The 231,824-nt window shown below is 36.8% G+C and overlaps 5 protein-coding genes and 1 pseudogene across 17 annotated transcripts; 3 read left to right on the top strand and 3 right to left on the bottom strand.

The window, feature by feature from the left end:
* The first annotated feature begins 17,352 nt into the window (after positions 1–17,352).
* Positions 17,353–41,652, top strand: CASP8 (caspase 8). Of its 7 annotated transcripts, none has more exons than XM_016131082.2 (9): positions 20,129–20,384; positions 22,538–22,618; positions 29,370–29,707; positions 33,018–33,123; positions 33,909–34,050; positions 34,989–35,107; positions 36,724–36,865; positions 38,846–39,347; positions 40,556–41,652. In XM_016131082.2, the coding sequence occupies exons 3-9, from the start codon at positions 29,403–29,405 to the stop codon at positions 40,689–40,691; spliced, it is 1,452 nt and encodes a 483-aa protein (XP_015986568.1). In that variant the 5' UTR covers positions 20,129–20,384; positions 22,538–22,618; positions 29,370–29,402; the 3' UTR covers positions 40,692–41,652. The 7 variants fall into 7 exon arrangements, with proteins under 7 accessions (XP_036093167.1, XP_015986570.1, XP_015986568.1 ...); XM_036237273.1 differs by having other exon boundaries at positions 22,538–22,623; XM_036237274.1 differs by lacking the exons at positions 20,129–20,384; positions 22,538–22,618 and adding an exon at positions 17,353–17,461.
* Positions 41,653–41,929: 277 nt separating this feature from the next.
* FLACC1 (flagellum associated containing coiled-coil domains 1) lies at positions 41,930–74,980 on the bottom strand. The gene is made up of 15 exons (XM_016131086.2): positions 72,167–74,980; positions 66,810–66,969; positions 66,239–66,313; positions 60,971–61,019; positions 59,290–59,423; positions 57,435–57,528; positions 55,771–55,832; positions 54,205–54,302; positions 53,101–53,153; positions 51,153–51,252; positions 49,538–49,641; positions 46,592–46,654; positions 43,824–43,913; positions 43,596–43,705; positions 41,930–42,918 (listed from the first exon to the last, which is right to left on the bottom strand). The coding sequence occupies exons 2-15, from the start codon at positions 66,920–66,922 to the stop codon at positions 42,792–42,794; spliced, it is 1,272 nt and encodes a 423-aa protein (XP_015986572.1). The 5' UTR covers positions 66,923–66,969; positions 72,167–74,980; the 3' UTR covers positions 41,930–42,791.
* LOC118614286 lies at positions 51,545–51,663 on the top strand (annotated as a pseudogene).
* A 116-nt stretch (positions 74,981–75,096) lies between the features above and the next one.
* On the bottom strand, positions 75,097–130,645 carry TRAK2 (trafficking kinesin protein 2). 4 transcript variants are annotated; one of them, XM_016131075.2, is made up of 18 exons: positions 130,427–130,645; positions 122,621–122,679; positions 122,065–122,217; positions 107,893–108,183; positions 103,734–103,928; positions 96,564–96,640; positions 94,928–95,044; positions 93,701–93,910; positions 93,009–93,087; positions 91,206–91,336; positions 90,692–90,766; positions 89,430–89,564; positions 87,624–87,700; positions 87,137–87,340; positions 85,441–85,739; positions 83,333–83,599; positions 81,398–81,503; positions 75,097–79,029 (listed from the first exon to the last, which is right to left on the bottom strand). In XM_016131075.2, the coding sequence occupies exons 4-18, from the start codon at positions 107,981–107,983 to the stop codon at positions 78,351–78,353; spliced, it is 2,742 nt and encodes a 913-aa protein (XP_015986561.2). In that variant the 5' UTR covers positions 107,984–108,183; positions 122,065–122,217; positions 122,621–122,679; positions 130,427–130,645; the 3' UTR covers positions 75,097–78,350. The 4 variants fall into 4 exon arrangements, with proteins under 4 accessions (XP_015986561.2, XP_015986559.2, XP_015986560.2 ...); XM_016131073.2 differs by lacking the exon at positions 122,065–122,217 and having other exon boundaries at positions 130,427–130,644; XM_016131074.2 differs by lacking the exon at positions 122,621–122,679 and having other exon boundaries at positions 130,427–130,644.
* Positions 130,646–130,780: 135 nt separating this feature from the next.
* STRADB (STE20 related adaptor beta) lies at positions 130,781–151,734 on the top strand. 3 transcript variants are annotated; one of them, XM_016131104.2, is made up of 12 exons: positions 130,781–131,060; positions 134,029–134,125; positions 138,091–138,171; positions 142,416–142,515; positions 145,132–145,253; positions 146,147–146,255; positions 147,356–147,479; positions 148,705–148,876; positions 149,170–149,274; positions 149,437–149,678; positions 150,372–150,414; positions 150,913–151,734. In XM_016131104.2, the coding sequence occupies exons 2-12, from the start codon at positions 134,114–134,116 to the stop codon at positions 151,054–151,056; spliced, it is 1,254 nt and encodes a 417-aa protein (XP_015986590.1). In that variant the 5' UTR covers positions 130,781–131,060; positions 134,029–134,113; the 3' UTR covers positions 151,057–151,734. The 3 variants fall into 3 exon arrangements, with proteins under 3 accessions (XP_015986590.1, XP_036093170.1, XP_036093169.1); XM_036237276.1 differs by having other exon boundaries at positions 130,852–131,060; positions 134,032–134,125; XM_036237277.1 differs by lacking the exon at positions 149,170–149,274 and having other exon boundaries at positions 130,851–131,060.
* A 3,203-nt stretch (positions 151,735–154,937) lies between these two features.
* C2CD6 (C2 calcium dependent domain containing 6) lies at positions 154,938–221,576 on the bottom strand. Of its 2 annotated transcripts, XM_036237272.1 has the most exons (15): positions 221,490–221,576; positions 219,103–219,154; positions 217,492–217,652; positions 210,914–211,036; positions 206,732–206,776; positions 205,731–205,799; positions 204,625–204,704; positions 200,083–200,205; positions 195,982–196,087; positions 195,001–195,067; positions 192,451–192,494; positions 191,106–191,399; positions 162,116–162,190; positions 157,579–160,998; positions 154,938–155,406 (listed from the first exon to the last, which is right to left on the bottom strand). In XM_036237272.1, the coding sequence occupies exons 1-15, from the start codon at positions 221,574–221,576 to the stop codon at positions 155,122–155,124; spliced, it is 5,031 nt and encodes a 1,676-aa protein (XP_036093165.1). In that variant the 3' UTR covers positions 154,938–155,121. The 2 variants fall into 2 exon arrangements, with proteins under 2 accessions (XP_036093165.1, XP_036093164.1); XM_036237271.1 differs by lacking the exons at positions 195,001–195,067; positions 195,982–196,087; positions 204,625–204,704; ... (3 more) ...; positions 219,103–219,154; positions 221,490–221,576 and adding exons at positions 172,608–172,666; positions 175,944–176,001 and having other exon boundaries at positions 210,914–211,026.
* Between the last annotated feature and the right edge of the window lie 10,248 nt (positions 221,577–231,824).

Genomic DNA, 231,824 nt, shown 5'->3' with positions numbered 1-231,824 from the left:
AGTACAGTGTCCCTGGTTCATTTTTCCTCAATGGAGCATGTACACGTGTGTGTGTGTGTGTGTGTGTGTGTGTGTGTGCGCGCGCGCTCGTGTGTGTGTGTGAAAATTTAGAGTTTAGGGACAACAGGAGGTGATTTGATCACAGCTATTTGGCAGTGGCTACAGCCATTGTCTGTCCAGACACTTATGAAGGAAATGGGCAGACTAAGATTTATGTATTTTGACTCAACCTACAAGAACTGTAGTTAATTTTTTTTTCTTTCCTTCTCAAATGTTTGGCTTCTACCAAATAAAATAAAATAAAAGACTCCAAAACATTTGATAGATTATTATGCAAATGTTAATTATTTAATAATGGTGCTTCTGGTGTTTATTATTATTAGAGCTATTAGTCACCACGGCATCCTATTGGCTTCTCCTTCAGTGACTCACCATGATGGTGGCCAGATTTGATATCACAGGGATTCCTGTTAGCAATACATTATATTCCTCTAGTGCTCAGGTAATTTAAACACATAAGTGACAGGTGCACTGTGAATACTGATTAATCAGAACAGACACTGACCAGTATAACACAGTAGTGAGGGCTGCTGAATAGCAGCCCTTTATCAATAATCAAGTCTCCACTGAGGCAAGCCAAATTAGAAGTTTAGCTCATTGTACAGGTAACTTGCGTGCCATATCTGACTCAAAAAGTCTTCCAAGCCAGATGTTTTCTGAGTGATCTAGTCAAATTGTTCTCAATCTTTAACACTTGGGCCCTTAAGGTGTTTGGATTTATTCTCAGGGTTTTTGAGTCTTCCACCTACATTTTTAAATATCATAATTCTTTTTTTGGCCATGATCTTTAAAAATTATTTGTATGACCACTTTGTATTTGAGCGCTGCCACACAACCTCTGTGCTCCACAGAAAGTGTTGAACTTTACATTGAATTTTAATGTGAATGAGGTCCCGTGGCTAGAGGTCCTCAGATTTATTGTCAGGTGCCAGTGCTTGACCTATTTGAAACATGCTCTAATTCATTCTCTCAGCCCATGACAGGACTGCAAACACTCCACCATCCCTCACCTCTGCTTAACTCTTCCAGCAGAAGGAACTGGAAGAGTCATGGATTTGGGAGCTTAAAAAATACTAGAGACCCTCTGGTCCGGACCTCACAGTGTTAAGCAATTTGCTGAAGTCTCAGAGCTGTTGGAGAATTCGTAATTCTGTGTGTTTCCTGCTTTGCGCTCCCGTCACTTGTTTTCGCTTTTGGACAGCTTTAATTGTCCTTTTCTCTGTTGGACTTGAATCTGCCGCTTTAGAGTGCACGTAAAACCACGAGTTCTCTTTCTAAATCCTGGAGCTATACCAAACCAGTGTAACTATCCTCTAGCAAGGTATATGTTGTAAGTGAGAAGTTATTTAACTTTTTTTCTGGTAAGGTATGGGTCTTGTCAAGAGATTGCAGTTTTCTTCTAAGGACGTGGTGAGAATAAAGTGACATATTTGTATCTTAGAACAAGAACTAAAAATTTGAAAAGTGGAACCCTTTTAAAAATACTAGGGGAAAGTTGCTGATTAAAGAAAGACTCATTTGGCATCCAGTCGTTTCCTAACATAACTTTTGCATATATGGTTTTTTAGAAGTTTTTCTATTGTCTGATTTTAAAACTGTATTAATTTTTAAATTTATTTTTGAGTAGGTAATATCTTTACATTGTTCAAATATAAGAAAATGCAAATATAAGAAAATATAAAAAGGTATTCAAGAAAAGACTTGCCCTCATTTCTGTCCACCGTATGCCCAGTCTTCGCACCTCCTCATTGCATAAATAATTTCAGGATTTCTTGATGCAAATCCAAATACAACAGATACAAATGTTTATGTATTTTAAAATAGGTATTGCTTAAAATAAAAGACATACTGTGAAACTCACATCTCTCATTTGGTCTCATTTTAAGTGATTCTACATAAGATGAGTGGAAATACTGGTACAATTCTAGAATGGGAATAACTTTATGAGCTTTGTGGACAGGCTACTTGTAAACAGTAGTAATTGACTTACTGATAAAGGTTTTCTTTTCTTTTTTACCTTTGAGGTGTAATAACTTTTATTTTTCTTAATAACTTTTTCTGCTTATATAGTAATGTATACTCATTGCGGAATATTTGGGAAATACAAGAACACATAAAGAAGAGTTAATTCATTTATAATTCCATTTTGGCACACACTTTGCTATTATTTCTCTCTGCATTTTTTTTCCCCTGGTCTTCCCAACCTCCTTTAAATCAGCTTAACCTCCATGTCCTCTCAATCACTCTTCCAGGAAACTTTGTCAGTATCTGTATTTTTGCCCATCTCAAATTCATGTATGCTTCTCTCTGACAATCACCTCCTGACTGTCCATTTCATTTCCTCCAGGACCTTTTTCCCAACAGTCTTCAGTGGCACCAGCGTTCTAATTAGTCCATTAATCCTATCTGCCATCTTTCCATCCCTCCCACATCTTTACTCAGGTAGAGTCCATGTGTCATCGTTAAATTATCTTGCACCCACCCTCAACACCCTTGCCTTTCTCTCAGTCTTAACTCATGGACGGAATACAAACTGGTTAATCTTATATGTCTGCTAACACTAGCTTTGTACTGGAATTCCTGGTTGTGGCTGGTGTAAAAACATACAACGTTGTCAACTGGTCTCATTTAAAACCAGTGATCACAAACCTCAAACAGGCTTTTGGTTGTTCCTGGCATTTCTGTGACTTTTTCCTAGTTATGTTGCCTTTTTGTTCTCTCAGACGATTTTATACCTTTTGTCTCCTCAGACTACTATCAACCTTCACTCTCACTTTCATTTGGTCTCTCTTATTTCCCTAAGGGAAGTAATCAGAAGAGACTTCCATCTTCCACTATCAAGTCTTTCGATCCATCAGCAGTTAACCCTTATTTGCCGCTTTCTTTCCTGTCAGCGATGGGTGAGCTCTCTGTGCTACTCCCAAGAGTCAATGCTCTTGTGCAATGACCATCCCATCTTGCTTACCAAAGGACATCACTCCCGCAGCCCTTCCTCCTCTCTCCTGCTATATTAAGTCCTCCCTTTCTCCCAGGTCATTCCCCTAGGCATACTAAACATGCTGTAATTTCCCCTTCCTTCAAAACGAAACAAACAGAAAACCAGAACAGAAACTCCCAAGTGCCCACCTTCTGTCAGGTACTCAGAAACAGACCTTGCGAGGAAGATTCTTGTGCAAGTAATTCGTATAGAAATTACTCTTTGGAGAAACTAGCAGGGTGTGGGATGCAGAACAGGGAACGGAAGGATGCAAGTGAGGCTAAGGCCAGGAAGCTGGGCCTCCTCTTTCCCTCACCCTTCTGACCTTGGCTAAGAGCTACCTTAAGTGGAGGAAGTTAAACTGCCAGGTGCTTCCTGTGGTTTGAGGGCGGTCCCTAATATAGTCCCCTCAAACAAAGGTGTGAGCCTTTTTATTTATTTATTTATTTATTTATTTATTTATTTATTTATTTATTTCTGTTCGAGAAAAGGTAAGATTCATTGAAAGTACATTTTAGAAGGAGAGGGGCCACTAGGAAAGGCTGCAGCCCTGTGGAGTTTAGGAGATAAGGAGGTAAGATAGTACAGCCCAAAGAGAAGGGCAGGTTTCCAGCCAGGAATGCTGTAACCTGGTGTGAGCCTTTAGAAACAAAACAATCCTTCAAGCTAGTGGGGTGGGGGTGGGTAGGGAGGATGGAGGATAGAGGAGATGGGGTTAGGGGCAGAGGGGGATAGAATAGGATGGCAGAGATCTGTCTAGAGCACGGACAGCACTCCCTACACCCCTCTTGACCCCATTATCACATCTTACCTTCCTACTCATTTCCTATCCTGAGGCCTGACTAACATTGCAGGGGCTATAGTGAAACTGGAAGCCCATAAACCATATGTGCAAATATAAACACCCGATAAACTACTCTCCTTCTGCCTCCTTGGAATGACTTAAAAGGTCAAGTTAGAACTGATCCCTTTTGTGGTGTGCAGTGTGTCTGCCCCGATCTACCGCCTGCCCTTCCTCTTCTCAGTCCAGCCCCTTCCAGATTACCTGAAGCCCCAATGTATGCAAAAGAACATAAAAATGTCACACCCAGTAAGACAGTGTCCCCTTAAGCCCAGAATGTTGTGAAATAATTTCCCATGATCTCAACCTAGAAAGTTAGAGATATTTCCAGAAAAGCCCCACCCTTGTCTTTAACAACTCACTATATATCTGTCATTTGTGAGTTTATCTAAGTAAAAACATCCTTTCAACTTCTATTTTAAAACATCAAAAACGACATTGAAAAACTAAAAGAAAACATATATATTCCGCAATTTAATAAAATAATTAAACAATCCCGTTAGATGGGCAAAAAATATGATTATGAACCAAGAGTTAAAAGAAAAAAGAATATGAATGAACAATAAATATACGAAAACATAATCAATTTCCTTAGTAACCATAGAACTGTGAAAATAGAACCACAATGAGATACCATTTACATCCATTATATCGACGACATTTAAAAACCTGTCGATGGTAAGTATGGGTGAGGATATGGAACAAAGGGAAGTCTATTACGCTGCTTGGAAAAATGTAAATTGACACGATCACTCTAGAGAACAATTTGGCAATAAATATAAATGTTGAAGATGTGCACAATGTATGATCCAGCAATTCCATTTCTGGGGCTATGCTATAAAAGAAACTCTTGCACATGCACCAGGAGATGGGGAGAATTTTCAGAGCAGCATTGTTTATGAGAGAGAAAAACAAATAAACAAAATAAACCAGAAGCAACCTAAACAACCTAAATATCTGTCAGTACCAGGGTAAATAAATTGTAGTCACATAAAGGAATACTACCAAACTGTGAAATGAACAATATTGAAAAACTAGAGTTACTGGATCGAACCATATGAAATTGTCATTCTTCTAGGTAAGAAATAGTCAGATAACGGCAATTTTATAGAGTTCAGTCAAATACATGCATCAGAACTCAATGCTTTCTGGAATTAGATTATGGTGGATGTGGGCTTTGTGAATGTACTCAGTGTCGCTGTACTACCCACTTAAAAATGGTTAAAATGATATATAAAATAAAAAGTCTATTTTAAAAAGAAATAATGCAGAGCAAATAAAAGAATATATATAATGTGATACAATTTATACAAAGTTGAAACACACAAAACAGTTCTGTATGTTGCTTCTGGATTTATATATATGTTGTACAAACATAAAGGTAGGCACTGGGGTGATAAACAAGAAGTTTAGAATAGTGGTTACCATAGATGGGGCTGGGGCTTGGGGAGAGAGGGAGGAGAATGTAATGGGGAAGAATTGCGCTGGGGCTTCAACTTGAGCTGGGTGCTGGATCTGTGGGTATTCTCTTTCTTCTAAAATCTTATTGCTTGTCGATGCTGAGTAATGTCATTTGGCCACCAGACAGGGTAATTTCTCAGCTTGTTGCCCTGACACTTGGCAAGGTAGGGTCTGCAGGGTGGCTTCGTCCTCTTGGAGCAGAGTAAGATTCTTCATTCCAGTATGTGTCTGTATTTTTGGTAGTAGTTATTTCTGTGGTGGTTATATAATTAACATTGCCAATGCAGGCATAAGGAGCATTGACTCACTTTTTATTGCCCTGAGCTATCCTTGTTACAGAGTAACCTACCTGATATCTAGCCTGGAACAGGAAGCAAGCCTATAGACGGTAAATGCCCTTGTGATGCCTTCGAACACCCAAACCTGTTCTGATAAATTAGCGGAAGTCAAGTGTTCAAGTGTAGTCTCAGCCTTCTTCATCCGAGACGCCCACCCCTGCTTATACAGGGTAATTTGCATCCCATCCCCAGTCCTGGAGGTGGAAGCCTCGTCTCTCTACTTGAGTCATCATTCTGAAATGTCAAGGACAGGTCAATTTTATCAACAGTTTCAGGCCCATGAGATATAGGCTTGGTCTGGTTAAAGATTGTAATAAAATATTAAAAGAGGAAGTTTTATTACTTACGAGAAGAGTGATTCATTCTTCCAGTAATTGAAACCACAACTGTCTGAAGAACAGTTAGGCTGGTTCCATCTCCTCAGGCCCCTGACACTGACCTTAGGTCTGAGATGCTTGCGCGTGTGTGACACACGCAGTCAACTTCCCTCATTTTGCTCTTCGTGTTTGGTAAAGGACGATCGTTTCTGGAAAGAAAAACGAAACTCATTCAGTGGCAAGAAGAGAACACATGTGGGGGCACTGAATACCCTCCCAGATCTCAACCGCCTTCCTTCCCAGATTCTTTGCTCAGATGACTCACCCTGCCCACCAGCCGGCAGGCAGGACTGAACTGTTCCAGCCAGGCTCGCTGCCTGAGGTTTACAGGGCCCTGAAGCAAGACAAACCTGGCCCCATCTTTCTCTTTTGGAGCCATGGAATTTAGTATCTGAACTTATCGCACTTCTACCCTCTCATTGTTCACACTTTTATTTGTCTATCTCCCTCACTTCACTGTAAACATCTTTAAATTTTTTCTGTTTTCTTTATTTGGGCACATAACACAGCCAAGCGGTAAAAAAATTAAAATGGTACAACAGGGAAAAGTCAATTTCACACTGACCCCTGTCCCCCAAACCTCCAGTTCCTTCCACGGAGTTAATTGTCTCCGATATATTTTGAATATCCCTTCAGAGATGTCACAAAAGAAGAAATAAAAGTGAAAAATAACATTATGAAAAGATGTTCCATCTTAGTAACTGCATAAAATAAACCGAAACAATGAGATGCTATCTCTCAGATTAATAAAAGTTTAAGGAAAAAAAGAGAGATGGCAAGGGCATGGGGAAATGGGCACTTTTAACTCTTTCCCATTTAGAGAAATAAAAAGTTCAGCTCACATGGGAATGCTACAATTTCTAGGATATAACATTTTCAGCGCTTGAACTACTAAAAATAGAATGCTGTAAATAGGATGTTGTCATCTGTTTCCAAAGACAATCGATATACTAGAGCGATGCAAAAATAATAATAAAAGCCTACTTCGGGGATAAGGTTAGGACTATAATCCATGAGTTATCTCTGGGCAAATGGGAAAAGGGCTAAATACTATTTGTATTATAAATTGTGCAGCCTTTTAGAAAAAGCAATTTCACTTCATCTCTCAAAAATGTAATTGTACAACCCTATGACAGAGCAGCTCATTCCTTTCTAGGAATTTTTTCTTCAGGAATAGTCATATTTACAAAAACACATGTTCAGTACTGCACAGAGTATAATAGCCTCAAATTAGAAACTGTCCACTTTTCCTTAAATAAGATAATGGCAAAATAAAATTTACAAGCTATACAATAATATACTAGGCATGAATTAAAAGAATGAATTAGGACTATATTTAGAGACCCAGAAATATGCTTTTTATATCTTGATAAGTAAACCACATAAACATATGGTTTGCAGCTTGCTTTCTTGATACATACTATATGTATATATAGTATATAAAGTTATATATACATTTCAGTTAGAGTCCAAGTTACAGATGAAAATCAGGTCTGTCATTTGAAAGAGAAATTTTAGTAGGAAGAATTATTAACTAATAAATAAAGGTTTACTACTAAAGGCAAAATCCCTCTAGGGTGAGGAAGAGTACCTAAGAAAGGAAGAAATTTGGAAGACTCCTCCCCACCCCACCCAGGTAGGGAATCAGAGCTGTTTGCAGAAGACGTGGCTGTGCCCAATAGCAGTGGGGAAGTTCACTGGGCCGTCTTGAGCCAGAGCTTGTCTGTAGTCAGCAAGTGGGAGCTGGCGAGCAGAAGGCTGCCCCCTGGCGTGCCAACAAAATTCTCTGTCTGCCGAGGATCATTGAGTCTTCTGCCCAACCCCTGGCAGTGCTGCCTTAGGAGCTGGATGGAAGAGAAGCACCTTGAACCAAGAAAATCCCTTCATCTGCTCTGCCTCGTGTTGTCCCTCCAATGTCCTCTACTAACAAAGCCTAAAATTGTGCCAGCTGGCCAGGGAGACATTTTGATACCGTGTCGCTACAGTATCACCAAGCAGGATGAAAGAGAGTGGATTCGGATCTGAGAGGCAATACATTGATCGATACTGGCACAGTGGTGACCTCCCAAGACAGCACTGAAGAGGCTGCGGGAAAGGCTTTCACTTTTTAATCAGTGCTTCAAATAAATACAGGGATGAAACAACTGCTTTTTACTTTGTTTCTGTATAAATGGGTAGGGCTTGGGGGGGGTACATTTTTCAAAGAACGAACTAAAATCATGAATAAATGACACTTCCTGTGCCAGGGAGTAAGAAACAAATATTAGATGAGAACGTGAGCACTTCAGCAGTGGGAGGCAGGCATTCCAGGAAGGAATGGCAGTGGCCTGAACAAAGCTTTATAAGAGGGTGAGTCACATACTCTGAGTGTTATTTTCTCATTCACACTGTGTCTGACCCGAGCTTTGCCTGGTTATCCACACTGAGCTTCCTGCCTGCCCTCCCAACCCCAACAGTTTCAGGGAAAAGGTGGCTAATGGCCGCCTGATGGATGACTGCGGACCCGGGAATCAGCATTTATGAAGCACCTGCTCTCTGTAAGGTGACAAGTGCAAGCACCAGTTTACTGCTTTACTCCGCTCCCTACAGCAACCTTATCAAGTAGTCATCATTTTTCTTATTTTCCACATGAAAAGACCAAGGCTCTGCAAAGAAAAGGAAGCAAAGGAAGGTATCTAGATCCTCAGCAAGAGGTAGAGCTAGGATTTGACCTCAGATCTATCTGATCCCAAAGTCCAAGCTCTATCCACCACGCCCAGCTGCTTTCCAGATAGGAAAGGGCTAGGCCCCTTTCCCTAACTATCTTCTGATCCTGGTAGCTGCCCAGCAACTTTAGGTCCCTCCCCAAGAGGCTAAGGACTGCAGGTCAAGGTGTCAGTGGAGGAAGAGCCAAGCCAGAGGTGCTGACATTGGTTTTCAACTTAGTGTCATCTCTCCTTCCTTCTAAGAACAGTCCCTGGGCTACATTCACTTTCAGGCTGTGAGGAGTTGGCCCTGGGCAGCCTGAGCATAGTTGGCTACTTGAACCTTGGAAATTTTGAGGTAGTCTGGAATTTTCAGAGGTCATGGGGAAGAGAAAAGGTGAGCACCACTGCTGAGTTCAGTTCAGACACCAATGGGCTGACTGGAGCAGGGGCCAGTTGGGATGTACCCACCCTCCCTTCAGTTATCAGTCCACCGTTGTGCCCTGCAGCCTTTGTATGCACGGAGGGAAGCAGTATTTAGTTAAGTTCTTGATGTTTGTGCTATGAGCTAATACAATGTTCTCCTACAGTGTGGGATCTTTCCACAGAGGAGGTGTCACTGGTGATTATGGGTGGTACATAGACATGCATTAAACAACGATGGATAACATAGCGAAAAGTTATTCTCTATGCAATTCTTTTAAATGGGGCGAGGGTGGGGAAATGGAAATCCACTATCAGTGCTAACATATCATTACTGTGTCTCAAAACACACTAACTTCCCTTTTTGACAAATAAGAGTAGACAACAGCATTTAGTTAGAACTTAGTAACAGTGTTCCATTTTTATTTTATTTATTTTTACAATTTCTCTTTTGTAGCAAATGCAATGCTCTTCCATTTATGGTAGCGACATAAAATTCCCTTTCTTAAGAACATTTGTTTATGTAAATTTTTATTTAAGTAAAGAAAGTGAATCAGATGAGACAAATAAAAGAACAAATAAATAGGAAATAAGATATAAGTTGTCAAAGTCATCCAGGAATGACTGAAGTGGACAACTTAATGCCATTCATGGTGAAGGCTAGGCTGTGCTGAGAGACAGCACCTGAAGTATCCAGCTGATGATTCAACGATAGAAGCCCAGACTCTTTAGGGAAAGTTCTGGAATGAGCCTTGGTTGGAGATGAGTGATTTCTAGGATAATAACAAGGAATTATTTTATATCTCAGTCTCACTGCACATGTACTTTTTCAATCTGGGAATATTAGAAAGTGTGGGAACAGAACAGACTATAAACAATTGATAGGAAGTTGGTGGTTTTCCTTGTTGGACACAGGAGTGTATCACTGGTAAAAGAAACAGCCAATATTCGTTTGCCAGTGGGAAATCCCACAATCCCCACGCTCAGTCCTTCTTCCTGTGGTACCATTCTGAACATGTAAAGCTGTTTCTTCTGATATTTAATTCTACATTTATATGTAACATGCTTATATTTCTATCTTTTGATTAATCAATTTTGGTTTTTTAGGTGAAGTCATTAAACATGTTATTCCAATCTATAGCTCTACTGCTTCTTCCCTTTGTCCTGTCAGTTACTGCGACAGGCGCATAAATGCCTTATACGAAGATTGTGCATTGTTTCTCATTGTGGTTCTGATCGCTTTGCTTTATGTCTACTTCGTTTGATATTAGTGTGATGATACCAGTCGATATATCTTTTTTCATCTTATATTTTCAGTGTGTCTATTGTCCTTACACTTGAAATGTGTCTGTTGTGAGCAGTGTATTGTTGGTTTTTCATGTTTTACCCTTTTACGAGTTTGTTAATTATACATTCTTCTAGTTTCCTTTTGGTGGTTGCTTTGGAACTGCACTGTCCAATAATATAGCCACTAGCCACGTGTCTGTTTGAAACAGTTTTACTGAGGTATAATTGATAAACAACAAATGGCACATACTTAAAGTACATAATTTGATAAGTTTGAATGTATATGTACATACATGTGAAATCATCACCTCAGTCAGGATAATAAACATAATCCATTACCTCCAAAATATTTCTTATGCCCTCGTTGATCCTGCTCTCCTGTCCCTGCCACCTCGGCTTCTTTCAGGCATTTAGCGCTATAAAATTAAGTGCTACTTTAATGACATCCCACAAATTTTTGATATGTTTTGTTTGCCTTTTAATTCAATTCAGAATATTATCTAATTTCCTTTTGATTTTTTTTTTGACCCATGATTTTGATTATTTAGAAGTATGTCATTTAGTTTCCAAATAATGAGTATTTTCCAGACATTTTCCTGTTGTCCAGGCCAATAATAAATTCCTGGCCCGATGAAATCAGATATCCTATTTCCCAGAGGAAGATTTATACCTCAGAATTACAGGTATTTTATGTCAGTGGTCATTGCCAGAGCAAATTCCTCTACCGTGTGAGATAAATGTTTAATAAACTCACCAGAGGGCAGCAAGTCAACATTTGAAACTTCAATTCAAAAATCCTCTCTGATCCAGTCAAGCAGATGGGACCAGCGCAGGTGAGGCAAGAAGGAAGAAGCTGGCAAAATGGACTCTGCTCAGGGTTAGTCTTTAAAGGAGGTAGAGGGAAAAGAGGCTGGAGTGAAATTCTGGGAGAAAATTGACATAAAACTCCATACTCGTCATGATCCATTAGTTTTTACAATACACATATACCTAAGGATGATGCCTATGGATAAAGGCGTTACTGCTGAACTTTATATTTCTTATTCTTCTTTTTGACATTTTCAAAATTGTTTGAGGCATATAATCCTTTTATTTCTTTTATTTATTTATTTATTTTTTCAGAAAAAAACTTGAATGATGAAAATTTTGAATAAAGGTCGTTAAAGTTTAATTGTCTGTTGTGGGTGGGAGAGGGACAGGAATCTAGACAGGGTTCTTCGTCAAGAATAGTGACTGTCTGATTTGGCTGAAACATGCACATGCGGTGTAGGTAGCCGGGTGGGGAGATGAGTTCCCAGGGAGCTGAGGGAAACTCCCGTTCTTATTTGGGAAGAGGGCCAGAGAAGAAATATATACTGTAGCCAAAAGGCTTCAGACTCAAATGGCAGATTGTTTTTTTTAATTGAGGTCATTTTGAGGTATATTTTGAACCAGCATATTTGGTTAATAAATGCCATTAATTCAGAGCAGATTTAAGACACTCGTGACAGACAAACTCTTTGTTTTAATTACTTGACAGCTGAAAGAATTTAGCAAGCCCCCAAGTTGGAAGGGAGACATGCCTGTTTGCAACTAACCTAAATTACACTGATGAGCCTTGACTTTTTCAACAACCCCAAACTTCCCTTCATAGAAAAAAACAAGTGAACGAATAAAAAACAAAACAAAACAAAACAAAAACAGGTACCGAACTTCTATTCGGTAAGGCATGTCTATTAAGAAGTGAATGGTGAAATATGGGCGTAGAGGTGAGGGGATGAAGACAGTAGATAAATCATGAATGCGCGTGTAGTGCGTGTAGATTTCTTTCAAGGCATGTACTTCCCTCTGAATTAAAGTACAAAAAAATGACACAAAACAAACAAGAAGAATGTTGTGACATGATTTTTCAATGAAAAAGTAAACTTAGCTGAAGAAGTGTCAGTTATTTCTATCCACTTAAATCTTCAGAGTTTTTGACTTCATCAGATTCTTAATCATCTGGAGTCTTTTCAATGAGCACAGCTTTCTTTTCTCTGGTAGGATCCTTTTCTCTATCGTTACGAAAATATCTAGAAAGGCCTAGGAGGAAAAACAGAAAGTCAGGAGACTGAAAGAGTCGTACTGTTTTTTTTGTGTGTGCGTAACCTTTTAATTGAAATATTGCATAAGTACTGAAGAATGCACAAGAGTCGTAAATGGACAGCTTGAATCGCTTTGATTTTTAGACAGTTTTTTCACTTCCTTTTTTCTTCTCCATACCAGGGGTCTCATTTCTTATACTAAGTATATTCTTTTGCCAAGAAAGCATGCCGGTTCGTAAAGTCATTAGTTTACTTGTACACCAATCGTTCTATCTCTGGCTTCATCCTGGCTCAGAGAGACAGAAGTTAAGAGTTGAAAGTAGTAGTTTCGATTCTTTGCCAGTGCCAACTGTGGGCCAGCTTTGTACGATAATTAAGCAACAGGCTTGGGTTGAAAGGCTAGCCTGGGCAACAGTGGAAAGAGGCATTTTGTATTCTCATCAAACAACTTGGACAAAAATTTTGGGAACAGCCTGCGGGCAAATGGAGATCAGCTGTGGGATCCTGACTAACTTATGTAAGAAGAATTTGGACAAAAGAGACATATTAGGATGGTGTAGTCAGGGTGGGCTTCCTGGAGAAAATGGACAGTGTTGTGTGGATTCACACTTGGGAATATCAAAGGGAGAGAGTATTCCAAGTCGGGATAAAAAACAACAGGGTCAAAAGAGAAAAAGCTGGGTGGAACAGCATGATTTTCTCAGGGACCAAAAGCTGAGCTACAGTTGAGGTGCTATAGGAAAGAGCCCTGAGAAGACTTAAGGTATCTTTGGGGACAAACAGAGAACTTGGTCTATTTAAAGAAATATGCCTTGAGTAGATGGGACATCATTTAAAGTTTCTGATGTTTTTTTTTTTTTTTTTAATGACATGATTTCAGGGAGGAATCACTCTCACTCCCAGCACAGGAAGCACTAAACTTGTATTCTCTTTACTCTTCTGAAATGCATTTTTCTTCAACTATTAAGCACCTTCATCTAATTTCTGTATTTTGTTGCCTGAACTGATTTTACTTTTTGATATAATAACAAATCTTTTTAAGAGTTCATCAACACCTGTCAGCTTTCTTTTCTAATATGTTTCCTCCTTAATTCTCTGGTCCCTTGGGCTGATTGTGCTTTGGGTCCCCTGGCTTTCTCTCAGTGATCACTTCTTTCAGTTTCCCTTCCCCTCTGACTTTTTCATCCTTTTCAAGCAAGAGAATCCTCCCAGTTCAGGTGTCACTGGTGATGGGCAATCACTACCCCATTGTCTGTGAGCTTGCTCTTGAGAAACTCCCACTGCAGCAGAATTGTGAAGCTTTTGACCCTATGCCTGGTGGCTTCGGATACAACCTGGTCTAGCACTTGTCTGTTGATAAATGAAACCAAGTTCAGGAAACCTGCCTCTTTCTCTGCCCTTCTTTCCAGTACCAGCGAGCCCCTAGTTGTAGAGCATTTGGGGGACTTTTAAGCCCTTTTAGTTACCTGTTCACCTGACCCTCGTGCCCTCCTGAGAGATGAGTTTATAAATAAGCATCCTCAAATTATTTCATAGATATTTTTGAAGTACCCATGTAATTGAAGACAGGCCATTTCTAGCATACAGGACCTTCAATGTCTCATAAGCCAAACAAATCGAAAAAATGCAGGGATATAGAGGATTTCTGACCCAGAAATTCTCTTCCCCTTTTTAAAATTCTTCAAGAACAAAGAATTTTAAGGTTCATTCACTATCTCTATTTTCTTTTCTTTTCTTTTCTTTTTTTGCTTCTTCCTTTTCCCCCTGCTCCCAGAGAAACATTAGTCATTCCCCTTAAAAGAGTAGAAATAGAATGATGCCTCCTGTCGTCACTCTTATTTTATCTGGTGAAACAGCTTCTACTAGCCTTGGAAAGGGGGGGGGGAAGAATACAGAAAAAAAAAATTAGTTTTCCATTCTCTGTTGACCAGATAAAATGTACATTTGTAATCATTAAGGTGTGCATTTGCTGAGAGAACCACATGAGCAGAAAAGTGGAACAGAGCAGAGAGCCCAGAAATTGTCCCTAACACACAGACGTGTGACATAGGCAAAGGGGGTCTTACAAATCAACAGTGAATTTGGGAATGTTAAATAAGTGTTGCTGGGAAAACAGGCTAACCACTTGGACAAAAACTCATGTTAGAACTTCACGTTCCATTGTCCAACAAAATTAATTCCTGAGTCAGACATTTAAATTTAAAATAAAGAACAAATAAAACAAATGCATTTATTGAATTTCTTACCTCTATGTGAGAAAGACCTATTCAGGCTTAAAAGCAGTTTGAGAAAGTGACAGAGGAATATAGAAAGAAATGATTTTTTTTAAAGATGAAGCATTTTGGTATACCTCACTATTGACCAAATAGAGATGAATACTGGAAATAAAATAGATACATTTGAATATCCAAGAAATTAAAAACACACATTCTCTCTCTTACAAATAAAGCAAAAGAAAACAACAGAATTGGAAAAATATATTTGATAAAGGAGATAAATCAAAGTTTAAGAAATCGATACCACGAATTTATATATATAAAAAGACCAATACCCCATATCCATTTAATAAGTGATGAAAATAGATGGAACGGTCAATTTATACACGAGAACATTTTTGTTACTGAAGCAGTTACAGAACATAGAAAAAGACATTTCCTGGCTAATTTGGTCAGGTCCACATAGCCCTGAATCCACAAGAACAATTCAAGCAATTTACTTTTGAAAAACTGAGACAAATTACTTTTAAGAAATCCTATAATCATCTCAAAAGATTATGGAAAAATTATTTTATAACTTAACACTCCTTTCTGATTTAAAAAAAAAAAAAATCCTGGGGAGCTAATAGAAGGAAGAGTCTTCAGCTTGATAAAAATATCTACCAAAAACCTAAATCAAAAATCATACTATTAGGCAAACTTTGTAAATATTCTCATTAAACTCAAAAACATGATAAAATTGTCTGTTATTAATGCGTTGTTCCACAATATTCTAGAGGGCCTGGACAATTTAATAAGTTAGACAACTTGACAAGTCACTTTAACAACAGTATACCTGATGTGGAAAGGGCAGCTTACCTGTGAGGTACAGCCTTTGTAATTGCCTGTGGCTGGGCTAGGATTCTGGCCTGAAGCCAGACTCTCAACTTCATTGTTTGCTTTTTCAGAGCCCAAAGGAAAAATTCTATCATGGAACTGAATAAGTCAGACTTTGAGAGACAGTCAAGAACCAGGTAATTAGTCTGAGGTCAGAGTCTACATGGTCCAAGTAGGATGATTAGACCAGTGTGGAGGATTGAACATAACTATGAGCCCCAACGATTGCCAGGTCAGGAAAAGATGTTTGATAATCATCTAGGTCTACTCTAGAGATTCAAGAGGCTTTTTACCTAAGCCTGGTGATGGATTGTTTTACTTTGCCAGTCTCATCGATCCGGGTGCCATGCAAGTGTCAGCGATCACACGGACGCCAACATGGCTGGTTGCAGGAAGTCGAGGGCTGTGCAGGTGTTCAACATTGCTTGGGCCAAGTACTTGAGGTTGGTCTGTTGTTTCTCCAAAGCTGAAGTATTGCCATGAATGACCTCAGCAAGGGTCAAGTCAGGTTGCACAAAACCCTTTCTAACCAAAAGACCTTCACAGTGGAAATAATTCCTAGATGGTCTTCCTAGATGGTCCAAGTACTAACCAGGCCCAACCCTGCTTAGCTTCCGAGATCAGACATCAGGCTTGTTCAGGATAGCATGGCTGTAGACCATGGATCGTGGCTCCACTAGGGCTCGAACCCAGGACCTTCTGTGTGTAAAGCAGACATGCTAACCACAACACTATGGAACCACACTAAGAAACTTGTGTTTTACATTTACATCTGAGATCCACTGTGAGTTCATTTTTGTGAAGGTTTTATGGTCAGAGTTTAGTTTGTTTGTGTTTTGTTTTGTTTTGCTCGTGGATATTCTGTTATGCCAGTTTCTATCTCATGAAAAGACTACCCTTTCTCTCAGCTCAATCACTTCACCTCTTTGAGTTTTAGTTTCCTAAATATCTTCGTAACATCTTCCCTACCTGTCTAAGGCTAAAAACTGTGGTTACCAGTGAGGGTCAAATAAGATAAAATAGGGAAATGCTTTTTTTTTTTTTTTTTTTTTTTTTTTTAGTTTTAAGGAAATGCTTTAAAACTGTATCATGTTTAACAAATTTATTCTTATTATATCATTAAAAGTGGCTCTTGGATAGTGGCGATGGTTGCACAATAGCGTGAATGTACTTAATGTACTTAATGATAAAATTTATGTTATATATATTTTACCATAATAAAAATTTTACTGACTCTTGACACTAATCCTTAGGGTTTGAAGTCCGTCATTTCTTGGGTAGGGGCGTATAGTAAAGCAAGAACATGGAGGACCCTCACCGTGTCTATGTTCAGAACTTAAGAAAATACTGAAAAAGCTAGATTGGTGACATGATTATGGGCATCCCAGCTCAACAATTACTTCAATTTCCTCCTTTCTAGATCAGCGATATGGGTCCTAGTTTGCATTTCCTTGTTGAGAGAGTAGAGGGGGCAGGTACTGGCAACCAGCAAGTGGCAGAATGTACATGTTGAAGTCAATGCCTGTAACCTCCTCTATTTGCCTGTGACTGTCTAATTATCTCAACCAAAGCAAAATTCAAAAAACTTAAAATCTCAGAGGTTAAGAACGTTTAGACAACTAGTTAAGTCTCTCCCTGCAAGGCCCAGGAAGGAATGAAATAGATCGACTGGAATGCAATTTATTTTTCTTTCCCTCACCACTTCCTGGAGGGAGTCTAAGGCTGGAGGCAAGGCCAGCAGCAAGAGTCAATGAAGGGATGGGGGCAGGGTGATCGAACCACAGAGGAGACCACCCGTACGACTTAATGAAGAAGCAACACTAAAGAACATACACATTCAGAAGATTTTTGTTTCACGGTCGGTATTTATCCTTGACTAATGTCCTGTGGTTCTAATTCTGATCAGTGGGAAGGGTGTGCTGCACTGAGTTGAGAACAGTTTAGTCCTTCTCGGCTTTCTTACGGAGACTCACAGATCCAAATCTGCTTAGCAGTTCAGTGGACGTGAGTCTCCAGAGCAGGCCTTCAGGTGGGAGTTGAGATTCAGGAGGGCGGAAACCACTTGGTGGGTAAGTTAACACAGCCGTCCTCACCTTGTGCTTGGCAGAGACCACCTTCCCTATGTCCTGCTGCTACTGCAACACCTCTAGGTCTTCCAGCTTCTCTGGGACTGAAGGCCACCTATATCATTCATTTCTATATAAATAGACATATATCTCAAGATGGAGGCAAAAAAAAAAAAACTGTTTAAAGCAAGTGCATTAATAATGATCCTTCCAGATCACAATAGGAATTTTATCAACCTGAGGTTCACTATACACTTGTTAATTATTCATCTTCCTTTTTAAAAAGAGCTAAGACAGGGAGAGCCTGGGATTAATACCTTACAAATGACAAATTGAAACTCTGAGACACTCCCCCACGCACACATACACCCATCCACAGCACAGCCTGCTGGGTGTCTCTGTTGATCTTTGACAAATAGCCAGATATTTCTCCAGAAAAATGATTTTATTCAGGAAAAACAAAGAATTGAAATTGAGGACATGTGGTCAGATGATGTACTGTGTGAAAGTCCAGTGAACAAAGGAGAGCAACACTCTTTATGGGAGGGGCTAGTATAACCAAGACCTTCTAAGGAAACTGAAAGTTAGAAAAAGTATAGTGACTTTACATTGGCTGAATTATGGCAGTCTCCCATTGGCTACACTGTTACTGGGCAAGGAGGAATCTTTTCTTCCTTTTTCTGAGGTAGTAATGTATTGTCACTTCCTGTTTGAGATGCAAGGTGCATCTCTTCCTGTTGTGTGGTGAGTGGCACATCCCTGAGATTTCTCTCTTCTAGCCTCCCAACTCTGTTTTAGATGTATTTTATGTTTATTAATTTTCACAACTTCCAGTGGCTCATCTATTTTTGCCAGGCTGGGGCTCGGTGCAGATTGGGGGAGGAGCATAAACTCTTGAGTTAGATAATCCTGGGTTCATTTGCTGGACCTGCCACTTGTCAACCAATTGACACTGAACTTAGTTTCCTCATCTGTACACTATGTCTAATAATTCATAGCCATCTTACAGACGTTGTGAGCTTAAGTAACAATGATGGTGAATATTTACTGAGAACTGTCAAAGGCTCTGGTGCTATTCTAAGTGCTCAATCTGTTTTATCTCCCAGAATTCTGCTCAGGTAGAAATTCTAAAACTGGGGCCTGAAGTCTGACTTTTTCAAACCTCCCCAGTTAATTCTCAGATCAGTCAAGTTGAGAACCATGGATGTTGAATTAATGTTTACATGGTGAATAATCACTCAGGGTCTTAGAGAAAAACAGACCTCATTCTGTCATTTATTAGCTCACTTGGCCAAGTCTTTCAATCTCTACAAGCCATAGTTTCATCATCCATAAAATGGGAGCAAAAGTAGCATCCACTTCTGAGAATTCCTCAGAAGGTGTAATGAACCAATTTTGATGACTGTGTCTGACACGCATAACACATTTGATAAATGTTGGCTGGTACCATTAGGCTACCTCCTTTTTCTTGGTGACCAGGAACCCAAAGACCTGCTGACCTTTATGCATAGGTCGCCCTGTCTCAGTTTAAATTTATTGCTCTTACAGCCTCATGGTTTATTGCAAATCCTGACTTAGAAAGGGAACTAAGGTGTTATAGTGGAAATATCCTGTGTCTGGCCCAACAGAACTGAGTTTGAATTTATGGATCCGTTTGAGCCTGTTTTCTCACCCATTACAGGGGAGAACAAGCTCTTGCAGTGCTGTGAGAATTAGAGCTAATTTGTGTAAAGGTACAACATCTAGGCACTGTATTATTGTCAGTGTTTTGGTTATAAAATGTATACAATGTGAAAACAAAAGGGCAGAAAACGCTTTACAAAACTGAAACAGGAAACAGAGGAAGAGGGTGCGGAGGAGATGGAAGATGAAGAAAGGCTGGGGCGGGGGTACCTAGGGCCCAGGGTCCTGGGGGACAGCGGGGCGGCGTCCTCGTTACCCTTACTCAGGGCTGAGCCAGACCCGCCTCCGCCTTTTTTGTGCAGGATCTCCCCATATTTCTGTTAAAGGCTTCAGTGCTGAGATTTGGGCCACTGCACAGAGGGATAATTCTTCAGACCCTTTTCAAGGGAGAATGGCATTTTACTTGCCACAGGCAGTCTGAAGCCTGTCTTTAAAAAATTACAGGGTTATTAATACTAAATGTAGCCAGCATCAATACTTTCCAATAAAGCACATCTGGTTTCCTGATTTTTAGTTTGCGTGTGGACAAACAGATGCCCAGTTTCTGAACTGGGCATCTGTTCCTTTAAATAAGAGACTTTTCATTTTAGAGTGAGTCCTCTGTTCTCCCGTTTTAAGAACGAGTTTATTCTCTAGTTCTTTCTGCTGAGGAATTTTCTTAATCTCTTGCTGAACACCAGATTCCTCCCTTCTGCTGCAAGGCAATGTTTTCACAATTCTTTTGTCTCTTGTGATTTTTTTTTTTTTTAAAAGTCTTGCTGAATTTGCTAGTAAATTCCGAACGTGGAGAATAGAGGAACAGGAAGTGAGTCCCTTGGAGGAGGCTCTTCTGCCTGGTGGAACGATAGAAAGTGAAAGAAAACTTCCTGGAGGGTTTCCGTCCCTGCCCCTTCCTCCCCACTCTGTTTTAAGGAATTTTTCTCTGGTTGTGAGGATGAGCCTTCGGAGTGTGAGCGTGTGAAATCAAGCAGTTTAGGGGTTTTGGCATCGGGGGACTTGGTGACTGCGATGTTGCGGGACAGGGTGGAGCAGGTGAGTGCCTGGTGCAGAGGTGGCTTCTGGATACTGCATTTCCCGGACTAGCTTGCGGGACAGCTCGGACCTGCCAGTTTATCTAGTGCGGTTTCTCTCTGAACGACCACCACTGGCCTTGCTCCTTAACTCTAGAAATCTCTGGTTGGTCTGCTGTATTTCTGAGTCTCCTCGAACCTCCCGGCAGCCTCAAATATAGATACAGTGTCTCTCTCCTGCTGAATCAGTTTGGAGATTCCATAAGACTTTATTTACCTACTTATGTTTGTTTTCTTTTCCATTTGGCCCTAGAGCAGAGGGCTGAGTGAATCCTTGTCAGAGCCTGATGCCCCGTGGTCCTTGATCTCCAAGGCCCACACCTCCTTCTCCCCCTGCCCTGCCCTAGGTCCTTTCTTTGATCAACCCACCCACTTTCTACTCTCCTTCATGGTTTCCAAAAGACAATTCTTTAAATCTCTTGATAGCATCCCTGAATTGATCTGTATCTTTACAAAACTGTTGTGTGTGTATACATCGTTTTTAAACTGTGTGACCTGGAGCAAGCAAGTATCACTTTGTGTCCCTGGGGGTTATTACCACCTCCTGAGGTGGTTGCGGAGATTTAAGGAAATGCCAAGGTTAAGCACTTACAACAGTTACTACTAGCCCAGTAAGTGTCAGCAATTATTTTTACATATTTATTAGTATTACTTGTATTTTGCTCGTTTTGTTTCTTTTCTTTTTTTTTTTTTTTTAAAAAGTAAGCACTTTGTACTTTAAGTTCTATGTATTTTACCTGGTTCCACTTTCCAACTACTACATTAATGGACAGTCTCCACGATCCTATATAAGGACTATACAAGGACTTGCCCCCACCAATCCTTGAACTGATCCAGTTTGTGAACCAATCTGGTAGATATAAAGTGGGTATTTTGTTGCTTTATTTTGCATTTCCCAGGTTACCAATGAGTTTGAGTATTGCTTCATATGCCTCGGCTATTCGAGTATCCCTGTCAGGGAACTCCATGTCTGTAACCGTTGTCCTTCTATAGGATTTCTTTTTCTTGCTGATTTGCAGGAAACTTTCAAATGTTCTAGATATTAGTAGTCCCGTGGCAGGTCCTGGGAACATGAACATAGAATTATGTGGCCTCTGCCCTTGTGAAGCTTACAGCCCAGGACAGGAACTAGTCACAAAACAGTGGGACAAATACTACAGTGGATGCTCAAGAGGCATCGAGAGTCACGGGACACCTTCTGGGCTAGGACTTAGTCGCTAACAGGATTTTATTCTGTTGCTGTCACTCAGACTTTATGAGCAGAATCAGGTGGCAGCAAAGGACATCGATGTTCTCACGGCACATATACCTAGCCCTTTACAAGGGAAGAGGCACTTTCAGACACCACGTTTAAACTTCTTAGCTCTAAGATGGGTCTCTGTCCTCTGAAAGTTCATATTCCACGTGGGAAGGAAAAAAGGCAGTTTCAAAGAAGAGGGGTGTTTGATTTTTTGTTTGTATATTTCTACTTTTTACATCAGAAAATGTTTCAACCGACTCATAGCAGAAAGGTGAATGTGCGTTTTGTTCACTGTTTTATTTTTCACTTTCAAACCATGGTGAGGGCGCTGGGATTTACCTCTTTGGTAAAGGCAGCTGGATTGCTTCTAGGGTTTTCTAAGCTGCTCAGGGCAAGAGCTGGTGGACTTGGGGCCCATGTAGGTGATGCTTGTATTTGAGTGTCAATAAGGAAGCCATGAGAGTCAGCAGACCCTCTCGAGAGCTGCAGTTTCCAGATCTCAAAATCTCTCAAAAGTGTTCACTCAATATTTATCGAATGAAAACATTAAAGTCTTAATAAACTCAGAAAAATCTGTAAATTTCTGAAATATGACAAGAAAGCATCCTTAGTTATCATCCATTCTAACTTTCTAATTTTGGAATGTGGTAATAGGACCCTCCCAAAGTAAAATGATCCATCCAAAGTCACACAGACAGAGCCAAAGTCAGGTGACCAGTTTCCCCACCCAATGGTTTATTTTCTGTTCCATACAAAGTTTTTCACAGTGGAGAAGGAGGAGCTATTCAGAGCATGCTATATGACTCAGAGCTGAAAACAGGAAGTAGAACGAGCTGTGCTCTTAATGCTTCATTCGGCTTCTATTATTGCCTTAGATGCGCTGTGGGAAAAGAAGCAGCTGTGAGGGTCCCAGGCCTGTGAAGAAACAGCTGTGAGGGTCCCAGGATTTGCCTTTGGTAAGGTTAGTTGGGCCTGTGGAGAGGAAGGCCTTTGATTCTAGAGTTTTCTAGGCTGCTGGGGGTGGGATCTGGTGGTTTTGGGCCCATAGAAATGAGCCTTGTGTTTGAGCTTAGATGGGAAATTGTTAGAAGCCCTTCTAGTGCCTCTAGGCCCACAGATTCTAGATCTTAAAGTCCCTCCAGCTTAGGTTGATGCATTCTGAGTTTTCTTCTAGAATGCTCCCAGTACAGCTATCTATACAGAGGCCTCTCATCCTTATGCTAGCAAAACTTGTAAAAGACTAGAAACCAAATTTTAAATCTCAACGGACTTTGCTGCTACCGATATCCATCCGCCAACACACACCCCCACCTATGTAAATAAACACTTAACATAAACACGTACACACACACACATGCATGTACATATACACACAGTCCAAATAATTCAATTTTTTTTTGAGAAATTAAAAGGGTACAGAGCAGTATAGAGAATAATATAATAGCAAGCATAGACTGACAAAATTTGGAACTGTTTTTGTGGGGTGAAATTATGAATTTCATTCAGTTTGAAAATCATGAGGTTGGCTCTAAGTTTCATTGAGGTTTGAACACTTTTACTGGGCTGTGTAGAAGCGCTGGGTTCAGGGCCTTGCAGAGAACAGTGTTCATGTGCCGAGAGAGTCCCCATTTTGGGGTGGCCATTCTGAAGTGGAGGAAGTATTCACACTATCGCTTCGGGGGTGAGCCTGAGAGCCACTTTCAAAGACTGTTGAGCTTTGAATGAGATGCAGATTTTTGTCTCCAAAGATCAATGCAAGTTTTGGATTTATTTTCCCTAGCTTAGGGGTAGTTATTCATGTCACTGAAGGAGCTAAGATGCTGCTAGAAGGTTGATAGAAGGATTGTTTGTGATTAGATGGAATTGATTTGCAGTTAAATTGTGGCATATAAGGCAATGGTAGAGCTGTGACTCTGGAATGAGATGGGGATATCTAAATCCAGGCTCCAGCATGTATTGGCTTGGTTTGTAAGGTTGTGACCTTTTCTCTGATGTAGTGGATTTGTTAAGAATTCCTGTTTTTGTGGGGTTTTTTTTTTTGTCTTTTAAATTTTTCACAATTTTAATCTTTAAATATTTTAAGTTTTTCTTAGTTAAATTCCTTCACTGGCTTCCAACTGTAATTAGAATGAAATCAAAATCTTTGAAGGTTATGTCAGTAAAACCCTCAAGTGAGATGCTCGAATCTGACTCTGATTCGTGTCTTTCTAGCTTATTTCTAAACTGAGTTTTCCCAATAGTGAAGTGTGGACGATAATAGCAATTTTTTCAGAAGCTTGTAATAAATTGAGACAAAAAAAGTATTTTTATGTTTACATGTTATAAACATTTATATATCTCAGTATATAATATATAATATATATCTCGGTATTTATATCAAAGCACTTTCTGGCATAAATATATTCTAAAAATATGAAATACACTTATATATTATGTAATACAAATACATTTATATAAATTTATTACTTAACAGATATTATATAATCAAAAGGAAAAGAAAATGACCTGTAAATGTTTCTCTCTCCATCCCGCTCCTTTGCCTCATATGCATTATATATCAAAATACTCAAATGTATATATTTTATATGTGTATATATACACACATTACATATGTGTGTGTTTATATTATAATTAGATATGTAAATGTGCGGTTAAAAAAACACCAAATGTGACCAAAGAACTACTTTTAAATGGTGAGTTCCTAAGTGATTTTTCTTTTTATACTTCTCTACACTTTCTCTAAGGAACGAGTGTTACTTTTACTATTTTAGGATCAGAAAAATACAACGATGAATTTTTTTTTTTTTTGAACTACTTGAATGAAGTCTTCAGCTCATGAGTTTGTCCAGTAAACTTATCCCAGGGTATCTGTAGTTAGAACCCAGTGCTAGAAGCGGCCTGTGGTTAATGGTGTAAAATCCCATGCACGTTATGGCTTCCTGGGCACTACGACTAGAGATATGTGGCTTAAACAAACAAACAAGCAAACAAACAAACAAACAGAATGAATAACATACAGTGTGTCCTGGAAAACTTGGATGATAAAAGAGGCCTCGCCAGCATTTTTCCTACTAAGCAGCCATTTTGAGATGATGCAAAAATCAGTTAGGAAGCATTGTCACGTTATTGCAAAAATAATGAAATGAGTAAGGTGAACTGGCTACAGAGGACAGGAAGCAAGAGCCAGTTATGTTTTATCTAAACTCATATCTTCCTGGCTTTGGATTGTATTTTTAAAAAATATATACTTGTCAAAAAAAGACTATCGAACAAAAAGCCTTAAAAGGTTTATTCCTTTGACTCTAATACTACTTCTAGGAAATTATTCTAAGAAAATAATCAGAGGTGTACATGGAGCTTTGCATTTTAGGATTTGTTTCAGTTTGTTCTAGAAATCTGTCCAATTGTTCTAACACTATGAGTTAAAGAAAAAAACCCACTTATGTGAAGATAGCACCTTTTGTAGTATGTTCTATTTGGCCATTTAAAAAATTAACTTCAAATTAACATGTTAATTTCTAATTTCACTGTTAACTTCTAATCATCAACTGTATTATTTCTACTTTTTGGAACTCTATTAAGATTTTCTTTGTGGATGACTTTTGTGGATATTTTGTATGTATTTGAAAGAATGTGTATTTTCTACTGAGAGGATATGTTTGTTTGATAGAAGTTGTCAATTGTGCCCTGCAGGTCTTTGTAGGCTTCTTATATTTAGTCTACTAAATTTTTTAGTCTCTGAGATGTATGAAAGTTTCCTGCTATTTGAGGGAAAAATAAGTCCTTTGAGTTCTCTTACATTATTTTTAAAGTTTAAGGTTTGCAATATTTTCTTTTAAGAACATACATGTTCTTTCAAGAACACACACGCTTCTGGAACCTGGTCTCCTTGCCTGACATTATCTGCCTTCAGCTTCCCCAAGAGCCTCATTTCCTGCTCCTCCACTCACTTTGTTGCACTCCCTTAAGGACAGACCAGAGCTAGTATTTTAACATTAATTTCATTTACGCGGCTATGTCTGCACACATTTTCCTTAACACATTACAGGAAAAGGTAAATTCCCTTTCCTCATTCCTTCACCTCCAAGTTTTCATTTTCTCCTCTGTTTCCCAGAAGGAGTAACTTTATGAGTTTGGTATTATCTCTTTCTAGACCTCTTTACCTTTTATTTTCTGCTTTTACATATATATATATTTATCTGTAATCACTGAACAGCTAACTGTTTTGCTATGAGTATTTTAAAAAATTAGGTGTATGATTTTTTTGTTATATTGCAACTTTCTTTTTTCACTGTCATAATGATATGTCTTAGATATTTATTCATTTTCATTTTGGAAGATGGAATATATTTTCTTAACTGCTGCATGATATTATATAGTATGACTATACCTTAGTTTATTTAGCTGTTCCTTTATTAAAAGACACATGTTTCTAGTTGTTCAGGGTTACACACCATGCTATGATGAGACTCCACAAACATACCTGTTGAGTACATGTGTGTCTCTATTGTGTGATTTAAGGAGTGAGCTTGCTAGTTTGTGTCTAGCAGTTTTTGTATGTCCAGCAGTTTTTGTTTGTTGCACTTTGAATATATGCTGTTAAGTGCTGGCCACTTATTTAAGATATAGTTCCTAAATAAAAGTATTTTCATGGAAATCAATGTTTGTTTGCAGTGAAAATTCTAGGCTCCATAGCCTTTGCGAAGCCAGTGCAAAGTGAATCTTCCTAAGGCACTGTCCCTCCAGTTTTCTGTCTAAACAATGATGTCTTAAAAGAGAAACTCTTTTCTCGTTTAGAAAGAAAAAGTGCAGCTTGCTGCCAGCATTCATTTAACATCATGTGTAGGAATGCTATGTTTTTTAGTATTTGACATTTTCAGCGATCAAGAATTGCTATATTTTGTAAATAGAAATACCACTACTAAAAACAGAATGCTGTAGATAGAATGTCATTTTTCCCCCCTCAAAGACTATCAATATGCTAGAGTGATGTGAAAATAATAATAAAAGCGAGATATTTCGTGGCAAACTTTGGGGGTAAGGTTAGAACTGTAATCTGCGAGTTATCTCGGAATAAATGCTGCGGCCACAAGCACTGCCCACAAGTATTTTGGGGACAAATGAGAAAACAGTTATTAAAAGGGAGAAAAAAGGTTTTTCCCCATGATTCCATTTCTAAGAAGGGAATAATTAATTAGAGATGCATGCAGGATCTATGGAAAAGCCTTTCAATGTAATATTATTTTTACAGTAAAGAAATAGAAAAGTGTCTGAAATAAATTTTGATATATCCACATGCTAGAAATCAAGAAACATTAAAAATATGCCAAAGAAGAATATTTAATGGTAGAGGTAAACATTCATTCTAAATATTAAGTGGGGGGGGGGTGGGAAAGACCAAGTATACACTCCTGGATATGCAGCTCGATTCTAATTTTTATATAAATGTATTTGTGTGTGTGTGTGTGTGTGTGTGTGTGTGTGTGATGATAATAATAACTGTGACCATGTTATAATTCACTGTATTTTCAATTTTTGTTTAAAAAAACCACTGCCTCTATAATCAAGGTGGAGAAAAGAAGGTTTTTCTAAAAGTCTCAGAGTGTTTTTGGCCAGTGTTAAAAAACATTAGAGCTTATTTTAATGTACAAATCAAAAATATTCCTATTTTAACATCAGATGTAGAAAATACAGGGGACTTGGTTCACTCTATCGCTACCTCTGAGTAATAGTCAGAATTTGTGTTTTCATCCGAGAAGGTTAGCAAACGCAGGAAGCTTACAGAGCCAGGAACCCATCTGCTTTATTTCATGGAGGAAAGAGGTCCAAACAGGTTAAGGTTATTTGAGGTTAAAGAAAGTGCCCAAGGGCAGAGAGCGTGTTGGATCAAGGACATGATGGAGCTGGATGGGAAGTTAACTTTCCTAGTTCAAGGTTCTCAAAGGGTAACTTTCCTGGACCACCTCTTAAGGTAAGGGAACGTCTGAGTAAGACTTCAGTGAAGAGTTCTTTAACTTTGCAGAGTTTGAAAACCACTGCTTCCAAGTGAATGTTCACATTTACCAAGCGAGACCATGGGAAAACTTGGAGGATGGGAGAAGTGCTCAAGGTCGTATACCCAGTTTGGTCAGTGCTGCACAGCTGGATCTTTTCTCTTCTTTTAGGTTAACACTTAGTCGACATTCATTTGTTGCTGGCCATTGTTGTCTAAATGAGTTAGAGGCTACATATTCACAGCACTTTAGGAGATGGGCGTTATTCTGATTCCTGTTTTACAGGACTCTAACCCTCAGAGGATAGGAGATGCCCAGGGCCTGGATGCAGTATCCCAGCTGGATTCTGATCTAAGTTTGATCTGAGCCCAAAGCCTCATACCTAAACCACTGCATTCCACTCGCCTACTGTGAAGGTCAACTGCAGTGAGTGTCCTGGCTTTGATGGGTTACACTGTAGCTGGCTAACAGAGCCAGGTCCGTCTTGTTCCTACAAAAAAATCCGATACAAACACTGCTCCAAGGGTTCTTGCATCACAGACACAGGCCTATCAGAGCAGAGACAAATCGGTCAAGGTGACTCAAGAGGCTCAAGAGAAGAGAAACCCCAGATCCTGGACTGCTTGCATGAAGGTTGTCTGGGTTTCCTGAAACGCTACCCTCTCCTTTTTTTCCTCCTCCTCCTCCTCCTCCTCCTCCTCCTCCTCCTCCTCCTCCTCCTCCTCCTCCTCTTCTTCCTCTTCTTCCTCTTCTTCCTCTTCTTCCTCTTCTTCCTCTTCTTCCTCTTCTTCCTCTTCTTCCTCTTCTTCCTCTTCTTCCTCTTCTTCCTCTTCTTCTTCTTCTTCTTCTTCTTCTTCTTCTTCTTCTTCTTCTTCTTCTTCTTCTTCTTCTTCTTCTTCTTCAAACTTGCTTAAACATGTGTTTGAGAATATCACATTACCTAATTTAGAGCCTGAGTTGAAAAGGTTGACAGGGTTGAAGGTTGACATAGTTCCGCTTCCATCTCGAGCTCTTGACTAGCAATGAGTAGTAGACCCAAGGCCTGGGGGGCAACGCTGCATCATATCCCTGCCCCCCACCATTGTTTCAGACCCCATCACTTCTCCCCACCTCCAACCCTTCTAGTCTGTCCTCCACACTTTAAATGTTCATCCCATTCAGATGACGTCATTCTCAAGTTTACAATCCTTTCCTCCTTCCCCATCACCTCCAGGACAAAGCCTGAACCCTTTGCTCCATAACTGAGGCCCTTTGCAGTGGTTCTTGGCCCACAGCTTCATCTCTTCTCCCCACCACTCCCCCTCCCAGACTCCTCCAGCTTACCTTATTGAGCTCTTTGTGCCTGCCTGAACTGACTCGAACATTCTTGCCTCCACCTTTTGCATAAATCATTTCCTGCAATAATTGTCCTTTCCACTTCCTCCCCAAAGGTGTCTTCCTTCCAGGAAGCCCTTCTCTCAGGCTGAGGTAGGACTCCTTTCCCTGTGTTCGCAGGGTACCATGACCGCTGGCTAATTTATATATCTACCTTCCTAAACAGCAAGCTACTTGAAAGCAGGAGCGCATCCTGTTCGTTTGTTTGTTTTTCTTCTCTGGATCCATAGCAAAATGTCTGGTATAAATTGTAGTAGATGTAATAACATTCGACGTAAGAACAAACCAGTAAATGGTACTCTTCTTCCTCTTCTGAACATAATATTGTATTTTGACCTAGGTTACAATTACATTCAACTAACACTAGACAAGCATGAATTTCAGCAATTGCCTCTATGATATTGGGGAAAATCTTGGCAGTGATGAGCTGGCCTCCCTCAAGTTCCTGAGCGTGGACCACATCCCACAAAAGAAGCAGGAACCCATCAAGGATGCCTTAATGTTATTCCAGATACTTCAGGAAAAAAGCATGTTGGAGGAAAGCGACTTTTTTTTCTTGAAGGAGCTGCTATTCCGAATTAATAGACTGGATTTGCTGGTCAACCACCTAGGCAGCAGTGAAGAAGAGATGATAAAGGAGCTTCAGATACCGGGCAAGGCTAAGATCTCTGCCTACAGGTGGGGAGAACCTCTGTAGTGTGGGCACTGGGAGGTGCGTGGGGAGTGGGCACATCTTTGTGGGCAGGGATGATTGCAGGTTGTCTATGTAGTGTGACTCTTTAGGTTCTGGAAAGATGTCCCACCAGGGCCAGATTAAGAAGTCGAGAGACCATATATATAATTCATAAAAAAAAATGCTAAAACCATCAAATAAAATTTTTTCAAAATGAACCATTACCTATAAGTATGCCAACATTAAAACAGACTTTCTAAATGTTCTAACTCTCTCTCTCTTTCTGTTATATGTCTATTATCTTGGTGTCTCTGCTTTGCTGATTCCCACATTGTGCGATTACTTTGTCTATTATCTGATAAAGTATCACTACTTCCCACCCTGAAACCTTTTTCCCACTTGCTTTGTGGCTAATTGTGGAAATTCTCAATGAAGTTTTAGGCTTTTATCCACACTTGCATTATACAGTTCTCTAATGAGGTGCATGCTGCCAGTCGTACTGCACTGGCCAGGCCGGACCCCACAGAGAATGCTTAGCCTCTGGGAGGACATCTGCCCCTAGAGCGGCGGTGACTTGGGTGTTAGTCCTGCCAAAGGCCTGTAGCTCTTTCCTCTCCACCTGTGCGAGAATGGGGTGATAATAAGTCACATTCAGTTACGTCTTCGTGATTCTTAAGACTTTAAAAATAGAAACACATTACCAACTTCTCTCTTTCAACATCCCCTGTCCTCAGACACTCCTTAAAGTTATTTTCAGCGTTTCTTTCAGAAGTCTTCTACTCAAGCCTTGGCCGTAGCCTATTTCACTGTCTCGGCTTGCTTGCGAGTAATTGTGGCATGTGCGACTTTAAGCCCTCATAGCCAGGAGTGGAAGCCACTGTCCTCTACTAGACCGAGCTATTAATGCCCTGATCTTACTGCTCTCAGACACCTGAGATTCTGGCGTATTCCTTGTCATATGCTCTACTTGAGGCTTGACCATTTTTATTTTAAACTACAAAAGAGATATTCAAGGTGTTTTTGTGTCCTGGGGTTGTTGTAACAAAGTACCACAAACTGGGTGGTTTAACAAAGTAGAGAAATTTATTCTTTTATAGTAGTGAAGGCTAAAAGTCTGAAAGCAAGGTGTCAGCAGGGTTGGTCCCTTGCTGGAGGCTCCATGGAGAATCTGTGTCATGCTCCTCTTCTAGCTTCTAGGATTACAGGTAATCCTTCGTGTTCCTTGTTTTGTAGATGTATAAATTCAATCTCTGCCTCCATTCTCCTCTGTCAGTTCGTCTGAATTTCCTTTTTATAAGGACTCCAGTCATTGGATTAGGGCCCACTCCAATCTAGTATGACCTCATCGTAACAAGATTACAACAGCTGAGACGCTTTCACTAAACAAAATCACAGTGACACATTCTGGGTGAACATGAATTGGGGAAGAGAGGGAAGGAAGACACTATTCAATACTGAGTAACTTTGTTTAGTAGGATTCTTATTGAAGTTCTTTTAAGAAATTTTTAAATTAAGGCACCAATTCATCCTAAAAAACAGTAGTCCCAGAACTAGGAAGGCCGGAAGGTCTCATCTTGTGCCCACCATCTTGGTCTTCTGGACATTGCACTCTTTCTGTCATGTGAGTTAGACTAAGACAAACTGCCAAAGCCAGGCAATGACCTGTCCCTCTCTGCTGGAGGTCCAAGAGTGCTTAAGGAGGGCGGGATTTGACTGTTAAAATCTTCAACGTGTGACTTGGGAATAAAAGCCTCAGCACAAATACAATCTACTGCTTGTTGATCATTAGCTGAGAAAAAAAAAAAATTGCCAGTATGACCACTTTCTTTTTGTAAGAAAACACCAGACATTTTAATTTTCAAATTATAATTGCTCCGTATAAAATGAGCGTCTTATAAACTATCCAGGTTAATTTCTAGACAATGATGGTACAAGAAAGCCGGTAGGTTTCAGTAATGAGGAAAGTGAAAGGGTGAAATACCGTGTTATAAAACTAAAAGGGGCAGTAGCTTTTGATTGGACCCAATCTTGGCCGAAGTACAAAAGTTTTAGAGAAATACTTCTACGGGGGAGATTCCATGAGAAGGATGAAGCAGATGATAATACTGAGTAACTTCTGTGTTTACGCTATTCTTTTTTTTTTTCTATTGCAGAATTAAAATTTTCAAATTTAATTTTGAAGTTAACATGATTTTGTCCTGAAGTTATCTTCTGTTACATAATAACAGTGAAAGGTTTCCTGACTTTTAAAACATTCCTTTGTTCGTTTAACAAGCATATCCTGAGCCTAAATAGATTAGGAAGTACTAATGCCTATTGTGTAGTGAGCACTTAGTTGTTGCCAAGGATGGGTTTAAGCACTTCAGATAAACTTATTCATGTAATCCTTAACATGTCTCAAAGTATATAGTATTACCTTCAGTCCTTAAAATGAAGGGGAAAAAATGTGCTAAAAAAAACATATCTGAATGCACACGGTTTATAGATGGTGGAACCAAGATTCTGACACCAGTAATCTGAGTCCTCTATGTTTACACACTGTATCTCACAACCCTCTGGGCGTATGGAAACACAAAAGCTATGGACTCTGCTGTCAGGGCACTTGGACAGCTTTGTAAACAGACAATTTTATCCTTATGGTAATACAAAGCTTTGGGTGATTCCAAAGTGCAGCAGAGTGAATGCAGCCCCGAGGATGCCCAGGCAGTGGCAGTGCTTGAGCTGTTGTCTCAAGATATAGACCAGGGAATGGGGGTGGGAGGGGCACAGCACAAAGGGGTGAGGGGCAGGGAAGCTGGGTATGTTTAGAGAAGAGATGGAGGTAGGGTGGTGAGGAGTGGCTGGAGGTGAGGCAGGCTCGGCTCAGTTCACCAAGGTCTGTATTACAGAACCAAGTATTTGGCCTTCCAACTGAAGGTAATAGCCAGGAAGACACTGATAAGTTTTAATTAAGAAAGTGACGATCTGATTTGCATTTTGAAAAGCATGATTTCCAAAATCAAAACTTTTTATTACAACAAGATTTTGATTTTATAGTGAAGATAAAGAAAAACCACCATCTATTTAATTGAAATTAACTGGAAGACAAAGTTAGTAGAACTTCAAATTATTTTAAAGGGGAGTAGTTGGGTCTGAGTCAGTATTCTTCTGTGTCACTACATCAGCCTCTTTCCAAGGACTCAACTCATAAATCGTGTCATTAGCTGGCTTTATTTTAAAGAGACTCCATTGGACTCAAGTCTGCTGTGATTTCAAATATCAAATGGGAAATTATTTAAGAAAACATTTCTCAGGTGTCTCTGTTTCCCTCCCCAGGGTCATGCTTTTTCAGATTTCTGAAGATGTAAACAAGCAGGAATTGAAGGCCTTTAAGTTTCTTTTGAACAAGGAAATTGCCAAATGTAAACTGGATGATGACATGGTAAGAACTGTTGTCATTCCAAGAGTTAGTCCTGAGCAAGAGTCAGCCAGTGGGCATTTCTGAGACTGAAGAAAGAGCTACTCTGGTAAAAGCAAGCTGAATTTTTTTTTTTTTTTTTTTAATCCGGGGAGAAGAAGAAAGCTGTCAGGCATGAGTGTTTTAGACATGCTTCCTTTGTATACTGTGAAGTCTCGCTTATGTTGATTATGAGGACTAGGGAATGCCAGGAGAGAAGAAGGCTGCTGGTCGGGGCTCAGCCCCATGTGGGGCCCTGCAGAGCCAGGAAAGACTGGTGGGCCTCCGATGTTTCCCACACTTCTGCAGTCTCTGAAACAAGCGGGACCTGGAACTGCGTGTGTGTGTAGTGAGGTGTTTTATGTGTGTGTCCATGTGTGTGGATATGCTGCCAGAGGCAATACTGATTGTTAGGCAGTCCGTGGGGACTAGGCTGCTAGTCTTAGCTGTGTACCTTGAGCTGTTTCCGGTCCTCATATAAAGGTATCCACAGGTGTTTCAGCACAGAACCTGGGACTTGGGGACTGGGTGACGTCTGTTAAGACTTCTTGTCTGTCTTTTCACTTCTGTCTTTCCATGTCAGAAAACACAGAATTGTCACCCTCGTAGTCTATTGGCTCTGTAAGACCAGCTTGTCCTCTTTGAGGGTCTGCTTGGGAAGCTAGTATGGGCCCTTGGTTTGCAGAAAGTGGAAGTGAAAAAAAAAAAATCTAATCTAAAAGTCAGTATGGCCCAGTTCCATCTTCCTGCTTGATTTCTCCTCCCTCTAGACCTTGCTTGATATTTTCATAGAGATGGAGAAGAGGGTTATACTTGGGGAAAGAAATTTGGACATCCTGAAAAGAATCTGCGACCAAGTCAATAAGAGCCTGCTGAAGAAAATCAGTGCTTATGAAGAAGAATTAAGCAGAGGTATAAACAATCTGATGGCTATGAATCAGCAAAATGTATTCTTCAATTGACAAATCTATGTCACAGTTTTTCTAATCGAAAGTGTTTCTGTTTTAATTCTCCAATGAACCTTTGTCAAAGGTTCCTAAATAGCGGAAGTAAAACCAATGAATCATTGTAGTAATTAATAAAAATTTATTGTGCACGCACCAAAAAATACAGTTTGCGAACTGGGGGCATTCAAACCACGTGTGGAAGGAGGCTCAGGGGTCGGTTGTTATCAAGCAGCTTATACAGTGAGAAAGCAGTAACTGTTTACTCTTCACAGTTATTGGTTATAATGTGAGGATTTTCTTAAATGATAAGGGATTGATCAGTAGTTACCTCATATCATCAACCTTGGAAAAAAGTTCAAGTTTTGCTCATGATTTTCAGAGGCATAAGCAAAAAATGACCAAAGTCAAGTTAGTTTTGCAAAACAAGCTAAATTAAGCTTTGCTTATATGATTCAACTGGTTTTGTCTGCTCCAGGTGTTTTCAAGTTAGTCTCCATTTGTTTTTTATTTTAACACCTTGAAAGAAATGCAGTTGAATTTTCAAACTGTAATCCTTGGAGAAATGTTTTTAAGATTTATTTAGTTAACCTACTCTTTGATATCCTCATTGCTTCCTTTCCACAACCTCCTAGCATGTCCACCTGCTGCCTAATATCAAGATGAAGGTTCAATGGCTACTTGCGGTCACCATCTCTAAAGATGTAAAGATAGTTGTCAAAAGATGTAGACCATGTGGCCCCAAGCTGGCAAGTTTGAAATAGATGCAGTTAGTCAGTAATAAGATTTTTACTCATTCTGTAGACTGCAAGAATATTATGTTCAAGGCAGTCTGTGAATTTTTATTTTAAAAGGGATTTCATGTTGTCCTGGGTGCTACATGATTTTTTTTTTTTTCCACCAAAGTATCTTCCCAGCCATGTCTCATTCCAGATGTGTCTCAACCGTATGCAGAGGAGTTGTCATGTGAGATGCTGTCAATGTCGGACTCACCAGGAGAACAGAACTGTGAATCACAAGAACAGGTCAGTGAGTCAGAGGACACTGAGTCACAACAGGTACAAGGAAACCTCTCATTCCTTCTTCTCTTTGGGTTGTAGAATCTGGTTACTGTATTCTTTAAGCTTCTTTAGTTTCCAGATAAACTAATAAGGGTCAGAAACTTAGCAAAAATTCACAAAAGGATATGCTTAAAGTTTAAAGTGTGACTTTTTAATTTTTTTAAAATATGATCTTGTCTATGGCCATGCCACCCCGATCCTGTTTGATCTTGAAAGTTAAGCAGGGTCAGGCCTGGTTAGTACTTTAGTGGAAGACCGCCTAGGAAGACCAAGTGCAATAGTTGTAAAAAATAAAGAATAAGGATTGTAAACTGACAAAGTCCTTGCAATCTGTGAGGTCAACCAAGGGTTGCCTTGCCTAAAAAAAAAAAGTGATCTTGTGGGTTTCTGACATGTTCAATTTTTATTTTAAAACCAAAGACAAAGACTTTGGAATAGTCGAAGGGCAGAGGGATGGGAAGGCTCCTAACTTAACCCTTTCAGCAACTGCATCAGTCTAAATGAGAGGGGGCTTTAGAGGAAGAATCTAGCAGGACTAGAAAAAGCAAAGCCTTTTCTTTTAGCTTGACATTTCAAAACTGTTTCTCCTTTGCGATTAGATATAAGCGGCAAACATGACCTAGCCATCTCTGTGTTCTTGTCTCAATGAGCCAGTATAAGAATTGCCTTTCTGGATATAATCACTTCTGTTTATGTAACCTTCAACAATTCACCAAACACACACATTCTGACTCATTAGCTCATTCACTCCTCTCAGTGGCAGGAAGCAGAGGCAATTCAGAACACATTGAATACAGCGGGAGTCTTGAAATTAAGCTAGAAACAATTTACTGGTGGGCTCCTGAGCAAATTACCAGATCTCTCTCAGTCTGAAAATCAAGGATTAACCAAAGTCCTGTGGTGCTTTGCAATGAGTAAAGCTCCCTAGCAGCGTTGTCCTCAAAGAACAGGTACTAGAGTCTAGATGCTGTAATCTGCAGCATAGCCAGGACCTGTCTGACCAGCACGTCTCCTGCCTCCAGTCGCTGCTGCCCTGAGAGTCAGATTAAGTGATCAGCTTTAAAAATCCCAGGCCCACACTGTGCCTCGTGTGAAGGGCAGGACTTCAGCTGGCCCAGAAGCATGGGTGAGTTGAGTAGCTAGCTAGCCAAGGGAATTACGAAGTCACGGAAGGGCAGCCCAAAGACAGCATTAAGACATTCGTTCATTCGGCAGCTCCTGATTGAGCTCTTCCAACTTAATAAATTCTAGTTTCTGACACATATCATCCACCTTCAGCAGAAATGAGAACAAATAATGATATTATATTATGATAACAATATTAATATAAGTGCACAGTGCTCAGGAGGCCCAAGTATGGGGACATTGACTTTGCACACTAACTGTGGGGCAGAAGTCTGGGTATTCTGAGTGAGGGAAATGCAGAAATAATGTCAAGTTGGATTGGGGCCATGGAATGTGCACTTGTGGTCCCGTCTGGCTTAGGGGACAGCCTAACCTCTTACTGGGGGAGTTGTGTGTTCGCATATCAAGTGTTTGACCCACAGAGGCAGCTTCTGTGTTGGATTTTTGTTTTTCAGACATCGGACAAAGTTTACCGAATGAAAAGCAAGCCTCGCGGGTACTGTTTGATATTTAACAATTATGATTTTAGCGAAGCACGGAAGGCTGTGCCCAAACTTCACAGCATGAAGGATAGAAATGGAACAGACTTGGATGAAGGTGCAGTAGAAACACAAAGAGGAGTGAAATATTTCTAATGCTTTTGTTTTTATCAGAAAAGGAGAGCAAAAGGTGTACCAACAAGGCTACGTGTTTTTTTAAAAATGGATCTAACCATATTTCCCTGTGGAATATATTTGTCAGTTCTGCTTTCATTTTATAATTTATTTGTCAGTTCTGTTTTTATTTTATAATTTAATTTTTAAAATCAAAGCAATGTATATGTAAAGATAAAATATCAAATCTTACTAAAAGGCTTATATTGAAAAGCAGCAATAAGCTTTGCTTTTTAATGCAACTAAATGAATAGTGCTTCTGTAGAATGTATTAGATATTCAAATGTGTGAAAACATTGCCTTGGTACCAAGACCACTTATAGAACTTGCATTTACGAAAGAGTGCAGCAGAAAGTGTTGAGTCCTCCATAGAAAAAGCACTTTCAAATGTTAAACTAGACAAATTCTTTTGTTCAGCCTATTTCAGCTAACATTGAGAACTTACAAGTTAAATGAAAAAAATAATTTGCATGAGGACTAAGAAATGGCTATGACTAAAAATAGTAATAGAAATAATCCAACCCAACCTATTGTGATATCAAGAATTTTGATTTGATCAAATAATTTTTAAAATGGTTTTTTCAGGTCATAAAACATAACATAACAACACGACATAATGACTTATTTTTTAAATTGAATAAAGTTTAGAAAATTAAGGTAGGCTGATTTGTTTATTCAAGCAAATCTATTCTACAATTTAAAAAAGCCACAGAGCTTAAATCCATTGACTACATCATTCATCATAATCTGTTTTGGTCCTGAAGAAAAGGTTTTAGACCTATGATTTCCATACATTTACTATTAAAATCTATATATTTGATTGTCTTTCTGGACTTTTGGTCAAAGGGTACAAAGTTACAGTTGAATGAATAAGTCTAGAGATCTAATATACATCATGATGACTGTAGTTAATGATACTGTGGTAAACACTGGAATACGTAGGAGTATACCTGGAGTCAAACTAATAATCGTTTCACTATGTATATCATTATGTTGTGTGCCTTAAGTATATGCATTTTTTTGTTTTTTAAAAAAGAAATCAGACAGGCAGCCAGAAAATGTCGAAAGACTTTGACTAGATCTGTGAGAGTGTTTTGGGGAAAAATATGTTAAGCATATAGAAAACAAAGCAATAAAAATAATGCAATTACTAATGCCAGGAAAGACAAAAAGTTAAATAAGAAAGTATAATTTAAAAATATTGCGTTTACATAGTAGTAATAATACAAACATTACTGTTGGCTCAACTAAAAGTTGTAAATAATTGTGTAAGAGCACCAACGTCTCATCACATAATAGGAACTCAATACGAAAGTCTAAAATTTATCAGTGAATAAATAGTGATGCACCCAAATTTATTACAAAATGGAGGCTAATACTAAAAAAGAAAGTAGTTAAAAGTTGAAAGTGGTTGGCTTCATGGAACATTACTGGGTAATAGATAGGCATAGAGAGAGGATAATTTTTTTTGTAATAGGTCTTTTAATTTTATTTGACCTGTGAAACATTACTTGACCTAAAAATCGTGTTGTATTTTGACAATTTTGAGAGGGTTCAGGATAAAATAGCTATGGATCTTTTATGTGAAAAATTTTTTGATTTTTCTTTTCTGATTATGTAAGTAATACAATTTTTTAGATTGGTTTGGTAGTAAGCCTAAATAATAGCTTACCCATCTTGTAGACTGGTTGAGATAAGACAACAGGCCAACAGTAGTACTCTCCTTTTTAAAAAAATTTACCTTAAGACTGGGAAATGTTTTTAGTAGTAAATATTAAAAATCTATGGAATCAAGTCAGCAGTGTTGAAGATCTTGTTTTTAAGGTCTGGTTCAAATTCTTATTCGATCAATGTTCTCTTTAGCTCTGGGCTATGGTCTGGGAATTACTGTGGTGTAATATGGCTTTTTTATTTCACTTTTCAGAGGCTTTGAGTGAAACCTTTAAAGAACTTCATTTTAAGATAAATCCTTTCAAAAACTGCACAGCAAAGGAAATCTGTGATCATCTGAAAACCTATCAAAGCATAGACCACAAAAACATGGACTGCTTCATCTGCTGCATCCTCTCCCATGGAGACAAGGGCATCATTTATGGCTGTGATGGGCAGGAAGTCCCCATCTATGAGCTGACCTCTTACTTCACCGGTTCGAATTGCCCTTCCCTTGTAGGCAAACCCAAAATCTTTTTTATTCAGGCTTGTCAAGGGGATAACTACCAGAGAGGTATAGCTGTTGAGACTGATTCAGAAGAGTGCGAAAGCTATTTAGAAATGGATTCATCATTTCAAAAGAAATATATCCCTGATGAGGCTGACTTTCTGCTAGGAATGGCCACTGTGAACAACTGTGTTTCCTACCGAAACCCCCTGGAGGGGACCTGGTATATTCAGTCGCTCTGTCAGAGCCTGAGAGAAAAATGTCCTAGGTAAGTTTTGCCTACCCAGCCCGCTTATTCATCAATAAATGTCCAGCTGTGGATCACACAGCTGTACTTCCCAGGTCAGTTGCAAAGTGGGATAGAGAGCAAGTGTTAACATCTTTAGCTCAGAGATAGAATTGAGATACTGAAGAGCTTCCTTTTTGGCACCTCAAAGATAATCAGGGTATCCTATGTTAGAAGGAATAGTAAAATCATATAGTCCAGCTCTGCATTTAAGCAGAAACATGACTGTACCAACTCCACTAGAAAACTTCTAAAAAGTCTTCTAAAAAGGCAGTAACCCATTCCAATGTTTAACATTCTTCGACTCTGTCAAATGTTCTATAATAGCCAAACAACCTCAAAACTGCTTGGTGTATTTTGAGAAATAAGTAACAGAGAGTAAAAACCCTTTATAGTTTTACTAATTCGGCCTGATTTGAAGCCAAATTTTGATTTCTACAAAATGTAGAAAACATTCTTCCCTCATTTAAATATTCTATGTTTCCTTTATTTAAATGATGGTTTCGCATGTCACAGTTCACCCAAATGCACACACAACTGACAGCAAGGAATAGCAAGGAATCTTCTGTAGGTTTCTTCTAGCTCTGTATCTCATTATGTTTTAAGTGTATGAAGAATGAGAATTTTCCATGGCAGATAAAGGAGTGAACCATAACATCAGCACTATGTTTTCATTTTGTAATTTAGACCATGAATCCTGGAAGGCTGTGGGGGCTATCTGCAGAGGTGAATGAACAGGTTGCCCACTTAAACTGATTAGAGAGGTTGGTGAGAAAGGTGCGAAGTGGTTGCAGGAGATACCTAATTTCCACTTGCCGAAAGTTTGATTGCAGCATAGATGATGCCAAAGACCAATGTCAATTTCAGGTAGAGAGTGCTAGGGGGTCCCTGAGGTGATTATGGAGGCAAGTGACATAGTACTTGGAGCAGAGCGAGGTACAGCAGGTTGGGAAGTAAAGAAACCAAATCTGATGTTAACACTGGTTTCTGATGTCCCGAGTAAATCAAAGATATTAAGCCCTGAGACAACTCCTTTACCAGGAAATCTATGGTAGGTCTTGGTTTAGCAACTTATTATTTCAAATGCCTGATGTTTTGAGAGAAATAACTATCCTAAGCTCAGCAGATGAAAGGGTTTACCAGTCATTTTTCCTTCACAGCTGGTTACATTGTTATGTTATGTTTTTCAGGGGTGAAGATATTCTTACCATCCTCACTGAGGTGAACTTTGAAGTGAGCAGAAAGGATGACAAGAAAAAAATGGGCAAGCAGATGCCACAGCCTACTTTTACCCTGAGAAAAAAACTTTTTTTCCCTCTGAATTGATGTATAACACTATGCTTAATTTAATTATTAGTAAAATGCTGCTATTCCCTCCCCCACCCCCTACCCCCGCCCCCACCCCGCTCCACCTCCGTTTTTTTGGATGGCAGGAAGGGAAGAGAATGGGAATATAGCTATTATTGCAAAGCTAGACACTTCGGCCTTAATTTGCATACAAATTAGATTGTTTTGGTTCCCATGATTTTAATTGTATTTTTCATTTGATAAAAAAGTTTTTAAAAATATAGTAGATAAAAAAGTATAGTAAGTTTTAAAAAAATGTAACATCATAGTTTCAAAAGCAATGACAGAATGTTCTTCACATATCTCTCATCTGCTTTCAATCCATTATCATTTAATTCCCTTTAAATTGTTAAGAATTTACTTTTGTTGTATAGGTAATATCTCTCTTTCCAAGCCATCCTCTACACTACTTTATAAGTTTTTACTCTTCTTCATTCCTTAGTTTGTCTACAGATTAAATTGACATAAGCTATATAAACAGGAGAAAAAACAATTTAATTTTCATATATACAGGAGTTCATAGAAATATGAGACTCAAAGAAATGACCAAAGCAGGCAGATGTTATACCTTTTAGAAAAAAGATAAATTTGTGAAGAATTAACAAGACAAAAAAGTTTAGGCTTGGAATAGTAAATTAGTAAAAGAAAAATAACAAGATTTGTTTATATCACTTTTTTCGGCCCTGAATTCCTTATCTTTAGTGATAAGGATGGCTTCTACCCTCTTGGTACAGGGAGGTCACCTTTCACATGGGAAGTTTATTTCCTATTTTCGGGAAGAATAAAAGAGGGTCACAGTGCCTTTCTTGTACTGGCTATTCTCAACTCCCTCTAGTTCCAAATAATCAGTGTGCCCCGATCAGGACCCCTTTACAAATTTCTTTAAAATACAAAATGGAAAATATTTTTTTCTTACAATAAAAGCTTTTAAAAATTCAAAGCGTTTTATAAACTCTTTTTAATCTGTTTTCAAACTCCCTTCTTAGGCTTTTCTCTTGCTGCTCTGGCAATACATATATGCTTCTGCAGAAACATATACATACATTTGATTTGCTTTTTTGCTAATAATGATGCTTTCCTTTTATGCATTATAATGATAATCCCTATGTATTCCATTCATTTGAAATATTTAGGAATCGTAATTTTAAAGCTGTTTTTTTAAATAACTTTTAAAAACTATTTTAATAAAATGGAATTTTATTTTACTGTTCCTTGGAGAATGTTTTGTTTGATTTTTTTTGGGGGGGGGGTTCCAATGTCATCTCATAGGTAGGAAATGTTTCTATCACAATATGTTTTACTTGAACCTCCCAATAAACAAAATATTATTGTTTATATTTAAAATTCAGAATACTGTCTTCTGAAAAATCAGAATATTTGACCACATTGACTCCATGCTCCTGTATAACCACAATGGAATGAGTCCTCCTAACCCTTACCCCTTACCCTCAGTCCCCTATACCACCCTGCCCAATCCCCTCCACTGAAGCTGCGGTCAATTACCAATTATCACTGTGCTTGTGGGATTGTTTTTCTTTATGTCCAGCCCTCTTCACTTATGTATGTTTCTTGCCCTCTGGGCATTTGTATTCTGGCAATGGTTTTGAGAAGGTGGCAAGAATCCTCAGAAACTCTTCCCAAATCATAGGTTAGGGACTGTGACTGAGAAGTAGGAAAGTAGAGACTCATGTAAGAAAGAAAAGTTTTTGGATCAAATTAATAAATTATCTTTCTTCCTAGCTAAATGCCCAAGGGGGACAAAAGGTACATCCCAAAATACAGTCAACATTTAATAAGTTTTTCAGATCAGTGTCTTCATAATGAAATATCAAAAGGTGGAAGAGAAAATAGTACAAAGCCCAGGGAAAGCTCAGCTCCAGGTAGAGAGAATATCACTTTTCAATAAAGAGTCCTGAAAATCTATTCAAACATTCCCAGCCACTTGGAAGAAAGCAAATTGTGAAAAGACAAAAGTAAAATCAAGGCAACCCAAGAACCAAACTCATCGCATGCGTTTCTCAAGAAAACATCACGGGAGTTCTCTAGGATTATACAGATGGCAGAGAACAACTTTTTTGCTCATAATTCTTGTCTTTTGTTGCTACTATCTTCTAAAGTGTCAGAATCATTCTCATAAATAGTAATAGAGGTCGATCGTCCAGATCGTTCTTCATAAATTTCTTCGTTTTTGGCAATTATCTTTTGTCTATAAAGAAAGAGAAGATATGTCACTATAGACTCAAAGGGCAGAAAGGGGTGTGGGATATCTGGAGAAAGAGAAAGGTGGTTTTATTACTTCATTGAGGGCAGTCTTACTCATTACTTGCAATGGTTTTGAATTTAGTGAGATACAACATTTGGGTAACCAAATGCCCATATGAGAAACTTTCTAATAAATCAACACTATGAATAACTTACCTTTATTAAAGTATTGACTAAAGTTTATTTCAATGATTTAAGATGCATCTTCAGGTAGTAGTATAATTTTTGACCTGAAGTTGATTTCCATAGGAACCAAATGCAGCTGCATCTAAAGGTAAACCACTAACACCTAAATCTCTAAATTCTCGGGGGAGATAGATTTAAAAATAATCCTTAGTCACAAAAGTGAATAAATCTCATGTGTCCTTTTGTATAAAACTAAGACGTAGGTGAGGGAAAGGAGTCTAGACACATTCCCAGCGCCATTTCAAATGAGCCGTCTGACTTGAGAAGGTAAATTCTGTAGCCAGACTCAGGGTGAATACCTCCTTCCTGAAAGTGTATGTGCCTTAACTTCATTAGGGAATACTTGGGTTCATTTTTACCTACTCCTCACCCCAAAATTCTCCCCCTTCCTAAAGATAACTCAGCCATGCTTCTGTGGGCAGTAATCATTCACACCTCAGATGAATATTTTCTTCTGTCAGGAGCTGTATGGTGTATTTAAACTTCTCTTCAGATTCGGCAATCTTGGTCTGGAGCATTTTCTCCAGATTTCCCACCATAGTTTTCTGAAAGACATGTAAAATTTAATCGCTATCTTTCTCAAACCGGAAACTATATGATCGAGCTGCACAGAGACCTGGGGTTTTCCCCCTAACTCCCATCTCCACTCCAGCCAGGACTCACCTCTCTCTGGAGTTCCATCTGGGTTTGGTAGAGGGTTGTGTTAAGTGATTCTAGGATAACAGCTTGTGTATGCAACTCTTCCTCTATGACCTGTGTAAGGAGATATTGTTTTGGGACATGATAACTATGTCTACCCGTTTATTCTCTTTTTCAGGGTACCTGGACTAGAATGTTTAGCATCAACTTTAGCTATTCCTTCTCCTGCACTATTCAGTCACTATGTCCTATTAATTCTCCCTCTCTTCTGTATCTCGCTCATCTATACCCATCTCTGTAGCTTCACTGTCACTGCCTCAGACTCAGCCCTCACCAGAACTCACACAGGTTGTCACAACAACTACCAATCATTATTCATTAAAAAAGTATTTGTTAAATATCTACTATGGATTCCAACAATCTGACATTCTGGAAAAGGTAAAACTATAGAGATGGTAAAAAGATCAGTGGTTGCCAGGAGTCGGGAGGGGAAGTGAGGAGTGTATAGGTGGAGAACAGAGGATTTTTAGAGCAGAGGCACTATTCCATATGATAGTCCACTGGTAAATATGTAGCATGATGCATTTGACAAAATCTATAGAATGTGCAACACAAAGAGTGAACCCTAATGTAAACTATGGACTTTAGTTTAAAATGATATATTAATGTTAGTTTGTCAACTCTAAAAAATGTACCACACTAATATAAGATGTTAATAATCGAGGAAATTGTGTGTGTGTGTGTGTGTGTAGGGGGAGTATATGGGAAATCTCTGTACTTTCTGCTTAATTTTTTCATGAACCTAACACTGCTCTAAAAAAAGTCTGTTAATTAGAAAGAAAACCTACTATATTAGGCATCAAGAATATTATAATGAAAAAGACATATATTTCCTATTCTTATGGGGATACATTTAAATTAAGGAGATGTAAATAATAATAATAATGATAATATTAATAATAAATCAAAAACCAAAGATGCAGGTGGAGGATGCAGTCTAAGTATACAGAAGAGATAAGTGTGAAATCTACTTTAGATACATGCTGGAAAGACTATGAAAATGAACCAGATGGGTCTCTGCTTTCAAGCATCAGCCTCGTTTAGCTCCTACACATCCTCAGAGCTCTTCCCGTGTAATGAGCGTTCTCCCACAATGTATGACTACAGAGGTACCATCACTTACTGCAACTGCATTGCACAAAGCACTGTATCAGGCCATTTTGCATTTGTTTATTTAGTTATTCATTGAAAAAAATCAATTGCTATTTACTGAAATGTCTGTGATGTGCCAGGCACTGTTCCAGAAATGTGATTAGGGGTAAAAAAAAAAAAAAATACTAACAAAAATGCCTGCCTTCATTTAGTTTATCAGGTTAGGTGGTTATAAATCTTGGTAGAAAAATAAAATAGGGAAAAAGAAGTGTCAGGCAGATTCTCGAGCCTTTAAATAGAGTGGTCCCTGAGAAGGTAGCATTTGAGTGAAGACTGGAAGGAGGTAAGGAAGTTAGCCATGTGGTTATTTGGCAAAGAGCTTTCTGGGAAGAGAAAAAATCAAGTGCAAAGACCCCAAAGTGGGAGCATCCTAGCCTGTTAAAGAAATAACAAGAGGTCCAATGCTCCTGGAGTAGCATGATGGAGGTAGAGAAATGGAAGGAGATGAGGTTTTGGGGAAAGGACCAGTAGCATGGAGTAGGTAGAACAATCCTCAGGGCCAACGCAGGACTTGGAATAGTTTATATTCCCACCAGCCAGAGTAGAAAAACCCTTCTAATGCACATAGGATTGGGGTAGATTATGGAAAAGGGTGTCATCTCAATAATGGGGAAAAATTAGCCCTAGACGAAAGACTGCTGCCTATCAAAGCTCAAAAGCAAGGCTCAAAAAGCCCAAACTATTTCCAAGTAACTTAATTGAATCCCAAAACAAAACTCAAAAATATTTAAAGGGAACAAAAATATCGGCACCCAACAAGGTGATGGCTGGCGCTCAATTAAAAAATTACCAGGTATGCAAAGAAGGAATCAAATATGAGTATAAATGAGGAGCAAAATCAATTAATAGAAATAGACTCAGAAATGACACAAATGATGAAATTAGTAGACAAGCTCGTTATAGCAGTTATAATAATACACTGGATCTACCTTGCTTCAAAATACATTCCCTTACTTTGTAAGACATTGCAGTCTGTTTGCTCAACAATTCTGAAGCTTTGCCTGGGCTCTAAGATATCATTCCATGTTTTCACAATGGCTAATCATTACCCACACATGTCCATTCTAGATCCAAATTAAACTCTCAGTGAAAGAAGAACCACAAGGCACTTTGTGGGTCTGAACAGTTTTCTTTGCGGTATCTCCCACGAGGAGTCCCAGAAGAAAAGTTCATTGAGGAGGCTGTAGGGGTGTGGTATACTCAGAGTTTTAAGGAGAGACTTGGAGTCAGAGTTCCCAGGGGGGCAATATTGTACTTTTCAGACATTAAAGGGAAGAATCTGGCATTTTATTATTCAAGACCCTTATTGTTTGAGTCTTACTGGAAATGGAAGGCATCTAACATTGAAGATCGCACAGTATATTGCTCATATATTTGTTTAAATCTGGCTATAAAAAGATAACAATGGCTTCATTTTACAGATAGTTCTAAAATCCTTTTTGACTTATTACTGAGCAGTTAAATCTTCCATTTTTTACTGGTTTTGGGAAAATTATCATAGATTCCATTTTAATAAGACTATATAATTTTGGTGATGTATTTGTAACATGCTAATGCCACAGGAAAATGAAAAAGCTTACCTCTTTGGTCTTTTTTAGCTCCTCTAATTGCAAGGTATCCTTTTCATGTTGTTTTAGGAGCTCCTAAAAAAATTTTATTTGGAAAAGGTCAGCACTGGGGTTCTGGCAAAAACAAACAAACAAACAAACAAACAAACAAAAACTAAGAAAGCCAGAATAAGATTCAGAAATATAATATTTACCAAAGTTTAGATATTAATTTAATGAAGCACATTAAAAATAAATGATATAACATGCTAAAATTAAATAATGAAAATCTCACTCATGTTCAACCTTAGTGAACTGACAAATATTAAAAGAAATTATATTCACATTAAAGGTGTTTCTTGTTAGAAACAGATTTAATAATATTAAATATCTAATTCTCCAGTGATAGAATTTGTATTTAGTGCAATTCCAGTCAAAATACCATCAGGCTCTCTTGACAAGATAATTCTAAAATTTATATCGAAATAGAAAGGATATAGAAGAGCCAAAGTAATCTTAAAAAACAAGAGCAAAGTTAGATTTTTATTCCATGATTTCAAGCCACAGTAATTAAGATAATGTGTTGTCCTAAGTATAGACAAATAGTTGAACAGAACAGAGTGGCGAGTCTACCCACCACCCTTCCCCAAATACAACAAAGACACCAAGACAATTCTATGGAGGAAAAAAAGTTTTTTTAAACAAATCATTCTGTAACAGCTGGATATCCATATGGAAAAAATAAAGACCTATGATCTCTACTTTACTCATACACAAAAATTAATCAAAATGGGTTATAGAATTATGAAAGCTGAAATTACAAAGCTTTTAAAAATAGAATATCTTCATGTCCTTGGATTAGGCAACAATTTTATAGAGAAGACAAGAAAAGCTGTAACTATAAAAGGAAAAAATTGATAGTTTGACATTCATCAAAATTAAAAACTTCTGCACCTCAAAAGATATTATGAACAAAATGAAAAGGTAAACCACAGGAGACAGAATCTGGAACACATGTATCTGACAAAGAACTTGTATCCATACTTGTACACATAGTATAAAAAGTACTCCTGCATATCAATAATAAAAAGATAAACAACCCAAGGTTTTTTTTCGAATGGCAAGAGATTTGAACGGACACTTCACAAAAGAAGACATATATATTGTCCAACAAGCATATGAAAAATTAACCCAACATAATTAGTCAGCAAGGAAACTAAAACAATAATGAAATACCACTTCATACCCGTTGGAATGGTCAAAGTTAAAAGACTGTCAATATTAACTATTGTCAATGATATGGAGGAACTGGAATTCTCATATATGATGCACGAGGAAAATGGTATAACCACTGTGGAAAATAGCTTAGTAATGTCTTAAAAAGTTAAACCTATATCTACCCTAGATCCCAATAATAGTATTCCTAGGTATATACCCAAGAGAAATTAAAACATATGTCCACAACAATACTTGTACAGGCTGTTTTATAGAAGCTTTATTCATAAAAGCCCCCAAAATGGAAACAACTCAAATCTCCAAAACAGGAAAATGATAAACACATTTGTGTGGTATTCCTACAAAGGAATACTGCTGAGCAATAAGAAGGAAGAAAGTACGGATATTAACAGCAAATGGGTAAGTTTCATAGATATTATGTCAAGGGAAAAAAAAGCCATTTGTAAAAGAGCATACACTATATAATTCCATTTATATGAAGTTTGAAAATAAAACCAATCTATGGGAGTAGGGTTCAAAAGAACGGTTGTCTTGGGGCAAGTTTTGAAGGAGATGGCGCTTAATTGGAAAGGAGCACAAGAGTGCTTTCTTGGTTGGTGAAATGTTCCAGGTCTTGATTTGGGTGTTGGTTACATGGATATATACGTTTGTCGAAATTCATCACAGTACATTTAATATTTGTGCGTTTTTATAATTGTAAATTACATGAGGGAGAGAGAGAGAACCCATTTATAGATTTATAGTCAGTGTTACCAGAAGAGAAAGGGATGCGCGCAGATAATCACATTTCTCTTTCTAGAGAAACTGCTACTCCTTATTCAGACATCTGAGCAATCTAGGCCCCAGAAGCTCTAGACATACTGTAGAGTATGCCCCATCTCTGTGTTATTGTTTTGTTCAGTAGTATAGTGAATGCCATAAATGGGATTTTATTGGTGAAATCAGTAGCTTTTCAATTAACATGACCTTCAGAAATGGGCTCTTAAAAACAGAATATCCAAGATGTCTAAAATATTTGAGTTATTTTCTACTTTGCATGAAATGGATGCAAGAATCTAACAAAACTTATAGCTTGTGCCTGGATGGGGTCTAAGACTTGACCCCCAAATGGTCCTGTGTCCTGCTTGGGAGGATCTCTGGTTGCCAGATACTGACTACAGTGGTTACAGAAGCCAGTGCATATACCTCTGATGAATCTTGTATGCACTCAAAAGCTCAGAGAACTGGTAATATTACTGCTTGGACCTGCAGGCTAATGCATGTTTGTTTAGTAAATGTCCACATGTTTGGTAGAATTTGGTCTGAGACCCACTTTCATTATAACCTGGTATCAGTGTCAACGTCGTGGAGGAGTAACTAACGAGTAGCTAACCCTCACCACCTCTAACTTTTGGGTAGCTACTCTTATTTACAAAGAGTTGTCCATCACCAAACTGTTTAGTTTAATTTGCAACAATACACTTTCTCTTCAGGTATAGTCAAGGATAAGAAGGACATTCAGAGACTGAGATTTTGGCAAAATAAGGAATTTCAGCTTCTGTATGTGCTTTGCATTCTATTGTTTCCTGTTAATTACAATTTTCATTCCAATAGCCCTGTGGTAAGACTCTCAGATAAAAGACAAAAAGATCATGAGGCTACTTGCACATATTTCCAGGGGAAGCTGCGAAAGAGGAACTACGCCCAGAAAGACAAAAGCTTATCTACTGACAGAGGCACCAGATGTGCTTTGGGCTGAGTTACCTCTTTCTCTCGATTGAAGTTCTCAAAGATAGCACTGTAGGAGTCATTTATTTTCTTCTTTTCTTCTTCTGATTCTAACTCAAATTTCTTTGTCATTTTATGTTCTGTGAAGGTGAGAGAAAAATCACATGTCTTTGTGAATAGGGGAGAAACAGATGTAGAGAGAAAACCAGATTATCTGAAGATAACAGAAAGTCCAGACTGGGTCAGACTCAAGGTCCTTTCAGCCTGGTGTTCAGCGTCTGACACGCACCTGGAGATGCTTGAGAGTGAGGTCAACATGGTGGTGGCTCGTGATCACATCAGCCCAAAGGGACTTACCTCTAATGTCTTTGGTTCTTTTTGTGTAGTTTATTTTGGATCTCCTGCTTATTGTTTTGTTTATGCCCTCTGCTGAAGTTACCGTTACGGGTGGACAATTTTCCAGTTAGCCAGCATTAAAGATTTACTTCTGATTCTGTTAACCAGAGTGTGGTGATCTGCTCAGGGATGTGCTGGTGGCTATATAAACTGCCTCTTCTGGGAGGTCGAGGGTGATCTACTCTAACCCTGTGTGGTGGAGAGTCAGTTGCTGGCCGGCTAATAAAGGCTCATAATTAATCTCAATTGGCTCCATGGATCTTAAATTTGATCGCACCACAACAGTAACCACTATGCTTTTTTGAATATCCTGTCTAAAAATATAGCTCTTGACTAATGTGACTTTTCCAGCAATAAATTTTTTCTGTATTTAGCCCTGAGGTAGAGGAAGGCTTAAATGATTTTGGGGGCAGGGGGCAGGGGAAACAATACTAAGCGGAAGGAAGGAGGTGTGTGGGGCTAAGCCAAATTTCTTTAGCATTGTGGTGCTGGGGATGGATAAGGAGGCAACTCCTGGGCTCACAGAGTCTAGACTCTGAGCAGCTAAATTCTGGTCTCCCAAAATTGGTTGTAACATCTAAACTTAGACTTTGACGACATGGGACAAGTACAGTGTAAGTAGCTAGGAGCCTGGAAGAGGACCTGGGCCAAGCTAGACCAGGATTCTAGGTAGAGCCTGTAGCAGGAGCAGCACCACCTTCCATTCCCTGGCCCTCCCTCCGGGTCTTCATGCTACCTTCTAGCAGTCCAGTGTCCCCACCAGGCGGGAATGGCCTCAAGGATTAACTTTCCCTCAAATAGCTACATTTAAACGAGTCATTTGTTAAAATCAATGAATTCTGAGATGAATTGGGTTGGGATAGGATGTGGAACAGGTTTGCGGAGGCTCCACTCTTACTTTAACTAGTTTTCTAGATCAGGGAACAGAGTTTCCACAAATTCCTCTCTCCTTTTTCCACTTACGAAGATAACACAACTACATTCCTATAGACATCCCCAAGCTTGTTCCAGCCCATGATGGCCAAACGTGGAACCAGTGCATGTTGGAAGGTTCAGGCTTAGAACCTCGGGTTCATAAAAGACTCTGTTCTTATTGTCATGTTCTTGCAAACTCCAGGTGCCTTCCATCCAGGCACCAGCCACGCGGCTCATCGCCCTTCGTAAATCCAAAGCTGCCTTCCTTGAGTCGAGACCAAGCTTAACGGCAGTCCTTTGGTGTACCTGTCACCAAGAAGTCAGAAGTTTCTGCACTCACTTTGCTGTAGCAAGATCTTTTCTCGCTCCAGTTGCTCATCCTTTTCCCATTCTGCCTTCTTCCTTGACCACTTATCTTCCATTTCATCATAAATGCTGTCCTGCGAAGCACAAAACACCATCAAGAGAAGGACCTAGAAGTAGGCTATACACTGGCCTGAAGCACAGCACTGGGCGCTTTGCAGCTTCCCTCACCTGAGACCCTTGCTGAGGGGCTTCTATTTGGATGTAAATTCCAGCTCAGCCCCCTAGAGGGGCTGCAGAACCCTAAAAGGCAGACTTTACAAAGTGTTTGCCCATGGGAACGGGGACTTCTTTAAAGACGGGTAGGGTTCACATGCCAGCTCCCTCTGAGTCATGACTCACTCATCAATAGCATACAAAGAAACAAGGGACTATGGCCATGCTACCCTGAGCAAGCGCGATCCTGTCTGAGCTTGGATGCTAAGCAGGATCGGGCCCGATTAGTACTTGGATGGGAGACCACCTAAGAAGACCAGGTACTGTAGGCATAAAAAATAAGAGATTGTAAAATGGCAAGGTCCTTATAATCTGTGAGGCGAACCAAGGGTTGCCCCCCCCCACCGCCCACACACACACACAAAGAAAGAAACAAAGGAAATGCTTAGTAATTAATTTGAACAATTAGAAAATCATAGGATGTTTTTCAGAGCATATCCATTTCCCTTAAAAAATGTACCTTCTTTTGTGGTTGAGGTTAAATAAGCCTCATCTGAGGCCAGCCCTTGATGGTTGGCTCAGACTTCATGAGGGCGGGACCACAGGAGGGAGAAGGCCCAGGACCCAGATGATGATGACGCCGTAAGGCCTCAGAATCCTTACTCCCTTCCTTGTCAGGTTAGCAGCAGGATTCACAGTTGGCCTGGGCGTCAGAGCTCATTTGTAATAGTTTGTGGCTGTTTAAATAGAGGTTCTCTTTCATCGGTTTCATGACTAGTGGGCAGCTCAGTTTCCATAGAGGTCAAACTCTCTGGAGAGGCCCAGACTGAAGCAAATACAATGCATACACAGGAAATTGGGGCAGCTTACCTGCTCATCAACCTGACACTTCTGTTAGGCTCTGCTCTATGATGTTTTTCCTGATTGTATCGAGGTACATCTTAAAAAATGAATTTTGGGTACAAGCTCAAAACTGAAATTGAGAATGGTCAATCGAGTTTCAGAGGCAATGCTGATGCTTTGACAGAGTGATCAGGTATCCTTGTTTGCCTAGGACTGAGTTGAGTTGTTTCCTGGGATTTCAGACTTTCATTGCTAAAATCTAAAAGTCCTGGGCGAATGGGATTAGTTGGCCCCCAATGGATGCTGCCTCAGCCCTTCCCTGTCTGTTCCCCATCTCCCACTCTCTCAGTCCCTTAGTAAGAAATCCTGCCTTAACTACAGGTGCCCGGGTCTCCATCACATTAGCTGATTAAATGAATCAGAGCACTCCCATGTTCTGCTTGTGGACGTAGTACAGAGTGATACAGTCTTTCTGGATGGCCATTTGGCCAAATAGATCAAAAGCTTTTGCAATCGTTATTCCTTTTGACTCAGCACTCTACTAAATCAAAGATGTCACAAAGTATAGACATTAATAGCAGCTGCCTCCCGTGGTGATAGTTCTTTCATTTTGTTGCTCTTGTTGGCTTTTGTATTTCTGTTGTTTTAAAAAAACAATGAGCAGGTGTTACTTTTGTAATGACGAGCATTTTTCAGTTGGTTCCTCTAGGGTCTGAGTGACTGATTTGTCACTCATGAAAGCCACCACAGTCTGCAGGTTCACTCTTTTCCCTGGATTCAGTTAGTGCCACTCAAGTCCAAAAACACTGGGAATCTCAGGAAATTATTTTCTGGGCCAGAGCTCTAGATTCATCCCAGCATCATTAGCTGGGAATGAGCCCTGCTTCTCTTAGCATCATAATCCATCAAGGAGCTCTGAATCTCACCTGATACATATAAAACATAGTCTTCAGATACTTATATTCCTTTTCCATCTCCTCTGGACAAAATGGGGGGAAAAAACAGGGTCAACATTACATCATTGCTCTGAAATGCACATTTTCAAATCCAAATGTGAGCTGTCCTGCACCCCTTCCCCACCTCAAACTCAAACTTCACTCTCTAGGCGGCGAAACCATGGCATGCCTCAGAAATCATTCTGGAAGCTTATTAGAAATCCAGATGCCTGACCTACCCCAAAACTACTGTATCAAGCTCTCATAGGAGTAGCCCAATATCCATCAATAACATGCTTCCCCAGTGATTCTAATGCACATGAAATTTGAGAACTAATCCCCAGGGTAAATCTATATCTTTGGAAGAAGAGAAGCAAAACCTTGTAGCATGCACCTACCTCTCTATTTTTAAAATAACATTGATTTTGAAAACAACATGCATTCTCTTTAAAAACCTGGGAAATCAGCAAGGTATAAATATCATCTTTAAAAAAATGCAAGGCAAAAGAAAATAGGGTTATAGAATTCCTTCTCTCTGTGGATCTTAGTCTATAAACTCAGAATTCTGAAGAAGACACACTTTGCATTTCTCAAAGGCAGCATAAATAATGAGATAAATGGCCAACACAACCCGTATGGATTATAAGGCCACACAAATCATAGTATGTCAGAATTTAATGAAACACCATCATTTTGCAGGTGAGGAAACTTGTTGAATTAGAATAGCATTAAATTTGTAGAACTTCAAAATATACTTTAAAGAATGATTTTACATTCTTATCATTCTGATAAAGGGAAGTATTATTGTGCTCAATTCCCAGATAGGGAAACTGAGAATCCAGATTAAGGGACTTGCTCAGATCCCAAAGCTTTGTCACAGGACCTTCCATCTTCCAGATGTAGGAAGGATGTTAGAAGACATGGCTTCCACCTTTTCAGTTTCTATTTCAATCCTCCCTCTCCTTGAGATTTAGGAGGACACCTTTAAGGTCTAGTCAGAGACCATGTATGGCCGTGAGAGTCCCTCAGTCCTAGACCTGCAAGGTCAGCCTCCATCCTCTTCACCATAGTCATTTTTCCAGGTTCTGAACGTACCTAGTTTTTCCTGAGAGGCCAACTTCTCTGCCTCTAAGATTGCTTTGTAGTTGTTCTTCAACTCAGTGAGCTCTGCTGCATGAGCCTCTTTGAGCTCCCTGTGGGATCCCAGGAGAAGGCCACAATTATCAGTGAAAACAAGTCCAGAGCTGAGCTGCTATATTCACTTGAATTTCTTGTTCTCCCTCACACAGGAAGCCAGTGGGAAGGCTGTGGGGCCCTCACTTCCTGCTGTATTTTCCTGACATCCATCCCAAGAAGGAGAAAAGGACTCTTGTTTCTCCAACCACTATTTTGAATGGAGCCAGTAGGTACCATGGACACCCCCTAACAGCACAGTCTTTGTGATTCTCTTGGGAAACTGTGGGCTGCATTAGCTCCCAAGATAATTTTAGAGCCCAAAGTCTCTCCAGCCTCCATTCCAGTGTTCAAGATGAGTATTAAAATGAAAGGCTTTATGAGCCGTCAAGCCAAGAAAAGACAGGGAGGAACCTTAAATGCATATCGGTAAGTGAACAAAGCCAGTCTGAAAAGGCTACAGACTGTGTGATTCCAACTGTATGGCATTCTGGAAAAGGTAAAACTATGGAGATGGTCAAAAGATTAGCGGTTGCCAGGGGTTAGTGGGGAGAAAGGGATCAATAGGCAGATCACAGAGGATTTTCAAGGCAGTAAAACTATTCTGCATGACACTGTGATGGTGGGTACATGTCATTACACATTTGTCGAAGTCCATAGAATGTATTTTGACAGCACCAAGAGTGTAAACGATGAACTTTGGGTGATTATAATGTGTCAGTGGAGGCTCATCGATTGTAAGAAATGCACCATGTTGGTGCGGATGTCAATAATGGCAGAGTTTGTGTGAGTGTGAGGTAAGGGGGTATATGGGAACTCTCTGAACTTTACGCTCTGTTTTACTGTGAACCTAAAACTGTTCTACAAAAAATAAAGTCTATTATAAAATAAACAAGTTGATTGATTGATTGATTAATTAATTAATTACAAAATCTAGTCTATGACCCAATTAGGAGGACCTCTGCACCAAGGCTTCTAAGGTGGCATGGAAGGGATTTTGTGGGTTTCCTCGTCCACACAGATGACGCACCTCCTTTCACTTTCCCTGGGTTCTCCCTGTGGCTCTGGCTCCTGCCCTTCTCATGGCTGCTTCTCATGTTGCCCAGGCCCTGACCTAGCAGCCAGCGGAAGTGGAGAAGAGAGCAGACGTGGCAGAGGAGGAGCGGGCTGGGCTGAGAACGACTGTGCTTACCACAGACATCTCACGGAGAGCGAAAAATGGCTTTTCTCAGGAATCAACAAAAGGGGAGCTTGTAATGGAAATGCAATAACTGGATGAGGAAGCGCAAAACCAGGGGTAACCTTCTTTGTGCTGTATTGTAACGGCCCCGATCAAACCGTCCTGCCCTCCAAAGATGTGTGTTTCATCTCCCTCATCTCTTGCCACCCAACGCCATTTGGCACTGTCCGAAATTCCAGTGAAATGAAATCTTGAAAGGATGTGGGCGCTTTAGGGCCTTTAGTGGGGGCTTGTGCCAGAAAGCATACCTGTTCTTGTTTTCAAAGTTCTGCTGCATCTCAGCGCGGCAGAGATCCATTTCATCGGAGAGCTAGAAATGAGGCCAGCATTAGAAACCCAGGATGGAAGACCCCACTTCCAGTCCAATCTACAACTTCTGAGAAGCCTTCCCATTCTCCACTCTTCACACCCCTCTATCATTACCGTGGGTAAAGAATAACTCTTGCCTGGCTCTATGTTGTTTGGTTTGTAATCATTTGTGCACAAAAACCATCTAAGTCACTACTTGGTTTCGTAAGCGGCTCTGGTCTCCTCTGCTGGACTGTAGTCTCTTTGTAAGAGCATGACCTTTGGACTCTCAGTTATATAATTCAATTGAACAATCATTTCTTGAGCAAAGGGGTTGGCCTGGAAGAGCCAAAGAGGCCTAAGACTCAGACCCTGCCTTCGATGAACTTAAAATCCAATGTTAATAAATCCTCATTGGCAGAATGCTTGTGTTTTGGCACGCAGGATTTGCTCCAGGTCACCCTCCATTCTAGCCCATCAGATTCTCCAGCCAGTGTCTCTGGAACAGTGACACTTCCAAACTGGTCAGCACCCACTGTCAGCTGAAAGAAGGGTTCAGGGCTTGTTCTTGTCCCTCTCTGACTAAACGGTGGCACCAGCATTCCTCCTTTCCACAACAATTTGGGATGTTCACAGTTGGGAGAATTTTAAAAGTGACAATCTAAGGTCCCTCCCTAGAAATAATCTCTAAATATGTCTTCATTGGGCTGATGTTTCCGTGAGTGAAAACGTTCATTTGCCCAATAACACACCACTGATGAGGTAAGCGACTCTGCACAAATTGTTTAACTTTCCGGGCCTCAGTTTCCTTTCTGTAGAAGGAAACCACAAACCTAGCAGAGTTTTCAGATAAATACAGTATGATCAATTTAAGGGGAGGGCTCAGTCTGAGTATAAGCTGGTGGACTATAGGATTCAGAAGCGTCCGGGGAGAGTCAGAGGATGAGGGGTGGGCCTGCTGGAAATTCAACCTTCACAAGTGTGTGTGCGGGGGGATGTTTCTGATTATCACTCTGGTTTATCACTCCAACCAAGACCACAAAGCACATCTGCTGGAGGTGGGGAAGAAGAGACTATGATAAAACAAATGGTAAAATCTAAAGAGAGTGTCACCAAAATCCCCAGGAAACACACAGAGCATGACTGACATCAGCAGAATTTGAAGTGTGTACTTTGGTAGTTTCGAAAGCAACAGGAATTGGGGACTGGAGGCTTCTGGGTGGCTTTTAAGCAACACCGGAAGCACTGACCACATTAGTGCCCTAAGCAAGAGCCTCTGCAACCTCTGAAGCTTAACTCACCACAGAGGCTTCTGCAGACTCTACAGGAAGTGGCTGGTGCCCCCTAGTGTGGAGAAGACAATGGCATTGAACATCTCTGAGGTACTCCAAGAACTCTCAGAAATTGAATTAGGACTTGAGACGGGTCTTGAGTTTTTATAATTATGGATGAGGATGGAGACAGAGAAATACCATTGGGTGACCACGGTCCTATGCTGTTGCCCAGCCAACATGGCTCCCCTGAGTCAAGTGCTTAGCCTCGTGCGTGGCACACAGCAGGTGATCTGAAAATATTGGTCTTTCCTCTGCCCATAGAGGTGTTGGCTCACTCGAGGATCACTCACCAGTTTCTCAGCAGACTTGTGGTCTCTGTTCATTTGCTCTATTATCACTGTCAGCTCTGATATCTGCTCTTCTAGGTCGTTAATGATATCAGTCCTATGGGATAAGTAATTCTTCATTCACAGAGCTGCTACGTCATGCCCGTCAGACCCCTCCCTGAGCATGACTGACTCTGGCCTGGGGAGAGCGGGGCCATGTTCTGCACCTGCTCCACCATCATGGGGGTAAGGGAGGAGGGGCAGGGCAGTCTGGTAAGAAGGAATTTGGCAGTAGGGTGGTCGAGCCTCAGACATGACACTTTTAGGTTAGCAAGCCAGAAGTGAGCTGGGGTGGTTTGGTGGCCTACCGAAGAGAAGGGAAAGAAGAATATGTCAGATATCTATTAGGGTTTGACGTAGATTTGGTTATGATAGTTGAAATGCAGGAGGGAGAATGTGGGGGGATAGGATTGATGCTGACAGTGAATCACAGACAAAACATGGACCAACTGGACAAGGAGGGGATTTAAGACAGTGGCTTTCGGAATTGATAAAGGTTTTCTGTGCTTCTGGCTCTGGGGCCTCCATGATGCCTGTATGATTACTCAGGTCTATTTGGTTGAGCTGAAGCAGACGGGGTGGCAGTACAGTGAAGCAGAGAGGAGGGCCTCAATTCTAGAGGGTGAGACGACGAGAGGATAAAGGATCAAGATATGAAAAAGTAGAAAGGGTATGGGAAAGCTGAACGATAGAACATGATCATGATCTTTAGAACAGGATCTTCAGCGTAAGCAACACTCATAGCTTTACCAGGGAATAAAACAAACATGGGCTATTCTGTTTTATTATGCCACAACTGGTGATAACCTTCTTATGAGGCCAAGAGGTGGTTGAGGGTGCATGGCCTATCTCCTCTTGCAAAGGGCCATAGACGAGCAGGGCAAAGAAAACGGCCTGAGTGTTCCCACTGGAGGGAAGACAGGATGGGAGTCTGGTTTCCCTGGGCAACTCCACACAGAGCCTCACTCAGCAGTGGGCTTCTCAGCCTCATCCCCAGTCTGAATCCCTTAACAAATGAAACCACTGCTAACAGTGTGGTTGTATCCTTTCTATACACTTACAAATAGGTAGGTGATGTGCGTGCGCGTGTGCGTGTGCATGTGCGTGTGTGTGTGTGTGTGTGTGTGTGTGTGTGTTCTGTTGTTATTGTTGGTCATTTGATTTCTGTTTTGGAAAAATAATTTTCACAGCAATTTGAAGCCCAAGGAAAAGACACTCATTAGGGAGGCATTTCAATAGTTCAGGTAGGAAGTAACAGATGGGGAAGGAGAAGATATGAATGGGAGATTTAGGAGGTAGAATGAAAAGGATGTGGGGATTGCCCTTATATGGCACTAGAGGATAGAGAGTGAGTGGAAATTAAATGACAGAAATTAAATGACAGTGTGTCTAACTGGGATGGAGTCAGGTCAGAATCTTCCACATTGCATCTTCCAGAGGCAGGAACTGAGTGGTGCCTTTGGACATAACGAAAAAGAGATGCATAATTGGGTCTCCCAGAACTCTTAGTTCTCACCCTCCAAATATGGACTATTTTATGAATATTTCATCTGGGAACAATTGTTCTCCTTTAGGACAAATTTTACTACACCCGTTCATTTTCCGGATCGGCTGCCTGACTTGACCTTCATCCTGACTAGATGGGATTGGAGCAAAAAGGTAGTGAGGAGAGGAGCAAGCTCAGGGCCGAGGCATGAAGTGACCAGCAGCACCTCCAGGACAGGGACCCTGTGGGCTGCGAGTGGACATGAGGGGCTTGTCCAGGCTTAGCCAGGCAGGGATAAGTCTGAGGAACTGGATGTTGATCCAAAGACATTACCTGGGAATTTTGATTTTGTCCATCATCTCTGATTTCAAATGCTTCTTCCTATCAAACATCTCATCTCCCAAGGTGACGGAAATCTGCTCCCTATTTCGAATGAGGCGATAACCAGGCGACACATTGATCACTTCCTAGACATCAAGGTAGAAGATAATTTGCAGACTTGGAGTGCTGACATTCCTCCAAATCTTCAACCGTGCCCTACTTACTTCTAAAAGCAGAGATAGGAGATGCGAGTCCAGGGCCCAAGTCTGTCCTGTGCCCTCCCCCAGTTACCACTCATCCTCATGTCTCTGGCCCACGTTTCTCTCTTGAGACTCAATTGCAAGACTCAACTGGCTCCTGGATGTCCCTACAGGACTTTCAAGCTCAATATTTACAAAACCTAACCACTGACACCCACTCCACACCCTGACTCGAGCCATGCTCCCCCTCTGCATTCTCCATCATGGCCAGAAGCCAGGAGACAGAGCATTGTGGAAATTGCTCAGGTTTTGGAATTCAACAGGCCTGAGTTTAAATCCTGGCTCTGCCACCAACCATAGTTACTCAATATCTCTGTGCCTTGGTCTCCTCATCAGAAAATAAGGATAATAACTCTTCCTCAAAGGGATTTTGTGACCAAAAAACCCCAAAGTACCATATGAGAAAATGCCTAGCACAATTGCAACAAACAAATAAACAATAACCATTGTAGTCAGTTCCTTCTCCAAGCCCCACTAGATTTCCAGTCAGAAATCTGGGCAGGGCTACCAGTTATCAGAGATCAGGATACGATCGTACCTTCTAAAGTTGTACAGGACACCCCTATAGGACCATAAGTCCTGCCATCCTTATCTCCTAATTATATTTCAACCTCATCCTCTCCTCTCACACCCCTGCCCCTGCATAGCCCGAGGCCAACACCATCTGTTTCTTCGACTCCTGAGATATCTTCCCAGCTGGCCTCTTCCCCCTCAGCCTGACTCCCCTAAGTTCATCGTTCTCCCCACCTGAAGGGCTATGACATTTTTGTTTAATTTTTTTCCTGCCCATTAAAGGACTCCATGATCCTTTTTCAAGGGGGTGGGGGAGAAAGAAAAATAGATGAAAGCGGAAAGTAGTAAAAAGTATCAATTACAACCCACTAGAGGGTTTTTTTCCCCCCCTAAAATATAAATCTTACCTTGTCCCATTCCTGTGTCAGACCCATAAAGGCTCCCGGACATCAAAAGGATTAGGCCAAAACTCCTAGGCAGATGTCAAGATCCTTCTAGGTTTGGTCCCCATCTCTTTCTCCAGCACACCCCGTCCCTTAATCCCTCAGTTTTCCTGATAGTTCCTTGCCCAACATTTATAGGTTCACGAGTGTGGCAGAGGGTTTTCTGTATCTGGGCATGAGCTGTCCCCTGGCCTGGACTGATTGTCACCATCTGGTTTCCCTGAGCACTCTCCTCACGCTACACAAAAGAGTAGAGAGGTAATTAAACACCCTCTCTGGAATCTGGCTGAGTCGAATTCAAGTCCCAATCCCGTCACTTAGCAGCCATAAACTATATGCAGGAATTCCAGCACATCTTCATAGGACCATTGCAAAGATTCAATGAAGTAAAAGTAGAGGTAAAAGGCCCATGCCTGCTGCACACAGTAGATACTCAGTAACTGTTAGTCCCTCCACCCTCTTCCCATTTTTACTCACATAAGGTAATTGATTGCTCTCCTCTTGTTTTCCTAACTGGGTTTTCACTCTGCAAGAAAAAGTTATGCTTAGAAGCAACTGGAGAGTAAGATGTTCCAAGCTTAGGAGCTGTGTCCTCATGCCACCACTCATCTGTGAGAAGTGATGTTCCTAGCATGACCTCGCAGACCTCTTTCAGTTCTCAAAATATGCTACTTCAGGAAATAGGGAAGATTTAATGGTCCAGGGATCACTGGTATAGAGATTGTGATGAAAAGGCAGGTAGTAAAAAAGTGGAAAATCAACTCGTCACTAGCTGAATAGTAGACCCATTTCTGAAACAAAAACCAAGAGACTTGGAGTGAAGCCTCACAGGGATCTCCGATGAGCATGGTGCATAATCTTAAATGCACACATTTTTTGGTGGTAAATATGCTGTCTGCACAACCACCTTTCCTCTCATTTGCACGAGAAATTGGTGTTCCAGGACCCTGAAATTGCCAGTTAAGTGAATTCAGGATAAGCAGAGTGTTCCTAATTTGAGATCTGGTGCTAACCCTGATCATAATAAGTGTTTGTTTCCACAGACAAGAAACATGAGCATAATATCAGGTACCCAAATATCAAAAGAATATTTATAATAGAGTTCACTGAGAAGACGAAAGATTAGAATAAGAGCGACTAGCTTTTGATGTGCTGACGAGAGTAAGCTCAGGGCCTCTCCCCTTGGCCTCGGTGTCCACTAACACATGTACACATGCCATCGGGCAAACGCTGTGAAGAGAGACAACCAAAACGTGCTGCGGAAGTTCCAGTTCCCCATGACCAAAACACCCACAACACCGTTAAGGGTGGTAGAGTTGGTTACCGGGGTGGGACTGGCCCGGAGTCCATGGGTCACTCTGGGTGTGTGCAGTGGGGTTGGAAGGACTTTTCCTAGAGGAAGCAGTTCCATCTTGGTTAATAACCATCAGTCTAGTTTTGACCCCACGTTTCCCACCCCTAGAGGGAGAATCCAGAGAGGCACCGAGAACTCTCTAGAGAAAATCAGTTCAAGGTTTGGGCTACCTTAGATGCGACCAACCTTTGATTTTAGCTTTCACTGGCAAAACAAAACAAACAAACAGAAAAATGATTCTGTGTTTTAAAAAGTGGGCACCAGTGTGCATTATACACTGATAATACAAGGGGACCCACACGTAATTGAAAAGATTTAGATCCATTTAAAATGCAACTTGACTCATATCAACTATATGTTCCCATTTAACTGTCTACAATGATAATTTGGTCTGCTTCCACTGAATTTAGGAAAGCCTTGTGGGGGAACCACTGGGTGGCCCAGGTCTCTTTAAAAAGCTGACCATGGATTTGAGCCTATGTCTTTTTTGCTCTTGGTTACTCTCCTTAGGCGGACAGAGACCTTCCACAGCATCACATTAACTTCAGAACTGCCAGAAAGGTCAAAGTGTGCCTACATAGATACTCATTTTGTCAGATAACTGTGTGTCTCTCATGAAAAGTAAAAGGTGAGGTCAGTCCAGAATGACTCTTTTTCCTCTTTCTGTCCTTGTCAACCTGATACTCAGATCACTCTGATCACACTGAGCAAATTTTGACACTTTGTTGACACCGATTGAAGCCCTTCATGTTTCCTCATTTAGTACATTCAGTGAGTGGTTAATGTATGCAGACCACAGTGCTCCATACCAAGAGAAATGGAATGAGGTATTTTTATTCAAGAAGAGAGAAAAAGAGACACATAAATACTGAGACTAGGAGACTAAAAAGAGGTAAGTGCCATAGAGAACTGCAGATAAAGCGATTTGCCAACTGTGTCTCTCGGGTTGAGAGTTCCTAGCTGTTGACATTTTTCAAGGTTCTTGATATACTAAATCAAACAAGCAAACAAAACTCAACCCCTAAGAATTGGCAACACAGGATTACAACAATCACGTTATAATTTATATTGAAGAATTGAAAAGTTTCGACACAAAAATCACATTCTTTGTTTGCAAGAAAATTATAGGATTCACCAACAAAAGACATAATGCACAGTTGAGATGGTGTGTTTGAGGCCTGAGGCCCGACTAAGAAGCTGACCGATGAACAGGTCCTTCTTATTCCTGTTTGGAGATTGTGTCAACTGCTACCAGGAGGAGCTGGCCCTCCTGCACCCGGCTGCTCCATTTCCCAGCTCCACTCAGTGCCGCCTGGGCAGGGATTAGAGGCCAGCAGACAGCCAAGTGGGTCTGCTTCAACCTGGTTTTAGAGGATGGCTTGTTTCAGGGAAGAATTCGCCTTGAAGGGTGTTACTGGAAAGTTATAAATACAATTGGCAGGTCTTTGATAGAGAATTTTAAAAATACACACAAAGCGTCTCTCACTATATTGCAAAGCCAGAGGAGGACAGTGTTGTCAGGGGCTCATGGTAGTGATCAGACTGGAGCTGTGGGTGTTAGCGAGGTCTCTCCCAGCAAGGGGCACTAGGCGACTGCGGACTTGAGCTCACCTGTTAATGTGGAGGTCGGAGCAGATCCACAGGTGCGATCACGCCAGCAGGGTGCCAGCACCCAGAAGGCAGGCAGAGAGGACCCATTTCACTCATACAGCCATTCGGTGGCTCCCTGTCATCACCAGGCTTTGCCACCACCACTCCATTGCAACGATTCCCTTCATTGTCACTGAGCTGCGGGCTGCTGAATCCAACAGTACTGCTTGGCCCTCATCTTAACTGACTCACTGGCAGTTTTTAACGCAGATGACGAGATCTTCCTTCTTGGAGTATTTGTCATTTTGCTCCCATGGCACCAGGTAGATGATTCTTCATCTGCCTCACGGGCCACTCCCTCTTGGTCTCCTTTTTGGATCCTCCTCGTCTCTCCCACCTCTCGACACTGGAGTGCTCTGGGGCTCAGCTCTCCCACCTCTTCCCACCTCTAGCTCCATTTCGCACCTTGGAGATCTCACCTGGCTGCAGGGCCCTAAGTACTGTGCATATGCCGATGACTCTCAAATGTGCATCTGTAGCTCTGACCTCTCAGACTTGCTTATCCAGCTACTTACTGGAAATTGCCACTTGGATATTAAAAGGCACCTTGAACTTCCTGAGCTCAATCCCCTACATACACGCCCTTCCCTCAGCTTTCTCCAATCTGTGAAAATGGCGACTCCATCCTTTCTATTGCTTAGTCAAAAATCTTGAAGTCAGCTTGACTCCTCTTTCCCCATCCCCCCTCTTATTTTATCCCCATCCCATTAGCAATCCTATTGGGTTCCACTTCAGAATATATCCAGAACGTGACCACTTCTCACCACCTTTACTGTGTCTACCAGGTTCAATTACCATCATTCCTTGCTTGGATCTTGCAGTTATATCTTGTCTGGTCTCCTTTGGCTTCTCCCGAGGCTTCTGCCCTTCGCCACTACACTCATTTATTTCTCAATGCAGCCGCCAGGTTAGTCTTTTCAAAATGCAAGTTGGATCATGTCACTCTTCTCAGTATCACCTGATGGCTTCCCAGCTGTCATGGGCTGCATTGTGTCCCATTCCCCCTATTCCTATGTGGAAGCCCTAACCCCTGGTATCTCAGACTATGACTATATTGGAGATATAAGGCATTTCAAGAGGTGCTTAAGATAAAACAAGGCCATTAACGTGGGTCCTAATCCAGTCTCCCTGGCGTTGTCAGAAGAGAGACGAGGACATGCGGAGAGACCCCAGGGATGCGCGTGCACAAAGGAAAGACCACGTGACGAGGCGGCAGGCGGGTGGCCATCTGCAAACCAAGGAGAGAGTCCTCAGAGGAAACCAACCTGCCAGCACCTTGATCTTGGACTTCAAGACTCCAGAACTGTGAGAAAATAAATTTCTGTGGCTTAAGTCACTCAATCTTCTGTGGCTGTGGTTGTGGTTATGGCAGCCTTCGCAGCTAGTACACCATCCCTTTCAGAGGAAAAGCTGGAGTCCTCACAGTAGCCAGCAAACTTCAGCGTACGTTTTCCATTGCTGCTGTAACGAGTTACTACAAGCTTAGTGGCTTAAAATAACACCAGTTTATTATGTCAGAGCTCTATAGGTCAGCATCTGCAGTGGATCTCACTGGGCTGGAGCTGAGGTGTTGGCACGGCTGTCTTCCTCCTAGGGGCTCCAGGGAAAATCTGTTCCTTTGTCTTTTCCGGCTTCTGGAAGCTGCCCCGTTCCTAGTGGCCTTTTCCTTCCATTTTCAAAGCCAATAACTGCTTCACTCTGACCTCAGCTTCTATTGTTATAACTCCTTCTCTGACACTCTGACTTTCTCTTTCATATATAAAGACCTTTATGTTTATATTGGACCCAGCTAGATAATCCAGAAGAGTCTGATTATCTCAAGGTCAGTTGATTAGCAAACATAATTTCTTCTGCAATCTTAATTTCCTCTTGGCAAGTAACACAACATGGTTACAGTTTCTAGGGATTATGACGTGGACATCTTTGGGGAACCATTGTTTTGCCAACCACATTCATCATTTTTTTTTTACTTCTCTTAGCTCATTGCCACCTCTCTCTCCTCACTTCCTCCATTCCTGCCACATTAACCTCTGCTTTCCTGAAAAAGGCCGGATGTGCCGAGCAAGTTCTCATGCACGGCCTTTGCACTTGCCCTTCCTTCTGCCAGGTGTGCTTGCCCCAGATGTCAGTGCGGCTCCTGCTGCCCTCTTCCCACAGGGGCTTTCCCTGGTCTTCCCATATGAAATAACAACACTAAGCTCCAGGAGAGTGGAGACTTTGTTGAGTTCACTGCTCTTGCCCATACCTGAAACAGTGCCTAGCAAAAATAGGTACTCAATAAATACTTTCCAAATAAATAAATAAATGGAATACGAAGACTCACTCAAAGACATAAAACTAAGTTACACTTCTAAGCTTATAAAATATGAATAAAAAATTAAATTTGTAAGTAAAAACAGAGCTGCAATTTACAGAACATCTTAGACCCGGGAAAGTAATCAGTAAACGATGAGATATCACCAACAGGAAGCTCTTCGCCTCTGACAGGCATCAAGCATTGTGCCCCTTACTGCGGGAAGCCTTAGCTCATTTGTAGTGACTGGAAGTTGTGGGTGCAGAGGGCCACAGAATCTACATGTAGTGCCTGAGGTTTGGGGGCAATCACGGTGGGTTCTGGCAATTCTCTGACATTCCTGGCAGCAGTTAGTTCAGGTCAGGTAAGGCTGTGAAGGCCAAGGAGGGAGATTGTTTTATTCACATACCTCAAACCATTCCTGCCCCATGGACACAAAAATACTTACTTTGGGGAGACAACCGGTTTTGTTGTTGGTTGGACAAAATTTTGTTTTTTTGAAGCTGGAGGAAGAGGAGTTAGCCTGAAAGTAAAAAATAAATAATAAAAAAGAGGATGTTAGAAATCCAGAAACCTGTTTTAGTACTCCCAGATTAGGTAGATCCCCACGGTGACCCAAAATTGGAATATGTGGGCTAACAACTGGAATCTTTAAAACCAGTGGGGTTTTTGGCCACCTCAGACTGAATGCCTCCGCACTCGTTCACCGTCCTGGGGAGCCCCTGGGTTGGCAGCGCAGCTTGTTCCCCAGTTTCCAAAGCCCCTGGTCCCACCTGGAGGGGTAGTTCCCATGGGCCCTTTGGCTGAAGGCTCCCCTTTCCCTGTTGCACTAACTCTGAGAACTCATTTAAGATGACACGAAGCCCCGGCAGGACCCGCAAGAGCAACATGCGGCCAAGAGGCTGGCCGGGGAGAGCTGTGCAAAGCTAGGCTTTCTGGCCCTCTTGGGAATTTGCTACTAAATTGTCTGTTTTGGAACCCAAGCCCCCCAGGCCCTGGTCCATCCAGGTAATCCTTACTGGGGCTTCCCCGTGAAGCTCTTTCTTGGTGGCTGAGGGGTCTTGATTAGTTTCCGTGGACCCAAGTTCCAGGGATCCCAGCAGGTACAGTACATGAGAGGGTTGGGGTGCATGGCAGCAGGTCCAGGACAGTCTTGGCTGCTAGGTCAGGAGGCCCTTGCTGAATGGGAAAACAACAGCAGAGAGTTAACACCATTCGGAGTCAAAGTGACAACACTGAGAGACAAATTGAGAAGGACTCAGGAAAGGCCCAAAGCACAGATGGTAGAGTCTGAGAGCTGTTGATTTGGTAGATGGTCTTGACTATAAAATAGCACCTTACCCCTTGTCACTCAGTAGGCCCGACATGAAAGCAATTTAATGTTTCCTATAACTGAGTGCTTATTGTGAGCCAGGGGCATAATGAGTGATCAGTTATCGGCATCCTAATTTTATTTATTTGTTTGTTTGTTTGTTTGTTTATTTATTTATTTATTTATTTATTTATTTATTTATATTTTTTATTAAATTTACTGGAGTGACATTGGTTATGTTATCCTAATATTATGAATGTGGATACCGAGGCTCAGAGAAGTCACAGAGATAGCAAGCTGCAGAATTGGGGACAAGCACAAGCCTACCTGACTCCAAAGCCCCTGCTTTTCCCTTAGGTCACACCAGCTCTGATTGAAGTGGAAAGAAACCCCTACCGCAGGCCTTACACGGAACTTTCCAGAAAATTATCTCTGTTATTCAAATTAAATTGGATCTCCCAGTTTCTCATTCCTGGCCATCTGCCTGAATTACAGTCAAAACTCTTCCTTCTTGGCTCCATTAAAAAAAAATTAAATAAAGAAGACAAAAGAAAACAAAAATCCCTATAGTGAAAGTTTACATGAAAGACAACTACCATATAAACATGGAGACTTGTTCACTTGCTTATCTTTTTATTTTTTTGCTTTTTTTATTATTATTATTATTATTTTTTACACAACCCCACTGAAAGGAGAGTACAGGATTGGAAGAGATTTAATTCCATAAGAATAAAGAGAAAGAGAGGGAAGGCAGTATTGGCACAAGTGATGTCAATATACATTTGGCGCTATAACTTCCTCTCTTCGCACACCACAGGAAGCTACAGCTCACTTGTTTGCAAAAGGGGTTTGACCCAGGAGCCCATTCCCATGCAGTAGGCCCCCCACAGGGCTCAGAATTAGGGCTGGTACATTATCTGGTGAAACAGGCATTTCACTGATCTGTGGGAGCCTGTGGTAGGTTAAATAATGCTCCTTCCCCTCTACCCCCCAAACATGCCCATGTTTTCATCCTTGGAATCTGTGAATATGTTGCTTTATGTGACAAAAGGAGCTTTGTAACTAATGACTAAGTGAAAGATCTTGAGATAGGGAGATTATCTATGTGGGCCAAAGGTAATGAAAGGAAGGTGAGAAGGGCAGAGTCGGAGAAAAAAAATGGTCAGATACAAGTGATCAAGGAAGAAGTCATGAGCGAGGAAAGTGGACGGCCCCTAGAAGCTGGAAAAGGCAAGGAGATGATTCTTTCCTAGAACCTATAAAAGGAACAAAGTCCCGCCCCACACCCTGATTTTAGCCCAGTGAGACCCATTTTAGATTTCTGACCTCAGAACTGTACATTGGTGTTGTTCTAAGCCACTAAATGTGTAGCAGTTTATTATAGAGCATTAGTAAAAACAAACAAACAAAACAGAAAATTGGGGTAAAAATTAGCAACAGAAACATAGAAACATAAGAGAACAAAAATTGCATAATTACTCTAGATTAAAAAATATTGTGTAAAAAGTACACATAATCATAATAAGATACACACTTATATATATTTATATAAACACTTAATAGCGATTTAACCAAAAAAGCGAATTATGACCACACTGAAAGATTGTGGGGAGGGCATTGGAGAAAGGATGTGTTAGTGTTAAATTCTCATCTATTGGTAATAACCAATAAGTCAATAGAAAATGTCTAAACTTGAAAAATTAACAAATGGAGTAGAGACAAATTAGAAGTATGAAGTTAAATTACAAAAGAAATCGCTAAAAGAGTTGACAATAATTACCTCTAGGGAGCTTCGAGGGAACACACTGAGTAGAACTGAGAAGTAAGGAGGGATAGGGCAGAAATTGTAACTTTTCATTAATAAATTTTTAACACAATTTGATTTTTAAATGATGTTGGTGGATTACTTGATAAAAAAGAAAACAAACACCAAAAAATGCTACGAGAGCCAAGAGACCAACAGAAGCATTACAATGATAGCAGATTTAATTCAAATTTCTAAGTCAGTGACTGGTTTCCAATAGTACACTGGAATAAATTTGCTTAAGAACCAACCGAAAAGTGAAACAAACCCTTTTCTATAACGTGAGATGCTCGAGAAACCCAGTTATGTGGTCAAATGGTTTTTAGCGCTAAAGGGGACCTTAACATTGAATCTTTTTTAGGAGAGTGAGATTCAAAGTCACAACTGACTCCAGGCCCCCTGTACATGCTCACTTAATAGCACAAATACTTATAGCTCCTGCCGTGAGTACCATGCTAGATGTTGGGCGATACTGAACACTTGTCTCTTCCCCTCAGGGAGTGTGCAGGCAATCAGAAAGGGAAATGAGCTGTCTCCAGGGCAGGAGACAAAACCTTGAAGAAAGGCAGGATGTGCAGGTGGAGCTAAGTGCAGGAGGGGCTGCCATATTGAGCAATTTGTTTGGGGCCCAGGTCAGGGAGGCAGACGAGGGTGGAGCACCCCAGGTGAGAAGACAAAGCCACAGGGCCTAAAATTCAGGTAAGAAGCTGAAAAAAGGCTGCGAGAGTAACAAGAGGGTAGCTTTGCTTTTGCTTAGGATCTTGTATCAGCTTCCTGTGAAGTCAGGGGCCAATCCTGAGCTCGGGGGAGTTAGCAGGAGTTTCTGAGGAAGGAAGTGAGAGGCTAACGCAGGCGAGCTCCCAGCCACTGCCTTCCCTTTTCCATTTCTTGCCTGACCATCTGACTGTGCCATTCTTGAAGGCCTGGACTTCATTATGTCTTTTTCCATGTTGCCGACGGAGCCTGGCAAGGCAACTTGTCCACAATGAGTATTTGATAAATATTTGTTGCCTGACTCATAAACTGGGTGGCTGTAACTACAAGGACCAGCTCAACAAGGAGAAAACAGATTCACAGATGAAACTGCAAAAATATAACGGTCATTACAATATTATAGATAACTTTAAAATTAGAATTCAAAAACCAAAATGCATAGGTAAATTATGGTACAACCATTCAATGGTGTTTTACATAGATTTAAACTGACCACTTTGAAGCCTGTAGAAACATGAAGAAATGCTATTGAATAAAGGTATAAAATGGTATGTACGTGATAGGTACAATTATGTAGAAGTATGTACCTATATGGAAAAGGGTTAGAAAAGAATATCTTAAAAAATAAAAATTGGGCCAGAATGTTGGGATTGTGAGTTTTTCTCTTCACATTCTTTACTAAAATTTTCCTTGGGCTTTTGAGTCAGATGGGCCTGACTTTGCATAGAGGCTCCTTTGCTTATCAGCTGTGGCGCCTGGGGGAATTTACTGTTGCTTTTGTGAGTCTCAGTTTTCTCATCTGAGAAAAATAGGGACATGGAGGTTCACCCCTCATTGGGCCACCATGCACATGAGACGAGACCATGTCAGGGACTTCCTTGCACACATTAGGTTCTCAAAAACTGGCAAGTGAGTTTAGGCTCATAATATTCCTAAACTCACTTGCCAGTTTTGATTTGGGGAGAATAGGTTTATTTGTGCGCGTGTTAAATTGAAAGAGGCTCATTGTAAAGAAAGTTATAACACGGAAGAGCCTAAGGAAGTAAAAATTATCCAAAACAATAACACCTAGAAATGACAACTGAAAATATTTTGGTTAATGTTTTCTAGAATTCTCTCTAAAGAAACAGATTTATATAATTGTCCATAAACAGGAACAAATTCTCTTTACATTGTGGATAATCTTTTTTCAACATTGTCATGAGCTTCTTTAATATCAGTAACAATACATATATCACTTTTTTAAACTTGAGTTTACTGTGGAGAAATTTTTTAAATGTACAAAAGTAGAGAAAAGAGTATAATGAACTCACACATCACCTAGCTTTAGTAGTCAGCAATTTGTGACTAATCTCATTCATCTATACCCAACCCCCTCCTCCAACACCACATTATTTTAAGGCAAATTTAAAACAAATATACAATTTAAATAATACTTACAGCAAATCTTTAAAGCACGTCTGATATTTGTTTTTTTAATCATCATGACTGCGTAAATTTCTTGTCTATGAATGTACCTGTTTTTACCAGTTTTGTATTGATGAACATTTTGTTGTTTTCCTTTTTTTTCCCCCATTATAAAAAATACAGCGGTGTATAATCTTTTGCTTTTAAAAAGTAAAGGCCTTTCCCTCTTAACATCCCTGGGGATGATACTCAAAATATTTAACAACCAGTAAGACAAGGCTATGGAACAATCAGACAGACATGGGCTGCAGGGCTGGGACAGGAAGCTGGAGGGTCCCACTCCTGCCCTCCTGCCAGGCCTTCACCCCTGAGCTGCTCCATCACGAGGAAGACAGGGGAGGAGCTGGGGCAACCAACGTGGCAAGGAAGACACTTGAGGGGCTTGGACAATGTACGCGTACAACTAGTATGGCAGAATTTCAATATTTCAGTAACCTTGCAAACCAGCCAAACAGCAGCGCTCAACTCCCAGTACTCTCCCAAGAGGGAACCACTGTTTCTTTTAGTCTTTTTTCCAGAAATATTTTATTTATGTTATGTGTGTGTATATATATATATATATACACACACACACACACACACAATTATGTAAATGAGAGCATACCATGCCTCATTTATCCATGTGTATATATATATATATATAGACAATTATGTAAATGAGCATACCATGCCTCATTTGTCCATATGTGTGTGTATATATATATATATATATAGACAATTATGTAAATGAGAGCATACCATGCCATGATTTGCTCTTTTTACATGACAGACTATATAGTAGATATTTCCATATCGGCACAGATAGATCTTCTGTATTCACAGTGGCTTGATGTTGCCTTGTATGGCTTTATAAGGGTGTGTGTGCACATGTGCGTGTGTGATTTAGGATTCTCTCTCCCCATTCTTTTCCTTTCCTGCATCTCTCTCTAATGATTTTACCCAAGTCTCAGTGGACTGAACGTTCCAACGGGTGACCCTGTAATCACCAATGAGCCGGCTGAGCTTTCAGAAAGGTCACTGGTGAGCATTAATAACCTAAAGAAAAAAATTATATGACATATCTCTTCCAAAGAGCTTACCTTGGACTGCCCAAAGATCCTTTTTTCTCATGTGGTTCCTTGCCGAGTCGAGAGTCCTAAAGACACCACAGTGTTGTAAAGAAACTGTTTCCCATCAACACAAAATGTGAATTCATTTTAGGTCAAATCCAGAGGTTCCAGAACTCAAGACTTCAACGGTCATTTCAAGTGATTGAAATGCCAAAGTGGAAAATGCAGAGTTTGTGTAGTACAGAGAGACAGACTTCTAGTGAATCCGGTCACAAGCTTTTATAAAGGCTGAGCCGGCATGAACACGAATGTCCCTTCTATAGATTTCCCAGTTTGAGTCTTTCAATGTTGCAAAGAAAGTCAAACTAGGAGAGAAAGTTACCCCTTCATTCAGATTCTCTTGAGTTGGGCCTTGAGTTGTGAGGTTTGTCCTAGGGAGATGGCAGGCAAAGGTTTGTTGTTTATTGCTATGGAAACAGAATGGCAGCATCTCACTCAGGCACTCTGCTCTTAAAGAGAGAGAAGGCTGGAGAAGCAGCCTGTTAAGGAATTCCCCAAGACATGAGACGAAATATGCTTAAGATATACTTTCAGAGGAAACAGAATCAATTAAACAGCACTTAATTGGCCTATGGCAGTAGTTGTCAGACAGTATCTGTGATGTATTTTAAATTCCTTTGTCATTTGCTCACAGATATCTAAAACTTTAAGGTAGGCACTTTCTTCCTTGAATTTCAGGCTTTGAAATCTGCAAAAGTACAAATCCCTCAGGGCAGAAGTCTTCTTCAGTTGTGAGGAGTCAACATTTTTTTTTTCTAAATAAAGCTGCTTTTTCTCCTTATAGAAAAAAGTACTAATTATAGACCAGTTTTCATTTTATGTTGCTGCAACTCACTATATTTTACACGTTTTATAATAAAAAGTTGTATAAAATAATATCTTTATTACATATTATTCTCATTTAGTTCTTTTTCTTGTTTAAAATGAAAGCTGATTATAATAAATCCACTCTATTGCTTTCATGATCCACACTGATGGGTCACAACCCATAGTTTACAAAACATTGTTATAAATTCATCCATTCATTCTATTCCACATGTATTACCTACTGCATGCCAGGCACTTTTGTGAGGTGTAGGGATATATCTCAGTTCCTGTGCTCCACAGAGCTTAGAGACTAGCAGGGAAATGATAATTAATAAATTTAATGAAAGCACGATGAAGCTTACTTTAAGGGCCTCACCAGATGCAGTGTGAGTGTGCAGCAGGGATTTCTCTTCTAATCTAATGAGTGAGACAACAGTTTTAATCAGAGAAGGAAATCCGACTAGCTTTGCATACTAGAAATATTATTTTTACTGGAATGTAGAGAAATAGTGGGAGGGTCCAAATTAGGAGTCTATGCCAGTGGTCAAATTCGACACAATGGTGGCCTCATCTGAGGGAGCAGCAGTGGAAATGGAGCAAAGAGGATGCAATAGGACATGATGGACATGATTTCCCAGGGTGAGGGAAAGAAGGCAACGATGATTACTGGGTTTTCTAGCTCAGGTATTCGAGTAGATGGCAGCTTCATTTACTGAGATGGAAAAATCTGGGGGATAAACAGGCTCAGGGGAGCAGATCTTGACTTCGGTCTTGCACGTGTTGAGTTTGAGATACCAGGGAGACATCCAAATGGTGATGTCTGTTACAGGGTTCATTACATGTTATGGGAGTTCGAAAGAAGAGTCTGAGCTAGAAACACTTAAGGAGTTTTCAGAGCAGATAATATTTAAAGGCAAGAGAGTAGATGAGCTCACACAGTGAAAAGATGGTGTGCAAGAAGAGAAGAAGGTATGGAACGGAGCCCTGAGGAATCCAATAGTTGTAATAGTATTTCTCAATGTGTTACTTACAATATGTACAGCTATCACTTGAATGAAAGTGGCTTAAAACAAAGAGGTTCATTAATTTCATGAAATACAAAGTATGGAGGTGGGGCTACCAGAGTGTATGCAGACTCGGCAATGTCATTGGAGAACTGGGCTCTTTACATCTGTCATGCCAGCCTCAGTGTGTGGACTGAGGAGAGCCTTGTGGCTGCACGATGGCTCCTGCACCTTTAGCAGACAAGGTGGAGACAGACTTCAAAAGCTCAAAGCAAGGCAATGAAGTTATAAAGAGAATGGTGGCTAGCTCATCCACTAGAGATTGGATATTTTACTTTGAGTCTGTTTACTGTGTGAAATTTTACACTTAAGTGCTTCTTATGATTTAATAAGAGCAGGATTTGGGTCTTGTGTGGAGAGTGGCTAAAAACAAAGATAAAAAGGAAGTATCCACTTGACTTGGCCAAAGCTTAACATTAATTACCACTACTTTGGGATTTTCCCCTTCCTTTCCTCTTTTTAATGTTAGTACAACTTTGTCTGCTCCAAAATGGCAGAGGGGGAAGGAAATGAAGGCACTTAGGGTCTAGCATTAACTGTTCTTCTCTTTGGCTGAATTTAGAAAAACTTAGGCATTGCATGAAAGTCTCTTCCAAGGCCCAGGAAGGGGTCTGATACTACTAACATTAGTGATTTTGCTGAGGAGGCAAGAAAAAAAATAAAGTATTATGAAATAATAGATTTTTATATATTTGACTTTTCTGTATTTTTCTCTAACTGCTCACATCACCTTCTGTTGTGCTTTTACTCATACTTTCTCAAAAAAAAAAAAAAAAACTAATGAAAAACAAAAACTGAACTTTACTAGCACAACTCAAACAATGTAATAAACAGAGAGATGGAAGTCAATAGGATGCTGAAAGCATCAAAAATAAGATCTGGTTACTACTTATGGCTATTGTTAGTTTGTTTTGTGGTTTGGCAAATACAGAGTTTTCTCTACCTAAAACAACACATTGGAAAGGAAGACCTAATGCAGGACTATCTGTGAAAAGAACTGGGACAAATACACAGGAAGACAAACGAAAATTTAAGAAGGTACTCATGTTTATTATCTGATTTACATTTGACGAAGCAAAGGCAGGTGCAACAAAGAGCTGTTTGACAAAGTCAAGCCCCCGGATATCAAAGAACAGTATTTCCCTGGCTGACCCAGAGGGCACTTGGCCACTCCTAGGCAGCTGTGCTCTGCAATGCAACTCACTCTAGACACTCCTGTGCTGCACTTGGAGCGCAGGCCTGTAGGTCTGACATCAAAGGAGGGAACCATAACACACAGCGCAAGTTCCAGGTGTCAAAAATCAACATGAGTAATCAACCAGTAGTACTAATTACGCACCAGAGTGGTCAGAAAAAGTAACAGGCTTTCAATACTGTATAAAATACACCCTTTTTGAAGAGGCTCTTGTTGTGAGCTGCCTCTTTCCCCACTTGCCAAAATCTGTTCGTTCATGTGAAATCAAGGACATGTGGTATAAACCTTTTTAAAAAACTACTTTAATAATGGTTAACTTCTTCCTAAGATTCATGCCTAAGGTTATTTACATGAGATTTGGATCGTCATCATTCAAAAGAGCTTTTAATTCTGAGCTTACAAAGGTATCCCTCCTACTAAATAGTAGGATACTCAGAAATACCTGAGGTATAATCACTGAGAACCTTCTTGAAGGAGAAAAAAAAAAAAAAGACTGGAGTTTCCTATACTGGCATATAAATACCTACACAGTTGATACAGAAAAACTAAAATGTGAACAATATTAAAGTATACAGATAAAATGAGGAGGAACTTGCTACAAGGCTCTAGTTCTTCTGACTATATTTTGCACACAAGTTTGTTATAACAAATTATCGGGTTGTAGCAAAAAATGATTTTAGGTCAAAACTTCAAAAAATAGCAAAATCCAATTTAAAACAGGGTTCATTTCTAGAGACAAGCACACATTGGTATACAATCATGTTTCTGGTGGAACAGCAACATCAATCTAATTTTTAAAAACCTACATTTGGTTTTCTTTAATCAGATGTGCTTATTTGGCTATGAATACACCCTCGCCCTTCCTCCAAAGGGATCATTTTAACATCGGTTATAGAAAAGCATACTAAGTAGAGAATACTCCAAAATCTAGCATAATTTACAGCTATTTACATAATAGATATAAATTTGATAATTTAATACTTTATACTACTCTCCAGCCCTATATTTTCCTACTTCCTAACGTCTCTTAGAAACTGGCAACAGGAAGATTACTTTCTTAGAGAATAAATAAAAAGCTTTAAGAACTGGCTAAAGTAAGCACCCCAGAGTTTCTACTCTATGAAGCAGAAACTCGAACGCTATTTTTTAATAAGTGAATTGGGATATTTTGGAAACAGTAAAACATCAGGAATTCTCCTGGCAAATTCCTGCCCCATCCGGGGGCTTTTACATTCACTAGCGGATCTGTGGGAATCCTTTCTGAACATGTCTGTACTGTAAGGTCTCCTGACCTCAGCATGACTGAGAAGGGGAGGGAAAGGGGGGAGATACTTTCACTTTCTGTTTTCAAGAAACTTAGAAAAGTTTTATTAAAAGATTCTAAAAAGCACAGAAAACTCGCACATTCTTACCACTGCACACATGTTGGTTTTTCTACCCCTTTGTTGGTTCTTCATGTAGGAAGGCACCTCGGGAGGAGGGAGGGAGAACCCTCCTCTGGCCTGGGAATAAGTGTTTCGGAGAAAGTCACAGGAGCAAGACTCATACCAAGAATTCTTCAGAAAATTCCTTTCAGTTAAGTCAGAACAAAGAGTAACAGATTTGCAAATTAAGCACCAAAAAGTTAAGTAATTTGCTTCCCATTTTCAAAAATAAAAGAATTAGCCCCCTCCCTCATCTTCCATCACGCCTTTCAATATGATGGTGTTTCTTTCTGAACTGCTCTTTCTAGATAAAGCCTGTTCTCTGACGGGGAACAGCGGACCTTGATCCTTAACACTGAAAACACAGATCTGTTTCTTCTCAATCTGCAGCCTTGCCTCACAATCCTAAATGCTGAAACCTAATTCTCCTTGTTTCACTTTGCTATTTCACATAGTTTGTAAAACAAACGAAAAACCAGCCGAAAAAGCAAAAACTTTAACTCTCTCATTAAAAAGTTCATACTCTAATTTTACAGATATCTAGAAAAAGGCAGATGTGCTTTAATTTTATTTTACATTAAGAAAGCCAGTCTCAAAGCAAGCATCTGGCTTTCACTTCAGCTTATAATAATTTAATAATTTGCCTGAGAAATTTTGTGCAAATACACGTCATCTTTCATTAAAAATATGCATAGCACACTTTGGAAAAGGTTTAGTTGCAATCAACTTTCCTTATAAAAAAAAAACCTTAGACATAAATATACAACATTCTCTAATTTCTACTGATTGTACTTTTGGTTTAACCCCATCTAGCCTCCAAGGAAATTTGAAAGACATGCAATTATGTTTATACTCCTTAGCTACTATGTTTATCCAGAAATCTTCTGAAAACAAGTTTCCTTGGTTTTACTTTACCCATATTTCCTTCTTAAAGTAAACCCCTTCTACCCCCCAATTGACATTTTAGATGTTGTAGTAAAATACAGATTTAAGAAAATGAACTTTTGTTAATCACAAATACAAAAGGAGTTTGGGTGGTGTTTGGGCTCCCAGTGGTTCAAAGCCCTGAAAACAGAAAGCAAAAAGGGGGTCTCCACTATTCTGCTCTTATGAAGAAGGTAAAACTTCTTGTCTGCTAAAGCTGTGAGCATAGCACTGCCCGATATGTCATTTAACCAGACATCGAAGGGGAAAATGTAAGCCAGCGCACTGCCTTCTCCGTAAGACCGAGCTTCCCCTGAGACCTGCCAGACGACCTGCTAGACGGCTTCTCCTCGGGCAACAGGCGATGCTGCTCCTTTTCTCCTCCTGTCGCCTGACCCGGGCGCTCCCTGCTCATGCTTCCCAGGACTGTCCTAGCAAGTTCAATATGTCTGGTATGTTTCAGTTACTGAATTTATTTTCTGGTCATTTTTATTTTCAAAATAAGAAAACCCAACCTTTCTTCCTTTTCTGCTTCCAAACACTCAAGACCCATTCGTTTACACGTTCAGGTTATTAGATCTTCCTCATAGGGCCTCATCTCAACTGTTTCCATTCTCCCACTTTCCTCTTCCCACATTCACAACCCATCTGCAACATTCTTTTTCTCTCAGTACATGTATCAGTGCAAATCGATCCTTCATTTGCTAGTTTATATTACGAGGTCAGTTAACTGCTGAACCTCAGTCCTCCTTCAGGATACCCATTTTGGGTGAGGATGTGCAAACTGAGGTGCCAAAGCTACCCATCATGATTGGTAGACTCTGATTCCTCCTCAATCCACTCAATAAGTTGCTACCTGAATTTAAGTAAACAGCAGACTCTGGTCTTTGAAGACCAGTTTCTGCCTCTTGGCTTCTTCCATTTTCCTGGGCATCGGGGGCCTTGATCACTCTGGCTATCCCCAGTCTCTTCAGCCTGCCCACTAAGTTCATCTTCAGCTGGCCAGTATCAGGAGGGCTCCGAGAAGGTCTCAAGCCATACATCTCCTGGAGGAATGTTTCGGCTGGGCGGGAGGCCAAAAAATTTTCAGAGAGATGCACTCGAGGCTCAAAGGGCACAGGAGAAGAGCAAGGTGAGTGAGATGGTGAATTTGGTGGTGTGGAAGGGATAGCCAGGGCTTTAGGGAGAGACTGGAGAAGGGGCTTCTCTGAAACGGGGCTGTGGTAGACTTTAGCAGAGATGCCTCGCTCTTGGAGAAGTTTGGCCAAGCTCACGGTGCTGCTGAAGGTTATCGTGGAATCTCGTCGGTTGGTGATGGACTCACCAATGCTGAGTCTATAGGACATAGCAGGAGAATTCACCACCGTGTTTGATGAACTGCTACTGCTACTTCCACAGGATAAGGAAGGGAACCCAGAGCTTAAAAAAAAAGCAGGAGAGACGGATTAAAAAGCAATCTCCAAGTCAGTATTTAAGTAATTACGATAGGTGCCCACAGTAAATACAGAGGACTAGGCAACACATTAGTAACTGAACTCTGTGGAATAGATCTGAGGAATGAACATTCTGACACATTACTTTGACGACTGCCTAATTATTTGTAATTTGTAACTTAATAACTTGATATATTAAGTTATAAATTTTTTATAGGATATGAAAATTGACTGTACTCTTAGATAACTTCATGCTTAAATTTGAACTCTAAAATATATTTATCTATGGGAATACAACTAAATTTTATGCCAGAAATAAAATAAATTTAAATATAAGAGCAAACTCTAGAAAATTTTATTAACATATCAACTCCATACAGTGAAATACTCCCAAGAGACAACAATCCATGAGTAAATAACTTTTCGATCTTTTTGAAAATACAATCTTTCATAATTAAACCTAAGATGCTCTTCTATAAGCAGCTTTCAATTTTATATTACTGAGAAGTAATAAAGCTCTAATTATTAAATTCCCATTGTCAAGAATGTGTATTCCAAACAACAGTAGCATAAGGATACCACAGAACAAATTTTTCGCAACCTTGACTAAGAACATATATTTCTCAGAGATTAAAAATAATTAAAAACCTTAACAGCTTTTAGAATCTTTCATCTTATGTTTTGTTAAAAAAAAATTAAATAAGAAATCATGTACTCAAAGAAACGGTGATAGAATGGAGAGAATACTTCTTTAGCCAATCTTCCCCCTCTGAGCAAATGTTACTGTATTTAAGAAACTTTCATTTCAACACGAAATACTTAGTATATCAAGATATACTAGGATTTTTAAAGATTATGAACAAAATACAAGTTTAGGATTAATAAATAAACTTTCTAAGGTACCAAATTACATAAAAGCAAAATACAAACAATTTGACTGCTTGATTAAATTAAAAGCCTATAATCTGATATGGTAAATATATGGGTACTGCCAGTCTCCCACCTCCCTGTCTCTACTTTACTGCAGAATTGCTTGTCCTTTCTCAGGTTATACACTTCATATGATGGCATCAACTTGAATTGAGAGTCCCCTCAGGAACCGATTTTATAAAACTTACCTTTTTGACTATAAGAACAATGTAGGAAGACTACAGATATGTCTGTTCATCACAGACTTTATTGAGATCTTTATTGAGTATCACCCAAATGCTCCTCTAAACATCTGATTTGCTTATCTTATAGATACTGTGAATCACAATTTTATTTCCCTCCGCATTGGCAGCAGGAAGGTTAAGACTCAAATACTTGGCTCACCTTATCAAGTATATAATTATGGTACAATTTATACATAGTTTTTTAAAATCTGTTTTCTATCCTTATTCTTGATTTCTCTTTCCTTTATTTTTTTTTCTATCCTAGTTAACATCATCCCTGAAATGTTCCACATATCTTTGAAGACTACCTTAGATTCTTTTGGGAATTGGTAGGATAGAAATAGTAGCAATATGGCTTAATAAGATCCCTCAACGACCTGTTGGAATATCCATATTCTAGCCTGTGTAGAAAATAATTTGGTCTCAGCTTCTGGGAGGCAATCTATGCCATATCTGTTTTTATTTAGGATGGAGGCTGGCCATGCCAGAAAGACCAATCATTTGATATAGGGTGGAGGCTTTGGGTAAGTGGACCTGGAGAAGAGTTCAAACATATAGGTAATCAATCAATCAATGGATCATGCCTACACACTGTAGCCTCAATACAATATCTGGACTGGAAAGTAATGAATCCTAAGGCCAGGAAAGTAATGAATCCCAAGGCCAAGGGAAGCTTTGTGTGTGGAAACCTCCCTGACATTGACTCATGTGTTTCTTCCTTTGGCTAACTTTAACCTGTATCCTTTCCCTGTAAGAAATAGTACCCATGAGCATAACAGTTTTCAGTGAAGTTCTGTGAGTCTTTGTAGTAAATTATTCAACCAGATAGTAGTTTTGGAAACCACTCGCAGGTGGTGTCAGAAGTGAGGGCAGTCTGGTATGGAGGAACAATCCCTCAAATTGTACAGTTTGGCTAACTGTGGGCATAGTTCCAGTTGGGCCTTTACTACCTGTCTACATTGGACAAGTCACATGAACTTTCTATGCTTTGCTTTCTTCATGTACATAACACACTTGGTCTGCCTACTTCAAAGACTTATAATGATCGAATGAGAAAATACAATGTGAAAATAATCTAAAGACAAATGATCACAGAACATTAATTAAAATTCTGGGAATTAAAATAAAAGTAAGTTTTAAAAGGAATTCACGAAAACATAGTTGAGGAAAGAAGTGAGGCCTCAAATTGCCCAGACCTACCTGGGGGTAACCTGAGTGATATCAGAGGGATGTAATATCCTACAGGTGGTGAAGGTGAATGTCAAGTTTGTGCATGAGAGACACTTCCCTGGGTTTGAGGTTGCAACTGAAGTAGAAATTTTTAGGGAATCAAACACAAAATTGAAAGACCAGGTTAAAAATGTAAAAAGTTCATTATTATTTATTAATAATACAGCATTTATCAAGTGTCATTTGCACAAAAATCCCCAAATATGAAAATATACATAAATATTGCATTAGTATTGACTTGTCAATATATAGCTGAATCCTTTGATACTTTAAAACTGTAACGTAAAAGGATTATAAAGAGCTTAGAAACAAGAGAAAACACATGCTAAACAAAATACATTAAAAAAAAAAAACCCAAGATCCAATCTTTCTAGCCAAACAATCTATTCCAGTGGTTCTCAAAGTGTGGTTTGAAGACTTTGTGGGAGTTTATACATCAAAACTACTTTCATAGCAATGCTAAGACACCATCTGCATTTTCGACTGGGTTGGCATTTGCACTGCTGGCTTCTCAGCACAAATCAAGAAAATGGCATCAAGCTGTACTAGTATTCTTCACTGTTGTCCACTTGGTATTTAAAACAACAACAACAACAACAACAACAACAACAACAACAACAACCAGATTCACATAAAAAATGTCCTTGATAAATCTTGACTCTTGAATCTTTTTTAAAATTCTGTGCAGTGAAATGAAAAGTGAGCATTAAGCACTCTGCCACATACGAGATACAATGGTTATCCAGAGGAAAAGTACGTGTGCAATTGAGTTGAAATTTCGTGGAATATCATTTAACTTGAAAGAATGGCTAACAGGAAAACTACAGTTATCCAGACTTGGATATCTGGCAGAAGTTTTCTTGAAAATGAATGTAGTGAGCCCACCTCTTCAAGAAAGATAGCTGACAATATTTGCTGCTGACAAAATTTGAACTTTCAAGTTAAAATGAGAGTTTTGGAAAACTTGTATCCACCACTGAGATCTTGAAAGCGTCCTAATACTAAGAGACTTATCTGATGAGACAAGTGGTGATATTAATGTGACTTCAATATATTATATAATGAAATGTGCCAACATTTGGAAGATCTGCATAACTCACTGAATCAATATTTTCTAAATGACTAATGCATGATGTTACAAAATCATGCATGGGGAAAAGATGTATTCAAAGTGTAGGACAGAACAATAGATTTTACTGTAATAAAGTATGAAAAGTTCACTGATAGGGGTTCATACTCCACATTGCCACAAACCTTAAACTACCATTTATCAATTTTTGGTGTAACATCAAAGAGTATCCACAGATAGCTGATGAGGCCATTAAAATACTTTTCCTTTTTCCGACTACATATCTGTATGAGGTTGTATTTTCTTTGTACTTCTCAACAAAAACAACAAATTATAGCAGTCTGAATGTGGAAGCTGATATAAGAATCTAACTAACTTCTGTTAAACCGTAAATTAGAGATTTATAAAACTGTAAAACAAACCACTCTTCTCACTACTTAAAAAAATAGCTATTTTTCATAAAACACATTGTGTTAATATGTAATTATTATTTTTAAATGAGTTAAATGCTTTTATAATTTTTCAGTTTTGATTTCTAATATGGTAATTATCAAAAGATGCAACCCATATAGACAAGCTCTTTGGAATTCTCAGTGATTTTTAAGAGTATAAAGAGGTCTCTCTCTCGCTCTCTCTGCCTAGTTGATTTATATAGTCTGGCTAAGATAAAGTAGAATTAGAAGGGTCGCTAATGCCATAGGTTTTCATTATCTTATATTTAAGACTAAGTACACTGCAATGACAGTTAAGTAGAAGTAGTCAGCTGACCATACAGTAAGTCAGGATGCAAAGTACTACTAGCTACGAGACTATTTTCAACTAAGAACTCTTCTTACCTGTAACTGGACCACCTGCTGAAGTAATGGGTGGCAGAAAGATTCCTGTTACTGGCTTGGAATCTGTAGGTTTTTGTTCCACTTGAAGAGGTTGCTGAACCTGAAAAGTGATACCTTCCTCTTCATCCTCTTCTAAATCTGAGAGGTGATAGATGGCGTCCTTAGGCAACTGGGTAAAGCCTTTAGTGATGACACCTGGTCGTGGGTCAAGAATGGTTCCTAAATTTGGTTGAGCAAGCTGCTGCCAGTGGTACAGAGTTTGTGATCCTGAATATGCAAGGTAGAAATAAACAAACAAATAAATAAATAAGCATGTTTTTAAATTTCTCACAAATATTAAATCTTGAAGCAGAAGCTAAAATTATGTGTAAAAAGTAATATTAATAAAACTACTTCTTCGGTCTTAATATTTTGGTAAAATTTATAAATTAAAGTTCTCTGTGGAAGATTGACAAGTTGCTGAAGATATGAATAATAATCTTTCTATTTCAAATGTTAAAAAAGACATCTAAAGCAGGGGTGAAAAAAACAAGACAGCACCCTTAATAGAAACTAGGATGCTGAGGCAGTGATGAGAAGAAAGACATGTACCTTAGAGGTGACAAAAACCAATACTTCATTGGCTTATGAACTTTGAAATCAAAAGCCAGGATCATAGGATGGAAGACACCTTGAATTTTCAGTGGTGTGTGTGTGTGTGTGTGTGTGTGTGTGTACTTCTCCACCTTATTCATGACTCTCCTTTTCCCAGGCTCACAAGGAGAGTAGGAAAATCAAGGAAATTATAAAAGAAGACTATATCCCTATGGTCCCTGCTTACAAACACTGATGAATGATCACTCCAAGCATCTGCACCAGATCCAATGTCTAATTATGAGACTATAGTCATTTCATCCTAAAAAAGGCAACTCTGACAAACACCTGCAATTCTGACAAATACCTATACTGGTCATTAATGAATAAAACCAATATAGGACTTCACAGGCTTCCTACTCAAAATTTTGTCTAATGCAGACTCTTTTATGATAATAGCGGAGAATCATCTGAAGACTGGCAATATTCTATAAAGCAAAGAAATTTATTTTGAATTCAAGTTCTGTCTTACAAGAGAACAGAAACTGAATTGAAATGAATAGAACTGGAAAGAAAAATACAGGCACACATACTTGTAAATAAACATTACTTGGGTAAAGAACTCTTTTTTGAAAAAGAAGGTAGAGCTAAAGAATTACATCTAGATTATTTTTACTTATCATATCCCATTTACCTTACCATAAAAATTGTTATAATGATAGTCCTTAGCAAAGGACAAGAAAAGATTACTCTTCCTCTCTCATATTTACATTTAAAAAAATCAATAAAAGAAAATTGATGGCTTATGACCTGGGAGAATACAAATCTCTTCATTCATTTTCCACAAAGGACTATAATGCACTGTCACCTAAACAGCAAGATTTAGTAATAATAAAGATTTCTTCTGCACATAGTGCTTTCACAGTTACAATATAAATCTCAGTTCAGGTGAAGGAAGGTCAATAAACAATGTGGCTGAACCCATTTCCCATTTGCCCTGAATATTCCGCTGGCGGTGTTCGCGGCCGCAGTGTTTACTCCAAGATAACTCGCAGATTATAGTCTTAAGTCTGCCAAAAATACCTCGCTTTTTCTATTATTTTTGCATTGCTCTAGTATATCCATAGCCTTTGGAAACAAACAACATCATTCTATGTATAGCATTCTGTTTTTAGCCGTGGTATTTCCATTTACAAAATATAGTAATTCTTGATCACTGAAAACGTCAAATCCTGGAAAACACAGCATTCCTGTGTATGATGTTAACATCGTTCTCAAACAGTTGTTAGTTGACGATTCATTTGATGAATCTGACTTATGTATATATTTTTGTTATATTATGATTAGAGACAAATTCTGGTTAGAAAAAAACTCCAAGAACAGTTTTCATATTTATTTTCACATTGAAAACCAGTCAGATTTGCTTCAGCCTCAAAAAGCGTGTTTATGTAAAATTAAATTAACGATGTCAGTGAGCTGTACTTTTTTTTTCTAAACAGGAAATGGGTTAAAAATGGCCCTTACTGATTTATTACCTTCAAGGGGCTTGACAATTTGTAATTTTTCAGGCATAAAACACCGAAGGCAACTGGCGCTGCTGAAGTCTGTGATCTCCGACTGGTCGGTACAGAGAGAGGCAAGGCTCTCTGTGGGGGTGCCACGGCCACTAACCCCTTCTTTCTGGTCAGCCAAGACCTGAATCTTCCGCTCCCACTCTTCAGCAAAGAACTGCTTCTCACTTAAGTAGTTCTGTCGCCGCAGACTAAGGCGATGCAGTGCTGTAGCCAAATCACTGTCTTCGGAGGGTTCTGGTTGACCCACCTTCTGAATGTTCCTATAGGAAAATCACATTAACTGATTAAATTTGTAAGGATCATAGCACAATGCAGATCTCTCCTTTTTACAATGGTGAATGCTCAAGAGACTGGTCTTATAAATAGTACGTGTTTAGATATCTGGAACACAGAAATAGTAACAACAAACCAAAATCATTACTACTATATGTCATTTTTATTGATCATTTCAAGTGACTTCAGATAGGCAAAAAAATACTTTATTATTATGTAGTGTTTACTGACTTTTCTATGTCACTTAATTTATGAAACTATTGATAGGACCATCTATAAATTCAGTTTAGGTAGTCAAAGAAGTAAATATTATCATATTTCATGAATCTATACTACCATTGATTATAAAAGATACTGTTATTTTATGTATTAAGAAAGAAAAAAAAATCCTACCTGTTAAATTATGACATGCCATTAGCTATAAAAAATAAACAATTTCAAAAATACTAAAATGTGAAAAAATTTGCTTTGGCCATAGAATCCTCTATGAAATACTGAAGAACATTTTTTAAAAAAGAAAACAAGATTGGTAAATATTGCATTTTCATAGTTCTGTGACATATTTTTCACTATTCACCATTTTAAAAATTAGAGTTATTTTACAATTGATACCAAAAGAAAGAGTAGCAAGTCAAGCTGCAGTTGCCACTGGCCACTGTGTGTGAATTCACACAGAACTGTCTGCTAGATCTCCTAGGGTGAGGTAGTATTGACACACAAAACTACTGTGAGCCAAACATGTCCACCACAGACAAAGCAATACAACTAAAAACCCAGAGGAATGGAAGTTTACATTTGAAAAGACTTTTCTCAGGTGCTAAACATCTTCCTTTCAGAAGCTTTCAGCCGACTTTTCAGTACTGCTGTTTAATTTCTAGTTATATGTAATTTAATGAACTGAATTAATGAAAAGTAGAAAAAAATTAAGTGTAAACAAATAGGAAATTAAGAGCAAGCTAGTTTTCCTCAATAGGTATTCAAGCTTATTGTTTATCCTCAAGGCACCAAAACAGCTGAGATTATGAGCATAGGTTATGAGAAAGTGTCATGTGATGCTACACATAACTGCTCATGACCAAATTCCAAAAAATTTGACTTTGAATACAAAGAAGATTTAGACACAAACTTTGCCACACTGAAGAAAGTAGGAAAGAATTTCATAGCTCAGTGCAAGCTCCATTCTGAACATAATTAAATGTAGCTTTTTTACTCCAAAAACTTTTATGAAATCAATGACCAGTCTTACAAATAATAAAGAAAACTGACAGCTCCAGAACTTCCTTGGGACAGCCTTGACCAATGCTGGAATTTGAGTATATGAATCTGGTATGTCAATACCACAAGAAATGTGGGTAGAATCACTGCCGTGATCTATGTTTCTTACCCTGGAACTGCCTCCGAGTTGCTCCCCTGGCTCAGAAGTGTTTTGTCCTCTGTTTGTTGTAAACCTGACTCAAAAGGTTTTGCTGTCATGATGACACTTGAACGATTGGAGCCTGGAATCGTTAGCAGAGCTGGGAATGGGACAGAGCGGCCCCGTGTGTCATTGGCAATCCTGACGGTATCGAATACTCGTTTCTGTTGGGCTCTGTCAAAAAAGAAGTGTTCATTATTGCCACTGCCTACTACTGGAGTGCTTAATGCAGTTCGTTTAAAATACTGCCACCCTGAATAGTCTCTAAATTTTAGGAGATCATTAGAAAATAAACTTTAGAACAAGAGAACTCTCACAAATGTGAGCACTACTAGGAAAAAACTGAAAAGTAATCAGATTTACTACTGAATCTCATAACACCTATCACTTTGGATTCTGACTTCTTTTAAATTTCCATCCCAATGGTTGAGTAACAACACATTTGATCTGTACTCACTTTTGTTTAAAGAGAGATTCCTCATCCAAACTCAACTTTTTACGCATGGTTCCCTCAATCTCAGCTGCTAAAGATTCCTAAAAAAAAGTTTGAAATTCCTTTAGTGATTACGTAAGAACGTTGTTAGAAAAGAAATGAACTGTCCTTAAATTAACAATCTACAGAATCCAGTACTTTTGATATTATAATAAAAGAAAATACACACACACAAAAACAAACATAGAAGAAGAAAAGAAAAATTCTGGAAATGTAACTTTTAAACAAGAACCAACTACTTTCTCATGGTATATTTTTACAGGAAAGCAATGGCAAAAACCAATATGATAAGTAGAAAATATTACAAATGCAGACACAGAAAAATAAAAGGCGTGAAAAGCTATAAAACTAGATGTTAACAGTGATTCTGTGGAGATCAAGAGTTGATGGTATTTAACAATTTCCTTTTGCTTCTCTATAATTTCTGGCTTTTCTATAATAAACATGTACAGTTTTTATAATATGGAAAAGTCATTAAATCAAAAGTGAGCAAGCTTCCCCCTCCCCTGGTCAGGAATGAGGATTCAACTAGCATGGGTGGCATGCTCAATGAGGCTGAGATGACAATGACTGGGATTAGAGGTATTGGTGTGAACAATATGGATGGAAAGATAGATATCGATGTGTTTGAGTGGGTGTATGTATGAACGTATATCTGTTTCTTAGGTGTACCTACTGAAAGGGCCTGGAAGCAGTAGGACTCTAGTAGCAATGTACACACAGCACCCAGATCTTGAATTTTTAATACCATTCCTTGTGAAAAGCAACCAAAACAACTTGGAGAAATGGCTGATTTCAAGACTGGGACAATTCAAATATCAAATAAAAAATACTAATAAATTGCAATCCATTGACTAAAATAGGAATCCATGAGTCCATACTGAAATAATTCAATAAACAAATGAGTAAATGAGACAGAAAAGCTCTAACCCACAAAAGAATGCTTATTAACAAATGTTGAAAACATGATGAAATTAGAAAATCACCACCTGGCAATTATCACAGTATTACAGCGATGTCAATTTCGTGACAGTGATGATTGCAGCACAGTTATATAGGAGAGTGTCTTTGTTTTTAGTAAATGCACCGTGAAGAAAGAAGGGGTAATACAGTGTATCTGCCATTTACTGTTAAATGGTTCAGAAGAAAATTAAGAGAATGATACAGTATATGTAGCAAAACGTTAAAAATTGAGGAATCTAGGTGAAGGATATATGAGAGTTTTTTGTACTATTTTATTCTACATTTAAAATTATTTCAAAATAAAAAAGTTAAAAAGCAGAAATTCTGGCCGCATATTCTTCAGGAAATCTACTATAATTTATAGTTTCAGTCTTTAAAAAAATTTCACAGGATTGCATGTAAGTGTTTAAGAACTAGATTGTTAAAATAAGTCTTTGAACCAACATTACAATTCTGGCATAAACTCAGAAGTTTTCATTAATTTCTTTAATTCAAAAAATGCTATTTATTGAAGAATTAAATAAACATGATTCCTGCTCTCAAGGGGCTACTTTCCTTGGGGTTCATCTTATGTATTATAGTAAATGTGCATAGTCATCTGTTAGAAGGCTACAAGAAATTGGAGCATTTAGGTAGATGTACATATGCAAATTAAGGCCTAAATCAGTAACTGAATTCCAGAAACAAGGAAAATCCATGTTATCTCCTCTTAAAATGCTTTACACCATCAGAAACCATATCACTCTCAGAACAATCTAATTCTAAACAAGTATCCTTAAATACATAACATCTTTCTCAGTTCCTTACTCCAGAAAAAGCTCCACATGACTGGGAGTACAGATGAGCAGCAGGGCCAGATCTACTACGAAGTTCCTTTATTTCTTCCTGGGATTCATGTAACATTCCCAGACACTCCATATTCCTGTCTTGTAACTCATGCAGCTGAAAGAGAGGATGATAATTAGCATACTTTATTAAATTCTCATATAAAAAATCCATTGGGATAAATATTAATTTTATGCTGAGAACTAGCTAAGTTTATGAATATAATCCATTTCGATACAAAGACTCTGAAACAAACTAAGCAAGGGTGGGGTTTAGGGGGAGAGAGAGAGAGAGAGAGAGAGCGCACGCGCGTGTGTGTTGTGTATAATTTCAAGCTGCTAGAATTAGGGGTGTCTTGTCCAGAATTAGAAATAAACATGATTTCCTAAAAATCTAAAATGTAGCTGAGGTGATCATGACTGTTAATTCAATATTTAATGCTTCATATCCTTAAAAAATTATAGAAAAATAATAATAGTTATGGTCAAATAAGATTTAGCATACTGTTAGATACACATTTTGAAAATATCATTCTGAAGTCCGTAAACGATAAGATCAAGTCTACAAACTACTGTGTACGATGTTAGGGTGCTCAATCATTCTAAACAAGTAGTTTCTTCTTCCTTGTTTAAGAACAGTCTTTACTGTTAGATATACAAGCATGGTTTAAAAAAGCACATATTTTTCAAAGCACATTTTAACTTCAAAAATTTCTTCATGTGGTATGTGGACTGGATCATTAGCATCACCAGGGCTAGGGATGCTTATTAAAAATGCAGATTCTAGGCCCTCATTCTAGACTTACTATATTAGAAACTTTGGGGGAAGGTACCTGGGAATCTCCATTTAAAACTCACTCAGCCAGGTAATTCTTAAATGCTAAAGAATCACTAAATTATACCTAATATATAGAATTTTTATATATTAAAAATTATATAAAAGGAAGAGATTTTTGCTATTTCTCCTGACATTTTAAAAACTGTTGGGTTAGTTAAAGTTGACTGCTAAAAGGGTCATATATTCCTAAAGAATCCCATGAAAGTCAAGGTTTTCCCTATTAATTAAGAAAGATGTTGCTATGGTATTAGTTTTAGAGACAGAATTTGTTAAATGGTTTACTCTTAGCTCTCATTATTTCATCGTGATCCTCTGTTGTTTTAAATCTTATTCACGAAAATGAAAGAAGCTATTTATCCCCTCCCCCCCCTGTATTATAATTACAAGATAAAGGAAGATTTCATTACCTCCATTGTCAGTTGTCTTTGGGCATCTTTAGAAGCTTGTAGATGAAGTCTCAGTTCTTCCTTCTCAATCACATGCTAATAACAAAATATTAAAAGAGACATGTGAAGCCTTTCCATATAAAATAAAGACTAATCTCTTTGTGAAGACATTCTAAGAGTGCATTTCCGGGGTATAGTCTATGTAGAGGCTTACAAAAAGCTAACCTTCCAAATGCCAAATATGAGCAATAAAATGAGAATATAAAATCTGTTCAGATGTTCAGATTATAATGAGGATGAGTCAAGAATTCACATCCCAAGTTTCTGAGTAGAAGTAACCCCATTTTACAGAGAGAAATAATGACTTGAAAGTAGTTATCCATGATACTTAGGACAGAGAGAAGACTAAAAGAGCAATCAGAACTTTAAACGGGCAGAGACCGTGTTTATTTTGCTTAATGTATCTAGTACTTAAGAGTGCACGGTACTAGGTCAGTGCTTAACAAACATCTGTTGAATGAATGAATGGACTTACTTCTTTAAGTTTGTGCTGAAGATCTACAATCTGAGACAAGAGAGAAGAGATCTCTTCTTGGTATCGAATCAGTTCATCACTCTTCCCAGACAATTCTTCAGTCATTTTAGACATCTGAGCATTAGTTTCGCCTTGGAAACAAATCAAAAATTTTAAAAATGAAAGTAAATGTAGGAAGGGGTTGGCAAACTATGGCGTGTGGGCCAAATCCTGTTTTATAACAAGCACTGGACTATCATGAACAGATTTTTCTTTAACATAAATTTTAAAAATAAACCCAGATAACCCAATAGAGAAAAATAAAGGTTCTTCTGAAATGGGCTAAAAACAGATGATTTGTAAAGGCAAGAAAGCTAAAAGTTTTGCTTTAATCTTTTTTTTTTCCTATGAGAAAGATACATGCCCTATTTTTTTTCTTTCTGAAAGACAAAAAGGCTGAAAAGAGATAGGTGAATTATATATCTTTGCAAGTGCCAAGATGTCAATAAAATCCCACAAACAATGAAAATTAAAGTTAACAAATCTAACTAGGGAACATTTCCAGAATGGAACAGTCACAATCTGCTAAAGGTACTGAGATGAGTCTGTAGGACAGAGACTTTCTGGGATACCTGGCAAACTGAGTAGAGCCTCTAAAGCAATTCTTACAGCATCACATTCTTGCATAGAATATGAACCTTACATGAAATAGAACCTTTAGAATTCCACTGGGGAAATAAATCTTTATTTCACATAAAAACTTTGACACCTAAATACAAGTGGGAAAACCATTTCTCAGTGTCATATAAAACTATTTTTTTAATTAACAGAAAGGCTATAACATTTCAGAGGATGGCAATAAAGAAGGAGGCCCGGACCTGAGCTTTTGGGCAAGTCCTTCCGTCCTTCCTTGCTTCCTTCCTTGCTTCTTTCCTTGCTTCCTTCCTTCCTTCCTCCCTTCCTCCCTCCCTCCCTCTCTTCCTCCCTTCCTTCCTTCCTTCCTTCCTTCCTTCCTTCCTTCCTCCCTCCCTCCCTCCCTCGCTTCCTTCCTTCCTTCCTTCCTTCCTTCCTTCCTTCCTTCCTTCCTTCCTCCCTCCCTCCCTCCCTCCCTCCCTCCCTCCCTTCCTTCCTTCCTTCCAGTGTAAAAGGTGGGTAATGATAGTGCTGATAGGGTGATTCAATTTCCATTCCTTCTTGTCCTCTAATATTCTGTTAATTTAAGGTATCACTTTCTGAGGCCCAGAGCCCAAATGAACTGACATGATGTTACATCTTCTTTTTCAACATGAAAGACTATAAGTATTTACAGAGGAATTAAATATTTTTCTCTAGTAAAGCTGACCTTTTCCCAACTAATATAGTTAGAAGATTATTTTAGTTAACATTATGTCAAACCAAAACATATTCCTTTATAGACGACACATAGTTGGCACTTAAATATGCATTGAATGTTAGGTTTTGTGTCATCATTTAAGCCCTAGCTCTGCCACTTATCATTTTCTGACTCTGGCAAACATATTCTCTATAGGACTATTTCATCATCAACAACATAAGAGCTTCGGTTCCTTTCACCCTAATATACTATACTTGATAGAAATATAGGTCTTTATTTAATGATGATGGCAATTTGAAACATATTTCTTAAAAGTACATATAGCATTTTATTTAGATTTGTGGGTTCAATATGATATTCCAAGATCTTCAGGAATTATTTAATACTGTTTCTTGAGATACTGCTACTAAAACCATTGCTCAAACTTCCAAGTTGGAGATATCCTACCAAAGAATTGCCCAAACGCTAAGAAACAGAATGTTAGTACTTACGAAGTTCTTTAACACAGTCGCTGACAAGCTGTTGTTCCTTCTCTTCGTAGGTAATAGTTTCTGTCTTTATGTGACAAGCCTTCAAGAAAAAAAGTACTATGCAATATCTTCTGATTTTTACAGTATTAACTAAAAAACCTTTTAATTCTCTTTTGAAGATAAAAATTAATCACAAAGGAAAATCTCATAAAGTTTTATCTATCATAAAATAAAGGTATAAAGGTATGGAAAAGCATGTGACAAACATCTACCCCTCCTTCCTCTCAGGGCCTTTGCACATGCCTATTCACCCCTTCTAGCCACACATCTCTACCTGGCTAATCCCTAGCCGTGGTGAAAACATCACTTGCTTAAGTAGGACTTCTTTGATTCCTCCCTATTAAACAAGCTCACAGAATCTTGTAATTTTCCAGTATAGTTCTTATCACAGTTGTAATTATTTAGTTATTTGTGTAAACTCCACAAGATATATATAGTCTATATTGTGGCTTTCTCTATTTCTTCTGTCAACTTGCTGTTACCGACTTTTCAGTGGGATCTAAGTAACAAGAGAAGGCAAATACATGTGCCCTGGCTGCCACTCCCTAATTAGAATGTCAATAGCAAATCCTTAGTTATGCCATATTTCACCTCTACACTACCTGGGGCTATACCTTTAAGGTAAAGGAAATTGAGAATTAGGTTGAATGTACCTTGGATCGAAGAACCATATTCTCTTCTTCCAGTTCCTTGAGCTTTTCCTGCAGCATGTCCAACTGCAGCAAACCCTGTGATAAGCTAAAGGACTCATTAAACCGAAGGGGTGTAGAACAGCTGGAATCAGTTTCACTCTCTTCAGAAGCAATGGAGACAATTCGAAGTAACTCATCTTTCTTGGATAGCTCATGTTGTAGTTGATTAACCTGCGCAGCAAAAGGGCTTGATTTACAAGATGTTCTTTACTTTGCATTATTTACATGTAGTATAGCTTCTAATTCATAGAGCAATCGTTTCTCATCATAAAAATAAAATCCGTTGCTAGATTTTACTGACTAAAGTAGCAAGTGCTAAAAAGAGAATAACAAACCAAACCTCAGATACTTCTTAAATTACAATTTTAGAGCATTAATTCAACAAATACATCTTTTTCTATACTAGGTGAGAAGATCCAGTCTTCATATTCTATATAATACAAATATGAGGAAAATTTCACATTATGATACATTCACAGTTAAAAACAAAACTAAAGAATCTTCAAAGTATCAGAATAGATCCCTACTTCAAATTCTAATCCTAAAGACTTGTACTTTTAAGCTGTATAACTCTGCATGACTTCCTAACTTTAGTTCTAGGGGATAAATGTTTTAAACATAAAGACTCAAATATTATTAAATATAATTCACTCATAAAATTTAAATAAAACTAGATAAAAATAACAAATTAGAGAAAATTTGAAATTTATCCATTCAAGTTAATAAATCAGTTCTCACTAAAACTATTTACTGCTTTGGAATAAATGCATTTTTCAAAAATTTCTTTTCCTTTCTATGTTTTTCCTTTTGTTTGGGTTTTTAAATAAAGACACTTCATTTGGATATCTATTATTTGGGAATATGTTAAAAAAATAAAGTTAAGATAAGATCACACACCAAGTCCACAAAGAGTGGTGAGGATAAAGTGTTAAAATCTAAGCAGGGTGCCATAAGAACTATAGGTACTGAATACAGGCTTTATGTTGACTAAGGTAGGGCCACATGAGCACTCCTCTGTACAACAACATTTCACTTCTTTACTGGTTAGTTCTATGGTTGCCAACAAAGACAACATGTACTGGTGTTATTTACCTACTATTGCATCAATTCAGGGACATCCAGGAAAAAAACTTCTCCATTGCCAGGACCTAATTATTTCATGCTGCAAATACTCGATCAAAGACTTACTTGATCAAAAGCTTGCCCCAACTGCTCCTCAAGGGCTTCATTCTGCTCAGACAAGACATGGTTCCGCTTTAAGAGAGCTTGCCCAATTCGAGCCGCTAGCTCCAGATCACGATCCCTCTGTTAAAATATCAAATACACCTTTTCTTTGAGTACAAACAAAATTAAGTGGTCGTTTAGAAATTCTGTAGTCAATTCTGCTAAACACAAAAGCAATGTCCTACAAAGCATCAAGACTCATTTTAATGCCCAGATACCAAAATGAACACTGGGTCTGGCACATAGGTGGTGTTTAATATATGTTGGTCAAATAGAGGACTACCACAGTTGCGAGTGCAAGAGGGCATTTCTTTTCTTGGTTTCAAGTGAGATTTATTGATCACCCTATTAATTAGGAATCAGCAATCCAATCTGTAAACTTAAAACTTTGGGGAATTAGAAAATCAATGTAGGACAGGGTCTGGCACACAGTAACAGCTCAATTAATATTTGTTAAATGCATCTGTCTACCAAGCATGGTAATGATACAGAATAAGGTATATTATATTAGAAAATCAGGTAGGCACGTTAAAAAGTTTCATTGAGAGCAAAACTTACATGCATTGAGAGCCAGAGGATTAGAGGGAAGCACAGCCAAGAGCCCTACTGTCAACTGGTGCAAGAATGATGTGAAATAAAATAAGCGACAAAAAGTTTTAAGGCTACAAGGTTCTGCTTAGACTATAGAAAAAAGGGCACTCCTTTTAAAGAAGTTGGTGGCATGATGCAGGGAGGCCTACAAAAAAGCCAAGTAAAGCAAGAGTTACTCTTTCTGGGTACATGGTAATACTTGGCAAGGGCATAGGAATCCCAACTACATGGTGGAGGTGCGAATTATATTCTGTAGGATGAAAAACTGTCGATAAACATATAACTGCCTTATAAATGAGTATGGGTTCCACTTACATTACTCACTATGAATAAAATTAACCTTCTGTCCTTTTGCCTCACAGCACATGAAAACAGGTAGATGAGTTATTTCCAAATTTTCAAGGCCCACTTATCTCATTTTCCATATGGGCTAAGTGGCATACACAAAATCACTTTGGGGAGCTGGAGGGGAGAGTAGAGAGGGGTACTTCAAGGAGAGACAGCCTTCCATAAAATCAACTGAAATTAAAGTATAAGGAGAGACCTCTATGACTGCCAATTGGAAGAGATACACCATACATATTTAAAATATCATGGTCAAAAGGAGCTCAAATAAAAGCAAAAATCTTTGGGAAGATGTTCCAAACTGCATGTGTTGATTTGCAATGGAGTTGCTTCTTAAATAGGAAGCGCTGCCACAGGTTGAATAACAACGTGTGCTTTTCTAGGACTGGGAGGCCAGCCAGCATCACTATAACAACAAACAAACAAGCAAACAAACAGCTCCACCCCCTCCCCAATTCACTAAACCTTCTATAATTCCATAACAATAAACTTCAAGAACCACTCTACTTTGGAATGCCAGTTGTTTCAATTGTAACAACCTTATAGAAAATAACTGAGAGCGAAGACATCATAACTTTTCATTTGATGTAAAAATCTGATAGATTCCAAACAATCTTTCAAGTTTTAGCTCTTTGTACTGGAGAAAGAAATTATATATTCCTACCTCTGCCAGGAGATGTGTAACCATGTCGATGTCATTGTAAGTTTTGGTCATCTGCTCCACCCTGTCTGTGCCTAGAACTAAGATAGTTAAAAATAGAATTTTTAGAATTTTATAGAATTTAGAAATAACAGAAAAATTAAAATATTTGTAAGAACTGAAAAATAACAACAACAAACCCAGGCTTTTACAAAAGGACATTCAGGAGAATAAAAATATATGTGAAAAAAGAAAAGGAAAGAAACGTTTCATATATTAGACACTCAGGAAATATACAAATTATTACAAATAAATGTGCATCATAAGATAAATTAAGAATCAAAAGATCACAAGGCAGTCACCTTCTGACTACCTCCTCTCCCTCTGTAAGATTAGAACTTTGGCCCACTCACACTAGAGAATGTGGGCTGGGAGAATGCATTAAACCACCAATTGTTTTATATCCTAATCTAAACTAAAGTTATTGAGGAGCGAGTTAGTGAAAGGCTATGCTGTTACAGAGGAATTCATTAGAATTCTGTTGTGATTATCTTGAATATGTACCATCACCTACCAATTGAGCTAATATTAATCAACAAGGAAAAGGACTTGTAGGACTTTTTGTAGCTCTGCTCTGAACCATAATCTTTTTTAGCTTACTTAAAAACTTTCTGATAATCTTCATATCTAGGCCTTTGCTATAAAATAAGTTGTATACTATACTATTACTTGCATAATTCAAGCCCAGTATTTCTGTACTTCATAAACTTAGGAACTGTCAATGCACTTGGATAATTTAGTTCCAAAGAGGACAAATACAACTCTACTGATTGCAGTCACAATACGCAATATATCTTTTTAAGCTAGTGATAATGCATAATAAATAAGGGATATTTTAAATTTGCAGTAGACTACATGATACACATTTGTGTTTGACTTAGATTGATTTTACAATTAGTTTATAATTAGTTGTCTTGAAGAAAAAACTGAGACTTTAGAGCAGAAAAATTGAATTCACATATTTGAGTGTGCTTGAACAAGTCATTTAAACCTTCTGATATTCAGATTTCATATTTATAATATTAATGTGATAATACTCATCTCAGAAGGTCATTAGGAAGTTAAAATATGATGATTTTACTGAGCAAAACTGCAAGTATCATACAACTGTTTATAATTATTACTTTTTAAACACAACTGGTATATATAAAATAGCCTTGGTTATAAATTCTCTGTAAATAATTCACCAAATTGGCAGAAGATATTATAATTTAAGTCATTTGTAGTTTATCAGCCCTGTATTAAAACTTGAGGTTGTCCGAAAATACCATTAGAGATATTTTAGTTTTATTTGAGCTTTTAATTTTCCTTTTTAGCATCGATGCTTAAAATGAATCTGGGGATTACCTAGAGCTAATTATTAATGATAGTCTTATTCCTATTTAAAAGTAAAACAAGGTGCTAGGTAGATGGTACTAGGAGATAGCTTTGAAAAGTTTCAAATATAACTAAAAAGCAAACAAACAAATAACTCAAACAAAAAACTAGAAACATTTTTACTCCAAAAGAATTTATATTTATAAGGAGAGAAATTGATTCCTATAAATTATTCCATAATTTAACCATGAGGATAAGGGAAACAGGCTTTTGGGCCTAAGTTATCTTCACAATTTAACTAGGTAGTACAGCAGGAACTAAGAATTAAAAATAAGGCAGATACAATGGATAGTTATAAAAAGTCACAGGGATGTAAAGTACAGCATAGGGAATAGAGTCACTAATATTGCGATAACTATGTGTAGTGGCAGGTGGATACTCAGAGGGATCACTTTGTAAATTACATAAATGTCTAACTACTATGCTGCACACCTGAAACTAATATAAAATAATACTGAATGTCAACTATAATTTAAAAATTTTTAAAAAGGGAGGAGGTGAAGGGGAAGAAGAGGTTCACATTTCCAGTTATGAAATAAATAAGCCATGGGGATGTAATGTATGGCATAGGGAATATGGTCAATAATATTATACTAACATTGATTGTATGGTGTCAGATGGTTTAGACTTACCATGGTGATCAACTTCTTTATCTAATAAATATTGAATAACTATGGTATATGCCTGAAACTAATATAATATTGTATGTTCGCTATATTTTAATAAAAATGTTTTTAAAACAAAAAAGATAACCTGCACACACAAAAATACAAGGCAGATACAGTGTATGGCCCCCACTACTTCTGGTCTTGTTAATAAGATGGGGAGAGATCAAAACAATATATCTATGCTCTAAATTAACTACAGGAAACCAGCCAATAAATGCAAAACCAAATTTAATGTAGGGCAGTGGGTCTCAACTCCGGATTCTGATTTACTTGATTTGGAGGCAATCCAGGGCACAGGCTGCAAGTAAAAGATGCCCAGGTGTTCTGATGTGGGGCTAGGGATGAAAACCACTGACCCAGGATTAACACTGTAAGCAAGAGGCAGGAATTCTGGAGACTGAAAAGCTGGCATAAATGAAGCCATTTTAAAACGCGGTCAGGGCAGCCATTCCAGAGGAACTGCATTGCCTGTCCTTGAGCCTTTGAAATGTTTGAACTGAGCAAAATGACCTTTGGAATGGGCTAAGACAGCATAACCTTCCGAACAGCTGTTTACAAAGCTAACAGGAAAGCAGACCTCCTGACTACAGGACTGAAAATTAAGATTCTTTAGCACCGGAATAGCTAAAGAATAACTTAGCTTACTTATACCAATAGAAATTCCTTCCTTGGTTTATTAGCACCAATAGAAATTTCTTCCTTCTATTCAATGTAATTTTTTCCCTTTCTTTTCTCACAAAAATCCCTTCCCTTCACCCCATGAAGGAAACACTATTTGGCTTTCTGCCTGAATCAGTGCTGTATTTACTGTCTCTCACCTTAGCCTTTTATTTCCACATTAATAAGACTCAGTTAAAAACAGTTTTTATACAACTGATTTAAAAAATACATGACATGGCTTCAATTACATAACTGACCAGAGTTGAAGTGGCAAATTTAATTTGAAGAAAAACCAATAAGTTAAGGATGTGAAAAACAGCTATGAGTTACAAGTCAGACATGATGAAAGGGCAAGAGAAAATGAAGGACCCAGTGATACAGAAATGTAAAGAATAAAACATGTTTTAATGGAGAACCTAAATGTATTTCCTATAAATGCTTACCATCTATCACAGTCTGAAAATGTATAGCTGAACCTTAAGAAGTTCATTTAGTTTAATGATCTTATTTTCTTATATGGCAAATCTTGATTGAGAGGAATTATATGACATGTCCAATACCACAAAGCAAGCCCTTAGTGCAAAGCCAGGATAATAATGAGGTGATAGCAACCCCCATTCCCAAAGTCATAAAAAAAAAAAAATCAAAAAAACTTGGGAGCGCTCATTCCCAGTAACGGGCTCCAACACCATTCTGCCAGCTCCTAAGATCAAAAGACCTTTATCTAATGAAATACTACAGTATCCTCATGTTATTAAACAGCATAGATCCCAATTCTGTTCCTTAAAATGTGAGCATATCTATATACAAGAGAGGCTGGAAGGATATACATTAAAATGTAAATTGTGGTTATCTCAGGGTGGGGATTATGGTTGATCTGTGTTGTTTTCGGATTTTTTGCTAAATTTCCATGAAGAACAAATATTACCTTGGCAATTAAAAAACTGTAGCTCTTGTTAAGAGGTTTCAAAAAGCAAAAATGAATTTTAAAATGTTTAAATATATATTATGGCAAAGTGTTAGATAATGCAACCAGAATTCTCCAATTCTTATGGTTTATGTGAAATGGGCTCTATACTACCAAATCCCAAAGGCTGGGCCACCTCAATGAGAGTTGCTAATTGATGTCAGTCACCAAGCATATAGGAACACAATGGATTCCCCTCTGCAGCCTAATGAGTTCTATCTTCTCTTCTTATCACAATACTCAGGCCAAAGACTTGTTGCATGGGAGGATTCCAAAAGCACTCAGAAAAAAGCTCTTTCCTGTTCTATTGGCACTTAGGTGTGATCAAATGCTTCCAAGGCCATAGGCTAATTCCTCACTGTAATTGTTTTCAGGAATGTGGAGATAGTCAAGCAGAACGATTTTTATTCTCATCAATCCTACCAAATCCTGTTTTCCCTTCAGCTATCAGCTGTTAAAATAGAAATAGGTTGAGGGGCTGGGAGAATGGGGTGAAACGTTAAAGAAGTACAAATTAGTAGTGATAGATGGGGATGAGGAGCATGGGATAGGGAATGCAGTTAGCATTAATTAAATGGCTAGGTGGAAGACTAGAGGAGAGAAGTAATTAGGGGGATCATTTTATAAACCACATAAATGTCTAACTGATGTACTGTATACTTGAAATTAATTAAAATTTTTAAAATGGTAAAAAAAAAAAGAGAGAGAAATATGTTAAATGGTACTAGCAATGCTTCTTGCTTGTTTCCAGACATGAACTTGCCTAACCTAATTCTCGAAAAAAAATTTTATACATCAGGGAGATGATAAACATTTTTACAGAACAATTCTGCAACTTGATTTCGGAAGGTTGTTAATTAATGTTCAACATTTCTGGTGCAATATCTAGAGAACCCAATGTGCCTGAAACAAATATGGGGGATAATATACATAAGCACTTCACTCGTCCTTACTTTATGTTCTAATTGCATAATTTCATATCAACTACCCCATCTCACATTTTTTTTAGGATGGGAAATGCCGATGTTAATCCATTTTGATATCCCTGTCATTCATATGAGATAGTGCTTGATAGTTCTCTCAGATGACCCTTTTCAAGATCTAGAGTTTTCACCACAATTACTGAATTTTAAAAAGACTTCTCATCTTTCATCACTCTCCCACACCCAAAACCAAACACAAAAACACCATCCATGTGGCACAGTAAAAGATGCAATAGCTCCCTCCTGACAATTGGAGAAAGATCTTGAGAAGCGACTGCAGCTCTTGCTATTATAATACAAAGAACATTTCTGCAAAATAAAAAACTGCCTTCAAAATAACTGAGAAAGAAGACTGATGACATATACCATCTATATATTGTATATATAAGGCAGCCTTTCTCAACAGGGTTCCAGGGAGAATTAAACCCTATAGACGATTTGAGTGACGATGTTCTCAATTCTCCTATGGATAATACTTAGCTAGTACATGATGCATAGGTGATAAGGTAATCAATTCATTATATAATAGATGTTTTAGGGCATATGGCTTAATTCTTTTGTGGAACTGGTTGAGATGGTTGATCTAAGGAAGTATATATCAGCTTATTTCTACGACTTTATGGTTAATGCTTCCTGAGCATTTTATCAGTTATATCTCCTTTTCTGCCAATACAAGTCAATAATTTTTGAGGGCACAGCTTTTGAGGAAAAATATTAACTACCAATTAGAAATAACAATTTCTACATTTTTCTGCAAAATTGTATTCCTAATTCCTTCAATTCTCCAATTAATGTCAATTTACTTTTCAAATTGTTGAAATGAAAATAGTATAATTCAACTAAAGGAATAGGAGAGTTTTTCAGAACCCAGAAGTACAGATCTGTATCATCCTATTAATCTCAAGTTTTAAATTGTTCCCTTGAACATTATGGTTTGTTTTATATAAAGTCTTGAAAATCAAGTATTTTAGAATTTTCTTATCTTTTATTTTTCAGTTTTTTATTTAAAATTCATCCTAGAAATACCTCCATCAAATCATGTTTTATATAAAGTCTTGAAAATCAAGTATTTTAGAATTTTCTTATCTTTTATTTTTCAGTTTTTTATTTAAAATTCATCCTAGAAATACCTCCATCAAATCATGATCTAAGACCTCCATCAAATCATGATCTAAGACATTATTCTAGCACAGTTCTGCCCTTCTCCCCCGTGACCTATAGGACAAAGAACAAGTAAACTAAAGGGCACTTTCTGTGCCATTTTATTAAAATAATGACAAACTAAATTTACCATAATGAAACTTCAGTTTGACAATTTCTTCTCACGTATCTAAAAACTCACGGAACAAAGGGAAATGGAAATAAAAAATAGTGTTCCTTCTAAAAAGCATTTTCTAGAAAATCTCAAGCAATTTCTCAAACTAGAAATTTAGGAAAACCCTAAGAACCTTAATTTAATATTTAGCTACTTAAAAGAATTATTGAGGACTGAAATACAGTTTTATTTGAGTTTCTTGATATTCCAATTCAAGTTCAAACAACGTTTAAAATTCTTTTTCTGAAAGTAACCTGGTTCTAGGAAACTATCAAAAACAAGTTAATGATTACTGTGAAAATGAGTATTTCACAACAATCATTCTCTACCTACAATCTTTAAAAACACTGAAGCATTCACTGAGAAAATGTCTAGGACCTGATGCAACCTCATATCTAATTCAAATGGAAAGAATTTCACAAACATATCAATGTTGAACTTACAGATTTTTATTAGATATTCTAATAGCTATTATGCACACAATATTTTTATAGTGAATGAATAAAACAAAAAGTAAGCTCAGCCTGAATGCAGATTTTTGGAATGAGGTGAAAAACAAAATGTTCTCCATACTTTAAAGTTTAAAAAGTGTTCTATTTAATTCTGTCATTTATAAGAGCTTGGTATAAAACATGTTTTAGGACAAACATGGCTTATTAGCCTCTCACTGAAATATTCTCTATGAATCCTTAAATAATTAAGATTGCTATATAGTGTGCACTTATTTCTCCTCGGCATTATTAAAACTACTCACATATTTAAGAACTATCCTTAATGACAGTTCCTGTAACTATGATCAAAAGAAAAGAGTTAAAAAGCTGATGGCTCAGGATAACAAACCATTGGGAAAATAAATGTTGAGAGATATAAAGGAATATTAAAATTTTACATGGTTTCACCATTTCTTAAGTTCTCTTTTCTAATCACTCTGAGGTAAGTATCAAGTAAAAAATGAGAGAAATGGAAACATCGAGTATGCTTGCCATCCTGGACACTCAGAGTCATAAGAATCACAAACTTTCTGCATTCAGACCTTGTTAAATCAGTTTGAGTTAAAGTCACTACACAATGAACAACGGTAAGGGATATCAAAAATCAACACTAAGTTATTCCTGATTTTTATTTCAATGGACAAACTCTAAAAGGATAAAAAAAAACACTCACTCATATAACGGAAAGTCTCTTCAGCAAGGACGGGAGAAAGGGCATCAGATGCATGCTGCTGCTGCTGTGGGGACTGAGTCCAGTCTTGATTTTCATAGAGAAAGAGAGAGTCCACTCTTAGCCTGTACTGGGGTAGCTGTTCTTCTAGCAGACTCACCAGCTCAACTTCAGGCAGATCCTCATTGGAGCAGACATCTAAAGAGGAGAGTCCATGTAAATGAATCCAAGATATTTCAATTACTAGGCTATGGAGAAAAATCGGTGAAATTAGTTTTATGAAAGTAGGATCATACATTAACCACATCATTTCTCCACTGATTTTTAATATATTCCGATACTATAGTTGGTCTTTCTCCAGGTTTCTTTACTATGAGAACTTCTATAGTAAAAATAATACCATGAATTTTAATTACACCCTATCTAAATATATACTGCATAGTGAATATAACTATGTTTTTAAAGTTTAAAATAAATTTAGACAAATTTCTTATTTCTCCCTTATCAATCTACTTAGTGCTGCTTAAAAGAGATCTGTTCTTAAATAACTTACATGCTTGAGGGAAAAGGGCAGCATAAAACAACCAGCAGAAAATAGCCAGTTCAAAAGGAATTCAACTATATGTTCTTAAGTAACAGAATTTGAACTCTGTGCGAAGATTTTTCAAAATCTGGTAAAATTATATTTTAGTATATTTTCACAGCAGCTACATATATTTAAAAAAACCTGAACATTTCCTGGTTAAATATGAATGTTAATATTCCAGTACTGATACTGGAATATATACTTCACCATTTTTACTTGAAAGATGTGGCACATTTAAAGTCCTGAATACCTTTAACACCGCTACTCCCTCTCCTGCATACCTCTAACTCCCCACTGCATACACACCTCAAAGGCTTTTCTTTTATGTGTTTGCTCCTGGTGTTCTGTTCCAAATATTGCCCATCATTTAACACCTCCCAAATTTAGCCATTTACAAAAAGAGGCAAGTTATCGCTTGTAATATGCTTAAAATACTAGGGCTTAAAATAGAGAAAATACAGGATGTCACATCAACCCTCTCACTTTTTAAAGAGATCTGGTATTTCCTTTGTGGGTAGTATAAAGAAACATGTTCTAACTCTGGCAAAGAATAACGAAGTTCATTTTAAGAAAATATACCTTAAAGGAGTAAACTTCTACTACTTGACCTTATCTTAAGAATGACAATTTAATAAATCAAATACAAAGAAGCTGGCGATATCGAACAATCCTTCTACCCAGAAGGACATGCTGTGGCTTCATAACCACAAAGATGAGGTACATTTAAAACCTTAATGTGGTTCTAAAGAAGCTCTCCACATTTAGCAGATTTCTTAAATAAGAGCCCTAAAATACATATCCAAATTCTATTTCAATGAATTCCATGTGAGTATCCAAATTTTGCCTGCCACACATATCACATACAGGTTGTCGCTGTAATACTTGCAGGAAGAGAGGTTGACTATAAATATATGCAAAGCTAAAAACGAACTCTTAGGCATTCAAGGGTATAATGGAAATGAAGAACAAAAGTAACATTCATTTAAAGAGCTACAATTCCCTAGAAAATTTTTTTTAAATAAACATTAATGAAATTTTGTGAAAATTCAAAGTTACCAATTCCCTACTTCCAAAAGGTAATTTTAAAAATGAAGACACAATCAGGGTTTAGTAGATTAAACAAAATATCCTTTAGACTAGTTCCTCTCATTTGCTTCCATATTTCTGACAATGTACTATTTATTAGTCTCCTGATTATCTAGTCATAACCACCCCTTCTCTACCATTTTATCTTCCAAATGTCTCTTCCGTACACATACTTCTTTCTAGCGACCTTGCCTCCATTTAGGTTCAAGGCTTCCTCTTGTTACTCTTGAGTATGGCCTCAAAACTGGTCTGCCTTCATTACACTCAAATTTTCTGCCACATCTTCATATCTTTATTATGCCACTCTCCTACACAAGGCTAAGAAAGGTCTGAATTTCATCTAGATAGAAGAGAAAATCTTATGAACAGTTGGGATAATCAGGAAAGATTCAAGAAGGATCATGCCAATTGGTACAAAGTAGCATTAAATCAATGATAAATAAAGCACACTACGAATATGGTCTGGAGTGTGATATAGGGTCTCATATAAGGGAGATTAAAAACAAGGCTCAAAAAGATAGATTTGGTTAGTAAGTAACTTAATGACCTGCCAAAACAAATTTTAACGGTCTTCTAAGGAAGACAACAAAACCCAAACATGACAATGTAACATTCATAATGTTCAGCATTCAATAAAAAATTATTAGATACAAAGAATTAAGTGAATTATAATCCATTATTGGTTGGAAAATGAATCAACAGAAACAGGCCTAGTAATGACAAAGATGATAAAATTAGTAAACAACAATTTTAAAACAGCTATCATTAACATGCTTGAAGATCTAAAGGAAAAATATAACCTGAAGAAAAGAGAAACAAAATATTTCTACATTTATAAAACTCAAATAGAACTAGAGTACAATATCTAAAATAAAGAATTTATTGGATAATATTAATAGATTAGACATTCCCCAGAAGAAAAGAATAGCAGACTTGAAGGTATAGCAATGAAAACTATTTAAAATGAAGTAAAGAGAAAAAAATGGGGGAAAAAAAACCGAACAGATATGAAGAAGTTTAATATATATGCAATTGGAGTCAAAGAAGAGAGATGAGAGCAGAAAGAATATTTGAAGAAATAATGGCCAAAATGTTCTAAATGTAATTAAAACTATAAATTTATAGTTCAAAGAAGCCAAATGACTTCAAACAGGATAAACACAAAGAAAATCCAAAGAGAAAATCTTAAAAGCAGAGAGGAAAAAAAAAAAAAAGATGCATTACATTTAGGGGAACAAAGACAAAAATGATCTCATCAGAAGCAATGCAAGGTAGATGACAATGGAAGGTCATTAAAGTACATATAAAAGCCAACTTAGAATGGCTAAAATAAAAACGCTGACATTATCAAGTGTTGATACTGTAGAGAAGATGCCAGCAAACTAAGGCCCACAAGCCAACTCTAGCTCGCTGCCTCTGCCTGATTTTTAAAAATATTTATTGGAACACGATCACATTTGTCCTTTTATGTATTATCTATGTCTGTTTTCTGTTACAACAGCAGAGTTGAGTATTTGTAATTCAGCAATAAACATGAATTAACTAATTACTGACACATATCATAATGTGGATAAATCTCAAAAACATTTTGCTGCATAAAAAAGCAAGACACAAAAGATACAGATTAAACTATATGAAATTCTAGAATAAGGAAATTTTACCTATTATAACAGAAAGCAGATCAGTGGTTACCTAGAGCCAGGGGTGAAAGGTGGTGAGTTCTGGGTACGAGGGAACTTTTGGGGGATAATAAAAATGTCTCCAATTTGATTGTACTGGTGGTTATATGACTGTATATATTTGCAAAAACCCAAATGTACACTTAAATGAGTGCATTTTATTAAATCTTCATAAAGATATCTCAATAAAGCTGAATAAAAAAAAAAAACCTTTGAATTTAGATGGGTTTAGTAGTCCTGGAAATTACTGTATGTTATATAACATCCCCAACTGGTTATATAGCAGCAACCCAAACTTAAATACATTAATATATTTTCAGCAGACATAAATATTTAAGTTTAGAAATAGCTGCACAGGCCAGGTTTTGTGAACCAATGAGTTTTAGAACCAAAGTTTAGTCTCGCAAATGAGGGTTTACAGGTCTTCACCTTTGTTTGTATACCCTGTATGTTCTGAGCGCCTCTTATGTGCCAGGTACTGTTGTCAGGTGCTTGCGGGGTATACAAACATAAACAACTCTGTCCTTGCTCTGTGGAGACAGGAAGATGAGTATGACACAGTTCCTGCTGACCAGGGGCTCATACGATTCAGGGAGTCATACAGACAAGGAATGGCACACAAGGCAGATTCTGATAATGTGATAGGAGACTAAAGGATAAAGAAGTTAATTTAGTCAGTCTCTGAAGAGACCTCTGAGAAGGCTGGAAAGGGAGGCCAGGTTTCATCATGGCAATCTTATACACTGGATTAGGCATTTGCATTTTATCCTGTAAGCAAACAGTACTTCCATATTTATTAAATTATACTCACCAGTGATGCTCTCTGAATCTCTGGGATTGCTATTCATGAGGTTTTCTTCACCCATTGGCGATGTAAAAATGGCATTCTGGGACTGATTCATGCAGGATCCTTCCTTGCTTTGGTTGAGAAAAACAGCTTTGGTATGAATTAGAGTGAAGAAAATCCATCAAGCCATTAAAAAAAGAAATGGATCTGGTTGTATGGGTAGTTCCTTTTAAACAGATTTTTTTCTGCTGAGTCAAATGACACCTGCAGGAATGAGTGCTTTCAGGTGATTATCATACCTTGGACAGTCATGACCTAAAACAAAGAACACATCAAGTGACTGATATTCAGCATGTTCTTTAATAATAGCAATCCAATTACCTGCAATGTCTATCATTAAGAATGTTTTCCTAATAATACATATGACATGGCTAAATCTAAAAATAATTATGCTGGATGAAAGAAGTCAGATAAAAAATGAGTACATAGTTTATGATTCCATTTATCAAAAATCTAGAAAATGTAAATTTATCTATAGTGACAGGAAGCAGATCAGTAGCTGCCTGCGGTTGAGGGAGGGATTACCAAGGGACAGGGGAAATGGTTTGGAGGTGATGAACATGTTCATTATTTTGAGTGTGGTGATGCCTTCACAAGTGTATATATAATGTCAAAACTTCCCCAACTATGTGCACTTAAACAATGTGCAATTGAAGGTACGTTCATTATAGTCAATAAAGCTGTTTAAAAAATTTTAAAGCTAATTGACTATTTAAAATAAAATAATAATACGTTGTGAGGTCTATAACATAGGTAGATATAAAATATACTATGAAAACAGCACAAAGGCCAGGAGGAAAAAAATGGAAATATAATGTTGTAAAGTTTTTATATTACATGAAATAGTAAAATATTATTTGAAAATAAACTGTGATAACTTAAAGATGTATACTATAAACCCTAAAGCAACTAATGAAATAACTCAAGAATTAAAGATAATAAACTGGCAAAGAGTTGAAATGGAATAACATAAAATAGTTTTTCTCAACCTTGGCACTACTGACATTTTCGGCTAGATAATACTTTGCCATGTGCTTTGTAGGAATTTACTATTTGACCCTTTACAGAAAAAGTTTGCCAATCCCCGATCCAGTAGTAAAATAATTCAGACATCAAATAACCAGCTGTTTAAATCAACGATATCCTACATCAGCTAACTTCTTACACAATGTTTCCCTCCTTCCTACATGTAATTAGATTACTACCTCAAGAAGAATTTCAGTAAACTAAAGAACAGATTTTACACCTACAAGTATACTTAAAGTTATTTTCAATTTCTAAGAAAGCATTTTTTAAAAAAGTAGTAAGTCCCAAATTTGCTTGTGAAAAAGGAAAAGGAGAGGGGAGGGGAAAAAGGGAGGTAAGGGAGGTGGAAAGGATGAAAAAGGAGAAGATAAAAGGCAAGTGCCTCTCATACTGGTCCAAATTGGTTCTTAAATAAAACTGTGGTTCTTAATTATATTTTAATAAATTCCATTGTGAAAATTTAATAACATCAGGACCTACTGCTTGACACTCTATTACACACCAGCAGGTTTAGTCTTTTAGTATTCACAATACCCTTCTTGTTTTTTAAAAAATATTTACATATATCATACAGGAATACACACCCCCAAAAAACTATATATGTTTCAACTATGGACTCTAGATTTTTGCTCCAGAGAATTGCTTCTTAATCAGTTTTGGAGGTTATGTTAATGGTTTGGTCTTAACTCTTGCACACAAAAATAGAGAAAATTCTGTTGAACACAGAACTAAGTCCATCTCCAGAGTCATGCAGGAAGAATCTAGACCTCCAGGGCAATTCAAGAACCTGACCAACCTGTAGACTGTGTGCTAGGTCAGAGATGATCTAGAAATGATATGTTCTTCCTGGAGACTCTTTAGAACTAAATAAACCCTTTGGATATGGCTTGGTCTAGATCTGAGCTCCGCAGGAGGGATTAGTTTGGTAGCAATGGTGAGTATAGAATAATGTCCACATCTAGGCATTAGCTAGCCTGAATTTTCATTTTATTTACTGGTTTTCTGACTCAGTACATTATTTAACAGTTCCTCTCTGTCTAGATAGGAGTTATAATTAACTTCTCTTTATAGGGAGGGTCAAGTACAAGGACTGAAAGAAAAAAAGAAATTGCTTCCCTGGTACCTGACATATAATAGACACTAACATGCTCATTTTCTTCAGCTTCTCCCTTTCGCTTGGGCCTGAGGAAAAGATTACGTCTGCTGCCTAATATTTCTTAAGTTTCTGGCTCAACAGCCAACCCTGAGCCAAGAACGGCTGCCCTGTTTTGAGTATGGAATAGATGTAGTCTAAAGATCACCTCTGAATTATCTTCACGTAGAAAGAGATAAGGGCTGAGAAACTGTGCTCCTAGCGATAGACAGACAAGTGCCATAAAGGAGTACTACTGAAGCTAATTACTAAAGCTTATTTCTTCATGGATTCTGGGGAAGGGCTGCTTATAATAAAAAGTCTTAACTATAACTATTACTTTTATCCATAGCATAGTTGCTATATTAGTTTCCTGTTACTGCTGCTGCTGCTGTTGCTATAAAAAAAAAAAAAAAAAAAAAAAAAAAAAACACCATAAATTTAGGCTTAAAACAGTACTAATTTGTTATCTTACAGTTCTGGATGTCAAAAGATGAAATGTTTTCAATGGACCAAAAAGGCAAGCTATAGGCAGGGCTGCGAGCTTCGAGCTTCATCTGGAGGCCCTAAGGGCGAATTCATTCCTTTGTCTTTTCTAGCTTCTAGACCTACGTTCCTTGGCTCAAGACCCCTTCTCCCATCTTCATGGCCAGCAACACAGCATCTTCAAATCTCTCTTTCCACTTCCATGTCACCTCACTACCTTGTGCCAAATCTCCCTGTACCTCCCTCTTATAAGGATACCTGTGATTACAGTTAAGGCCCATTGGGATCATCCAGGATAGTCTCCCCATCTCAAAATCCTTAATTTAGTTTCTTCTGCAAAATCCTTTTTGCCATATAAAGTAGTATTTACAGGTTCCAGGGGATTAGGGTCTGGATATCTTTGAAGGCTATTATCAGCCTACCACAGAGGTTCAGAGCATGGATTCTGGAGGCAGACAGATGATATTTGAACCCCAGCTCCAATACTTACTCGTTGTATGACCTGCACCTACCTCAGAGTGTCCACGGAAGAATTACATGAGTTATATACATAAAGCTCTTAAAATAATAACTTAGAATACAATAAATGCTATGTAAATATTAGTTACTATTCTATCAATACCAAATAGTACTATTTTATCATTATTATTATCATTATTGTACCTTACACAAAGCTGAGCAAAAGTAAACCCTGCTCTTGACTGCTTAATGGTGTCTTCTCTTGACATAAGCCACACTTACTTTCTGTACTGACGAGTGATGTTAGTTTAGTGCCATTAATCATCTTCTTTCTGCCTCTCTAATGCATGAATAAAGAGATAGCTTGCAGAACCAAAATCCTAAATACAGCAGAAACTAAACTTTGGCAAGCACAAACAACACATTTTCAGTGTCCTTGCTGGTGTGTACATACATACAGATTCTTAGTATTTGCTTGAGTATCACGTAATTTCTATGTTGGATCTCTATTCATTCTTTTCAGGAATGACTACGCTTTCTTTTCTTTATAAAATGATCAACCAAGCATGTATTATTAACAAGAAGCCAGCCGTTCTAATTCATGGACATTTAGGAGAAAATAAAATAGCCAAGTGACATTTTAATAAAAATAATTAAAAAGAACAACCAAAACATGTCATTGATATAAATATTGCTGGCAGAGAGCAACATGATTAATGACTTAGTTTAACCTACCCATGGAAACTAATGGTCAACAGTGAGTGCCTAAATATAGGCCTTGTGCCTTAAAATAGAATACTCTGGCCAAAACAGCCTTATAAAAAAGGCTAAAACAATTCAGGAAAACTTCGCCTTGACTGGAGTGCAGCGACAGAATTACAGTAAATATAATAATTTAATAAAACATTTAAGTTGGAAATATAGTTTAAAATTTTATTGTACGAGTAATACTTTGGAGAGTATTTAAAAATACATGTTGGCTGCTGATATGTGTGCTGAAGTAGGAACAGTGCCAATCACTGACTCTAGCCACAGCTCTTTTAGGCCATGGTGGTCCTACTCCAGAAAAAAAGATAAATTGTACGATTAAAAAAAATAAATGTCCAATGTCTCTACATTAAATAAAAGACTCTGACAGAGATTTCCAACTTTAATGTATCTGGCTACATCAAAGACAAGACTTACCAAAAAAAAAAAATCACAATAATTTTAAAACCAGAGATTAAACCACAAAAAACTATTTGATGGCTTCAGTGTTAAGAGCTTTAAAAAAAAAAGGTGGTGGTGGTGGTCTCACCACCAAAATCCAACCTGGACAGTGAGCAGCTGACCTGACAAAGGCAGAGACCATACACCATCCAAAACCAAGATCAGCTGCACTGAGGTGTCACACTCCACTACACTGGCTACAGTAAGCACAGCTACTCTACCAGCAATTGTAAAATTCACCCTGAGAAAATAAAAATCATGCTCAGTAAAAATTTTTGCCTCTTTTTTTTTTTAGTGTCATTCAATTTTCAGAATATGAAATACATGGAGGCAGTTCTACTTACAAACAGGTTGGATTCTAAGAGGCAGTTAAATACATTAATTTGAAAGTCCAAAACCATCAGTGAGGTTTAGGCTTACAGGCCCACATTTCCTCCTAGCTTATATATTTTGGACATTTAAGAAAACTGCCCTATTATGTTTATAATGAACATTTGCTGAGGTGGGCAACCCCGCCCTGCCACAATCTCTACCAACAGAAGGGAGGGAACCTCTGGCAGTTAAGGAATCCACACCAGAGCTTCAACTGCAGATTAGAAAAGGCCTTGAACCCATGGTGCCATCTGTGGTTTTTGATAAATTTTTCCAGCTGCACTTTCATTCGCCTTGCTTAGCCTTAAGTTCTCAAACTCCTAACTTTAACCTGAATTAACCTTTGACTAAACGGGCATCCCACTTTAACAATGATCCTTTGCCCAAACCATTTCAGATATTCACATTTCTTCATCTTTGACTATCAACTGCACAGATACATTCCCTGCCCACACATTATGGGACTATCTTTCATAATCATTCTTATTGTCCAATCATTTGTTGAATATGTGTAAATTTCTCACTTTCAATATTTTACACTGTTTCTACTTTTGTAGAAATCAATTTATCACAGCACTGGTTTCAGGGACAAAATGAGGTTTCCAATATTTATAAAAAACCTCAAAACTGTACACATAAAACAAACGTGCTATCGATAACAATAATGGCTGAGTTGAAAATGACCACCTGTTGGTGATTAGCAGAGCTGAATCCCTTCCTCTGGAGCATATTTTGTCCCTTTCCAGAAAGTTCATAAATTATAAGTTTTAAGCAGGATGAGTTTGTGTTTCAAAACACAGATAAGAAAGTAAATCTATCAGACAAAGACAAGGCTTTCTGTTCTATACATTTAGAGATATAATTTTAGATGTTGTGCTGGGCATTCGGTTTCAAGCCAAATATTATGGTTCTAAGCAAAATTTAGCTTGATGTCTTGTTTGAAAAGATAATGAATTTAATATTCATTGAGGTATTCTAGCCTCAACTACAGAAGTGGAAAGGGATAGTGTTTCTCTATACTTCACTCAACAAATAGTGAATAGCGAGATAATGGATGACTGCTAATAAGTTCTATTTGTGATTCATCAAGGTCCTCAAACCACTAGGAGCTAAAACCATCACAGAAACACTGAAGAGATTTTCTTGGCAAGGAACCACTTGTAAGTCAATTAATTTTATATTATAAAATTGTGATTTCACTTTTACTTTACCTTTTATAAGATTAAGCAAATAAACATAAAGCTAAGGATTTTAGGAACTTTTTCAAGAAAGCGAGATCTAGTCATGCTGTATCATATTTTACATCTACATCCTCATCAAAGTACAATAACAGTTATCAAAATATGACCTCAGTCATTAGGAAAATGTTAACTCATGTGTTCATAACCACTTTTTAAGAAGTTAAAGAAGCAAGATTTAAAATAAAATGATAAAATAAAATATTTTATTTGTCTTACATAATTAAACTTTACCCATTTGGAAAATGTACATGTCCAGTATGCTGCAGTACCAACTATGGCACCTAAAAAGAGTTATCACTATCTTTGCATTTTATTTTCAAATTCTTAGAACTATAATGTTAAACATGTTAGTAAATGTGTTTTCCTTTCACATTTGGCCTTATGAGTTACACATGTTGGCATTCTCCATATTCCCTAATTACTGATATTAAAACTGGAAAACTTACATTTGAATAACTTAATCCCCCTATGCCTCAATTTCCTCATTTATAAAATGGGGACAATAATTGTACCTATCTTATAGAGTTGTTATGTGGATTAAATGTGGGTTAATATTTATAAAGCATATATAACAGTACTTGGTACCCAGTACTATTTATGTATATAATTTAAAAGTTAAATCGATAAGGAAGTAGAATTATAAATTACAAACAATATCATTTCATGGTACCTGGTCATCTGGATGTAGATGATACATGATTCAGATCAGTTCCTACCCTTCCACATTGTTAACAGCTCTAGCTCTCAAAAAAGCACAAACTCTATCTCATCTGGGGTTGCCACCTAGCAATAATTCAGGAGTTCTAACAATTATTCTTACCTAAGGTAATCCTTTCTTGTCACTAACTACTGGTCTTAGAGAAACTCATAAAAATTTCCCAACATAAAAAGCCCATGGTGGGGATGCAGACTAGTGTACCATTCAAAAAAACCATCTATGAAACTATGTATTCATTCAAATTAAATATATATGTACCCTAAGACCCAGCAATTCTGCTCCTGGGTATATGTATCCCAAAGAAATTCTCATATCAGCCCATAAAGAGACATGTCTGAGATTACCTCTTCCTTCACTGTTTGTGATAGTAAGGTGAGGGCCTATTCCGCAGAGAGTAGCTGGGCAAAATGTGGTGGGTACACACCACAGAGCAACATAGCACTAGAAATACAGTGCTGAGCAAATAAAACAAGCAAAATGAGAGAAGTATCACAATGCTATTTACATAAATTAAACTTTTTCTGCAGTATACTTATAAACATTAAAATGCTTGCCTTGGGGGGAAGGAAGTGAGGGGAATTTGGAGCAAGGTATGAGGATAAAAGGGAAATTAAAAAACCTATGGAAATCCTACTCTTCTTTTAGTGGACTACTTATCCTATAATTATTATTGCATCTCTTCAATCTTTAAAGTCTGAACACATGCCTGGACATGAAAACATTTGTGGAAAAAATTTTTGCAAAACTAGCAATCTCTGCAATGCAATCTATGTGCACATAGTTTCTGACAATTTCTTAAAAGGCCATGTTGCGTTTATATTACTACCTAACTGCTTTAAAGCAGTGTATTTAGATTTCAACTAAGGAAATGGTATAAGACAAAACAAGAAACAAGTGAGATAAAGCCTCAATGTTGACATTTTCAGTTGTTTGGTTATCTTGTAAAAACTTTGAAGGAAAAAATGTTTGCATTCAAAGATGACAAGAGCATAATAAACTACATTCCTTAAATAAACAACCTCCTTCTCATGTGATGAAAATCAGCCAAGAGCTACACTAGAACTTTCCATTCAGTTTATATTTCTCTTTAAACCATGCAAACACAACACATACACATGCACTTTTGTTTATCATTACAAATAAAGCAATGTGTTCATTCAAAAAAAATTCAGGGTGTAGATAAATATGAAAAAACAAAAGAAAGCTATTTTACCAGCTTTCACTGCAAGATAGAATGTTAACACGTTGTTTAGCAACCTACTTATTTATCTTTCAATGCCAACTTATAAATATGCCATCATTTTAACATAATTCATTTCTGAATTACACAATATTCAGAATATACAACTAAATAATCACTGATAGTTTCGATCAGTGGCTTTCTAACAACAATCTAGTTATTCATCCACTTTAAAACTCAAGAATCCGTAACAAGGGTCAGAAAACTTTTTTGTAAAAAGCTGGGTAGTAAATATTTTAGGCTTTAGAGACATGTAAGGCTTCTGTTGCCTATTATTTTTGTGTGTTTTTTTTTTTTTCCAACAATTTAAAAGTGTGAAAACCATCCTTAGCTTATTACAAAACTGGCTGGATTTGGCCCACAAGCTGTAGTTTGCTGACTTTTGGTCTCTACTCTAAATCATGGTATCTCCACACCACGGAGTAAGAATACAATGACACCAATCTCACAGAAAATGCAACAAATAGCCACGTAAGATATATCAACATCACCTTTTCAGAACTTTACTTCTAGATAGGAACTCCACTTGATGTCCCAGAGTGACAATGAGTATCAAAGGAGATACTAGAGATTTAAAAATCCTTAAATTAGCATTGACTGTTATTGAAACATCTCTAGTTTTATATTTGTTCCCACTACCAATTTCTTTCAATCTCATTTCTGTAAAAGATCATGATCAGCTTAGAAATATGAGAAACAAAGCACATTATTATTTCACAGTCAAAAATAATTTAGTAGTGTCATATGGTAGTTTGATCAAAGGAAATGGGATAGAAAATAAATAAAACATACTAAACACAAACCTCAAAAGGGTAGACTTCAGCCTCGTATTCCTAAAATAGCCAACTTTATTTTTCTCTAAAATAAAAAGCAACCTTAAATTCTGTCTAAAATTCCGTATCCTTTTAAGAGACCAGTATCTTCTTTGTACCATGTGGCAAAAGAGCTATACAATGCTACTATATAGCATATCCAATTTTAACATTGCAAAAGCTTTTTCAAGATAGAATTTTCTTATAATTTCCAAAGAATGGAGACTGAGTTTAGTATGAACTATTTAAATATATGAAAGTTAGATAAATGGAGAAAACAAGTTACTTGAAGGGTTATTTTTCTCAAGTCATACCTAATAAGGTGTACATTTCATCAGCTTAACAGAGGACTACAGAGCTCCTCTGAGAAAAGAAATGCTTTTTGTTTGGAAAAGTACACAAAAAACCCACTTACAGTAGAAGGTGAGGCCTTACAGCATCAAAAGGTTAAAAGCCTCTGCATAAGACTAAGAAGATAACTACTTTTTCTTTGTCTAGAGAAGGAGACTGAAGAAAAGGGACAGAAGTCCAATCCAGATGGCAGTAGTTTAGAAGCCACAAGAGCACCAGGAATTTACAGAAATTAGGGAGGGTTCTGGATTCTCTATAACATGAAACTGAAGGTTCCAGCCAACTATTTAGCTCTTAAAGTCTGGACACTCAGCTGACATTTGAGTTACAGACATATTAAAATATTTGTTTACAAGAGTAGTTGCTGTCAAGAATTTATAAATCATCATAGCTATTATCTTTTAAATCTTTTTTTAAAACATAGAAAATTATGTCCTTTTGACTTAAGTACTGGTTTTAAAAAAGAAAAAAAAAACAATTATATGTCTTCAAAAATGAGAAACAGAGTAAATGGCATTATAGAGTTTGTGGATTTCCTGTTCTCTTAGCCAAAAGTGGAGGAAACATCTTGAGCAGAGGCATTTCATACAACAGATTCTGTGAGTAATAAAATAAAGTATGTACTATACTTCTGGAGCCAAATAAATCCTTTCCCACAAAATCAGAAAGCATTTTTTTTCAATGTTGACTTGCAAAATTTAGGTAGTAGATTAAATCAAGAGACATCATCACCTGAAAACTTACTAACACTTCACAGATTAAGAAATAAACTGAACACATAAATCTTGCTGGCAAATTTGAGTATTACTGTTTAATCTGCTCTTCAGGACTTATCTTCGAATCAAATAGCTCAGAAGACCCCTTGAAGTAACACTTTCACATAGTAGTAAATAGAAAATTAAAAAAAAAAAATTAAGGATAGAAAATCTGTCCTCATTTCTTTTTGTCCTAACAATCAAATATAAACTTGCTTTTGGAGGCTTAAGATGGTCCTAAATCTTTCAGTTATTTTCAACTTATAATACTTCAAGCCTTTAAAAAGAGAAGTTTCCAAAGGCGCCAAAAGAAAAACTGTAGGTAATATAGCTCTTCAGATCAACAAAGTAATCAGTGGCACGAAGGCATGCAATCTTATATTACCAGAAACAGGGTGTGGAATACCCAGAAACAGGGTATAGAATAGTATATAAACATATTTATAAACATATATAATTCTAGAATGATTCTAGAATTCCACATATCTAAGATATAGAACCATTTTAGTAACATAATTCTATTAGGTAAGAAACACTCAAAGTATATTATAGTTTAGACATAAGACTCATTTTCCAAACCAGTTTCCACAATCAACTCCACGACTTCAAGACAAGGTTACCTTTTGAGGGGGAACTGACATATAATAGATGATTTTAGTTTGCCAGTGAAATTCAGCTGTTAGCTATCTGAGATTCAGGAGCTTAGATTCTCAAAGGAGATTGACAGATATAGTTACTAGGAGGCTGAGGAAATTTAGGAACCCTCTGCCTCCACCTGCCTTTAACAGCTAATATCCCCAGTTCTTCGGATTTTATCATGGGCCCTCTCTTTTCTCTCCTCAGAAATCTCATCTACTTCAACGGCCTTACTTTCCAATTATATGATAATCACTCCCCAAGTCTCAATCTTCAGCTCAAATGGGCATTTCTTAACTTTAAACTAGAACTCACAATATCAACCTATAATTAATACAATAAATTTACCATATTCTAAAATGAACTCATTATCCTCCCAAGAAAAAAAAAAAACACCTGTTTTTTCTTGCTTTACTAACTAGTTAATATTTTCAATTTATCTGATCAGCAGAGCCGAAAATCTAAGAGCCATCTTCCTTCTCTTCAATCCTTGTTTTCCACGTAGTTACCAATTCCTGTGAATTATTCTCAAAGCCTAACGTGATGGTCTTATTCAGGCCCTTCTCTCTGTCTGTCCCTGGCTCCTGCAGTAGCTTCCCACCTGATTCTCCAGCTTCAGCCCTCTCTACTCTGAGCTAGTGTGCCTGCATACTGCTGCTTAGCCCACCCCTCCCTGTTCCCTTAGCACCCTATTCTTTCTGCTTCAAATGTCTTCCACTTCCAAATGCACACACATGAAAAAAACTTCTGGTAACTTGGTTTCTCATGAAGATTTTCCTATAAGGGAAAAATATACCAACTATGGGAACCAAATCATGCAGTTCACTTGACAGTTCTATATATTAAGAGCAGATACCCTAGCCTGTTTACCATTCTTTATTGAGTTTGCTTTGTGTATCTTTTCCACCAGTCCTGGTCAACACTGAATACACTGAGAAAACTTCAGTTTCCAGACCTGAACAACCTAAGAGACATTACTGCCTTGTGAGACTTTTCCTGAGAAGAAACTAGCTCTTTTGACACTGAAAACAAAAACTAGAACCTCTTTGTTAAACTCATGACTTTGCTGTAGAATATAGTAAATGAAACTAGCACTACAGAATTTTTCTAAGATTAGTTTGTAATGGTTAAACAATTGATAAAAAGACAGAAGAGCTGTGTTTCAAATGGAAAATACACGATAAAGAAATAATCTCAATTCTGTTCCAAATTCAGTCTTTCTTAATAATAGCTAACACTGATGGAGAACATACTATGTGCCAGGCACTTAGTTAGATGCTTTCTAACTAAGCATGATCTCCTTTGATCCTCACAATAACCCCATGATGTGGATATTATTGTCACAGTTTTACAGAGAGGGGAAATTAAAGCTTAGAGGTTAATTAACTTATAAGAGCAAGAGTCAAACCCAAGACTGTGTTCTTCCAAAGCTATGGGCTCTAACCTCTGAGCTCTGCTGGCAGGAGACTTCCAAGTGCGGGGGACTGGGAACGTGTGTAGTGTGAAAAGGCCTCAGAGATAATTCTAAAACAATCCCCTCTCTCTACTCCACTTTGTAAAACACTTGTGTTGATTACTAAAAAAGAAAAAAAGAGACAAGCCCCCAATTTCTTGTGTGCTTTATATCTGCTTTTAAAAATGAATCAACTAATCTCAAAGTTGGTTGTATTTACAATGAAGCAGAATGATCTGTTTTTATGGATGGTGTTTCTTTAATAAGACAACTCCAAATCAGAGTTTGAGTTTGTCTTTAGATGGACTATTCTACAGTATCAAGAAAATAATACAGATGTATTACCGTAAATTGGGAATAATTGTTACTGGTTCTAAGCTGCTAAAATAAGTGGAATATAGACCAAAATAAATCCTTATTCCAATAAGCTAAGTCCACCTATATTGTAATATCTTGCAAATGCCATGCATTCAATAAACATCAGTTGAATGAATCAATCGGTAATCAGGTTACATCATTGCAATCTGTAGCAGGGAGAAAAACAGAACTACACAAGAAACGTAAGACTGTTAGAGCATTTGAAAACTGAAGGCTTTCTTAGCCCAATTTACAAAGATCTACATAGGCCTCTCACCAGTTTCAGTAAGAGGTGTGCATGTATGTGCAGGCCTATGTTAATTAAGCCCACCAGTAACACTGAAGCTGCAAACATTCTCTAGGGAGGTGTTTGAAAACACCGTGGCAAAAAGCACAAAATCTTTAATACAACCCCCCCCCCCCACCGCAAAGTTTTTTTATTTTACAAACACTGGTAGTAAGATGTTTTCCCCCTAAAGTTAAGACATGGTAATAGGAAAAGTCCAACAAACTGCTACTGAAGTAGGGAGAAAAGTCCTTAGATAGAATAGACTGAAAGAATTCGATGACTCAGGGTCATTGATGACCAAGCGATTACTATATTATAATTTCAACAGTGATAGCCTCCAGGATTATAAGCTTTTAAAGAGCTTTCTCCCTGCACTGAAGGTTCTCAAACTAATATTTTTTTCTTCAGATTTTAAGTCTACTTCTAATTTTCTTTTCTGCTTCACTGTGAGGTTATCAACCATTACAATTTACTGTTGCCACTGTGCCTCTCCCATTTCTAAACTGCTGTTGGCCGAGAAACCAGATAACCGGTTATCAGAGAACCCAGGAGGTATCTGCTTGAGACTGAACCTTAGGACCTGTTTTTCTGCCCTTGGCTGGTTCCTGAAGTACATCTTTCTTTCATCCCTTGAGCACTAGGGATTTAGTTGGCTTAAGTCTCTTTGGCACTGTCACCAAGAGCTTTTCTCACCTGGTATTCTTTCCCCTAGGCAGGCTATGAATACATTCTGGCCTTTCTTTATTACCTCCCAAGAAAATTATAGGTCTACTTCTCTCTTTTGCGAGAATTTTACTCTTAATCACTATAAAGTAATATGAGGTGGATTACAAACATGGAAAAAAAATGTTTAGGACATCTTAAAATTTTTCATTGTGCTTTTGCTCCTTAATCAGCATTTACTGACTCCCCTCTTGAATGCTCACTGTCTTCCTTACTCCACTGTGAGCTCCTTGAATGAAAGTATCTTATTTTTGTATGCCCCAACCTAAAAGGAATTGATACATAGTAGGCTCATAATACATGCCTAACTATAAGCTTAGTGATTAAAAATGTTAATATACTGAATTATAGAAGTAATTTAATGAACAAAAGTGATTATTAATACATTTTGGTCCAACATCAACTAAATTAACTGCCTTAAAAAAACAAATCAAGCTAAGATTGAACATCTGAAATAAAACATTGTATTTACTTTATGAAAAACTATATAAGAGTTTGGTGTTAAAAGGGTGATTTAGCAGCGACACAGTACCCACTTTTCTTGTAATAACCAAAAAGAACTGGTTGTCAACGTCACAGGCAAGCTACAGTTGAATTTCTGGCTCATTGCTTAGTTTTATCATGTTTTCCACCAAGAGCATTTGCAGCTGTTTATTAAATGCATTTAAAATAAGCCTATGTGAAATGAGAAGTGATTAAATATCTATTTAAAAAATCTCACAATTGCTAATATAAGTCTCATTTGTGGTCTTTTGATTTTGTGACTAAAAACAAAACAAGTTCAGTGATTTATCCTAATACTAGCTAAAATGATAAGAATGACTGGGGGGGAAATTTTTTCAAGTGATTAAATTATGCACTTTGGGAACAGTAGTACCTCTCAGAGACATTTTAGTCGGTTTCCAGTCTCCTCCTCTTCCTTTCTTCCTTCAGACAGAGAGTGCTCTTTCTTAACCGACAAACTTCTCTTTGTTTTGATTTACACCACTGGCCTGAATAACTCCAAGCACCACACACAACATGCATATGGCTGCAAGCAATAAGGGCAGAAAGCAGAGGTTTGGTGCTTGGACCCCAAACATGTATTTATTTTACATAAGTGTTGAATTTTTGAGAAGTCCATTTTCTAAGGTGACATGCATTTTAAATATAAAGAAGCAGTCGAGTTCTCCTAAAAAGGTCACAAACCATGTGAAACTGCTGCAAATTTGGTCATAAGCCTGGCCTTACACCATAGGCATGCCCTCCATTATTCTCTTAAATGTCCTTTTCTGAGACAATTCCATACCACACCTTTCTCACTCATCCCTGAATTCCTAACTGTTCTCTGTTACTCTACTCTCATTCCTCCCACCAATATATCCACATAATCTACAGCTAGCTTTCTCTTCAAACTCTGAGAATTAAGTACAAACATAATCTCAATCACATACTTGCACACTTGTTGATGGGAGTGTCACTTAGCAATCCTTTTATAAGAGAACCTGAGTGTCTGGAAGACAAAAGGGGAGAGAAACTTATTTTTTATCATGCACTTTTCAATTTTTCTACCATGTGTACATGTCCACCCAGTTAAAAAAAAATAATAATGAAATATATCTCACTTAAAAGTCTCTACTCCTGCCTTCTCTAAACTTTACTCCATTGGTTATCCCTATCTTCCAATAGCTTTGTCCTCTTCCTTGGCCTATTATCATGCTCAAATCTTCCATTTTATTAAAAACAGATAAAATGAAATTTTGAAATCTCCCTTCTCCAAGAAGGTTCTCCTTTAGCTAATGTCCTCTGTCCTCAGCCATACTTCTTTAAAGAGCATTTGCTCTCGTTCTTTTTTCTCCATTTTTCATTCATACCTTAACCATAACAATCTGATTTTTCCTGAAATTGCTTTCCCTCACAGTCACAAAAGTCCCTGCTAACCAATCTAATCATTCCTTCTTAGTTGTTATCTCATGTCATCTCTGGTTCAATATTGTTGACTACTCTCTCCTTCAATTCTTTTGTGGCTCTCCTGGAGCCTACATCTATCTTACAATGAATGCTCATTCTCAGATCCCTTCGCTAGATCATGGAACTCTTTCCTCTTGATCTTTAAATGTTGGTGTTTCCCAGAGTTCCTATTGCGACCAAGTTCTTTATTGTTGCTGGTTTTCATTTACCTACAAATTGTGCAAACCAACCACTACCAGAGATCAAAAACTTCTTTAGTGTTAATAACTCCCAGTCTGGCTCTTCAGACCAGATTTCTTCCTGAGCTCCACTCAAATTTCTCACAGGCTGATTATGACCCTGTAAATTGAACTGTTGAACACTAGATGCCTCCTTTCTCTCACCTTGCCACATCCAATCCATCACCAAATCCTGTGCAGACTAATACCAAAATACATCTCAAGTTTACCCACTTCTCTTCATCCCCCTCTTCTATCATCCTAATTCAAGCCATTATCATCTCTTAGACTATGAACCAACCTCCTAACAGGACTCAGTGTTAATCTGTTATTCATTTCTATTCCCTATGAAGCAACGAGAATAATGTTTTTAAAACTAAACTCCTTTTTAAAAAAAATCAAGGGTTCCCATGATATCTAGAATAAAATCCACATTTCAAATCACAGCCTACAAGGTCCGGCCTAGTCTGCCCCCTGACTACTTGTCCCTCATCTTGTAGCACTCTCTTCCTTGCTCATACTCAGCCACAGAGACACAAACCTTCCGTCATTCCTTTTCACTTCATCACACTCTCTCCTATCTCTGGGCCTTGGCAACTGTTCACCGTACCTGGAATACTCTCCCATCTTGTTCTTCATTATGGTAACTACTTCTCAGCCTTCGGGTCTCAGCTGAAAAGTCATCCTCAGGGAGAAGTTACTAGTCGACTTGATCTAAAGTAGCCTCCCCTGCCATTTTTATTTTCTAATTTAGCGTCTAATTTGTTTTTTTTTTTTTTTTTTTTACAACACATATGTTATAATTTACTTCTTGGAAGGGGAAAGGTGCTATCTTCTCCCTTTCCTCCTCCTTGCTAATCAGAATGGCAATACAATAGCAGGAGCTCAAGTAACTCAATAAATATTTGTTGTTGAAATGAACTATTAACTGAACTGGCGGGTGAATTCTTTCACCATTAACACATATAATTTATCAACTCCATTGTTACATAACATAGTGTAAGACTCTTAAATTAGACCCTATTTTATTTGAACTATTTCTTCCTTGTGCATGACTTGTCAGAAAGCTCTCTAAAGAGAAAGAGCTCAAAGTCTGGCAACCACTGACAGAGATATATGGATAAGCTTCAAAGACCTTAATGATCTTTACAACATGAATTAGTTCCACCTCTATACCACGAGTAGACTTTGTATGCTTATTTTCTAACATGAATAAACCACAATACAGGATGGTAAAATAGGTTATCTCTAAGGTTACGTGAGTCAATAGTAAAGCTAAGAATAAAATCAGAACATAACATATTAAGAGAACAGTTATAAAACAAACTTCAATAAAATGGCCTCAATTAACTGTTCAATCAATCAGCTGTTTATTGAACAGTTTTCAATAAATGCCTCTTGAATTAAACTTGAAGTATCAAAAAGAGAGAAATAGCAGTATACAGCCTCTGCTCTAAGGGAGATCAAAGATCTAAGAAATTTAAGATCTACTGGTAAGAGCTCTAATGATTTCAATGATTTACATTAGATCTAGGATCAAATAATCTAAAGAAATTTAAGAAAACAAGATAACACTACAAGATTTATTAAGTGTTTAATAAGTAAAAGAACAGAACTCTTCTATAGATAGTCAATGAGTGGGGAGCTCTTTTCTAGCCAAAGTGGTCTGGCTTCTCATAGGAGTAAGATTTAAATGGGTTCCTCAAGGATGGAAAAATTTGGATAGTGAAAATGGTGGTGTCTGGTAGGGAAGACAACGGAAAATAAGGCCCTAAAGCAAAGAGAAGACAGAGCGAGTTTGGCAGCAGTATACAGACTGATTTAAGTGGGAACGATTATGGAGAAAGTACTTGGAGCTTTAAATTTGACTAGCTCAGATTAAGAAATCTGAAGTTGATCCCACAGGGAACAAGTTTCTAAACAGAAAGTAACATCTGAGACATAAATCTGGAGTCCGAATACAGGATAAATTTAAGAAATGGAGAGAATAGAGACTAAAAATAATTAAACTTTACCACACTATGCCTGACTTATTGTAACAAAGGCATAAACAAGGTGAATGGAAACAGTAAAAGGGATTTGTGAGACAGTGAAGACAGGACTTGTTACTGATGAGTTGGGACTAGATTAACTTTATTCTCTCCTAAAGGATAATGACATCTAGTACACACCACAATCATTTGGTTTAAAACCTCATAGTTTTTCTTGCCCCTCACTCCCTAAGAGTTCTCTTTCCCAGATATTTGCTGTGCCCCACACCTAAACTGGCTTCTCCAGCCACACAATATATTCCAGCCAAAGCAAAGAATTATATTTACTAGTTTCCTAGACATACCAGTAAATTTCCAATCCTATAACTCTGTTCATACTATTGCTTCTCCCTTCCATGTCTTCTCACCTTTCTACGTATCCAACATCTAGCCATTCTTCACACTCGGTTTAAATACCACTTTTTCCACCAAGCTTTCCCAGAGGCCCCAACTCAAAGTAAGCACCGCCTTTCAATACTTTCTACTTTTCGCTACAACACTTAAAAAAAAAAAAAGCACTTATGATTATTCCTTATCTCCTCTGATAAACTGTATATTCCCTATGGAAATCATGCCCAGTTTATTTTTGTATTCCCCCCTCCTCCTTTCATAGATAGTTGAAGATCTTAATAATATATGGTGACAGCACAGTATAATGTTTAAGAGCAAAGCCTCTGAAGACACTGCTTGAGTTTAGATTGTAACATTACCATTTATTAGCAAGTTACTTAACATCTCTGTACTTCAATATCTGTATGTATAAAATAGATAATAATAATAGATATTTCATAAGGCTGTCAGAGGGCTTAGCTTAGAACAGTGTAAGCACAATAAAAGTGTCTATTAAATGCAGTGGAAAAACAATGAGTAGTATTCTATGGTAGTTGATTAAAGTTTTCTTTAGGAAAAGCAAAATGTCAAAAGCAAAACCAGTCTTTAGGCACAAATCGAGTATATACAAATTCTTCCTAAATCTTCTTAACACACGCCCTAAGGGTTAGCTGTGCCTTTTTAAATCTTTATGTTAGCAATGGTTCTGTTTTAGTTTGACATTTCAATATTCTGAGAAAATATTTAATTGAGCTTCCTATGGCAATAGATACCTAATTAGTCTCCTTACCTGCGGTCTTATCCCCTTGAATCTATCCTCCATGAGGCTCACAGAGTAGTCTTTCTAAATGCAGATCTAACGTGTTTCCATCACTACAAACTTTCTCCATTCCATTTCCTTAGGAGAAAGTTTAAACTGAGCATCTCATACAAAATTGTCCTAATGTCTCCAACCTAGTCTCTAGCTTCATCCCTCAACACCTCTCACTACAAAAACTAATCACCTGACCATACTTCAAAGGCTTTTGGTATGTCATTTCTTTAGCTTAGAACATCCCTGTATTAGTCTGCTAGGAGTTAGTCTTAACGAAATCCCACAGACTAGGTAGCTTAAACAACAGAAATTTATTTTCTCACAGTTCTGAATGCTAGAAGTTCAGGATCGAAGTGTTGGCAGGTTTCATTTCTTTTGAGGCTTGTATAGAGGGCCACCTTCTCTATATATCCTCACATAGTTTTTTCTCTGCGCTCACATCCCTGGTGTCTCTTTTTGTGTCTAAAGTTCCCTTCTCATAAGGACACCAGTCAGTATGGATTACGATCCACCCTAAGGTCCTAATCATTACTTTAAGAGACATAGCTCCAAATACAATCACATTCTGAGGTTACGGGGGTTAGGTCTTCAATATCTGAATTTTGGAGGGTCAGTATTCAGCTCATAATAACTCCTTCTCCTTTTCTTTGTCCAGGCTAATTCCCATTTGTTCTTCTAAGACGGGTACAAGCCTTCCCACCCTAGGCAGATTTCAGTGCTCTTTCTCTGCATTCCCATAGTGTGCTCGTATGCTGTTCTCTGTGTGCTGCTATCCTATAAACACAGCATCACAACTGTCTCTTTCTTCAGATCTGATTTCTTAAAAGCAGAGACTAAATCCATAGCACTTAGCACTATGTCTAGCCCACTGAAGGTATCTAATAAAGATTTGATTATTGAGAGAAAGTAGAAGAGAGAACATACACTTTAAAGAAGAGCAAGCAGTCAGTTTAAATCCTAGCTCTATCACTTAATTATCTTCTGACTTTGGGCAAGTCACTAACTGCTAAACTTCCATTCTACATAAGGTAGTTGTAAAGATAAATGACCTAATTATAATAAAAGTATCCAATTGGGGGGTTGGTATACAGTAGTAGATGGTCAATAATGTTAAGAGTAAAGATTCTGAGATTGCCTGGGGTTGAGATCCAGTTCCACCAGTTAGTAGCCAAATGACCTTGTGTATGTTAATATATCCTCTGCTTCAGTTGCCTATGTATAAAAACACCTCTTCTGTCTGACTTATTTCACTTAGCATGATACTCTTAAGATTCATCCATGTTGTCGCAAATGACAATATTTCATCTTTTTTATGACTGAGTAGTATTCTATTATTTATATGTACCACATCTTCTTTATCCAGTCATGTTGAAGGACCCGGGTTATTTCCATGTCTTGGCTATTGTAAATAATACTGCAATGAACATAGGGGTATATATATCTTTACAAATAAGTGTTTTCAAATTTTTCAGCTGGATACCCAAAAGAGGGATTGCTGGGTCATATGGTAGTTCTATTCTTTGAGGAACCTCCATACTGTTTTCCACAGTGGCTGCATCAATTTACATTCCCACTGGCTGTGTATTAGGGTTCCTTTTTCTCTTCATTCTAATACTTGTAATTTGTCTTATTGATAACAGCAATTCTAACAGGTGTGAGGTAGTATCTCATTATGGTTTTGATTTAATTTCCCTTAGAGTAAAAGGCAGACAAAAAAGGACAAGAACCATATTTCACTCACATGTGGGATATTAAACAAAAAGCACCAAAGAACGAACAAAATAAACAAACTCATAGATACAGACAACGGTATGGTGATTACCAGAGGAGAAGGGAAGTGGTGCTGGGCGAAGAGGGTAAAGGGGGTCAAATATAAGGTGATGTAAGGAAACTTTGGGTGGTAAGCACACAAGAGTATACAGATGTTGTACTATAAAGCTGGACACCTGAAATTTATATGTTATTAGTCAATGTTACTCCAAAAAATACAATTTAAAAAACACCTCATGGTGCTTCTGTGAGGATAAGTTAACACAGTTAAAACATTTAGGTGGGTATCCAACACATAGTATTATATTAACGTTTCCTATTTTTATATGAACACTGCAGCTATGGACAAATATGACTGGAAATCATGAATAATTTAGTTCCTTCAATTACTAAGTCATTTTAAATGTATTACCAATTTCTTACCAACTAAATAGAATGGTAACTAAAAAGATTCAAAAATCAGCATGATTTTTGAACACAAAATAAACATGAAATAATAATCTCTCATTCCTTATATTGGTGTTTAACATAACATGGATGCTGAAGTAAAATTTTTTAAAAACAAATTTTTCTACTCTTCGTGACTACAAGTGTTAACCATTTTCAGTGAAGAATAACATTCTTTGGCTCATATTTTCAATTGTAGATACACCGAACCTTTGAATCATAAAGGACCTTTGAGATGAAATCCAATCCTATCATGTCATACATAAATAAAATGGGGCGGATTTGGAATGAGCTTTTAGGGTCTTAACGAGCAGTTCACTAGAGGACAGGAATTGCAAGCTAAGAGAATAACTTCTTCAAAAGGACTAATTTATTCTAGATGTCCAAATTTATTCTAGATGTCCAAAGAACATAGGGGCCAGTATTAGAAAATAACGCTGGGAAATACTTTTTAATTATCCAATCTTGAAGGTAATTTCTAAAGTAGGTACAAGTTACCTGACCTGTAACTTTGTAGCAAGGCAAATCTAGGTTTGAATCTTCACTTAATGCCTCTGTGCCTCAGATTTGTGCAAAAGGGAATTATAGTGATTAAGTGAGTTAATGTATGTAGAGCTCATAACTGGGGTGCCTGGCTGATTGAAAGTACTCAAATGCTTGTTCTTTCGGGCCCCTTCCATCATATGAACAAAAATCTGTAAAATAACAAACACTGTCCTTCATAAAGTGTGTGCTTGTTGAATGTCTAGGACTTGTTGAACATTACTTAATTTTAAAAATAGAAAGCTGGATGAATGCTGAGATGATAAAATGGCTTCATCCCTGCCCTTTCTCACTACCAACTGTCCTTCACAATTTGATCTGAAGTGTCACCTCACCACCATTACATGCTATTTGTAGATCACTGTAGCTCAGACATCCAATTCTACAGCAAAGGTTTGAAGATCGGGAAAAATTTACTGAAATATTTTTAAAAACTGGAAGAGTCCATTTCACGTTATTCTTATGGTTCACTCTAGCCTGATAAACTTCCAGTGAAGTTACAGGTTTTGTTTTTTTGTTTTATTTTCCAGCGCAGAAACTGCAGGTTCAAATAAAAGGTTCGTGGGCAAGTAACTGAGTTCACCACTATTATTATGACCCTGAAATCTGGTACTAAAAAGGACAGCTGTCAATATCGATTATTTACGCTTGAAACTAAAAGTCAACTGTTTCTTTTAAAAGACGTGTGGTGTCTGGTTCAAATTCAATTGCAAGAAAAGCCGAACTCTACTTGGCATAGGAAAAGAGTCCTTTCAAAACCCCTCTCCTCTCGCTCACATCACAGATGGCGACCGAGGCTTAATGTTTATCGCCAGACACTAAAGCCGCTCATCCCAGGGATGGGGCTCTCAGTGGATACTGTCCCGTAGAGGATGAGATGCTGCCAATCCTCAGAGGCGGGGTAAACCCGGAGGCCAGAGCCCAGAGCCCATCACTTCGCACTCACACTTGAGAAACCCACTTCTCACCGTCAGGCGGGGACCCGGCGAGGATCCAGCCCTCCCGTACACAGCCTTTGGCTCTGGTGTCCGCGCGTGACCTCCGAGAGCCGGGAAGAGCGCAGGGAGGGGAAGCTCCTTTGCTTTTAGGGGAAGTTGGCAAGGACAAGTTCGGGTCGTGCGCGGGAAGGTTACTCACAGGAATAGCTCGGAGTCCTTCTTCCTTTGCCCGCACTCCCTTGGGGGAGAAGCCTCTAAAGCGGTGGCAGCCTGAGAGAAGCAGCCGAGCGGCCACCGCCGCCAGTAACCACCCGGGCGTGGCAGGGATGGGCGGGCGACTTCACATCATTACTCGGCGACTTCGGTTTTGCAGAGACGCCGGGTCAATAGCAGTCCCCACGCAATTGGGAAATTGCATAGGAAACCCACTCTCCCAGCAGCCTCCGCGGCTAGCGCAGAACCTGCTGGGAATTGTAGTTTCCTGCCTGTCGGCCCCGCCCCCTCGCCTTCCAGTGATGTAGTTTCGCCTCTGCCCCGCCCCCACGCTCGAAGACCCCGCCCCCCAGCTGCCTGGCCCTGGGGCGGGAGGCGGGGCCGCGACCCTGGGGTCGGGGTGGGGCGAAACCCGTCCTGGGAGATTGCCTGGGGCTGGGACAGAGTTCCAGGCCGACGGTCCCAGTCCGGGTCGCGCCGGCCTCCTGCGCCCCGCGGCCCGCGCTGGGAGCGGGTCTAGTGCCCTCGCCTTGCCCCTCGGCTGACCGGGCTCCTAAGCCCTCCCAGGCCCTGTACAGCTGGCCGCTTGAGGACAGTCGCTAGCCGTGATCGCCGCCAGGGTAATGAGGGGAGGCCGGGTCCGGGAGGGGAAGGACTAAGGGCCAGTCGAACCCAGAGGGAGTGCGCTCGGTCCGCGCATGCCGCGGGAAACCCGAGGCTGGAACTCGCCGCCGGGTCTCGAGCTCGGCCCGGCGTGGCTAGCGGCCCCTGCACCTCCGCGACTCCGGCTCTGCCCTGAGCCGCGGGCCACGCGGTGGTGGAGGCACCTGCATGCAAGGTTGGCAGTGCCGGCCAGGTGCACGGGTCGAAGCTGCCCGCAGCGCTGTCTGCCCCCAAAGCTCTCACCTTTAGCCGCGCTCACGAGTCTGGCGGAGTTTCCAAACACAAGACACCCTCCAGCGCCAGCTCCAAGTGCCACCTTCTGCGAGTTCGCTACAAAGTCCCCTCAAAGCAGGCCTAGGAAGGAACCTTTACAAAAGCAAATGCTCAAGCTTTGTTTTGTCCTCAGTATTTAAGTTCAGCGTCGTGTTTTTCCCCTGTGGGTTTGTATTGTACAGTACCTTATATCTCAAAACTTGATCAGGATTGTGACACAGCGCCTGCCTAGCCCAAAGCACACAGTAGGCGTTCAGTAAATACTTTTTGACAACATGACTCATGATACTAAGTTTGGAAAATTCTACTGAGTTGTGCGTCGCTATAATTTTTGAGATATTATGGGTTTCCAAGATCACTTTGAAAATTATAGTAATTTTAAAGCTCAGCAGAGAGTTAAATCAGGTGGTTTTATTTTTTATTTTTTTATTTTTATTTTTGCATTCCCCATAACAGTGGACTCTTGGATGATTAACTCAAAACCCGAGTTCTGTAAATAGACGCAGCCCCTGATTTTCACACAGTGTCAGCCTTTCAGATTAAAGTCTTCAGATGAACAATTTTATTATAGAACAAATTTAAATTATTTATAAGGCTTTATCCTAATTAGCTTTTTAAAGACAAGCCCAAGGGACCACACCAATGTACTTATGCATACATTAGAAACAGGCCTCTGAAATACAAATTTTAAAGTATTTTTATATTCATACCTTGAAAGAGCATGCAGAGAAAATTATGACAGCAAATCACCCCCCTCTCAGCCCTTACTAGGTGCAGCTGCTGCCCTGACCTCAAAATGTCTTGTAAAATTATCTCTTAATAATCTTGCATATCTAAAGCAAAAACCTCTGGGATTAAACCACCCCATGGGGACAACCTCTTTAGTATTAACAGTTCTCACAGATTGTGCCCGTTTCTTTTGAGTTTTTCTGAAAAATAGATAATGTAACAGTTTAAAGTTTTATTGTTTACGAAAGAGCTTACTGATATTAAGTGGGAAAAGCAGGAAAAAAATTCTAATAACCAGAAAATTCAGTTTATCGTGATGTCTCTAGTCTTTCTGCTTATGGGATAGTAAGCTTACCGATGGTCAGGGCTTTTTGTGCATGAGTATCCCCAGTGCCCAGCACAGTGCCTCATCCATACCAGCCATTCATTAAACAACTGTGGAATGAATAGTTGGCTGTTTCGCATTACAGTATAATGAGTTTCTATGTGTATATGGTTTCTTAATTTGCTTGCATATTGCCTTAGAATATTCTGATTGCTAGAAGTGAACGTTTTACTGGGTCACAGGTATTAACATTTTCTTGATCATAGAAACATTGCCAACTAACTTTCCAAATGAGCCATTCCATTTTGCACTGATATAATTGACTGTGCCTTTTAGAGCATCCACTCAAGTTCTTATATTGATACAGTGTTTGGTAGTTATGAATACTTTCAGATGAAGTAACTCATTTGATCTCAATCACTCTGGAAGATGGGCAGGGCAGGCATTGCATTCCTCCTTTCCGGTGTCTTAAATCAATGACAGTGAATGGCAGATGACGAAATAATCATAATCTTTCAGTTTCTTCTTACCATTCTCTACCTTTGGTTTGTAGTGAACACCTTGAGTAAATTCACATCTTTCCTGAGCAGTAAAATTGGGTACCACTCTACAATATCTATGGTTTACAAAATCTTCCTTTTTTTTCTCTCATTTTGCTCAGATATTTGCAGAGGCTTTGCTCAAACTTGAGGACTTAATTAAAATGAAATAGTGAAGCACAGTTTATATGAAAAAGAAGATATTGTATTGATTAGGTGTAAGGAAACAAACGCCCAGGCACTAGCAAGTTTAGAACATTAGGAAAGCTCTGGAAACTTTCGGTGGTACTTTTGCAGTTCCTGAATCTGAAGAAGTTACAATTTTAAATCTCTGAATCTGTTGCAGAGTCTTCATAAACTATTGAGAGTAATACTTTGTTAGTGGAAGTGGGCAGGGATTAGTTTAATAATAATCTGCATATCTTTCATATCTGTCAGTACATTACAAGAATATAATTGAGCACTAAATATTATAAGGTTAAAATATTCAACCTACAGAAAATACTTTCACATGAACACTGAAAAAATTTTCTTTTTTAAAAAACATGGCGACAAGAAAATGTTATTAATTTCTAGTCTGTTACTAATCTTAATTCTTCCCAATTTTGCTGGTCAAGGATGGGTTAATAGGTAATCTGATCAGGAAGTTTTGGAAACTTCGAAGTTCACTTATAAGTGGAATCATTGGAAATTCTTGGGGCATATTTATAAATAGCACCATTTACATCAATAGTGGGTCCAACATTTCTGTATTGCTTTCACCTTTGTTTAGGATCCTTTAAAAAAAGTAGTACAGAAAAGATATGGAAGGAAGATGCAGGTATACGGAGGCTTTGAAAATATTCAGAACCTCCTTTCAGTTTCACTGTGCCTTTCTGTCGTGATGTCAGAGCTCAAGTAGTCTTCAGTAAACAAAAATGCTTTAAAAGACACTTTTCAGAAATGTACTCCAGTCTTTGTAAGGAATAGCTGCCTAAATATCGTGTGGGTTTATGGCAACTAGTTCTTCAAGAAATGTTTATGTAAATTTAAATTATTTTCCTTTTTTTTTTTTTTCAGTAGAATATTTCTGTATCTTGAAGATAAGGCAGTCTTCTCTGTAATAGATGGATTCTTATCAGTTTCTGTGAACTAAAGCGATTCAATGTCTCTTCTGGTAAGTTTTTGTTAATGTGGATCTAATTTTGTGCCATCAGAGTAGTTGGATTTTAACGCAGAACCCATAAAAGGCAGATTCCGATGGGATATTCTTAGGCTCTGAGATGTTAAGAAATGAGTTAAATTGTCATCAAGTTTTTGCCTCTTCAAAAAAGTTCTCTTATACTTTTTTGATATATTCATTATTCTGCTCCTTTGACCCCTACCCACTTTTTCTCATATATATACTGTGCTTAGATATGTCTCTCTCATCCAGTTAACTATGCCTTATCCTTTAAATCTTTAAATCCATCTTACAAATTTTCATTTTACTAAAGACAAGCAAAATAGTATTAAAAGTAAGCCCCTGATTTAACAGCAAGACAAAAAACATTTGGATCATTATATAATATGACATATAGGTACCAACTTGTTTTCTGTTTATTTTAGATCTATGGGATCTGCTTTAGATTAAGTAGTTTTAGGACATTCACTGTGTCTTATGTAGAATACAATACATGAATATATGAATTATTATATTAGAGCAGTGATCTTTTAAAAAGTGATGGGTGCACTTGGATGATGATTTGTATTTTACAAATGCTTTCATACATTATATCTCTTTCAGTCTTCAAAATTGTGAGTGATTGGCAGGGCAGGTGGTATAATCCTATTTTGAGTTAGGCCCAAGATTGCAAAGAATTAGAGCCAGGGCTCACACTTAGATCTGCCAATCAGCTCCTTTATTTGCCAAGTCTGAGAGGCAGAACTATGAAGTTAGGAGACTAACTTCAGAATACAGAATATGTTTACTTTTTGTTTAAAGTATAGTTTTTCTACTTAAAAGTGGGAGCTTTATATATCTGAAAAATGCATTGAGGTGAAATACCTACCTCATTTTTCAAAGCAAGTATCAGCAAACTTTTTCTGTAAAGGGAGGGTCAGATAGTATTTGTATGCTATATGGTCTCTGTTAAATTACTCTTCTTTTATTCCAGTGTGAAAGCAACCATAGGCAATATGTAGATGAATCTGTGTTCCAGTAAATTCTTTTTCATTAAAAAATATAGATCAGTTCGATTACTTAAGATGAACAATTTTATATCAATTTGTAAGTTGGATGAGATAAAAAAGGGCATTTGATAGATGGAGATCCTGAGATTCAGATGGCTATATGGTTGCCCAGGGTTTCCAAATTTTGCAAAAAGGATTTTGTTATTTATATTTATTCAATTTGTTAATAATTTTACTTTAAATGATGTTCTTCCTGAAACGATGAAATATTTAGAATTCTTTGAATGAAAATATTTGTTTTTTCCTAAATGAGATATTCGTACAACTGAGATACAGTTGATAATTTTACTTATGAAGTATTCCTCCTCATTCAACTTTACTCTTTGTTTGAAAGCTAAAAAATGCTGTTTTCAAAGGAGCAGCATAAGTAAAATATTGTCCTTTAGATTCTCCAGATTATAACTGCTTTTCACTTGGCTATTATGATAATGGATTAAAAAAATCACGTTCTAAAATATTTTGGAGGAGCTTTCTCCTGGCTGGTTTGAAATCATCATACTGCCTAAAAGAGATCACTGTGTAGATTTTTCATGAGCTGTTATATTCATCAGCATCCAATTGATTCAATGTGGATATAAAAATGCTTTGAAGGATAAAATATAACTATTTTGTAATTCTTTTTTTTATAACCCAGTCAGCTAACAAACATGCTCACATTTTCTTAGGAGAGATCAGCAAAAATATTCTGCCTTGTAATACTGGCTGGTTTTAGCTGTCTTCATATTCAATAGTGACCAGTTTCTTGCACTGTGAAAATTTTATATAAGATATTGAAATGGAAGTCTATCATGTTTATAAAATGTTTTCTCTATAAACTAAAAGCATGGATCATACTCTTATTTTGAAAATAAATCAGGGTCAATTAAGTTTTAAAAAATATGCCCAATATGTCTTAAATTAACTTCTCTTTATCAAAAAAAGTGATGGGCATTTTTTAGAGAGAAAGACTTTTTATATGCTTAAATGTCTTGTGATAACTATGTCAGAGGTCCCCCCTAAGACTACTTCCAGGTTTGGTGATTTGCTAGGAGGACTTGCAAAACCTGGCATATAGTCAGTCATACCCACAACTAAGGTTTATTATAGCAAAGGATATAAAGCAATATTATCAAAGGGAAAAAGTACATAAAGTGAATTTTGGAGGAAACCAGGCACAAAATTCCAGGAAGCTTTTCCAGTGTGGTCACGTAAGATGTGTTTAATTCCTCCAGAGCTATGACAATGTGTGAAATATTGCTTACGAGAGAAGCCCATGAGAGACTCATTCTCAGGGGTTTTATTAGGGATTAGTCATGTGGGTAACTTCTGCTAGCAGGTAACAGATTCCAGACCCCTAGCACAAAAGCAGGTGTTCTCATAAACCATATTTTTTGCACCAACAGTTAAGTACTGTGTGAGCCATTCTTATCAGAGGATTGTGGGAACTCTCCCAAAATTTAAATTCCTACGTACCAGCCAAGGGTCAACCTTGCAAGCCGGACTTTGCTAACAATAGCAGTTTTAGGCCTGCTATGTTAACTCTTTTCTCCACAGTGATGTTAATGGTTCTTGTGAAAAATTCAGGGTAAATGTTGCAAAAAATATATAAATACCAAATATATAAATGACCTAACCGATGCTTGTTTTCAACAGGAGCAACAATAATAAATATCTTAACTGTTATTGTAAAGTTTATTCACCCTAGACAAATGAGTAGAAACTTTGCAAAGGAAACGATTCTACAGATATCTCAACATCATTAACTTCTGTTCTTCAGGGGCAAATTTTACATAATAACAATGGGGATATATATCAGATTATTTTGATAAAATTAATAAGGTATACAGACTATATGAATTCAACTTAAAATAATCAGTAATTCAGGCTAACTTGGAAAATGGTTAGTTTGATTAAATGAAAAATTCTGGCACAATTTATTTATCTATCTATCTATTTATTTATTTATTTATTTATTTATTTATTTATTTATTTATTTTCTGGCTCCCACGCCTGGTTTTGTTAATTCTTTAATGTCACCACATATTTGACTCCTTTTACCCCATCTACCTGACATATTTTAAAAGAAAGGAAGTTTGATTACTTTTAGGTGAAAGACTACAAAGTGTCAATGGATAGGCATCTTAATATCTCATTCGATATTAATACTTTAATGTTTATTAAAAATGAGTGTTCATGACATGCTTAAAAATAATTTCTTATAAAAATCTCTTTCATACAATTTTTTTATACTTTTCATTCGATATGTCCTTTCTTCCTAAATGCTATAAGGCCAACTTCACTACACTAAATGATGATGAGATAAATCATATGTAGGTGTACATTTCTTTATGGGCAAGATGTGATAATAGGATCATGGGTTAAATTGCTGGAAAATGTAAATTGTGATAATGAACTAAGTCTTAATTTGCTTTGAGTTGAAGTTAAAGATGTTTATCACTTTAAGAAATGAAAGTGATTCCAAATATATTCACTGTGTGGTTTAATGTGGATAAAAATGGTTCCTACACTTAAAGAAACTGAGGATCAAAATTAAAAAGGATTTTAATAAGTACAGCAGAATAATCTTTAAATATTCAGAAGAAAACTGCCAAGTCGAGGAAAGGTTAAATATTAATACCAGCTGTAAAAATTAATTTATACCATCACCTCCAGAGAGGGGAGGACAAGGATTAGAGATAATGCCAAGTATAGCAGATATTAAATTTGTCTTCTGTACGTCCAGCTGCCTCTCCCTTCTTTCCCATACTGTGTACCTCTAGGTGTGGATCCTGGCTTCAATTTCAGGCTCTTGCATGCTACCCTTTCCCTTTGCTACTTACCCCGGTCACCAGACCTTTTTGTATCCACATACCACCCCTACTTATCTTGTGACTCATTTTTCACTTATTTAATGCATTTCTGAATTTCCAGGATTGTTTTTGTGCTTCACGAACGCAAGTTGAATCACTCAGACCAGAAACACAGTCTGAAACCAGTATCCATCAATTCTTGGTAAGAAAATGATTGAGTACAGTTAATACTCCTTCTTTGCCTTCTGTAGTACCATTCACCCCTATTCCTCCTATATCTCCTTTCTTTACAGTGTGTTTTACTATTTATTCTTCCCCTACTCCTGTTACTCTCCAGAAATCTATAATTGACCTCTTCTCTTCTGCCTAAACCAGCTTTCCCTGAGTGGTCTCTCCTATTTCTATGGCTTCAGTTGCTCAGATTTCAGATTGTCCTCGAGTTAACCTCAGCTTTTCCTTCAGGTTATGAGGGGACCCTGGCATCAGTCAGGACTGATGATTCTCAAATTTTTACCTGCAACCCTGGATTCTTCCTAAGCACGAGAGTCTATCAGATTAGGGTTTTCAAAGGCATCTCTATCAAGTTTGAGTAAAACCTTAATCTTTACTCACACTTCACCAACCCATTGTATTTCCTGCTTTGACTAATGAAAACACATTTACTAGTCACTAGAAACTATGGCGTTATCCTCATATTGCCTCTTCCTCTGCTCCCATATCTAGTTTATACACCAAGTCTTATGAATCTATCTGAAATGCCCTTGAATCTATTCCCTCCTTCACCTGATCACTGCTGCTATTCAAACCTCATCATCTCTCACCTAGACTATTGCAAGTAAACTCATTGCCTCTAGTTTCCTACACATACATAAAACCTTTCACCACTCAGATCAGTATTCAACACTGTTAGCAGTACAGGTCTGCTGTGTCACTTTCCAGTTTTAAAACTTTCATTGGTTTCCAAAGCCTATGGGATAAAGCCTAAACTTTTTTTTTTCTTTTTGCATGCAGTAAGTTTATTGGGAAGTCCTCCTCACCAACACTTGTGAGGGGTGAGGGAGGCAGAGTTGGTTGTACCCAGGAAATCTGAATACACGCCTTAGCCGGTCCAGTGAGCATCTCCAGAGCTGGCGTGGCTCTACCTCAATGTCCTAGTTATCCAAGGGCTCCGGGCATTTTTACTCCTGTATTCATCAGTCTTAAATACAGGCTCTCCCAGGGAAGTGCTGTAAACCTGGGCTGGGCAGCTGCTTTCTGATGAGGGTACTTCCCTCTACAAAATTCATTTGTCCTCATAGTCGAGGAGATGAGTGCCACCATTCTGAAAGGAGATCTGGCTGTACACTGTAGTGTACACCACAGGAAGAATCAGTTTGTCAAGGACAGAGATACTGCTGAGTCTGAGGTTATTAGTAGAGGTTTTCCAGGTAGGTGAAGGGGAAGGCCTAAATTTAGCATGGTTTAAGGACTCTTCGTGGTTGGAATATGTCTTACTTCTTGCTACTAAGTCTTAGCACATACTCTTCTTTCTGATTGAAATACCCATCTTCCTTTTTTGCCTCTAAAATTTCTGCTCATTTGTAGAGTTGGCTAAAATATCACATCTCTGAAGCCTTTCCTCATACCTTTTATTACATTAGGCTCCTATACATCTTAGACATTCCCATAAAAGCATTTACTATATTATCTCACAATGATATTTCTCCAGTTATAACATGATCCCCATCAAATAAGCATCCTATCTTTCTTGTCTTTATCTCCCCTGGGCAATGCTTGATGTAAGTAATATTTAAAGAAACATACTTGGAAATAAATATTCCGGGATCTTCTCCCCCAACCCCCCCCCCCCCATTCATCCTTACTTTATACTGTAATTCTTACAACAAAATGGAACCCTTCTTGCAAATAGCTTGTTTCCTACAAAATAAGGTGATCCCATTTAATCCTGTTTATAAATTTATTCTTATCCTATCTTCAGTTGGCTTCTTTTTTCATTTCACATTTTACTTACTAACACTCTAAAGTCTTCCAGTTATCTGTCTTTTTGTACAGTAGGATGTAGCATCTGATCGTAGTTTTCATTCAGATATTATCCTTTAGATTGAGGTGATGTTCAGAGAGTAAAGTATCTGTTGTTATCTCCTTGCTTTTGCTATGAAAGAGGCCTAGAGCTTAGAAAACTTCCACAGGCATTGATTGCTGTGCGTGTGTGTGCGTGCGTTTCCAAAATTCATATGATATAAAATTTATCATTTTAACCATTTTTAAGTGTATAGTTGAGCGGTATAAAATACATCCATAATGTTATGCAACCATCACCACTATTCATCTTCATAACTCTTTTCATCTTTTAAAACTGAAACTCTATACCTATTAAGAATTCTTCCTCCCTTCCCATCCCCTGCCAACCACCATGCTACTTTCTGTCTCTGTGATCTTAACTATTCTTAGTACCTAATATAAGTGGAATTATACTGTCTTTGTTTTTTTCTGACTGAGTTATTTCACTTAGCATAATGTTCTCAGGGTTTATTTACATTACAGTATTGCAGAATTTCCTTTTTAAGGCTGAATAATTTTCCATTGAATGTATATACCACATTTTGCCTATTCATTCATGTGTTGATGAACACTTGGTTGCTTCCACATCGAGCTATTGTGAATGATACTACTGTGAACATGGTTATACAAATATCTCTTCAAGACCCTGTATTTCTTGCTTTCTAATTCTCTAACTAGTCATCAAATCAAAAAGAGAAAGGTTAGTCTGGGATGATTTACTCTTAGTAAACCTATGCTGTCTTTTCGTGATTATCATGGTAAGCATCCATAATTCACCTATCTAGTAATTCGATATCAGTCTTTACTGGGCAACTTCGTCAAGCTGGTCCTTTGTAGTTTCCTTCCCCCCACTTTTTTTTGAAAATCGGGTCATCGTTTGACTATCCCCATTCTGGTTTCTTGTCTGAGTTCTACTATGTCTGCAAACTTAATACCCCGGATGCAATTGTCTTTGACCTAGAGGTTTGAACCTATTTAAAACAATCAGTTTTAGACTTCAGCTGCTTATTTACAACATATACACTCCTTCTAGTTTGAAGAAGATTATTTTCCCTAATGGAGAAGATGGAAGCAAAGTACAGGTTGATTAGTCTGATTTCAGTCTATCTTGTGGTGACCTTATTCCATTTTTTCAAGCACTGAACTGTAAGACTCAGTTCATTCTGTTCTCTAGACTTCCTGACAGTCTTATAGGTTACCACTTTAAATTTTTTAAAAATAATTACATGCTCTTCTATCTCTTCTATGTGTTCTTTACATCTGAGTTTATTTGAAGACTGCCTGTTCTAAAGAAATTAAATTGATTTATTTAGATTTCTTTTTTCTTCTTCTTTGGGATTATTTCCAATTGTTTAGTAGAATTTCTTTTTACAATCTTTCATCCCTCTTGAACAATATTCACCTTTATTCATCTTTAGCCATGACTTTATATTTTTTCTGTTCTCTTAAAAGTTTAGGGAACATGTAGAATCAAGAATGTAAAAAGTAGTTAGCACAATTCCTAGCACATAGTAATGTCATTCTAACCCTCATCTTTTTTCTCTCTATGCTGGAGGTAGCAGTAAGATTTCCTGACACCTGCTGGTGCCTGTAAAGGCTCCTAAGTGTCTTTTGGATACTGGTGTCCTTTGGGAGAGCCTCCTGGCTATCATATGACATCAGTGATGTCAGCCTCCTTTTTTCTCCTGTGTGCATGTTATTTCATGCCACAGACTGGTCAAATCTAGCTGTCTGACTCCAAAGCACTTCTTTGAGACACCCCATATCAGTTCATGATCATTAACTCAGGAGGTCTGTACTCCGTTCTCCCTTCTCTTGACGTTTAATTTCTTTCTGACTTCTCTTCTGATTAATTTTATCTTGTGAAAAACCTCTTCAGCAGTTTTAATAGATGCAGTGTGGAAATCGTTCCTTGACTGTTTACACCTCCTCTAGCTGAGCAGGTACCTCTGTTTGCAATGGATATAACTGGTGACCACTTGAAGCAAGTGCACAAGCGTAGACTGTCTTTCACAGGTCTCTGCATCTCTTCCCTTGATATATTTGTTAGATACCCTGAAGAATTAATAGCCATTCTTAGCAACTCCTAAAAATGCTTACTGAAAATCATGCTTGAAAATATTCTTTGCTACCTGTAAATCTGTTTTTTTCTGCCCTCTCCTCCTTTACAGGCTGATAGCTTTTTAACTAGTATCAATTATTAGCAATTGTAAACTCTTTTTTTTTTAGATCTTAAAACAGTGTCTTAAGCCACCTTTCAGTGCCTTCTTAATAAGCACTTGTGTGTTTAAAAATATATCTGTATTTTATATCTATAATATATCTGTGGTAGGGGACCAAAAAAGTTTATATGTATTTTGTTTTCATCTTTTTAAAACAATGCAGGTTGATGAGCCAACCTTTTCCTGGTTGCCTCCATCTGCTAGAGCCAGTGAAGTGATCTGTTCCACCAATGTTTCTCACTATGAACTCCAAGTGGAAATAGGTAATAATCCTGGCTTTCATATAATTGACCTTTCAGTGTTAGAAATGAAATTGATTACACAAGGAACTTTTCAATTATAGTCCTTTAGCCAAGTTACTTTCTTTTAACTTAAAAACTTAACGTAAAATCCCGTTTGTAGTAGAAACCTTTCTCAGTTAAGTTTGGAACAGTGTGGGTTGTTGTTTATAGCCTTATACATGTGAAACATTTGCTGAGTGTTCAAAAACATCTATTAAGTACTACAAACAGGTGCTATGTTGGGTGCTAGGGATATAAAGCCATGTAAACACTTGAGTTCACATTCTCTCTGGGAAGATGATAGCTTTGTTTTATGTACTGGAGGATACTCTAGTAGAGGTATGCTCAGTGTTAGAGAGCATCCAACTCTTTACCTGGGAGTCAAGAAAGATAGTGAAGAGGGGCTGGATCCTGAAGAATGAGGAAAAGTGCTACATGTTCTAGTCGGGGCGTTTGTTACAGATAACAGCAAACAATCCTAACACAAAAGAGGAATTTTTTGAACAATATTGCTAACTCACAGCATTATTGGCTATCAAAATAAATAGGTTTAGAAGAAGCTAAGAGAAGCTATGTTACTGGAACCATGCCAGGGCCATGGCATAGGAGCAGCCTAGGTAGCATACTCCCTAGTGTGGTACTGACAAGCATCAATATCGGACCCCACTGCAGTGAGTTCTGACTGCCTCTGCTTCCTTATGTCACTCACTCCATCCTCTGGTTGACCAAGTTTAGGTCATTGACCTTTCCATGCCAGAGTCATGGAGACAAAGAGAATAAGGATCTGACCTTTTCTAAAATAGCACAAGGGTGGAAATACCCTAAAATTAGAAAGGAGGTTCAGATGGTGTCACTTTAAAAAAGGTAAAAAATATTAATTCATTAGATGACTGAGGAAAGGTGGTTAACAAGGGACTACCACACAGTTGCTCGGAAGTGGGAATAAGGGGAGAATAGGCAGTGGTAGGAGATAAACCTGGAAACGGAGGTTCGGAACACATTGAAAGATTTTGTACGGTGAATTTAACAGTTAAGACTCTGTCAGCTCTTAATAACTTACTCACTTCATTACTCAAAGGATTTAAGGCAAAAGTTTGGAATTTATCCTCTCCATGCTAGAAAGATATTGTGGAATAGTGGTGATGGAAATAATAGCATCTAAGAGGCACTACGCTGAACAGTATGTGTAATTTTTCTTTTCACCCTTTTACCGCTCCCATTTTTCAGGTTAGGTTACTGAGGCTCTGAGAATTTAAGTAACTGTCTGAACCTTTCTGACTATAGAGTCTGAGCTCGCAGCTGCTGCCCTGTAGTACTGTTCTATGGCTGAAATGCTGACTTTAGAAGGACAGCTCGCAGTGGTTCAGGCAGCCGTCTGGAAGATGTAGTAGATCACTGATTTATAACTGGAAGTATCATCCTCGTCGCCTGAGTTTTTAAAATTGCAATGCCTATATCCCACCACAGGCTTATTGAATCAGAATTTCTGGCGAATGGAGGTGTTGGCTTTTGAAGTAGTTCCTTCAGTAATTTTGATGCACACCCTGGTTGAGAATGCAGGACATAGTGATGAAGTCACTGTATCCAGGGAAAGAGGACAGAAAGTGATGCCAACACTCAAGGGACGAATTTGAAATTAATATCTTTTCAAGGATGAAAATGGCAGAATTTGGTGACTGGAGAGAGGGAGGGAACTGATGTTTATTAGGTGCCACTCTAGGTGTTTTAAATTTTAAAAACGGACATCAAATGCCGGTGAGTATATCAAGCAACGGCAGCTTTTATACATTGCTCTTGGGAACACGAAATGGTTCAGCCACTTTCAAAAACAATTTGGCAACTTCTTATAAGGTTATACAGACATAGCCCAGCAATCACACTCACAGGTATTTGCCAAAGAGAAATGAAAACATGTCTTCTTTAGAATGTTTTTAACAGCTCAATTTATAGTCTTCAAAAACTGAAAACAATTCAGATTGTCAACTTATGAGTGGATAAATTGTGATACTAATCCATAGGATGAATTATTACTAAGAAATAAACAATAACTTAGTACTGAAGCATACAGCAACATGGGTGAATCTTGAAAGCATTAAGCTAAAAAGGAAAGAAGCCAGACACAAAAGACGACATTTTTTATAACACCATTTATACAACAGAAGGTATATATATCATTGGTGGCCAGGGACTGGGAGTGGGTGTAGAGTACTGCTTAATAGCATTCCATTGTCCGAGTATGTCACAATTCGTTTATCAAGTCACAATTTTAATCGTTATAATAGGTATGTAATGGTATATGTTGTGGTTTTAATTTTCATTTTTCCGTCTTGAGCATCTTGTCATGTGCTTATTGGCCATTTCTATATTTTTTATAGAGTTATAAATTTTTTCATTGAGTTTTTTGTTACAGAGTTGTTAGGAGTTATTTATATACTCTGGATTAAATCTTGTGAATTATAAAAATTAATACCATCAATCAGTGGCTTGCGTATTCAATTTCTTAACAATGTTTTCTTGAAGTTTTTAATTTTGATGAAGTCCAATTTATCAGTGTTTTTCTTCTCCGATTGTTAACACAAGTTTTATATCTGATTATAGGAAGAGGATTTGACAACTTGACTTCTGTCCATCTTGCTCGGCATACTCCTACAGGAACACTGGTGACTATAAAAATTACAAATCTGGAAAACTGCACTGAAGAACGCCTGAAAGCTTTACAAGTAACATTATGAAAAAACAATGCATTTTGTGTACTGTGTCTATCTGAGGAAGAATTTCTTTCCCAAATTCATAGTTTCTGTGAGAGAAAGGTGGATTTCTTTTAATAAACATACAATTACGGAATTGGAAAGAATACTTGGAAGCCAGATCCATGGAAAGATAAATATAATCAAACTGTAACTACTCTAAATCCCTTCAAATAAATATCATATTCAAAATGCTGGTCTGGAGATTTATAATACTCCTAGCAGGTCCAATCACAAATAGTCATATAGGAAAAAAAATTTCTTTTCATTTGGCTGAGTAAAATTAACTTCTTAATTGATAAATCTTAATAGAATTGCATTTCAGGAATAATATATAATATCATTTTCATTGTCACTAATCATTTTTGATATAGAGAAAGGGTTTTGTTTTGATACTGTCCCAATTTTTAAAATATTTGTATGTGCATGTGTATATTACACAGAAAAAAAGATTGGAAGAAATGATACAAAAATGTTAACAGTGATTCTCTTTGTGATGTAGTATTATCAGTGACTTTTATCTTCAAATTTTTATATAATTTGAAATGTTTCTATACTGAGGACATAAATGGTTAATAAGAGTATGACCTCTCGAGTCAGATTGTGTAAGTTTACATCCCACGTTCACTTCTTCCATTATGTGCTCTTGGACAAGTTTTCTAACTTATTTCTAAGTATCCTTTTCTGTAAAATGGGAATCATAATATCACATACTTTATGTAGTGGTTGTGAGATTTAAAGAGATGACAGCACTAAGAACAGTGGTTAGTACTAACAAGTTCCACTGTTAGCTGCCACTACTGCTGTCTTCATCATAAGGAAAACAAGGTTGTTTTTAAGTGTCTTGTGTCTTATGTCTACCCTAGAAAGCAGTGATTCTATCCCACTTTTTCCGGCACCCCAATATTACAACTTACTGGACTGTTTTCACTGTTGGCAGCTGGCTTTGGGTTATCTCTCCATTTATGGCCTATGGTAAGAAAACTCATTTTAGACAAAATAACTCATAATTTAGCCTAGGTGTTGTAATTATAAGTAGGATCTTAGATTTATGATTCATTACTTTTAATTTATAAATATGATGGCCAATTCTGAATTTCATGATATATATCTAAATCTGGTTCATGTTGCTATGGCCGTGCTACCCTGAATAAGTCCGATCCCGTGGGATCTCGGAAGCTAAGCAGGATCGGGCCTGATTAATACTTGGGTAGGAGACCACCTAGAAAGACCAAGTGCTGTAGGCATAAAAAAATAAAAAAATAAGGGATTGTAAGCTGACAAGGTCCTTGATATCTGTGAGGCCAACCAAGTGTGGCCTCACCTAAAGAAATAAATAAACTAAAAATAAATCTAGTTCATGTTGAATTTTAGTCTTCAGAAAAAATTAGAATGGGACTGATGGTCAGTGAACCACCACTGCTTCTTCAAGAAGCCCATGCCTTTGAACAAGCTGTCTCTTCCCTTCAGTTTCCTTTCTCTCAGTAGAGAGCTACCATTATTCCACCTGTGCACACCATTTCCATCCCTATTTCTCTACATTGTAAATGTATGTCTCTGCATTGTAAACATCTGCGTGTGTACCTGTCTCCTTCACAGGACTGGAGCTTCTTGAGGGCAGGATTATGTATTTTTCATTTTAGGATACCCAGGTGCTAATACAGAACCTCACAAAAAGTAGTGTTCAATAAGTGTGTTGAATAAATAGGTCCTAGAATTTTGATTTTTAGGACAGCTTTTGTGAATTATCTTAAAAAATTATATATGTAATATATACTGAAAAAATATGTATATAGATTTAAGATATAACTACACACATATATACAGTATGTATTTTTTTGAGTAATACTGAAAATTGCTAATTCTCTCCTAATCTCATGTCACTAGAAAATCTTTAAAGATTTTTGAAGGACAGTAATCTTTGCATAGAAAAATGATTAGACTCTAAAATGTAACAGAAATGTGTGTGTGTGTGTGTGTGTATTTATATAGGTTTATGGTTGAAAAGAACATTTAAAACAGCTAAAAGCAAAATCACTCTGTGTTCATTTAAAGATTTCAGGGGTTTCTTTCAGGTTCAGCAAGTCAACTCCTGAGGACTTATTTTCCTGAAGGAATGAGTGAAACCTTAATAAGAAACATTCTCTTTGGAGCAGTGAGAGGGTTGAACTATCTGCACCAAAATGGCTGTATTCACAGGTATTTACTTAGCTGTATTTTACAAAATGAAAGAATTTAAGTGGAAGAAATCTTTCAGAGATCTTTTGGGTAGGAGCAGTTGATGGTTAGAAAGGAGGAATAAGAAATTTGTAAATAAAAAATAAGGGAAGAAGGTGTCAGTAGATGCTGCTGATGCTGACGTGATGTGTCCGTTCACCACGTACACTGTGCCGCGTGCTGCGCTCGGCGCTGGGGTAAGCGTCTGGCCCCTTGGAGCTCAAGCCTCAATCAGATGAGGCGCATAAGCTATAGGGAGTGGAATCCTACTTAGCTCTTTTTTTTTTTTCTTAAATAGAGAGCTTCTTTATCTGCTTTTCAGCTTTATGTCATAATTATATCATATACAAATTGTAACTCTTTGATTTCTTAAATATTTTGCCACACTTTAATATTATCATGCTAAATGTCGATTTTCTTGTTACCAAACTGCAGTTGCAGAAGTAATTGGCTGGATGTTAAGAGAGTGCTGTTCTAAGATATACTGGGACCTTGTTTTCCTTTTTAACTGTTACTTTTAAATAAGCCTGTTTCTTTATTGTTTGTTTCAACCTCCTTAAAGCTTTTTTCTTACTAATTGTTGTTTTTTTAGCTGCATTCTGCTTAACTGAAGATTTCTAACAGACTGTCTTCTAATTACTCAAGGTTTTATTATACTTTACCGGACTATCATCCATCCTATTCTGTTTGTCTATTAGGAACTCAGTGCTTTGGATGAAAAACAAGCCTGTATTGTAATTTATTTGATAAAAGAAATAAGACATTCAAGATATATTTTTATAAATAACGTTAATACCATGAGAAACTGTCTTATACTGGATAATATTGCATTTAACTTTAAGTTATAACTTTATGCTTTAAATAGCATTTAATTGATTTTTTAGACTTCTCCTTGGATGTTTTGCAATAGCATCCTAACATAGTGAAATTAATAATTTGAGTCCAAGTTTGAAAAAAAATATTAGCACTTCCAAACATATCTGTCAGTTACATTGACCTTGTTCTAATGCTGCATTAACTAGCTGAAAGGATTCCTTAATCCCTTGAACATATCCCACATATACATATATATATATATATAGCAGTGTGCTGCTATTTTATAAAGAGTATTTAATTTTCAAGAGCATTAGATTTGTTCTGACCAGATTTTTATTCTTTCTTCATTGGCCAATTTCTTAGTATTTAGGATTGTTTCTTTTTGTTCTAGGAGTTTTAAAGCCAGCCATATCCTCATTTCTGGCGATGGCCTAGTGACCCTCTCTGGCCTGTCCCATCTGCATAGTTTGGTTAAGCACGGACAGAGGCATAGGGCTGTGTATGATTTCCCACAGTTCAGCACATCAGTGCAGCCGTGGCTGAGTCCAGAACTACTGAGACAGGTCAGGTGTGGCCGTTGCATTGGGTTGTCTGTGCGTCTTGAGTGTCTTCTAAACTTGACTAAAGGACAATTGTGACCTTATATTTGGATTGGTGAATGGCCTACTACTGTAAGACTTTTTCTTGTCAAAATTATTATGTTAGGAATTTTAAAATGTATACAATATATTAGATATAGCTTGATTTCTCACTTAGGAGTTTTTTCTTATTGTTCACCATCCTTTATCAAAAAAGCCCATATATGTAACTTTTAAAGTTATTTACACTAAAGGACTTCAAATTAATTGTTCTACAGGATTTACATGGATATAATGTAAAGTCAGATATTTACAGTGTTGGGATTACAGCATGTGAGTTGGCCAGTGGGCAGGTACCTTTCCAAGACATGCATAGGACTCAGGTAAATGCTACCAAAATCCCCGAACTACTTTCTTTTTATATGATCCCTTATATTCTAGTTACTGTCTGTTAAATGTCTTTGTTGTAGACTCTTAGGATCTTTATTGTCATTGTTTTAATATTGTGCCTGAAGAGTATCAAAGGAATTTTTTTTTTCTTTTAGATGCTGTTACAGAAACTGAAAGGTCCTCCTTATAGCCCATTGGATGTCAGTATTTTCCCTCAGTCAGAATCCAGAATGAAGAATTCCCGATCGGGTATTGACTCTGGGATTGGAGAAAGTGTACTTGTCTCCAGCGGAACTCGCACAGTAAATAGTGAAAGACTGCAAACACCATCAAAAACTTTCTCCCCTGCCTTCCTTAGCTTGGTTCAGCTCTGTCTGCAACAAGATCCCGAGAAAAGGTACTATGGTGCACTTCTGAAAAGCATAAAACAGATGCGTTTATATTTTATAGATGCTTTGTGAGAGTCCCTTCCCACTAAATTCAAATCTTTTATCAGTTTTTTTTTAATCAAAAAAATTATAGTCTACTCCAGATAATATGCATGCTAAAAACAAGCAGAAGTAATAGGCATATGGGAAGAACACTAGATTCAAGGGCAGAAGACTTGGGCTCCAGTCTTAGCTTTATCATTTCCTGACCAAGGCACTTTGTAAAGGTCGGTTACTCTGTATGGGCCTTAATGACTGCATTTACATTAAGACACTTAGAAACTTCCAAGCAGTACAAAATATTAGTGGCTACTATTCAAATAATATAAATTATTATCATAATGTATATTAGCATTAGTATTTTGGAAATAAGGTACGTCTTATCTTTTTTAAGCCCTTAATGCCTTGCACAAGCTTATAATTAGTGCTCAATAAATGCTGAGTTATGGACTCAATGAAGGATATCTCTAGAATTAATTCTTTCCATTAGTCAAGGATATAGCTGAGAACTGGGCTTCCTGACATGCATTATTTTTCCTTTTAATTTTTTAGTGAGGTTTTATAGCTCAAAACCTAATTTCAAATATAGTTTACACCTAAAAATCTACATCCCATAATGAACCCCCCCCCTTTTTCATATAACTTAAAAAATTTTTTTTCAGGCCATCAGCAAGCAGTTTATTGTCCCATGTTTTCTTCAAACAGGTAAGCTGATCTGTCAATTTTTTGATAGTTTTTAAATGCTTTTAAATACTTTTTAAAAGTCACTTCATTTTGTTGGCTTAATGGGATAGTTTGGTGGCCAAGGTTCTTAATAATGACTTTGTTGCAAAATAAAGTTAAAAACAAAACTTTTTTGGTAGTTCAATTATAGACTTTCTAGTATATGTCCATTTGGCAAAACACAATGAGTAAAAACCAATGGAAGATCATCATATGTTACCATATCCTCAGTTTATATTTTAACTTAGAGACATTTTATCTTTCTGTATTGAATTTAAGGGCAAAATAATTCTGATAAAAATCAGTTTGGCTGGCACTTCTTCCTACTTTCAGATGGCCAGAATCAGGCATTTTCAGTGAAAATACCTAAAAACCATTTTAAACATTTTTAATATTACTTCTTTAAAAGTTATTTATTGCCAACAAAATTAATGTATTGAATTTATGTACCAATAGCCTTATTTTGAGTTTCTTTAACAGATGAAAGAAAAAAGCCAGGACTCAATACTTTCACTGTTGCCTCCTGTTTGTCATACGCCATCAATAGCACTGCCTCCAGCATCTCCTTGGACTGAGTCAGAGTGTGATTTTCCTGATGAAAAAGACTCAAACTGGGAATTCTAGGGCTGCCAGATCCTTTTCTGTCCTATGTATTTGACACTCTCCCTGCTGCTTTTTCTTCTGTATACAAACACTAGAATTATACTTGAAGATACAGGTGCACTGGAGAATCTATCATTTAAAGCCGCTCTGTTCAAAGGAGCATGAGTTTGTAGCCCCTTTGGTTAGTTCAGAGTGCTGTTGCAACTCCAGGGAATTTAGAATAATTACTCTAGCTACATTTAGGGTCATCTATTCTCAATTTTTTCCCCCAAAGCTGTGACTAATATCTCTTCTTGATTTCTAAATATAATTTTTGAGCCAGTTCATTTTTTCAGCATTTCGTTGCCCTCAGGGGAATGAGCCCTCAAATGACAGTGCTTCCAAGTAGATTTTTTACTTCCAGATTCTCTAGCCTTTTTGATCAGCTATTGTTAGACCAATAGGCTAGTTTATCCTGGCATCAAACCTTTTTTTGGTAGCAGGGAAAATGTTTATAGTTTCCCATTTTCTTACATTAATACTTAGGGTAATATCAAACTGAGCCTCATATTAAATGATTCACTTGAAATATGTATAGAAGTTGTGATTTGCTTTTTTTTAAAAAAGGGCTAAAGTAACACTTTTCTACTTATACAAATTATAGCTCCTAAATTCATGCACCCTGTGGGAGCTCAATAAAGATTCACCGAATTGAGTTTATGCATTTATGTATTTTATTTGTGCGGTTTGACAGGTTCTAATTTGTTTTGCCAGTGAAAACTGTTTTTCAAAAAAAGTAAATTTATTTACATAACCTAGTGAATTGGGGGCATCCTGGTATTTGATTCAATAGAAGATGTTCTGGCCTTTTCTATGATTATTCTTGTTCCTGTAAGTGATACCACATATAAGGACATAGAGATCTTATTTCATGGTATTACCTTATTAGCAAAAGAGGGGTGCTGTGTCTCAAAAGAAGATGTAGTTTGAACTGTAATAAATTGGGACCTACCTCAGTTAGTAGATTTTCTTAATTTGTACACTCTTATTTAACATTACATTAAAAATTATTTTTAATGATCATGTGAAGCTTAAAAATTTAAAACCAGTGAGACAATATACAAATTAATAGACAATTGGAAACAAACTTTTTCATGTTTATTGGCCAGCACCCCTCAAGGATGTTGAGGTTACCCTATCAAGTAAGCCACCAAACCTGCCAAGGTGGAGGAGGGAGAGGAGATGAATACCAGTTGAGGCCCTGAGATCACCTCTAGTGGTGAGGGCTATATATTCCACTAACCTCCTCCTAAATTTTCCTTCAGCAACAGAGTTTCACAGGAACCATAGAGGAGGTTCTCCTGAGTTTGTGTGGAGCATTGGTACGTTGATATTTGCAGTGCCCAAGATGAACTGTGGAGACCATGAAACAGTGCCTCTCAGATCTCCTGTGAGTGTATTATGGTTCTCCAGAGAAACAGAACCAAAAGGAGATTTATTATAAGAAACCGACTCACAGAATTAGGGAAGCTGACAAGTCCCAGTCTGCAAGGTGAGTGGGCACGCTGGAGACCCAGGAGAACCAACGGTGGTGTTCCAGTTTTTGGGGTGGCAGGCTCAGGACCCAGGAAGAGCTGATATTTCAGTTTGAGTCCAAAGGCAGAGAAAAGCTGATGTCCCAGGCTGAAGGCAGTCAAGCAGGAGGAATTCTCATACTCGGGAGGGTCAGCCTTTTCAGGCCTTGAACTGGTGAGGCCCACCCACATCAAGGAGGGCAATTTCATGCAGAATAATGTTTGACCAAATATCTGGGCACCCTGTAGCCTAGTCAAATTGACATACTGTTTTTAGATACTGTACTTGACTGATAGCCTCACCCTGACAGTGTCTTAAATTTTGTACCAGTAGGCTCCTTGCTTGCTGTATTAGTTTTCTATCACTGTTGTAACAAATTGCCACAAACTTAATGGCTTAAAATAACACAACTTTATTTTACAGTTCTGGAGTTCGGAAGTTTCAAATGGGTTGGCAGGGCTATGTTCCTTCTGGAGGCTCTGGGGTAGAATCTGCCGCCTTTTCCAGTTTCTGGAGACTGCCTGCCTCCCTTTGCTTCATGGACCAGATTACTCCAATTTCTATTTCAGTGATCACATCTCTTTCTCTAACATACCCTTCTACCTTCTCTTACAAGGGCTCTTAAAATTACTTTGAGCCCAGGATGTGCTCCCCAACTCAAGATCCTTAATCACAGTTGCAAAGTCCCTTTTGCCGCATAAGATAATATACTCGCAGGTTCCAGGGATTAGGAAGTGGATTTGTTGGGAGGATCATTAATCTGCCAACCGCACACCTAACCATCACGGTGTCTGCTTTCTGAAGGACCCAGAAGTAGTCACGCTAGCTAAAATACCCTCCTATGAACTTCCATAGTATTTTACCCAAACGGCTCTTACACAGCCCTAGTATAATCCCAATAGACTGGAGTCCTTTAGAATATTGTTGTATTCACCAATGTTTAGCAGTGTTTGGCATATTATGGACATTTAATAAATTCAAGGAATTCAACCTCGAATAAAGGTTATGAGAATTCTTAGAATTAAAAAGCAACTTGAAAATTTGAGAGATTCCCATGGTAGGAAGTTTTTAGCTCTTTGTCACAGTATTGCCATTAAAAGTTTAATGAGGCAAAGAGATTTGAGATTTCTTACTAGTAAATATTTCCTCCTTCACCACAAGCCATATCAGTGGTTTTCTTTGTACATACTGCTGGTCGATTGTCAGCTCTTAAATCCATTTCTCCACCCGTCCCCCACACACTCTCACTCTGGTTTCCAGGGGGGCAATAATGGAAAATCAGAGGACAGGAGGGGAGGGAAGACACAGGCATTCTCACCTGTGCCCCACTCCTGTTGTGGTGTCCCTGGCAGTGTCTGCGTCTCCTCTGTCTTCTGGCTTCAGGACTCTGGTAATACCACTTGCTCCTGGTGTCTCTTCTATCTTAGGGGTGGTCGCATCTCCTACTCTTGCTAATCTCTAGATTCTCTCACCCTCCCTTTTGGTTTCTTAGCCTTAGTTCCATCACCCAGGAAACCAATTCCCTGTGTTTCTTCTTGAAAGACCCAGTTATTTGTGTCTTCCCAGTTACACTCTGACTGACACCAGTACTGACGACTTTGAGGATTACTAGAAATTCTTGCTCTCCAAAACAAAATTACTACCTTGATAATATGAGTAATTGAATGATCAGGAATTATGTTTTCCATTAGCCAATCTATTTAAACCATAGTCTATGATTTATGGCATAAAAATTAAAACTAACAAAAATTCTATAAATTGAAATTTTGCTACTCTATACCAAAGTTCAACAAGATGCAAATATTGTACTTGATAGGAATGGAACCAACTCTCAGAAGTTTGATTTAAATCCTAGGTTGATTTAGCTAGGTAAATTTTATGTAGTTTCTACAATTTTATGCAGCTGAGTTTCATGTTGTTAAAGAGGCCCTTTCATAGTTTTTCAAGTAAGTTAGAAAGTCACTCCAGTGTAGAAGGTGACTCAGGAACTCGTATTAAATCTATCTTTATAGTTTAAAAAGTTGTAATATCCAGTGATACTAAAATTAACAGAAGTTTTTTAGACCCAGAGAATTGCATTCTGTTGAATCTAGAAATATAACTAAAGCTGAAGAGTAAGAAAATAGAAACATCTACAAACAGAGAACTTGAAACTGGACGGACAGGGATAATTTAGAGCATGACATGATTTGGGAAACCAGAGGACTATGAATCGGAGTGATATTGTTACATAGTGAAAAAAAGGAAAAGCTGGGAATAAAACTTTACTAATGAATATGAACCGAATGTGTTATTTCTGGGTTTGTTGCCTATGGTTCATTAAAAAAAAACACTTTTACATCAAAAACTGTGTCTTTTCATTTTAATTAAAACAAAATGGTTCTAACAAGATGAAATTGGGCTGCTGACTTCCATCACACAAAAGGACACATCGCCAAACCATTTTGTTAATTGGAGAAATATTCTGACTGTTGGCTTCACATATCATTTTGAACTGTTTAACAGTTGGATATCACAAATGAGTGAACATTCTCAACATTTTAATTTTTGAGGGGGCCGCATTTTTTTGATTTCATAATCTGGAATTGTTACATTTAAATGAACTAAGCCTGCTGAAACCATCCGAGGATTTGTAAGTTTTCCAGAGTAGCTTTCTCGTCGTTTGCTAACCTCTGGAGCAGTGTACGGCCTTGCAGTGTGTCTTAACCGATAATGGCTATCATCTGAGCTCTTTCCTGAAAGCCTTGCTCTTGATTTTACTTTTTCAAGATGCTGAAACGAAGTCCCACGTAAATCCTCGGGTTTATCCAAACAATCCTAAATATTAAAATAAAAAATCAGGTTGGTGAGTTAGGTTTCTTAAAAGTATATTTTAAATTTATAAGGACTAAAGTTTGTAATATCAACAGTTAAAGAATGAGTGCCAGTGGGAGTACATGGAGACCCCCCTACTAGTTATGTTTCTGGATGTTCCTACAACTCAGGTTCTTCTGTTTGGGTTCTTTTGGGAGAGTCCTGGATTTAAGAGAATTAGATGAGCAAGTCTACCTGATGATCTGAAAAATTCCCTCTAACCCTGCAATTTTCTGTTGTCAGTGCCACTAGAGAGAAAAGTTTAGGTACCAACTGGTTTACAGAGGGAAATAAAGATGACTCTCCATTGCCCATTCTCAGGATAAGGGTTCTAAGACCCTATATGGTCTCATACACAATAAACACTGTTTCTCATTTTGTTTGAAAAAGTGATATGAAGGAACTTCAGAAAGTCTTTCCTTCTCCCAAAACTGAACCCATCTTCTACTTCCTATTCATTGTGTGCACGTTCACTCATTCAATACGAAATTACTGAATTTAGATCCAAAGTTGAGAGTATAAGTTATGTTGATATCTACCCAGCTACTAATTTGCTTTACTGTTTGCTAAAGCTAAATATTTGCTTTATTGTGAAAAAAAATTCAAAGCAACTATTCTGAAATTAGATCTATTTTATCAAAGGTGAAAATTACGCACATCAAATTATCAATACATCATTTTAGAATATGAGTTTTCCCAATTGTAGGTCATTGCCTATTTATATATACTAACAACTAAGAGCAATTGTCCAGAAAATTAAGTCTCTTCCATTCCTAGATTGTAACTTTCTTTAGAATGGTTTGTATAAAGTCTAGCAGCAGATTTACCTTCTCGTTTCATGTCATTAAAAATAGATTTGAATTCCCAAATTTGTCAGCACATGATATAGCAGTGGAGTGGTGGTAAAAGAAGAGCAGAAATTAAAATTTAACAATTCAACCCCTATGTTCACTGCAGCGCTATTTACAATAGTCAAGATATGGCAACCTAAGTGCCCATCAATAGACAACTGGATAAAGAAGTCGTGGTACATATATATGCAATGAACTATTACTCAGCTATAAAAAAATTAAAATAATGAAATCTTACCATTTGCAATGACATGGATGGACCTAGAGGGTATTATGTTAAGTGAAATAAATCAGAGAAAGCCAAATACCATATGACTTCACTTATATGTGGAATCCAAACAAAATAAAATAAAAACGCATTCATAGATAAAGAGAACAAAATGGAGATTGCTAGATGGAAGGGGGGTTCGGTGAAAAAGGTGAAGGGATTAAGAAGTACAAATTCGTAGTTAAAAAATAGTCATAGAGATGTGAAGTACAGCATAGGGAATACAGTCAATGATATAGTAATAATTATGTATGGTACAAGGTTGGTACTAGACTTACCAGGGGGTATCATTTTGTAAATTACATAAATGTCTAACCACTAAGCTATACACCTGAAACTAATATAATATTGAATGTCAACTCTAATTGAAAAATAAAAATTAAAAAATATAAAACAAGTTAATTTTGCAATTCATAATCCAATAGATTGTACATTTTGCATGCCCTGATGCTTAGCAGAATAACTGGTATATAATAATATCTTTTTACTGAAACAAATATAATTCGGTGACCTGAAGAGAGGCTACACATTTATACTTAAATCTGCATGAAAAGTAAATCCCAGCTATGTTTCCACAGTATACAGCCACTGCCAATGGTTGGTTATATGGGTTGTGCTTGTACAACAGCCCCTGGCTGAGGGGTGAGTAGGGACTAAAATCCTACCAGTTTTTCAGAGACAGGGCTGTGTGCCCTGGCTCCCAGCTGGGCCAGCCTGCAAAATCTTCCCAGAGAAAAGGATGCCTTTTTTTAATTTATACTCCAGAGAGGATGCCCTTTACCTATTTTAAACAAAGGTATTAAGTGTATTAACAGCCCCCTGATTTTGTGATTGCATTTTGAATCAGGTAAAAGTGATATCTGAATGTCAGAAGAATTTTTTAAATTTGGAGTTCTGTACATTTTGGAGCAATGAAGGTTACATACACACTTGCATGCAGACATGTATACTCTAAAGTTCATTATTTACAGAGCTTTGCAAAATACAGAGGTAGAAGACTTAGAAAAACATTATTACATGTACAGTTCTTCTTGCAGTCCAATGAAGTAACGTCCTTGGAACAGATTTCTTTAGAATCCTTGTGGTGGGTGGTGCAGTTGGTAGTATCTTAACTATCTTGTTAAATGACTTTTTTTCTTTGCTGACATGGTTTCTTTCTTTTTGGACCTTGGGCTTTAGATATTCTTTCTTTAATACTTCTGGGAAGAGGAATGGTTTCGATTTTTTCTGAGCTTCCACAACTTTAAACAATTGTGATGCAAGGACCGTGGCGCATTTTTCATTGTAAATTTCACTTGGTTTTATATAAAGAGCTTGTATTTCTTTTTCATAATGTGAAAATGTTATTAAATTTTTTTTATTGTTATTATTATATCCTTTCAATCTCTGATAGTATTGGCCAAATTTTGAGTTTTCACCAGCCTCTGAATTGAAATGAGTTAAACTGTCATTCTGCCTGGAAGAAAAAGTGAATTTATTTAAGTATTCTTCACCTTCATTTGGCATTTTGCAAAAAGGAATTCTTGGATATGGTGACAGCACTTCAGGTTTTTCCTGTACCATCAATTTATAGATGTTATGCTTTTTTTCAAGGGGCATCATTTTTAGTGTCCTTTCAAAGCAAACATTTGATTGAGTTATTTTTGACTTACCACTTAAATTATGTGGGTCTTGAATCTCTGTTTTAAAATCAAAATGTTCTGCTTGAGGAAGCTGCATGAAACCATGTTCTTTCTTTACTTTCTTAAGCACTATATCTGTAAGTCTTTCCGATGACTTTAATGGAATTGCCTGGGTATTTTTGTTGGAAGAAGTTTGTACTTTAATTAAAGTCAGAGTTTTAGCTTCTTCTTTAAGATGATATTTTTTCTGTTCTCTAATTATTGATGGATTTTCCTCAATATTCTGTAAGAAAAAATATTCCTTTTCTTCCTTTCTGGTCAGTTCTGTTCCTACCAGGCTTTTCTCAGGAACTTTTGGTAAAGTGGTGTTATAAACAATTTCTGAATATTTATTTTGCTTTTCTGAATGCTCCTCCATAAGCGGATTTTCATCTCTAAAAGATAAATCTGGCTTTATATATTTTAATGGTGTGGAACTAGAAATATTCAAATTTATATGGTGGCTGATTCCCTCTAATTGCTTTTCATTGATTTGTCCTGATTGTGAAAGTTTTTCTGTAAAAAGTCTCTGAAGGTATTTGCTTAAATCACCTTTTAGATTTAATAGTTCATTTTCTGATAAAGCTGTAAGATAGCTTTGCAGAAATTTATTTGAAGGGTACTTCATGTTTACTTCAAGCCTTCTACCAAAACTCCCCCTGGAAATACTTTGTCCTAACTCTTGAGAAGATATTGAAGCACTTTCAGTTATTAGAGAAGATACGTTTGAATGTATAGGTTCAGATTCTGTCTCTTTAGAAAAACTGCTTTCTGAAAGGTTTTTTAGGAAATAGTTTTGGAGAATTTCATTTAAAAAAGATCTTAGGTTTCTTTCCAAATGTTTATCTATGAAATGATGATTGCAATTATTTACAAAAGACATGGTTTCTTTTACAGTTTCTGAATATTTCTCCAGAAAAACATTTTGCTCTTTTGGTTCTGCTTCTTCATTCATCAAACACAGATTTTGATAGATTTTTGTTAACTCCTCTCTGGTGACAAGTCCTGATTCTGAAAGTCTTTCTACAAGGTAATGCTGGATGTGTTTACTTAATTCAGATTTAAAATTTTCTATTTCTGACTCTGAGAGTTCTTCTAGAAATACACGCAGCTTTGGACTCAAAGTAGGTTTTCTCCCTAATTTATCTGCTTTATCAAAATTCTCTTTGGTTTCTTCAGGAACTTTTGTATTATTTGGAAAAGGATGTTGAATCAGTCTTTCTTTTTCTGGTTGTCCCCTTTCAGCCTGATTATATTTAAAAAAAACGTTAAATATGTTTTTCAAAAAAGATTTTAACATTATTACATCTGACTCATTATATTTATCCATTAATAAGTTACTTAAATTTTCTAAGGCAGAACTTTTATCATTTTCTTCTCTATCCAGCCTCTGACTATTACTTGGCAAATCTGTGTTTTCATCTGGTGTTGACTGAGACTTTGAAGTTTCTGGGGATATATTTTGGTCATTGTCTATAAATTCAACTCTATTAAAAAAAGAAGTGGTTTCTTTGGGAATGGTAGGTATTATCTGCTTTGAAAGAGAATCTGTTTTGCTTTCGATTTCTAAATAATCCTCTGTGGAGTCCTTTGGCTTTTCTTCAGCAAAGGCTGTCTCTTTATGCAGCAAAGAACTCTTCTGGTGTTCTTTATTTAATTCTATCACTTTGATTATCCCAGATTCTAAAAGAGTATCTACAGGAAATGCTTCTATTATTTGGCTCATAACAGATTTGCCCTCTGGCGATTCTATTTCACCATCATTTTCTCCATTGCGAACTAGAATATCTGAAGATAAACTCTCCCAAGCTGCGGGATATTGATCTTGCGAGTTCATCTGTGACTCCCTCGATTCTTCTACTCCTATTTTCAGCTTGGAGAACGTTGGTGTAGTGAATATTTGTTTTATAACAGAATCATGTAATTTGGAGCTAGAAACTTCACTTTCTAAATGGTTCTTTTTGAAACTACTTTTTTTTTTAATTGAAAAAGGTATCTCATCAGTCTCTAAGTATTTTTTGGAGACAAGTTCCCTTTCAACTTCAGGAGAAATTCCTGATCTACTTTCTGAAAGTGAATCTATAGAAATATCTTTAATTACCGGACTTATAAAAGACTCTGAATTTAAAATGTCTCCTTTTGAAAACCAGTTATTTAAACTTTGGACTTTGTCGAATATGTTGTCTTCCAAACTACTTAATGGCTTATCATGAACACTTAGAAGTGGAGAACTATGACTTTTCTTTCTTGCTTCAATGTCCACAGAACCTTCTGTTTGAGAAAATAATTTATCTGAAAGGTCTTGCAGATTTTTGCTTAAAATTGACTTGAGTACCATTGATTGTTTTAAGTTTTCTATGTGGGAAGTAAAACTTAATGATTTTGAGAGGCGACATGGATGTACATTTACATTTTCAGTCAGTGATGGTTCTCCTTCAAAGTTTGGTAAAGATACATTTGGTAGTCTTTCCTTTAACTTATTCTTAGTACTTAAAGTCTTTATTGTGATGATAGCAGGATCATGGGTTAACTTTTCCTTAGTGTCTACAGTCTTCATTGTGGCACTATCAAAACCATGCGGCCAGATTTCCTTAATCAGGCTCGTGCTTTTTGAACATGTTGGGTGAGGAGGGTCTTGGTCTTCAAGCTCTACAATGTCTGCACTTAAAATGTCTCTATATTTGCACATATCTTGGTCCTTCCTTTTTCCGACTGACATTTTGTTTAAATTCCTTAGAAAAGGATCAAAACCATCCTTGATGTTGGAGTTCAACAACTGTAATATTAACAACAACAAAAAAAGATAAGAAATTCTGTAACATTTATCTTGAATTTATAGTAAATTTTCTAGCTAATTTTCTTTGAGCAATCTATGAATTTATCTATTCGTCCTCCTAACTTCTACAAAGAAAACTAACTTTAATTATTTTTAAAATATTTGAAATTGGAATATTAATAAGGCTTTTAATGCAAAATTTTCAAATTCCTAACTCTGGTACTATTTTGTGTCCAAAAGCTTTTTGCTATCTGGAATACTTACAAATACTTAAAAGGCACTCATTAACAGTTTCCTAAGAATTCAATTTCCAGTGTTAGCTACATTTGCTTAGACAATAGCTAACATCAAAATCTAAGTCTTGTCCATATAAATATTTACCATTTTATTATCAATGCAGGAAATTTTTTAAAATGTCAAGCAAGTAGCAGATAGCCCATAAAAATGATCATAAATCTTTAAAAGCTAACTTGGGAGCATATATTATCTGCATTTAAGTCGGAAAGTTTCAACAGTGATGATAAGCTCCACTCAGCCCTTAGCAGTAGAATCTTGCTTTTTGATGAATACTATATATGCCTCAGAAATGGTTCAGAGATAGTAGTACAAAATATTTTGGATCACAGTGAAATTTCAGTGTTACTATCCCTTAGGCAGTTTTGTAGCTCTGAGATCCAGCTATTTTATCACTGAAATAGCCTTCCAAAATGAAGCCTCTTATACAAACCCTTTGTTCATACAACTTCTACATTACTCAGTTGCAAAAGCAAAATGTTAAATAATCAGCCTAGAATGTGTTTTAGTTACATCAACTTAGTGGTTCAAGCTTCATTTTAATGAATACAATTTATTATAACCAGTTTTCAAAAGATAGTTGATACTGAGGTGACAGTTTAAGAATCCTCTTGGGTTTTTGAGAAGTAAGGATTCCTAGGCTCTATTTCCAGACTCATATCCATTAGGTCAGAGATTGGACCTGGGAATATGTATTTTTTTAAAAGATAGCCAGGTGTTTCTAATGAGTAATCTGGTTTGGAACCACTGAATTACATAAGGTATTAGAGAAACTTAGTATTTAAGTATAATAGATACTGAGATAGGATAACTCAGAACTCACCTGATATTTTGGTTTGAAATCTATATACTCTGGTTTTAAAGACGGTCCGATATGTTCTTTTTCTGAAAAAGCCACCTAATAAAAAGAGAAGTTTTAATTTTAGACTGCTTAGAATACAAGCACATCTCCCAAGATAACCTATTCCTTCAATAGTTATAAAAGATACAAAAAATTTTTAAACCTAAATAAGTATTTTCTCTTAACTACTGTACTTTACTCTGTCAATTATCAAATAAATCTGCATACACACATATGTAATCTTAGCTTCCTTGATACTGTAATATTCATTCTCTTGTACCTGTAAAATCATGTAAGTACCGCGCACTAACCGATTGCTCCACTGGAGCGCTGAATTTGTAAAATCAAAACAATGCACGGTAACTTCAAGCAGAAATAAAAGTAGAAAATAAAATTGTCAGAACATAATCTAATTTTAAAAGGCTGTGAAATTCTTTAGATAATCATTGGCATTTGATATTACACTGAAACAGCAGTTTCAATAATTGTCCACCTGTAATTGTTAAATGAGTACTTAACACTGTAGCCTTAAAAGAAGCACTTGGTGCTAAGTCAAGGTGTTTAGGAACAATTATAGAATCACAGAACCACCAAATTTTTAGAGATGGAGAGTACTTTAGAGATAATGCAGTCCTACTCCTTGTTTTACACAAGAATCTGAAGTTGAAGTCGTTTATCCCAAATTACCCAGATGATTAAATGTAGCCTAAATCCTAGGTGTCCTGAATTTTCATTTGATGCTCCTCACACCACACAATGAAGACTGCAGTGAGGGAGACTGGGCCTTTGGAAGCATCATAATGTGCATCCACACCGCCAGCTCATCCGGAGAGAACGTGACACCATCTCTTTGGAGAACACTTAGTAGCTGGATCTCGTGGGTCCTTCTTCATCACTGTTCTCAGTGCACACAGAGCATACACTGCTGGCACAAACCACTTTCCTATACATCATCTCCTTTAGTTCCTAGAGGGTTCCTTATATGTCAAGCTAGTTAAAATAACAATTCAATAAATGATGTTTCCATAAGAAAAAATTGTCTTTCTTTTTTTATTGAGGTAACATTGGTTTATAATATTATAAGTTTTAGGTATACAACGTTATAATTTAACATCTGTATGTACTTATTGTGTGCTCACCCCCAAAAGTCTAGTTTCCACCCATCAGTAATATTAAGCAGTTAATACTGTTTAATATTAATAAACACTTAAAATAACTTTATACGTCATGTTATTAACTGCTCAGTATTAATGAACACTTAAAGTTATAAAGTTATTTTAAGTATTTATTAATATTAAGTGGTTAACAACATGACTTTATTCTTTTGTAAATTTTTTTATTTTTAATTAAGTTTATTGGGGTAACATTGGTTAATACAATTATATAATTTTCAGGTGTACATTATCATTTGACATCTGCATATTCTATTGTGTGTTTACCACCCAAAGTCCAGTTTCCTTCAGCCATCATATATTTGATCCCCTTTACCCCATCTACCTCCCCCATTCTCCCCCACCTCACTAGTAACCACTACTCATAGTCTTCTGGTAACCACTAGAATATGACTTTATTCTTAAATCTTCAGTGGCTTCCCTGAAGATTGCCCTCACACACTGACTCTATAAGTAATTTCTGCAAATTTCTCAATGTTCCCCACTATTGTTTCTCTCTTTCGGGAAAACGATCTAACTCAGAATTCTTGAAATACATCTCATACATTTCCATACCTGTTGTTTTGCTCATTTTATTTGAATTTCCCCAAATCTCTCTTAAAAACAGTTTAAAGTCTAACATTCAAAAGTTCATTACTTTAAATGAATTTAGTAGAAAAATTAAAAATAAATGAATTGCATAGGATGAGAAAGTAGAAGAAAAAATAGTAGAAAAAACACGATCTCATTTTTGTAAAAAACATAAAACAAAAACTTCTTTAATGAGCATGGAAAAATGTGTAAAAGGATACAAAATGCTGACATTTCTTCTCTGGCAGAGAGGAAAGAGAACACTATTAACTTTAACTTTGTTTATTGATTAGTTAAACATATAATACTTTTGTGAATAAAAAACTCCAGTACAGTTACATTGGAGGGAAATGCTCTAGGCAGTCATCTCAGGAAGCTAGAAAAGGTCAAACAAACCAATACAGGAGCTTTAAAATGGTAAACTGAGCATGCGGATTTAGGTTCAAGGTTCTGGTAAATGAACATAAAATAATATCTTTTTAAAAATCCCATGGCAACACTGGAAATCAGTAAGGTGAGACACCACAATCCAGAAAGTTGAGAAATTCAGAAAATATGAAAGCAGGTAAGACTGACTTAATGGAACACCCATCAAGAAAATGAGCGCCTTAAACAACAGAAATCAGGTGGACCAGAGAAGCAAAACATTTAAGGCCAGCACATAACAAAGACAATCAGATGACACTCTGTAGCTGCATCACTTGGGCCCTTCCTTGTCTGTTCTCTTTCTCAGTACACATAGAGCACACACTGCAGGCAGCACTGTCCTTCCCCAATCACCCACCTAACATTAAAAAACAAACAGACAAACAAACAAACAAACAAACAACCCCTGCTCTCTGAAGAAGATACGCTCTTTGTCTAGGTGGAAATCCTGTATGAGTTCTAAATCTTGACAGAGAAGCAGAGTAGAACTTTCTGTCACTCACATTTCCACAGCAGATAACTGAAGAGGGATAAAAAGAAAGGAAAGGAAGTTCCATTTAGGGGAGAAACACGTTGGTTCCTAGGAAATGCTGGAGGGTGCCCAGCCATCCTGCCCGCCCGCTTCCATCTCCACACACCTCTCGGGGAAGCCTGCTTGTCACACACAGCACACCCATACAACCAACATATTCACTCCTTCATTCACAAAGATGAAAAGAGTCGGCAAAGTTCGCCAGATACGTGAGGAAAATCAATACATGTAAGTGAAGAATCAATTAGAACAAACAGAACTAACTCCAGAGTAAACAGAGATACATCTGAGTACTGTGGGTGGGAGGAGGGTGACCCTTGGAAAAGACCCTCGGAGACACTCGAAAGGGGATTGCCTCCACTTGGCTGTATAACAGGCATCTTGAATTTAATGTATACAAAATAGAATTATAGATTACCACTCTGTACCCCTCCCCCCACAAATATTGGCCTTTCTCTATTTTTCCTCATTTCAGTTAATGGTGCTATTAAATACTGAATTGTTAGGCCAGACACCTGAGTGTCACCCTTTATTTCTCTCTTCCTTCTGCTTTTCATATCAAATCCAGCATTATGTCCTATGGCTGCTGCCTTCGAAATGTACCAAGTATCCAATCACATCTCACCATCAACCCCACTACCAACACAGTACAAGCCACCATCATCTCTCCCCAAATAGTCTCCTAACTAGTTTCTTATACTCTGTGACAGAGACTGATAGTTGCCTTCATAAAATACCTATTATGTCAAAAATCTCAACTTTTCAGAGGACAAAAAAGTCCCCTATTTAAAAAGCTACATGTTCCAGTCTCCTTTGAAGACAGCAGTGGCCATATGACAGGTTCTGGCCAACTACATTACATATAATTGCAAACTGTATCTTATAATAGAGGCAGACTCAGCTGACAGGTTCCTGACTGATCTTTGTCTGTTTCCTTCTTCCTGCCTGAAATATAGACTGTGATGCCTGGAAGTAGAGTCCATTTTACGTTACCCTACAGTAACATGCACATAATGAGGACAGCTGTCCGAAAAGAAAGGAAAACTGGGTTCCTGATGACATCATGAAACCACTGCACCACTATTTAAGGAACTAAGTTTTTAGTTACTCATAACTAAACATACATCTAAACTGATCCAACAACTTCACACACACCAAGTCTATTCTTCCATAATGGAATGAAGCTAAAAATTGATAATAGAAAAAAAAAAAACAGGAAATCACAAATATGTAGAAATTTAAACATCCTGAACCAACAATGGATCAAAGACTAACAAGGGAAATTAGAAAATACCTTGAGATAAATGAAAGCGAAAGCACAATATACCAAAACTTATGGATACAATAAGATCAGTGCCAAGAGAAAAATTTATAGCTGTAAACATGTACATTAAAATGAGAAAGATCTCAAATCAACAACCTAACTTTACACCTTACAGAACTAGAATAAGAAGAGCAAACTAAACAAAGCTAGCAGAAGGAAGGAAATAGTAAAGCCTAGAGTGGAGATAAGGAATGAAGGAAGGAGAAGGGAGCGACTGTGGCCTAGTACTTAGAGGAGTGCCTGGCTTATAGTATTTGCTCCTTATGTTTTAATTAATTAATGACAAATTCATAGAAAATACAAATTAAAATATCCAGCTACAAATTTTTATCCATCAAATTAACAAAAACTAAAATAACCAGGCTGTGGGATAACAGGCATTTTTCTGCATTTTGGGTGTAAACGTAAATAAATTAGTAAATCTGGTTTAAAAGATAATCTGGCTGTATCTATGACAATGAAAATATGCTCATATTCTGACCCAACAAATCTACTTCTCATTTTTTCTTATAATATACTTGTACAGGTGAATAAAGATAATACCAATAGCAAGTGACTATTATGTTCCAAGCCCTTTATAATTCTTTGAAATAGATGACATACTCGTTTTGCAGATGAGAAAACTGAAACTCAGATGTAAATTGCCCAGAGTTAAATGACTATGAAAGTGGAAGAATCTGGATCTGAATCTAGATATTTCTGCCTGTAAAATTCAAGCTCTTTTTACTATTTCATACTAGTTCTCTTACCATCACCAAATATTGCCTTTCATCAATGGGTAAAATTAAAGTCCTCATCCATCCCCACCTTTCTTGCCACCTGACCTTTGGGAGAATGTTTTAGCACCCTGCCATTGTCAGGGTTTAAAAAGAAACTAATTAAGCCATTACCGAAATGTCTTAATTTATGAAGGGCTCTAAAAATGTGAAGGAACTATTGAAAGACTGTCACCTGAATCAGCTATGAGTTAAAAGACATGTTAATACTTTTCCAATTCAGATTAGCACTCCAGCAGTTTGTCTCAAAATACTGCATTTCTTTATCACACTGTCTACCTTGGTTCATAAAACAACTTAACTTAAACTTTAACTTAACTTTAACTTTAAACAGCTTCATAGTTTAATTACCGTAGAATTCTGAGGATTCTGCAACTTGTTTGTGAAGCAATTAGCTTAGACTTTGAAGAATTTGTTCTAGAACTCTGATATGTCTTCAATTTATAAACCTGTTGCCCTAGATTCTTTCAACCTTCTCAGTCTGTTAATTCCGTATAACCTATGTCCTATTGGTTACCTACTGATTTATCTTGTTCAATTTAATTTAGTTTTAGCTGTCATATCCTGGTCTGACTACCACCTTTAAGAAAAATATTTAAGGTAAGTTTTCTTTTTATTTTTTAATAACTAAACTGTTTTGAAATAATTGTAGGTTCACATGCAGTTGTAAGAAATAACACACAGCCCATATATGCTTTATCCAGTTTCCCTCAATAGTAATATCTTATAAAAATAGTAAAATATGATAACTAGGATATTATCTTACACAGTCATTTCCGCGGGGATCCTCAATGTCTTCTTATAGTTGCACCCATTTCTTTCCTACTGCCACCCCCTACTTAATGCCTGGCAACCACTAATCTGCTCTTCATTTTTATAATGTGGTAATTTCAAGAATGCTATGTAAAAAGAGTTATACAACATGTAGTATTTTTGGATAAGCTTTATACATTCAGCATAATTCTCTGGAGATTCATCCAGGTTGTTGTATGTATCAACACTTTGTTCTGTTTTATTGCTGAGTATTATCCCATGGCATGGATATACCACAGTTTATTTAGCTATTCACCAACTAAAGGATATCTGGGTTGATTTCACTTTGGAGCTATTAAAAATAAGGCTGCTATGAATATTTGTGTTTAGTTTTTTTTAAAAGTTTTATTTATTTATTTAAAATTATTATTTTTTTATGGTGGCATCAGTTAATGAAATCCAGTAAGTTTTAGCTATATACTTTAATAGTAAGGTATATATATATTTACACTATGTTCAACTCCCATAGTTAGATTTCTTTCTGTCACAATATATTTGACCCCCCTTACCACATCTACCCTTCCCCTTCTTCCTTCACCACATACCCTCTGGTAACCACTAGTCTATAGTCCATGTCCATGAGTCTCTGTTTGTTTGTCCTGTTCATTTGGTGCTTTTAGATTTATATGCCACATATAAGTGATATCATGATTTTCCACTTTTTCTGTCTGGCTTATTTTGCTTCGCATGATTATCTCGAGGTCCATCCATGTTGTTGCAAATGGCAGTATTTCATCTCTTCCTATGGCTGGGTAATATTCCATTGTATATATGTACCACAGCTTCTTTCTCCAATTGTGTTCAGTTTTTCCTTATAAACATAAGACTTAATTTCTCTGGGACAAATGTCCAAGAGTGGAATTTTTGGGTTACACAGCAGTTACATATATTGTTTTATAAGAAATTGCTAAATAATTTTCAGGAGTAGCTATAAAATTTTCAATTCCCATCAGTAACTTCTCCACATTTCACTGGATTATTTGATTTATTACTATTTTTCATTTCAGGTATTAGCCTTAGGTCAAGGTTTGGTTTTGTCTGCCCATGAATGGTCAATTGCTCCAGCGTTGTTAGTTGAAAGGCTCTTTCCTCCATTGAATTGCCTTAACATTATACTAAAAAATCAGCTGGGCATATTTTCGTGGATATATTTCTTAAATGTCTATTCCATTCTATTGATCTTTGTGTCTGTCTCTCCTCTAATACTACACTGTCTTGATTCTTGATTACTATAGCTATGTAACAGGCCTTAATATCAGGTAAAGAGATTCTTCCCACTTTTTTCTTCTTTTTAAATATTACTTTAGCTATTCTAGGGCCTGTGCCTTTCTACTGAGATTTTAGAATGATCCTGTCTATATTTACAAAGACCTGGAATTTAGATAAAAATCGCATTAAATCTATAGGCATCTGGGTAGAACTGACATCTTTACTATGTTGTCTTCCAATCCATGAATATGGTATGTCTCTCTGTTTATTTAGGTCTTTGATTTCCTGGATCAGCATTTTGTAATTTTTATCATACAGAACTTTTATATGTTTTGTTAGGTTTATAAGAATTAATTTCCTTTGTAGTTATTGTAAATATTATTGTGTTTTAAATTTTTGTTCCCACATGTTGTTAGTATATAAAATTATGCTATGGCTTTTTGCGTTTTATTTTGTATCCTTCAACCTTGCTGAGCTCATTTATTAGTTCTAGTATTTTTTAAATAGACTCCTTGGTATTTTCTATATAGACAATCATTTCATCTGAAAATAGAGACAGTTTTATTTTTTCCTTTCCAATCTGTGACTTTTATTTACTTTTATTTTTATATTACAATGGCTAAAACTTCCAGTATTATATTGAAAAATAATAGCGAGGCATACATCCTTGCCTTATTCCTGATCTTAGAAGGAAAGTAGTCTTTCACCATTAATATACTGTAAGATGGAGGTTTTGCAAATGCTGTTTGTCAAGCTGAGGAAGTCATCTGAGTGTTTTTATATTATGATTGGTGAGTGTTTTTATATTATGATTGGGTATTGAATTTTGTGGAAAACGTTTTTTTGTGTCAACTGATATGATCATTTTTTTCCCCTTTAGTCTGTTGAGATGGTGGATTATCTGGATTGATTTTCAAATGTTGAACCAGTCTTGCTTATCTGGAATAACTACTATTTGTCATGGTATATATTCTTTTTATACATTGCTGTATTGGCGTGCGAATATTTTGTTTTTGACTTATGTATCTAAGTTCATGAGAGATATTAGTCTGTAGTTTCCTTTTTTTTGTACTGTCTTTATCTGGTTTTATATCAGAGTAATGCCTCTATTTTTTGGAAGAAATTATATAAAACTAGTGATAATTCTTTTTTGAATGTTTTGTAAAATTTGCAAGTGAAATCATCTGGGCCTGGACATCATTTTCAGGAGCGTTTAAATTACCAACCCAATTTTTTCAATGGCCATATGACTATTCAGGTTGTTTAAATCATCTTGGTTGAGTTATTTAGTCTGTGGTTTTCCAGGACTTGGTCTATTTCTTCTAAGTTGTCAAATTTATGAACATAAAGTTTTTTGTAGTATTTCTTTATTGTATTCTTAATAATTTCAATAATATCTGTCATGATATATTCTGTTTCACTCGATGATGATACTACAACATATCGAAACTTTTGGGACATGGCAAAAGCAGTCATAAGAGGAAAGTTCATATCATTACAGGCCTGTCTCCAAAAACAAGAACGAGCTCAAATAAACAACCTAATGCTTCATCTTAAAAAACTAGAAAAGGAAGAACAAATGAAGTCTAAAATCAGCAGAAGGAAAGAAATAATCAAAATTAGAGCAGAAATAAATGAAATTAAAAACAGAAAAAAAAAAAAACAAAAACAAAAAAGAAAAAAAGTGCAACAAAGAGCTGGTTCTTTGAGAAAGTTAATAAAATTCACAAACCCCTGGCTAGACTCACTAAAGAAAAAAGAGAAAGGACACAAACAAAATCAGGGATGAAAGAGGGGAAATTACAGCTGACATCACAGAAATACAAAGGATCATATAAGAATACTATGAAAAAGTATATAACAACAAATTTAATAACCTAGAAGAAATGGTCCAGTACTTAGAAAAATACAACCTTCCCAGACTGAATCAAGGTCTGAAAAACCTAAATAGACCAATCGGCAGTGTGGAAATTGAAACAATCATCAAAAACCTACCAAAAAGTAAAAGTCCAGGACCAGATGGCTTCACCAGTGAATTCTACCAAACATTCAAAGAAGATTTAATACCTATTCTCCTCAAACTCTTCCAAAAAATTGAAGAGGAGGCAATACTTCCCAATACATTTTATGAGGCCAATATTATTCTGATACCAAAACCTGGTAAAGATAACACAAAAAAAGAAAACTACAGACCAATATCTCTCATGAATACAGATGCAAAAATCCTAAATAAGATACTAGCGAATCAAATACAGTGACATATTAAAAAGATTATACACCACGATCAAGTGGGCTTCATGCCAGAGGCACAGGGATGCTTCAACATACGCAAATTGATTAATATGAAACACCACGTAAACAAATTAAAAAATAAGAATCATATAATCGTATCAATAGATGCAGGAAAAGCCTTCTACAAGATATAGCATCCATTTGTGATCAAAACACTTAACGAAATCGGTATAGAAGGAAAGTACCTTAACATAATAAAGGCCATCTAAGACAAATCCTCAGCCAACATTATACTTAATGGCGAAAAGATCAGGAACAAGGCAAGGTTGTCCATTATTGCCACTGTTATTCAATATAACACTGGAGGTCCTAGTGAGTGCAATCAGACAAGAGAAAGATATAAAAGGCATTAAAAGAGGAAACAAAGAAGTCAACTGTCACTATTTGCGGATGACATGATTCTCTATACAGAAAACCCTAAAGACTCCACAAGAACACTACTAGAAACAATAAGCAAATTCAGTAAAGTCTCTGATAAAAAATCAATGTTAAAAATCCATAGCGTTCCTATACTCAAATAATGAAGCATCAGAAAAAGAAGTGGAAAAAATAATTCCTTTTGCAAATGCAACAAAAAAAATAAAATACCTAGGAATAAATTTAATGAAACAAGTGAAGGGCCTATATAATGAAAACTATACTATGAGACCCTATTAAAAGAAATCAAAGAAGATATACAGAAATGGAAAGATATTCTGTGTTCTTGGATTGGAAGAATCAACATAGTTAAAATGACCATATTACCTAAAGCATTTTACAGATTTAATGCAATCTCCATCAAAATCTCATTGGCATTTTTTTAAAAAAATAGAACAAAAAAAATCATCAGATTTGTATGGAAGCACAAAAGACCCCCAAATTGCCAAAGGCACCCTGAGAAAAAAAGAACGAGGCTAGAGGCATCACTCTGCCCAACTTCAAATTATACCACAAAGTAATCAAAATGGCATCATATTGGCAGAAAAGCAGATATACGAAACAGTGGAACAGAATCAAAAATCCAGAAGTAAACCCGTATTTATGTGGGCCGTATTTATGTCTTCTTTAAATTGTTCATATTTCAATAGATGGGCAGAGATAGTCTATGATTTCCTGTGAGTTGTCTATTAAGCAATAGCTATTTTGGGGGAGGCAGAAATAAAGAATTAAATAGTGTAGCCTGCCAAAGTTAATGTTATACTTATACTGCTTTATAATAACTTATAAATTTATAATACATTATAAAATATTGATTCCAATAAATTCATAATAATAAAGCATATGCTCTTTTGATGATAGCATACTGTCATGTCAGCAAACATTAATTCAAAACAACATAAAATGTCAGCAACTATTTTTCAAGGATATATCATCTACTTACCGATTTGCCTTTTTTATTTGTATTTAGCTGTCGATAGGACTGAGCTTGCATTAACCCATCTGAAAAAATGTTTTAAATGATTATATAAATAAGCTGGCACTTGTGGCATTTGACAAGTACGTTCTACACACGTTACTGACTAATGACTGCACAGCATAGCAACTAAGAGTGCATGCTCTGGAACCAGACTACTTGTTCTCAAAGGGTCTCTGCAACTAACCAACCATCTAACTTTGGACAAGTTATCTTGCCTCTCTCTGTTTCCTCATTTGTCAAAGAATGAAGACCCTCCCTTATAGGGTTGTTGTGATTTAAAGGACTAAAGCATCTAACACTGTGTGTGAAATATAATAAGCACAAAGTGAATGCAACTTTTGTTGTTATTGTTTCCATCATTAACTATTTCCCTTGGTCTGATTCCTGTCACACTGTACCCTTGGGTTTGTCACCTAGTAACTCCAATTACTATTTTCAACAGTAATGTTAAAATACACCAAGCGATTAAAATTAAATGCCATCATGTTCTGTACTTTTATGTACATAAATGATTGTATTTTTAGTCAGATTATTACGTACTTATATTTTTTTTGGCTCTTAATGCCAGTTCAAAAGAAAGAAAGAAAGAAAGAAAGAAAAACCTAAAAATCTTGTCATTGCATTCTAGATGCTTCTGAATATTTTCATGGATGTTAAAAATGATGCACATTATTCAAAGCTGTGCTTGACTAGATGCTTAAAAGATTGCTTTTACTCATCCTTCTTAGATCCTCATTTTAGTCTATCCTCTAGCAGTTGCTTGGGTTATCTTCCATCATATATTTGCTATACAGACCTAACTCTGTAAAACTGTGTGGACAAACAATCTACATTCTAGATACTTTCTGTCATTTCCTTAAGAATTCAGTTCACGAGCCTAGAGAGAATTCTTATGTAATAAACTAAAACAATTTATAAGGTATGGAGTGGAATGACCATGGTGTTCAATGAATTGTGGTTCTGGGCTAAAATATATGTGCATAAATATCGGGAGTCAGAGAGTCTCTATAAAAGTAGTTCCAAAGTAACTAGGCTAGGCATATGCCTTTACTCTGCTTCCAGGTAATGATAATTCAAGGAATTCAGCAAAAGCATTATATGAGCCCTACTAAATTAAGTCTTTAATGTAGTGTGTTTCATTTTATATAATGTATCTATAGAAGTATTGGATTAATTATATGACTGGTCTGCATGAGTAAACTGAAAAGTGTAACTCAAAGTATAACAAAGCCATTTAAAATATATATATATATTTAGGGATCTTAAATAGTTTTTTAAAGGCTCTGTTCAGATATAAATTCAGGAATACAGACTTTTAGAGAAAAAGGAAATCTAACAGTCTAAAGCCAACTCTCTCATTTTAAAATGAGAAGAAAAAAAAACAGTAAATGGCCTGCCCAAGAGCAAGATAGGAGTGAGCAATAAGAAAGGAAGCCATTTCCCATGCTAAGGATTTATTTTTTATGAAAAAAGATGCCCCATAGATGTTCTTTCCATTTCTGTATTTGATTAACACTGCTTATGAAGGCTCTTCCCTCTTTAGAAGAGATGGAACCACTGGCTACTACTTTTACAGAATTTTCAAATTACTCAGCCTTTCCATATCTCAGTTGCCTCATCTGTAAAGCCAGGATAATAGTGTCAGCCTCACAGGGTTGCATGAAGATTAAATAAACCAATGTATGTAAAATGTTTACAAAGTTATGATGAGAAAATAAGGCAATATAAGGCAACCATACGAAAGTACTGAAATATTTAGTTTTGGTGTCTAGTTCTACTCTTCCATTTTTAAAATGGGAAAACTGAGGCTTTTCTAAGAAAAATGATGACTGGCATAAGGTCACAGAGATAGTGGCAAGGCAGCTTATCCCCTCATTAATATTTTCTATTACTTTTCTATTACTAATATTTCTCTTTTTCAAGGACTAGTTGTAAATAATAGACTAAGGAGCTTCCTTGATGTTCTATTTGATTTACTCCAAAAGTCGTTCTATGGTTTGAAGAGTCTAGAGGATATTAGGATAAAAGTTTTATACTAACCATATTATGGGTACTCAAATATCCCAATCTCCCAAGATGTCTTACTACTACTGAATGTTATTCCCAATGTCCACTTTTTTCCCAAGAATAATAATTTAGGTGTACTTTAATTTTTTTCCTGACATTTGAAGTATTAGTTCCTGAAACTGACATTCAGTATTCCAAAATAGCTTCTTGCACACCAATATATATTCCTGGAACTGTTATCATGGTGTAGAATAGATATATTAATACATATACTATGTATCTATGTATAAAAACAAAAAATACATGGCTAAAGCATTAATTTCTAGTTATTTTTATTTTCAACTATTCAAGATATGCCAAATTTCTTTTTGGGTGACTTTCTTCTAAAAGTAGTCACATTTTCATTTGATACTTTTCTCCATTAAGTCCTTAATTGAGTATACACTCTATCCAAGGATGCTTGTATGTTACCAAGAAACGCGTTTGCTTGCTCATCTTCCCTGTCAAGTGTTCTATCTTCTTATTTTCTCATTTTAATTATATTACTGCAAATTATATTACTGCAGTCTCCTCCGAATGAATATTCAGTCACTACATAGCTATGTCTGTTCCAATTGTTAAATATTAAAGCATTTCTGTAATAATTTGTAAAAAGTTGTTGCCTCGAGATGTTCCAGTGCCCACCTTACATTTATTGCCCTAACTATGCTGGTTTTCTTAGGAATCTCCAATTTCCTTCAACCCACAGCAGGAAACCTCCAGAACTCTGATCCAACAATATTGTCTGATCTGCTTGTTCCATGCTTGTGCTCTACTAGTTGTTAAATACTTTGATTATCACCTTTGAGTTTAATGATATATTGAATGTGTCTTCATAATATCACTGAACAACTCCTTAAATTAGAAAAACCTCTTTACTAGGTAAATAAACAGAATAGCCAATATGTTTGTAAATATAGTTAAACATAATAAATGTTATTAGTGTTATTTAATAAATGTTACTTATTATGTACTTGTTGATACATAATAAATGTTATGTAGTAAAACAACATAGAAATGTTTTAATACATAAAAATAAATATTATCAAGGATTTTAAGACCACCTGTATTTTGCTTTGCTTGATTTCTCAATAGTATTGTAATTCCATAGGTTTTTCATGTCAGTAATCACAAAACAGAATAGTGTGATTTACATTTTGAAGTATTGATAATTATTGTTTTATATGGGTTCATATTCTCAATTTCACTGAATATTTGAAAATTACAACAATATATATACAAATAATAACTTACCTATATTATTAGGGACCTTTAGATTTTTATTCATTATGCTTAAGGAATAATATGAACTCTGATAATAAAGCAGAAAGAAAAAATGAATAGAAAAAATGAAATATCAATATGACTTTTAAACTTAGCTTTGTGGATGGTTATAAAAAATAATAACATGAGATCTAATGTTATCATTTGGCTTTATCTAGGAATAAAAGCTTCTTGACATTGGTCTTTGCTGTGTTTTCTTGGATATGACACCAAAAGCACAAGTAACAAGAGTGAAAATAAACAAGTGGGACTGCATCAAAATAAAACACCTGTGTCCTTTAATTGTATATTCTCTAATTGTTGGAAGCAGTCTTCATTGTATATCCACCATATCAAGTTGTTAATTAAGGGAGATGGGGAGATGCCAGTCAAATGGGAGATGCAGTTATAAGCTGAGTAGGTTCTAGGAGCAATGGAAGCATGGTAACCATAGTAATACTGTATTTTATATCTGGCATGTACTGAGTGGATTGTAAATGTTCTTACTACCAAAAATAATAATAATAATTAATAATAATAATAATAATAATAATTCTGTGAAGTGATCGATGTGTTAATGAACCTGACTGTGCTAATCATTTCACAAAGTATTCATATATCAAATCATCACATTACACTTTAAATATACACAATTTGTTTGTCAATTATATCTCAATAAAGCTGGAGAAAAAATATTATCATATTTAATAGTATAGTAACGGAAATGTTCTAAATCTTGATATGAGTGATGGGTACACTGAAATACACATTTTGAAAACGCAACAAACTATCCACATAAAATTGGGTACAGGGATACCTCATTTTATTGTACTTTGCTTCACTGTGCTTTGCAGATGTTGCATTTTTTTTACAAACTGAAGGCTTATGGCAACCCTGTGTCCATCAGTGACATTTTTTCAACAGGCTCAGATGATGATTAGCATTTTTTAACATTAAAGTATTTTTTATTAAGGTATGTATACTGTTTTTATACACATATAGCTATTATTGCACACTTAACAAACTACAGTATAGTGTGAACATAACTCTTATATGCACTGGGAAACCAAAAAAATTGTGACTCATTTTATTGACATTTGCTTTATTGCAGTGCTCTGGAACTGAACCCACAACATCTCAAAGGTATGCCTATATATTTCACGGTATGTAAATGTTATTATGGATTAACTTATGTCTCTCAAAAAAAGACATGTTGAAGTCCAAATGCCCAAAACCTTAGAATGTGTCTTTACTTGAAAATAAGATTATTGCAGATGTAATAAAATGAGGTCATACAAGAGTAGGCTGGGACCTTAATCTAATATTACTGATATCTTTATTAGAGGAAAGACTCCCAAAGGGAGAAGACAGCCATGTGACGACAGAGGTAGTGAATGGTGTGACGCAGCTATAAACTAAGACATGCCAAGGACTGCTGGCAAACATCAAAAACTAGACGATGCAAGGAAGGATTCTCCCTTATAAATTTCAGAGACAATAAATTTCAATTGTTTTTAGGCGCCATTTTGTGGCACTTTACGGCATCCCTATAGATTAGTACAGTAAATTACACCTCAATAAAGTTGATAAAAAACAAAAGACAAAAACCACCATAAGATTCCATATTGATGAAATTAAAAGACTGACAGTATCAACATGTTATTCAGGAAACAGAGTTACAGAGACCCTAATACACTGTTAGTAAAACAACCATCTTGGTAAATGGTGTGGCTTTATCTTTAAATTTTAATTTGAACGTATTATCTATTTAGGAACCAGCAATTCCACCTCTCTGTATCTACCCCAGAGAGTTTCATGCCACAAAAATGTTCATAGGAGCATTGCTGTTAATTGCTGGTTCTCCCAAATTCCATCCAAAATGGGTGGGACTAATAAATTACATTCACACGACATTTAAATTATATTCCATTCGTTGAGTATTTTATAGCATTAGACATAAGTTAACTATATCCATATAAAATATGATTAAACCTCACAAATATCATGCTGAAAACAAACACCACCACAATAAATGCATGCAAACTGCTGTTTGGGAATGTAAAAATTAGTAAAACTATAAAGTAAGGAAATGTAATCACAACAGTCAAGATAAGTGGACATTGCTGGAGGGAGCGTGACGGGACTGTGGTCAGGGAAGGGCACGTGGTTAATGGAGAGCTTCTGTTATACCTGCAGTGTTTTATTTCCTGACCTGGGGAGTGATTACAATGGTGGTTACTTTATAATTAATCATTAAAATGCTCACATGTTTTATGCACTATTCTGTATGTATATTATATCTCACAATAAGAGAAACATATTGGAAAGGGAGTGATGAAAGTGTGCAACAGGTTCTTAAAACAGGTTAATAAGTATTATTAGGACATGGACAGAACTTATTTTAGAAGCAGCAGCAAGCTAAGACAGTGTTGGGTTATTGATGTTTACCAACATTTCATTAAAATTCAGAAATCATTTATTGATGCCGGATACGTATTATAGAGACTTCTAGGTAAAATGGAATAAAGCAGGATGGAAAAATCCTTATACTATAATAAAACAAAAAAATATAATAATGAAAGGTCAAAAATTCAAGCAGGAAAACAAAAGAAAAAACAAACAAATGGGACAACATCAAACTAAAAAGTTTTGTACAGCAAGGGAAACCATCAATAAAACAAAAAGACAACTGACCGAGAGAAGATATTCACTAACAATACATCTCATAAGGGGTTAATATCCAAAATATATAAAGAATTTATACAACTAGACAATAAAAAAAAACCAAACTATCCAATTTAAAAATGGGCTGAAGACCTGAATAGATACATCTCCAAAGAGGAAATACAGATAGCTAACAGACATATGAAAAGATGCTCAAAGTAGCTAATCATCAGAGAAATACAAATTAAAACTGCAATGAGAGACCACCTCACACCTGTCAGAATGGCTATCATCAATAAATCAAAAAACAACAAGTGTTGGCAAGGATGCAGAGAAAAGGAAACTCTGTTATGTTGGTGGGATCGCAAATTGGTATAGCCACTATGGAAAACAGTATGGAGGTTTCTCAAAAAATTAAAAACGGATATAACTTTTGACTCGGCAATTGCACTTCTGGGTATTTACCCAAAGAAAGCTAAAACAATAATTCATAAAGATCTATGCACTCCAATATTCATGGCAGCACAATTTCCAATAGCCAAGATATGGAAGCAACCTAAATGCCCATCAATGAACAATTGAATAAAGAAGTTATGGTTCATATATATAATGGAATATTACTCAGCCATTAAAAAAAGTGAAATCTTACCATTTGCAACGACATGGATGGACCTAGAGGTTATTATGCTGAGTAAAATAAGTCAGACAGAAAAAGATAAATACCATATGATTTCACTTATTTGCAGAATCTAAGGAACAAATGGAACAAACAAGTCAAAAATAGACTCACAAATATAATGGACAATTTGGTGACAGACAGAGGGGCTGGGAGTTTGGGGGCTGGGAGAATAGGGTGAAATGTTAAAGAAGTACGAATTAGTAGTTGATAGTTGGCCACGGGGAGCATCGAAGAGGGAATGTAGTCAGCATTAATATGATGGCTAGGTGGAGGGCCAGGAGAGGGAGGGGGCAATTGAGGGGATTGTTTTATGAACAATATAGATGTCTAACCAATGTACTGTATACTTGAAACTAATTTGAGTAAATAAATTTTAAAAATTCACAAGCAGCAGCTTAATAGGTAACTGGTCCCCCCTCCCCAGTTCCCTATTACGGTACAAGTTTTTGTCTTTAACTTCAAAACATGGCAGCTGGGCAAAGACAAGGGATGTTTGCCAAATCACCTTGTTCCTAACCTTACCTCCGGTCTTAGAGGCAATTCTGAGGGCAAAAAAATAATAATAATAAATCAACAAAAGCTTTAGAGTTCTTACTAATATCTTCAACTTAGAAAGAGGTGAACTGAGGAAATAAGAAGGAAGACCTTGAAGAGTCAGACTCCTACTGAATCTCAGCAGAGACAGAAAAGCTTCCAGATGGCTACAACTTAACCTTTTCCCCAATCATCTCCTAATGTCACATAGACCTTTAACCCAGATCCAAAAGGGAATAAGGGCATTTTAATAAAATTTACAGAGACCCATTTTGCCCCCAACATTGGTCCAAGTGGGCCACTGTAGGAGGACTAGGCGAGCAGTGTACTCAACCAAGTGGACGTTATTCTTATGAAATAGCACAATATTAATCAAATAAGAGAATGTAAGTGACTGAAGCAGACTTTTGAATGCCCTAGGCCCCTTTTGGCATGGCTGCCACGTTGAGGGTATACAAAGCATGCCAACTTGGGGTTGCCATTAGTGGGAAAAAAGAAGCATTATGCCCAAGAATGGTCAAGATGGGATCTCAAAATTTTCAAAATAGATATGTAACCCTCCATTCCCTTTGTCCTGATCATTACCCAGGGAACAGCTGAAAGGAAATTGTCTCTTTCTGAGAAAAGCTGCAATCAGTGCCCAAACTGCCTTACTCTAAGAAATATGGAACTGGAGGAGATGAAAATGGTATAGTCAGAAATCTTCTTGAGTCTTTTTTTTATTAGAATTTCCCACTGGTTAATAATATCAGATGCATGTGGATGGTGGGGGTAATGAAAGGCCCATCAAATACCTTGACTACTAGGCCATTTTTTAGTGGCTTTTGCACACCATGTTTAGACTGCAAATGATCCAGAAAGTCAAGGACACAATCAAGGATATTTTCAAGGACTACAGTAGAGTAGCTGGAGTCATCTGACTGGACTGAAAGTGATATCAAAATCTGAAAAATGTCAACCAATTACCCCAAAAGGGCCCCAAAGTCCAATGTTAGGAGCAGGTGGGATAGCTGCTAAATGGGTCAACTTTTGGCAAGAGTCAAGTCTGGCATGCGGTGGCGGCCACTGCATCAGAAATGGCACCAAAGTTGTCTTCTTTACTTTGTGCCTGGGTATGATAATGGATGTGCTGTTGTGTCCAGTATAAGGATAAATCCAGGCAAAGTAGGAGAGGCTCAGTCATCCTCTTGATCCTAGCCAATCTTTCTGAGAACACGCCCTTACTGTGTGTATCTCACAATCACATGGTTCCTTTGGTAGCAGCAATGTGGTTCTACCGTTTGCAGCTCCAAAGAGGGGTGCCTTCAATCTGCCTGTCTGTAGTTTCCCAAATGGCAAACTAAGTGGCTAGGCCATGGGCAACAGCCCAAAAGTAAGTAAAAATATAACAAGGTTCTTCAAGCGAGTACCGGCTAGAGTTCTACCCAAATGAGTGGAGTGACCACATCCACTTGTGGTTCTGCACAGCTGGCCTTTGGGCTGAAGAGCCTCAATAGCCTATTTGATACCACCAGGTATTTAGGACACTTCTGTGAATCCAGGTCTCCAATGAGCCAGTGGCTTTGCTTTTCAGGTGGCAGAATGGAAGACAAGTTTTCACCAAAATCAGTAGCTGTCACTTTTTCATGGAAAACCAAAATAAAATGCTAGGACCGGGTCAGATGTAACCCTGAACACATATCTACCATTTGGCCAGTAAACCTTGCTGGTTTAGATCCCACTTAAAGCATGTTATCTATAAGTTGGCTGATATTAAGGACAAAGTAGAATGCTCAAGTGAGGTACATACAGTCTCCTATACTCAAAGAGTTAAAAAACATGTTAGGATTATTTTTAGGGGATGGATGGCCAAAGAAACAGCGCTTTTTCTTTGAGCACCAAAGGATTTAAGTGTTATGAATCTTCCCATGCAGTCCCAAGAAAATTTCTTTGGGAAGCAGGCCCTTGAATTTGTCAGGGTTTATCAGCTACCCCTGTTGGTAGAGGTGTGATGTCACCATAGTGAAGGTCATTGAAATTGAGGCTTTTGACTGGCTAACCAACAGGATATCACCTCTATCTTTAGACAACAGAGAGTGAAGGCACTCACTTAAATCCTGATCCACCCAGCTGTGGAAAATGGTGAGGACTTCTCTACATGTGGCAGTGCCCTAAATGGGAGAATTTCCTCTGACACTTTATGAGGATTTGCAGTATAAGCGTGCAACATATCAGTTTCATTAAAGAGTTAATAATGAGAGGTATAACAATAGAACACTGAATCAACAGAAAGGGCCCTACCCACAAGGTCATGTTAACTTAACATTTTTTTCCACACTGCAAGTTCTGCCCAAACCCTACCAGCTGATTTCCGGGTTTTACCCCCTGCTTCACAGAGACTAACTTACATGTTAGGGGGCTACGGCTATCATGGTCATCAAGAGGTTATTATTTACAGACTAGGAGCACAGGTAAAGCAAGGGTGTGAGGGAGGGTAGCCTGCGGAGAACAGCTAGAACAGTTGCAAGGCTTTTGTTTCTATTTGGCCACTGATTTTCTTCAGGGGGCAGAAAGAGGGATGAGATTTTCTCTAAAGGGTAATTGCCACATTGCGAAGCTGAGATATGTGGGGTCAGGCAGTCTGTGTTCCTAAATATGCTACTTCCATTTGAAAAGATTACTGAGCTCTTTCCACTTTGTTAGTTGCTGAGCTCAATTTTCTATTCCCAAAATGGGAATGGCAAGCCAGAGTCACAAGGCTTCTCCAGATAAGGTGTTCACTGAGCTCAATAGCTCTTGGTACTATGTACTCAAGTTAATAACTGCTTTTCAAAAGGGGGAACCTGGTAGCTATGTCAGAGAAAAACAAGTCCAAAACCCCAAGAGGGCAGAGATTCCAATCAGCACAGATTTTTGGCTCAAAGGGGTTATTAGGATTGTAGAGCCCCAAAGACTATGTATCACAGCTTGTTAGATAGCTTCTAACTCGGCTTGTTGGCCTGGGCTCCACTGAAAGGATGCTGGTTTGTAGGTTAGCCAGTATAAAGGGGGAAGGAGAATGCCCAAGTGAGGTACATATTGTCTCCTATACTCAGAGTCCAACAAGGTGCTGGTGGAAGCAGGTGGAGCAGAGAGATGAGTTCTTCTTTGACTGCCAGAAGGAATGAACAGTATGAATCATTATGCCCAGATAGTCCCAATGAACTTTACCTGGTAAGTAGGCCCCTGAATTTCATCAGGGTTTGTTATCCACTTCTGTCAGTAGAGGTGTGATAATACCATGTTCAAGGCTGTTGAGACTAGGCTTTTAACTTGCTAACCAATAGGACATCATCTATATAATGAAGGACGTGGACATCAGAGGGTAGAAGCACTCATGCTAAATTCTGACCCACTCACTGGTGACAAATGGCAGGTAAGTAGGTATTGCTGGGGAAAACTAAAAATATATGGAAACTGATCTTGATCCTCAGGTGTCAGTGGTATAGCAAAGATGGTGTTGGCAATGTCCAAGATAGCATACCAAGTGCCACGAGTCTGAATAATGGATTCAGTTGTAGTCACAATATCTGGAAGATCATGCATCTCTTACTTTCCCTGCTGCCTTGAAGTCCTTAATGATGCCTGTGATTTCCCTTTGTCCTCCCAGGATTCTATAGTGTTTCTGTTAGACGGTCTGAGAGGGCATGCAGAGGCAAGTTGGGTAGTGACATACTTTTACCACCAATACTTTTCTACATGTCATTCTTCCAATCCCTCTGACACTTATGCGATGGGGACAGACAAGTACACAACACAATATTTGCTACCACACATACAGATGTAGAAATGACAGTATGTGTTCGATTTCAGTTAACCCGAAGAGTCCCATCTAGGAGGTTATGTTCCCTTCCACATTGTAACTCTTGCCGAAAGCCCATAAACTGAATCTGAGTGAGCCTTCCTTCCACAGGTCTGGGTAAGGTACAGACTTGGACACCCATATCCAACAGAGACATAAAAGACTGGGTCCCTACCCCCCATGAAATTCCCTGGAAAATCTGAATGGCTGCATAGAGCCTTCCATCCTGTTTAGGGGGAAGGATATCTTAGTTCCACCTCTAATCATGTTTCTCCTTAAAGCAGCTAAGATTAGGATAAGAGGGAATGGAGGTGTCATGGGGTGCAGGAAAAAGCAAATCATACCACTTAACAGGACTTCACATTTACTTTCAGTTTTGAGTGGTATAGCAGCAATTTATGGCTCAATCCAAAGAACTTTTATTGTTGTTGGTCTTCCCAAACCTCTGTATCAGGCAGCAAGGTCTTCCTAGCTGCCACCAACTATTTTATCTTTAAAAATGCCTTGACTCAGAAGCCATGGTTACACTGTTTTCTGGATAGGCCATGAGGTTTGTGGTCCTTTGATGACTTGAATTTGATTTGCAAAGCAGTGAGCTACTTGTGGAGTTCACTTTAATCCAGGGCATCTGCTGTCCCATTACCAAGATGGCATCTCATAAATTCTTGCCTGGCTTCAACATTAGGGCTACAGGAGTTTTCCGGGGCAAGCCGACTGCAAGAATTGATCTGTATTTCTTGGGTCAGTTTCTCATTTCCTAGGGGATCTTCTTCATCAGCATTGTGTATCCAATTCAGGGCAGTAAGAGCCTGAACACTAGTCAATGCCTAAGTATGTTTTCCCATAAGAGTTTTGTCTGTTCCAGGGAAATATACCCAAGAGGGCCAAAACTACCTTATAACAGCCAGAACCCACTACAAAAACAACAACAACAACAACAACAACAAACACTGAGATCTCTTACTGTTGTTTTGGAATGGATGTACGATTGTCACTACGGATTGCAGAAGTAGTTCGCCATAAGATGGCCGACCTGTTGCCACCCTTTCTTTACATGTATTACACAGTCTATACACAGTCTCCCAAGCAAACCAGCCAAAGTTCTAATGATTCACCTGGTCTCTGTTCATAGCAGTCATGAATTCCCATCCTGTCATCCTCAGTGTAGGTATGCATCTCTGAAACTGAGCAGAATCTTCTGCCCATCTGGGACAAATCTTAATGCTAATTATTAATATGAAACAGATTGAGGTAGATTATCAGATTGGCAAGGAAGTCTTCCTACCTAGAGGATAATTAGCAACAACCACTATTCAAGCAGCTGTTTTTGAACCTACTTTCCCACACTTGCAACTACCTCTCCAATTCCCTCTCATTAATAAACAATAAAGTGGAGGACAATTTATTGCCTGATTGATCATATAATTTGGTCACTACCAATTCCCATGTGCTTCTCCTAAATCCAACTGATCAGACCACAGGTTCTTGTCCTTTGTCTTTTAGAAAGCCATGTCTGTCAATATCATGATGCTGATAGAAGACATGAGTCTCTTAAATAGACACAAAGGACAGTTTATTACTCAGAGCAATTGCAGATAATTTCTGGGTGGTAAAATTACAAGCTCTTTCTTGCATGTGGAGGGGATTGCTTGAATTTTTATAATAAGCATGCATCATTTTTGACTCTGTACTTTAAAAAATGCATTATGAACATTCAGGTCAAGATAATCTTTTAAATTTTTACAAAGCCCCTGTGAAATGAGCATATAGATATAAAAATAGAGGAAAATCTGTATGGATACTAGAAAACTTAGACTACTAGTTAGAGTTAGGGTAGGAATTAGAATTCCTATAAAATGGTTCAACTAAAGAGGCTTTAAGTTAAATGAAGTGGGTGTATGGATAAGGAACCAATAAGGGATGTTAAGGACAATACTGAGAAGATGTTACTGCTCTAGCCAGAGCCCAGAGTTAGCTGGAGTCACGGAAATAGGGCCACCCAGCAGTAGCTGTAGATGTGAAGAATAATCCACTGCCAGAATCAGAGCACCAAGGCAGAAAGACGGTCGGACAGAAAACCCCAACCTTTCTTTCCCCGCTTACCCTCCAATGTCCTTCCAGCGCCTGCCACTTGCTGGATCTAACTAGAAGTCAGCCAGAAAGAGAGTCTGGTGAGGCAGTCCACAGGGATCACCATCTTGGGGCAAAAAAACAGGACAAAGAAAAGTGAAGAATAGAAAGGGGTGGGCATGGAATGGAAAATAATAAGCGTAGGTACCATCCGCGGTCCAAAAATGTTTCTGTAAGATACAGTCAAGATAAAAACAGATTGAAGGGCTAACCAATCAACCTGTGACTTATGATATTCAAGTAAAAGCCTGACTTGGAAGAAAATGAGCAGAATCCTCTATCCCTCAATGGAAATAAACATTTCTGTAAGCTCATAGCACCAGTAATCAGCCTAAGGTGCCCAGCTAAGTAAAGGAATGCTGGCTCAATGAATATGGAAACACTCTGAAAATTTAGTGATGTTCCCTGGTATCTATTGCTTCAAGTTGCATATTTTTTTCCTATTCCTCACAAGAAAATGAAAGCCTAATGCAGCAACATTATAATTATCGAAAACATAAAATAAGTCCCTTTCCTTTGTCTGGCGCCAAAAAATTTAAATAAACAATCTCTGATAAATACGTCTCAAATACCAATGAACAAATAGATCTTCCAGAGAAAAGGTATGAGCAAAGAGAAAAATGATTAGAAATTTTAAAATTATTTCAAAAGAAGGTCCATTTTGATCAATTGGAAAAGTTCCTCTTCAAAAATCATGGAAACTATCTTTATTTTATAGTCTCGATTAGTTTTTAAAAAATCATGTCTATGAAAAGAAAACATAGATTAGAAAAACTTCCAGGTGAAACAACTATTGAATTAAAAAAGATAGTGGAGAGAATAATTATAAGGTGCATTTCACATGCATGACTTGGATTGATTCAAAGTGCAGAGTTAGAAAAGAAAGAATTGGGGAGATCATGGCATATTTCCCATCTGTCCATCAGTCATTATTCAAGGATTTAAATTTCATAAATGGAATTCTTAGCTTAGTGAAGTCGATTAAATTTAAATGGATGAACAGAAGATTAGAGATATCACATATACCATTCCTGTCTTCTTTAATCCTAGTCTTCTGCAGGCACTAGAGGCTTTAAACTCAGACTCATTCATAATCAAGGGTCGTATCACTAGTCTTTCTGGAATGTGGAATTAACCTTGCTGCTTTATGCCTGATATTTGCTATGCTAGAGCTAGGTAGTTAATTCACCTTAACAGTACTAAAATAATTTGCATTTCCTATGACCACGAGATTAATACACTAAATGAGGTCCAGGAGTTAAACTATATTCAGAGATTCCTTTAAAATGCAATACTCTACAGTATTTTTAACTAATTAATTCAAAAAATATTTCTTAAGTGCTTATAATGGACTTATCACCATTCTAAGTGGTAAGATACTGTGGTAAGACTAAATTACTACCATCTAGAATTAAAAATAAATGGGAATAACAGACAATAAACAAGTAAGCATGTAATATGTAATATACCAGGCAATGATACATGAAGAAAAAGTAATAGGGACAGGGTAGGGTGGATGAGTAGACAATTACTTTACATAGAGTGGTCAGAGAATCCTCCTCAAAGGAGGTAACAGCCGAGTAGAGACCTGAATGATGTGAACGAATGAACCCTGAGAATATATGGGGTAAGAGATTCCATTAGAGAGAATAATTGCAGCACTACTAGTAACTGATTACACAATAACTGTTCCCCATATTACCTTGTTACTGACAGAACCTGAATTTTGCTTGTAACAGCAATGTATTCAGTACAAAGTGATAAATCATTATTGGCAATCCCATTCTCTCTGCCAAATAGTTTTTCTATTCTCCTTTGAAGCTAGAGATAGCCATGTGACCTAAATCTATTCAGTGAGACACTAAATCTACTGGGCGATTATTGGGTAAATTTCTGTCTCTTTGTAAAAATAAAAGGCAGCAAGTGCAAGAGTACTTGATTCTTCTACACCCACATTATTTCACCTGCCTTGATCTATATGTGATGCCTAGAACTGAAGCAACATCTTGTGATTATGAAGAGACAAATATGAGAGTGAAAAAGGTAAGACAAGAAAGGGCCAGGTTCCTGGGTCCTTGATGACTCTGTTAAGCCAATGAGCCAATGCCCCAAATCCTTATCTCATGATTTCATTGGTCAGGGTCCAATGGCATTGCCAGTAAAATGTGGTTTCAAGGTCTATATCACAGGGTGTGGATGTAAGAAATGCTGTTAAGATTTCAAAAAGATTTAATGTAGTGTCTCACAGACCAACTTAGCTAGACAAAAAATATTCTAAGTAACTTAGGGTGACCTCTTAGATCCTCTCTGCTCAGCAAATAAGTTTCTAAGATTTTTAAGGATATTGTGCTACAGAACTTTGACTATCAGCCAAAGGTAAACAAAGGCCTGTCTTGAAGATATTTAGAGGTGTAACATTTGGCTGAGATCATAATTTGATACATAGGAAGCCCAAAAAATCTTTAAGATAGTCATAGCATCTTGGACTGAAAGGAAAAGAAACAATTTAAAGTGAAAGGAAGCTTTGAATTCTCAACTTTCTACAGAGAAAACATAGGCTGCAAAGTTACTCAGCTACAAATATAAGCTCTTTCTTAAGAAAAGAAAAAAAAAAGAGATTATTCAGAGGGTAAAGCCAAGCATCAAGGGCAAAGCTGGGAGCTTCAGAGTTACTATGGCCCAATGGCTGCTTTATGGTTGACTTTTCCCAACCTCCACCTTCACGATATTCCAGTTTTCCTGTGCCAGACTCACTTTTGTATGTAGGGGATGAATAACTGGTATCTTCAATTCGCAGGTCTTAAAATTGAGAGGAGTAATACTCAATAAGCCTCATTCATCTGGATCTGATTTAGATGTTAAAATTCTGTACCTCAAGCTTAAGCCTGATGCAGTAATAGCATAAGACTAAGAATCCTCGAAGTGGACTAAGTATATTTTGCATGTGGGAGAGACATGAATTACTTGGAGCTAGAGATAGTTAATCTGTGGTGGTTAATCTCCAAATACAGCCCTCAATGAGCACCACCTTCCAAGATTCATGCACTTATGAAATCTCCTAACAGAATGCAGCAGAAGCGACTCTATTGCTACTCTAAAGCCTAAGTCTTAAAAGAGTACCTGAAGCTTATATTTTTTGTATATTGGAAATCCCAAGCTGCCACTTAAGAAGTTCAGCTGCCCCGCTAGAAAGATCACATGAAGAGGTGGAATAGAGAGGGAGAGGGAAAATTCCTAAGATTAAAATTACATGGGGAGAGAGACAGACAGACAGACAGACAGACACATACACACGCACACACACACACACAGACGGACGGACGGACAGACAGACAGACAGACACAGACAGAGACAGAGAAACAGCCACACCAAACCAGATATCCAAACATCCCAACTGAGCCCAGATTTACAGCTGTTCCCATCAAGATGTAAGACATATAAGTGAGTGAGCTATTGTGAGTGTTTCAGCCCAGTTGAGTTCCTAGATAACTATAGGATGAGCCAATATCCAGTAGAGCAAAACAACTGCCCAGCTAAGTGCAGTCAACCTTCAGAATCCTGAGAGATAATAAAATGATTATTTTAAGCCACTAAGTTTTGGAGTGGTTTGTTATGCAGCAACAAATAATTCACTTCTCAAATTAAAACTAAACATTTTGGAAGTTCGACTTAATAAAGAAATTAAAGGGCAAACTACAAACTATGAAAAACCATGTGAAATAAATATACAAGTGGTTAATATCCTTATAATAAAAAGAGCTCATTATAAAACCTAAACATCACCAAGTACTCAACAGAAAAAAAATGGATAAAGAACATGATCTATCTACTCATAGGGAAAATCAAAATGGCTAATAGCATGAAAAAGTTTTAGTCATTATTTAAAAGACCATTAATACTCAAATACCACTACTGAGAATGTAAAGTGGTATAATCTTTCTGGAAAGCAATCTGTCGACATGCCATTTCCATGAATATATGAGGAAATAATCACAGATCCAAATAAATAGTTAAGTAAAAGGCTATTAATTTTAAACTTAATGTCTAACAATACTTAAGCTGTTAAAAAGAATTATTGAATATCCGTATGTGAGCGTATTCTGTATCTTGCAAATTTTTAAGAAAATTCAGGTAACATGCTTATAATATGATGTCATTTTAAAAAGGCACAAAATTATATACATCTATATATATATACACATATATATACACACACAGTTTGATCCAAGTTTTAAAAAATAAATGGTATTTATGCATAACAAAGACTGAAAGGAAATAAAATTGTTAAATGTGACAGAATTATAACTACTTTTATTTTTTTCTTTTATAGTTCTATTTTCTAAATTTTCTATGACTATTACTTCCACATTTATTTAAAAACAAGAATGTTATTATTTTTAAGTTAGACTGGTTATTGATCTAGGTAATTAGGAATTATTTATTCCTAATTATTCCTAATTACCTGTTCCAACTAAATACATTTAATAAAATCATATCTTTTGGAATTTGGAAGGGAATTTAGAAAAGACCTATGATCTGCCATTCAAAAGATGAGGAAATAGGCCTAGAGATTAAGTTGCCTATGTGTGTTGACATATTTAGCAGCAGAGCCTTATTTAGAACTCATATTGTTTATCTACTGACCAGTACACATTTTTACACTGCTTTATAAGAACCTATAATAGTAATTCAAATAAGATGTAAAGATCTAAACAAAATGACTGTTACTTTGAGAAAGGCTTTACCCTAATGTACCTTTAAATTTACATTTAGATAATTCTTATTCTAAACTATAAAATTGCTTATAACAGGGAGAACATATGCTATTTCTTATTATATAACAATTTCATTAAAAATTTCCACTGAAATAAACTTCCACTGAACTCTATTACTGTTGTTACACTTTCAGCTGAATTTTATACCAACTCATGAGACTAGTTTGTATTACCAGTATCTCTAATCACTTTGCTTTAACGGTTTTTCCCTCCTTACTTGATGAGTATAAACAGAGTAAGAATGTTGAATATACTTAGATACACTTCCACTTGGAGACATTTGAATGTATTTTCAATTTATTTATATTTAATTTGTTTTTTAAATAAATTATGTTTTTCCTAGTCCTATACTTCTAACATGAGGGCAGATACCTCAATTCAAGGTCTTCCTTTGGATCTTGGCTTTGAAAGCTACATTTTGATTTTGAATCCAGGGTCTTCCTTCTGACTAAGCTTAGACTGTTGCTTTGCCACCTATTTTCTGTTGGAGATAAATCTAGGTTCCTCCTTTTATTCCACCTGAATTTATAGGGATACTTTTCAACGTTACCTCTGATGAAGATGAGTCTCTTTTCAAAATGCCTGTAGGTTTATCTTTTAATTTTACTCCTGGGTGAAGGAGTACATTGTTCATTTTTCTGTCCATCATGTCTTCTGATAGGTATTCCTCTAAAGGTAGTATTTTGTTCTCTTCTGTTATTGTCAGGCTAGGAATAATGTGCAATGGAGTATCTGTTTGTTTTATTGATTCATCACTTTTAGGAGCAACATCATTTAAATTATCTTGATTTGATTGTTTCGAAGTTGGTAGACTCAGGCCTTTCGTATCATCATTATTTGGTAACTAGAAAATATATCAATAAAACAAACTACGAATTAATTATTACTATGAAATATTTAAAACTAATAAAATTGGACTTAAAATCATTTGTACATCTTTATCCTTTATCATAACAAGTTGCCATCAATATTTGTAAATTGTTACATTCCTTATTAAAAGAGTTGAGAAATTCTGCTTGCCTGAATATTATTCATAAAAATGATCATATTGCTTTATAAATCAATGGCTCTCATATACTCAGATTTTATAAATCAGCAATATCTCGAAGAGAAAATTAAGAGGTCTAACATTTTACTGTTATACTATCACCAATATATCCTAAAATAAAGAACAATTTAATAGCAAAATAGCATGTTATAAAATCACAGCTGTATCACAAAGGAAATTTTAATAGCAAAATAGTACAAAGAATGGATTCATATAACAAAGGACAGCCTGTTAAATTAAATAAATTTAGCTGTATGAAAAATTCTCTTTAGTGTCTTTTTTCTCTCTCTCTTTGACTAAGGAAAACAGTATATCCTGACTCTTCAACTAGTATTTGAGAGCCACTGACCCAAGATGGAAATCATTAAATGTTATTTGTCATTGGTATAGATAGGGATACACTGCTTATGGGATACCTTTATAAAATTAGATAAAAAGCAAATAATATCATGTGAACTTTTTATTTATAAAATGTAAATTATTATTTTTAGAGGAAAAGTAAAGAATGTGGTTAGGTCTGTGGCATCAATTTCTAAGATCACTGTGCAGAAGTTTATGCTTTTTTTTTATTTTACTTATTTCTCCCTTCTCTTTGTCAACACCTTTTGTCCCTATCTTCACTTGTATTTTTAAATATTACTATTTTGTACTGAAAATTTCCTTTGAAGAGTATAATTTTATGTAAATTGTATAACTGTACAAATAGTGTCATAAAAAAATAACCACGATAACCTGAATAAGTTCTTGAGTACTTTTGTCTTCTCATCTATAAATATTTCTCCACTTACAAATATTTAATCCTTTTATAAAATAGTGACTATTAGAAGTTCTCTTCCAATTCCCTTACCTCACTTGGAATAGTTTCAGATTTCTCCTTTCTAAGAGAGACATCTATTAAGAAATTAATAGAAATATTTTATTACATATAAAATGATAAATACATTATATGTATGTACGCTAATAAAATATTAGTAAAGTTTTTCTCACCAAGAACAAAGAACAATTTAAATCAAGGCAGCTATTCAAACATATGCACTATTTAGTAAAAACAGATTGATGAGGGTTTTAGTCAAAATGACAGAGTAGGTAAATGCTGTACTTGCCTCCTCTCACAACCACATCAAAATTACAACTATCATTGGGAGTAATTAGAAGTCCTACAACTGGGGGCACACAGAAGAGACCACCTTGAGAATGGTAGGTGGGGCGGAGACATGAAATGGGCTGGTCCAATGCCCACATGTGGTGGTTGAGAATTGGGAGAAATAGTTCAGCTGCAGAGGTCACCCTAAAAGAGTGAGGGTCTGGGCTCACACTGGGCTCCCCAGTTTAGGTTTTCAGTGCTGGGAGAAGTCCCCATAACTTCTGGCGGTGAAAACCAGTGGAGATTGTGACTGAGTGAGACAGAGGGCTGAAGTAGTTGCAGATTTTCCTCTTAAGGAACCTGTGGGGACTTACTTGCTGATGGACTTGCCTGCTCTGAGCTCTAGCACTAGGGCAGTAGCTTGAAAGGCACCAGGGACATATGGGGGAAGAAATGAGTTGTCTGGCTGCAGGGTGAAGGTTGGAGGGGCAGCTATCTCCCAGACAGAATTGCTGCCAGAGAGCATTGTTCCTTTGTTGAGCCCTCCCCCCAGCCAGTGTGCAGATGCAGGTGGCTGCCATATTTGAGTCTCCATCAACCTGGCTAATACTAGTCACCCAGTCCTGGTGATTCCCTGAGATCCTGATCCTCCCAACTCCTAACCTGCTTCCAGTAGATTTTCCACACAAATAGGCTATCTTGGCTCATGCTGAGAACTTTCTAAAATCTCTCAAAGTTTCAAAAACCTAAACAAGCCGCATCTGGCCTTGGCATGTGCCATAGCTCTTGCTGAGCAGCCCCAAGCCTGGCACTAGCAGCAGCTGGCCTCAGTTTGTGGCTTGGCCTCTTGTAACACTTCCAAGCCAAGCATGGGTGATGGCCAGCTGTGGAGTGCTTGGATGCTCATGCCAGGTGGGCAGGGCATAGGCTGAAGCTGAACTTGGTATGTGGCAGGGCTCCTCCCCAGATGCCCCAGCCTGCATACCTGCTGGCCAGCTTCGGTTTGAGCCAGAACACCATCCAGGGTCACATCTGAGGATGACACACCCAAAGGGCAGACTTGGAAGGCACCAGAGCCCTGCTAAAGTGAATCCTGTTCTGTAGAGTCAGCCCCTGCACAACAGTTCATCCACTGGTCATGACCAGTCCTCATAACCAATCAGGCTGAGGGTCAATCCTTCCCACTTACTAGCAAACAGCAAGCAGGGCTCAACTATAATAGGAGGGCACACACGACCCATTCTAGGGACATACCTGGATCACTCGACTCAGGTGACCAGGAGAGACTGTGCCACTGGCACAGTCTACTATATAAATAGCACACCTACTATATAAAGCCACTCTAAGATTGGGAGACATAGCAGCCCTACCTAATACATAGAAACAAACACAAGTAGGCAGCCAAAAAAAGAAGACAAACATGTCCCAAATGAATGAACAGAACAAAGCTCCAGAAAAAGCACTCAACAGAAAAGGAAAAGATGGCCATCACCTGTGAGTGAGAGAGGTTAACTTCCTATCTTTAACAATAATATTGAAGAGGGAAATGTGATTCCCCTACATCTGAAACTTGAATGTTTCAGGTAAAGAGTAGACTAAAGATGCATTAACTCTGGTAGGCTGCCTAATCCTCAGAGGTCAGGAAATGAATATAACAAAGCCTGTTTTAGCCAGGGAAGTAGAAGTAGAGAAGTAGAAAAGTATCTTGTAGTTAAAGTCTTATCACAATAAACCATTATTCCAATCTTCAGAATACAAGATTTAAAGATATAGTATTATGCATCAATTTGAACTTATTTTCTAAATGAATCTTTTAAGAGATTTTTCAAAAGACTGCATGAACAGTTTTTCCATTAATTAGATAGATTCTTAAATGAATCTAATTTAATTTCCTGTCCCCTCCTCTTTCACCTCCCCGTCACACACACACACACACACACACACACACACACACACACACTCACACACACACACACACACACACACACAACCTCTGCTTTAAAGAGACCAATAACTTTACACTTAATAATATTGAATAAAAATATCTATTCATAGATCATAGTTAAGATTTAACTTTTTTATCATCCTTAAAAAAGTAAAAGAACATTAAAAAAAAATAACTCTGAATTAGGTCTAAGTCTTTTCTTCAGAGTACGATAAAATATATACCCGAACTATAATGAAATGCATATTTATTCTTTAACAAAAAATGAAACCCACTTAAAGCAAATTATTAATTTTCTGTTTGTGATATAACCACCCTGTTTTTAATTATCTTAATAATAAATATAAAAAGTGAATTCGTTTCTTAACCTGATGTTAAAATGTCTTCAGAACGCTCTTTTAATTTGCTTTCAAGTATCTCATTGGTATTACTTTCCTGGAAGCAAAAGAAGAAAAAAAGAAAATATACCAGAGAAATGTTTAAAGGCTAAAACATTTTTCTCTGCCTTCATAACTTTTAATACTTTTTAAAAATTTATAGAGGACAAGAAGGAAATGAGTTTGTGAGAAAAGCAAACCCAAAATCTATTTTACAGAGAGGCACACACTGGCTAGGAGTTGAAATTCCAGGGAGAGGAAAGTTAAGAATTGATAGGGTATTTGAGTGACAAATGTATGAGAGAAAAAGATTACCAGATAAATGACATAATATAACTTTAAGGAGTATGGGAGGATACTCCCAGGAAACATAATTTTTTATTGAAATACACAATGCCCTTTGAGTTGAAAAATGATGTTGATCTTTACAAAATTCCACGAAGAATTATAAAGTAGAGTGATCACTGGTTCTTATAAAAAATCACTTTATCCTACAGCAGCACAACTCTACCCAATCATCGAAGAGGTATCGAAAATCATGAATATGTCAATATGTTCTAACTATCATTTCAAGGCTGTAATCTTAGTCAATGTTTTATCTATCTACTGAAATGCCAAGTCGAAATGTATAGGTTAGATTGCATTTCTAAATATTAAACCTTATTCATTAATCTGATAAAGGTCTAGCATCCAAAAATTATAGAGAACTCTTACAATTCTCTTACAAAGAACTCTTACAATAAAAATACAAATATCCAAATTAAAAAGTCAGCAAAGAATTTGAATAAACATTTATCAAAAAAAAAGATAATACACAAATAGCCAGTAGGCACATGAAAAGATGCTCATATCACTGGTCATTTTATAATTGAGAACGTGAACACTATCTGATCATCATTTTTAATTACTATAATCTTTTTTAAATAAAAAGTATTTAAAACCATGTATGGGAGAATGAATTATGTTAATCACCTTAGGTTGACTACGTTCCAATTTTGGGTTAAGAATTCCTTCTAAATATGTAGCTTTTTCTCTCCATGTACTCAGATCTCTATATTCTTTTTTCATTTTTTCTAGCCTAAAGAGAGAAATCATGGCATTATAGTTTTAAAAAGCAAGTGACAGAAGAATATATATGGTAGATTCGAAAAGAATTTATACAGTATGATCCATTTTTAAAAGTTCTAAAAGAAGCAAACCAACAATATACTGTTTAATGATACAGTAAAAGAAAAAGGAATGATTACAAAAAAAAAGCAAGGAAGTAGTTACCTGGGGAGAGTTGGGGAGAGGGATGTAATCTTATAAGGTTACACAAACACATTTCTGATATTGAGGATGCTGTATTTCTTAAACTGAATTGTAAACACCTAGGCGATATTCTTATTTAAGCTATACATACATGTTGTGGAAATTATTCAATATATTTTGGTCTCAATATTAATAAAAGAGAAGAAAAAGTTTCAAATTAAACAAGATAAAACTCCAGAAACAGAACTTAAAGAGAGATAAATGATTTACCGGATAAAGAGTTCAAAATAACGGGTCATAATGATGCTCACAGAGGTCAGGAGGAAAATGCATGAATGAAGTGAGACTTTCAATAGAGATGAAAATATAAGAAAGTCCCAGGCAGAATCATAGACCTGAACAATACAATAACTAAACTGAAAAATTTAGAGGGGTTCAAGAGCAGACTAGGTGATGCAGAAAAATGATCAGTGAATGCAAAGATATGAAAGTGGATTTCATCCAATTGGAGTAAAAAAAACCTTAAAAAGTGAAAATAGCTTAAGGGACTTATGGGTCACCAACAAGCTGACAAATATATGCATTACAGATGAACCAGAAGAGAAAGGGGCAGAAAACTTATTCAAAGAAATAGTGGCTGAAAAGTTCCATGATATCTAAAAAGAAACAGACACCTAGATCTAGTCCCAAAAAAGATTAATCCAAAAGACTCACACTGAGAAACATTATAATTAAACTGTCAAAAATGAAAAACTAGGAGAAAATTTTCATCTTAAAAGCAGCAAGAGAAAAACAACTTGTTACACAAAAGAAAGCCACCATAACATAAGCAGATTTTTTTTAGCAGAAACTTCATAGGCCAGAAGGAAATGATATGATATATTCAAATGCTGAAAGAAAAATAACTGCCGACCAAGAATACTCTACCCAGAAGTTGTCCTTCAGAACTGAAGGAAAGATAAAGAGTTTTCCAAACAAACAAAAGCTGAAAGAGTTCATTACCACCAGACTGGCCTTACGAGAAATAGTGATGGGGGAGTAAAAATGTAAAGCTTTAGTATGCATTCAAAGTTAAGTCGTTATCAGCTTAAAATAGATTGTTATAAGATGTTTTAGGTAAGCCTTGTAGTAACCACAAAAAAAAAAAAAACCATAGTAGATACACAGAATATAACGAGAAAGGAATCTAAGCATGTTACTACAGAAAATCGTGAAATCACAAAGGGAGGGAGCAGAAGAAGGAACAAAGGAATGACACACAACCAGAGAAAAAAAAATTAACAAAATGGCAATAGTACATCCAATAATTACTTTAAATGTAAATGTACTAAATTCTCCAATCAAAAGACAAAGAGTGGCTGAACGAATTTAAGAACAACCAACACTCACCTACATGCTGCCTACAATAGACACACTTCAGCTTTAAGGACATACATAGACAGAAAGTAAAGCTATGGAAAAGATACTCTATGCAAATGGATATTAAAAGAAAGAAGAGGTAACTATACTTATATCGCAAAAAATTTAGACTTTAAGTCAAAGACTTTAAGAAGAGATAAAGGTCATTACAATTATAAAAAGATCTCAGATAAACAACCTAATTTTATACCATAAGGAACTAGAAAAAAGAATAAACTGAGCCCAAAATTAGTAAAAAGAAGGAAATAATAAAGACCAGAGGGGAAGTAAATTAAATACAGACTAAAAAAAAAAAAAAAAAGTCAATGAAACTAAGAGCTGGTCCTTTGAAAAATTGAAAAACTAAAAATAAAATTAATAAACCTTTAGCTAGACTTGCCAGGCAAAAGAGAGGGTTCAAATAAACATTTTTTTTTTAATCACCATATCTGGTACCCTAGGTAGCTACTAAATGTTATTGAATGAGTATTACTTCAGTCTAGAGGATAAAGGCATTCCTTGGTTATGCAGCTCAATGTTTATAAACTCATTTATGAATCTGAGTAAAACTTACATATGCATAAATTATTTTCTAAATGTTTGGGAGCTCTCTTTCTGGCAATGATGGAATAGGTTATTTCAGACAAACCATCCCAATGCACAACTTAAAAAGCTAGACAAAATATTTCTTTAAATTTTTGTTTGAAAGTAGCAATCAGTTATAAAGGCAGTAAGGATTTGCAGATCTAAAATTCCAGACAGAAAGGAAGTCTAGAGACTTTAAGCTCATAATTTGGTATCATTTCTCCTTCGAGGCATTTTTGGTGGCTAAGAGTTAGGAAGCCAAGCAGAGACAGATATACAAGGACTGAGGAACAAAAACCAGAGTTCAGACCCTGCCACGGGTGAGAAGCCATGATAAACACCGAAGGTTTCAGGTGGGATCCTAAAAGGCTATCCCCTAAGACTAAGTGCCTTCTTCAGTATTGTGCCCTAGCTGCCTCACACTCACCCCAGTCCTTATGCGTGGAATGAGCAAACCAGAAAAAGACTAATCCTTACAGGAACTAAAGCCCCAAAATTCATTTCAATCTTGATCTCAATTAAATTAAGGTGATCTAGGATTGCTAGTGACCCAGGTCTAGCTGGCTGCCAGATGCAAATGTATATCTTCTCTGTAAGTATGTACACTCAAGAGTCTCAAATTAGTTCTAAAGATTTTCAAATACAATGTTTGGCACTCAGTAAAAAAAACTAGGCATATGACAATAAAATATTTGACTAAAAACTATGAGGAAAAAAAACAACAGAAATAGACTTATCAGGATATCTAGATAATGGAATTATCAGAGATGAACTTTAAAATACAAATAATTAATATGCTCAAAGAATTAAGAGATAAGACAGGATTTTGATAGAGACGTGGAAACTATCAAATAAAGAATAATTCAATAACTGAGAAGAAAATAACTAAAATTAAGAATTTAATTGGTTTAACAGCAGATTAGAAACAAAGAAAAACCAGTGAACTATAAATAGATTTTTAAAAAACTAGACTAAAACATAGAGGGGAAAAAAAGTGATATACAGAGAAGAGAATAAGAGACTAACAGAATACAACGTTGAGTCAAGAGGCAGAGCAAGTACTATACTTCCTCCTGTGAAAGAATTGTAATCTAAGTTGAAACTGGAGGACATAAAATGTAAAATCTCATGCATGTGCCCTCAGAAAACCAAAACTTAAGGACCGAAATACTGATTTCACATAAATCCCAGATTTACAGAAAACTGATAATATTAGAATTTTCTTAAATGATAGGGAATTGGTCAGGGGTTACCTCATATCAACCTTGGGAAGTTTGATTATGGTTTCCAGATAATGAAGAAGAAATGACCCAAGTCAAGTTAGTCCTGCAAAATAAGCTGAATTGAACTTTTTTTGTATAACTGGATGACTGCTTTTATCAGCTCAGGGAATTTTCAAAACTGGTCTCCGTTTGTTTTTTATTTTAACAGACTCTAACTGAACTTTCCTCTCTTTACATTCCTTGCCCATAAATACAGCCTACCCCAAACCTCAATGGACTCACCTGTAGTTTGCTAGTTTTCATGTTCTGAATTGTAATTCCTCTATATTTCTGAATAAACTCATCTTTTTGGCAATTTTGAGATTGCCTCAGTTTACCTCTTTATTTAGGTTAATGCTACTTTATAAAAGAGTCCCCACCTCTCTTCTCGTCACAACACACTGACTTTTTAAAACAAACACCTGAATATAACAAGCAAAATTCAGGAATAGCCTCTGAACCCATGAAATAAAGGTTTCTGAAGTAATAGCATGCCCATGTCTCAAAAGAAAATATTAATATACAAATAACACATAAATAAAATTTAAAATTTATTTTGTTTGTTTTTGTTTTTTACCTTTCCCGAGGTGGTCGTTGAAGCTTTTCGAGCTGCACTGCAGAAGGCTGGCTGGGTTGGATAACATTCAGGTCTGGGGATAAGAATGCTGGATATTCTACAGGCTGTGGTATAATAACATTTCTGCAAAATGGTAATAAAGTTGAATATGAAATTATACAAAAGTACACTCTAAAACCAGTGGTAGCTACCACTTCGGAATCATTCTGTTTTTTCACACTGTAAGCTCACCTATCCACCTTGGAGCAACAGAGGACAGAGCTAAGAAAGAAGACAAAAGTCAACAATCCTGAGAAAAATACTCTCTTGAGTACTCTTCCTACTAAGATCATGGGCAGCAGGGATGGAAATGAAAAAAGACCTGCAGTTCTAAAGAGAAGTGTTCAAGCCCAGACGTCTCTCCTAGTTTCTAGATCCAAATCTCAATCTCATGGCCCAGTGAAATTGACACATAAAATTAACTATCTTAGGTCCACCCCATGTCAACCTGGCACTCGTAAACACCTTAAAACATATTTAATCTCCAAACGGAAACAATAACAAGCTCATAATTCCACCTAACATGATACAATTATCCTGCAAACAACCAAAAACTCACTAGCCCTTCTCCAGAAGAGGTAAAGTCCTTGGGTGATGTTTACTCTTCTTCTTGATATTCTAAAACTTAAAAACTATGATGTAAAGTTAACAATACTTAAATATTACAATATAAAGAAAATATATCTTATGTTACATAAGGAGATAAGAGGGAAGACAATATATTCGCTATGTATATATTATATATGTATGTACGTGGTAATTGGACCAGAGTAGCCCACCCAAATGAGAAATACGTTGCCTCCAAAATCCAAAGAGGCACACCAGTGTTGCGCCTCTTTTTTGGTTTAGAAGGGGCCAGATACAACTTATCCTTCACCTTAGCAGGACTACCTTGACAAGCCCATAATACCACTAGATTCCTAAAATTTCACTGAGGTAGAAGGCCCCTGAATTTTGTCAGACTTATTTCCCACCTCCTAACATATAAGTGTCTTACCAATAAGTGTAGAATAGTTGCTACTTCATGCTCACTTGGTCCAATTAATATAACGTCATCACTATAATGAATCAGTGTGACGTTTTGTGCAAGGGAGACAACGAAGATTCTTGTGGAACTAAAGTATGACATAGGGCTGGCGAGTTGATATGCCCCTCAGGTAGAACAGTGAAGGTATATTGCTGGCCTTGCCAGCAGAAATCTAACTGCTTCTTTATTAACAAATATGGAGGAAAAGAGTACTTGCCAGATTACAATTGTAGACCAGGTACCAGGGCATGTGTTAATTTGTTCAAGCAATAAAACCATATTTGGTACAGCAGCTGCAATTGGTGTTATCATCTGGTTAACTTACAATAATCTACCATCATTATCTAAGATCCATCTGTTTTCTGCACAGGCAAATAAGCGAGTTGAATGGGGATGTGATGGGAATCACCACCCCTGCATCTTTCAAGTCCTTGATGATGGCATTCATCTCTGTAATCCTTCCAAGAAGGTGGCATTGTTCTTGCTTTACTATTTTCCATGGTAGAGGTAGTTCTATTGGTTTCCATTTGTCCTTTCCCACCATAATATCCCTCATTCCACAGGTCAGGGAACCAATGTATGGATTCACTAACTGCTGAATATATCTATTCAATTATGATTTCTGGAATTGGGGAATAACCGTAGGATGGGTTTGGGGACCTACAGGATCTGGCGTGAGATGAATCAGAGTTAAAACTCCATTGATCACCTAACCTCCATAAACCCCTACTCTTGACTGGTAGACAATAGTGATATTTTGGGTCTTCTGGAATTAGTGTCAGTTCAGAGACAGTGTCCAGTAGTCCCTAATGCACAGTGACCCTGGTAAAAAGCTGTAGTTCCCTTTGGAGAAAAGCCGGGAGAAAGACTAACATAAATTTTTAGCAGTGAACGAGGGTCTCTCCTCAAGGGGACCAGGCCTCCCCTTCACTCAAGCTATAAACTAGGTCAAGCCGAGAATTGATTGAAGAGCTGTGACTGTTTTTGATTCAGGTTTGACTTTTGTTCACTTGACTTAGAACTTTTCCACTTATACAGATAAAGTGAGAATTTAGTAGGCTTCTTATATATATTATTTCTAGGAACATCATGATCAACTAAGCTGATGTCATAGGTCTGTCTGTATGAGTCAGACTATTCTGATTGCTGCTTTGACTCTGCTGTCCATTACAGTAACCACTCCAACCTTGCCTTTGGCAGTTGAGCGCCATCGCTTGGCCCCTGCTACTTTGGAATTCAATTACTCCCAATTCATTTATGTTTCCCAGTTCAGTGACTATAGTTCCCACTGTAAGGTCTGGGATGAGCAATCATAGAGCTCTTTAAGGATGGGCCTCCCCTCACAAATTTCTTTCTCACAGTCATGGTGAAAGGTGTATTTGCTGGAGCCTCTCAGGGTGAGTGTGTATTAAACAACAAATCCACTCTAATACTACAATCTTTCTAAACCTTTGAATCTCTTCTTCTATGTCAAACCAAGACAGGTCTGGCGTTTCCAATTTTCTAAGAGCCATCTTTTGGTCCATGTTCTAGCCAGCCAACCAACCAACCAACCAGTCAAAGTCATTTCTAACTCCCCAAGCTGCAGGATTATATGAAGAATCTCTGCTTAGTGAGCCCATATCAATAAATTTTGTGCGATCCAACTTTCAGTTCCTTCCACCATTATCGCACACCCTTAATATCAATTTCCACACATGTTCCCTGGATTTCTGTCTGTATAAATTAAAAAACTCAAGTAGTTCTTTTTGGAGTGTAGCTTACCTCCTCATGGGTCACACTTTGTACCTTACCTGTAGGGGCCCTCTGGGACTTTAGTCTAATTATAGGCCTAGAAGCAAAGAGAGATGGTAGGGGAAGGTCTTGAGGAGAACCAAGATGTGTGGCAACTGCCTCAGAGGAGGCTATTAGTGTTTTCTGAAGCAGTGCAGGGTGGAAAGGCCACTATGTCCAGGAATATGTCACTTTTGCTGGGAGAGGAGAGGTCTCTTCTAGTAAAGGTTGAGAGGTCACTTCCACTGGCAAAGAAGATACATCGGAATTTAGGGGCTCACCGTCTCCAGCTTCATTAGGTCTCCCTCCATGTTCCCATTCCAACTTTAAGTATTCCATTTATTCCCAATTAAGGCCCTCACTTTAACAGTAGACACTGGGAGTTCAGCTTGTGTTGTAAGTCAGCCAGTCACAGAAAGAAATTCTGAGTTTGATTTTTAGCAATCTTAATTCTATGGCTACAAGATAAGGGTCCTTCAGGGCACACATAAAAGATTTCAGGTCATATATGCAATGCTTGAGCTGGGAATTTGAATCCTTGAACTCATCCTTTTCTTTTTCAACTTTGTCCAACATTACGAGTACTAGCCAATATCATTATATTCCTTAGTTTGACAGAAATGTTTAAAGGTATCATATACTCAGTTGCCCAGATCTTTGCTTCTTATAAATGGTTGATTAGGAGCACCTAGTGATGATGTTTTGCATATCTCCACTGCCAGATTATGCCACAGACTATCAGTGCTCTTTTTACTACTGGAAATGGAGTCATTAGAGTCTTTAAACCTAATCAGATTAAAGAGTTAACTCCATAAACAAATGAACCAATTTGGATAACTCATCCTTAATAGTCTGTTCCTCTAGAGCCACTCTGAGTATCAAAATATGTATTAGAGTTGACTAGAGAAACATCCAATACATGTTTATCGAATTAATAAATAAGTGGATAAGGAAATAATGATCAATAAATATAAGAAAAACATTCCATTTCACATTTCAACAAACGACAGTATCTAATGAACAGAATTTATTTTTAATGATCATACCTAGTGTTCGGTGAGACTGTGTAGGACAGTAAACACTTTGGGATGTAATTTCCCATCCTATAACTAATTCCCTCAATTCCATTTCAGAAATTTTCCATTTCTTATTTTTAGCACTATTGATTAAATCTCCCCCTCAGGTATCCAACTTTCCTTGATGTATTTTCACTGTTAAAATTTCAAGACTGGTTACTTTTGGCGTGCTTATGATATTTTTGACCATAGACAGACCTTTTGCTGAAGATTTGGAAGTTAACAATAGACGTATGTGGAAGTGGGGACAGCACTACGGTACTGAAGAGCAGAAAATGGAAAACTATTAAATACCTTGATTTTGAAAGTCCCTCACCTTCTTTCTACAAGAGGAGTATCTCACTGGCTGCCTTTCCTCATCGGGCTATTCCTCCCGTCCCTCCTTCAGCCATGAAATTGGTATCCCCTCTTTTCTTTTCCTTATTTCCTCTCTCCTCTCTCTCTAGGGCTATACTCAGAAACTCAAAATTTCTCTCTTTTTTAAGCAAAACACTTCACTGCTTTCTTTACCCTTGAGTCTGATCCATTCTGGCCATGTCTTCACATAACCAAAATGCTCCATCAAATGGATTAAATGTTTTAAATGCCACATGTCCTGACTGTGTTAATAAGATTTCAAACACTTACGTCTCAGGGTCAGTTCTTTCTGGAGGTGGTGCAATATTCATAAACATGGATGGCTCAACAATTTTCTGAAGAGGTTTTAACTGAAGAAAACGGTAAGCATATTTTAATACTGTTTAGTTACATATGCTCCAGGACTACTAAATAGGCCTTAAATGATATGTATAAGGAGGAAAGGAATTAAGAGAGGAAGGACTAATATTTATTCAGTACTTACTATCTACCAAGAATTTTATATTTTTGATATTATTTAATCCTCTCAATAATCCCATAAGGTAGATAACTGCTTATTTTACAGATAATACTGAAAATCAGTAATTTGTTCAAGGTGACCCAATAAGCATGAAAGTCAGAATTTGAATGCAGCTTTGTCTGTCCCCAATGCAGTACTCTTTTTACATTATCATGACAGGTAAGAAGGGGACTATATTACTGAAAAGTTTGTAGCATCAATTCAAATCAAACTTTTATTCCCCACTCTTTTCCATGAAATACCTTTGTGCTTTGTTTATAGTAGAATCCACTTACATTAAACAATACTTGCTCAGTTTTATTTGAGAAGGATATATCTCCCTAAGGATGGGATTCTTACATGTTATACCTACGTTCAGTACAAAACCCATCTCTGAAGTTAGTGCTCATAAACTGTGACTGTCACAAAAAGACTAAACAATTAGGGGCCCCTATAAGACCTAATTCATGATAAAAAATAATAATAATAAAGATAATATGCAGAAGAAAAAGAAAGATTAAAGTAGAGAAGGAAAAAAGCTTATTATGCCTAGTGGTTTTCATCTCTATATTACTTACTTCTGACTTGAAATGCATTAAAAATTTGTTATGCTATACATAAGCAAAATTTTAAAATATATGTTACACAGATTTCTCAATTAACAAAGTGGTAAACTTTTTAATAAGACTGTATCCACTCTCAATTTGTAATTAAAGAAACACTTCATTTAAGACTATAAAAATAGAAAAAAACTAAAAATGAAAGATTATATGAAAAGCATCAGGGTCATTTCCCCCATATAACAACAGCATTAATGAGACTGGATTTATAAATGTCCCAAAGCTGTAGTACAATAATTTTTAAAAGGCGAACCAACCTGATGTGAATATCCATAACCAAAGTTCCCATAGGAGAACGTAAATTCTACCTCCATCCTGCAGATAAACTGAACATTGGGTAAATTTATTTTATTGTTTGATCAGAAAAATATTTTAATGGAGAAATGATAATAAGTGATATTTTTACTTCACAAATCTTTAAGTTAGAAAACCAAAGCATGAATCTCCTGATTTAAAAAACAAACATTTATACAAGAAACTCCTATAGAAGAATCTATAGAGTTCCTGAAATGTTAACAACTTTTATGTTAAAGTTAAGGAATATTATATAACTAAAATATGGAGAATATCAATTTACAATTGTTAATAGGATTATGCTGAGATACATATATATGCACATATATTCATATACATGTATATATTTTTTGAAGTATTTAATCACATTTCTCCCACCTCCACTTCCATTTTCAGAGACTATTTTGATTCAGACAAGTGATTTCACGTCTCTGAAACCTGCTTGCTTGAAGGAGGGTGTCAGAAGTTATAAACACAAATGTCCATCATTCTGTTTTTTATGTCCCTTGTCCCTGTTTCGGCTATTGGCAGCAGAAGCCTCTCTGAATAGATCGATTAGTCAAGACAATAATTTTTAAGTACTTGAAAAGAAATTCAAGTAAGAACTGTAAGCGACTATTTAGAAACTCCTCAGAAGAAAAATAGTATTTCCTCAATCGGTAAGGGAGGATCCTGAGGCTGTACAGTCAACGAAGGGACCCAGAAGCATTTTACTCTCTTACCAATGATTTCTAATTTTCTTGTTTACCATTTAGCAGTAAGAGCAGCATTTTTTAAAAAAAGGTGGAGATGAAGATTTTGTGAGCAAATATTGTATTTATTTAATACATTTCCATTAATTTAAACAGTGACTAGCAGACAACAAAAGAATAAAAACAGTATCGGAGGCTCAAACAATATTAGAGTAAAGTATGAAATGTTAAGTATGTACACTAAACTTTGAGAGTTTCAATAAAGTTCTTACTGTGTTTTTATTCAATATTTGAAATTCTTCAGTAAAGCATCCTTTCTAGAAAAAAGTAATAAATAATAAAGTTCTAAAATATAAATTCATTCATTAGTTCCCTATATATAATCTAAACCATTTCATAAATTTTTAAAAATTGGGTGATGATTTTTAATGCACATATTTTTTAATAGCTAAGACACAAATATGATGTTTGGAAGAAAATTTAAAATTTGTTGTACTAAAAATGGATGTTAATATTTACATTTCTTTTAGACAAAAAATATTCCTGCTAGTTACAGTTCTCCTTTTTGAAAGTCTTAGAGGAACTCCCATACTTATACTCCTTTTGAAGGGTTAAACAAAAATCTACATGATAAGCTGACTCCTGACAGAACTTCAGTGTTTCTCTCATTTCTCAGGGACTGTTGGGATTTTTTAACCAGGTAAAGCTTTGGTACCCTTGGTCACCCTCTCTGGTCATTTCTGCTGTGCTGTCAGTCCTCCTGCCTAATCCAACATCCCATGGTTGCTTTTCTTCCCAGCATCTTCCACTGTGGCTCGTGGAATTCCCACTCCATGATTAACAACTTTACATCTTTAACTGCTCCACTAAACATTCCAAGCTTCCAAGCCTTTGCTTTACCTGAGACCTGGCTTACCACTAAGGATGCTGCTTCCCTTACAGACTCGCGTGAAGGCCGTATACCTCAAGGTCAGGAGGGGAAGTAACATCCTCCACACTCCTTCTATTGCCTTCATGTAGCTATAAAAAGTTTTCCTCTTTTAAGTCCTATGCTATCTGGCATGTCTTTCAGACATTCTGGTCACTAATTCTCATTTAGTGAAGTCTGGCACCTGGTTCACACATCCTTTGCACTCCAAAAACATTAATTATCCACAAGAACCTATTTAAAAGCTGCCCTCTCAGTTCCTAGTAATGAGGGAAATAACAGGTGGTTACAATGGCAGAAATTGCACAGAATTAGCATCTCATAAACAGTAAGTTCTCACTCAGTATAGTTGATAGGGTCTGTGACTTCAAGCGAAATGACGTACAATGGTACCACCAATACCAAAGACCAATTGATATAAACCAAAGCTAAGTTACTATGGCATCTCATCAATGTCATATCAAAATGAGATTATGCAAGGACCCACTGTAAGTCCTTCACATAAAATCACAAGATTTCTCAGAAAACATAACTTAAATCGATTTCCTTAATGACCCTGTCAACCTGCTCTTTATAGCTTCTAGCTCTTGATAGCTCCCTTTCCCAAACTAGGGAGTGGCAAAACCTCTCACTATGCCAAGACTGCCTTTTGCTTCTTCTTTTCTTTTATAAACTGATCAAAGATCTCAACCTATTGATTCATTTCCCTTCTATAAAAGCAAACTTTTATTTATTTTGTAAATAAATGCCTCTGGAGGTCCCACTCAGATCTGCCCAACTGAGTCTTCGCCGGAGCCAATTAATATATTCATCCAGAATGTGTATCTCATCCCAATCCACTGAGTTTTAGGGCTTTCCTTCGCTCAGCTCCTCTGGTGAGTTTCAATGTTTGGCAACGACCTTTTTAGCTTCCTGTCCTGACTCTGGATCTCCTCAGCCCAAAGTAAGTTACATGGCTAAGCTTAGTTGGGGAAATTATATAATGGGAAATTACAGATTACTCAAAGGTATGGATACAGAAAGGTATGGTTCTGTAGGGGGAATTACTATAACAATCTTCTACACCTTTGAATTCTCTATTTCCTTTCGCAAATAATTACGGTGGCTACCAATCTAACTGTTGAATTTATCATCTAGTCCTAGGCTCATCTAGTAAGGATCATATCACCAAACCAATAAATGCAAATACTACTACAATTCATCTCAAAATTAATAATCACATTCCTTTTTATAATCAATACAGGAATATTATAAACTCCAATACACTTACGTGCCTTAATTGACTCTAAGCCTTAACAATTAGCTGATGTTTCTGGTTTCTCCCACAACCTCAAAGGAACCAAAGATGTACCAGGGATTAATGATTCAAGCTACCAACCAGTTATTTTTTTAAAAAAAGCTATGTAAAACCTATTAAATGATTTGTTTCATTTAAGTCGAGGTCTTTGTCCTCCATAAGCAGAACAATTGCATTCAGAAAGCAATTGGTACTAATTGGTAATCGTAAACAATACATTTGTGTCCTCTCCATGTATATTGGCAGTATAATTGTGCAATGAAATGGCCCTCCCATGCTTCCAGGCATGAGCTACAGTTTGGATCTGATCATTATGTCTTTACACCTCATCCAAGCACCAGATTTTACCAGTCTGCATGAAGATTCCTACCCTGGTTAGTAGTTCTAGAACTAAAACAAATGGTCTATAATCTATCCCTGCAAGTGACCTAAATAGCAAATGATATAGCTCAAGCTTTAGCGAACATACAGATCTGCATAAATTTGTCAACTGGAATCATTCTAGTTAATAAAACTGTCCTTGACCTTTTACCATATAGTTGTGGTGCATCTGTGCAGTAGCCTATGTATTTTACTGTACATAATAAACATTTCAGGAAAAGTGGAATAATCAGCAAATTAAAAGGCCTTCATGAAAATACGTTAAACATTGTTAGCTACTAGGAAATTGCAAATTAACACCCATGATGTCACCATACACCTATCAGAATGGCTAAAGTAAAGAATAGTGACAATACAGATGAGGATGTTGAGAAACTGGATCATTCATATATTTTTGGTGGGAACGTACAATGGCACAGCCACTCTGGACGTTTAGCAGTTTCTTTAAAAACCTGACATGCAACAACCTTACAACCCAGAAATAATCTCAGAAATGACTATTTATATTCTTACGAAAACCTGTACATAAATGTTTATAGCAACTTCTTTCATAACAACCAAAAACTGAAAATGACTCAGTGTCCTCCAGTGGGCAAACGGTTAAGCGAACTGTGATACATTCACAACCATGGAGTACTACTCGACGACAAAAAGGGAATAAAACCATCAATCCATGCAACAACCTGGGTGATTCTCCAGAGAATTATGCTGATGAACAAACTCTATCCTAAAAGATTATATACTCTATGATTCCATTGATATAACATCTTTGAAATAAGAAAATTGCAGCAATGAAAAACAGATTAGTGGTTGCCCAGGGCTAAGGAGGGACAGGAGCGGAAGGGAAGTGGGTACACCTATCAATGGGAAGCAGGAGGGATCCTTGCAGAGACGGAGGCATTCTGAACCTTGGTTGTGATACTGTATTATAGTTTCGAGTTACAAAAATGTAATTCCGTCATTCCTTCTGTATTTATTACATCATTCTTCTATTTAAGAATAAAAAAAACTTCCCTTTTTCTTCCCATGCTCTCTTTTATTTTTTTCTTTTTTGAAAATTGCCAAGGGTTCATAGATTTTTCTTTATTCAGAATTGTAATGATCTTTTTGATGTTCAAATCATCCTGAAACTGGCCAGTAAGAGCCCCTGCAATTTGGCATCTGTACCTTTTGACAAAACTCCAACAGTGTTTGAGGGCTTAACGTCCTAACAAATATTCCCCCCAAATCCTTTAGATTGTTTATACTTGTTCACTAATCAGCAGGTTTTCTTTTTCCAAGTTCAGGGCAATCACGGCTACTGGAAAGGGATTAGGAGGGTGGAGGGACCTCCTAAGAAGGAGAAAGAGAGAGAGAAGGAACCACGAAATCTGTGTAAAGACTCTGCCCAAAACTTTGCTGACCCCTAAACAACACATGTACTGGGCAGAGAGCAAACAGCCCAGCTAAGGATAAAAGAACTGAAATTTATGCTGCCAACTAAGTCACAAAGTTTGTGGTATGAGTCTCATTTTAAAACATTTCAGAAAACATAATAAAACATGCTTAATCTTTTAGGTTCTGTCACTACCCTTCCAGAAAATAGATTTTCAAAAACATTACATTGTTTAAACCAAATCTTTATATATGTATGTATGTATGTGTGTGTGTGTATGTATAGATAGATAGATAGATAGATAGATAGATAGATAGATAGATAGATAGATAGCCAGAGGGAGAAATTGTTTCCTAAGCATATGAGCTGGAAGACAGATAATAAAAGGAGTCCATTAGGTATGGATAAATCATAACAATGTGCACCAATTGGACAATGTGATACCAAAGTGAAAAAATGATTTTGATACATACCTGAATTACTTCATAAAGGTGTACCTGAACACTTCCTAACAAGAGAGGATATTTCTCTTTATTGACATTTTGCATTAGTTCCAAGTGAATATTATTCCGCTCATCATCTTGACGTCTGGGAACCTTGATACAAAATACATACGAAAAAAGCATTAAATGTTCAGTCTGAGTTCCAGATACAATATATTATGCACATACTTAATAATTAGTTTTTGTATGTTATTAGCCTTATGACTTTTCGATCTCGGAGTTGCAAATACCCTAATGTCAATAAAAACCAGGGCTTTGTTTATGTCTAACCTCAATAACAGTCTTTCTGAAATACCCATTGCCTACATTCTTTTTAAAATTTTACACAAAGTTTAGCCTTAATTCTCCACTGAAACTACATTTTCAAAGGTAATCCAATATCCAAAACCAAATCATCGAGGTAATCCAAACGTCCAATATCAAAAGACATCCAACATCCTTTTCCGTCTTTTTTCTTTAACCTTTGATAAAATGTATACCATTGTCTCAACTTGGAACTCTCTCTCAACTTTGAACTCTGTAACACAAGACTATTAAGTTGCTATTAAAATTCATACATTTCCACTAGAAGAAAATCTCATGCCTCCCGACCCCAAAATTCTAAGTGTCTTTAAAATAAAGTTTTTAATTGAGATATAATTGACATATAAATTATGTTACTTTCAGGTGTACAACATAATGACTTGGTATTTGTATATATTGCAAAATGATCATCACAATAAATCGTTAACATCCATCACCACACAGTTACAATATATTCTTGTGATAACTCCTGTAGCAACTTTCAAATATACAGCACAGTATTGTTAACTATAATCACTGTGTTTTACATTACATTCCCAGGACTTATTTATCTTATAACTGAAGTTTGTACCTTTTGACTGCCTTCATCCATCCCCAGAAGATTATATGTGGCAATTGCTAATCTGTTCTCTGCAACATGAGTTTGGTTTGGGACTTTATTTTAGTTCCACATTTAAGTGATATCATACAGTAATTGTCTTTGTCTTATTTCACTTAGCATAAAGCCCTCAAGGTCCATCCCTGTTGTTTCGAATGGTAGGATGTCCTTTTTTTATGACTGAATAGTATTTCATCATGTGTATATGTGAGTGTATTTATATACATATGTCACATTTTAAAAATCCATTCATTCGTGCACGGACAGTTAGGTTAGTTTTATTTGCTGGCTATTGTAAATAATGCTGCATGAACATGGGGACTGGAAGCAGGCACTTTTTTGAGATAGTACTTTTGGTTTTTGTTTTGTTTTGGTTTGGTTTTTTGGGGGATAAATATCCAGAAGTAGAATTACTGGATCATTTTTTGAGGAACCTCCATACTGTTTCCCATAGTGGCGGCACCAATATACATTCCTACCAATAATGCACACGGGTTCCTTTTTCTCCACATTCTGGCCAATGCTTGTTACTTTTTGTCTTTTAGATAGTAGCCATTTTAACAGGTGTGAAGTGATACCATGCTATGGTTTTGATTTACATTTCCCAGATGATTACTGATGTTGAACACATTTTCATGTACCCGTTGGTAATTTGGATGTCTTCTTTGGAACAATGTCTATTCAGATGCTTTGCTCATTTTTAAATTGGATTTTTTTTTATTGACTTGTGTGAGTTTTCTTATATATTTGAATAGTAACCTCTTATCAGATATATGACTTGCAAATTTTTTTTCCCATTCTTCAGGTTGTGTTTTCATTTGTTGATGGTTTCCTTTAATTTGCAGAAACTTTTTAGTTTGATGTAGTCCCACTTGTTTCTTTTTGCTTTTGTTGCTTTTGCTTTTGGTTACAAATCCAAAAAGTCTTTGCTAAGACCAATGTCAAGGAGTCACCCCTATGTTTTCTTCTAGGGGTTTTATGGTTTAAAGTCTAATGATCAAGTATAATACATTTTGAGGTTATTTTTGTATATGGTATAAGATAATGGTGCAGTTTCATTCTTTTGCATGTGACTGTCCATTTTTCTCAACATCATTTATTTAAGAGATTGTCCTTTCTCCATGAATATTCTTGTCATATGTTAATGGACCATATATACGTGGGTTTATTTCTGGGCTATTTTCTGTTCAGTTCCATTATTCGTCCATTTTTCTGCCAATACCATACTACACTGATTACTATAGCTTTGTAATATAGTTTGAAATCAGGAAGAGTGATGCCTCCAACTCATTTTTCTTTTTCGAGATTGCTCTGGCTATTTAGGGTCTTTTGTGGTTTCTTAAAAGTTTTAGAATTGTTTTTCTATTTCTGGGAAGAATGGCATTAGAATTTTGATAGTGATTGCATTAAAACTGTAGATTTTTTGGCTAGTGTGGACATTTAAACAATATTAATTCTTCCAATCCACAAGCATGGACTATCTTTCCATTTATTTGTTTGTCCTTCAAAATCTTTCATCAGTGTCTTATAGTTTTCATTATATAGGTCTTTTACCTCCTTCATTCAATTTGTTCCTAGGCATTTAAATTTTTTGATGCAATTATAAATGGGACTGTTTTACTGTACCATGCACAACAGCATAATTTATACCTCATCCTTTGTGCTATTCTTGTCATATATTTTACTTCTACATATGCTATAAATTCTACCATTCATCATCGTTATTTTGTTTTAAAGTCAGTAATATTTCAGAGAACATTTTTAAAATAGGTTTTTCTATTTTAATAGTATTTTATTTTTACCCACATATTTATCATTACCTGTCCTCTTCATTCCTCCTCCCTGTGCATCTGAGCTTGAGCTTCTATCTGGGAGTAGCAAACTTTTACTGTATAATGGGTATTATAAAGGATATGTAGTATAGACTCTGGGTTTTTATATCTTCCTCTAAAAATATTGAGTTCTTTCCTGAAAGGTAATTAATTACTGGCAGACCATATTCATCTTATGACAGCTTGGTATAAGAATGGGTCTATTTCAGTTTTTGTTCTTGGTCCTAGAGTTTAACCCTTACTCTTAGGCAATGGTAGTTACTCCTAAGACTTGGCCTTTCTGGGATCTCAAATGAATACTGAGAATGTTCAACCAAGTCTCTTCCTTTTAGCTGTGTCAGACTCCAGTGACTCTGTAATTGTGACTTCTGAAATCTCTACTCAGCTCTCAGCTCTCCAGTACCTGTCTTCTGCAATTTCTCCTAGAAACTCCCTTTGCACACGCACAACTTAGGATTCAGCCAAGAACCTAAGTGAAATAGCTACACAGATTTCTGGGGCTCCCTGTCTGCTGCTCCTTCCTCTTGAGTATGCTGCTTTATAAATTCTAGGCACCTTAGCAGCCCAACTCTCATCCATCTCCTCTGCTCAGTCTCTGCCTCCTTCCCCGAGCAAGACTGTAATTTTGCTTCGGTTCCACTTCCCCATGCCAGATTCACTGCCAGACAGAAAGCTGTTGTATATGTGGAGCTCACCTCTAGTGCTTCTCTGCTCTGAAGGATTGCAGCCCTCTAATTTCCATTGTCAAATATGAGAAAATAGTATTACAGCTATTTAGAGCAAAATAGTAAATCCAATTTCAGCAATTTCAGCATGGTCAGATCAGAAATCCACTACTAGTCATTCTTCAATATGAGTTTTTACATCACTCACCCAACAGCATCCAGAACAATTAAACTAGTTTAAATCCACTTACTCTTCCTTTATGTTTTTTGGTTTGCATGTTTTATTTTAAACCGAGATCTATTTTGTAAGTTTTAGCAAATTAAAGTCCTAAAGTATATACAGTATAATTTCATTTTATCCTAGTTATACTGTACTTAGTTAAAAGTCAAAGTTATAAAATGATTTTTAAAAAAGGAAACAACTCATTTTTTCTCTCACCTATATTAACCTTTTTTTCTCTTGTATTTTATGATGTTTTAACATCTTAAGAAGCTTGAAGTGTCTATGAGTCTGTTTCTGTTTTGGAAGGGGGCGTTCGGCGGCCAGGCAAAAAGGTGAAGGGATTAAGAAGTACAAATTGGTGGTTACAAAACAGTCACAGGGATGTGAAGCACAGCATAAAGAATATAGTCAAGAATATTATAATAACTGTGTATAGTGCCAGGTTGGTACTAGACTAATTGGCGGGAATCACTCTGTAAGTTACATAAATGTCTAACCACTATGCCGTACACCTGAAACTAATATAATATTAATGTCAACTGTAATTGAAAAATAAAAATAAAAAATAAAATAAAATAAAATAAAATAAAATAAATAATAAGCTTGCTGGCCAGAGAGACTTTCCCTTCCTGGGCAAGCCAATTCCTAGAGACGGCAAAAGGCTTGGCTGTATGGAAACAATTTTTCAAATGCAAACTAACCAGTCCCAAATTTATAGCCCTAATCACCTCATCTAATTTCCTGTATCATCCCAGGGCCTGGTACCAGGCAACCAGAGACTACTCCTAGAGCCCAAAGCCTTCTGGAATTATTCAGATTAGCCAACCCTAAACTGTTGACTCTGCCCTGCATTGCTTTTCTCAAGGAAAGCCTAATGAAGGCTTTGGTCTAGGCTCCCCCCTTGCTTCTGTCTTCTGCCTCCTGAACACCCTGGAACTTTCCCTGTAGCCCTGTGGTGTGCTGCAATGTGTCCAATTTTCTCGGGAAATATGAGTAATAAATTCTTCTTTCAATGGCATTAGCTTCTCCATATCATCATTCAGTCATGTCATACCTCTATTAATTAAATCTTGGGTATCATTTAGAATACTACCCTACCTACCTCCTAATCCCTACTCCTTAAAAGTCGACTTTCAACTCTTTTTAAGGAATTTCTTTGTTTTTTGCCATGAAATGTTTCTAAGTAACATGCTTATTATTAATTGATTTTCAAACTTTAGATATGATCTACTGACTGCTTCCTGTAGAAGAAAAATATTAGCTCTCAACACTCCCCTCCCCCCCTCACAATTTTCACAGTTGTCTTCTCTTTATTCCTCAATACATATTTTACTTTTTTGGTAGAGCAATACTTAGTGTTTACATTATTATGTACATGTAACTATATTTCAGAGTTTGACAATGTAGTTATTATGACTATATTTCCTTTCTTGTATCATTTTTAATATCCTCGGTGTTAATATGTGTCATGTTTTTTTTTGTTTCTTTATGCAATTTTCTATGTAATTATTAATAAGTCATTCCCAAACTTTTGAGTTCCATTAAAACTCTCTACTTAATATGCTTAAACTAATAGTTCCTATTAAATAAATATAGGAAAAAGGTTTTGATTATGCTAATAAAGATAAGCACACTATTAATTTATATTATTTTACAATATTAATTTCAAGTTTTATTTAAATAGACATATATCCACAAAATTCTTGAAAACTTGGCAATGAAGCTTAGGAAAACTACTTGCAAAGTTGAAGAAATAATACGGATTACCTTTACCAAAACTATGCCTTGTCTTTTTTTAAAAAAAACCTATGCTTAAAGAACTATCTTAATACTTAACACTTAAACAAAATGAAGTTTGTAAAAAAAAAAAAATAGAGCATAGTGTTGCTCCTTGTAAAGAAAACTCTTAAATACATTTCAGATTCTAAGAAGTTTAACTATAAACAGAAGCAAACTCTTAAGTTCTGGTGTAAGAGGCAATTTAATGAATTATAGCCTGGAGTCGGACTGATTACATTCCCAGCTCCATCATTTACAAATTCTATGAACTTATGAAAATTCTTTAAACCTTACAGTACCTGTTTCCTCATCTGCAAAAGAAGGATGCTAATAAGTGTATATATATTTGTGGGGAGGGGTGTTATAAAGACTAAATGAGTTAATCCATGCAAAAATAATTGGAGAGATTAATTGGAGAGAAAAATAATTGCAGAGAAGAAAGGAGGGAAAGAAAGAGATGAGAAAAAAGAAAGGATGTGCTAAGGACTGAACATTTGTGCCCCCTCGAAATGTTTTTGTTGAAGCCTAAATTCCCAATACGATGGTATTTGTGGGTGGGTATTTGGAAGGTAATTAGGTCATAAGGGTAGAGACCTCATGAAATGGATTAACACCATTATAAGAAGAGACACAAGAAAAATTATCTCTCTACTCTTTGCTATATCACTATACAATGAGAAGACAGCCTAGCAAACCAAGAAGCTGGCTCTCACTGGACAACATATCTGCCAGCACCTTGATCTTGAACTTTCCATCCTCCAGAGAGGTGAGAAACACGTGTTTGTTGTTTAAGCCACCCAGCCTATGGTAGTTTGTTATAGAAGCCCAAGCTGACTAAGACAGAGTGGCAGAGGGTTGGTGGGAGGGGAAGAGATCAAGACAGAGAAAAATACATGTGTGAAAAACACTCAGAACCATAGACAGTAAGATCCTAGGAAAGAATACCACCAAGTTTATGCATTTTACAGTAAGCTGTTTATTTAAAAAATACCAATATAGCCTATAATATAGAAATGGAATTCTGTAAAGTATCAAATAAATAGATATACCTTTTGTTTCTTTCCTATCCACCCAAAAAAGATATAATTAATGTAGGATATTTGAAACTATAAAAATGCACTTATATCTAGAAGATAACTTTAACATACCTGTACAGAAAAATACTTCACTTCATCAAACTTAATTATAGCGTTCTTTTCATTATAGCTATATGGTTTGTTTTGTAATATCAAGCCACGAATTTTTGTACATTTCACAATATTGTTTATAGAGATGCGAATGAACAAATTATTGTAATGCTGCAAACTGACTGAAAATACATAGATATTTAGGAAGCAAATTTTGTTGTAATTGAATAATAACACATTATAAAATTAGTCCATTAAGCGATTCAGGCCAAAACCTAATAATCAATCAAATAAATAAAGAAGATAATTGTAGAGCATATTAAAAAATAAAAAGTCCTATAAAATAGTATTTTTGCTCATTAATAGTAGGCACAATATAAGCTGGAAAAGGTTGATTCTTCCTTAGATCATTTCTCATATTTTTATCTTCACGTTATAATTTCTTTGCAAATTTTTCTTTATTTTTAAGGCGACTAAACATTTACAATATATAGCTGAAATTTTTAAAGCATAATTATATAGAAATTCAAAAATTCAAAAAATGTGTCATTTGAGAGTAATTTATTTTTAATTTTAAGACAATATTTAAAGCTGCATTCTATTCTAATTCATCACTTCACTATATACTTCACTTATACAACGTTGGTCTGTATTTTTATTTTTCATAGCAATTGCTGCAGTAAAACAATTTTGCTTTTATGATGTAACTAATCATCTGTAAAAATCTCTTTATATAAAATTCTCTTCAATAATTCACTTATATAAAAAAGAAATACCATGTCTTCATAATGAGACCAGGTTTATGCCATGATGTATCTATTACTAGGCATTCAGCATATTTAAAGGCACCACAATAAATAAATCCTTTAAACAATGCTTAAGAGAAGCATAGTTATTACTTAGAAATAAATTAGTATTACTTAGAAATAAATTAGTAACATATATTTCAAGCAGACACATATTTTTCCTTTAAGTCATATGGTGATTAAGGTAGGTTACAGATGGCTGAAAGTCTTTTATCACTCTCCACAACAAAAAGTAGAATTGATTTTCCTTTGCCCTTGAATCTGGCCTGGCCCTTTGACTACTTTAACATGCAATAGACACGACCACAGCTCATGTAAGAAAAGCACTAGTCAGGGTGCAAAATTTAAGGGGATGCCAAAAACTTCAGTAACAAAGATAAATCGTATTTTAATGTAATATATTTTTAATTCAAAATTAATACAGGAAAAAATGATGAAATACAAGAACTTAGGACTATACAGAAAGGTCCAACCATTTTAGCATCCCAGCTGAGTGCTGTCTTTCAGGCATCCTCCCTAAGCATCACACACACAAATGAGCCATTTTAGATATTCCAGCCATTTAAATATTCCAGCCAGATGACTGCAGCCTCAGCTGTGATGACATGAATAAGTACCACCTAGTGAATGCACAGATAGTGGCTGATAATAAAATAGTTTTGTTTTTTTTTAATAATTGACCTAGACTTTATTTTTTTTGTTTTTATTTTATTTTATTTTTTTAAATAGTTACTGTTTTAAGCCATTAAGTCTTAGAGCATATTATAATGCAGTAAAACAGTAACATATGATTATGGTATGGTTCCCAAGTCAAAAGAAAGGATACTCCTAGGCGTAAAATGTCTGCAATTCTTTATACGAACAGCCAGGCATCCGACCTATAATAATCAAAATAAAAACAGAGCAAATGAATTTTCAAAAAGCTCCACTTTTTCTCTTTAGAAATATTGTTTCTCATTAGAAATATCTAGTTGTTGGAAAATGCCAGAAAGCAGAAATGCAGGAAAAAAATAGCATTTATTTAAAATAAACCTAAAATAAATGAGAATACAAAGGAAAACAATGGTTCACTACCAACTTAACTCCAACCATCACTCTTGGAATCATTTTTATTTTATATTGAGAACTGGTAAAATGTAGCATGTTGCATATAATGAGCTTTGCTTCAGATAAGCTTTTTTACCCAGTAGCCTAAAACCACTTTATTCATTCGACAATCATTCATTGACTATAATATGCCCTGTTCTTATTCAAAGTGTTTCTAAATATTAAAGAAAATTATACCTTGTGTTTAACCATAAAATTAAATACAAAATGAATACAGGAACACTTGAATGCTAATTTGCAGTATTCACCAAATATATTTAGCCATGTTTGGTTCTAAAAAATGAGTAAAAACAACACCAATATTATATTAAACATTGTGAAACAAATTAAATGACCCAATAGTATTTTTAAATGTAATGTAAGTAATTTTAAAGATTTGGTTTTAGAACAATACAGAAAAAGATGTTAACATTCAATATTTAATTAAAAGACTATACTATATCTGAATGATGAAATCCTAAAGAAGAAAGTATTGTGGTCAATTCTTAAGGAAACATAGTTATAAAATGTTACATTAAAGGAAAGGTTCTAAGTTTTCAAATTCAAAGTGGGGGGATACATGTTACATAATTTAGTCAGGATTTTAAATGGTATTGCCATAGGTGATTCTGTGAATCATTTTTTATTTCTTAAAATTGGGTTGTACAAATGAGGGTTAAACAGGAAGTACAGCTACAATTTTGTATTGTATAATTCTATATAGTAACGTTGTCATAAATCATTGACTGTCTGACAAGTATCTCAACATGAATCCTTGAGCAACTACCCTAACTTTATGTCTCAATACCTCCTTATACTTTTACATGATAGACCCATATACTATAGAAAAGAGAATAAATTTCTATTCAAGTATAGGAAAAGATTTAACACTCATAATAATGACCATCAACAGGCTGCAGATAAAAAATGTTGCCACAGATTCTGAGACTGAACATCCTCACTCCTCACTCTCAAACACACATTTAAAACAGAAAAGCAACCAGAAACCTGTTCACAGCTTTTTCACATCTTTTCTGAAAATGAGATGTGACTACCAGAAACAGGAGTAGTGAACTGTGTTGTAGTTATCATTGTTGACACATGTACAAACCTTGCCAAATATCTCAGAAAAAGTCACAGAACTTTCAGAGGGAAAGTGATGTGACTAAATCATGCACTGAGAGGAGCTATCAATCACGTGCCAAACATCTCTCCATCAAAAACTTCCAGCTGACTGTTAAGAGAAGCTTTTTCATGTCTAGCAACATGTAATTCAAATAAGGAAAATGCAAACTATGAAGTTAGGAAGTGTGAGTGAAATAAAAATTTTCTTCAAAATGTCAGTTCTAAAGAGATGTAAATGTCAGCCAAAGTGATTTCAAAGAATCTTTTCTAAGTTTAGAATTGAACAGTGAGGGCTTTTACTCCAACTTTGTGATAGAGGAAAAAAGTGTTAAACTTATTTTATACCCATTGACTATTCCAATAGTGTTCTGAAAATAAAGATAACTGGAAAAGAATACCATAGTATTTGGCAGTTCTAAATGTGCATACACCCTTATGTCCTATATTCTACAGCACCCAAAAGAGAAAATAGATTTTTCTGGTTCTCAGCCTAGATATCAGGTATGTTTGTGTGTATGTGTATGATTGATGAGTATATTTGCTTTTGTTTTGGAGTTTATTATTTTTTGGATGAGGGAGAGGTGTGGCGTTAATTTTCAAAATGTAGCTCGAAGGTTCCTAAATCTGATAATAAATACAAATCTAAGGGCCTCAGTAAAAATAATGATTTCTTGACCCCATTCTCAGATTCTAAGTTAGGAGATTGTAGGTGGCGCCCAAGAATCAATGAGTTTATAAAGTATTCTAGGTGATTCTGATGTAACTTGATGTTGGGAATCCCTAGTGCAGAAAACATTTTCTTTTTCTGTGAATCAGGATATTTTCTACAATATCACTGATCATTAGAATGCTTTTCTGACTTATAAAAGGAAAAAATTCATGATTATTAGAGAGTACCATTTTCTTTATATACTTTTTGTTTACCAAATAATAAACATTAACTAGTCTTGTATGAGATAAGAAATCACTTGTATAGGTTTACTGAAGATTAGTCATACATACCACATCCCCAAATGGCACCAAATTTGGTGCCTTAGGTGTTACTTCTAGTTCTTTACTTTCAGACCCTCTAAGAGTTCTTCTCAGCATCTACAATGTAAATGAATTAATTTAAGACTGTAGATGGTAAAGAACATAACTATATAAAATATTTCTTCAATTTTATGAGTATCTAGCAAATAGCAGGTACTATTCTAGGAAGTGGGATATTAATATGACTAGAAAACTCATCCCTACCCTTGATATGTTTATCAGTAAGTTAGCAGAAAAACAAAATGTACATAATTAAACATGAAATCATTTAAGAAATCATCAAAGAAAAAAGGGCATAGTAGCGTGAACAATGAGTTCTTGCAAACTAAAAATGACCATCATTGCCATGCTCCAGTCTTAATCTGATGGTGACTAGGTACTGTTGTAACTCACAGATGGCAGTGATCCTACTTGTAAGTTATCCCAATAATCCTTCTTTGTTAATAAGGGCTCTGGTCACTACACAGGATGGTTAGCCTTTAAAAATTACAAGAAATTTTAATATAGATTTTAAAAGCAAAATAAAGAGAAAGTGAGGGGGAAGGATTGGAAGAGAGAAGTGAGGGGAATAGGGGAAAACTGCTTATTAAAAAAAAAATCCAACTTGAAAAGGAGAAGTAATGTATCCCTAACCTTGGTCAATCTTGAATTAACATGGCCTTATTTACAAGCACTAACTTCCCAGGAATCTTTGTTGTTATATCTTTAAAAAAATCACTTGTTCGATTTTTAAAATAGAAAATAAATCTTTAGATATGTTGAAATTTTGTTTTAAAGCATATACTACTTTCGTTGTATTGGAAAAAAATTGTTTTACATATCTTGGATTATTTTGTCATTGTTTTAGCCAACTGGTTTAATGTGTTTTATACATACATAATTTGATTTGTAGTTTAAGGTAACTGAGTGACAATTACCATATTGTCACAAAAATATCGGACTGTGGCACATGATATGTGTATTTAACATGGAACCTCAAGCTATCCAATGTTTTTGTAATCTTATTATGGAAGTCTACTTTGAATGGGCATTTTATTATTTTTGAATGGGCATTTTAATAAATATAAAATAACTGGGGGGAAAACTCCTTAGCATTTTTAGGTTCAATCTATCCTTAACAAATTGGCAAAATACTACTTTCCCCCTTCATTTTACTACCTTTTTACTTTTTCTTCCTCATTTGAGCAAAGCTCTCTTCAGTGACGTGAGCAAAACAATTCTTTGCCAAAATTCTGTTAGAACTTTGAACAAAAGTTCTAAAGACAAGTCTCATAAAGCCTCAGAATTTCTCCTGAACCTGCGGAGAATTTCTATTTGTTAATTCCACTATGCTTATCACCTCTGTCACTTTGGGGCCACCTTGAACTTCTAGAAGTCTCTCAGCACTTCTATTAAAAGGTCTGTACATTCACTCACATGGTTCTGCACTTCTTCCCCAAAGACCTTCCTACTCTCCTCTATTCTATACTTTTCTCTGAAAACCCGCTAGCCTACCTGCTTACCTTTACCTAGGACATTCCTATTTCCTAGCCCTAGCAGAAGCCTCGCCGTCCTTACATGTGGTTACCATTTACAGCTATGTGCCTGGCATTGTGCTGATTCCAGCTTGAGGTGTTCCTGCCCTCGAGAAACTCGGTCTGGTGTTGAAGACAGGTAGGTGGAAAAATGCAGCTTCGCTATAAGAAAAACTGCCAAGCAGAAAGAATTTTTTTCTTTGTTGTTTCTTTGCCCACCCCAGATCTTCTAAATAAGATCTTCTGATTTGATTAGTCAGATCTTGCTATTCATTGTGCAAGTTACAGGTACATGGAATTAACTCTAGAAATGATTTGTTTTAATGCTCTTTTTCCCTGCCCCAGCTCAAGAGCAATGACTTTTCACCCTTTGTCATTTTCTGTCCCTATAAAACAAGGACACTCATAGCTGGGACCCAGAATTATCTCCTAGAGTAGTGGGAGAAAAATATCAGAAATTAACAATTTCTTTAACAAATAAGAAAGTAAACACATAGAGCTGACTCTAAGCAGTAGACAAATATTCTGAGGAAAAGTGTGAGTTTCATGCTTAGAAGGGTTCATATCAGTGCCCCATGCTTTCAGGGTATTATGTTTGCTAGTTAAGTGGATTGACCAATTACATGCCCTTAAGGAGTAGAATATTTTTTACGAATAGATGAGGACTGATCTTAAAAATTTTCATGGCAAAGCAATTTTAAAAGTTGGCAAACATAAAGATGTATATGCACTTTGCTTTTACAAAAGGCAAATGTACCAAATTTGCTAACCTTTTCTATGATAACAAATAGCTGTTAGTAGCATGTAAATTAGAAAATATTTTAAAATACATATTTCTTAATCTGTCCTTTCAGAGTAAGGTGATGACATTTTAATGAATGTGAAAACAACTATCTCTTTGAAATAAACTCATGTTAAGGTGAGAAAAGTTAGAAAACTACTGGAAATACTTCCATCTAATGTTATTTTATGTGTGCAAATGTGGTACAATCACCCTAGAAGCTCACGGTATTATACTCTAAAGACTCAGAAACAATTTTATTTGTTTAAAAATCTCACAAATGAAAAGTTTCAGCAGGTTAAGAGACTATTTTTCCTTTTACATATTAAAAAAAAAAGCAATTCCTTCCAATTAGTTTGCAAGAACTAATTAATCAGAGAAGATAACACTTTACTGATAAAATCTGAACTAAAAAGTTTGCATAACAGAACAGAAATGACAAATGACAAATGACAAGTGTTTTATTAGGCAGAACCAAGATGCACCTCTTCCTTTTCTGAATTTCAAATTTTTGAAGGCATCTTTTTCAAATATGATAGCATTAAAAACAAATATTGAAGTAAATGTGCCTTAGAACCAGACCTTCAAACTACTATATAACAAAGTATTAAATCATGTTTTTCAAAAAGAGTGATATTTATGAGTTTTATACCACCAATAAATAAAATGGAATTCAAAATCATTTTTAAAACATTGCTTATTTATTATTTTTATTTTTTGTATATTATAGAATTCATATATAGTGAATTCCAGTATATTTATGTAATGTATAAACAAACATTGGTGACAGATGTTCTTATGTTTTTACTGACAGGATTGAGCAATAAAAGAAACTGGAGACTACTGTTATAGAGTCGCATTTTTATGCCTATAATTATGTTGCACTTTCCTAAATCTGCCTTTCTGGAGGCTTTAAGCTGCCAGTTCCCATGCTATGCCCACCTCAGCATAGTCTCCTCAGAATGAAGGAGGCTCACCATCCCCATTTGCTGCCCCCCATTGCCTTCAATTTAAGATGGAGGTAGGAGTTGCCTAACAGCTTTCAGTTTAGACTCATTACCAGAAAGCCTTGATAGAGCTGAGACTTAAGTTCCTCATTCGATTGTGCACTTTTTTTGCAAATACTAAATAGTCACAAAAAAAGGAGCAAGGGGTAAGATCCTAGTACCAAGCCCCATTCAGAATGCCTAAGAACTACCTCAGAGACACAGGGCAAATAAAAAGGGTGGGGAGAGAGAGTTAGGGAAGAAGGAGATGATGCTTGAAGTGGATGTGAAGAAGAGGGAGAGGAGCCTAGACAGAATAAGTGTAAAAGCATAAAGAAGCAAGACAATTTATATTATTGTATCATGCTATATTTATATTTTATATATATATATATATATATATATATATATATATACTTAAATGATATAAACACTTTACTCATAGAGAATACGTTCCAAGACCCCCAGTGGATGCCTGAAACCGCAGATTGCACTGAACTCTATATACACTATGTTTTCTCCTATACGTACATACCTATGATAAAGTCCAATTTATAAATTAGGCACAGTACAAGATTAGCAACAACTAATAATACATAGAACAATCATAACAATAAAAGTTACGTGGATGTGGTCACTCGTTTCAGGGGATCCTTGCTGAAGTCTTTGCACAGTCTCTGTACTTTCTGGCACCACACGTTGCCATCAACTGGAACGTGTTTTCTGTTCATGTCCTCTACCCACAAATTTAATGCCTTTCCATCTTAACTAAGCACTCACCGCGCACCGTGACCTTAACTTTTGCAATTTGAGGTGCGACAGCAAAACTAGTATGAATTTCTTTTTCCTTCTTCACAATTTCCGAGATAAAAGATTCATTCTTCACTGTAAATCTTAGCAACCTCAGGGTATCATTTTTCTCCCTTATTAAGTCAAGAACTTTCACCTTTTAACTTAAACGAAGCACTTTACGGTTTCCCTTTGGCATATCCAAATCCCCAGCATCACTACTCACATGTTTTGGGGGTATTATTAAGGGTTACTTGAACATGAGCACTGCAATACCATGGCCGTCGACCTGCTAACCTAGACAGCTACTATGGATGGGTAGAGTATATGGTATGGATATGCTGAACAAAGGAAGGATTCAGGTCCCGGTCGATATCAAGAGGGATGGAGCAATATTTCATCACGCTACTCAGAACAGCATGCAATTTAAAACTAATGAACTGTTTATTTCTGGAATTTTCCATTTAATATTTTCAGGCCATGGTTGACTGTGGGTAACTGAAACTACAGAAAGCAAAATTGTGGATAAAGGAGATTACCATATATTTGTATGTTGTATATATATATTATAGCATTCTGTTACGTTCGTGTAATATATAAGTATATTATATATAGTTATATTTATGTAATAAAGCCTATTACATATAAAATTCACCACCTTAAATCGAGCTACAGATTAAATGCAATCAAAATCAAAGTCCCAACAAGTTCTCCTATGAAAACTGATGAGCTTTTCCAAAAATTAATATGGAGATGAAAGGTCAAGAATAGCCAAGACAATCTTGAAGGGAAAAAACAGGGTGAAGTACTTAAAAATTAAAGAAACAGGCAGTCTGGAAACAGATTCACACATTTGCAGACACTTCATTTGTGACCAAGTTGGCAAGCAGAATAGTGGGGAAAAAAATCCTCTCAGCTGGGTCAAGTAGAAATTGCCACACACACAAAAAGAATAAAAGAACAAAAGTAGGGGAGAGAGAGAGAAGAAAACCTGATAAACATGACACACACACAAGAATCAGTTACAGGTAAATTGAAAATGTCAATGGGAAAAGAAAAACAATTAGAGGATAACATGGGAGAATATTTCAATGTCATTAGGACAGAAGATTTCTAAAACAGCATATAAAGAGCAATAATCATAAAGAAAATGTTTGATACTTTAAACTACATTAAATTTAATAACTTTTGCTTCTCAAAAGACACCATGAAGTGAAAACAAGTCACTGACTGGAAGAAGATATTTATGACATGTATAGTATAACTGACAAAGTGTCTGTAACTAGAATATGTAGACAAACAAACAAATTAATAAGAAAAGGCCGACAATCCAATAGAAAAAAAAGAGGAAACAGACTTGGAACAGGTACTTCACGAAGAGTTTATATAATGGCTAATAAATATTGGAAAGGAACTCACCCTCATTAGTGATCAAGGAAATGAAAGTTAATACCACAAAAAGATACCACTACCTATTCCTCAAATGGCTAAAAATAAAGAGACTGATAACATCAAGTGGCAAGAATGTGGAATAACTAGAACTCTAATATACTGCCAGTGGGCATATAAATTGGTATATCTTCTTTGAAAAATGGTTTCGCATTACGTACTGAAGTTGAGCATATACGATCTATGACCCAGAAATTCCATTCCTAGATATAACTCCAACAGAATGTACGCACATGTATATCAAAAGACATATACAAGAATATTCATAGATGCATTGTTTACCACAGCAAAAACTAGAAGCAATTCAAATGTACATTAATAGATAAACATAATGTGACATATTCCTTACAACCGAATATTATAGGGAAAGTGAATAATTACACCTATACAAAAACATAGATGAATCTCACAAAGTACTGAACAAAAATCCCCCTGATATATATACTTAATGTACATAGGACATCCTGCAGGATATACCATATTCTAAACCATAAAACAAGTCTCAATAAATTTTACAGAATTTAAATCATATAAAGAATATTATCCTACTTCAACAAAATAAAGTATAAATAAAGAACACAAGAAAATTTGGGAAATACACGAATCTTAAATATTAAAAACACATTTAAAAATGAGCTCTGGGTCAAAGGAAAAAAGCAGTGGAAATCAGAAAGTATTATGGGTTGAATAAAAGTGAAAGCACAACTAAAGCAGTTTTTAGCAGAAAACTGATAGCATTAAACACTTATATGTTAAAAATTAAGAGCAAGCTAGACCCAAAGTTTACAAAGAGGAAAGAAATAAGATTTAGAATAGAAATCACTGAGATTGAAAAAATAGAAAAATCAATAAAACTAAATGTAGGTTCTTTGAAAAGATTACCAAAATTGACAATGCTTTATCTAGACTGATAAAGAGAGGTCACAAATTACCAAAATCAAGAATGAAATGGGGATGTCACTACTGACCTTACAAAAATTAAAAGGATTATAAGGGTATGACGGTTCCTTTCTCTCCACAACCTCTCCAACTCTTGTAATTACTTGTTTTGTTGATAATCACCATTCTAACAGGTGTGAGGTGGTATTTCATTGTGTTTTTGATTTGCATTTCCCTAACAGCTAGTGAAGTTGAGCATCTTTTCATATATCTGTTGGCCATTTGTATGTCATCTTGGGAGAAATGCTGGGGGGGAATATAAATTGGTATGGACACTATGGAAAACAGTTTGGAGATACCTCAAAAAATTAAGAATGGAGTTACCTTGTGACCCAGCAATCCCTTTTCTGGGTATCTACCCGGAAAATTTGAAAACATTTATTTGTAAAGATATATGTATCCCTATGTTCACTGCAGCATTACTCACAGTGACCGAGACATGGAAACAACTGAAGTGTCCTTCATTAGATGATTAGATAAAGAAGCTGTGGTACACACATACAATGGAATATTACTCAGCCATAAAACAAGATGAAATGCTGCCATTTACAACTAAATGGATGGATCTTGAGAATATCAATCTAAGCGAAATAAGTCCAGCAGAAGAAGTTGAGAACCATATGATTTCATTCACATGTAGGATATAAAACTAAAAGCAAAAAATGAACAAGACAAACAAACAAAAACTCATAGACACAGACAACAACATAGCAGTTACCAGAAGGAAAGGGGGGCAAGGGAGGTGGAAAGGGGGCCAAATACATGGTGATGGAAGGAAATCTGACTTTGGATGAACACGATGCAATATACAAATGATGTATTGTAGAATCGAACACTTGAAACCTACATAGTTTTATTACTCAATGCCACCCTAATAAATGTAACAAAATTAATAAACAAGGATTATTATAAGGGGATGTTGTTGTATTAGCTCCTGCAGCTACTGTAAAAAAATTACCACAAATCTGGTGATTGAAACAACAAAAGTTTATTCTTTCACAGTTCCAAAGGCAAGAACTCTGTGAAATCAGTACCGCTGGGTAAAGTCAAGGATTCAGCAGGACAATACTCCTTCTACAGGCTATAGAGAAAGATCCATTCTTGCCTCTTCCAGTTTCTGATGACTGCGAGCATTCTTTGGCTTGTGATCACATTGCCTTCTCTTCTGAATGTGTCCAAATCTCCCTCTACCTCTCTCTTATAAGAACATTTGTGACAACACATAGGGCCCACTCAGATAATCCAGAATAATGTCCCCATCTCAAAATCCTAAACCACTGCACCTTCAAAGTCTGTTGTCACGTAAGGTAAATACCACAATTATAAACATTTTTATGCTAGAAAGTTAAGCAATTTAGATGAAACTGAAAAAGTCTGAGAGACACAAATTACTAAAACTGACTCAAGGAGAAACAGAATATCTGAAAAGATAACAAGCAAAAAAACTGAATTAGTAATTAAAACTCTTCCTACAAAGAAAAACCCAGACCCAGACTGTTTCACTGGTGGATTCTATCAAACACTTAAAGAAAAAGAATAACAACCTTTTGCAAACTCGTTCAGGAAAAAAAGAAAAAAAGGAAGAAAGAGAAAGGAATGCTTCCCAATTTCTTCTATGAGGTCAATATTATGATAATACCAAAGCCAGATAGATATCACAAGAAAACAATAGATCAACATCCCTCATGAATACAGAGGCAAAAATCCTCAACAAAATATTAGTCAAATCCAGCAATATTTAAAAAGGACCATATAGCATGGCAAAGTGCGATTTTCCCATCTAAAACTCAAGGTAATCAATCATATTAATTAATATGTCCAATAAAGGACAAAATCTCATGATCATTTCAATAGACACATAAAATGTATCTGACAAAATCCAAAATGCAATCTTAATAAAAACTATGAACAAACTAAAAACAGAAGGGAATTAGCAACAAAACATCACACTCAGTGATGAAAGACTAAATGCTTTTCCCCTAAAACTGGAAAAGGCAAGAGTGTTCACTCTGACTACTTTTAATCAACATTGTACAATGGGTTCTATCCAGTGCAATCTGACAAGAAAAAGGAATAAAAGTATCCACATTTGAGAGGAAGAAGTAAACTTTCTTTATCTGCAGGTGATATAATCCTGTATACGGAAACACACACACACACACACACACACACACACACACACTCTCTCTCTCTCTCTCTCTACTTGGAACTAATACATGAGTTCAGTGAGGTATCAGGATACAAGAACAAAATACAAAAATCAATTGTATTTCTATATAATAGCAATGAACTATCTGGAAATGAAATAAAATAATTATATTTGAAATAACATCAAAATAATAAAATACTTAGGAATGAATTTAACAGAAGAAATGTTATAATTTGTACAGTGGAAACTACAAAACATTCCTAAGTAAAGAAGATCTAAATGAATGGAAAACATTTCATGTTCATGGATGCAAAGATTCAACATTATTAAGATATCAATCTCCAAAATGATCTATAGAGCCAACAAAACATACAAACCACATGCTAACTTAATCAAGAAACGGAGATAAAACACAAATAGGAAATGACTATATGGAAATAACCATTGAAACAGACAAAAATTTTAAATATTGAATGAGATTACTTTGCAGACCTACAAATATATTTTAAAACCTAAATGAAATGTATAATTTCCTAAAAAAATACAATTTAACAAAATTGACCCCATTAGTTGTGAAAAGATTAAAGAGATCAATTTCCATTAAAAAAAAAAAAATGGATAAACTTAGCAAGAAACTACCACCACAAAAAAAGTATCAGGCCCAGGCAGTTTCACAGGGAACTCTACCAAACCTTCAAAGACCAGATATCCCATGGCACCATAAAGTATCCCACAGTGCTGAATATTAAAGAAAATTTTCTTATTCTTTTTATGAAGCAAGTATAGCATTGATACTTAAACCCATGAAGAAAATTATAGATGACTATCACTTATAAATATTGATACAAAAATACCAGATAAAATAATGACAAACAGAATCCAGCACCACATTAAGAAAATAACATGAAATAACGAAGTGGAGAAATTCCAAGAATGCAAATTGGTTCAATACTAGAAACTTCATTAATACACCACTGCCATCTGTAGATCTAAGGAAAAAAATTTTATGATTATCTCCATACATGTTTTAATGGCCTCTAACAAAATTCAACCCCCCCCCCTTCTTGGTTAAAACATTCAAAAAAATAGAAATTAGGCCAGTCTTAAAGTAAATATTCATTTGGTGGGGAACACTAGAGACAGTTTTTCTAAGTTCAGGAACAAGGCAAGGCTGCCTACTATATCACTACTTAATATGTTACTTGTGGCACCAGGTAAAGAAATTAGATAAGAAAAATCAACTAAAAACAAGAAAATTGGAAAAAAGGAGGTAAAACTATCTCTATTTGAAGATGATCTGATAGCATATCTAAAACCCTAAAAAATTAATAACAACACTAATTCAGATATTTAAAAAATTCTCTAAGGAAGCAGGATACAAAATTAACACACAAAAATCAATAGCTTTAATATACATAAATAATAACTAGAGGATATAGAATAGAATAGAAAAAGCCTCACTTTAGGAATAATCTTAGCTAGAAGTATGCAAAACTCCTAAGAGGAAAACTTTAAAACACTTTAGAAAAACACAAAAGTGGACTTGAATAAATGGAAAGACATCTCTTACTCTTGGACAGAACAGGTCAACATCATAAAGATGTCAGTTCTACCTAATTTGTCAATTTAATTTAGTCCTTATTGTAAAATGTTCTATACTGAAATAAACACATTAATAATAAAGTGTTTGAAAAAGCA

Source organism: Rousettus aegyptiacus, unplaced genomic scaffold (assembly GCF_014176215.1).
Source record: "Rousettus aegyptiacus isolate mRouAeg1 unplaced genomic scaffold, mRouAeg1.p scaffold_m13_p_2, whole genome shotgun sequence".
Classification (NCBI taxonomy): domain Eukaryota; kingdom Metazoa; phylum Chordata; class Mammalia; order Chiroptera; family Pteropodidae; genus Rousettus; species Rousettus aegyptiacus.
The sequence above is the reverse complement of the archived record's forward strand: the minus strand, read 5'-3'. Positions and strand labels throughout refer to the sequence as shown.

What these genes read in the sequence shown, in the direction of transcription:
- TRAK2 (XM_016131075.2), bottom strand. Translation starts at nt 107,983, where the DNA reads ATGAATCAGTCCCAGAATGCCATTTTTACATCGCCAATGGGTGAAGAA. An exon ending in TTACACATCTCCTGGCAGAG is followed by an intron (nt 95,045 to 96,563) that starts GTAGGAATATAT and finishes ATATTTTAACAG; the next exon opens with AGGGATCGTGATCTGGAGCT. An exon ending in GAATCTCTCTTTAAACAAAA is followed by an intron (nt 87,341 to 87,623) that starts GTGAGTACAGAT and finishes CTTTTTTGACAG; the next exon opens with AGCCCAACAGAAACGAGTAT.
- C2CD6 (XM_036237272.1), bottom strand. Translation starts at nt 221,576, where the DNA reads ATGCTGAGAAGAACTCTTAGAGGGTCTGAAAGTAAAGAACTAGAAGTA. An exon ending in CAGACATTTTACGCCTAGGA is followed by an intron (nt 217,653 to 219,102) that starts GTATCCTTTCTT and finishes ATGTATTTTCAG; the next exon opens with TCAGTTTGCAGCATTACAAT. An exon ending in CTGCAAGAAGAACTGTACAT is followed by an intron (nt 155,407 to 157,578) that starts GTAATAATGTTT and finishes TTTAATATTTAG; the next exon opens with GATTGTTTGGATAAACCCGA.
- CASP8 (XM_036237274.1), top strand. Translation starts at nt 29,403, where the DNA reads ATGAATTTCAGCAATTGCCTCTATGATATTGGGGAAAATCTTGGCAGT. An exon ending in GCTAAGATCTCTGCCTACAG is followed by an intron (nt 29,708 to 33,017) that starts GTGGGGAGAACC and finishes TTCCCTCCCCAG; the next exon opens with GGTCATGCTTTTTCAGATTT. An exon ending in TGGAACAGACTTGGATGAAG is followed by an intron (nt 36,866 to 38,845) that starts GTGCAGTAGAAA and finishes TTCACTTTTCAG; the next exon opens with AGGCTTTGAGTGAAACCTTT.
- FLACC1 (XM_016131086.2), bottom strand. Translation starts at nt 66,922, where the DNA reads ATGCACCCCAACCCTCTCATGTACTGTACCTGCTGGGATCCCTGGAAC. An exon ending in ACAAGTCTGCTGAGAAACTG is followed by an intron (nt 55,833 to 57,434) that starts GTGAGTGATCCT and finishes CCTCATTTCTAG; the next exon opens with CTCTCCGATGAAATGGATCT. An exon ending in ACTTCAATCGAGAGAAAGAG is followed by an intron (nt 46,655 to 49,537) that starts GTAACTCAGCCC and finishes AAATTTTTTTAG; the next exon opens with GAGCTCCTAAAACAACATGA.
- STRADB (XM_016131104.2), top strand. An exon ending in AACGCCTGAAAGCTTTACAA is followed by an intron (nt 145,254 to 146,146) that starts GTAACATTATGA and finishes TGTCTACCCTAG; the next exon opens with AAAGCAGTGATTCTATCCCA. An exon ending in CCCATGTTTTCTTCAAACAG is followed by an intron (nt 150,415 to 150,912) that starts GTAAGCTGATCT and finishes TTTCTTTAACAG; the next exon opens with ATGAAAGAAAAAAGCCAGGA.